The following is a 210,540-nucleotide window of genomic DNA, read 5'->3' on the forward strand; positions in this document are numbered from 1 at the left end:
CGTCCCTTTTCTTAGAGTGGGGGCAGGGGGCGGGGTCTTAGGTGTCCGGAGCGCTTGCTAAGACAACAGTTGCTAGTGTCTGATTGGCCGTGGAACTTGCGCTCCCTCACCCCCAACGCTCTGCGCCCCAGTTCGAAGTACGTCCGTACCTTTCTGCGAGCCCGCAACCCTCACTCCCCTCACCCCGTCTCCAGACACACCCACCGCTTTACAACCTTCGTCAGCTCAGGCGGCCGAAACCTCTGAGGTCAGACCCGAGTCCCCAGCGGCTCCAGGGACTACATCTCCCAGGAAGCCTCGCGCGGGCCGCACCCTCCAGCCAATAGGGCCGTGACTCTTTTCGCAGCCTCAGTCTTGCGGGCCTATCAGAATGCGGGAGAGCAGGGAGGCGTTTCCTCGGCGACCCCAGTGGAAGGCTGAGCGCGTCGGGAGAGAGTCCCCCCTCCGGGCTGGGGAGAGTAGGGGCTGGAGCTCTGCATCCTTGCAAGGTGAGAGGAGCCGTCTATTCAGGGCCTCTCTAGCCAAGGGGATCACATCCTTTTTTTTTTTTTTTAACGGCGACGTCTGTATTTATTGGGTAGAAGGGCCTGGTGCTGGGGTTTGAGGTTCATAGTAACTCCGAAGCCAACAGGTTGCAGCAAGAGGAGCCGCGAAGCACAGATTTTCACTAGAGATAAGCAACTTACCCTCTCGGGATCCCATCTTTAATAGTCTCGTTTTTGTATCCGTTTGCAAAGCTCTTCGACAGGCACAAGAGTCACTGTCTTACAAGTGATGAAGATGAATGAGGCTCACCGACTCCACTCTGAGTGGCATATATCCTTGGATACTCCAGGCGTTATTTTTTTAGCGTATGTTGTGAATTTTCACTCAAATCAGGGATGGAGTTTTGAGAATGCCTTGCTCGTGCCGTGGTCTACCTTATGGGAATGAAGAAATGCAGAAAATCCCCTACTATCTCCAGAGAGACCTGGAGACGCTTAAATTGACACTGCGGTATGTTTGGTGCAATGTAGTATCTGTATTTCCCTTTTTACATTTAGAATCGTCAAAAGTTCAGACAGAAAAAAAAAGTAAAACCAATGAATCACTGAAGTGGTAATTAGTAAAAGTTTATTGTGCACACACCAAAAAGACAGTTAGCAAACTGGGAGCATTCAAACCAAAACAAGGAATGAGGCTCAGAAGTATATTGTTTTAAAGTATCGTATATAGTGTGGAGGCAGTGACTGTTTATTCTTCACAGAGATTGGTTACAATATTAGAATTTTCTTAAATGAAAGGGAATTGGTTAGCGGTTACGTCTTATCAATTTGGGGTAACAATTTAAGTTTTGCTTATGATTTTCAGAGGCATAAGCAGAAAATACCCAGGTCACTGTAACCTGGCTTGTCTTGCAAATTAAGTATGCTAATAAGTTAAGCTTTGCTCTTATTTTTTTTTATTTTATTTATTTTTTATTTTGGCTGCGTTGGGTTTTCGTTGCTGTGTGCGCGCTTTCTCTAGCTGTGGCGAGCGGGGGCTGCTCTTTGTTGCGGTGCGCGGGCTTCTCATTGCGGTGGCTTCTCTTGTTGTGGAGAAAGGGCTCTAGAGTGCAGGCTCAGTAGTTGTGGCGCACAGGCTTAGTTGCTCCGTGGCATGTGGGATCTTCCGGGACCAGGGCTCAAACCTGTGTCCCCTTCATTGGCAGGCGAATTCTTAACCACTTCGCCACCAGGGAAGCCCAAGCTTTGCTCTTATGAGTATAAATTTCTCTTCCTTCTTGGTACCAAGAATAGGTGGATTTCTCCTAAGCCACTATAGTAGTTCGCTTTTACCCGAGATACACTGTAAATCACGTAACTGATCTTGTTTTCTTCTTGCTTTGGCTGCTGAGGTTTCTCAAAGCCAAACTGTGGGCTACCTTTTGCCAGTAAACAGCAGTTTACAGTGGCCAATTTCTAATCCCATCTTATCCCTGGCTCCATCTTATTTATTCCTGCCCTGTTTTCCTTTTCTCACTTTCTCCCCTCACTTAATTATTTTTAAAAGATGAGGCAGCTAGCATTCTTCAATTAACTTTTTTGAACAAAGCATCAGAAAAGGCATTGGGAACAGAGAAATATGTCATTCAATGATATCAGTGAGAGCAGATGAAAGCACTTGATATTCTGCAGATGAAGGCAAAAGTTACATTACAGGAGAAAGGGAGATAAGAGCTAAGCAAATCACTATATCATGATCAGGGTCCACAGTCACACAACCCAGAAGCAGGAACTAGTGGAGCCCGGACTGGTAATCAGCTAGTAAGGAGACCTACATCTCCTCTCACTGGGAGGAGATGAAAAATCCTTGAACTGCCTTCATAGAACGTGATATTCTCTTCTGTATTCCGTTACTAGTTATATAGGTGGATATTGTCTGGAGCTAGACTTGCCTATACTATAAAGGGTTCTCTTATTTGTGAATTTGCATTCTGTCCAATTCCCTTGCCATCCTTGGCCACCCAACCCTACTCAAAGCCTTGTCCTGCAATACTGGGAAAAGAGCTTTTGACTTCCTGCCAGACTGTGATAGCATTCCCACACAGATGAAAAAGTAGACTTGTGCAAAGTTTCTGCCCCCAGGGACTTTCAAACCGCCTGGAGAGATCAGATGCAAACATGTGACAAGTTATGTCATTAAATTATTACATGTTGGGACTTCCCTGCTGGTCCAGTGGTTAAGACTCTGCGCTCCCAATGCAGGGGGCCTGGGTTTGATGCCTGATCAGGGAACTAGATCCTGCATGCATGCTGCAACTAAGAGCCCACATGCCGCAACTAAAAGATCCTGCAGGCCACAGCTAAAGATCCCGCAGGCCACAAAGAAGATCCCGCACGTGGCAACGAAGACCCAGAGCAGCCAAGTAAATAAATATTTTAAAAGTATTACATGTTGCTCTAAATTTGTAAAATGATGAATATGAGCCTTGTGAGTAGTGAATTTTTTCTGTGTAAGTGGATGGGACATAAAAATTAATCCCCAAAAATCTGCCTTTTCCTGTTTTTTTGTCCTGTTAATGTCCAATCAAAACAGATCACAACAGACTAATACAGCCACTTACCTGCTAGAGCCTAAAGTAGGGGTTGACTGCCTGTGCTTTTGCACAAACTATGGTTAAATCATTAGTTTATAATTTAAACTTTAGTCCACAGATATGTCATATGGAATCCTGACCCTGCCTGGGACTTTGCATTCATAAATCAGGACATTAATTGTACAATACTTATTGAAATAAATGATATTTTAAATGCATTTACCATAACATAACTTAGATAATTCTTCACTTGTTAAATAATGCAGATGATTTAATGTAAATATTAAACTAATGTATAGTATCCTTCATTTCAGTTGCATGGTTTATTTTTCTGAACACTGGCACAGAAAAGAGGTGGGGTGGCAGTGTCCATGCAGATACTTAAAATGAAGTGAGGAAGAGGGAGTAAATGATAGAGCAGGGGAGTAGGACTTAGAATAGGACAAAATCCTTGGCAACCTGGATACTGTGAAGCATTGCAAGGAAGCTGGGCATAGGAAATCTAAAGTTGGAGGGGATGATACAATCTACTATGGATTTATTGCCTATAAATTTAACCCATTTTAAAATTAAAGGGACTTGCCTGGTGGCACAGTGGTTAAGAATCTGCCTGCCAATGCAGGGGACACGGGTTCGAGCCCAGGCCCAGAAAGATCCCACATGCCGCAGAGCAACTAAGCCCAGGTGCCACAACTACTGAGCCTGTGCTCTATAGCCTGCAAGCCACAACTCCTGAGCCCGTGCGCTGCAACTACCCCGTGCACCTAGAGCCCGTGTTCCGCAACAAGAGAAGCCGCTGCAACGAGAATCCCACGCACCACAACAAACAGCAGCCCCCGTGCAGCAACGAAGACCCAACGCAGCCAAAAATAAATAAATTTATTTTAAAATAATAATTTTAAAAATTAAATTAAATTAAAATATGTCCTCAGTCCACATGGACTCTTTAAGCATTATCTCTTCTGTGAAGCTTAATCTCTTCTGTGAAGTCTTTCACTGTACCCTCTCCATTAGGCATGGTTGATTATTTCCACCTCTGGTTATACAAATAGACACTGCATACACCTCAAAGTACTGCATTTACCACACTGTCCTGCAAGGATTTGTTTAAGTGTCTGTCTCCCTTAGGAGACTGAACAACGGAGGACGGGGACTATGTCTTCCCAGTTTTGTGTCTGTAGTGTCAAGCACGATGCCTGGCATGTAGAAGATACTCAACAAACCTTTCTTGCATTAAATGAATACCCAGTGGATGAATGACCACTTATTGTACAGTTGGAACTTTAACTTTCCCTAACACAAAATTTACAAAATTTTATTCACAGATAGTGTGTTAAAGAATGACATTCACTTTTAATTTTTGGCTGCGTTGGGTCCTCGTTGCTGCGCGTGGGCTTTCTTTTTAGTGGCGGTAAGTGAGGGCTACTTCTTCATTGCCGTGCACGAGCCTCTCATTGCGATGGCCTCTCGCTGCTCCGCATTCTCCCGAGGCCAGCCTCAAACTCGTGTCCCCTGCGTTGGCAAGCAGATTCCCAACGACTGCGCAACTAGGGAAGCCCGGGAAGCCCCTTCATTTTTAAAGGGAGAATATCCTTTAGTTCGGTAACCTTAAGGACTATAAACGCCACATTAAAATGTACTCGTGCAGAGTAACTCTGAGGGGTGAGGACAGCGAACCACCGAGATGCACCTCACTCCTCCGGGGAGCCTAGAGAGGCCCCGGAAATGCCCGGGAGGGGTGGACACAGCAGGGTGTCGGGACGCACTTCCTGCTGGGGCTATTCCTGCTGGGTTTTGTCACGGGACTTGTCAGCTTCTGGGAGGAGTAGCTGCGGGTAGGAGGGGGCTGGGCAAGGTGGGGGCTTGTTAGGGAGGGGACGGTGGGCAGCCGCTGCTTTGGGGAGATCCGATGAGCTCCGTGGCTTTTTGCTGGGTTTGCTGTCATTTCACCTGAAGGCAGAACTCCGGGAAAGTGCGCACTTGCAGGAGAAGGATGAGTTGGATCTGGACCGCAAGTCAAGGCAGGGTCGCTGCTCTGCCCCTGAGTGATGGACCTTGGATAGTGAAAGTGGAGGAAGATTCACCCGGAGGTGGGGAGTCCGACCCACCAGGGGACTGTCCGGATCCCGAAACTTCCCGACGGCATTTTAGGCGGTTCCGTTATCAAGAGGTGGCCGGACCCGAAGAGGCGCTGAGCCGACTCAGGGAACTTTGTCGTCGGTGGCTGAGGCCCGAGGTGCACTCGAAAGAGCAGATCCTGGAGCTGCTGGTGCTGGAGCAGTTCCTGACCATCCTGCCCCAGGAGCTCCAGGCCTGGGTGCGCAAGCACTGCCCGGAGAGCGGGGAGGAGGCTGCCGCCTTGGTTTGGGCTCTACAGAGAGAGCTTGATGAGACCTCACGCCAGGTGAGGAGTGAACGTGTTCTGGTGGTGGGAATGGAGGTGTGAGGGATGCTGTGGTCTTCATAAGTTCTTTCCTTATTACATTTTGCGTGAACTTTAGGATGTGTATGAAACATGAGCCCTTTAACCTAATGGGACGTCACACCATCTCCAGGTAGGTAAGGTCAGAGTTATTAAACCGTAGGACACCCAGCTGGTGCCACAGAATTGCCTGACCTGTGGAAATGCACACACCTGGTGTCAGAAGTGAAGGGGTGTTGTAGTGAATATTCAGAGTACTGAGAGCAGAGGAGACACACAGGAGTGTGGTTTTCCTTTACAAGGAAAGGAGAGGCTCAGGGGAAAACACATTACTGCTGTTGGTGAGGTACCTTCCTCTGAAGATAGATCTTTGTATCCATTTCACAGGTGAGGAAACAGCATCTGAAAGCCAGCACTGCAACTCGGGACTCTGGTTAACCTGTATATTTTCAATCCATATCAGGTTTCTGCTTTGATAAATCACAGCAGTGTAACCCAAATGAATATTTTGCTCTCCCCCCAAGTTAGTGTAGACAGTTCATAGAAAGGCTTTTCAGGATTGCAGGAGAATGCCAGCTTCTGTTTTTAGTCACTTTGCAACTCCCGCATCAGTACAAGGCTCACTGATAAAGACTCCGTTGGTCGTGACTCGGTTTCTCAGCGCTCGCAGACTCCTCTCTGGAGTCCGGCTTCATCCTGGCACTGTTGGTGACGCCATCCTGGGACGGCAGGTGCTGAGGGAGGTCTTGTGTTGTTTCAGGGGTTGGTGACAGTCCAGGATGTGGCTGTGTCTCTAACCTGGGAGGAGTGGGAGCGTCTGGGCCCAGCACAGAGGGACCTCTACAGGGAGAGTGCGCCAAAGGATTATGGGAATGCAGTCTCGCCAAGTAAGTGCCCTGCCTTTGCTTGTTTCCAGCTGTGTGATTCGTGGAGGGCTTGCTTCAGTAAATCCTCCAGCCAGCCTGCCATTCAGACACAGGTTGAGACCCTTCGAGTCCCTTTTGTGACCCAAGCAAGACGTCTCTCTTCTGTATTGTTAGGTGATAGAGTCAGCTTTTTATTTTCGTTCATTTTTTAATAAAAATACATAAGAAAGTATAAAAACATAGAATGAGCACCTGAGGATTAACCACCCAGGTTTATCGAATTTTAATATTGGCCATGGCTTCATTTTTTTTTTCTGAAGAGATAATATATTACAGCCATAGCTATAGGTGAAGCTCTGTGTACCCTCCCTGAAAGCTCTACCCTTGATCCTTCTCCAGCGGTAACCAATATCCTGACTTACCATTTCCATGCTTGTTTTATATTCTTTCTACTTATACATGTAGCCACATATACACACTCTCTCTATATAAATGTATGTAAACACGTAAATATGTAAACATGTAAACGTATATAGTATTTTTACATGTTTTTATAGTATATAAATTATATTACTGTATGGTTCTTTTGCACCTTGGCTTTTTTCTCAACATTGCATTTTTGGGATTTATCCATGTTGATACGTGTAGCTCTAGTTTATTCATTTTAACATCTATATATTTCATTGTATGACTATTCCAATATTTACTTATCCATTCTCCTGTCAACGGACGTTAAGGCTTCTAGTTTTTCACCATTACACACAGTATTATACCAAACGTTCCTGTCTCTTTCTCCCTGTGTTCATATGTAGGAGTCTCTGAAGAGAATATACTTAGGGATGTTTGCCCATCTTGCTGTCCAAAATGATGGGAGCCAATCTGTACTCCTACCAGCCGTATATGAGAATTCTTCTTTCTCCACACCCTTGGCAACATTTGGTGTTCAGCTGACAGCACGATGTCTTAACCCAGTAGCCCAAGTGTTCCTTTTAGAATGTTGGTTTGCATCACACCTCTGCTCATAACCTGAATACTCCTCATTTCACGCAGAGTAAAAGCCTGTGGTGCCTGATGGGACGTGGCCCTGTTCCCTTCTGCTCTCCCCTCACTTATGCCCCCAGCCTCACTGACCTTGCTGCTCCTTGAGCGTGGTGGGCATCCTGCCTCACGGTCTTTGCTCTGATTGCTCCCTCTGCCTGAAATATTATTCCTCCGGATCTCCACCAAACAGACTCCCTGGCTTGTTTCAAGCCTGTGCTCACATCTCACTTTTCGGCGAGGCCTGACCTGACCGTCATGTTAATACATGATTCCTGCCATCAGCCACCTCACAGATCCCTCGCCTTGCCTGACGTGGTCCATAGCATTTATTACCCTCTGACATCCTATATATTTGACTTTATGTTCATCTGTTGTCTGACCACCCCTTCTGGAATGTCAGCTCCACAGGGGGAAGGATTTTTGTCTGTTTTGTTCATTTATATCCCAAGTGCCAAGAATAGTGCCTGGCACAGAGTAGGTGCTCAGTAAGTAATACTGTTAGGATTAATGAATGGTGTATCCTTATCTCCTCTCCTTTCCTCCACTATCTTTTAAATTGTTTTGTGGCTGTTCTTTATGTTTTTGATCCTAATCCTTTGTTATTTTATTGGTTATAGAGGTGGCTTGTCTTTCTAACCATGGCGTTTTTGTTATATAAAATTTTGAAATTTTAATATAGTCAAATTTTTCAATCGTTTACTTTATGGTTTGTGTTTTTCGAATCTTCTTAGGAAAATAGGCCCTTCTCAATCCTGATTCCAACTTTGCAGAGACAGTAACTTTAAAATCTTTTCACCCCTTCCAGTGGTATTTATTTTCATATTTCTAAATAAGATGCTTATTCTGCTGGGTTTTTGTTTCTCAGTTTCAGTTATTATCTTTTGACTGCCTGCTAAGGACGACAGGGTCCTGTCTCCCCAGCATGCTCACATTTACAGTCCGTAATTCTCTCAGCATAGGTAAATCAGTCTGTTTTTGTTAAGGGAGTGTTTCAGTATTATGCCTATATAAATATTATCTATATTCACCCACCTAATATGTATGACTGTAAGTCTTTTCCTTTACAGCTTTTAGTTTTTCCCAGAATTAATAATGCCTCATTCTGCACGTGCCTCCTTTTCTAACTCCTGAGCACCAGTTCACCCACAAACTCTCTGTTAGAAATGTAAACCCCTCTCAGTAAGTTCAGATTCATCAGATGGGCCATCAGTTTCATTCTCCCCTTGGAGAGTTCCTCCTCAAGCTTCCTCTGCTCCAGGCTGGATGGGCTTCTCCAGGTCAGTTACACAGCTGTTGTCCTAGAACGTTCCTTCACTCTCACCTTTTTCTCTTTCCCGGATCCCATACGATTTTCTTCCTTGGTTTACCCCCTCCATTTGATATAGAACGACCTCCAGTATATTACAGAGAACATATACTTGGGAACTCAATGCATGTCTAAATGCCTTTATTCCTCTCTCACATCCAGATCCTGGTGTGGCTGGATGTAGCATTCTACTTTAGAAATTACTCTACCTTTGAATTTTGAAGACGGTGGATTTTGTAACTAACTTGCCATGTTGCAATTGAGAAATCTGACGCCACAGTGATATTTTATCCTTGGTGTGTCATCTGTTCTGTGCAGAAGCCTTTAGGAGCTTTTCTTTATTCCTGCTGGTATGAAATTTCACAATGGGTGTGGCTGGGTGTGAGGTTTCTTTTTTCATTCACTGTTCTGAGTAGTTGGTGGGCCCTGACAATATAGACGCTTGCGTCTTTGAGTTGTGAGATATTTTTTGTAGTATTCTTTTATTTTATCTATTTATTTTTATCTCATTTTTTCCTGTTTTCTTTCTGGGATTTCTTCCAGTTGGATGTTGGAACTCATGGGCTGATCCTGTAGGGTTCCCTACCTCCTTCCCATTTCCTTATCTTTTCTTTCCCTTTCTGGGAAATCTCCTTAGCTTTATTTCCCAACTCTTAGGTTGAAATATTTCTGCTCTCATTAATATTTTGAAGAGCTTTTTCTTTTTCTTTAAACATCCCTTTTCTTTTCTTTCTTTTTTTTTAAGATTTTTTTGATGTGGACCCCTTTTTTCAAAGTCTTTATTGAAATGGCCACAAGACCGCCCCTGTTCTATGTCTTGGCTCTTTGGCCGCGAGGCATGCGGGATCCCAGCTCCCTGACCAGGGATCGAACCTGCATCCTCCGCATTGGAAGGCAAAGTCCCAACCACTGGACCACCAGGGAAGTCCCGAAATATCCCTTTTCTTATTTTTTTAAATAGATTTATTTATTTATTTATTTTTGGCTGCATTGGGTCTTCGTTGCTGGGCGCGGACGTCCTATAGTTGCGGTGAGCGGGGGCTACTCTTCATTGCAGTGTGCTGGCTTCCCGCTGCGGAGCGCGGGCTCCAGGCATGCGGGCTTCAGTAGTTGTGGCACTCAGGCTCAGTAGTTGTGGCTTGGGGGCTCTAGAGCGCAAGCTTAGTAGTTGTGGCACATGGGCTTAGTTGCTCCGCGGCATGTGGGATCTTCCCGGACCAGGGCTCGAACCCATGTTCCCTGCATTGGCAGGCGGATTCTTAAGCACTGCACCACCAGGGAAGCCATATCCCTTTTCTTATAGCTTCCTTGTTTCCTGGGTGCAGTATTGTCTCTTATTTATCTGCGAATATTAATTATAGGTTATTCAGTTTTCTCTCATTTCATGGATTGCATGTTTCATTGGCATTTCTATCAGAGGTTTTCCTGAAATGCTGGTAACCTTTCACTTTCTGTTTGTGTTTAGCAGTTAAACCCAAGCATTCTGACTGGAAACTATTGGGAAGGACTTGTGAACTGTGATCTTCAGGACAGGGTCAGGCATCAGGCGCTGTTTTACCTGGAAATTCCCACATGTCAGTGTCTCTGGGTCTTTGGCCCAGGCTGCTAAGTTTTCCCATAGAGTGATTCAGTCAACAGATATTTCATTGCGTGCAGATAAGCCAGGTGCAGTTCTAGGTGGGAATCCAGTAGGGACTAAAGCCTATGAAATCCCTGCCCTTTCTGCCAGGAGGATGTCAGGCTCGGGGCTGACAGTTTGAGCCTGAACAGAGGACAGTGCATGGAGGTTCCACCAGTGTGTCCATTTTCACTTGGCTCTCCTCATGGGAAGGTGGTACCTGTCCCCTGTTCTCAGCTGTGCCTCATGTCCCCAGTCCTGAATTTATCTGGTTCAGCCTTCCTGGAGAATAAACTACAAGAATTCTGGACTGGGGGATGGAATCCTTCACAGACTTTCCATCAGTCCTAGATTTACTGCCTACCCAGAGCCTGCCTTCAGACTGGAGGCACCTGGTGTGTCTGTTACTGTAGCTCATCTCTCTTAGTAAAGCATCCTGCGTGCATGGGATAAAGGTTGTACCGTCTGTGTCAACACCTTCTCCAGTAGTGCCTCGTGTAATACAGTGATTCACACGACAGTGCAGTGGGGCTGGGGCAGGAGAGACGGGTTGGCCGGCGGAGGCACAAGTATAAAAGGAAAGAAACGGGGTTTGTACAGGTAAATGTGAGCACATCTGACAGGTTAGTTAAAATAATTTAACTTCAGGAGTGGTTTCATGGAGGACATTAAAAGGGCTTTGGCCTGGGGCGGGGGTTGTTCTTCTGCTAGCACTTTCTTATTCACTCTTGTGCAAGGATGAAATGTCAGCAATCTGTATCTTAATGTTTCAGGTTTGGAAACCAGAACTGAGAACAAAGAGTTGATTCTAAAGCAAGAAATTCTAGAAGAAGTGGAGCCACAAGGGCAGCTACAAGAGTCCCAGGAGAAGGGGCCCCTGTCTTCCGAGTGTGGGGTTGCCCATGAGGACAGGATAGAAAAGCCATCAGGCAACCCCTCACTGCTGAAACTTGAAAAGCCTCCTGAAGATCAGGGAGCCACCAGCATCTCAGATCTCAAGAGTGCTCCCAGAGAAGAGGGAGACTCCAAAAAGAATGAATTGGGGACTAGTGCCAGAAGTTCAAACTTCGTTCCTGCTCAGCACATCCAGACAGCAGAGAGACCCATTACCGGTGATGAACGTGGGAACTATTGCAAACACAGGTTAGATACCGTGAAACCTCATGAATCTCCTGACAGTGGGGGAAACTACCATCATTCAAGCCTACTTGAGGCGCAGAGGCGGTTCCATGAAGAAAGACCTTATACATGTGACACCTGTGAGAAGAGTTTCAAACAGCGTTCCGACCTCTTTAAACACCAGAGAACCCACACCGGAGAGAAGCCCTACGGGTGTTCTGTCTGTGGGAAAAGCTTCAGTCAGAGCGCTACCCTCGTTAAACACCAGAGGACTCACACTGGAGAGAAGCCTTACACCTGCCCCAAGTGTGGGGACAGCTTCAGACAGAGCTCAAATCTCAGTCGGCATCAGAGAGTCCACATGGGGGAGAAGCACTACACGTGTCACGAGTGCGGGGAAATCTGCCGTATCTCCAACCATTTTAGACATCAGAGGACACACCAGGGAGAGAGACCCTACACATGTGAAGAGTGTGCGAAGAGCTTTAAACGGTGTTCCGACCTCTCCAAACACCAGAGAATCCACACTGGGGAGAAGCCCTACGAATGCCAAGAATGTGGAAAAAGCTTCAGTCAGAGCGCAACCCTTGTTAAACACCAGAGGACACACACAGGTGAGAAGCCGTACACGTGCCCCAAATGTGGGGACAGCTTCAGACAGAGCTCACACCTCAACCGGCATCAGAGAGTCCACATGGGGCAGAAGCACTACACGTGTCACGAGTGCGGGGAAATCTGCCGTATCTCCAACCATTTTAGACATCAGAGGACACACCAGGGAGAGAGACCCTACACGTGTGAAGAGTGTGCGAAGAGCTTTAAACGGTGTTCCGACCTCTCCAAACACCAGAGAATCCACACCGGGGAGAAACCCTACGAATGCCAAGAATGTGGGAAAAGCTTCAGTCAGAGCGCAACCCTCGTTAAACACCAGAGAACTCACACTGGAGAGAAGCCTTACAGATGTCTTGAATGTGGGGACAGCTTTAGACAGAGTTCACACCTCATCCGACACCAAAGAATCCATAGAAATAAAGCCCCATCATTTTGACATGCTTCTGCATGAGCTGTTTTGTTTCTCTCTCTCTCTTTCTTTCCAGAAACTACATTCTTTGGCTTTTGGAGTATTTCAGTAATCATGGGTCATACTGCCCTGGGCATTACACCCAAGAAAGATTGAGTCCAGCTAGAGTCTAGGGACGCCCTTTGGTAGCGTATTGCCTTGAAGCAGGACTGCGTGAGTCAGGAGCCCCACCGGAACACACTTTCCAGCAGAGCGAGGGCGGAACCATGAGAGTTCTGTCCTTGTCACTCTTCTGGAACCTCTGCTTTTGGACCAAATCTTGTCCCCCTGTGTTACTTCCCTGAGAATGTATTGCAGTCACTTAGAATTGTCTTTCTACTTAGATGGTAGATATTTTATACTCCAGAACACCTTGTACAGTTCAGTGCCTACAAGAGGCACTCTATATATTTGACTTTTTTAAAAATTAATTTTGCAGAGTCCCTCTTTCTTTCCCATTCTTTCCTTGTTGCATTAAACACAGCTAAGAACTTGGATTAGAGCCTAAATCTATCTGATTATCTTTCTAGTGCTACCCACTGATAATATGCATTGCATCCAAATTTTTGGAATTTTTTTTTTTAATTAAGGAAATACAAGTACATTATTGGATATCTGGGAAAACAATAGGGGAAAAATTACCCAAAATCCCAACACCACAATCCATTTGATACCGGTATTTTGGTGTATTTCCTTCTGATTCTTTTTCTGTGCACATTTTTCTATATAACAAAAATCACAGTGTTTATATTTTATATCTTCTTTAGTATTATGTCCTAAGGATTTTACATGGTTTTCCTAAACGTTATGCTTAATAGCTGGTCATTTTCCATCAAGTGGATGTAACAATTCCTTTTGTTGGAAGTTTCAGGTCTGTCTCATTTTTCATTGTTGCAAAAAATGCTGTAGTGAATGTCAGTGTAATTTTAGGATTTGGATTGTTCTTTAGAATCTAACGCTACGTTCAGAGAAGTAGAATTCCTTGATCAGTGTTTTAGTTATTTTATGGCTTTCAATACACCTTTCCCCCAAAGCAAGTGCCAAGTTACATTCTATTATGAGTGTGCCCAGGAAGAAAAAAACATGTTGATAAACTGGTAGCAATCTTCAGCGAGACTCAAAAAGCACTATCTATAAAAGATTGGTAAATTTAACTACACTATATTAGGAAAAGACAAAATAGGAATTACAGCCCATGAAGATGAAAACATACTCAATTACATTAGTAATAAGAAAAATGCAAATTAAGCCACAATTAGATACTATTTCACACCTTACAGATGATCTAACCTTTCAAAATCTGTCAGTACCAAGTACTAACAGAGACGTAGAGTGGTGGGAACTCTCCTCAGCTATTGGTGTGTAAGTTGTTACATTTACTAGGGAAAACAATTTGGTGCTACTTCTTAAAGTTGAACATGTATATAACTTATTTCTAGGTCTTTTCACAGGGAACCAAGAGGCATTTGACATGCTTTTTTGTAAAAGCCCCAAACTGGAAACATCCTGAAAACTGATCAGCCAAAGAGTTTCATAAATTGTGCTATATTCCTGCAGTGGGATACTCAGTGTCAGTGAATATGACTGAACCACAGCTATACAGAGATGCATGATTCTCAACACACATGTAGTGAAAGAACAAGAGTATGATTCCATGTACACTAAGTTCCAGAAAAAGCAAAACTAGGTAATATATTGTCCAGACAGAGATAAGTGGTATATCTACATAACGCAAGAGAATGATTAACCTTTATTGAAGAGGAAGGGAGATGAGACTGGAGAGAATATAAGGGACTTTTGTGATTCTGAAGGTGATTTATTCCTTAACTAGGATGAGGAGGCATGGGTGTTACTGTTTACTGTCATATATATTCATATACTTTTGAACTGTGATATCTCACAAAAAACATGAAAAGTTTATTGTGAAGTATTGCTAACATACACATGAGTGTAGACTAGAGAGAACAATTTTAAAGAACATTCACATATGCACCACACCGATTAATCAATTCTTAATATGTCATATTTGTTTCATATCATTTTTTTTTTTGGCTGTGCCACACAGCTTGTGGGATCTTAGTTCCCTGACCAGAAATCAAACCTGGGCCCCCTGTAGTGAAAGCGTGGAGTCCTAACCACTGGACCACCAGGGAATTCCCTTCATATCATTTTTAAGGAAATAAAACAATATAGGACTTCCCTGGTGACGCAATGGTTAAGAATCCACCTGCCAATGCAGGGGACACAGGTTCGAGCCCTGGTCCGGGAAGATCCCAGAAGCCACAGAGCAACTAAGCCCGTGCAACACAACTACTGAGCCCGCGCTCTACAGCCCGTGAGCCACAACTACTGAGCCCACACACCACAACTACTGAAGCCTCCACACTTAGAGCCCGTGCTCCACAACAAGAGAAGCCACTGCAATGAGAAGCCCGCGGAGCGCAATGAAGAGTAGCCCCCGCTCGCCGCAACTCGAGAAAGCCCGCGCACAGCAACGAAGACCCAACGCAGCCAAAAATAAAATATAAATACATTAATTTAAAAAACAACAACAATGTATACTGTAAGGCAGTGGTGCCCAACCTTTCCAGCACCAGGGACCAGTTTCGTGGAAGACAATTTTTCCATGGATGGGGGTTGGTGGGGTGGGGAGATGGTTCAGGCAGTGAGGCACGCGACAGGGAGCAGCATATGAAGCTTCACTCGCTCGCCTGCCACTCACCTCCTGCTGTGTGGCCCAGTTCCGGTACTGGTCCTCAGCCCAGGGGTTGGGGACCCCACTGTAAGGGACACTCATGTGCCCTCCCTAATCCCATTCCCCTCACCTTCAAGCCAACTCATTACCCAAGGAGAGCACGCTTCTGTAGTTGTCCAGCATCATGTCTCTGTAGAGGTCCTTCTGAGCCCAGTCCAGTGTGTCCCACTCTTCCCTGGTGAAGTACAGAGCCACGTCCTCAAAGGACAGCAACCCCTGGAAACACAGCGACTAACTGCAGCTGCAATTCTTACACTAACTTTGTGAGCTACAGTTTTATTATTACAGATGGTCAATATTTAAGGATTCTCTGGCCGTTTGATCTCTGCTGCAGTCACTCATCTCTGCTCTGGTAGCACAGACACAGCACAGACAACAGGAGAGCAAACGGGTGTGACTGTGACCCAATAGAACTACTCCCGGCTCCAGGTGAGTTTGCCGACCCTGCTCTGTACAACCCTACCTTCCACATCCTGTATTTCTTCTGCCCGGATCTCTCAGGAAAGAGATGGCTCATTCCCATGAGGTCACAGAGGATGGGGCAGCGTGCGGGCCATTCACACAGGGATGGACAGGCTAATGGGACACAGGGACGGACAGACTAATGGGAAACAGGGACGGACAGGCTAATGGGACACAGGGATGGACAGGCTAATGGGACACAGGGGCGGACAGGCTAATGGGAACCACCCAGGCGGGCTGGAGCTCGTGGGGCTGGCTGTCGTGGGCACCGCTACCCACTAGGTGTGAAGGGGGAGGACGGGAGGGGACACTGGGATCCAGAAAGCTGCTGGAGAAGCAAGACCGGAGCGGGGGGCAGCCCAGCAGGGGGGGACTGAGGGATAAACCCCCAACAGCGATCCCCTGCAGGCGTCTGGTCCCCACCCCATCCCCCTGCCAGAAGCCAACCCGAAGCAAGAGCAAGGGAGCCCGTGGATGGAGAATATAAAGGCCAGCCTCCCAGGGCGCAGACAAAGTGGGGAACGGTGGAGAGTGTCTCCACGGGCCAAACACAGACCGCTGAGCACCGTGCCCACGGCAGAAGTTTCCATCTGCAACTGTGTATCCAGCTCCCGGGGGCCGAGAGGCCTGGTCTGCCCCCCACACTCGCCGTGGTTCAGGGGGTGTTCGTGCGGAAGGGCTTCAGCAATAGGAACACCAGCCCCACCCGAGATGCTTCACGCTGCTCCCCTCTGCAGACAGACCCTGAGTCTCGCAAACGACAGGCCTTTCTTTCCTCCTGCCCACACCTGGCCCAATGCTTCATCTTACTTGACTTAGCAGCAGCATTTAACACAGCTGATTACCCCCTGCTCCTTGAAACTCTTTCTTCAACTGGTTACCAGGATGCCAGACTTTTGGCTTCCCCTTGCCTCACTGGCCACATCATCTCAGTCTCCTTTGCTGGCTCCACTTCCCCTGACCTGGAAGTGTTGGAAGCTATAGGCCTCAGTAATAAGATCTCACCTCTTTTCCATCCATACTTATTCCCTTAGTGATCACAGTTTCATAGTTTAAAATACCATTCACACAGATTACTCCCAAATTTAAAGTTCCAACTGGAGTTCTTCCCAGAGCTTTGAGTTTCCAAGGAAAATTCACTTTCATTCAGTCCTCCAGATGGGATTTCCATGAACCTCTGAAGCAAGATGAAAGAAAGAAATGAGGACACACTATGAACACCAAGCTGAGATTTCACGGGAGGGAGATTAAACTCAAACTTGCCTGGAACTCAACAGGAAGGGGCTCTACGGTAGGCTCCACTTCTTCTGTGCTCTGTTTTTGGGGCAGAGAAGCATCCTCAGTAGTCATAGCTGGAAGGAGTAGCAAAAAAACCATGAAGGAGATAAACTATACCTTCCCACTTCCAAATTCACTAGGACAAAAGCTATCAGAAGACAGATGAATTATATACATAAGGCCTACTCCACTTAACTCAAAAAGCTCAGATAAAGACAATAACATGAAAGTGCTTTGACCAAAAAGTTAAACTCATGGACCCATAATATCTCAACCTTTTGGAATAATCTAACGGGGGTGGAAGAGTATGACCTGTTCTTTGTCACAAAAGCAAGCACTGTGGAATATTCTCCCTTCCACGGATTCAGAGGGAAGGGAATGTGGATGAGAACAGAAATGTGGAAAGAGGAAGATGAGACAGGGGGATGCTATACAAGGAGCCTACTTATGGATTTCCAAACATGGTACCTTACTGAGTTTCTCTACTTTGGGGCCTTCTCCTGACATGTGTCTGCTTCCCTTTTCTTTCATGCAGAGGCAACTAACCTTTTCATTCTCATCAAGGGTATTTCCTCCACTTGTCCCCACCTTCAACTCCACGTTTATTTCTGTAATTCTTAACTTTTTCTTCAACTCCAATGGTCAGATAATCCATGATCAACTTCTCTTTGTTGGCCTGTTATTGCTATGACTCCCTCCTTATTCACTGTTTTAGATGAGATAAACATAGACTTTCCAGCAATATATAGTCTGCTTCTTTGTATATCATTCAGCTCTACCCGAAAGCTCTGGAGAGAGACTTGGGGGTAGGCCTTCCCCTCTCTGGAATTGATTCCTACTCCCTGGGGCATCTCCCTCTACCTCTACTCCTAGGAGGCTTATTATTTTGCTTAGAACCCTTATAATTTAGCCTAAATCAACCTTCACAGCTGGAAGACCCTCCTCTGGAGTACTAAGGTCAGTCACTGGATTCCACACCGAAGCAAAAACAGGAGAGCACCGGGGCAGTGAACTGTGAGCTGCAGTCACACACCTGGTTCCGGACAGTGCACAAACTCTCATGAGACCCTCAAGCACAGAAGTGGCCATTAGCTGGCCTGTGAATAATGTAGCAGTAACTGCAAGCAGGGCTCCCACAGTTGCCTTATCTTTTCCTATTCATAAACACCAGGCAATTGATAGATGGGGCCCTTCCTTACGCATTAAGACCCTGAAAATATACAGGCCGGGATTCCCTTCCACGTTGAGTCGAACCTCAAATACAGGCAGGCCCCAAAACTCTGATAGAGCAAAGCACAGAAGGGGAATGAGTAAGACACGGACCCCATTCTTTTCTTTCTGTCCCCAAAGTTCAGAACCTTAAGAATCTAGGTGGAGCGACAAGATCTAAAGCTAATACCAACGAGAAGCACTCGCGCTCTCCACACCTCGGAAGCCGAGCCCTCGGTCCTCCGCACACCCCTTCCCAGAATCCCTCGGTGTGCCACGCCCCCTTCAGGCTCCCGGACTCCATTTCCCAGAGCGCTTAGCGGCAACCTCGCTTCCGGGACTCCCCTTCGCTCAGAACAAGGCTCCCGAAGCCGGCTAGCTACCCAGCCGGAAATACCCCAAAGGAGTTCGCGGAGCTCCCGCGGTTGGGACGGGGACGCGGGCAGGGACTAGCCCTGACCCTGCCGAGGCCTGGACCTGAGAGCCCGGCCCGCGCTGTGGTGGGAGGCATTAGAGCCGCGCGCCCAACGGGCGGGTCGCGGAGGTCCGCGCCTCTAACCCGGTTTTCTCTTACCCCCGGACGCGCTGCGGACCCGGCTCCCGCCCCAGGGCTAGACTCCCGGCCGGGCTGCGCTCTGGGAGGGGCGGGAGGGGCGGACGCAGTCGCCTTCCGGACCCACGGAGCTGCGGGGAGACAAAAGGCTCGAGCCCGAGGGTCCGTCTGGAGTCGCATCTGCGCACTTGGAGGCCACCGCGCCGGGTCGGGGGTCCCGGCGGAAGGACTCCACTTCCCAGAGGACTCGGGGACACCGGTGCCTGTCCTGAGAGCGCCTACAGAGCGAGGGGAGGGAACTGCGGGCCTTTCCTGTCGGCCTCGAAATGGAGATCATTCCCCACCTGATAGGTCTCTTTTCTGAATAAACTGAGAAGCTGTTGTTTAAAAGCTCAGAGTGATTTGAGTGTCTGATTATTCGTTGGGAGTGGGCGATGGGGACCTGTGACACATAGTCTTTTTCCTAGTATTTCTCATTCTTTCTTATAATAAAGCCTCAAATCTGGACACCGAGCGCTAGTGCTGATTTTGTTGAAAGCATTTTGGCTGATTTAGAAAGCATCGTCACGGGTGAGCAGCCGTTGTCCTAATAGGAGAGATATAAAAGAAGAAGCATGGTTAGGAATGAGTTCACAAGGAAAGTTAGATGTGAGAAAGAAGCAAGTAGGGAGGTTGGCTCTGAGGTGAAGGATTGTGCGGACCTAGGAACGTTAGTACTATACTGGGAGGGCCACTCCCTGGAGCCAAAGATCAACCAAGATAAAAGATACTTCTCCCCACAGTGTCAGAAACAGTCGGGACTTTAGCTTCTAGTTCTTCACAGAAATCCAGGGAAACCCGTCTCATTTCTTTCTTTTTTTAAAAAAAAAATTTATTTTTATTTTTGGCTGCGTTGGGTCTTTGTTGCTGCGCGCGGGCTAAGCAGCAAGCGGGAGCTACTCTTCCTTGCGGTGCCCGGGCTTCTCATCGGGTGGCTTCTCTTGTTGCAGAGCAGGGGCTCTAGGCGCGGGCTTCAGTAGTTGTGGCGCACGGGCTTAGTTGCCCTGTGGCATGTGGGATCTTACCGGACGAGGGCTGGAACCCGTGTTCCCTGCATTGGCAGGCGGATTCGTAACCACTGCACCACCAGGGGAGCCTAAACCCATTGTATTTCAATTGCCGTTCTAGTCCAAATTACCATAGTCACCTGAACAGTCTCCACATCTAATCTCCCTTTTCTTCAATCTTTGCTATTCAAAGCAGCCTAGATGAAGATTTAAAAATTAAATCTGTTTATGTCACTCTTCCTAGAACGCTTCACTGGCTCCCTCTGCCCTGGAGTAAGGTGTAAACCCCTTAACACAGTTTACAAAACCCTGCATAATCTGGCTCTGCCAATCCTGAATTATCTGTGGCTACTTTCCTACCTTTCTCTATACTCAGATCACGTGGGCTTTTTAGTATCTCACATCCCAAACTTTTGCTCTCCCTTAGTCTGCACATTCTGTTTAGAACATCTTCCTCTAGTTACCCTTCAGATTTCAGTTCAAATGTCACTTCTTCAGAGAAGCCTTCCCTTCCCCTTCCTTCCCTTTAATTCAAATTAATTCTCTTGCAGAACTCTGTTCTTTCTCTCCACAGAATTGCCACAATTTATAATCATACATTTTTCTTCTATTATTTAATGTACACAGACACACCAGAATGGGTGTCAACAGCTTGAAAGAAAATCCCAGAGACAATAGTGGAACATACTTAAGAATTGCTTTATTACAATATTCTTGGTGACAAGGAAAGTGATGCTGGGTGAAAAAAACATGGGCACAGACAACACTGAGCAGAAAAATGATTCAGAATAGGATTCAGAGTGTGAAGAGTTTAGCAAGGCCTTAACCATTTTATTTTCCTCTTTGTGTGAGTACAAGAGTCATATCATTTTAAATGTTTGATTAAAACTATGTCTAAAAAAAAAAAAAACTATGTCTAAGTAAGTCTAAAAGGGATCTATTAATAACATGAAATAAAAGGTCAGAGTGATAATAAAATATTATGTCATAATTTAGTTGGCAGTGTTTTTTCTTTATTGGTGGCACAAAAAATAATGGTGCATCTTATAATTCCACGGTGTCTTAGAATCCATGGAATACTCCAGGTTCTTTACTACTGACTTTGTGAACTGTAAAATGAAAAATTCTGAAATAAATCATCTCTAGGACCTCTTCTTGTTCTGTTGTTCGGTGCTTCTCTGTGTTAAGGCCTGGATCTCAATGCTGATGGTGGGCAGACTCAGGGGACTTGGCTCTGCTTGTTAAATGCCATTATTTCTTTTTTTTTTTAAATTGTGATCTTTTAAAAATTGAATTATAGTTAATTTACAATGTTGTCTTAGTTTCAGGTGTACAGCAAAGTGATTCAGTTGTATATATATATCTTTAATACTTAAGTAAATTTTAATGGCATGGTAAATTGGCAAAGATAATTTTTATACCAGTTGGATGAAATACAGTGTAACCATTAATAATATGCAGTATCTACTCCTAGGTATTTTTCCCAGAGAAATAAAAAATATGCCCACATAACATCTTATAGTATGTGAATGTCCATAGCAACATTATTCACAGTAGCCAAAAACTGGAAACAACCCAAATGTCCATCAACTGATGAATATATGTATATAAAATGAGGTCCAATAAATAAATAATAAAAAAATAAAATGAGGTCCATCCATACAATGGAATATTATTAAGCTATGAGAAGGAATGAAGTAGTGACACAGGCTACAACATGGGTGAACCTTGAAAACATTAAGTGAAAACATCTAAGTAAGAGAAACCAGACCCAGAAGGTCACATATTGTGTAACTTCATTTATAGAAACATCCAGAATAGGCATATCTATGGAGACAGAAAGTAGATACATGAATGATTGCATAGGGCTGGACGGGACAGTGGGTGTGAGGAAATGGGTGGTGACTGCTAATGGGTAAAGGGTTGCTCTTGGTGGTTATAAAAATGTTCTAAAATCGATTGTGGTGATGATCGTACAAGTCCGTGAATATACCCAAAGCTGTTAATTGTACACTTTAAAAAGGTGAATTATATTGTATGTGAATTAGATCTCAATAGAGATGTTTTAAAAGACACATTAAATTTATAGGTAATATCTGTTAGTGTAGTATCACAGGGGAAATTGTTTTACATGAAGATTTTTACAAGAGAATGATGTGTAAGGACATATAGACAGAAAAATCCCAGTGAAGTTATACATTATGGCAAGAGTCTTGGTTTTCTCTGAGATGTTTGAATTTGGGTCATTTTAAATTTTCTCATCACCATGTCCTGTATCGACAAACTTTCTATTGAAGAGCATATTTTACTGTTTAAAAGAAAAAAATAGTAATTGCCTTCTTTTCGAAATAGGGCAAAATAAAACACTCTTCCTCATAGGTGTGACTCAAGTACATTCTTGTGGGAAGGGCTGGAGGAAGAGGGTCCCCACATCGTCTCTTCAGTCTCTGCTTTGTGTTTTGCTGGTCACGTGTCAGAATCTCTTCAGATAAATTATGAGACTGGGGCCTCCCTGAGAACCTGATCTATTTTATCCTCTGACCCGTCCCCAGCTCCTAGAAGGGTGCTTGGACATCCTAGAACATCATGTGTGTGTTATCCTGTCATGATTATGCAAATGTTTGGGAAATAAATTATTATGACCGCTCTTAGGGTCACTCTACAGAGGAGAAAACCTTCAGAGGAGAAGCATCCCGCACAGACAGCGGATTCCCCAAGCAGCGCCCCTGTTTCTGTTTACAGAAGACCCGCACGGCCATTGCTGCAGGTCAGTAAGTTTCAGACATTTGGACGTACGGAAGGGAGGGAGGGAGGGTCAAGCACGACCGTCGCCAGGCAGGTGACATGGGGAGAGTCGGTCCTGCAGGTCACATCCAGGAATGTGAAGGAGGAGAGAGCACAGGTCTGGTCCCCAGGCCACTTTTGTGTCCTCGCAGTAGGACCGGCTCCAGCTATGGATCCAGGACGTTCCCAAAAGCGCACTCACCCCAAGTGAAGACGATTGACCTCAGCGTTGCCTTCCATGCGCTGCCCTCCCGCTTTCCCTGGGTAGGTAGAACTTCCCCCTGGCACCTACTGATCCTTAGGGAGCTCCTGTGACAAAGGGAACTCTCGCGGTCCCACCTCACGTTCCTCTGGCTTAGTGGCTGCAGGAACCTCGGTCTCGGAGAAGGCGCTGGACCACCAGCGCAGTTTGGAGGATGGCCAGAGCCTTAAAATCGCCAGGGATCGCGAGCTGCTTAAACAGGCGAAGGCAAGTGTTCTCCGAGCCCCTTCCCCTAACCCTGTCTACCTTTACTTTTTCCACCTTTCCACCTTGCTTTCTGCACGCCCATGATGTAAAGACAAGAAGTGCAGAGAGAACCCCAAACTCTCTGGACGCATGGAGAGCAAACATTGAATTCTGCAAGGGAGAAGTGAGGAAGTTAGCATGTGATAAATATCTGAAACAGACCAGCATTTGTGGCTTCGTGGCACAAAGGTAGTGCATGTGTCTCTAGATCAGAAGGTTGAGGGTTCAAATCACTTTGGTATCCAAGTAGATATTACCCCTCAATTCTGAGATTTCACCAATCATCAACCTTTTAAAAAGGAGGCTTTTTTTTTTTTTTTTTTGTCTCGCTTCTTGTGGGATTTTAGCTCCCCGACCAGGGATTGAACCCAGGCCCTCCGCAGTGAGAGCGCGGAGTCCTCACCACTGGACCTCCAGGGAACTCCCTAAAAGAGAATTATTTACCTATCTATTTATTTATTGAACTCGGCAAAGGACAGACTTTTAAATGGAAGGGGGTTGAGGCTGGCTTAATTAATTAAGTGAAAGCTTAATCCTGATAAGTCTGCAATCGTCCCCATTTCTGCCAGCCTGGGTTTTTCCTTTTTGAGGTCGTGACCACTGGTTTGTATGTGGAACTTGATTGTTTCGTATCCCTCTAGGAGAGATGCATTTAAATGAATCCTAAGTGACAACGTGGTAAATGCCAGGGTAGCTTTCCACTCCCATAGAATTCAGGAACTCGGTTATCAACATAATAAACTTAGAATCAACTTCTTTAACCACAAAGCTCAGGGGCTTTTAACAGAGGAAGCTCAAATCATGAAGTCTGTTTGGTGGTGGCAGTTGAGGTGGGGAGGGGGGACAGGGAAACTGACTTCATCTAGATGACTCAAATATCAACCCAGAGAGACTGTGCCATACCCTTCTGGGGACCCAGTAAAACTACGTCCACATCAGAGTGAATTCATTAACAAAGTCTCCTCATGCCGTTTTAATGTCCTATCTGAAGTCGTCTGATGTCCTACGTGAAGCTTAGTCCTGATAAGGAAAAGGATGGAACGACCTACATTTCGGCTCACCTGGGGTTTTCTTCCCTTTCAGATCATCCTTATCTTTCTGTTACGTGCCTGTCCATTGCTGAGTTGTTCACAAGAAGTTTCTCTGGACTAAAGAAAAGGAGAAAATCCACGCCTGGGAGCCCGCAGACAGACGCTTGTTTACTTTTGTTCACTACTGAATCTATCCCTTGGGGCAAGAGGAAAAGACACAACCTTGACCCCGACGTGATTTGAACACGCAACCTTCTGATCTGGAGTCAGACGCGCTACCGTTGCGCCACGAGGTCTTGGGAATGGCCCTATTTTTTATGCCTTAGAGGGACAATTTCTGTGGTTGTCAGGTGCAGCGTCCAGTATTTTTTTCTTTTACTGCTCTCACTACGGCTTGGGATTGACTGTGAGTTCTTTGTCCCTTTTATAACGAGGCTATTCAAAGCGAGACGTAAATGTAAATGAAGCAGGTGGGAAGCTGAGGGCTCAGGAGATACTCGCTCTGGTAATTCGGGAACCCCACTTCCCCTACGGAGGTTTAAAGGAACGATGTTTTAAAGGAACGATGCCGGGGAGGCAGGGTGAGGTGATCAGCTCTCCGGGTTCTCTTGTCCCAGGGCTTCTGCATGTGGAGCGCGGGGAGGATTTGCACGTGGATCACACCTGCGGAGGAACACTATTTCCCTTTACCAAAAGGGCGCTTAGGCGGTTTTTTTTTTTTTTTTTTTTTTTTTTTTTTTTTAAATAACATATTCAGGGGAGAGGGATAAATTAGGAGTTTGAGATTAACATATCCACACTACTATACATAAAATAAACAAGCACCTACTGTATAGCACAGGAAGCTATACTCAATATCTTGTCATAACCTATAATGGAAAAGAATCTAAAAAAGAATATATGTATTTATATATTTGTGTATATATATATATATTATATAACTGAATCACTTTGCTGTACACCTGAAACTAACACATTGTAAAACAACTGTATTTCCATAAAAATTTTAAAAAAACAAAAAAATTTTAAAGTAACATATTCATTGTAGAAATCTCATCAGACACAAAACAAAACAAAAACCACTACAATAAGGAGTGCTGAGCGCCTGCAGGCACCCGGCTCTGTACATCTTGCCGCCCCACGTGATCTTTCAGGTTAAAAAACAGAGGGGTGGGGGAGGGGAGATCAATGCTTTGTGGTTGCGCTGTTGAGGTGCCCAGGGATAACAGATTTCGCGCTTTGTTCGCTGGGCAGAGTAGAGTGGGGAGGAGCCGGCATCCGGGAGGTTCTGGACACAGGGAGTCGTGTGACAGCCAGAGTCCCCGACCTGGGCATCACAAAGGCCTCCTGGATGAAGTAGAAGGCTGATCTCTCCATTTCCTTGCTGGCGTAACCTGGAACCTTCCATTTCCGAGTTTTCAGAACAGAATGATGACTTTGAGTTGGGAACAAAGAATAGTTTAGCTATTCCCTCGTTTGTGTGTCACATCCTTAGGCAGTCAGACTAGCCTGGTTGAGGATGCTTTACACTGAAGACTCGAGGGCCTCTGGTTCTATACTGGGCTCCAGAAGGGCATCACTCTCCCCTCTCCCCCCCCCCATATCCAGGCCTCCTCGAAGACGTTTCGAAGGGCCCATGTCATTTATAAAAGAACACCCACGGCAAGGCTTGCACTGTACGCCCCGCAGTGAATTTGCTGCAGTGGCTGAAGAACAGGCCGTCAGACTCCTCGGTATTTCTCAGAGGTTGGACGGACCCAGTTAAAGTTGCAACACGAAGAAAAATACTTGTTGTTTCAAGAATGTATTTTTTTTCAAATTATAGCAAGTGGTACTGGTGTCCCCTTATATTAGAGATATAGAGTTACTGGTTGTAAAGGATCTCTAGATATATCTCCTACTAAGATATATAGAGAGGTAATATATATTATACATATATGTATTTTTTCTTTTTAATGAGGATCGATTTAAAGATAACAGAACAGGGAATTCCCTGGTGTTCAGTGGTTGAGACTCCGGGCTTCTACTGCAGGGGCGCCGGGTTCGATCCCTGGTCGGGGAACTAAGATCCCGTAAAGCCTCACGGCGCGGCCAGAAATAAAAATAAAATAAAACGTCCACCCTGCCCCCAAATTTCGCTGAAGCCGAAACTTCCAGATACATAGCCTAATCCTTGCCCACCCCAACTGGTTAATGGGATAGTCCAGGGGAGAAAGAAGGTTAAAGCTACTAGGGTAGCAGTAAAACTTAAAGAAATGCACTGTTTGGAGTTTTATTTTGGAGGAACAATGCACAAGACTTATATTGGATTGTTCACGATGCAAGGAGATGAATGGTGAGGAAATGCCTCTGGAGTTTGGAATAGAGTAACTAGGTGAACAGTGGTACAATTTATTTAAAATTATGGGAAATCTTAGAATAAAGATAGAATGAGAGGAAAGAACAAGATTTTAATGTTGGATTTTTTTTTTTTTTGCCGTACGCGGACCTCTCACTGCGGAGAGGTGGCTCCGGACGCACAGGCCCAGCGGCCATGGCTCACGGGCCCAGCCGCTCCGCGGCACGCGGGATCCTCCCGGACCGGGGCACGAACCCGCGTCCCCCGCATCGGCAGGCGGACTCTCAACCATTGCGCCACCAGGGAAGCCCTTGGATTATTTTTTAATATGCGATGTCTAGGAGGCATCCAAGTCAGAAAGTCAACTAGGCAGTTGTATACCTAATTCTGGCAGGAGGTAGAAATTTGAGGCTTATTACCAGAGTTGATATGCAAAGCCTTAGAAAAAGATGAGGTGACTCAATGTAAAGAAAAGACCCAGGATTGAACTATGACACACTTCAAACTTTAAAATTCAGGTAGGGGAATATTTGCTGGTGAAAATTTCTGCGAAGGAACATTAAGAGAGAGAGGAGGGACTTCCCTGGTGACGCAGTGGTTAAGAATCCACCTGCCAATGCAGGGGACACGGGCTCAAGCCCTGGTCCATGAAGATCCCATATGCTGTGGAGCAACTAAGCTCGTGTGCCACAACTACTGAGCCTGTTCTCTAGAGCCCGCGAGCCACAACTACTGAAGCCCACGCGCCTACAGCCCGTGCTCCGCAACAAGAGGTACCACCACAATGAGAAGCCCGCGCACCACAACAAAGAGTAGCCCCCGCCTGCCGCAACTAGAGACAGCCTGTGCACAGCAACAAAGACCCGATGCAGCCAAAATATATATATATATATGTTTTTAATAAAATTACTTAAAAAAAAAAGAGAGAAGTAGGAATAAAAGGAGCTCAGCCAGGCATATTCTAAGGAGCCAAGAGGAGCATTTACTTGGACAGCTGCTAGAACATCCAGTAAGATGGTAACTAGACTGTCCAGTGGATTTTCACTCTGGACGTCAATGGTGACCATGGCAAGACCAATGTTTTGGAGTGATTTCGTGGGAGAAGTAAAAGTGTAGTGGAATAAAAAGTGACTGTTAGGTGAGAATTCTGAGTGTATGTTGACTAGCACTTTTTGAAATTTAGTTCCATTTGGAGTTTGGGATTAACAGATACAGACTACTATACATAAAACAGATAAACAACAAGGAACTGCTGTATAGCACAGGGAACCATATTCAATATCTTGTAATACCCTATAATGGAAAAGAATCTGAAAACGAATAGATGTGTGTTTGTATAACTGAATCACTTGCTGCACACCTGAAACATTGTAAATCAACTATACTTCGATTTAAAACATTAGAAGTTTAACTCCAAAGTAACCCAGAGAAATAGGAGTCTTGAAGAGGGCAATGCGGCAAAATAGAACGTTTAAGATAGAAAAGCCTATGTTAGCATGCTGAAGAGAGGCTTAGTTGAAAAGGTAGAATTTGAAGAGGCCGGAAAGAAAGATGTAATTAACAGAGCAAATCCCTTTCACAGTGAGACTGGATGCAATCTAAATCTTTTATTTCGGGTTTGGCTTTTCTAGCAAGAGAGGGGGACAGATGTCCTTCTATAATGCAGCAAAGAAGGAAACCTATGCATATTATTTTATCGGGTGACGGGAGGACGATCCCTCTCTCGCCTAATGAGATCTATTTCTCAATGAATTATTAGGCAAGAGTATCAGGTGAAAGGAGGAATAGAAGCTAGAAGAACATAGAGGAGGTTGGTTATAGATGTCGGGGTTTTAGGGAAAATAAGTTTATTAGAGAAACATTCATTTATTGATTTTCAGTACCCAAGTATCCACTCCGGCTCTCATCCCAGCCGCCGGCGCCGGAAGTCGGGGGGGCGTGTCCCTCCCGCTGCCCTCTTTCCTATCCCCATCCCGGGGCGCCTGGTGGGGCGGGGAGGAGACTGTCCCCTGTGGGCCCGAGTGGCCGGTGTTGAGAGTAGGGAGTAGGTTTGGTGGCGATGTGTCCTCCGCACCTGGCTGGGCTTGAAACGTTGACAGGTGCACAAAAGCCGCGCAGGGGCCGCCAAGGTGAAGGGCAGAGCGCTGGCGGGCGGAGGTGGGATCCCGGCCTCCCCGCCCTAATCCAGGCTGTCCAGGGCGCGCCGCTGCAGCATCGCCCACCACGCCCTGGAGGTGGAGAAGCGCCTGGTGTTAGGACCAGAAAGGTGATCAATCAACTCCGTGGAGGTCACGAGCGCCCCTGAAGTGCAAATCGGCGGTCATGCCTTGATGCAGGGCCTAGGGAGTGATAGAACCGTCTAGCAACTGTCTCTCTAGCAGGAAATACGCGGGTGACTCCGATAAAGTGAATGATCAGAGGTCTCGGGGCCCAAAGGATCTCAACTAAGTCTCAGACTTCAAATGGGTAAAAAGCCCGGAGGATGCGAGTGAGGTGGGGGCCACTTTGACCAAGCCAGAACTGCGCTGGGGAGTGAACCCCAGGCAGGGTGAATGCACGAGATGCCGATGACTTCAGTCTCCAGAAACCGTGTTTGTGTACACCCATCACAGTGACCCTAGACGTCAAATCGCTAAGGGGGTGGGTGAGTAAGGAGTTCTGCAAATGGATGGTGCGAGACCCTCGGTCTAATATGCTGCCCGTGGTTGCCCGAGAGAGACCGGAGTGGGCGGGGGAGTCACCGGGCGGGGCCTCTAGACACCAGCGCCGCCCAGGTGGCTTCTCAGCTGCAGTGCAGGGGAAACCACGGTGTGCGGCCAAACCACAGCCAATGCATAGGGCAGAATCAGCGAGAAAGATGACCGAATTGAGCTTGACTCTGGCCTAGCCAGGTGAAGAGACGTGAGGTGTCCCCTATGGCTGTCCTTTGTTTACTGACTCAGTTAAGAGCAGGCGAGGCTGGAGGGACTTTCCCTTCTGCCCATCACCCTGGCTGCGGTGGTCCGGCTCCACCCGCTGGGGACAGAGTGCCAGGCGTGGAGTTCGGATGTGGAGGGACACCTGTCAAGGGGCACCGCAGGTTCCCAAGACCTCTCAGGGAGGATGGAAACTTCCCCTGAAGCAGAAAGGGACCAGCTTGCTTGACCTTGATTTTCAGACTGAATAACGATGGTGAACTCCCAGCCTCATGATCCTTCTGACTGTAGGGTTTTAAGCAGGGCTTGGAAAAGTTACCAGGGGGATGATTGGCTGGTCACCACTTTTGTGATCCTGGACCATAACTCGCCCTGTCATCATGAGGCACAATTCACCAACCCTTGCATCATTCACCCAGTAGGAATAGAAAACTTCAATCCAGAGACATAAAGTCCAAGTTCACGGGTGATGGCAGAATGGACAACTGGAGTCCAGCTCTCCTGGCCCGCAGTACAGCCCCATCTATCAATAATCCCAGGACAGCATTCCCAGTTTTTCAAAATGAAGTGAACTTTGCAGTCAGCAAACAACTGTGGAATCAAAGACTCCGCCTGGTGTTAGCAACTCCGAAAATTTAGGACTGTGGTTATCAGCTTCCAGTGAATCCTTGAACTTTCCTCAGAGACAATCAGCTCAAGTGCAAAGGCCTATTAGTAGCCGTGGATGGGAAGGCATAAATCTCATTCCCCAATAACCACTAGGACCAATGTGCCTGAAATGCCAACTGAATTTCAGTCCAGAAAAGTCTTCAGCTTTTGACAGGTCTTTTTTTAAAAAATGATTTTTAATGGGTCTTTATAAGCACATTCAGGGTGGAGGCCCCTGTGCTTTACCACTTAGTAGGAGTGAATGAGCCCCTCTCATCCCCCTCCCAGCGATGAGATGGAGCTGGAGGCTGGTGTCCACATCTACCCACGCCCACCCAGTAAAAGGAACCCACATGTGGAGGTAGGTGCAGCTGTAGCCATTCAATGGATGTCGTGGGATTAGCAAGTTGTATGTGATATCCTGTAGGAAGCTTTGAGCCAGGATGGAAGGTTGTCAAGGCGGTTTAGTGTGGGTTCCTAGAATATCCCTGTTCTGATAGTTTTCTGTGGATGTTTTATGGTGGCCTAGGGGCTGTCTCTGGCTTAGTGTCACTTGATCTCATTTAGCTTGTGTTCCCAAATCCACTAGTTGACTTTAATCACTTAATTCAAATGCAGAAATTCTGAAAGCTGGAAGCTCTGATATAACCTCAGGCTTCTCTCCATCAAAGGACTTTCTTCAACTACCCCACCCCTCAGCTGTAAGTTTAACAGGGCAGTTTCTGAGAAAAGTCTGCCAGTCTGGGGCCAATCCAGTCCCTGACTTTTCCTAACACAGAAAACATTTCTAAGTGGAAACAATTTGGGAATCATTGATGTGGAGGCAGACATTTTACTTGGGGGGGCAGTGTGTGCTAAACAGATTATTCTGGTATCTTAGAGTTCATAGTTCAAACACTGGGGTGGAAAGGTAAGGGCCAAGGCCTAGTAGGGAATGTTTTTGACCCCATCAAATTCTGAATTAAGGGCCCTGAAGACCACTAGTACACTGCTGTACCATACACGCAGATTTTTATAGTAAGTCTTCATGTTAAATGAGGCACTCACTCTCCCAGCTGTTTCCCATTGGGATGCTCAACATAAGATCACACACCTTATGACATCTTATGATCAAATGATTTCATCACCACTCATCACCACTAAGAAGGGAACAAACGTGAAGGAACACTGCAAGTGGCACCTCTGAATTAAGAAACGTGGCACTGCCTTTACATCTGGGAGGGGAAGAAGCTGGGTGTGTCTTAGATGGGTTGGCTTTGAGGAGGGGCTTGCAGAAATAAAAAGGTAAACATTTTTGTTAACACTTTTCAATTGACTCGACCTCTTGCCTACCCACGCAGATTTCTTGATGGAGAGCCCTTTGGGAACGAAGAGAGGGTTCAGAGGTCCAGGGTAAAACCTGGCTTTCAATTCTCATGAACTTATTAATCATTCACTCCACGGGGGCTGTATGATTGCAGTGGTCGCTAACGTTAGTCATTTTCAAGAGCAAACCCCACAACATTCCGTACTATCTCAGGGAGTAAGAGTCAATCCCTGAGTTTTCATGCTTCATTTCCTGCTGTCTTAGATCTCCTTCTTAGCAGTTATTCCTAAATCAGATCATCCCCAACATCATGGGCAATAAACATTCAAGGGCATTTTTCAAGGAAATGTTCTCCCCATCAATCTTTATTCTTGACACAGCACACCCAGCTGAAACTTCTGTCGCCTTCTATTTTTCGTTACCAAACACCACTCCAAGCTTAACTAAATAACTGTATTGCCTGTTGCCAAAATAGAAGTCAAATACAAAGTACAGAAACACCAACAAACCAGAAAAAAGAAAAAAGTTGTGTAATGAAGGCCGACGAATGGCAAACGGGGAAAAATATACACTTATGAAAACAAAGCCTAATGAACAAGTTAAGAAACTAAGAAGGGGCTTGTTGAGGCTTGTTTACCGTCACCTGAGATACCACGCGCGCGGGGCGGGGCTTTCCGGGGGCGGGGCGTCCGGGGGTCCCGCCCAACGACTACCAGAACCTAAGCAGCCTTCCTGCTGGGTTTGTACGACCCCTGCTGCCGCCTGCCCCCTGGTGCTGGGGGATCCTGGGTTCGATGCGCTGTCCGCTTCCAGCTAGGGGTGTGATCCCGGAAAAAGCCACCGTCTCTGAGCTCCAATAAATTCACCAATAAACTCTGGGATGTATCCTGACTCTCCTGGGCAGAGAATAGGTAGGATGAAGGAGGGGAAGGACCCTCCGCCGCAGGGGTCCTGGAGGCACTGCTCCGGGATGACTTCCCCAAGGGAGTCAGGTGGGAGTGGGGACACCAAGACCCATTGCGACGCGCCCCGAGCTTCAGTGGGGATTGGCCGGGCGGACGTGGGGTGGACATAAAAGCCTGGTTGCCAGGGCCACAGACAGAGTCTTGGAGCCCAGAGGAGGCTCCCTCGCTCCCACCGCTTCCTTACAGCAGCTCTTTAAAGATGACTCTACCGAGGTGACCACTCAGACCCGCAGCTCTTCTTCTGAGTCTCAGGCATAGACTCTGGTCTCCCATTTCTCACCCATGGCTACCTTCTCTCCCCTTGAGGAAACTGAAGAAAAAAGCAGAGAAACTCGGAGCTGAGCCCCGCTGGGTTCGGAAAGAAATACCCATATTTCAGTGCTTGTGGAGTTGTGGCAACAGTAAGCCACCACCAGAGTGAACACCGTGAGTTCAGTGATTCTCGCGTGACGGGAAATCTTCGAAAGCTTCAGCAACTCAGGCTGACAAGAGAAAGAGAAGTGAGTGTGGGAAGGTGCCGTGGGCAGTAAAATCTGTTTACAGAACACCAGAGGGCAAAAGAGAACCTCAGAAGGGAAGGATGCCAGGTATTTCTCAGAGCAGGTAGTTTTCAGTGTTGAAAAAGCTGCAGACCTCTTTCCAACCCAGAGGAGATGAGAGAGGTCAGGATGAACCTGGAGGAGGCTGAATCACGACAGATGCTCACTGAATGGGGCACCAGCCAGAGAGGAAGATGTAGGTAGAACCTTGCAACAAACCAGAGCCCGAGCGAGCACCGTCATCGGGTTCTGGGTCTGCAGGAGGAGAAAAAGAACAGCTGCTGAGCAGTTAGCCTTGTTTGGTGCTGTTTTCTTCTCCATCAGAGCAGACAAACGAACACGTGAGTCCCCTCTAATGACTTCACGGGGGAGTTGCCAGCACAAAGCTTGTCCCACCTGTGACATTAACACGTACCCCAGCCAGACGCTCAGGGAGCAGTGTGTCTTCCATGGGGTGAGATCCACACTGCTTGTGCTCCGTGGCTCCCCTCTGAGCTGTGGGAGGCATCCTTCCATCTGTCCAGGTCCTGAGGGTGACAGGTTTCTGGCAATCTCTCAAATAATCTGGGTAATGGTTCATTACAGTCTTCTTGCTTTGAATAGACGCCTCCCCCCATTGCCTTGGCATCCCACCAGATCCAGCTACCCTGAAACTTCACATCTCGTTGCATGGGGACCTCCACAAAACATGAAAGGAGGAAGGACCTCATAAAGTTTTCCCCAGTGTTTATTTATTTATTTTTAAAAATAAATTTATTTATTTATTTTTAGCTGCATTGGGTCTTTGCTGCGCGCGGGCTTTCTCTACTTGCGGTGAGCTGGGGCTACTCTTCGTTGCAGCAGGCAGGCTTTTCATTGCGGTGGCTTCTCTTGTTGCACAGCACGGGCTCTAGGAGCGCGGGCTTTGGTAGTTGTGGCACGTGGGCTCAGTAGTTGTGGCTCGCGGGCTCTAGACCGTAGGCTCAGTAGTTGTGGTGCATGGGCTTAGTTGCTCTGCGGCATGTGGGATCTTCCTGAACCAGGGCTCGAACCCATCTCCTCTGCATTGGCAGGCGGATTCTTAGCCACTGCGCCACCCGGGAAGTCCCTCCCCAGTGTTTAATAATGAAGATTTTGAAATCTAATGGATGGCTGAAAGAATTTTACAGTTGATACCTGTATCCCCCGAACATTCTATCATTAATATTTTAAGGTACTTTATCACATATCTATCTATCCATCCCCCATCCATCAACCCATCTTATTTTTATCGACTTCAAAGAAAATTGCAGACATCAGTAAACTGGTACATCAGTATGCCGGTACCTGTGTCTGCTTAGACCCAGGGAGTCCCTTCCGTCCTGGCTGCCTCCACCCTGTTCCTGACCTGCGTGGAGAAGCTGCAGGAAGCTCCCAGGTGAGGGAGACCCAGAGCAGCCAACGGCAGGCAGGTCGTGTTGCTGGACAGCAAGAAAAAAATTCTTTTAACTTTTTCCCACAGGAATGGGATCAGAGAGCTGGGGACAGATTGAGCTAACCAATTAGCCACTCGTCAGGGCTTGCTTTAGACCCTCATCTCTCCTATCCCCTCCCAGGACTTCACTTCCAATTACAAAACCCAATGAGTTTTTTCCCCCAATTTTTAAAATTGAAGTATAGTTGATTTCTAATATTGTGTTAGTTTCAGGTGTACTATATATATTCTTTTTCAGATTCTTTTCCATTATTGGTTATTACAACTATTGAATATAGTTCTCTGTGCTATACAGTAGGTCACTGTTGTTGATTTCATATATAGAGTGTGTATCTGTTAATCCCAAACTCCTAATTTATCCCTCTTCCCTGCTTTCTCCTTTGGTAACCATAAGATGATTTTCTATGTCTGTACAAAACTCAGTGGTTTTGGGAGAGGATCTACAGAGACCAGTGTGAACTGTTTGCAACTTTCTAGTAATCAATCACTTGATGAGACTGCTTTGGGGGGCGGGGATGGGGGTTAGAGTGGCTTGAGAACACGACGATGACATGTTTCTGCCCAGAGCCATTTCTCAGCGTCTCAGTCCTTAAAAACAAAAGCTGCCCTCCTGAGTGGATTAGTCTCTGAACTGCTCCTCTAAGGCTGAGATGCTTTGGCTGTGAATGATGCCCCTGGCACCTTCCTCAGCTCTGCCCTATGGGGCCACAGGTACATCTAGGCTCCGTCTGCACTTCTCCTTGGACACTGATTCCTGCTTCTCCCAGGAGCTGCTGCCCATTCCTGGTGTCTGCAGTCCCTCCCAGCAGAGCCTCAGGTCTCTGTGCCCACAACCCCAGGCCACCCATCCAAGGGCCTCGCCCCCACGTGGGCTTCCTTTCTTGAGGCTCCAGTGTCTCTGTCCATTTGAGCATCTACGTTGTCATTCTGGGTTACCTCATTTGCGCAGGTGAAGGTAGGGGGACAGGGCTGCGCTGAGGCTTGTTTACTGTCACCATGGAAACTGCCTGTGGAGTTGGGAAGGGGTGGGGTCAGGGTCCTAGGAAGAGGAGGTCTCCCAGACTCGAAGGGTAATGCCAGGTAGTGCTTCTGCTGGCTTCCCTACTCAGGCTCGACCATGCGCCCTGGCCTCTCTGGAAACCTTCCAGCCCCAGGAGGAAGCGTGGCCCCGGGGAACACCGGATCTTCTCCCTTCCTCCGGACATCGTGATCACTGCTAGTCGCTGTCACTGAGCTGCTGCAATTTCTCTGGGAAATGAGGGATATCTCCCAGTTCTGCACAGGGGAGAGAGCAGGCAGGACCAGGAGACTAAGGCAGAAGCTGCAAGGGGCAGGATGTGGCGGGATAGGGCGCTGAGGGGCAGGGACAAGGACGGGGCAGTTCTAGAGGGCTTTCAACCGATGGAGTCAAGATGGGAGGCGGGGAACAGAGGGTCCCATGGTGATATGGCGGAAGGCTTGACCTCCGATTGGTCAGGTTTGGGAAGGGCAACGATAAAAGCACAGGTGTAGGCCAGATGATACTGGACAGAGAGGGTCTGGGCGCAGAGAGACTGCTCTCTGGCTCTGGGCCTTCTGCTGATCCCTTCCTTCCAGAAGCTCTGTAAAGCTGACCCTGCTAAGGAATCTGTTCTTACCTCAATCCCATATCCCGTTTTACAGGCCCAGACTCAGCTCTTGGCTTTCCTGCGCCCACTGTCCCCTCCTTCGCCTTGTCCCCCATTTCTGTCCAGGGCTGGGGCTGCTGCATCCCGCACTCGCATCTCCAGGGTCCAGCCTGACTCAGAAACAGGCTTTCTGTCGGGGTAACACCTGCAGCTCCCGGCCTCCTGTGCATATCCGTCTGGGGCCACCAGGGGGAGCTGCTGCGTCCTGGAACCGGGGCTGGGAATGGGGCGTTCAGGGAGATGATCCATTGTAGGGTTGAGACACTGGGTGTGTCGGTGCCTTGATGTGAAGCCCCGCAAGTAAGGGACAATCCCCTCTTCAGGAGAGGAAGGTGTCCCAATGGTGACTTCTGAGTCGCTGGAGAATACTTAATGTTTGAGATTAAATGAACAAAAAACAGCTCAAAAGTCATCCAGTCTGTGACAGTCATTCTCTTTGCTTTTATAGAATTTGCAAATGTGTATTGTTTCATGCAATCATTTTATATTAAGTGATATTGTAACACGTTAAAAAAAATCCAGTATTGTAGATAACTGTAAGTGAAGGAAATGAGGGTCACAGAGAGAGAGTAGAATAGAGAATGAGAAACTAGGTCTTAGAATAGTTTTGACAGGTGCAGAGAGGAAGCCTCTTGGATCCAGTGTTGGCTAAGAATCATCAGAACGTCAGGGCATGGCTTAGAAGAGAGTCCCAGGCATCAGAGGTGTGGAAAGTGCAGACATTTCTGTTAAGGAAACCTGGTAAGATGGACTCAAGCTAATGGCTATGCTAGGGTGAGGGATGACTCCATCCTGTGCCAGAATTTCTTCAAGTTTTCCAGGAGTCTATTTTATTCTTAGGGACTTTACTCTCCTTAAAAAGAAGATATCAACTGGCTGAACGTTGGAACCGCAGTTTGTTCAAAATACCTCCATAAAGGTAAGAAGTTTTTACAACATTGTCAGAATATTAACGGAAGTCAAAGAAGAAAAAATCTTTTGGGGAAAAAAACATGCAAAAGGCTCTCCAAAGGAAGTCATTCCATATAATGAAGAATGGGACGAAAATGAGTAAAGACAAGGAGGTGAAGTTATATAAAGAAATAATTCAAGAACCAGGAAAAAATACAGAGAACAGAGCCTTCCTACAAAACCCAGGCAGGTAACTCAGTAAGAAAACCATGGCTTCTATGTTGCAGCTCAACTTCTAGAGAGATGATACTGGCTACAGCCTGTGGCTGGTACTTGATGCATCTTTTAAAAGCCATTTTTAGAGCAGTTTTAGGTTTACAACAAAATTGAGAGGGAAGTACAGAGATTTGCAGTATAACTCCTCCCTCCACACGCATAGCCTCCCCCGTTATCAACATCACTCACCAGAATGGTACAGTTTTTACGAAGAATGAAACTACACTGAAACATCATAAGCACCTAAAGTACATAGTTTATCTTCGAGTTCACTCGGTGTATATTCTATGGGTTGGGACAAATGTATAATGACATATATCCATCATTATAATATCATACAGAATACTTTCACTGCCCCTAAAATCCTCTGTGCTCTGCCTATTCATCTCTCCCCTCTCCCACCCATGGCAACCACTGATCTTTTTGTCTCCATAGTTTTGCCTTTTCCAGAATGCCATATGGTTGGAGTCACAGTATGTAGCCTTTTCAGATTGGCTTCTTTCCAATCTGCAAGAATATGCATTTAAGTTTCAGCCACGCACTTAAGTGTCTGCCATGTCTTTTCATAAGTCGTATACATTTAATATGCATTTAAGTTTCCTCCATGTCTCTTTTTTTTAACATCTTTATTAGAGTATAAGTCCTTCATGTCTCTTCATAGCTTGATAGGTCATTTCTTCTTTTTTTAAAGTTGAAGTATAGTTGATTTACAATGTTGTGTTAGTTTCTGGTATACAGCAAAATGATGCAGTTATACGTATATACACATATTCTTTTTCACATTCTTTTCCATTATGGTTAATTACAGGATATTGAATATAGCTCCCTGTGCTATACGTAGGACCTTGTTGTTTATCTATTTTATATATAGTCGTTTGTATCTACTAATCCAAAACTCCTAATTTATCCCTCCCCTACCCCTTTTGCCCTTTGGTAACCGTAAGTTTATTTTCTATGTCTGTGTGTCTGTTTCTGTTTTGTAAATAAGTTCACTTATGGGAATTCCGTGGTGGTCCAGTGGTTAGGACTCTGCGCTTTCACTGCCAAGGGCCTGGGTTCCATCCCTGGTCAGGGAACCAAGATTCCAGAAGCCCCTTGGCATGGCCAAAAAAAAAAAGTTCATTTGTGTCATATTTTAGATTCCACATATAAGTGATATCATATGGTATTTGTCTTTCTCTTTCTGACTTACTTCACTTAGTATGATAATCTCTAGGTCCATCCATGTTGCTGCAAAAGGCATTTCATTCTTTTTTATGCTTGAGTAGTATTGCATTGTGTATACATATACCACATCTTCTTTATCCATTCACCTGTCAGTGGACATTTACATTGCTTCTATGTCTTGGATATTGTAAATTGTGTTGCAGTGAACATTGGGGTGCATGTATCTTTTTCTTTTTTAAAAAATATTTATTTATTTGGCTTCGTCGGGTCTTAGCTGCGGCACACAGGATCCTCCTTGCGGCATGTGGGATCCTCTGTTGCGGCACACAGGCTTAGTTGCCCCGTTGCATGTGGGATCTTAGCTCCCCAACCAGGGATGGAACCTGTGTCCCCCACACTGGAAGGCAGATTCTCAACCACTGAACCACCAGGGAAGTCCCTGCATGTATCTTTTTCATGAGCTGTCTTTTCAATGGCAATCATCCCCTGATCATACCTGAATAATAATAAAACCTACATTTTAAAACATGGTCTAGCTTAATAGGTAGTCACTGGCCACATTAATAATTGAAATTAAATAACTTGGACTCAAAAGCCAGATGTTGCTGGTGGGTATTCAATTGTACACTGCAGACACAGACCATTTCCACCACCACAGAACGCTGTATGGACAACGCTGGTCTAGTTGCTCCCATCTCAGAGATGGTCCTACCCTACCCACCCATCTTCTCCCAGGCCAGAAAACTGAGTGTCCTTGACCCCTTCCCACGACCACCTATCAAAACCAGTCCGTGCCCAAGCCCCAAGGATCCGCCTCCTGAATGCGTTTGTCCACTGCTCTCCACCACTTCCCTTCTGTAAACAAGCCTATCTGCTCCCTCTGCCTGCCACCTCACCCACACCCACAGGGCTCACTCCACACCCCCACCAGCCTTTGCCACCCTATTTACAACCACTGCCTTTCTTCCGCTGGCTCTCCCTATCCTTCTCAGCTTTCTTTTTCTCCACTCATCACCATCAGACCTAACGGAGAGGTCACGGCCATTTCCCAAATAGCTCTCACTTTCTCTTCTTTGGAGCCCTAGGTGGATTTTTACTTCCGAGCTCCTTGGGCGGGTGAGCCACATGACAATTCCGGCCTATGAGTGTGCACGGAAGTACCGGTGAGCCCCCAGGCCTGGGTGTTGACAGGTCGGCTGAGTCTCTACCCTTGAGCCAGGTGATTGAGATGGGGGCTGCTCACCAGCCTGAATCCCTGAGTGAGTACAACGAATAGAGTCCCTTGACTACCTGTGATAGGCAGTTAGGGTAAAAAATAACCTGCAAAACAATTTTTTTTAAGTCCCTGGGATTTGGAGGGACTATTCTAAACCTGGCAGCCTGGTTATCATTCTAGTAAATGTAAATCTGATCATGCCACTGTCTTTCGTAAACCCTCACTGCCTCCTTGTTTCCCTCAGTAAAAACTCCACTCTTCACGTAGCATGCACAGCATTTTGTGTTCTGACCCTTGCTTGCCTCTCCATTTCTCATCTCAACCATCACTTTGTATTATTTTTATTTATTTTATTGTGATACAATATACCTACCCCTCATTAAGGAGTCCATGGCCCCCTGCTGTGCATACATAGATCTACTGCTGTGCTCTCACCTGTCTACACACCTGTCTCCTGCACAATACCAGGGATCCTAGAATGCAGAGACCATGTCTGATTGATTTCTGTGTCTCTAGTGCCCAGTACACAGCAATGTGTATTTAGTGAATAAGTAAGTGACTGATAAAAAGTGAGTTTGATAATTAACTCCCCACCAAGTCACTTTCCTGAGGAAGCCATCAGTTCACTGGTCCAATTCCTACTATCCACTCAGATCTTATTTATTTATTTATTTATTTATTTATCTTTGGCTACGTTGGGTCTTCGTTGCTGTGTGGGGGCTTTCTCTAGTTGCAGAGATCGGGGGCTACTCTTCGTTGTGGTGCCTGGGCTTCTCATCACGGTGGGTCGGAGCATGGGCTCTAGGCACATGGGCTTCATTAGTTGTGGCACACAGGCTCAGTAGTTGTGGCTCGCGGGCTTAGTTGCTCCATGGCATGTGGGATCTTCCCGAACCAGGGATTGAACCCGTGTCCCCTGCATCGGCAGGTGGACTCTCAACCACTGCGCAACCAGGGAAGTCCCCTCTCCTCAGTTCTTATTCCTTTATTTTGACATACATTGTTTCATTTAACTCCTACAGCAAGGTAAGCATTACATTCCTATTTTACAGAGGAGAAAACTGAGATTCAGGGTATCAAAGCATCTTGCCCAACTCAGAATTGCTTAACCAAGAATGTTTATTGTGGCCTTTCCAGAAAAAATACAAAATGGTGTTGAGGCATCATTGTGCCCGGAAAAGAAGTGGCAGAAAGAAGAGCTGGAGCTATGTACCCTAGGGTCTTGCTTATTTCTGTCCTTAAAGCGTAGCGCCAGAGCCTGGACACGTTAGATACTCCTGAATCAAACCTATTTGGAGCCTAAGCCTGGACACCGGCTTTTCCTGCTGATTGGGGATTCCTTTAATCTCCCATCAAGCACAGTTGGGAGGAAGGGTCTTAAGATGCTCCTGTCCTCTTTCACAACAAATTTAACACGACAAAATAAGAAAGCTAGGATGCTCTTTCCTCACCTCCCTTTTATTATTATTTTTTGGGGGGGGGGGGGTGTCCTTTCCAGTCTCTTTCCTCCCAGAACTGGGAGCCCAGGTTGAGTCCTACCACTTCCACTCCCACTCCTTCACCACCCCCAGGTTCCCAACTGCGGGGTCGCGGTGCTTTGCCCTCCAGTTTCTTCGCCCTTCACCCCACGGCGCACCTGAAGTCCCAGCCTCGTACCAGTCGCGACCTGCTTCCCATGAGCCTCTGCTCCCGGCCCCCAGGGCGCATGCTCCCTACCCAGCAGTCCTCGCGCGGCCCGGAGGACCGGACAGCCAGGACTTCAAGATGGCGTCAATCGGTAAGTTTCCGGATCGGTTTAGGGCTACCAGGTTAAAGGCAGGAGTCGGGGTTCGGGGTTCAGTGCTCAGAGCCGCACTTGGAGGGGAGGGACCGAGTGCCGGAGCCGCCTGCCCTTCGCTCAGGACCTTCGCCGCGCCGGGCCCTTTGCCCAGGGCCCCACGCCGTCCAACCCTTCTTAGCTCGCCCCGCCGCGCCTCCCGCCTGCCCAGGGTCCGCGCCACTCGGCTGTGGCGGGTAGAGCGACGGCAGCTCGGCGAGGCGCCTCGGGTCTTGAGAATGCGCTGTCTCGGGCCACCCCTCCTCTCCCCGCTGAGGAATAGCTGCTCAGCCCTGCCGCAACCCAGGCGCTTGTTTTGCACCTGAGCCCTCCGCTCAAATTCGAAGCTCAGATTAAGTTCCAAGAGGAGCTAATGCCTAGGATGGTGCCTGACACCACGTCGAGTTTGACGCATGTATATATATGTTGAATAGCGTTAGAGAGGTGAAGTGACCTATTCAAGGTCACTAGTAGTGAGTGGGCTGAGCTGGGATTCAAACCTAGGTTTCTGGGGCCTCGTGTAACCTGAGCTTTAATCACAAGGGTGACCTTATGACCAGCAGGCTTTACGATGACATGCATGTATAAATCGGACCGTCCACACTGGTTTTTTTTTTTTTTAAATACGGAAGCCACCATGTTTTAGCCCTGCATCCTCACCGTAGCCTTGTCAGGATCAGTGCTGGGAACGTTGATCCCATTTTAAAGATGAGGAAAATAACGGTTAGAGATGTGGTGTGGCTTGCCTGCTGTCACACAGCGTGACAGTGGCAGAATTTTGACTAATCTATGTGTGTCTTACCCCAGTTTCTATATTCTTATTTTCAGCCCGGAGAAATGAAAAGGGGATCAAAAAATATGAGAGTGATGCTTTTTTCCCATCTGTTAAAACGGGCATGAGAATATTTATCCAGGGTGGTTATGTTGTTTAAACAGACAACATGTGAAAAGGAAGCATTGAGACTTGGTATCTTATTTAAGCAGAGGGTTGTAGTGGAGATGGAGAGTGCTATGAACTAAGGGTTAAACAACTTAGTATATGTAAGGTGCTTGTAACACTGCCTGACCCACAGTTGAATGCTAGTCGTCCAGCTTTCCCTGCGTGACCTTTGGGTAAGGTCATGTCACACCTGGCCCATTCAGCATCACGCAGGTGAAGGAACTGGAGTCCAAGTACTGATGATCTTTCAGATGGTGTCTGTTGCCAGAGCATAACGCCACTAGTCCATTAGCAAATAAAGCGATGGAAATACCAATTAACAGTGATAGATGAGATCAGGGTTGACAAAGTATGGCCAATGGGCTGGATTTCATGTGGCCTGTTTTTGTATGCTGTGAGCTAAGAATAGTTTCTGTTTTTTAAAAAATTTGTTAAGGGACTTCCTTGGCGGTCCAGTGGTTAAGACTCCACCGCAGAGGGCACGGGTTCGATCCCTGGTCGGGGAACTAAGATCCCGTATGCTGCACGGCGCAGCCCAAAAACATAAAAATAAAAAAAATAAAAAATAAAAATTTGTTAAAAAAAGACTATGTTAGAGACCTTGTGTGGCCTGCAAAACCTAAAACTCTTTGCTCTGGCCAACCCCAGAGTTGGATTTAGCACCCAGAAGACACTTGGCATTTCCATGTCTCTCCATATAGGTGGACAGTATGCTTCTTGAAGTCATAAAATCAAGCCAAGTAGTCACTTGCCCTGCCAAGAACCTGTGGTCCTTTCTCAGCCTTCACTGAAAATCTGTCATAAACAGGAACTGTGTGTGGGGAACTCCCTCCCACCTTTAGATAGCTCATAAGCAGAAAGACAGATAATAATTCCTATTTACATAGTACCTAGAGCTAAGGTGGGTACTATTCTTACCCTTATTTTACAAAGGAGGAAACAGAGCAGTATCTTGCCCAAGGGCACACAGCTTCAAAGTGGCAGTAAATCCAGAATACTCCATGGTAGAGTCTGCTCTGTTCATCAGCATATGCTCTACTGGTGTGAACCAGCCGCTGCAGAGGAGTGTTGGGGGAGGGTTTCAGTATGGCTGCCAAGGACTAAGGCCTTTGCCTTCCACTAAAAGAGAAACTTCGGAATAAGTGTAGATGCATCTCTGATGAATCTGATGGTCTCTTGGAATTTTGTGATGGTGCTGTACTTGGCTCTCCTTAAGGCTAATGTGATTTTTTTTTCTGTGCTTATAAATTTCTTAGTTTTGGTTATGGAAATGCTGTTTTCTTCATAGTACAGAGATATAAATATGAAGAAAAATAAATTGTTGGCTTTTTTCTCCTGTGATGTGCCAAGGCACTGTGTCAGCCCCTGAATATGAGAATGAGAATATGTTTTCATAGTTTGTGTGAATGTGAAAAAATAGCTTCACTGGGCCTAGCAGTGACCTAAATACTTTTTTTTTTGAGTCACCAGCCTTATACCAGTTGAAAATATTTTTAAAATTCTATGTTTCTCTTGCACATTTCCCCAACATAGTTCTATTTTCAAAATTATTTATTTATTTTTGGCTGCATTGGGTCTTTGTTGCTGCTTGCGGGCTTTCTCTAGTTGTGGCGAGCGGGGGCTACTCTTCGTTGTGGTGCGCGGGCTTCTCATTACGGTGGCCTCTCCCATTGTGGAGCACGGGCTCTAGGCATGCGGGCTTCAGCGGTTGTGGCACGTGGGCTTCAGCAGTTGTGGCTCGTGGGTTCCAGCAGTTGTGGCACGCAGGCTCAGTAGTTGTGGCTCACAGACTTTGTTGCTGCACGGCATGTGGGATCTTCCCTGACCAGGGCTTGAACCCGTGTCCCCTGCATTGGCAGGCGGATTCTCAACCACTGGGCCACCAGGGAAGTCCCAACATAGTTCTATTTTTAAAAGCATTTTCAACCTTTTTATTATGGAAGACTTCAAATACAAAGAAAACAGAATAATGTAATGAATGCTTTGTATTCGTTACAGAGCATCAACAGTTAGCAGCATTCTGCCATTCTAGTTCCATCTGTCCCTTCATCGTCCCCTCCCTACCACATTGCCATATTTAAAGCCAGTTGGTATTAGAATGACATGTTTGTACTCCTCCCTGCATGCAAGAAGACTTTGAGAGTGTAGCAAAGGTAGCCACCATGTTCTTACTCAAGAGACGTGGTATAGTAATTCTTGGACTAAAAGCCTACTAATGCAAGTGATAACAAAACTGGGATGTAAGATGTGTACTTGTTAAACTTTTCTTGAAATAACACAGGCAAGGTGACAGAGTAGGGTATAGGTCATTCTCAGATGACATTATTGTTTGATGTTGAGCTCAATATCATTGACACTCAATATTCCTGATTTGGAACATTCCTGAAATTCATTTGAGACTATTTCACATTTCAAAAGTATTACCAAACTAATCACAGTTTCTGTTCATAAAAGAACTAAAGGGTGCAGTTAATCCCTGAAGCCCTATAAATGTCCTAAAGTTCAGTTATTTGCCATTTCTTTCTCTGCCACCTCCCTTTTTTTTTCTTGGATGTTTCACATGGACCTTAAAGAGATTTCAACAGTAATAATAATAGCTTACAGTTCTGAGCATGTTCCAAATGCTTTTACATAGATTCTCCTTCAAACCTTGGAATAAGCCATTTCACAGAGGAGGAAACTGGAGCTCAGAGGTTACATAGGAAGGAAGTGCTGGTGCTTGAGATAAGGCGGGCAAGGCAGGAGGCCTTCTAGGAGATGACGGTTAAGTTGAGATAGCCCTGTGATGATCCAGGGGCACTGCAGATACAAAGGCCCTCAGGTGAAAATACTCCTGTTGCATCTGAGAAACAGAAAAGGGTTTGGCTGAAGTGTGGTGAACCCAGGAGGATGAGTGGATTTGAGATGGCTGCCTTTCTCGATGGAATGCTGGCTTCTGAGCACAAGGCTGTCATCTGCAGTCAGTGCTGTACCCACAGTGCTTAGCAGGCTGCCTAGCACACAGTAGGTGCTCCATGTGTTTGGATAAGTCTAGATGGAAGGTTGGGACCAGTTTGTTGGGGACAGGCCACCTGAACCATGACCCTAAAACCAGGTGTGCCTCCACCTGTCACTTGTGACCTCTTGACAAGCAGTCATTCTGGTCCATTAAGGCCATGTGTCTCATTCTCCAGACAGCCTGTAGCAGAGTAGAAGCTGCCATTAAGCCTGAAGGCCCTTGTCCTTGATAAGAGTTGGGAGACGTCAAGAGACCTGTGGGATTCCCCTCAGTGGACTCTTGAGGATGGTCCTTAAGGAGCCTGAGTCCCAGCATGCGGGATCTTAGTTGCAGCATACGGGATCTAGTTGCCTGACCAGGGATTGAACCTGGGCCCCCTGCATTTGGAGCACAGAGTCTTAGCCACTGGACCACCAGGGAAGTCCCCAAACAGCTTTTTAAAGTTGATCTTTTGGAAGAGGACAGGGGAAGAAAGATTCTCTCCTTAAGAGCATCTGGATATTCACAGGGCCAACCCCTCCCTGGCCCCCTTCCTATGTTACTCTTAAGCCCAGAGATGAATACAGTATGGCCTCAACCAGGAGCCGTTCCTGTCCCAGATTCTCATTGGAAAATGATCTGGGGCCTGTTGGGTCTTTAGAGTGTTTTTTACTGTCATTTGACATCTGTGGTCTGAGGTAGGATGCTTGAGGTAGAAATCAGATTGGCTTCAGGAGCATGAGAGCCAGACCTAAGGTGGAACCCTGCCTCCATGGCCTGCATGCTGTGTGCCTTTGGCCAAGATGTGCCCAGCTTCTCTGTCTCCCCCACTCCTACTTATAAAGGCATCTGTCCTCTGCTTTACCTCTTCCTCATGGCCCTTAGTTCTCTTTTTACATAGTTATTCCCAGCAAGCTTTTATTCAAAAGCCTGTTCTGCCATTATATAGACTCTGGCTTAAAATAGTATATCTGGTGTGACACGTTTATTTATAATATTGCTCATATGCAGCCTCTATTTAGTAATGTTACTGAATGCACCTTTATTGAATGGTTGAAATAAGTGACACAGAAGGTTGCTGTTTGTGTTATTGGGAGACCTTCCAGTGTGTGTTTTTTTGCACTTCCTTTTCAGTACCGCTGAAGGACAAGAAGCTCCTGGAAGTCAAACTAGGGGAGCTGCCAAGCTGGATACTGATGCGGGATTTCACCCCTAAAGGCATTGCTGGAGCATTTCAAAGAGGTCAGAGCCTTAAGGGCATGTGTAAATAAAAGCACATCTCTGCGTCTTCAGGGCAAACAGGTCTTTCTTTGCCCTGAATTACTTTGGCCAGTACAAGCCTTGTCTCAGACCAGTAAGTTACGTAGAGAAGGACAGAGCGAGATTGTTAGCCCTCGAATTTCCATGTTTGATCGGTCCTATCAAAGGCTGGCTCTGAGATATTTCAGACAAGGAAATGTTTTCTATTGCTTGGAATCGGTACCAGTACCTCTGTCTTAAAGAAATGTCATAAGACTTAAGAGGAAAATGAGTTGGAAGCACAGGGGACATGAGTCTATAATGCTCATCTCCCTGCCAGGCAGAACTTTCAAGATGAGTATTTGAAATGGTCTATCCTTCAGGTCTGTGCATTTTAAAGTGCAGAGCAGTCCTGTGTCATCATGTCATCATCCTTTGGGAGCCTGTGTGGTTGCCAGCCTCCTCAGGGGCCCCCGTCTTGATGTTTTTCTCTATATAATTCTGGCTACCCTGTGGCTGTCTTTTGTGTACTGTTTCTTCCTGCCCCCAGGCCTTTCCTCAGCTTTGCCCTCTCCTATTAGAACGTGTAGAATGTGCCCTCAGAGGAGTGGCCTCCTCTCCGCTTTGCAGGTTACTACCGGTATTACAACAAGTACATCAACGTGAAGAAAGGGAGCATCGCTGGGCTTTCTATGGTGCTTGCAGCTTACGTGCTTTTCAACTACTGCCGTTCTTACAAGGAACTCAGTGAGTCTCTTCTGGGTTGGTTTGCCTTCAGTGGGGTTTCCCATGACAGGGTGGTATTGGTTCACTTTCAACCTTATTAAGTCCATCACCCTGCAGACAAGCTGATGACTTGGAGGGACTTTTCAGAATATAGCATATTTTAAATGCAAAAATTGTGGCAAAGAGAAAGACAGGAAAAATAAGATGAAGCTGGGGTAAAGGTAGTACTTAGGCAGCATTCTATCAGCCACTGCAGGCTCTGCCAAAGGTTGGTGGAAAACTTGGCTTTATCTTCCTAGCAGCCAGTGTGAAGAGGGAAATAGGTTGAGTGCTACAGTCCAGTGTCTGTGTGGTGCTCTGGAAAAGCGTGGCTGTTCCTGGTGCTGAGACATGAGAGGAGTTGGTCTGGTGGGAGATGTCTGGTGGCCGCTGAGTGGGCTTCATGGGCTGTTTCTGCCAGTGTCAAGCCATCTGCCACTCTGTGGCATCCAGAGCAGTGCTGGCCCTGAAGGGTGGGCGCTTGGGTGCTGTTTTTCTGAGTGGGTGTTCCCTCAGGGAAGGAAGAGGCTGGCCAGGTGGCAGATTAGCTGTAAATTCCACAAGTAGGTTCTGGGTCATCTCCTGAAAGGAATTCTCAGGATGGCTTCACCCCCACCTGTGAAGAAACTTACCATTTTGCCTTTCTAACTTCAGAACACGAGCGGCTACGCAAGTACCACTGAAGAGGGCGCACTCTGCATTCCTGACCATGACCTTTGCCTGGCACCCCTGAATCCTTTTATATCCTAGTGGAGAATTAACACCCAATAAAAGGTGACTGGTACGCGGACTGCCTCACTGGTTCAGCCATTTCCCTGCCCTATAGGAGCTCCTGTTGCACAAGGTGGGGTGGGGTCATTCTGCAGCTCCTAGACAGCCCAGGGCTTTGAACCGTGGAGCTTCAAGATCTCGTCCCAGTGTGCTGGGGGGTCACCTAGAGCCTCCGCCAACAGTGCCGAGGTGTTTTCCTGCTCTGTGCCTCATTTTTGGCCTTTTGTCAGCTGACACTTTCACAATATAAAGCAGAAACCCTCGTTTCTAAAAATGCCCTCCCCTTCCCCATCTTTCTGCACCATCCTGGGGTATTGGGGTATCAGGGAATTGGGATGTGTGGGACCCCCTGGTCCTAGTAAGTAAGCTTCACTTGCAGGAAGCTCAATGGGATGATGGAGGCGGGAAGGGAAAGCACAGGCCCTGATAGGAGCTCTCAACTGCTGTATCCAGCACCCTCTTTATCCTTCACGAAGGCCTTCAGTAATGTGATAATTAAGGTCAGAATCAGTTTCTTATTAGGGGGTGTGCGATAAGCATATATACTTCATGGAGTATAGGGTGAGATGCTGTGGCTAATTATCTCCTGCAAGATGTGAATTTGAAGGAACAAGTATTCAACATCAGAAATAAAGGACATCTGCCAGGTGGCTGGCCCAAAGGCCAGGCTTCCAGACTGTACAGGCTGCCAGTACAAAGGCCTTTTCTTCCTCTGACAGCATCACTTCCGGTCGTGAGACACATTCACCAAAAGCGGAAAAGCGAGCACCAATGTCAAAGCTTCATGCCAGGCAGCTAATGCAGCCAGTAGCAAGAATCCTCTCAGCATGGAGTCCCCGAAGTAATGAGACAGAGCTTAAAAAACAAGCTTTAATCAACTTCATAAAAATTGTTCTTGTAATTGAACTTGAATAGGCCCACTTGTCCAGCAGGTTGCAGGTGCCAGTTTCATATTTCCAGGCTCAGAGGCAGGGTCCTCTCCTCTAGGCCAAAGGTGTCTGACGGTGCAGATGCTTGATGGGGCAGGAGGTAGGTGCACAGATGGACTGCATCGTCTATTTCAAGGGTGTCTGCAGCCCCAGCTTAAGGTATACCTTAAACACTGTTGAGCAAGTGCCCCGAGAAAATAAACCCAGAGGAAAAAGGCCATCACACTCAAGAGCCCTACATGGTCCTCTCAACTGCTGCCACCCTGGAGCGGGACCGGCAGAGGCAACTCCACACTTGCTTGCTCTGAAGGGCTGTCTCGTTCAAATCACATGGATAGGCACGGCCTCTGATCAGCAGGACAGGGCGGAAGCAGGTGTGACTTGGCCACAGCTTTAAATGATCCAGCAGCCCCTGGTGTTTAAGGAGGCCCTGAGGGGAAGGGCCACCTTCCTCACAGAACTGCTGCGCACAAGCCCTTCCCCACAACGTCCTCCCTCCCCAGAGGGTGGTGTGCAGAGTCCCAGATGGGAGGCCTTGATGCCTAGACAAACATGATCCCAACTTGAGGGACCGAACTGGAGCACATGTCCCCCTTAAAAAAAAAAGATTACAGCAAAATGATAGGGAAACTGACAGATGTAGCCCCTCAGAATAAAACCCAGTATGCCTGCCTGCCAGCTCCAGCCAGAGTTGTACCAGCATCAAACAGTTGAATGCACACTCCCAAAGATGGCCCAGAGTGGTCCCCAATAACGGGGCCCCTCGGGCTGCTCTGAGCTGGCTCCAGCTGCTGTCACTGTCCACTGAGAAAGGCCAAGTGCCCTTTGGTGCATCTGTTGGCGTAGTGTCCTTTTTCACCACACTGCAAACAGCAGGAAGGGAAGGAGGAAACAAAAAAAACACATTGTTTCAAATGCAATTTTCAACTAAGGCAGCACCCGCTAAATTCCAGGTTGGGAGCAGGGAGCAGGGACTCTGAAATTCTCAGCGGCACAGATTTTCATTCAAACATGAGGGAAAGGGAGCTCCAGAGGTAGAGTGGCACAGAAACCGCAGCCAGCAGCTCAGCAGGTGGAAGGGAGCACGCAGGCCACGGCGGACTCTTGTGGTGGGGGGCGGGGTGAAGAGAAGCCCGTGGCACCACAGCTCTCCCGCCTCTCCAGGGACCAAGCCCCTCTGCATGGCTGGCCAGTCACTTACCTCTAAGGCACAGTTCTGGGACTCCCCTGAGACAGGGGAGGCGGCAACACAACAGAAGCCACCAGGCTCCTCCCCCAACTCAGGGATTCACTGCGTGGACAGAGGGTGGGCTGCACCCAAAGATCTTTCCCTCCTGGCTCGTGCATACTTTTGCCTACGCTACCCCTGGGCCAGGTTTGGGTCACAGGATCAGAGAGACGGGACAATGATTAGACTTGGGGGAAGAGACCCGGTAGAATCACTTCAAAAAATCTAGCAGGACCCTGACTTGTCCCGGCTGATTATCCATATCCTTCCTTAGCTTCTCCTCATTCGTTCTTGTTACTCCTCAGAAAGCAGAAGGGAATTATAAGGAAGTGGCAGCCTCGAGCACTGAACAAGGGGTCGGGAGACACGTCGGGGCACCCAACCCGCGCTAACCCACGCAGGGCCCTCCCAGTCCTTGCTTCCTTGGTCTGGAACTCGGGGCTTTGGCCTGTTCTATTCCCCCGACTGCACAGTCCCCATGTTTTCAAGTCTTTCTGATCTGTAGGTGTAACTCGTGTGGACAAGTGGCCTGTGTAGCTGCCAGCTGGACCTTTGGCAGGTGTGACAACCAGAGGGAGGGACTCCGCGGCCCCGCGTGCTGCCCTTGGCCTGTCCACTGGCCTCTGCGGCTGGTCCTGGGGAATCAGGGTTCCCCTGAGATGGCTTTAATATCAATTGTGCCCGTGGTAGGAAGAGGTGGTTAGGTTCGTCCCCTACCCCCAGCCCCATCTTTCTAAGGTTCCAGGACTCAGGAGAGCTTGCTTCAGAGGCCCTGCCGACAAGTCCTGGAGGAGGCAGGACAGCTCAGCTGACTCAGGACACCCAAGTCTCCTCACTGTACTTGAGAACTGTCTGGTCTCCCCTCACCTTCTTCCACAGCCCCCCCTTCCATACTCTCCTCACCTGTTAGGGCTCAGGCTCAGCCATCTCTGGGAGGCCTTCCCTACATGCGTGGGCACTTTTAACTTTGGTGTCTGGGCACCTGCCTTCCACTCCCTCAGAACACAGACCCCTCCCGGGAAGGAGTGACAGCAGTGGGTTTCTGCGCAGAGCCGACAGAGCAGGTGCTCAATGAGTGTCTGATGGCTGTGGGAAGTGACCAGTGGCTCAGCTCTTCCCAAAGGCAAGTTCTAGGAACAACACAGGCATATGCTTTTTGACTTTGCCCTTCTACTTGTAGGCACGGATGCTCCAGACACCAGACAAGAGCTCACAAATGTCTGTCAGATTCAGCACTATTTTTAGCAGCAAAAACTATAACTTAATAGTTTACCGGCGGAGAACTGTTTACCAACAGAGAACTGGTAAAATTATGTAGCCACTGAAATACATTAGAGTTACTTATACCAACACAGAGAGATCCAGAATATGTTATAAGGAAAAAGGAATTACAGAACACTGTACATACTAGGGCCCTATTTATATTAAAATATATGTTGTCCTTGTGCTTGTGTGAATAAAAGTTTAGAAGAGCACTCCTGAGTGGAGTCCCCTGTAGGAGTTGTGGAGTGCAAAGGGGTATTGAAAACAAAACATGAGAACAGAACAGCTGAGTAAAAGTGGCTCTTTTAGGAAAGTGGTGGGAATAAAGGGCAACACTCTGTACGCTAAACACTTCTGTATCATCTAAAAGTTTTTACAGAAAGCATGTACTGATTCTGTATTTCATCTAATAATCTCCACATCTGAAATCTTTGTGAGTCTAGTTCTGTTGGTGGTTTCTGCTGACGGTGGTGCTTGTTTCCTTCTACCATTTTTATTATGAGCTCATTCTGGGGAACCTTAGTTGTGGGAATTCTGTGTGGCCTGGGTTGAGAATAAATTTCTCAAAGTCGGGTGCCAGGGGCTCACCCATCCGGGGCTGTTTTAGATTAGAAAACTCAGTCTGTGGCTATTTGGCCCTCACCAAGGCTGTGAACACAGGCCCAGACTCAAGGAAGGGCCTGCCAGTGACGACAAACTCAGAAGGGCTTTTCTCCCCACCCCCCTTTGCATCCTGAGCCGAGCGTGAGATGGACAAGTTTTCCAGTAAGTTTTTAAAAAGTTTACCCTTTCCCTGAACGTCCCGTTTTGTGAGTGGGTGGGGGTGGAGGTTCTACTCCATTTCCTCCCCACACGGGCCTAAAGCTTCTGTCCCTTTCCTTTGGGTGTGCCCACCTGGGATATGAGGACACCCAGAGGCTTCAGGGCTCACTCTGTTCCTTGGATTCGTGCTCCCACTTCGTTCCCGGCCTCTGGAAGGTTCCCATCCCTTTCTTGCAAGCACAATCCTTTCATTCAACAGCGTGTGTTTAATTGTTCACCTGGCCTTAGTGTGTCGTGGATGGAAGTAGCATGGTCTCTAGCTCACTGGAGTGGCCCAGTTTTACTCTTTCAATCAGCAAAAACAAAGATGTCTTCATTTTTCAAAATCAGCTAACTCTCTGGGGAATGAGGGAATAGCCACTGACTGTGAAGACCCCCGGCCACACCCCCGGCCCCAGGACTCACCTTGTAACAGGTGACCTGCTCCAGCGGCCGGGGTCCCCGGTTGCCTGCGCTGCTGTTTTGACTCTGCATGACCCCGATGACCTGCGGGGCTCTCTGCTGGTTGGGAGAAGAGTTCTGACTCGTTAACTGGATCAAGGAGGACGACCTTTGTAATGGCGGATTGTTACTTTGCTGGAAAGAGTTATACAACACGGTTTTACTGCGGAAAACACGTGCACGCAGACTACCAATGGGGACAGGAAAAAAGAGGGCGGGACTTCTCCCGCATGACCGTGACCAGCAGGAAGAAGGGCTTCCACGGTGGCCCGGCTCAGGAGAGTAGGTGGAAAAGAAACGTCTGGTGACGGTGGCAGGAGCCGCTGCCCGAAAAACACCATGCAGACACACAAAAACGAAAAATAAAAGAAAACAAAACACCAAAGAGACGAGGCAGTCTCTGGGGCGGCAGGGCGAGGGCATGAGCAGGCCTTACTTTTGTTTGTGAGGTTCTAGCTTCAGGTCAGGATGAACGCTTGGTTCAGCCAGGTGTTTAGAGCCTACACGGCGGGCAACAGTCACAGAAAACAGTCGGCGGCTGACACGCTGACCTGCGGTCTAGGGGCTGAGAGGGCCCTCTGCTAGGGAGCCGCATGAGCAAGGCGGACGGGGGTGCCTGGGGTGGGGCCTGGACAGCAAGGCCACCGCCGACTGACTGAGTGGGTCCCTGGCTGTGGCCCCGTCATTGCAGGAGCCCTAAGCTGGAAACCCCAGGTTGTCATGGCCGTATCCACACGTGGGAATGCCCGGCTCTGACAGGAGTTCTCTTTGGTTCATCCCACATCCTCCTGAAGGTGGCAGGCAGTGCTGCGAGGGTGGCCACATCTCCTGGCTGCTCGGCCTCTGGCATGGAGGAGGGCCAGGCAGGCTCTGGCAAAGGGCTCAGAGTCCAACCAGGTAAGAGGTGAGGCTTCACGATTGCTGGGCAGTTTGCTCAGCCCGCTGAGACCCTGCCTAGGACACCTGGCCAGCCTGCCTCTGGGCCCCCGCCCGCATCTTGTGACCAAACCCAAGGCGCCTTTGGTTGGGGGTCACTGCTGCAGATTCCCATTCGTTTATGGCATTTCCCTCTCCTCATGCTGGAGGGGAGCAGCCCGCTGCTGGGGTGTGGGATCCCCTTGCTTAGGAGACCGGAGCCAGCTGATGCCTCGACCATCTGTTCCCAGCATCCCCCCTGCAGTTGGGCACCGGCCAGAGAACCAGTCAGCCACACTTCCTCTCCAGCCCCACTGGGAGTCCCGTTTGTAGAGAGAAGGGTCTGAACCGCAAGCAAGAATGGCAGACGTGTGGCGCCCACGCCGCCCTGCACTCGCCAGGCAAGAAGGGAAGAGAAGCCCGGTGGGCATCTGGCTCCAGCAGATAGCCCTCCAGCCCAGAGAAGGTGCAGACTGCTCCATTCCCTGAAGTTTCAGCAGGAACCAGGGTGACTCCCCTCCTCTCCCGCCTCCTCCCACAATCTCCAGCCGGGTCTCCGGCAGGCCCCACACTGAGGCGGGGGCACTGAGCGTTCTGCGGCCAGGGCGCGGCCAGGCCCGGCAGCACCGCGGGCCCGGGGCACGGTACCTTTGCGGGAGGCTGCGTCTGCTGCGGCAGTGGGGGCTGCTCAGTGGTTCCCATCGGCAGTTCAAATCTAGGGCTGGTCACCCAGCGGCAGAAGGGGACAGGAAAAAGGAGAAGAGGAGGTGAGAGAGGAGCTAGGCTGGTAGGGTTCTCGAGTTCTGGCCCCGGGAAAATCACAAGCAGCCTCTAGCTAAGCACAGAGCCGCACGAGCCACCTGGACGTAGGGCGGGTGCTGGTGCTCGGGATGGTGCGGAAGACAGGTCTGACGTGCCTGGACTCAGACCCACTTTGCCTACACCTAGCTGCGAGCCTGGGCAAGTGTGCTGCTCAGAGAAAGGAGGGAAACACAGCTGGTACTGTCAGAGCCTCTCCAGAGGCTCTTTGTACACAGAAGGCCTTCCCAACAAACACCCTTCCCTGCAGGGGCACCTCAAGTGTTAGACCTCTGACAGCAGAGGTCTGGGGGACACGCCCTCCACCACCCCCCCACACGGAGGAATCCTGGGCCACCTGTAGGCTCCTAGGCTCTCATCTAGGGAGTGGGACCAAGTCAGGAGCACCAGCCACCTGCCAACCACGTGGCAGCGACCAGGACACTCTGCTTCCATGCAAGTGTCAGCAGCATGGAGGCAGCACAGGGTGTCGGGGGGACACTACTCTACGGTCCCAGTGCCACCCCACAACCACCGAAAGTGACAGAGGTGCACCAAGACCCAGGAGAGGAGCGCTGAGCCCTCCCACGCAAGGACTGGGCTCCAGAGGTCACAGATCTGCCTTTGACCGGGAGCTACCACCTGCCCCCTGCCAGCGGCTGAGCTCCGAGCCCCAGTGTCCCCATGTGTGAAATGGGGACATCCTTTCACGTGTGAGGGTTCTATGAACCTCCATATAGGAGGCCCCGAAACTGAAGCTCCCTTCCTTCAGGGCACAGGCTCTTAATCTGAGGTCACATGTACATGAGCTTTTCTGGAGCACAGGGCCCAGAGCTTTCATCTGAGTCCTAGACGGTCTGGGACACAGTAAAGGTTACCCTGAGCTTCCCGCTCAGGAAGCAGTGGTGGTCCCTCCCCATCTCCCACCCCTGTCCCAGACCCTGTGCTGACACTACCCAGTGACCAAGGCCCCGATGGACTCAGGGGAGATACAGGGGGCAGCAGGGCCTGGGCAGGGGCTGGCTACTCACTGCATGAATTTACACGAGGGCCCCTCCGGGCAGAATCCCACGAGGTAATTCACACAGATGACTCTCCGCGTGTGCCGATGCCTGCACAGGGGGCCTGTGGAGCCAAGCACCAGGGTCACTCAGATTGTCCCCTCTTCAGGGGATACCCTCATGCCCTTCTGCCAGTCAGAGCTCTGCCCACACTGCTGCCTGGGGGCAGAAAGCAAGAACAGGGCTTCAAGTGCTGGCTCTGCCTCTTATTCAGTAGGCCAGCGGGCAGGGTACACACCCTCTCAAACACTAGTTTCCTCATCAGAAATACGGGTGAGAATGCGGTCCAGTGGGAACCTGGGGAGGCTCAAGTGACTTGGTGTGAAAAAGACTCACTGGCCCCCCCAATGCCTAACACCACGTTTTGCAGGAAGAGGCAGGACAAGCAGAGGGGCATGTGGGCAGGGGGAGGGAGGACTGGCTTCTGACCAGGCAGCCCAGCCACCCGGACACCTACCATGCTTGCAGAAGCCACGGTCGTACCAAGGACAGTCCTTGATCTTGGACTCGGGGTCGATGTGCAGGAAGGGGCACTCCTTGTTGCTGCACTCCCCTGCAGGGAAGACCAGACATGCGTCCACCTGGGAGAGCTGGACCCAGACCTACCCGTGCTTCTCCTGTGGCCGGGGCCACGGTACAGCAAAGAGGGCCAGGTGGGTCTGGTGTCCAGTCCTGGCCCGGCGAGCCCTGAGACCCAGGGCAGGGTGTCTCAGAGCCTCAGTAACCTGACTCATACGTGGGCTGTAACGGTCCTTCCCTCACAGATGTCCGTGCTGCCTTGAGGGTCAATGACACTGACAGAGGCAGGCACAGGGTACACACTCATCAAACAACTCACGGCTCCACCCCTCACCCAAAAGAGGTGTTGGCAATGTAGGTGGCCCAGATGTGAAAACGCATCAGTTGAGACCAGTAGCAAATTACCGTTCCACTCTGATGAGCTCTGATGGGACAGGGGAAAGGCCTGAGGACTCTACCTTTTACGATAAAAGTGGGGAAGATTTGGGAACTCACAGCTGGGTCCCTACGGTAGAATGTGATAAAGCCTTTATGACAGCTCCTCTCAGGAGCAACGGGCCCAGCTGGCCACCAGCATCTTTCAGCCAAGTACAGGCACTGCCGACCTGGGCAGCTGCACTGCCTTCAGTCCATTTACACACAAAAGGCCAGTCTGATCACTGCTGTTCAGAGCACACTCCTTTCCAGACCCACAAGCCCCTATGGGGTCTAGAGCAGTCCCTTCCCAGCCACACTGGCCTCCCAGGGGTTCTTCTTAGCCTTTGGCCCCCAGCCCAGGTCTCCCCTCCTCAGGGAGGCTGTCCCTGCCCACACTGCCTCAAGATCTCCTCAGGTGGCCCCATTACTGTTTGTCTCTTTTAGAGCACGTATGGTGAATTCTCCTCTTTGTCCTACTGGTGAATCAGCTGCTTCATCCCCTGGGCCACTGGAGTAAAAGCACCACAGGGCAAGGACGGCGTCTGTCCTCTTTACCACTGTCCCTCCGGTGCCTAGAAGGGGGACCCTCACCTGTGGAATAGTGCCAGGAGCTGCAGACAGTGAGTCTGCACCAGGACAGACTCTGCAGGGGAAGTGCAGGCAGCCGATTGTCACAGAGGCCTGGAGGGCAGCGGGGCCCAGGGCCATCAGCAGGGAAGGTGGTAACCCAAGCCAGCTTGCAGAGGCGCCCCCGGGAGTCCACTCAGGAGGGCTGGCTCCTGCCTTTGGGGCCAGATGGGAGATGGCTCCCATGGAGAAGCTGCTGCCCCTTCTGCTACTGGTTCCCATGCTGCTGTGGGCAGGACGGAGAGGGTGGGGAGCTGGGAAGCTGAGTCCTGTTTCCTATCTGTCTGTGCTTTGACTTCTCAGCTTATGTTGCCTCTACAAAAAAAGCCACAACTATCATTAATAAGCCAGCAGGCCAAGCCTGTTGGGCTGCTGAAATAATTAACGTCTCCTCTGACAACTGCTCTGAAAGCGTGCCGTACGCCCAGCGTTCCTTGGCCCGTCACAAAGAGTGCAGCAGGCTTCCAGCCTCCTGCTGGCTCCTGCCCGGGGCCTGAGGCCGGCAGTCCTGGGGCCAGCGCCCACCCTCATCCTGACCAACAGGGCTTCTTCCTGGGCAACCTCGCCCAGGGCACAGGCAGGGGAGTCTAGTTCCATCACGGAGCACATCAGCTCCACCGGGCCCTGTGCCAGCCCCACCACCCTGGCTTCTCCACACAGTTCACTCAGTTCAGCTAAGGCCACGTGTCCTCTAAGCAGAAACAAAGGCAATCTCACTTTCAAGGTTAAGAGGACGGTTCTTTGCCACCAGAAGACAGCCCCGGAGCAGCTATTCTTAAGGGGTATTTAGGAAAGACAAGCTACTACCCAGGATCACACTTCCAGAGAGAAGGAACTGACTCAAGCCTGGGGGGCAACCAGCTGCCACTCTGAAAGAAGCAGCTGATTTAAGGGAGAATGTCCACTGGAGCAGAAACAAGGCCTCCAGCCAGCTGCCCTGTTCCCGCACCCACCGTGAGACCCACCGTGAGACCTGTGAGACCGGGTTAGCCTCGACTTCCCAAAGTACCTGCCAGCACTCAAAACACAGAAGCACTAGGAAGACACAGGGGTTACGAGAGAATAACCCTAACTGCCCATAACTGAAGGGCCAGCTGAGGTCGGCAGGCATCACAGGCGCCTGAGTAGCTGCTTATCCCCCAGGTCTTGGTGCTCGGTGGAGCCTCCCGGGGCTCCCTACCCAGGGGGTCTGGGTGCTGGGAGCCTGCCACACGCCTCACCGAACTTCGAGTAGAAGTAGCACTCGGGCATCTTGGTCATGTCGTACTCGTGCAGGAACTCGCACTGGTCCCCCTTCTTGCACAGCCCCCGCAGCCAGTGTTTGCACACAACCGTCTTCTCGCCGCTGATGTGGCGGAACGGGCACATGCCCCCTGCCGAGGAAGATGGGTCAGGGTGGGTGGGTGTGGTGTGAGGACCCAGGCAGCCCCTGAAAGCAGCGTGTCCTGGAAGGTGGCCAACTGCCCTGGCAGAAGGCAGTGTGATTTTCGGCAGCATGTGAGCACACATTTTAAGTTTCAATAGTTATGGATTTATTTTAATGTGTCTTAGGAAAATCTAAAACATCAAATCATGATCCCACAGATATTCCATAAGATGGAAACTTAAGAAGCCTAAGGGAGGTGGGGGGGAAGGGAGGAGTGTTTTTCTTAATTCAGTTAAAGAAGAGTTCCGGTGATACACAGTCGTGGCAAAATTTGTAGGGGTCGTAAAAGACTGGGGTTTGAGAAACACTGCCCTAAAAGACAGAAGGCAAAGAGGACCACCAGCAGAAGCCTGGGCTCCGCGTGGGCTCTACCCCTAGTTAGAAGTGCCCACTCACTCAGCCCAAAAAGGACCGAAATTGGGTCACTTGTAGAGACGTGGATAGACCTACAGACTGTCATACAGAGTGAAGCAAGTCAGAAAGAGAAAAACAAACACTGTATATTAACGCATATATGGGGAATTTAGAAAAATGGTACAGATGAACCTGTTTGCAAGGCAGAAATAGAGACACAGACGTAGAGAATAAACTTACGGTCACCAAGGGGGGAAAGGGGATGTGGGATGAATTGGGAAATTGGGATTGACATATATATACTACTATGTATCAGACGGATAACTAATGAGAACCTACTGTATAGCACAGGGAACTCTACTCAGTGTTCTGTGGTGACCTAAGTGGGAAGAAAATCCAAAAAAGAGGGAATAAATATATACATATAGCTGATTCACTTCGCCATACAGCAGAAACTAACACAGCATTGTAGAGCAACTATACCCCCCCAAAAAACCCCCCAAACCCCAAAAAGTGCCCACTTAGCTTCCAACAAGTAAGAAAGAAATCAACTTCAAAACTGAAGAAATGCATCGTATACAAACTGGGGGAGGTCTGCCTTCTGTAGAACCTGAGCAATCAATCACCCAAATAGGACAGAGCCATACCCTGGGAAAGTCACATTTCTAACTGGTGACCTGGAGGGACTACTGGGAAGGCCTGACCAGAATGAGGTTGTGTCTGGGAAAGATCCAGACCAGCCCCACTGAACAGAACCTTCTGCAATGATAGGAATGTTCTCTATCTATGCCGTCCAACGTGTCGGCCACCAGCCACACATGGCTACTAAGTAACTGAAATACGACTAGTGTGATTGAGGAACTGCATTTTTTATTTAATTAAATTTGAACAGCCACACGGAGCTAGTGGCTACTGTATTAGTTAACACAGAAACAGTCGTAGTGCCCTGTGTTAAGGATGGCTGTACTAACAGAAGGTGGTGGGTCAGAAAGGCAGAAGACAAGGGAATGAGACCAGGAGCCCAGCAGAGGAATGATGTTCCGACCAGAGAGCCTGAGGTCAACCTGGCTGATCTACCTGGCAGAGTAAATGACTTGAGTTATAGAACCACAACTTGCCCAAATCATCCATTAAAACCATCCCCGTGCTGTAATTCTGTGCGCCCTATTCAAGCTTCTAATTAAAATTTAGTTTCCAAATAAATTTGGCTACAGGAAGAAAAATGCCCAGACCTGTACATGGCATGTAGGGTCCCACCCAGCAGTACGTCTTATGGATCAGCAGAGAGTCTGGCTCACGCTGCCTGTGTTGGGACCTGGTTAGTATGAACAAGAACCCCACGAGACACACTATCGTGGAGTTTTTTGGTGAGAGTACACAGAGGACGTGAGCTTGTGTACACTGTAGAATCAGAAAAGGCCTGGGCTCAGCCACTCACTGACTCTGTGACCTTGAGAAAGTTCCTGAACACCTCAGGGCTAGGGGCCTCTGTCCATGTCACAGGTCAGCTCGTGGCTGCAGAGAAAGTGAGGTGAGAAGGCAGACTCAGAGCCAGATTCAGGCCTGTGTTCCAGGTTTCAGGCAGAACACCCCACCACGTTCCTAGCTTATCTGGACCACAGTTGCATCTAGGGACACCGCGAGTCACAGAAAGCAGGGTGAGCCAGGGACCTGAGAGCCTGTGAGTCTGCCGGGGACAGGGCGGTGGAGGGCGCCTCAGGGGGAACGTCGGGAGCCAGGGGTCTCTTACCTTTGCCACAGGCAGCTTTCAAAAAGAATTCGCAGACAGCAGCCCCCGACTCTGCAGAGAGGAGAAGAGGTGTCAAACAAAGCGATGTGTAACTGCTATTGGTGACATGTGAAGATGGGGAGGGAACCCTTCTGGCCTTTAACCCACGGAGGGGTCAAGGCACAGGAAACAGAGTGGCAAAAAAATGCTAAGCCTGACCAAGCAAGGAAAAAGCTCAGTTCAGTCATTCCCTGCAAAATGAGACATCCACACTGAGACCAGTAATTATTCAGGGCTTTCTGAGAATCTCCTATAAGCAAGATGCTTTCAAGGAGTTCGGAGTGGATGGGGGAAGGAAGGATGGATTGCAAGATCACAGAAATTCATTACTCCCAACTCAGACGTCCCAGAGGGCTAATTCAGGGGCACTTTCACCTGAGGCAGAGGGAGGGAATGATCTCACAGGAAGCACAAAGAAGCGGATGGGGGCTCTGAGGAGGAACTGGCTCCAGAGTAGAGGCAGGTGCCTCAGAGAAGCTATTCCGGAGGGAAGAGCGTAACTGAAGACACAGGAGCAGGACTGCTCTTAACATGCAATACCAACACACAGTAACTAAAGGAGTACAGTCTTCTGCTTCCACAGATGGAGCTGGTCCTGGTGAGGGGAACAGGAGAATGAAAGCTGAGCGCAGTGGAAGTTAGTGGGGTCCAGGGCTGTCCCAAGGAGCCCAGGGACTCACCTGCCATGGCCACCAGAATAAATAGCCCGTGCCTTCCCACACAGTTTTCTCTATCAACAGGCATTTTAGCATCATGGGAAATCCACCGACACCATCTCTGAAGCCCACTTACGTGCCTCTCCTTGCTAACTTGCAAGAGATTCGTTGGCTTCTTGGAAGCAGGCAGCTTTTGCTAGGACAGATTTAAGGTTCCAGTGATGGGAGTCACAGGGGTGTCACTCGTTTGCATTTCAAAAAGTCCGAGAAGTCTTACATTAAAAAAAGTATCATTTAAGAGTATTTCTGGGCCTTCATTCTTTTCAGAGGTTAAGGTCGTTTCATTCCCTAAAGCCAGAAGTCCAGAGTCCTGGGGATCGGGTTTTAGGCAGACAGGATAAAGAAGTATGCCTTCAGGGCATAACTAAGATGGGACTTATTAAGATGGGACTGAAGTGCAGGGAAGGGGGAAGAAGAGCTGTGGCCTCCCTGGCCTCTAACACACTGACCGTGATCTCAGGCAGGCAGTGAATGTTGACGGCGCTTACCAAGTCTGAGGCAGTACCTGTGGCCAGGTATGTCCTGGACCCTCCCTAAGAACAGGTTTGTGGGCTCCCCACCTCTGTGCCTGCCCTCACAGGCTCAAGCATCTGTGCTTCCAGGCTGGAGCGGGGAGGGAGAGAAAGAGCCGCCCTGCGCGGGGGGTTCCATGCCATCAGGCTAGTGCCATCAACACAGGAAAAGCCCACGCGTGAGTGGACATACACGTAAAAGCACAAAGTGACCACGCATATCAACGAGTAGGTTTAAGAGTGCATATCTGAATGCGAGCAGTGGCTTATGAGCCGTGTACAGTGGAGACAGTGCTGAGTGTGTATAAAGTAAGGCTGTTTGAATTATATCTCTTGAGCATAAGCATTCTCACACAGAAGTGTCAGCGTGAGAGGGACACCTCAGAGGTCACATGTGCATCAGAAGTGTGGCCACTTGGGGGGAATGAGGCTGCAGGGAGACTTGACCAGCCCTGGGACACGTGGGAGAATGTGGGGCTATGGCCCATGTCCTCTGGCAGTTACAGGAGATGGCGTGGGGAACTGCAGGTGGAAGGGTCAAGAACCCTGGCGAGCTGAGCCACCAGGCGCTGAGCCATCTTTGGCAAGTCCCCTCCCCCACCCAGGCCTGAGCTGCCCCACCTGTGGCTTGAACCCAATGACCTCTAAGAGCCCTCTTGAGGTTTAATGCTATAGCGTTAGATTTCAAGTATGTCTGGAAAAGAGAGAAATTAAGGACACTGTTGGTTTCTTTTAAAGTGCTAGACGTTCCAAGTAACTCCCTGGCGGTCCAGTGATTAGGGCTCGGCGCTTTCACTGCCGTAGCCCGGGTTCAATCCCTGGTCGCGGTCAAAAGAAATAAAAATAAAGTGTTACCCGTCCCACCTGAGTTGGGGTGGGGGGGAAGCCAGGAGCCACCACGCGAAGCGGGACAGTGAAGGGAACTCATGCAGCTGCCTGAGTGTGATGAATGACCCAGAGGTGGGGTCCAGAGAAACAGTGAGGGATGGGCTCCCAGGAGTGCGAGTCCTAGGAAAACAATGGAGCTTGAGAGTCTCACTGGGGTGTTCTACAGAGAGGGGTAGATGGGTCCTTCCCTCAGCAAGACTCCTCCAACGGCCCAGTTTTGATGAAAGCAGGAAGAGGGCGCTCAAAGTGGGGGGCCTGGAGGTAGGGAAAGGGGATATCTTAGTACTTTCCTGTAGTTGGGGAGTGTGTGCGAGTGAGGGCAGGATTTCCAACCCAGGACACCTGCCTTCATTCAAGAGTTATTTGAACTGCCGGACGTGGTCCTGCCCTTCTGAAAACTGCCTTAAAATAGCCCCCGGGGCAGAGGGGAGCTCCCTAGTCCAAATGAGGGAAAAGGGGGGTTCCCTGGATTGGGGGAAAGGAGTCCCGGGACCGAGGGGGAGGAGCTCCCGAACTGAGGGGGAGGGCGTCCCGAAACCAGAGAATGGGGGTCCTGGGGCCGAGTCGGTCGCGCCCTTCGCCCGCCTGCCCCGACCCCGCGCTCACTGTCCATGCCGGGGAAGGGCAGCGGCTGCGCCCCAAGCTGCTGCTCCACCGCGATCTCCAAGTCGAACTTGATGTGGTCCACGCTGGCGATGATTTCCTGCATGGTGGCGGTGGCGGCGGCGGCCACACCGGCCCGGCTCCCGATCAGATCCCCTGCCGCCCTCACACCTCTAACCGCTGTCGGCCCCGCAGCACAAGGTCCTCCACCGCCCCGCCTCGCAGCCGCCGCCGCCACTGCCGCCCGAGGGATGCTGGGAGCTCCCGGAGCCCGCGCCGGCCCTTTCGCCTGCCCAGGCTCGGCCAATCAAGCGCAGAGGACGGGCCGCTCCGCTAGGCCCGGCTAGCAGCTCGCCGAACGCCCACCTGAAACCATGCGCGCCGGGAGTTAGCGACGCGGACTGCGCCTGCGCAAGGTCGTCCGGACCGCGGAGACCGGTTCGCGGCGCCGCGGCGACGAGACTAGGGGTGACGCGGGGTCGGGACTGGGGGTGACGCGAGGCGGGGCGGGGGTGTCGTGGGCTTGGCGGCCGAGGTGGGGCCCCGTTCACTGGGTCGGACCCTTGGAGTGAGTTCCTGTTTGACCCTCACAGGGGCCCGGGCTCCGGACGAAGACTGACCAGAGGGGCAGCGAGGGTGACAGCCAGAGTCGGAGCCGGGGGCGTCCGCTGAGGAGACCGAGGCTCTAAAGGGAGGTGTGGAGAGGGGGCGGGTCGGCCTGAGGGTCCCGGGGAGCGTCTGGGGAGAGTCTGGTCCCCCAAGGGAGGACGGCGGCCCCGTGTCTCTAATTCAGGGGTTAGTAACTCGGGCGGGTTGACGAACTTGAGGAGGAAGGAATTACTCCTTTATTGTCTCAGTGTAAAATTTAGCAAGTCCTTCGGTGACTGACCGAGTGGCGTTCGCTCTGTCCAAAACGAAGTCGCGATTGCAAATGGGGATGAGTGTAAATGATGGTTGGAGACAGAGTATCTGCAACAAACTCCTCTCCAGTTGTCGCTGCTTGGACATGACGATAGGACTTGTTATTTAATGCTGGAAAAAGAAGCATCTATACTAATAGAGCATAAGTTTGTTTTAAAGACATTTTGGTACCTATATCAATATCAGTAATTAAAGTTCTCTGTATTTTGATTAACATGTGTAACCCCTTTATTTAATGTGGTCACTTGAACATTTAAAATTACATACGGGCTCGCATTACGTTTCTCTTGGAGCTTCACCAGGTGCAGAATGGTAAAGGCCCTCTGCACTGGTGTCACTAGGGTGCTGGTCAAGAGAAGCTGTTTGATACTATTCATGGACTTGGGTTCAAAGCCAGCCAGTTCCAGAGCTAGTGGATCTCGCCCACCACACTGCTGCAGGGCCCCCAGCAAGTCAGTCCCCTCCCTGGGCCACAGATATTAATTTGTCCAACCTGCTGTCCCCTCTGAGGTCTTTCCACCTTCTAATATAACCAGACCTTAAAACGTGTTCATGCTCGTTATTCTGATCTTTTTTTTATTTGGGGAGCTTTCTTCTCCTTTGAATGAGTTTAAGTATTCATCTGTTTGGGGGGAAAACTTTTTGTCAACTGACAGAGTCCTTGAATTGGGCCGAAAGTTCTCAGAGTAGATAAAAACTTCCCCAAATTGTTTCTTAAGTAACTAAAACTATTCATATTCTCCCATCAAAATAAGTGCATGGCTCTGTTCATAGGGGGTATTCTGATATTTTTTTATTAAAGAGTTTCAAATATGTAGACCAGGATCTCTAGCCTAACTGTGCAATAGAAGTATAGTGTGAGCACGTACGTAATTTAAAATTTTTAAGTAGCCGCATTAAAGTTTAAAGATTGTGAAATCAGTCTCAAATTTTCTTTAGCCCAGTATATCGAAAATATTATCATTTCAACATGTAAAAAAATGTGTAGTTTACCTTCTTTTTTTGTACAAAGTCTTTGAAATCTGGTGTATAATTTACCTTTAAAGCATATCTGCATTTAGTCTAGCCACATTTCAAGTGTCAATAATCACATTGGACAGCACAGCTGAAGCCCATTTGCCCATGAATTTTGCAGAAGAGAAATGTTTAAGTTAACTTCCCTGTGCAGAGGCCCAGAAAACCAGTGTTTTTTCCTAATAAATGATAATGCTATAATTTTTTGAACACCTATTAAACCCCAGGCATTATGATAAAAACATCTCATTTAATCCTTATGGCCTTGTGGTAAGGTGAGTGTGTCTTGCAGCTGAAGGAATTGAGGTCCAAGAAGGTCAAGTAATGGGCCCAGTTACTCAGCTCTGGCCAGGGCTCAAAGTGAGCTCTGACTTGAGTGCCCAGTCACTTAGGTCGTGGCTCAGTGATACAGATCAATAGTTTAGGTGTATCGAGTGCTCACCATGCTGCACCTGAACGCTGGTATCTGAGATTGAATCATTGCTACGGTGCTGTGTGGGTGATGTTATAGTTAACCCCAGTTTATAGCCGAGGAGACAGGCCAGAGCAGTGAGTGCCCAGGGACTCAAGGATAGTTGTTTGGTGGAGCTGAAATCTGAACCTAACCCTAACGCTAGGCCTACTTTCTAACCTCAGGGCTTGTGCTTGTGCCCACCTTCTTGGTCTTCTTTCTGCCTTTTGTGACTATGAACTCGCGTTGACTTTCACTATTTTGCTGACCTATGCCAGGCCCTGGAGGGGAACACCAGAGATGGACCTCGTGAGACTCTCGCGGCTCTTCTACGGCCCCTGCCCCATGGGATTGGCCATCCTGCACCACCTTGACCCCCTGAGAGCCAGGTGGGCCGGAGGCAGGGAGGGGCCCATGTGGCCGAGGGCCGCAGGGCTGATTCGGCTAGCGCCAGCAGCCTTCAACAGCTCCCTCTCTCGGCTGTCCCTCGGCCCGCGGAGCCAGAAGAACACAGGCAGCCTGAGCTCTGACCCAGGCCAGCCCAGCCCCACGGCCACGCAGGAGGAAGGGGAGGAGGAGAGCTTTGGGACCCTTTCCGACAAATACTCCTCCCGGAGAATGTTCCACAAATCGACGGCCCAGTTGTATAACCTGCGGCTCAAGGAACAGAGTGGTGAAGAAGATGAGGAAGGGGGGCTGCAGCCAGAATCACGGCAGGGCCCAAGAAACACCCCTTGCTGGTACTTCTTTCAGTGCAAACGCCTGATCAAGGAAGGAAAGGTAGGGAACCTTTGGATTCTGCTGCTCCTGGCTCCTGCTTCCACTGTGCTGTGGTATTTTGTGATGGGCCGCCCAACCTTCCAGTCATCTCTAAAGGGTGGGATGCTGAGAGCTCCTCTCTCCTCTTTGTCTTCACTCCCCCCTCGGTGCTGCACCAGGCGACCCGCCAGCCTCCTGGCTTTCAGTGCCCCCTCCTTCATGCTGCTCCCATCTTCCTGTTACCAGCTCGGCCATCCCATGGACTCCCCATCTGTGTATTCAGCTGCCTCCTCACCATCTCCCTTATACTTACCCTCAGTGGCCTGCAATTTTTGTTCCCAACTTTGATTTCCCTACGCTTTCTTCATCTCACTCAATGGTAACCCCATTATTCCATCCGCCCAGGCCACATGCCTTCAGGTCATCTCTGAGTCTTCTCTTTCTCTCACCAGCTCTAGCTTCAAAATTTCTCCCGTCCTAACTTCTCACAAGCCTACCCCGGAATGCCCAGGCCAAGCCTTCTCCTTGCCCCCCTCAGCTATAACGACACTTGTCTCTGGGCTCCCCGAGGCTCTCTCCACCTCTTTCCAGGATGTGGGCTTGCAGCATGGAGCCATCCCGTTAAAGCAGAGAGCAGATGGCCTGACTTCTCTCTCCAGCTCTCCCAGTGTATTAAGTGACACTGGGGATGTTCATTTCCTTAGGTATTGATAACGACATTCCATTTATATTTAAAAATCTCTTGGAGGTATATGTCGAAGCTTTGGTGAATGAAGTGACAGGATGTCTGAAATTTGCTTTCAAAAATTCAGTTTGGGGGCTTCCCTGGTGGCGCGGTGGTTGGGAGTCCGCCTGCCGATGCAGGGGACACGGGTTCGCGCTCCCGTCTGGGAGGATCCCACATGCTGCGGAGCGGCTGGGCCCGTGAGCCATGGCCGCTGAGCCTGCGCGTCCGGCGCCTGTGCTCTGCAACGGGAGAAGCCACAACAGAGAGAGGCCCGCGTACCGCTAAAAAAAAAAAAAAAATTCAGTTTGCAGGAGAAGTGCAGGGTATAGATGAAACAAGATTGGCCAGACGTTAATAGGCATTGTAGTTACGCTATTCTCTTTACTTTTGTGTATATTTGAGATTTCCCATAATGAAAAGTTGAGAAATGAAGAGAAGCCGGAGTCCTCACAGTAGCTTATGAAGCCTGCAAGAATTGCCACCTGCCCTCCACCCCCCTTACCTCTCCGCCTGCATCTCCCCTCCTTCACTTACTCTGCTGCAGCCTCCTCTCTGCTCCCACAGCTCCCAAGCACACTCCGGCCTCAGGGCCTTTGCACTGGCTGTTCCCTCAGAGAGCCACATGGCTCCTTCCCTCACCATCCTCAGATCATTGTTCACCTGGGCATCTCCCCTGCCTCTCAGGGAGTTCCCCCATGGCAGTGGGGCCAGGAGCTCTCACAGGTGGTGGGAGACTGGTAGGCTTCCTTCTTGGCCACCGCGAAGGCCCGTGGCTGCAGACCATGGGCACCAAGAGGCTGGTGGCAGAGGCCCAGGGTGAGTGTTTGTCTCCTGGGCAGGCCTGAGCTTGGGCTCAGCTAGGGTCCCCCAGCCTCAGTCTCCCTCCCTCTGCTGAGGGTCTCTGAGGTCCCCCCCGTTGTGTCCTCCCCCCACCCCTCTTCCCCAGCTGGCCGAGGCCCTGGACCTGTTTGAGAGACAGATGCTGAAGGAGGAGCGACTCCAGCCCCTTGAGTGCAACTACACCGTGCTGATCGGGGGCTGCGGGCGGGCTGGCTACCTGAGGAAGGCCTTCCAGCTCTACAATGACGTGAGCATGAGCCTGGGGGCAGCAGGGGCCAGGCTCCATAGAACATGGGCTTTGGGCCCCAAAAGAGCTGGGTACAGACCCTGGATGTGTCACCTGCTAGTGCATTACCCCCTCCAGCCTCAGTTTCATCGTTCATAAAATGGAGGTGATCTCAGATAACTACGTGATGACATGGAAGGTCCTCCAGTGCCTGTCCGGGCCATGGCAGGGCCCACCGGTCCCCTTCCTTTTCCAGCTACTCCCAGTTAATTTAGTTTGTGTTCCTTTTGTCTCACTCCCATCCTCACGCTACACACAGGTGCACACATGCACCTTTTTTCCAAAGCTGATCCTTTGAAAAAGGGCTTTTATTTCTCTTGGAAGATGGTTTTACTTTATATTCGCCCACCTCTGGGGTGTGTTTGTCATTCTTAGAGCCAGGAAGCTGCTTCCCTCATGAGTCAGGAAAGAGCTGTGCCTGAGAGGACCATAGACTCTAGCAGAAGTATTCCCATCTTCTCCAGGAGCTGAGAACATCCTTTATTCCAGCAAGAATTCTTGGGAGCCCTAGTCTCGTCATTTGGGCCTGGCCCTTAGTAAGTCCTTAGGACACGCTGTGGAATATGTGAACACATACAGAGCATCTGCCCTTCCTTGAAGTTGGGATCACCGTCTTCCTTTTTCAGATGAGGAAACTGAGGCCTGGAGGGATGAAGTGCCATGTCTAAGGTTACCTCTCTCTCTCTCGAGTGCTGGATTTGGGAGTGGAGCCCAAAATGGCCTGAGAACAGGGTTCTGTACACTCTGCAAAAGCTGGTCACCTACCCTCGGTCAGGTTGCCCTTCTCTGGGAAATAACGAGTGCTTGGCTTTACCAGGAGTTTCTCAAACTCCGTCACCTGGAGGGCTTAATAAGCCCAGTGTCAGTCTGGGGTTTGTGACTCAGCGGGGGTGGGGTGGGGGACTATGACATGTGCTGCAGAGACGAGCTCCTGGCTGCTGCTGCTCCCAGGGCCTCTCTCCCATGATGCTCTCCCTCATAACAGCCTTTCGAGGTGACCGTATCACCCCCATTTTTCCAATGACGAGCTAACTTATGACCCCCTCAGGTAGTAAACGTTGGAGCTGGGGTTTGATTACCACCCTCCTCCACCCTTTCCCAGACCAGATCCACCCCATGGATCTTAACAGTCAGGGTGGCCTGGTCGGCCACAGAGCAGGAGCGTTGGGGAGACCCTGCTGCAAAAGCACCCCAGGCCCAGGGTGGACTGCTGAGCACCATGGGGAGGATGGTTTCTTGTTTGGAGCATCTGCGGTGCGGGGTCAGTTCCCAGAGCCCCTCGGGCTGAGTCGGGTTCAGAGAGCCCAGCTCTGCGTGTCACTTGGCTCTGCGTTGTCACAGGCCCGGCTCCAAGGCCTGTTCAGTGTGGTAGCACAGTCTTCTCTAGCTTCCTTTCAGGGTGGCCATCGTCTGTGCGTCGGGCTGATCCCAGAGCCACTTCCAAGTTTCTCCCTGTCTCCACAGATGAAGAAGCGAGACCTGGAGCCTTCAGATGCCACCTACACAGCCCTGTTCAACGTCTGCGCTGAGTCCCCCTGGAAGGACTCTGCTCTGCAGAGTGCCTTGAAGTTACGGCAGCAGCTTCAGGCCAGAAACTTCCAGCTCAACTTGAAAACGTACCACTCCCTGCTGAAGATGGCCGCCATGTGCGCAGACCTCAGGATGTGCCTCGATGTGTTTAAGGTGGGACATTCCTTCCTGCTCCCCATTCGGGGCCAGTCCCACATGGCAGGGTGTGAGGCTGTGTTGTCTGTGTTCCTCATGAAGGAAGGTTCAGGGGCCAATGAGACAAGCCCCGTACTGGGCTCTGGGGTTCACAGGTGAATCCCATGAGACCCTGTTATCAGAGGCCTGGGTCTGGCAGACAGAGGAGCCCCCAGCCCTGTGAAGGCGGTGGTTCGTGTGCTCTGCCGTGTGCAGTCCCGCTGGATGGGACTCCGTGGTGCCGTACCAGAGGGTGGGCTTCATGGTGCTGAAGATGAGCCAGTGCTCACTGAGGGGTCGTTCCAAAGGTCCTATAAGGCAAGTCCTGTGCCCTCACTTCATAGATGAGGAAACTGAGACCAGGGAGCATAATGCCTTGCCCACACTCCCACAGCGAGCCAGTGGTGAAGCTGGGATTTGAAACCAGCTCTGTGCAATGCCAAAGCCTCATGTACAGGGGTTAAAAGTGGCTGCTGGGGTGGCCTTTGCAGAGAGGCTGCAGAGAAGTGACCGGAGCAGAGCCAGGAAGAGAGGCCTGGGAAGGAGAGGAGGAGGGGGTGCAGGCAGCAGTTAGCTCTGCCCAGCAGCTGGTACTGAGCTGGCCCAGAGCCAGAGTCAGGCCCCACCTCTTCCGGAGGCACAGCCCTGAGCCTGACCTGGGGTGTCTGCCCTTAGCCAGCCCCATCGGGCCTGGGCCTTGGCCTTGGCTCTTCTGCAGATTCTCATCCGGCCCTCTTTGTTCCCTCCCCCAGGAAATCATCCAGAAAGGACATGCGGTCACAGAGGAGACCTTCAGTTACCTGCTCATGGGCTGCATCCAGGACAAGAAAACGGGTTTCCGATATGCCCTGCAGGTCTGTCCCGCCTGGCTCTGCGTCCTTTCTCTCCTGTTGCCCTGCTCACTCCCCCTCCGTGTGCCTGTGTTGGGTGCAAGTGATGATCCTGTGGGCGTTACTTGAGCACTTGCTCCTGCCCTGTGCTGGGTGTTTTTATATTTGTGATCTTTTGGCCTTCCCAGAGCACGCTGCTCCCTGCGTTTTACAGATGGCAGGGAGGGAGGGCACGCGGAGGAGGCGTGGCTGCTGCTCCAGTCGGGACACAGCCAGCCCACACTCTCCCACTCCGCTTGGTGGCTCTCTGTGCAGCCGGCCCAGACCCGCTGAGCTTACGGTCCCTGAAGGTTGTCCGACCCATCCCCAACGCAGCGTCTCTGCGTGTGGGACCCAGGAGTCAGCATTCAGTCCTGAGAGAGCCTCACGGACATTAAAGTTGAGACACGCTGCTCTAATCCCATCGCAGCGCCCCCCTTATCAAGTGCGGAGGCAGCATTAGCACTGGTACCACAGCTGCCTCCTCAGCTCCTCAGGGGTGGGAAGGACCTGGAGTTCACCAAAAGCTCTAACTTCAGGTGTGGCCCACAGACCAGCAGCCTCAGGCGCACCTGGGGCTTGTCAGAAATGCGGGGTCTCAGCCCCACACAGGCCTCATGCAGCCAGATCGGCATTTCAGCAAGATCCCCAGGGGGATGGTCTGCACAGAGTTTGAGCCCCAGTGATCTGGGGCAGCCCTGGACCACGTGCCTCCCCTCTGCAAACCCCCTGGAAACAGTGGCTGCCGGCCATCCCCTGGCTGCTTTATAGACAGGATCTGGTTCCTCCCTTTCTTTGGCCTCGATCTGTTCTAGTGAGAAATAGTCTATCACGCTAGCAGCTGGTTTGTGTCATGCACTTGTTAAACTGCTCAAGCTGGGTACCATAGCCCCGTTTTAGAGACGACGAGGCTGAGGCTCCCGGAGGTTGAGTAACTTGCCCAAGGTCTCACAGCCACTAAGAAGCAGAGCTGTGATTTGAATCAAGAATCCCTCCTGCCACGGGATAGCATCTGCGTCCCTGATAAACCTCAGTTCTGTCAGTGTTCCCCATGGAGGTGGCTTCCCAGACCCTTGCCCTCCTCAGGACCCTGTCTGGTGGGCAGTAGCCATTTTGCATGTGGCACCCACCTGGGCCTGGCCGGCCCTGACTCGTAGGCACACTTGATGTGAGCTCCTGGCCGCTGCACGTGGCCTCCCAGTGAGCCTGCGGACAGGAGCCAGCAAGACCATGAGCCTCGTGGGGCATCTCGTGGCATCTTGGTTGGTGTCAGAGTGACCGCACGTGGTCAGACTGCCCCCTTGAGAACTCACAAGTGTGCTAGACTCCTCGCTGAGGGGTGAAAATGACCTCAGCTTGAAGGGAGACAGGCCTGCCCGGGCCCACAGCTTGTGAGGTGCTCTTCCTGGCTGAGGCCCCCCTCCGCCCGCGCCCGCTCCGTGCTCTTGAGGCAGCTGAGGACGCCGCGTGGGGCAGGGCACACGGCAGGCGCTCAGGAAGGGCAGCTGCGTCCAGTCCTTCAGTCAGCCTGGACTCCTCCAGCACCGAGCCTCTCCGGCTGTCCCTCCCCAGGGGAGTGGGAGGAGGGCCTGGGAGAGCTGGAGAGATGGACGTGCGACACGGTTTTGGGGTGAGCCAGAGGAGAGGAGAAGCGGCGCCCTGTGGAAGCTCCCAGGCTCTGGGGTTCTCAGTGGCCCAGAGCCTGGCGTCTTTCCCGTGTCCCCCCTGCCCCCACGTTTGCAGACTGGTTGCTGCCTTGCGCTGCCTGCTCTGCTGGGGGCTCTTCGGAGCGGGAGCTGGGGGTGAGGCCTGTCTCTCCTTGGCAGGTGTGGAGGCAGATGCTGAGCCTGGGGCTCCAGCCGAGCCGGCACGGCTACAACCTGCTGTTGGGGGCAGCTCGGGACTGCGGCCTGGGGGACCCGGAGGTGGCCTCAGCGGTGCTCCTGAGGCCCAGGGAGGAGATGGTCCTGCTCCAGCCCCCGGCAGGTGGGCGGCAGGCAAGGAGGAGAGACGGGGTCGGGGCGGACGATAGCCTGTCAGCCAGGCTGCACGTGGAGGCCCTGGAGAGGCAGCTGTTTCTAGAACCTTCTCAGGCACTTGAGGGGCCTCTGGAGCCTCAGGAGGCCGGAGCCCGCGGCAAGGCCCAGCCTGGGGTGGAAACCAAGGTGGAGCCTGACCACGCTGTGGCCCCTGCGGCCCCGGTGCCGCCTCCCTGGGGGCTGGAGACCAACCTCCTGACCCCCGGGGCGGTCTCCTCGGCTGTGGTCTCCTTTGGGACCGTGACCACTCCAGCTGACAGGCTGGCCTTGATGGGGGGCCTTGAGGGCTTCCTGGGAAAGATGGCGGAGCATGGGCTTCGGCCCGACATCAAAACCCTCACGCTGTTGGCGGAGGTGGTGGAGCCCGGCACTTCCGCAGAGTCCTCGCTACTCACTATCTTGGACGCGCAGCAAGTGGAGGCCGACCTGACCTTCTTCAACACGCTGATGAGGAGGAAGAGCAAGCTGGGCGACCTGGAGGGGGCGAAGGTGAGGGGCACAGGGGAGGCACAGGGCTCCCGGCTGGGCCCCTCTCCTTCCCCCTCAGACCCTCCCCTGCCAGGTGTGTCAGCAGTTCCTGTGAGAGGGGCGCAGACTGTCCGGAGCTCCTCGGAATCAGGTGGTGAACCAGCCATACTCCCCGCCCTCCCAGAGGGGCCACCCTTCAGCCCCGCCCCAGCCTCATGGACTTTCTCACACTTAACTGTGCTTCATTCTGTTCTGAGAGCTTCACATCCACTCGTTTCTTTACTGACCACAGCAGGAGGCTCCACTGGCCTGTGGCTTTCCTCGTGTCACAGATGGCGACGTTGGGGCCCTCACGGGATTTTTGTCCATTCGTACAACGTATTTCTGTGTGATGCCCCTTTTGCCAGAAGCTCTGACCTGGGCTCTCCTGAGAGCTGACAGAGGCAGCCTCTGCCTTCAGGCCCTCAGAGCAGAGCACAGCTTTCTCTAGAGCCCCTCCCTGGGCCCCGCCCTGACCCAGCCATGTTGAGCGGGCACCCTCTTCCTCATCTCCTGCCCGGGGGCTCCCTCGGCCCTCACTTCCCATGCTGTTGTCGGCTTTGTCTCCTGCCCTGGACCACAGGACCGCCATCCCCTGAGGCCCCTGGTGCTCGATGGACGTCGAAGGCAGGGATGGATGGTGGCCGGGAGAGGAGCAGAGGGGGCAGGAACATGAAGGGCATTCGAAGAAGGGATGACCTGCTACAGACAGGCGGGCTGGAAGGCAGGGAGGACTCGCAGAGCAGCTGAATCCCGGGGAGCTGGGCCAAGGCCGGTGCCCAGTGTGGTCAGCAGAGGGAGCCACGAGGCCTCAGAGCAGAGCCGTGCCCTGGCGCCTCCAGCAGAGAAGGCTCTTGCCAGGGCTGCTGGGCTACAGCTTACGGTGATGCCACGTCTGTCCCCACAGGCACTGCTGCCAGTCCTGGCAAAGAGGGGAATCGTCCCTAACCTGCAGACATTCTGCAGCCTGGCCATCGGGTGCCACAGGCCAGGGGATGGCCTGCAGCTGCTTGCAGACATGAGGGTGAGCGGGCCCGGGCCCAGGCAGGCCCCGTGGTGCTGAAGAAGAAAGCTGGGGTGTGGGGGGGTGAGGGGGCCCTCCCGAACCGTCCAGGCCTCTGCCCTCAGGGTAAGCTGTTGGGGGCGGGGCAGGGAGAGTGGGGTCTCTCTAGCTGCAGTGTGGAACGGTCAGTGGCCCAATTTGGGAGACAGGAAACCCTGGTGAGGCGCTGCAGGAATGGGCGTTGAGGGCCAGGGGTGTTATGATTGCCAAGGTGGTGGCCGCGGGGTGAGATTGAGGGGTGGGGCAGGTCTTGGCCCCAACCCTCTAGAGGGATGGAGGCCATGATGGGAGCAGGGAGCGTACCAGAATTCTCAAGGGACAGGGGTGCAGTGAACCACGGGAGGTGGTCTCCTGCCCTGATGTGGTTTACTGCCTGAGCCTGTTGATCTCTGAGAACAACCCTCTACTTGTGTCTAGGTTCTTCAGGGCTGAGAGGGCGGGGTCCTGAGTCACCTGGGATGGACCCACAGAGCGGGGGACGTGGAGCGGGGCATACAGCCCGTTGTTGCCACGAGGTCCTGCCCTTCTCGTCCCTGGTGGCTGGTCTGCAGAGCAGGCCTGACTGGCAGGGTAGCTCCCCAAGCCCGACGTGCCACCAGTGGCCTCTCTGTCCCAGCCACCACCATCATCTTGCTGATGGTGTGTCTGTGATGTTCCAGAAATCCCAGATGACCCCCAGCGCCCACATCTACAGCACTCTCATCAACGCAGCCGTCAAGAAGCTGGACTACGCCTATCTCATCGACATCTTGAAGGACATGAGGCGGAACAGGGTCCCGGTGAATGAAGTGGTCATCCGCCAGCTGGAGTTCGCAGCCCAGTACCCACCCACCTTCGACCGGGTAAGTGCACCAAGCTCCAACATGCCCGTCGTCTCCCTAACCAGCGCCACCCACACCCCGCCTGGTTCTGACCTGCTGGGATTGGCATCCTTTTGCTTTAAACTGTCGGTGGCTTCCCTTGGGGAAAATGCCAAACTCCTCAGACTGCGGCCTGCGAGCCCCTGTTCACGTGGCTCATTTCATCTTAGGCCACTCCTCCCTCGGTTCACCGTCAGTCCCATGGCCTCTTCCCTGCCTCGGGGGTTTTTGTATTCCATCTTGAGTAGGCTGCCCTGCTTTTCACATGGCTGTGGTTCCTTCTCATCTGGTAGGTGTCGGCTCAGATGGCTGTTTCTCAGAGGTGCCCTGCTGGCGGCCCCCATACGAGCACTATTCCTTTTCACCATGTTTCACAGTTGGTAATTACATGCACACGTGTGTGACTCTTCCCTTGAAGAGATTGTAAAAGCCCCTAGAGGTGGAGACGGTCTGCTTTGCTCACCTGGGTCCCTGGTGCCTGCCTGTCATCTGGCGCCCAGCATAGATTGTTGTTTGTCGAGTGAATGGGGACGGCAGGAGGGCAGCGATAGAATCTGATTTGTAATGGCCACTTCTCTCCTTGCTGTTCTGAGGATATCAGGCTCCGGGGCTTTGGTTTTTAGGTCCGCTGAGTCAGACCCTATGCTGAGCACCTCCAGAGCAGCTGTGGCCTGACTGGGAGGGAGACAAGTCGGCCAGGACACACCAAGCCAGGGGACGTGGGGTCAGGGACGGCTGTGCAGGGGGGATGCTTGAAGGCTTAATAAGAGCTAGTGAGACAGCAGTGGAGAGTATGCTGGAGGGCATAGCTGGGCATCTTTGAACAGCTGATTGTTAGTCTTATCTTACGGATGCCTCAGAGTTCTTTAAATATTCTGGACACTAGTCTTTTGTTGGTTTCATGTTGCAAGAATCTTCCGGTTGGGGGGTTGTCTCTTCACTGTGTAGGGCCCACTAGGGGTCTTCTCAGGTTCAATCAACAGTCACCAAACTACCAGAAGCCTAAAGCTTATTGTATTCAGTCATACATTCATGCTCCCTTATGGTGGACTTATTTCTATTTGTGATCATCAGGTTTTTGCTTCACGTACTTTCAGGCTCTATTAGGTACAAGTTTAGAATTGTTAAACCTTTTGAATCAACCCTTTTATCATCATGTAGTAACGGTTTTTATCTCATACGTTTTGTCTGTTTTTCCTCTGGTCTCCTCTGTGTTCCTCTACCAGCTTTCTCTTGGTGTCTGCCTGGCATGTCTTGTTTCCTTTCCTTCTTCCCTCCTCTCCTGAGACCTCTGCAGCAGTGCTGAGATGACAGTCAGAGGGAGGCAATGCCTGTGCCGAGCGGGAGGCGCTCAGCAGGCTGTGGAGGCACAGCTGGTGGCGCCCAGCGGTTCTAGCTGTGCAGGGCTGGGGTGCCGTGCCTGGGTATATAGGAGCACAGCAGCAAAGACTCAGGAAGGATTGTTAGCAGATGAGAGAGAATCTGGGTCTGCCCCATGGTACAACTTTGTTTCTTTACTGTACACTACTCGGTGCTGAGCAGCTTTTCTGCCCTCTCCCTTTGACCAACTGGAAGCAAAAACAGCTTCCCTGAGCCCTGAGCCAGCTGCCATGGTTTGGGGTCAGCAGTAGGTAGTATGCAGTGAGTCTAATTGTGGCCCCTCTGAGCCTTGGAACCCCACGCTTTTCCAATTACAGTACAAAGGGAGAAACACCTACTTGGAGAAGATTGATGGTTTCCGAGCTTATTATAAGCAGTGGCTGAAAGTGATGCCAGCAGAGGAAACCCCCCACCCGTGGCAGAAGTTCCGGACCAAACCAAAGGGAGACCAGGACACCGTCACTGTGGCCGATGTGGACAGAGGCCCTGGGGGCAGGTGATGGGGAGACCCTGGGGGACCTCCAGCAGAGCTGGAACAAAGTGCATGGCCTTCACACGGCTCTGCGGGAGCCCCAAGAGTCCCTTTCATATTCAAGACACGTGAATGTGCCGTGTAGCTGCAAGCTTGAGGGAGAGGTCTGGGCCACAGTAAGAGCTGCAGCTTTTTGCAGGCATTGGTCTGAGGTGCCCAAGAAGTTCATGGCAAGTCCAAGAGCAGCTTGGGCCACCTTGGTATGTCATCTTAGGCCCTCCTCGTCTGAGAGGTTGCCACCCCCATCACTAATGAGGAAAGTAAGTGCTCAGGGTCACACAGCACCTGTGAGGTGGAGTTAGGATCACGCCTTAAGGGAGACTGGTCTCCAGGGCTTGGCGCTGTCCCACTGGGTTCCACAGACTGCTGGCTCTGAAAGAAGGCAGGCAGGACCCAAAAGGTTTACTAGTTTTATTTCTACAAATCACAGCTGATGAACACCAAAGCCTTCACATGTAGAGACCATGCTCCTACTCGGGCCTGGGGAACTGCTCTGAGGAAGAGCTGCTCCCAGGAAAGGGTGGCGTGACAGGCAGAAACCTGCGCAGTCCAGAGTCCAGGGCGGAGAGGGGTCGGGGCCGATGGCCTCAGCCAGAGCAGCCCCGGCAGCCGCAGTGCGTGCACTCGATGATCCGGCCCTGCAAACAGAAGACAGCTGAGACCCCATGCCCCTGCCACGGGCCACACGCCCACACGCAGGAATCCTCCTGTGGGAAGGGTGGCCACGGGACATCCACTCCCCATAGGACACTCCTCAGAAACCCTCTGCGACAGTGCTGGATGGGGAAAATTCGGTTCCCTCGTGAACATGGAAACAGCTGCTGTTGACACTGCAGTTACTTCTCTATGTGGATTTAATTTATGCAAATTCAGTGTACACACTTGCTCCCAAAAAAGGAAAAAAAAAAATCTGTGTAAATGATTCTTGTTATTATGCGAAGCACGCAGGACACACCCTACAGTGAGCTGGGGGTGGGTCTGCTACCGCTCAGGGGGCTCAGCGCCAGAGGCCTCAGGGCCGCCTCTGGGCTGGGGAACTTTCCACTGTGGGCTCGGGAAGAAGAAGAGTGTGTACTTGAATCTGTGTGGCAGCGGAACAGTCTTGTCCCCCAGGCCAGGTGTGGCCTAGTGTCTGGCCGGCAGGGGAGCCCGCCCAGCAGACAGAAGGCCCCAGGGCAATGGTGTTTATTTTCCTTTTTCTTCTTTTTTGGAGGAGCAAGACTCTGGTCTAAGGAAACAAGATCTGATGGTGAAACCCAACTAAATCTGAAGCAGGCTCTGTTCTGGCCTCAGGTCTGGGGCAGGAGCCCCAGCTAGACATCACCGTGGAACCCTGGGGCTCTTGGAGGAGCAGGGCTTCTGCTGCTCTGCCCCCCTTCCTGCCCCCGCCAGAGACCAGCAGCAGAGCTGCCCCTCAGGAGGCAGCCCGTGCTCGCTCTCCACTGCTCCACATGCCCGTCCTTGAGCTTCCAGATGGTTCAGGGGGACAGAGCTGCCTGCTGAGCCGAAGCCCTACAAGCTGTAACTAGTGCTGCAGTGTGAAGGGACCTTGTGACGAGGGACGGTGTGAAAGAAGACATCTGGCCTGACATCCCAGCGGGGCCCATGGCGGTCAGCCGAGGGGCCACGCTCAAAGGGCGCTAACGGCCAACAGCCCAGCAACCCTTCTCTGCTTCCTGCGGCTCCACTTCAGAGGCGTATGTGTGTGGAGCCGAGCTACTGCACACCCAGCCGTGTTCCCCAGCCGCCCAGGAAGTTCTGGCAGGAGACATGGTGATGCTAACATTGAAGTGTCCCTGGGAGGAAAAGGAGGCCTGGAAAAAAGGGCGGCTGAAGGGCAAGCACTGGAGGGAAAGGGACAAGCTCCTGCCGACTGGCCGGTGGGTATCATCACCCCCATTTGGTTAAGTGAGGAAAGGAACCCAATAACTTGCCCAAAGGAGGAGGTGAGACTGGCCCCCAGATGTAAGATAATTACTGCCAAACTCCCTGGCATGGATTCCTGACCAGAGGGTCTCACTGCTGGGGGGATGGCCAACCACAAAACAGAACAACATAAAACCCCTTGTGGTCAACTAGGGCAGAATCCTGACAGTAATATCCCACCCAGTCGTCAGACATGACAGGGGTGGAGACATTACCACTTCCAACTTGCTTTTGGGGACCCGGCAAATGCAGTTCGTCCCAAAATTGGTGTCCCGTGTCTGAATGCACCGCAGGCAGCATAGGTTCTCATATCCCTGCTTTTTCCATTTTGCGATTAGGTTTTTATCTGCATAGCCTTCTTTAATACAGTATTCATACAGTTCTGTCAAAAAGATGGGGAAAGGGCATCAGACCATAGTATAACAGAGCTCCCGGGCTTCCCTGGTAGCGCAGTGGTTGAGAATCTGCCTGCTAATGCGGGGGACATGGGTTTGAGCCCTGGTCTGGGAGGATCCCACATGCTGCGGAGCAACTAGGCCCGTGAGCCACAACTACTGAGCCTGCGCATCTGGAGCCTGTGCTCCGCAACAAGAGAGGCCGCGATAGTGAGAGGCCCACGCACCACGATGAGGAGTGGCCCCCGCTTGCCACAACTAGAGATAGCCCTCACACAGAAACTAAGATCCAACACAGCAAAAATAAATTAATTAATAAACTCCTACCCCCAACATCTTAAAAAAAAAAGCCTTCTCAGATTAAAAAAAAAAACAAAGTTCCCCCCACCCCTGGCCCATTACTACCCACCCTTAAAAAGAGTATTTAGCCAGGGGCTTCCCTGGTGGCACAGTAGTTAAGAATCTGCCTGCCAGTGCAGGGGACACAGGTTCGAGCCCTGGTCCGGGAAGATCCCACATGCCGCGGAACAACTAAGCCCATGTGCCAGAACTACTGAGTCTGTGCTCTAGAGCCTGCGAGCCACAACTGCTGAAGCCCGTGCACCTAGAGCCCATTCTCCGTAACAAGAGAAACCACTGCAATGAGAAGCCCACGCACAGCAACAAAGAGTAGCCCCCGCTCGCTACAACTAGAGAAGGCCCGCGCACAGCAACGAACACCAAACGCAGCCAAAAATTAAAAAAAAAAAGTATTTAACCAATATTGGCCTGGCCCCTCTCCTTTTTTTGGTGGTAAGAAACATCATGACACTTGCTGAGGTTTCAAGAATTAAATAAATCTGAAAGCTACTCAAGTTGGGAAGCGTCAAGAGAGAATTTGGCCAATTACCTCTGCTTATGGCTTTCCGCTTGTAGAAGAGGTCAAAAATATAGCGGGTTTTCTGGTGATGGATCCTAAAGATGGGCCACAGAGATTCCACTTTCCTCTTTCCCTCGTGAGGTTCTGTTTCAGCTGGAGAGAAAACACATGTGTTTGTTTTTTGGGGGATAGGGTAGTCTGCATAGGATATAGTGTTATTTTTTTAATAAGTAGGGATAAAGAATAAATCCTTTGTACCCACTAGGATGGCTATAATCAAAATGACAAGACAGTAATAAATATTGGTGAGGATGTGGAGAAATCAGAATCCTCACACACTGCTGGTGGGAATGTAACATGATGCAGCTGCTATGGAAAACAGTCTGGCAATTCCTCAGGAAGTTAAACAGAGTAACCACATGACCCAGCAATTCCACTCCTAGGTATATACCCAAGAGAACTGAAAATGCGCTTGCACACAAAAACCTGTACATGAATGTTTGTGGTAGCCAAAATGTAGAAATCACCCCAGTGTCCATCAACTGATGAATGGTTAAAATGTAATCTATCCACATGCTGGAATATTTTTCAGTTATAAAAAGTAAGGAGTACTCACACATGCCACAACATGGATGACTCTTGAACACATTATGCTCAGTGAAAGAAACCAGTCCTCACAGACCACCTATTGTATGACTTTGTCTATACAGACAGGAAGTAGATTAGTGGTTGCCTAGATCAGGGAGACACGGGGAAATGGAGAGGGAGACCCCCGCTAAAGGGGATGGGGTTTCTCTGCAGGGTGATAAATACTGTAAAACTGACTGTGGTGATGGTTGCCTAACTCTGTGAACACACTAAATGCTGCTTAACTGAATACTTTAAAAGGCTGAATTTTACAGCATATGATTTATGGCTCATTAGGGCTGTTTTTTTTTTTAAAGATGAAGCAAAAGGTAAGCCCCATGACTTAAACATTAATTGCTTTAAATTAAAAATGCCTTTTAAATTAGATAAATTAGAAAGCAAAGGTTTTAAAAAATCAAAGACAACCTCTGTTAATACCCGGGTCTCTATCCTTCCCGACCTATTTCTCCAGCATAATAATTTCTCAAGATAATTCCGGACCTTCAGATGGGCATTCTAATAATCTTTTAAGGCACCTCTAATTTCATTTCCCAACCAAAATCGTTTAGGGAAAAAAGAAAAAGACAAGCCTGAAAGTTCTTAGCATGGCGAGCCTGCAGGAAATAATGGCTCCATCAAGTCATGTAGGATCAGGTAGCAGCTTGCACCTGCCAAAAGGCAAGTCTTTCTCTTAGCGTTACAAGCTGATCTTTGTCACCTCTTCTTGGTTTTTAGGGCAGAGGAGAAAGGTGAGAAGGGTTAAGAAACCTATACCTCCATTTCTCCGACACCGAGGCTGTTCTATTACCTAGAATTTGTAATTCAGCTCAACAAACAGGATTCTGTGATCCAAGTCAAAGGCAGGTGTTGAGGACTCAGCAACACTGCGTGTCTGCTATGGGCGAGGCCATGCTCCAGGTGCCCAAGATATGGCAGTGGGCAAGACACAGAAACCACAAAGCCATGATCTGAGAGGGAAGCAGATCAGCCCCTGGTGGTTAAGTGGTAATGGCCACAGAAAAGAAGGGAACAAGGAAGGGGATGGCGAGCAGGGAAAGAGGGGGACTGCCACTTCATACTAGTCATCAAAGGAGACATCCGCTCAGAGACCTTAAGAAACAAGACGTGCAAGGTGGGCTGGGGGGGTGGGCAAAATGGGTGAAGGTGGTCAAAGGGTACAAACTTCCAGTTATAAATAAGTCCTGGGGAATCTATAGCATGGTGACTATAAAGTTAATGATACTGTATTGTATATTTGAAAGTTGCTATGAAAGTAGATCTTAAAAGTTCTTATAAGAAAACTATGTGAGGTGATGAGTGTTCACGAAACTTGTAATAATTTCACAATATAGTCATATATAAAATCATGTTGTACACCTAAAACAATACATTGTATGTCAATTATATCTCAATTTTAAAAAAAAGAGAAGAGGGGCAAACGTGTACAAGGCAGAGCCAACACCAATGTAAAGGCCCTGAGGTGGGACTGTAACTGGGAGTCAAGGGACAGCAGTGTGGCTGGGGGCTTGGTGGGCTGGGGGAGGTGGGGGGTGGGGGACGGAGTTCAAGGGGTGTGGAGAGAGTGTGCTTGACCTGGAAGGCCACAGAAGGACTTGATTTTGCTCTGGTGGGGGAATGAACCACCGCAGGGTCCTGAGCAGATGATGATGTGATCTGATGTACAACCTAAAGCCCTCACCCTGGCGGCCCCGTGGAGAAGACTGCAGGGCAAGCAGAAGCAGGAGGCTGCTGCAGGCACCCAGGTGACAGGTGAGGGTAGCCTGGACCAGGTGGTGGGGTGGAGGGGCTAAAAGGAGACAGATTTTAGATTCGTGAATTCTCTAAGGTTTCAATAAGGATAACTTCAAACATACACAAAAGAAAACAGTATACTGAACTCCCAAGTACCTTCCACCCAGCTTCAACAATTAACATTCAGCTATTTGTATTTTATCTGGTTCTCCCTACTTTTAGGAGTTGGGGGAACTGGAGTATTTTAAAATGAAACTTCTAGTGTTGAGTCAAGGCTGGAGAAGACATTTGTTCACCGGAGTCGAGAGTGTTTCGGAAAGCCACGTGACTAGATGGGATGACTGAGGGAAGGGGGGGTGGGGGCCATGGAGCTCCTCAGGCTGCCATCCTGGACGTGGAACCTTCCTGTGCTTTTGAGTCATCTCTCAACATTTTAATTGTAGCATCACCCACATTTTAAAAATTTCTTTTTGGACCCATTTTCACAAGCTCATGTGAACATTCTTGGATATCATTTTGTACAGGTTCGCACACACAGTAGAAGGCAGCTTTCGGTGGGCGATGTGGAGTCCTGCCACTAGGAGGGTATGAAAAGAGGCTAGAGGTAGGAGACACTGTGGCACAGACGAGACTTAGGTTTCTGCCTCTTTGCTAATGCCCCAAACTGTCTATTAACTTCAAATTTCAATTAGTTTAAAGTACTTGTAAAAGCAAAGTTATTTATAAGTCCTGGTTACAGTCCATGGAGATAGCGCCTTTATTTCTCAGTCACCCATAAAAACCCCTGCCACACATAACTTCCCCCATCTCTGCCCCATAGTCCCTATAATCAGGCTCTTTTTGTTTGGGGACTTACAGGGCAACAGTGGCTATACAAAAACTTGAGTAGCAAGCTAAGAAACATACAAAGAGCTGGGCAGTTGTGCTGGCTAGGAAATAACAGGGACAAACTAGGAGAAAACAGGAATTTTCCTTCCTAAGGTAAGAGGACCAACTGCTTCAATAAGTGTGAGCTGTCCTGTAAATGGCCCTCAGATCAGAAGGACAGGCCTGGCAATGCCACTGGCTTTGGGCCTTTGTGGGCCCAAGGCTCCTCCATGGCCTAGGAGTGCGGCCGCAGATCCCACAGGCAAAACTTGTGCGGAAGGCTACAAACTGGAGGCTGGCAGCCTCCACCAGCCTGAAGGCTGGCTTTGTTTGGCTCCTCCCACAGACACTTTTTTTTTTAAGTTTGAATTTTAAATTAGAAGACTTCACACAGAAAAGCTGAATTTCTGCTTATCTTGGAAAAAGAAAAACACTCAGCAAATCTGGCAAAGCTGAGGCTGCATCCCACATGGTAAATGGCCCTGGGTGAGTAGCAGCTTCTCCCCACCCCCAGAGCTCCCTATTGTTCCCAACACTAAAGCCAGCTCTGGTACCACCTGCCATCCACTCTGTTTTCTTTATAGTGGAAGCGAGAGCAACATGAAACTAGGTCTTAAAATCTGTGTATCAAAAATGGGAAAGCAGAGAATAACTATATGCTTAAATAAAAACAAGAGAAGGAATACTTCTTTTGACGGTAAAGAATATCACATACATCTAAATGCTCCAAAAAGTCACCCCTTAAAAAGAGGAAGTAGGTTTATTTGCAAGGACTCACAAAAATCTCTTCTATTACAGCAATCTCTAAGTTCCTTTATGTTGAATAAAGATCTGTTTGGGGAAGAAATCTCTCAGCCCAAAATGACCTGATTACTGCAAGTTCTGGGTATTTAATAGAAGTTACCTGATACAGTCAGCTTCGAAGGAAGCAAAGTAACTTAACACTCACTTACTACTTATTGCTAGAGGTATGGCTTCATAATAACAAAGGTTAGATTAATTAGCAAAAACCTTAAAAAAAAAAAAAAGATTGCTTTAAAAAGCAATTCAGGGACTTCCCTGGTGGCGCAGTGGTTGAGAGTCTGCCTGCCGATGCGGGGGACACGGGTTTGTGCCCTGGTCCGGGAGGATCCCACATGCCGCGGAGCGGCTGGGCCTGTGGGCCATGGCTGCTGAGCCTGCGCGTCCGGAAGCCTGTGTTCCGCAACGGGAGAGGCCACAGCAGTGAGAGACCCGCGTACCACCAAAAAAAAAAAAAAAGCAATTCAGTTAGTGGTTATACTGTGATAGGGCCAACAGATGCTTGTGGCTTCAGATAAAATTTCCCAAAACTGCACACTACACTGACTCACAAAGTGCAGGATCACACAACATTTAGAGGGAAGTGAAGATGGTGCATTCTGGAAAACTGGTAGATGATGCAAAAACAAAGTGATGATGAAAACAGAGACTCATAAGAAAAATCCAAATAAAAATGTTTCAGAAAATTTGGAAGTGAAAAAGAACAGGATTTCCCAAGTAAATATATTTTGTATGATTTTAAATATACCTCTAACCAACACAGCAAATAATTATAGGTAGACTACTTGATCTATACTCCCTAAAGCTCTTATATTCAAAAACATTTTTGAGGACCTTTTCATTTGTATCATCTTACTTTCTGGCATTTATAGTATTCCTATCAGTTAATAAGCAAACAAAACATGTCAGTGTCAGGAGGCCACAGTGGTACAGCCTGTCTCTTCTCATTTATCCTTGCATTTATGCCTGGCCCCTTGAAGCATGTAAGCCTGTGACCCTTGGACACAGCCCACTCAGACAGGAACTCCTAGACTCACCTTCTCTCATCTTTTGATCTAATTCATCCAATGTTGGCTCGATCAACTCCCAGCCATCTGGGGGAGCTTTCCGGCTTCTTTTGACTTTAGGCATTTTTTCCCCAGAAGATAATCTGCAAGGATCTGTGGGGAAAAAAATTAAAAGAATTGGTTGCTGAGCCTCAGATCCCCAAAAGACTTCACAAGCCACAACTCTGGTGCACACTCATGTCCCTAAATCTGTTTCCTCATCTGTAAAGGGGGGATAATAGAATCTACTTATGGGGCCATTGTGAAGATTAATTATAATTATATGTAACATGCCTGGCATTTAATGTGTGCTTACTAGATTTTTGCTGTTATCATTAACTGACATCAGCTATGAGCCTGTCCCTGTACTGAGAACATAGAACAAAGAATAGGACACACACTGTCCCTGAGAAGGTGATATTCTAGCAAGGAAATACAAAGTGAAAAGGGAATTACAACACAGTGTGAGGAAGACTATGGTTGGGAAAGCAAAGAAGATGAGTGTTTAAAAAGGATAAAGACAGTGTGAAACCAAAGTACCTTAGGGTCTGTTTCCCAAGAGTGTATGTAGCAGAAAGAAAGATCTCTGGTCTCTTCAGTTACAGGCTTAGGTTCTTGGCCAGCTGTGACTTTGGAGAGGTCACCTTCTCTCTCTGGTCCTCAATCTTGTCTATAAGACGAGGACAGTGTATTAGCCGGATGGCCAAAGTCTCTTAAACCCAACAAACATACTACATAAAGGAAAGTCATGTAAAGCCCAACGACAGACCAGTGCAAATCTACATTGCAAGTCATTTTTCAAACCGCAGAGCATTTCCTAGGTGGCAAACAGAACTCAGGTTAATGATCTCATCTTTAAGCATAGCAGACTCCTCTCTTCCAAGTTCATTGAGTTCCTCCCCGCTGTAGGGGGCCTGACAAGTTGATGAAGCCCCGCCCCTCCCTTTCATGAATTCTCCGTAACAACCTTACAGATGAAGATCAAACTACAGGAGGTAAACTCAGGGTCGCACACAGCTGGGAACTGGAAGAGTCCGACTCTAATCGGGGACTCCTGACTCCCAAATCAGCGGTCTTTGCACTTGTCTACCCTGCTATGAAGCTAGAGACGGATGGAATCTGGTCCCTGTCCCAACGCGCAAGGGCTGGGAGGACAAAGACACGGGAATGACCACTCTACTAAGACCCAGGGAGATTCGAGGGCCTGGCCCAGCCGGGGAGTCACAGGAGGCGTCCCAGGGGAGGTTAACAGCTAAGAAGTAACCAGATCAAGGAGAAGAGGTGCGGGGCCGTATAAGAGAGGTGGTAGCGCTCGGAAGAGGCGGCGAGCGGAAAGGCGTTCGGAGGGAGGGAAGACGTTACAGCCTGGGTTGTAGGAAAGGCTCAGAGAGACGGCTGCATCTGAACGGGGCTTACGAGAACACGCAATATTTAGACAAAAAAAGTTCCAGGCGGAGAAAAAAAAGCATGGAAAATAAAGGGGGAGAAAAGCCTAGAAGCAAGGGAACCCCCCAAATCTCTCATCCCTTCGGCCGAACGAGCAAAGCGCCGCCTCCTCTCTGGAACTCACTTCGACCTCCCGGTCCAGAGGCCCGAACCCGTCCCAGTTCAGCTGTTCAGATCGCCCTTCTGAGCCAATGCAGACCTCCGATCTCTGGCCCCAGCAGTCACCAAGTTACTCGAAAACAGACGAGAAACACTCACCACGTCCTCAGTAGCCGTCGGACGCCCCTTCTCTATCGCCTGCCTCCGCTTCCCAAGTTATCCCTTCAGCATGAGGTCCTCGCGGAGCCCCGCCCCACCTAGCGAAGAAATTGCGTTATCTTAGGTGTCCGCAGCTCTGCCTGTACAGAATTCCAGAGCCACTGTCGCCTTTTGCCCTCACTCCCCGGGGGGTGACTGGCAGGCTTACGCGCTTCCCCCGGAGCGGGGCTGGGGGCTCTGTTGCCCAGCAGCGCGCGTGCGAGCCTAGGCTCAGGCGGTGCGTGGGACAGTCCTGCCTCACTGAGGTACCCGGTCCTAGCGGCGCCGACGTCGGCGGCGTCGGCTGGCTGAGTGGGGACGGGGTCGAAGGGGAACTGGCCGGGCGGAAGAAGTCGAGCCCGAAGTATTTCCGGTTCCGGTGTCAGTTAGAGGCGCCGCCGCTGCAGCCGCCGGAGCCGCGATGCCTAAAGGAGGTGAGGGGCGGGCGCGTGTGGCCCGCGGGCCTCGAGGAGCAGCCCGAGTCCAGCTCCTGTTGTCCACTCAGCCCGCGGGCGCCTCGGAGGGCGGCACAGAGGGAGGACGTCTGCTCGGGCTGAGGGCCAGGCCTGGGCCTCGAAGCCCAATTGTCCCGCTGGGGAAACTGAAGAGCGTGGTGGCCTCGAGCCACTCCCTCGGGGGTCTGAGGAGACTCGGAGGCTCTGGGTCCTTGGCGATCCGGAAGGCCTATCTAGGGCGCCCTTCTCCCGGCCTGGGGGCTCTGAAGTTTCCTCCCACTTTCAGGCTCGCCGGGGACTGAGTCACCGCATTCGCGCGCCAGTGCCGGACCCGCCTGCCTCGCGCGTAAAACGTGCGTCCTCCTGGGTTCTGGGCGAGCCAGGCCTGCCTCTTGCGACCTAACTTGATGCTCTTCAGCCTGGCCGACCTAGTTTTGACTGCCCTATTCGAGCGGCTCGATGTGTGCCTTTCAGCCAGTCGCTTAACCTCCCCGAGTCTTAATTTTCTCACTTGCAGGTGGGGTTGTGATTGTACCTGCCTCACAGTACTGACGCGAGGTTTTAACTAGGTAACCCATGTGGAGAGTGCATCGCGGTGCTGGATAGTCGCTAAGTGCCCAGTAATAATTAATTACTGTTAGTCGTTAGACTTTGCCAGTTCCTTGGCCAGGAGCGTAAAGGATCCATGGCTTCCCAGTACGTTGTAGACCATTCTCTATCTGCTTCCCCCTTAAGGTCAATAGTGCTCGACCCGAAGCCCAGCTGTGTCACTGTCTAACCTTATGGCCTTGAACAAGTTCTTTAACTTCTTCCAGCCTGTTTTCCCCATCTGGAAATAACCCTTAGCTTGGAGAGTTCGGTCGGGATCGTAAAACTAGAGCACTCGCCGTGCCTGGCTGGCTCCTGGCGCAGAACAGATGTTCCGTTGATATTGGTTGCTCGTGTGTTACGTTGGTTAAGATGCGTCAGCCCACAGGGTTTACAGAGCTGAATCTCTTTAAACTTAGGTCTCTATTGGTTTATTCTGTGGTAGGAAAAGCTTTGTCTTCTCTGTGTTCCCCAGTCTCCTGTTCTGCAGAAGGAAGGATACTAAGGGTACCTTCTGGCTCCAGAATTCTGGTTCTAAGAGTCCTACTTAATAGATGCTTTGAGCCAAGGTTGGAGGTTACAATTAGAAAATCCTGAATATGGATTCTTGTTTAAACGACTTGGGTTTTTGGCTTGTGAAAGCTTTATGGGCAGATAAGGTTTACATTTCTTGCTTGTGTTAATTTGCTTGAAAAGTAAAAGAGAACATGAAGGGACTTCCCTGGGTCCAGTGGCTGAGACTCTGCGCTCCCAATGCAGGGGGTCGGTTCAATCCCTGGTCAGGGAACTAGATCCCACATGCTGAAACTAAAGGCCCAGCGCGGCCAAATAAATAAATATTTTAAAAAGGGAGAGAGAGAGAGAGAGAACATGAAGATGTAAGTAACAGTATAAAATTCTCCAAGAGCCAAGGACCAACTCTTGTTTCTTTTATGAAACCTGTGAAGCTTTTTTTAAAATTTATTTTTGGCTCTGTTGGGTCTTCGTTGCTGCGCGCGGGCTTTCTCTAGTCTCAGCGAGCGGGGGCTACTCTTCGTTGCGGTGCACGGGCTTCTCATTGCAGTGGCTTCTCTTGTTGCGGAGCACGGGCTCTAGGCACGCGGGCTTCAGTAGTTGTAGCACACAGGCTCAGTAATTGTGGTGCACGGGCTTAATTGCTCCGCAGAATGTGAGATCTTCCTGGACCAGGGCTCGAACCCGTGTGCCCTGCATTGGCAGGCGGATTCTTAACCACTGCACCACCAGGGAAGCCCCCTGTGAAGCATTTTTAAAGGCATGGAAAGCTTCTGATAAGAGTTACTGTAGACCAAGCTAAGATCATTATCGCATAGCCAAGCGTGGGGGATGAGAACCTATAGTAGTCAATTTTGAGTTGTTCCTGTTACTTAGAGTGTTAAGTGGGCAAGAAAAGATGTTGACTTTTTGGATGGCAAACTTGATCTCTCACAGTAGGACTTTGATGAACATAGACTGAGACACCCCTGGGAACCCTGGGTAGTCATTAAAAATGAGTGGTGTGGTCTGCAGCAGCACAGTTATGGCTCTGCAGCTGCTGTTTAGGAAATCATGGGACGCCAGTATCTCTGCTACTGGCTCTGGAGTCCAGAGCAGCTCTGGCTGCCTAATTACAGATTCTCTGCTCTCAGTGAGAGAGTCACGAGATACCTGGTGGGCTGCAGCTTCCAGGAGAGGTGGAAATGGATCCAGGCCACAGCCACCCCAGCGTTCTCCAGGACCAGCTTGAGGGGGTGCCACCCTTCTGTAAAACTGGCTGATGGCTTTAGCAGGGGTCAGTCTAGTGTCTTGGCTCAAGAGGGTCAGACTGTAAAACTGATTATCTGTGATGAACTTTAATTGCTAGTCACATTTTTTACTCTTAGAAGGTAGTCAGTTTTATTTTCAACTTTAGATAACTTTGTTTGCCAGTTGTGTTTCTTAGTCCAAGCATGAGAAATTTTTCCTTTCTAGGTTTTAAGTTTTCTCTTTCTACCATACATATGACTTAGGTGAACGTGAAGTATCTTATTATATTCCCTGACACCTGTAGTAAATCGCCGATGTGACCAGTGGCTTTGTTTTTTTTCCACACCAGGTGCTATATTAGAAGAGTACCAGTCATAGCAGACATTTTTGTGGTGCTTGTCCAGTGCCGGGCACTGTGCCAACATCTTTACATATGTTAACAAATCCATCTTCACAACAACCCTATGTGGTAGGGACACAGACGAAGAAGCTGAGACTCTGAGAGGTTAAGTACCTGCCTGAAGTCACAGAGCTATTAAGTGGTAGAGCTGAGATTTGAACTCAAGGATTGGACCCCAACATTTGTGCTCTTCCCCACTCTGCTTTACTCTCAAGTCTCCTTTGTCTATAAAGTGGGACCAGCCGTGATTGTGTGCCATAGGTTTAATCTGGGGATGAAATGAGCCCATAGCTATGATATAACATTGCAAGTAAAGAGCACTGTTGTGACAGCAGGGGCGAGTGTTACATGTTCTTCATGATTGCATCTGAGTCCACTGTGTTTGGATAAAGGGACCAGGGGATTTAGCCAGTCACTCCATGTGGTGCACCCTCCCCCAGATCCTCCCCTCAGGTCTTATTTGTGGGAGCCTACATCCAGTACATGGTTTGGTACTGCATCAGGTGATTGTGTGTTTCCTTTTTTGTCCCTTTGAACACATAAGGGTACAGGTTTGGGTGGTGCTTGGTGAGGGGTACCTGAGGTTTGCAGCCTCTGCTGAGAGCACCTCAAGCAGCACACAGCCTGGGGCCCAGGGCAATCAAGGAAGCTGCTTCCCTCCCACCTTCTTAAACTGCCAATCCTTGTGCAGGGAGAAAGGGAGGCCACAAAGGCCGGGCAAGGCAGTACACGAGCCCCGAGGAGATCGACGCACAGCTCCAGGCTGAAAAGCAGAAGGCCAGGGTGAGTACGTGCCTGTCCGGGCCACTCCAGTAGCCCAGGGCGGCACCCAGCGCTTTTGGCACCCGGAGAGGCCAGGCAAGGACCACCCATTCTCAAGAAGCAGCTAACACCTGAGGTTCGATTGGAGGGGACAGGCAGCAGGTAGCAGATGGGAGTCCCAGAGCAACCGCTGAGAGTCAGGAGGAGAGCCAGCCTCTGACTGGATCAGTTAGAACTTTGTCCACTCAGCAGCGAGTGCCTTGGTGGGTCTCTGTTTGTGGCCCTGTGTTCCTGCTCCTGTTCCTCTCTCCCTCGCCCAGCTCTGCCCGTCTGCAGCTCGGGCTCTCGGCACCCCTACTTGTGTGCTCCAGCCATGCAGGACTGCTGCCAGCCCTGCTGTGACATGATGCCCCTGCCTTCCCACACCCCCAGCAGGCAGAGTGCCATTCGTTCCTTCAGACCTTGCTCAGCATCCCCTCCTCCGTGACTCCCACCCTTCCCCCTCCGGTCGAAGCTTAGGCGGTCCCTCTATTCTGTTCCCCCAGTCCTTTTTCCAGCCCACTGTCAGGAAACAGAACGTGTTTCCATTGTTGGTGTCCATGTCCCTACCACACCATTAGATCCTCACCTGGCTAAGGGCCAAAGGGAGCACAGTCAGGCTGGATGAGGGGTACGGCTGTGAAGTGTCAGGGAGACTGACACTTCATGCCCATCAGAGGGGCGTGGGGTGGCGTGGGGTGGTGGGGAGGGCCTGGTGGAGGAACCAGAGGCTGACCAGGACCTTGGAGAGTGTGCGGGCAGGTGCTAAGGGGCAAAGGTCATATGGTTTTTGTAAGGGATGTTTTTGGCTGGGAGGCAAGAAAGGTAGAGGGAAGCGTCCTGTCGGCGTGTTGTCATGGGAAGCTGGCACAGCCGGGCCTCTGTGTGGGCAGGTTGGAGTGGCTGGCCCGCCACTGACGGAGAGTGGAAAGCAGGGGGCCTTGCCCAGGACAGCAAGGACAGTTTGGCAGCTCCACATGGCAGCAGGGAGAGTGGGAGGGAAGCTGAGCAGGCCTGTGCTTTCCAGCCCCACAGCCACGTCCTTTGGACCCTAGGAGACGAGCTGCTCACCCTGGTTGTCTGAGGTACCTGGGCTGAGAAGAGGAGCAGGGCCTTTTATGGCTGTACGAGGTGGTGGTTGGACTGGAATTGGCTTCCAGGCTGTGGAGCCTAGTGGAGAGGCTGCCTCCGACACAGGTCCCCCACTGGAGGCCAGCATGGCAGAGTGGGGCTCTAATCATACTTGGCCGCAGCCTTCTGGGGGCCTGATTTCTCAAGGTCCACAGTCTGGGGGTGGTGGCGGCTGGATCACAGTCTTGGGGGTTTGTTTTGCATTTTTGATACCTCACGTTGTCCATTTCTGAAACAGGAAGAAGAGGAACAAGGAGAAGAAGGTGGAGATGGGGCTGCAGGTGACCCCAAAAAGGAGAAAAAATCCCTAGACTCAGATGAGAGCGAGGATGAAGAAGATGATTACCAGGTACTGAGTCTGAGGGGGGCCTGGGACCTAGACTCATCCATTCAGCAAACATTACCCGTCCCAGTAGTACAGGCAGAGTCCTTGCTCTTAAGGGTTTACATTGTAATAGGGAGGTACAGACGATAAGGAATGAATGAACAGTATGATTTCAAGCAGCCAGAAGTATTATGAATAAGACAGACCGTGATCGAGGGTACTTGGAGTAGTGTGTGCTGAGGTGACTTTTAAACTGAGATCTGAAAAGCAAGGTGGAGCCAGCTGTGTGAAAACTGTTGTTCAGAGTAGTCGAGGCAGCCAGGTTAGCAAGGGCAAAGGCCCTGGGAACAACCTGGGCAAGTTCAAGGAACAGAGAGGCTAGCGGGGCTGTGACTTGGTTGGTACAAAGTGGAGTGGTGAGGAATGAAGGAGGAAAGGTTGGCAAGGGCAGCTCCTGTGCAGCTGTTGAAGGGTTTTGGTTTCATTGTGGTAGGTAGTGGGCAGCTGGCAGAGGCCTTGAAGTAGGAGACAGAGATGACCAGATTTGCTTTTTTTTTTTTTCCGGTACGCGGGCCTCTCACTGTTGTGGCATCTCCTGTTGCGGAGCACAGGCTCCGGATGCGCAGGCTCAGCGGCCATGGCTCACGGGCCCAGCCGCTCCGCAGCATGTGGGATCTTCCCGGACCGGGGCACGAGCCCGTGTCCCCTGCATCGGCAGGCGGACTCTCAACCACTGCGCCACCAGGGAAGCCCGCTTTTTTCTTTTTTTAATAGATTTTATTTATTTATTTATTTTTGGCCATGTTGGGTCTTCGTTGCTACATGTGGGCTTCTCTAGTTGCGGCGAGCGGGGGCTACTGTTCGTTGCGGTGTGCGGGCTTTTCATTGCGGTGGCTTCTCTTGTTGTGGAGCATGGGCTCTAGGTGCACGGGCTCCAGTAGTTGCAGCACGCAGGCTCAGTAGTTGTGGCTCACAGGCTCTAGAGCACAGGCTCAGTAGTTGTGGCGCATGGGCTTAGTTGCTCTGCGGCATGTGGGATCTTCCCAGACGAGGGCTCGAACCCCTGTCCCCTGCATTGGCAGGCGGATGCTTAACCACTGCGCCACCAGGGAAGCCCCCAGATTTGCTTTTAAAAGATTGTTTTGGCTCCTCTGCCGAGAGTGAGTTGTAAGGTGTTGAGGGTGGAAGCCGGGAGACGGCAGCAGGTATCCAGATGAGAAATTGTGGCTGCGTTAGGCTGGTGGCAATGGCAGTGGGGAGGAGTGGGCAGATTCAAGCCATGTCTTAGAGGTAGACTCATTGGGGTTTGCTGAGGGAAAGAAAAACGAGGTTGTCCTTAGGATTGGGAGGAACGGGGTGGGTGAGGGCTGAGTCTCCAGTTCTGTTTCAGACAAGTTAAATTTGTGATGTCAGGTATCTGGGTGGAGGTGTAAACGTGTAGCCGATTGGGTAGAGGTGCCTGGAGCCCCGTGCAGTGCTCAGATTAACTGGCGTTTGGAAGCTGTCTCCCTGGTCTTTTAAAGAGAAAAGCTGGGTTGACAGGGCCTGAAACTTTGATCGAACCTGTTACGCCTAGCACTTGTGCTCTCACTTCTTTCTGAACTTCCCCAGGGCAGGTGGGAGGTGCGAGCTCCAGGTTCTTGTGCCGCCTCCCCAAACCTGTAGACTGTGTGACTCGTTCCCAAGTCCCATTTCCCCGCCGTCACCCGGATGGCTAGGGATTGGCCCACCCTGCTGTGGGGATCCAGCATGGCTTGTTGCAGTCAGGCATGGCGTTCCATGGAAAACTGCTTTCAGAGGCTGAGCTCGAAGTGAGGGAGTAACTCTCTGTGCTGAGAGCTTGTGAGTTGGCCTCTGCCGCCTGTGAAACTAGGATAACGATCCCTGGTGGCTGGGACTAGGCACAGGATGGGCTCTGGTCACCCGTACTCGCTCTCCCTGCATCTCCCCAGGTGGTGAAGACACCCAAGCACTGTTCCCACCGTGAGGCTGGGCCAGGAGTCACATGGCCTGGGGGTGGAGCGGGAGTTTGTCCTAGTCCAGGAGGATGTGGAGATGGGGAGTGGCCTTCAGGGGCTCTGCAGGCCAAACTTCTCTGACAGCCGGCTTCTTGTCCTATCTTAGCAAAAGCGCAAAGGTGTAGAAGGGCTCATTGACATTGAGAACCCCAACCGGGTGGCACAGACAACCAAAAAGGTCACACAGCTGGACCTGGATGGGCCCAAGGAACTTTCAAGGAGAGAAAGGTAACCTCTGCTTCTGAGCCTTGTGACTTGGGCCCGGGGCTGAGGCCCCCAGCTCCTCTGCCCTTGCTTCCTGGGCTCTTGAGGTCCCCAGTGGCTGGTGGGCGCTCTGGCTCCGGTATTTATTTCTCTGTCATCTCATTCTCCCAAAGGCCCTATAGAAGCTTCTCCCCCACAAAACAAAGCAGAAAACAGAATTTTTTCCCCCAGTGGAAGCATAGCAGGAAAAACAGAAATTATGCTGTAGCCCCTTCCTCCAGGGCACCCCACTCCAGGGATACCTCCCTTATCCAGCCTGATCTGACCCTTCTTGGCCTGCATCCATCCCTGATGTTGTGGCCATAGGGATTGGGAGGGGACTGGGGACCCGTGCCGTCCAGCACTGTGCAGGGAGGTCCACCAGCTGCCCCAGTCCTCTCTGAGTCCCGGGTGAAAATGGAGCTGCAGAGAGCTCGCTCACAGGCTGTGCAAGGATCACACCAAGTGCTACAGTGCCCTGCACACAGCTGGTCTTTAACAAGTTGTTCCCTGACTTTTCACGGCCACCAGGTGACCAAGGGCCTTATAGGAGGTTGAAAGCTACTAGGAAAAGCCACCCTGATTTCTGTCCTGACTGGGTTGCTTGATTTAAATCCACCTTGCTGTGCTGACTCTGTGACAGCTGAGGGGGGTCTCTGAAAACCCCGTGGGGAAGGCCCACAAGCTTGGGGTGTGATTGGAGGCTGCTGAAGAGTCTCCCCTTCCAGCAGCTTCTTTCTCACCAGTGAAACCCCCTCTGAGGTTGCAGAGTGACAGCCACTGCTGGCTTGTTTGCTGAGTGTCATCAAGGAGGGGGCACATGGAGCTAGGGCCCAGGCCTGAGTGCTTGGGCTTTATTCTGGCTCCCGCATCCAGCTCAGCTGCTAATGGTGGGGAAGATGGCCCCTGTGACACCATTTTACCCAAACAGAGAAGAAATCGAGAAGCAGAAAGCAAAAGAGCGTTACATGAAAATGCATTTAGCGGGGAAGACGGAGCAAGCCAAGGCTGACCTTGCCCGGCTGGCGATCATCCGGAAACAGCGGGAGGAGGCTGCCAGGAAGAAAGAAGAAGAGAGGAAAGGTAAGTCTTGAGCTGCTGGTGTGGCAGCCTGACTGGTTCTGGACAGGCCACCAAGCCCTGCACTTCAGTGTCCTTGTCATGAAGTGGTATGAGGTCAGACTGTTCGGTAGAGGCCTACCGTGTGTGGGGGGAGGGCGGTGCGGGTGTATGTGCACGTGCGTGCCTGTCTGCCTGCCTTTCTCACTGTCAGATGGAGGTGGGTGTTCCTGCCCGCCACCTCCCAGGATGCTAGGAGAGTCCAGCAGCAGCGGAGTCAGATGTGAGTTTGAATCTCAGCAGAGCACTGTCCACAGCATCTGAGGGAGGCCTCAGGATGCACCTACCTTAGAGGCTAGAAGGTTCCCCTAAGGTCTCTGGTGTCTTGTGTAGCCTGGAGAGCTGCCTGGGGTAGCTCTTCATATGTCAGCATTTCATATTTCAGCTGGATGTCACAGATGATATCTGGCCCAGGTGTCCCTCTTCCCCCCTGCCTTCCTTCCAGTGGGGCCAAAGGTGGTAGGGATTCTTCCAGGCCAGGTTGGCTGTGGGGAACCGGTCTGCTTTAAAGGAGCATTTGACTCATGACCTTCTGGCCTCATGCACTCCTCTCTCCATCTGTGGGGGGCCATGAGTGTGTTGGGATCTTGCTGTCCTGCTTTCTAGGCCTAGAGATGGGAAATCAGTTGCCCTAGGGCATTGTCACCACGTTGGAGATACCCAGTAATCTCAACTTCCCACTAGTAGCTCCTTTCACAGACCTCAAGCAGCAAAGGACCTCATGTGTAACTATTTGAATGTTGCTGATTGCAGGCTTCAGAATCCACGGGGAGAGGTTGGAATTACAGGGCTCTGCCTGGGGGGTGGGCTAAGAAGAGTTTCCATTTGCTCAGTAGATTGTGTGTTGGTGGGCTTTTGTGGAGGGGGCAGCCACCCAGACTCCACGAGAATGTCTGGACACGTGGGTCCGGTGGCTTCCAGGGGAGGGTGTCAGTCCGGGCCCTTCTCTTTGGGTCGCTTCCTCATCTGCCAGCTGAACCAGTTGCACAAAATGTTGTCTGAGGCCTTTCAGACCTACAGTTGTATTATGGTTCGGGGGTGTGCGGGCTGTGTATGTGGAGGGGTGGTGTTGTCTTGTAACTCCTTCCCTTCCTGCTCCTCAGCAAAAGATGATGCAGCTTTGTCAGGAAAACGAATGCAGTCGCTCTCCCTGAATAAGTAGCACGGCCTGTGGGAGGAGATAGCAGGGAACTGGGCCGTGCTGCCAGGACCTCTGCCGTGTCTCACCCACCCTGTGCCCCGGCGCCACTGCAGCAGCCCCTCGCGGCGAGGAGCCCCCCACGGCTCCTCTTCATCTTGGCACAGAAATCGTTTGGGGGGATGGTGGGTGGGGGGAGGGGCAGCTGCTATCTTTGAGACAGAAAGATGCAGGACAGCATTTCATATGTAACCATTTGAATGTTTTGGCTGTTTTTAGAATTCAGAACCCTTGTGGGGGGGGTGCCTGGGAGGTGGGGTAAGAAGAGCTTCCGTTTGTCTGGTCGATTGCGGGTCAGGGGGCGGTTGAGCCGCAGTAGCTGCTGACAAGTTTGTGATGGACGACCCCTGTCTGTGTTGCCCCGGCGCCCAACTTGGGGGCTGTCGCCTGGGAGCCAGGGCCCTGGGTCTCTGAGGGTCATGGCTCATCCCCAGCCAGTCCCCTCTGACTGAGGCTTCACTCCTGACCTTCCCACCCTACTCCCTACCCCCGACTGACTCTGGCCAGGGCCCGGGCCCATTCTTAACCCTGCCCATGGATCATTTCAAGAAACCTGTTTACTGTGTAGCCCCCAGGCAAAACATGCTCCACAAGTCCAACTTGTATATTTGGCAAATTAAACTTGACATTATCGTAATTCTGGTTCTGTGATCTGTCTCTGGGCCCCCATGCCTGGGCTGTTTTCACCCAGCAGGACAAGGTGTCACTCTCAGGCAGGCCCACCCCAGGGTTCGGGTGGCACCAATCCGGGTACAGGGACTGGACCCCGGGCATCCGAGCTGGGAGAGACTTCAGGATACAGGAGCCAGCCCCCTCCCCTCCTTTAATCAAGCGGGGACCTTAGGCCGGAGGGGCCAGGGACCTGTGCACAGTACATAGCGTCCTGTCCTCCTGGTGCCCCCTGGTGGTGACAGCCTCAGGATTTCAGGGCTGGGAGTAAGGGACCCAACACCCAGCATGACTGCTAGGCATTACCTTGTTCGTGGTGGGATGGCAGTGGGGAAGCCGAGGCTTAGCACAGTCACGTGGGCGCCTGTTCTGCTTCTGCACCCCTCCAGGAGGGGCACCGCCTCCTAAACAGCAGTCCCCTCTGCGCGGTCCTGAGAGGCGAATGGGTGCCAGGCAGGGAGGGACTCGGTGAAGACTAAGGGGAGCTGTGTAGCCTGAGCTGTCTCTGGGGACTGAGAATTTTTATCTCCTGATTTAAAAAAGAATCAGTGGGTCTCCTCTCACCGAGGAGACTATCCTGAGGGACAGGCCCTAGAACAGTGGGGGGGGGGAGGCTTCCTTAAGTATCATTTGTCCTGAAGATGTGGACAGTTCACAATTAGATCTACTGATATAATTCATTACCTAGTTGGACTAAAAGAAAAACCATGGTTACATAAACAGGTAACTAAAAAGCATGTGAGGGCTTCCCTGGTGGCGCAGTGGTTGAAAGTCCGCCTGTCGATGCAGGGGACATGGGTTTGTGCCCTGGTCCAGGAAGATCCCACATGCCGCTGAGCGGCTGGGCCCGTGGGCCGTGGCTGCTGGGCCTGTGCGTCCGGAGCCTGTTGCTCCGCAATGGGAGAGGCCGTGGCGGTGAGAGGCTCACGTACCGCAAAAAAAAAAAAAAAAAAAAAAGCACGTGATTAAACAAAAACACCTGAGTAAAATAGGAATGGAAAAAAAAGTCCTAAAAAATGATGAGCAGTTAGTAGAAACCAACCGCAAACATCAAATAGAGAAATAATAAGTTTCCACTAAAGCCCAGAACCAGCCCACAATGTGCAACCACTTGTCTAGGAATCTGACTGCTGAATGAGTGACAGAAAAGACACCTGGTCCTGGCAGCTCCCAGGCTGGACTGCAGCAGGGAAGGAACCATTTGGGGGCAGCCTCTTGGGTTTAAGGATCAGCTGTGCTGGCAAACAAAAATAAGCTACCAGTGCTCTGCCCAAACTAACCTCTCCTTCTAGACACACAGGCCGGCGTGTCTACGGTTGCATTTTTATTACCTCCACATTTTGAAGCAGTTCATGACCAGCAGAGTGCTTTGGGGACATTTTTTACAATAAATGGAAGCATTTCTTTAAGAAAAAGGCAATTGTTCCTTCAGTAGGTAAGCCTCCCGCCCCTCCCCTCCCCTCCCCTCCCCACCTGAGGGAGCAGCCTGTGGGGACCCGAACTGGTACCCTAGAATCATTCAGCAAAGCGATCCTTCGCCTCCCTGACCCCCTTCCCTCAGCAGCTGGGATGAGGGCAACAGACTCCTCACAGGTCATTTGATCTTGAGATCCTTCAAGGCTGACTCCAAGCTCTGGAAGGAGACAAATAAGATGGGCTGGTTCTCAGCTGTCCTGCAGACACCCCACCCACAGGGACCTGGCCTGGGACAGAGAACCTGGTCTTTGGGGTCAGGCAGACCTGGTTTTCAATCCCAGCCCTAAAGGAAGGTGCTGCAGAGGGTGCCAAGGCCCAGATGCCAAGGAGCCCTCACCCCACTGAAGTGCCCTGCGGGAAAGAAGGAGGAGGACTGGGGCATCCAGGTGGCTGCCAGGGAGAAATGGGCGGCCTGCGGGGAAGCGAGGCGGTGGGGGGAGGGCAGGCCTCACCTTCACGTCCCAGATGCTCATGCCGCCGTCCATGCCTGTAGTGCAGAACTGCGAGCACTTGGCCTTCCCCCCACTGAGCACCGAGATTTGGCTGCAAAGAGGATGAGGGCTTTACAGATCCCAGCCTGTGCCTGGGCCGTGCTCCGGCCCACTCTGCCCTCCAGGAGCTCCCCAACTTTTGGGGGAGCCCACCCCAGTGAGTGTGAGTGTGTGTGCCCAGCAGGGACAGCCCAGGAGGCCGGGCTGTGAAGGATCACAGAGGACAACAGGACGGGGCTCCTGAGTCTGCTTTAGGGACGAGCAGTAGTCCCTGTGCAAGGAGCACAGGGCAGCCGGGCAGCTGGAACAGGACGCACAAAGGCCTGGGCAGGGGGTGAAGGCACACATGCTGGGGGAATCAGAGTGATGGAGCATAGTAGGGTGGGGAGAAGAAGCAGAAGATGGCACTGAGTGGATGCAGGGCTAGTTCTGAAGAGCCTTGAAGGCCGGGCAGAGGAGTTTAGTTTGAAGACGGACGTTGGGCCAGGCAGCCACAGGAGGGTTTAACTAGCCTAGGGGCAAGGTCAAAGTCTCCCCACGCTTCCTCTGATTTGTCCTGGGGTGGACGCCTGTGGCTGGCAGGATCCGGGAGTCTCTGGCTCTGGTTCCACTCTAGTTCCTCAGGGAGGCTGCTGCCAGACCCTTCATTCCGCCCCTCCCCCCCTCCAGTCACTGCCCGGCCACCCCCCAGAACGGTCCCACAGTGCGTCCTGAAAACTGAAAACGCAGAGCAAGGCTGACTGCTCTGCCCCACCTGATGCAAAATCTCAAGAGACTGACCAGCTTCCTAAGTGGGCCTGCACCTCGATGCTGCCTGGGTGGGTGTGGAGCTCGCCCTTCGGCCCCGCTCTCACCTGACACTGTTCTTGTGCAGTGAGTCCAGGCCCCCGCTTGCTGCCGTGCTGCCCTCCGAGCTCGCCTTCTTGTCGAGGTTCTGGAAGCGCTCGCGGGCCGTCAAGCCGCGCTGCGAGCTTTGCTTGGGCACATCCAGCCGCCCACCGAAGCTCAGTGTCCCCGCGGCGCCGTCGTAAGTGAACAGCACCGGGAAGCAGTCGTGGCCCTGCAGCGGGGAGGGGCGAGGTGACATTGGAGCGCCCCCACTTTCCTCCCGGGGAAACCCAGGCCGAAGGGCAGGTGCAACACCGAGGGGCGCCCGGCCACAAATCGGGGGGGTCCCAGAGGCTGGATGCAGGGCTTGGGTGTAGCACAGGGAAGCCGATGCCAGCTCGGGGACACAGTCGGCGACCCCAGGTGTAGTAACAGGGACTGGATGTCGGGGCTGAGCACCTAGGAGCAGCCCCCTCAGCCAGCAGGGCCAGTGTTCAGTTGAGAAAGCTGGTCTGGGACTTTCCTGGGAGCCCAGGGGGCCTTGTCCTGCCTAGACAGTTACACCTGCTCTGGGAGAGACCCCACAGCTGGACGTTTGTCTAGGCAGAGCAGGCCTGATCCCCCTCTGGGACCCCATTAGGTTTCCCGAGGCCTGAAAAGAGCCTTGACAGATAGGTGGGCAGGAGGAGGGAGGGAGAGTAGTGTCCTTCTGGACACACAGGACTGCACTCCCCCACAAGCACTCATTCTCTGAGTGAGGAGGTGTGGTCCTGTCATTTTCATTGGCCAATAAAATGTAAGCAGAAAGGTTAGGATCCAGGGCCCAGTTCTCCACTTCCCCTCCTCACTCCACGGGAGACAAAGCTCCCATCTGCACTGAGCAGAGCCCCCCTCACAGCGCCCACGCTGGACAGTCAAAGGGAGCAAGAAACAAACCTTTACTGTGTTAGGCCACTGCAGTTGGGGATTTTTTTGTTGTTGTTACCACAGCATAACCCAACCTATTTTGGCCAACAGAGATATGGATGGATGGGTGGGTGGATGGGAGGAAGGAAAGGAGGAAGGGGGGACAAGTAGAGGGCTGCCTGGGCATCTCGGGGCTCGCTGGGAGACCTGCTGTCACCGGCCCCTGCTCCCCCGCCCCCGCGCCCCCTTACCGCTGCCACCAGACTGTTTTCTGTGATGAAGGTCAGGGCCAGCAACGGCAGCGTTTCAGAGGCCAGAGTCGCGACGCTGAGTGAGAGAGAGACGTCAGCCACACCGGCCCCTCGTGCTCGGTGCCTGGGTTGCCCCCCATTCGGGTGACCTGTACTCACGCCATCTTCTTGTCGGCATCAGCCAGGCACACGGTGCTGTCATGGCTGACCCAGGCCACACGGCTGCCGCTGGCGGAAAAGCAGACCCCGTGCACCCAGCCGCAGCTGCTGCTGGACTCAAACATCAGCTCCCCGAAGGGCATCTTGGAGCCCCATGGGGTGGGTGCTGGCCGCTCCTCCACCTCCTTGATGTAGGCTGAGAAGATCCTGCCGGGAGAGGCAAAAGAGGGGATGACTGGGGGTCTGGGAGGGGCCTGACAAGGGACTCCCTCTCCCAAACTGGCCTGCTGAGGCCAGAGCACCCGGCTGAGTCCAAGGGTACTGTAGCCGGCTTTCCGTGACCTGCATCTTCACGCTCAGACAGGTCTGGGCCTTGGTGCCCACTTTGGGCAATGGTGTGGGGTCAGGAGGTCTCCCAGCTCAGGGTCCCGGGAGCTCCCAGGACCCTTGGGGCCCTCACCTGAGGACTGACCATCCACGGCCGACGTGGCTCCCAGGGCGTCTCCTGTCCCCCTCACGCTGACCACTACACTCCAGGGCTAGCCCCTAGGATGTGCCCCCCCTCCTGCTCTGCACCGTGAACCAATCCTGCCCCCCTTCCTGCCAGCTCCACCAGTTCCACTCGCCATCCCAGGGCCAGCCCGGAGTCATCTGACAGGTCAGGGTGCCAACAAGAGCCTCATCAGGACCTCCTCCTCTCTGTGCCTGGGGCCTCTGGTGCCTGCTGTAGCGTCATTTCCCAGGGCAGATGCAGAAACCCAGGCCATCTGCCTGGAGCTGGGAGCCGGAGGCCTTGGGAGACTCAGGGGGCGGGGGGGTAATGGGCCCAGAAGTGACAGCCAGCCAGTGGCAGGTGGAGACTCTTTGTTCCAGGCCTTAAGATAACGAGGCAGGGTTTGTTCCAGCCTATCAGTCATTATACCTTAATGTGAAAAAGTACACCCACTCATTTTCCCTCAGATAGAAGCCAAGAAGCTGAAGGAGTGGGAGGTTCTCATGAGTACAAGAGGGCCTAGAAAAGAAATCTTGCTGACATTAAGTGGTGGCAAGGGGCACATCCTTTTAAGACTCCACAGAGGCTGGAGAGAGGACCCAGGGATGACCCTTCAAAGAGCAAAACCTCACAGAAGCTCGACTGAGGCCCCCAGGTCACCTGCTGACAGCAGAGCTGGTCTGGAAGGTGGGTCGTGGGGCTCCCAGGACGGAGCTCCCCTCCACCCTCCGATCCCTGTCCCTGTGTCGATGGCAGGGCCCCCCTCACCGGCACTTGAAGTCGCAGGAGCCGGCGGCCAGGAGCACGTTGTTGGGATGCCAGTCCAGGCTGAGGATGGTGGAGCGAATGGGCTTCTTGATGTGCTTGCAAACCCACCTGGACACGGCAGGCAGACAGGTAGGGAGGAGACAGGGACACACAGGTGGGCACCCGCCAACCCGGAGGCTCCAGGCTCCCACTGGGCCCTGTAGACCACAGAGATCCCAGGAGGAAGGGGCCTGGGTCCAGGCTAGCAACGTGCCAGGTCCCATCCAGGGTGGGGACGCCATCCCTGGTCTTGCGACAAGCCTGGGGCAGCTCAGTGAGAAGTCACGAGGCCGCTAACTGGTCAGGGTTGGATTTGAACTCGACTCTTGGACTCCAGCCTGACCTCCCACCTGGCCTCTGCCCTCAGGGACCCCGGGGAGAAGATCATGACGTGCCTGGGAGCTTGTGAGTGGGCCCTGGAGTGTGATGGGCCGGGAGCCTTGGGCGAGTGATCTGCCTCAGGGCCTTTGCTCATCTGTAATGGGACTGCAGCAGACGCCCAGTCCAGGGGGCTGATGGGAGTGGGTGGGTCAGTGCCAATACGTGTGCAGGGCTTAGCGTGATGCCTGCAGAGGCGGCCCGGGTGCTGCCTGGGCCCTTATTACTGAGACAGAGCTGTGGGAGGGCAGGGGGCTGTGCAGAGAGCCTTTCGCCTCGCCTCCAAGGGCCAGAGAGGACACACTTCCCCAGGGTCATGTGAACAGGGGTCCTGACTCCCCGTCCCGTGCTTTCTGGGACCCTCTTGTCCCACCACCTGTTGGTCTGCAGCCCCAGGTCCCTCCCAGCCCACTCTGGCCCCACCCAGGCACCCACCAGTCGTTTTCCTGCTCAAAATAGCAGATGGAGATGACACGGGAGCCACTGCCCACAGCAAACTTGTTCTCCTGGGGAGCCCAGCGCACACAGCGAGCGGCGCGGTTGATGCGCAGGATGACGAGCGTGGGCTTCCATGTGCGGCCTTTCAGCGTCCACACGTAGGCATTGCGGTCTGTGCCGCAGGTCACGATGCGGTTACTCTCGGGGGCCCAGTCGATGCCTGTGGGGTGGGAGGAGGCACTAGGCTGAAGCCATCCAAGCAGAGGTGGCTCTACAGTGTACGCATGGGGGGCCTTAGAGGCCACAATCGGGATGAAAGCTGCTCCAGGGGGTACTACTGGAGTTCACTGGGGGTGTTACAGCTCCCCCAGCTATCAGCAAACATGCTGGAAGGCCAAGCCAAGAGACTGAAAAGAAACGGGTCCTTGGTAATGCTGAGCTGCTGGATCACACCTTTCCTGAAGCCCTTAAACTTCTGAGTTTTTCAGTAACATAAACCAATCAATGTAATCCCTTTATAACTTAAGCCACTTTGAATCAGCGTTCTGTTACTTGCAACCCAAACTATCCTACCTAACATAGTGAGTAGGTGGATGGCCCAGCCCTGCCCTGTCCCCTGCCTTCTTTCAGGAAGATGACCCCAGCCAGCCCAACCCACCTGTCACCTGCCCGTTGTGCTCCTTGAGCTCGTGCACCTGGACCCACTTGTTCCCACTCTTCTCATAGATGTGCACCTCGTGGTTGTTGGGGCAGATGGCGATCTCTGCAGGAGAGACGGGTGGGCGTGGGGAGGAGGCATGCGTGCCCAGGCTCCCCCATGACTCCCCACCTTCTCAGGCCACCTGAGCAACACTTTGTCCTCTGCTAATGCACTCTCCTCTGCCTCAGGTCCTGCTGGGCCCCCCTTGGGATTCCTCCCCAGGGGCTGGCCACCCCTCATCTGCATCCCCCAGCCCCAGTGTCCCCAAGGCAGTCTCGCAAACCTGCGGGAGCTCTCCCTGCCCCCTGCTCCGCCCCTGCTCCAGCCACGGTCTCCTTGCTGCTCCTGATGATACCAGGCTCTGCCACCGCGGGGCCGTTACACCCACCCTGGCCTTCGCACGCTGGCTCCGTCACCTCCTTTGGGTCTCCATGCAAACGTCACCCCCCTGAAAGCCCTTCCCTGGCCCCCTTTTCTAAACTAGTGCCTTGGCTCCATCGCTTTCCCCTCACCCTTCATGTTTCCTCAGAGCTCATTTCACTGCAGGTTACATTTCCCATCCCCAAACCCTCCCGTAGCCGTGAGCAGAGGGCAGACCCACTGTTGTGCCCACCCAGTCCTGGCACCCAGAGCAGTGCCTGGTGCAGGCAGGGCCGTGCTCTCGCCTCCAACCCTCGATGCCCGCTCGCCTGGCTGCCCTGCTTGGGTCCCTTCCCTCCTAACACTCAGGATCTCAGGATCGGGGGTCAAGCAGGGGGACAGCTTCCCACGGCATCCGATGGTGGGGGGGGTACTCACGGGTGCGGTCCTTGTTCCAGGCATGGCAGCTGATGGGCTCCACCAGGAAGCTGTGATAGGCCATGGCTGCTCGGCTCCTGTGCCCAAGACAGAGAGGGAAGCCAGGTCAGCCCCGCCCTGCCCAGCCAGCCTCGCGGGAGGGCAGCCAGGGGGCCACCCTGGCCTCCCGACTCTGGCCTAGCGCTTTGCTTCCCTCCTGGGGCCTCAGTTTCCCTCATGAAACAGCAGCTCTCATGGGATGTGTCCGAGGCTCCAGGGTACAAACACAAAGGATGGGGTGGGGAGTGGAGGCGGGGAATGGGGGTGTGCGCGAAGCCACTACCATGAGTGGGGTGTGCTGGGACCCTGCCCCAGACAGGCCATCACTCATCATCTGTGCCTCAGTTTCCCCAAAGGTGGAAACTCTCGCTCCCCAGGAGTGAACCAGGTCTCCTGGCCTTTGCACATGCTGTTCCTTCCCTCTGCAGGGAAGGCCAAGCCTGATGTGCCTTGGAGGCCAGTTCTGTCCACATTTCACACCAGCGTGCTAGTCTCTCTACACCACCAAATGTCCACCCCTGTTCTATGCGGCAAAGTCCTGCTCAACTGGAAAGACCCAAAGAGAGCATCACTTCCTCAAACCCATTCTCTCCCCACCTCAGCTTCCCACTCATGGGTAGAGCCCAGCAGCACTGCCTACCAGCTGTGTGACCCCAGCATATCACTCGCCCTCTCTGAACCTCAATTTCCACATCTGCCAAATGGGAACAGGAATCCGGTCCCCCGCCCGCCAAGGTGTTAAGAGGGTGAAATAAGACGACACACCACGCCTGGCACATAGTAGGTGATCATGAAATGGCAGAGCTTTGTCTAGAATGGATGTGCCGGCACCCGGCGTGCTTCACCTGTTAAGGGGTGGGCCTCCCGGCCGGACCAGGGGCCAATCCAGGGGCCCACGAGCCTCAGGTCTTCTCACTGGCTGTTCCCTCGGCCTTCGAAGCTTTTCCCCCAGATGCCTGCACAGCTCCCACCCTCGCTGCTGCCATTCAAGTCTGTGTCCAAGGCCACCTTCTGAGCAAGGCTGCCTCCCACACCACCTCCACACTCCCTAGGCCCTAGTTTTCTCCAGGGGATAATCTTACTGAACGCGAGTTACTTTGTGCTCATTCATCCTGCCCGTTTGTCTTTCTCCCCCTGCTGGAAAGTAACGAGCTTGATGGAGACACACATTTCTGACCATCTTGTTTACATTTCTATCCCCGGCGCCTAAATGCGTGGCACATAGTAAGCACTCGATAAATATTTGATGAACACAATTGTTTACTGCCATCAGTGTCCAGCAGAGTAAGTTATTTTTTTAAATGTAAAAAAAAAAAAAAAAAAGCCACACCGCATTCCCTGAATGCTGCACTCACCAGCTCTAAGCCCTCCTGTATTCTCGACTTGAGCCCCAGATGACGGATGTGAGGGCTACGGTTGGAGGGGAAGCCACCTGCTAGAGTCACGTGGCCCTGACGTGGGTGTTCCCAGGCCCTCGGTCACCTCCCCCACCTGACTGGCAGGTTTGTGGCCCGGAGCTGGGCCCCAGGAAGGCCGCTCCTCAGTCTGGATCTGAGCCCTGACCTCCCCGGAACCCTGGGGTCTCTCTCTGCCCCCAGCGGGGGTCTCGACCAACACTCCTCTGGGAGGAACAGCACTGAGTTGCGGCCCCGGCACGAGGGTCAGGCTGCAGTGCCGTCCATCATACTGCTGGGGACTCCGGGGCTCAGCGACCACAAATCCCGCTTTAATTTATAGCAGGAAGTCCTGGAAAGTTCCTAAAGCGGCACAGACCACCGCGCACACGTGCACAGAGAGGGCAGGGACCACCACGCCTGTTCCCGCAGGCCTAGAGCATGGCCCCGAGTGGGTCCCTGGGCAACATTTGCTGAGAAAGAAGGTGGACACACACAGCCAGGCTGAGGCCACACACACGCGCGATCAGCCTTGCACGTGCGCATGGGCGCACACGCACGCACACACCGCTCCCATACACACACGCATGTCAGCCTTGCATGCACACACGAGCACACCGCTCCCACAGTGGCCGCCTCCCCAGCCTCTGTCTCCTTATAAGGCCTCTTTGTGTAAAGCAAAGGCCCCGGAAGTGGCCTCGGAGCCCAGGTCAGCAGGCCTGACGGGGTTTCCCCAGGCACTTCCGCTGCATCCGGGCTGGGTGGGCGGGGGTCATCCACGTCTCCACCGCAGGGAGGGAGCACCTAGGCCTGTCCACTAAGCTGTGCTGCTCTGCCTGCCCCCATTCCCCAAGGTCACAAACGGGGCAGGGGGCGGGGCGGGGTGGTGGTGGTTAAAGTAAGAAACTCACTTCCAAACGCCAGCTAGGTTCTTCTTGGCCCCTGACTCCACAGGAGGCCAACCACCCCCTCCCCTTCACCCCAGGCGGCCCAGCAAAAGCCCAGGGGGTCCCTGGACCCTAGACTCAGACGGAGCAGAACCCAACTTCCCAGCTCCAACTGTCCCAGGCACACTGTCTGGCCGGGCATCTCTGCCCCTTGTCGGCTCTTGGTGAGTGTCCAGACGTATGGGCCGGGCTCTAACAGCCCGTCTAGGGACTTTTCAGAGTTCCAGGCTGTGAAGATGGAGACACTGGCAATACAGAGGACAGCGGCCCCCACACTTGCCAATATCGCAGCTGAGAGGGCTTGGGGACCCTGCCCATTGTTTCCTGGGACCCAAAGGTTCTCAAGGGGGAGAGGGAGGGGCTGATAAAGATGACCACAGCACAGTGGGACAGGCAGGTTCAGAGCACACCTATCAGCCGATCACACTTTAGCATAAATTCAGACAGAAATACTCCCTAGTCTACTGACCCACACTGTAAAGGGGGGAGGGGGTACGGGTGGAAGGGGTGGGAGAGAGGAAGACGTGTTTTCCCCTTTTCATAACTTTTTCATAACTTCTGCAAAGCGGTTGAAAGCAGCAGGGCCTCCCGAGGACTCCCTACCCCCACAGGTTACAAATGCGGAAGTGGCAGCCCAGGGAGGGGCGTGGCTTCTCCAGCCACTGCAGGCTTCAGGATCATGGGATCATTCCGTGTGGTCAGATCCAGGCAAACAGCCTTCACACCAGGCCACCCCGCCACGGGAACTATGTCTTAATCATTCCCAGGGAAACCTCTACCCTACCGAGGGGCGGGCACTGCCTGAGTGTGGACAACGCAACAGCTCAGCGGTGTCTCCTGGTGGAGACAAAGGCAGGCTGAGGCCATGGCCCCGGGAAACCCACCCACTCATCGCTGTGACCCTGTGAGTCAGCACTGTGTACCCATTTGATTGTCAAGGACAAAGAGAGAGGAAGGGGCCCTGAGGATGGCGTTGGGACTGGGAGTCCACGTCTAGTGCTCTGTGCCCCCATCACCCTGGAAAGAGAGTGAGGCTGGGGGAGCACGGGCCAAACCCTGACAAACTCCCCCAGCTGGCTCTAACTGTCCCCCACCAGCCTGGAGCCGGGATCTCTCTGTGCTCCAGGTAGCTCTTCCCCCGTGTCTGGCACACAGTAGGTGCTCAGGATGAATGGATGGGGGATCACGCAGGGCTGGGAGAGCAGCATGATGGCTGGGAAGAGCTTTGGGTCTCCAAGGTGGGGCGTGGGTCTCCAGGCAGGGGGTGCCAAGGACCATGTACCGGGGTGTGGACATAAGCTGCACGGGGACAGGTATATTTGTTTTGTTCACAGATGAATCCCCAGTACCAATTAGAGTGCCTGGCACATAGTAGGTGCTCAATAAATATTTCTTGAATGTGGTTGCATGAATGAATCACATCCGTCTTATGGTATACTTCTTATAGACCAGCCCTATTATTTCACTGGTACATGTATGCAATCTGTAAATATTTACTGGGGAGTATGCGCTCAAGATTTTTTCCTGATAGCGTCAATGATCCAAAAAACTTGGAAATCGTCAATCTAAAGGGTCCTCTGAGGATTCGGGGAGAAAACAGCTTCCTTCCAAAGCAAGGCAAGCCAGGCGAAGCCCCCAGCTGCCCAGCCAACGGTCTCAGGCCTCCCATCTCTTTCTTACATGCTGGGTGCAAATTCTGACTCTCTCCATACTGACTGGGTGCCCTCCGCCCATGTTTCCCCCACATCTCTATCCAGAAAAGTCTGGGGTTGGACGAGGCACCAGCTGTAGGTTCTTTCTTGCTTTCAGAGAAGCTTCGCCGGCCCAACCTTCTCTGAACCCAGAGGTTTGACTGCATTGGAGGCTAAACCAGGCAGGAGCTGCGTGGAGCAAGGATCTCTGCTCTGCAGGCACTCAGGGAAGTCCCCACCCAGCTCAGCCACTCCAGGGAGCTGCCAGCAAGCCATTTTGCACACGTGCTGAGCTGTTACTCAACTTCCTGTTGTATGTGGAACAGCCCTCCTCACCCCAACAGACCAGCCAATCCTGGACCAGCTCCACTCTTGAGGTCTTACAAACCAGGCAAAATCAAGTCAAGAAACACAAATGAAAATAATCATAAGGCACCATAAAGCATCAGCTAAAATAATCCAAACCAAACAAAACCTCAAACACATAAAACTCAATGCTGGCCAGACTGTGGAGAAATTCTCATTTGTTGCTAATTTGTTCAGCCTTCCTGAAGGGCGATGTGGTAACATTCAATCCAACCAACTGGGTGGGAACAAACAGAAGAGAACACAAACAGGAACTTAAAAATTGTTAACATTTTTGGTGGCATAAATTCATTTTGGTGCTAAAAAAATAGCCGACTTTTTTTTTAAAGCAAACATGTTCATAATAACCCTCTTTAAAATGGTGACAGGATAGAAAACTCCAGATGACTACAAATATGGAAAGAGAAATAGTGATATGAACATGTTGTTATAAGACCTATGTGGATAATATACAAACACTTATGTAATTAGCTATGTAATTAACTAACTTACTTGGCTTTTTTTTTTTTTTGCCACTTGGCTTGGGGGATCTTAGTTCCCCCACAGGGGATCCAACCAGTGACCCCTGTAGTGGAAGCACGGAGTCCTAACCACTGGACCAACTTGGCATCTTTAAATGCCCAGAATTTACCCAGGACTTTGACATACATTCTCTCTTTTACACCCTAAAACAAGCCCAAGAAGTTTTCCAGTGTTTGTTTTAACCTTCATCTCGTACAGGAGGAAACAGACTCAGACAAAAGCAAAACTTTGCTCAAAGTCACCCCACTCCTAAATGGCACAGTTTGGGATTCTGACCCCAATCTCAGAGTTTAGGTTCACCTGGACACTTTGATAAATGTAGGCAAGCCTTATAAATAACAGCAAGGACAGTAACAGGGCATGTTTAGTCCCTGTGTGTGCCTTACACTCATGATCGTATTTAAGCCTCACAACTTGAAAGTTCCCCATTTTCCAGATAAGCAAAGTTGAGGCCCAGGGAGGTTAGGTGGCTTGCAAGGTCGGTGGCCAGTGATGGAAGAAGCTGGCGCTCTTACCAGTTTCTGGTCCCGGAGACCTCGCTGGCGGGGGTGCTCTTAACCACCGGGCAACACTGCCCGCCAGGCGGGAGGGGCCGGGGGACAGCCCGGAATAACCTGAGAGCCTCGGTGTCCGCACCAGGCTAGCTCCTGCGGCTTCACGCCAGTCACTACTGTGTCACTGTCACCGCCCGAGGTCCCGGCCCTGGCCGCGGTCCCCACGCCGCCGGCAACGGGGGGCGCCGCTCAGAACGCTCCGGTCTAGCGCCCGGGAGCTCAGGAGGGAGCGTTCCAGACCCGGCCCGCCCCTCCCTGGACCGGACCCCTAGGACCTGGCCCAGCTGGCGGGAGGCGGGCTGAGGAAGGGGGCGGTGGCCGGCAGGGAGGGAGGGAGGGGAGGGGCGAGGCGAGGCGAGGCGAGGCGGGCGGGGGCGCCAGCTCATTTCCCAGCTGGAGCAACCCGGAAGGCTGGAGGACGGAGGGGAAGTGACTGGGCGTGGGGCCCTCGGGCCCGAAATAACGGGGCACACCGACGGCGGGGCAGAGTCTGGGGGGGAGGGGGAGGCTAGGGGGGGCGGGGAGGCGGACGCGCGGGCCGGGGCGCCCCGAGGGCGCAGACTACGGGGGGTGGGGTGGGGAGCGCTGCGGTTCCCTCGCCCGGAGGAGGCCGCCCGCCCGCAGCCCGTGCCCCGCGTGTCCCCTCACCTCCAGGCGGGCCCCGTGTGGCCCTTCTCATCCCCGATCTTCCGGCGGCCCCTCGTTGCGTCCTCCCCACCTGCATGAGGTCGCTACCCGCTCTCCCCACGCCCACCCCCCCCCCCCCCCCCCGCTCCGGGCCGCTCCCGCGCCCCCTCACCTCGGAGCGCCGCGGCCGCGGACTCTGGGCAGTCGACGCGCCGAACCGGCCCTGGGCCCCGCGCAGCTCTGCCACTTCCTCGTGGGCGGGGGGCGGGGCCTCCCGGCTCAGCCCCGCGGGGACCGGGCGGGACCCGGGCGGGCGGCTAGCGGTTGGAGAGCCCTGGTCCCGCCCACCCCCCGGGGCTGGGGCCGAGCTGACCCGGGGCGCCCTGAAGGCGTCCGCCCCTCGCCCCCTGGCGGGCGGGGAGACTGAGGCTCGGCAAGGGGGACACCGCCCGGGTGGGAACCCGAGCCCTGCAGGGCGCACAGCCCCCATCCCCGCGAGCGGCCGTGGGGAGCGCCGGTGACCGAGCAGCTTAGCTGCCTCTCCCGGCCTCGGGCCCTGGCCGCGCGGGGACTACCCCTCCATTCGCGATCGGATGCCCGCTGGGCGCCGAATGTGCGGGGTGTGGGCAGTCAGGGGAGCCGAGGCAGACCGCCCGCCGCCGGGGTCCTCGCTTCAAAACGGGGCCGCCAACCCCCGGCTGGTCCAGTTCCTTCTCAGTGCCGACTTCCTGCCCCTCTTTCCACCGCAGACCGCTTCCGACCCTTAAGTTACCCAGCGGCCTGGCAGCCGCCTGTATGTGGGTCTTGGGCCAGGTAGGCCCGTAGGTCTCTCCATCCCTGCCCTCTGCCTCATCAATGGAGATGTGGCCAGGTGGTCCCTCCCGCTACGATTCAGCTCAGCTGGTCAGCCAGGCACTAAGCAGCATCACGGATGGGCGTGGGGTCTTCGTGGGTCTCAGGAGGTCCGGGGCCAGGCACCCATCCTGTCAGGTCTCCCCGCTTTGAGCCATGCTGTTTTTCTGTCTGGAACACTTGTCCCACCCTGTCCCCACCTGGCCCACTTCCCTTTATCCTGCAGGACATGAGTGAGTGTCTCTGTCCCTGACCCCCTCCTCAACAGGATCCTGTGCTCACCAGTCATGGCTCCCATTACACAATTCCACACTTGCGGGCAGCCGGGAGAATGAAAGGTGTCCAAAGGTGAGGAGCACTTTGAGGTGAGCACACAGGGTGCTTGGGAAACTTCAGCTTCAATTAGTAGGACCCTGGCCTTCCTGGCTCTGAGGGGACACTGAGTGGCTGTCAGCAGGGCCCCCCATCCAGCCTTGGCAAATCCAAGTGATAGCTTTAATCAGAAGAAAGTTTCAGATGGTCTGTACTGGCCACCCCCATCCCGTAAGGACAAGTGCAGTTTAATGCTGAGGTGACATTTGTGTCCCTGCCTTCCATTTACCCCTCCGCAGCTTTGCAGATGCCCAGGGAACCATTCCAGGTGGGACTGAGCCCCATCTCTGATGGCGGCCCCTGAGTGCTGTCACCCAATCAGCGTGTGGTCTCCCCGCCCCACCTCCTGGACTTGTGACCTGAGACGGTGGGTCAAAGCAAAGCCCAGGATCTTGGATGAAGATAGAGGGGAAAGCAGCGCCTTCTGGAATTTGAACACGAAACTGGAAGAGCCACAGGGAAGCCCGACAACCCAGGGTGGGGGGGGAGCGTGATGGAGAGAATCCCAGGAAATGACGAGAGCCCTGGTCAACCTCTGACTGGCAGCCTGAGCCCAACCTGCCTCCAGGGGTTTCTTCAGGTACATGAGCCAAGGAATCTACTTTTTAAGTTGGTTTGAGTTGCTTTTCTGTTACTCATTCCTAAAAGCATCCTAACAAATATGCACACCTGAGGACTCCCTCTTCCTCACGAAACTGAGCTAATTTGGTAAGACTCAAGCTTAGTGTGAGCGGGAACCGTATTTGTATCATTCACTCTGCTCTTCCCGGCGCCGAGATCAGTGCCTGGCAGCCAGGAGCACTCAGTATGTATTTGCTGAATGAATCAATGAATGAACAAACCAGTGGGGTTAGAAACTTGAACCCACTTCCGGCTCTGCCACTTAACCTGTAGTGTAACTTGAATCTTCTTGCAGTGCCTGGGTTTCTGTATCTGTAAAGTGAGGCTAATTCCTAACAAGCACTGCCCGGCCACCTCACAGGCCTGCGGTCACTGTGGGAAGACCCAGTAGATGGGAAACACACCTCAAGCTGGGAAGCGACAGGGGTGTTATTTGAAATGGCTCCCTTGGGGAACAGTCTTCTAAGCCTTAAGTGGAGCAAGTCCTTGGGTGAGGAGAACCTGGTGGTGGAAGAATTTCATCTGGAGCTCAAAGAACAGCTCAGAGAGCTTTCTGTTTCTGCCCGGAATCTGCCTCCCCTGGTGCCCTGGGATGAAGGTCCTTCACTCTACCTTCTTCCCTGCCTTCCCAGGATTCCCAGGAGGCAGACACACACCCAGGCTGACTCCTCAGTGCTGGCTGACTTGAGCAGGGCCATCAGCTGGGGTCTGGGGCAGCGTTTCAGGGCCATCAAGGTCCTCCCTGGCTCTCTGCTCCTTCCTTCTTGCTGCACTGGCCTTACTGCCTCCTGGTCACAAGATGGCAGCCTAGCTTCAGGCTTCTGGACTCAGGAGGTGGTGGGCTGGCCAAGGCAGCGGGAAACCAGGGAGGAAAACCTTCCAGAAGCACGCAGCTCTATCTCCTTCTGTCTCAGCCCCTGCCCACCCCCGAATGGGGACCATAGGTCTCCCCCTGAGATCAAAGAATTGACACCCGGTACCAGGAGGGAAGAGGGGAGACCCTGGGCCTCCTTCCAAGGCCACGCACACATGGAGGTCTGGAGCACACACAGCACTCCTCAGCCGGGGCCTGCTCACACCCCTTCCAAGCCACAAGGCTCAACTGAGAAACCGAGGTCTACCAGGAGACCCCACAGGTATCGCCGGGGGTCCCCTCCTGGTTCCAATGACATCACCCTGCTTCTGAGTGTGGTGACAGAACTGGGCTGGGTCGCTAGGCATTTCCCCTGCCTGTCACCACCCAGCAGGGAGCGTGCTTGGCGGTTACCCCTGGGGCTCTGGAAAGGCTACCTTGATACAGGCTGCCCTCCCTCTCTGAACTTGAGTTTTATCATCTCTAAGACGTGGCAGTCACAGTTCTAACCCTGCAGGGCTGCTGTGAGGAGTTCCTGCATATCAGCTGCTTCCCTTGGTGCCCGGCACAGTGACCTTGTGTGCATGGCACACATTCTTGCTGTGTTGGATCCGCCCACCCTTCCTCATCAAGCCCCACTCATCAAGCTCCTCTACCTTAGCAGCTTTCAAACTTTTTTTGACCATGACCCCCACAGACATATGTTGCGGCCTAGTCCACAGCCCCCTGTGTATCTGAAACAGAAGTACCATGAAGCAGAACTTACTACACACAATGCAGAATGTTGTTTTCTCCTCTAAGTACCAGCCATGATTTTACAACCTACAAATGGGCTCTGACCCTCAGTTTGAAAAACTCAGCTCCAGACCATATTTCCTTTTTTTTTTTTCCTGCCGTGCCGAGTGGCTTGTGGGAGCCTAGTTCCCTGACCAGGGATCGAACCCGTGCCCCTGCAATGGAAGCACAGAGTCCTAACTGGACTGCCAGGGAAGTCCCTCCTCCCCTTTTCTGAATGGACCTAGTGGATTCATTTCCTGTTACTGCTGGAGCAACTCACCACAGAGTGGGTGGCTTGAGACAACGCAAGTGTCTTCTCTTACAGCGCTGGAGGTCAGATCTTCACAGCCCACATCAGTGGCTGGAGGGTGCTGGCGGGGTGCTGTTTCTTCTGGAGGCTCCAGGGGAGAACCAGGTTCCTTCCTGCAGCTTTTAGAGGCCTTGGCCTTCTCCCACCCCAATCTGTTCTTCTACCTTCTCATTTGCTCACTCTCCCCTGCCTGCCTCCCTCCTTTAAGGATTCTTGTGATTACACTGGGCTCACCTGATAATCTAGGCTCAGCTTCCCCAGCTCAAGATCTTTAACTTAATCCCATCTGCAAAGCTCACAGGTTCTGGGGATTAGGGCAGGGACATCTTTGGGGGGCCAGTAGTCTACCTACCACACCCAATATTTGAATTAGACACACACATAACTCACATAATTTTATAATGTATAGACCATCTGTACTATTCCACGTGGGGTAGCTTAATGGCCTCACCGACATCGCAGGCACCTGAGGGAACCCTAGGGCTTTGCATCATTGCCTCACTGGGCACACATGAGAACTAAACCACTTGCGTGATTGCTGGGTCAAACTGAAGGGGCCATGCCTAAGCAATTAATCTGGGTTCTGAGGCCAACCCCAGTTTTCTCAGCATATTCTAGAAAAAACTTTTTTTGGTTAGCAGAATCCTTCATACACCACTTCCCACCCTACCCCACTCTGCTATTAAGGGTCTCCGGGGCCTAGTATAGGGCCAATGCCAAGCCTGAAGGCAAACCTCGGCTTTACTGAATAACAGGAACTGCTAACCCTTTACTACTCCCATTTTACAGGTGAAGATAGTGAGGCTCAGAGATGTTAACTATGTTGCTCAAGGCTACGCAGCTTGGCAGAACTATGACCTGACACCAAAGCCTCCAAAGGGCTTTGGCCACTGTCCCTCCAAATCGGTAGCGATTGTGGACCGAGGACTGCTCGGAGTCTCACAAGCAGGGCGAGATGAGAAGGGACCTTCCACCATCTCAGACTCCAGCACTGCGGGTTTCTGGCTGCCACGACAGGGATGGGCCTTCTTCCATGGACGTGAGATGGCCCAAGTTAAAAAAAGAAAAAAGATGACTCTGGGCTTAAGTTCTTAGAGGCCAAGATAGTAAATTTGTTTCTTTCACAGAATACATCGTTTCTCTAAAAACCTCTGGAATTGCTCCCAAACCATGTGATTTAATGAAACTAAAAAGAAATTGGTAGCTAATTCCTGTTTCTTGGCCTGCTTTTGTCTATCCTTGTTCTGTCACGACAGCCTTGCCGATGTACTGGTACAAACACATGTACACAAAGGAGCTCCTGCCATCGGTGGGGGGTGGGCAGGGAGGATGCCACAGCAAACGGGAAGAGGCAGGTGCCCAGGTGCTGGGATTCTCTCCTGGAGGGAAGTAATGCTTCCCATGGGTTAGCAAAAGGGCAAATTTATTCTTTTAAGAATATCACGATGTCCTTTGAGAAGTGCTATTACCAGCGTTGTCCTAACTACTAGAGTTGTGTTGGAATCACTGCTCCGCTTCTGGGCACACAGCCATGCTCTAGGCTACGCTGTATTCATTTATTTGCGCCTCTCAAGAGTCTCAGCCTTGAAATGTCAAACTCTGTGTCTAATTATGATGAAGATGACTTAGTCTGGGCACAATAATCTCTAAACCAAAATGACAACTTGTGCTTTTTCTCTCCCACTGCACACTCCCCTGCACACGCCTGCCACGGGCACTGGGCAGGGGCTCCCTGGCTGCTCATTGGAGGCGGGTTTCTCTGCTGCCTGTATGCAAGCAGCCTCCTCTGCCGAAGTCCTGCACGGCTAAAACACGGCATTCGAGAACCGGTTCTTTTGGGTAAAGGTTGTACAAGATGGCTCAATATAAGAAACTAAGAATCTAAGGTTCTACCCTAAAAACTAACTAGTATAACAAAGAATTTACCCATCTTTTCCTACTAAAAATGCAAACGGTATAAGGAGACAAAACCAAGAACACATTCAGTATTTTTATTTAATTTTGTAGCGAACAATTTACATACCTCCCCCACCCCTTCCTTTAAGTTAGTGTGACAATTTTCCATAATAAACTACTTAAAGAGAAGCTTTGGTCAAGAATGGAATGAAATAGCAAAACAAAAAACCAAAAAACAAAACCCAAATCACTGCTGCTTTTAAAAAACCAACACTTTCACCAATTATCCTCAAACAAAACACACAACAAGGTTTGCGCCATATGTGTCTTCAGTGTTTCCTGGCGGCCGGCTCTCCTGCCCATCATGCGAATGGCGGAGCTGCCCGGCGCAGCCTGTCTGTCCTCATGCTGGATCTGGGCGGCTCACTCAGCTTCACATTATCCGAAGGCCCTGGATAGAAGACTCTAAGGTCTGGAGAGCGGCAGGAAGAACACTGATGGTCAGTGGGGACCGGCCATCCTGGCGTTTTCCCCAAGGCACTACCCCACACCCCCTCCTTCCTGGCTGTGACCCGCTCCCTCTGAGACGGGCTCCGGGACTATGGCCTGCAGAGAATCTCCCAGGCAGGACTCTCCCTGCTGGCCCTTCCTGGCCCTGCGCCGCCTTGTCCCCACGGCCCCAGCCCACAGGCTCTGGGCACACGCCTGCTCCCAGGGCACGTATGTGCTTATCATCTGTGTCACTGGCCCTCACTCCAGGTGCCCTGATGGCAGGCACTCCCGTGTTTCTGTGGCCCCCATGCAGTCAGCCTGGTGCACAACGCCTAGCGGTGCTCAAAGGCAGATGGACCATAGAGGAAAATGCGCTGGAACTTCCCAGCTCACTCGCACAGGAAAGGACTTGGCCGCAGGGATCAAAGGATGAAGGGCAGAGCTACCTGCCCAGGTGGAGCTAACTGCACAGGTGCACGATGCCCCAAAGCAGGTGAAGGTAACAAGGGTGAGGAGAGACTTGTAGAGGCAGCAACATCAATCATGGAACCGCACAGGCAGTGGCAGAATTCTGTAAACGTTTAACTTCTGGGGGTTAAGTCCGCAGAGTTGCACACCTGAGCTGCTCTCCTAGCCCCGCCCCTCCTCCCCACCTCCTTATCCCAACCCCGAAGCTGGAGGGTGCAGAGGCCTCCGGGGTTTGTCCCTCATGGTCACAATACCCCTCCACGCGGCCTCCTAAATCCCTCTAGCCCAGAACCTCCTGGCCACCCCCTGCCCCCCAGCACAGCTGGAGGCACATCCCTGCCACCCGTTCACTCCAGCAGCCTCTGTCCAGAGTCCAGGCCACCTGCATGTCACAGCAGGTGCCTTTCCACGTCGGTTCCAGAGCAGCCTCCAGCTGCCCACAGGCAGGGCCCGCTCTGCTCTGCTTCCGCAGGCCCCACAGCAGGGCCTGAGTGCAGCACACGCCCCCTGAGCTGCTCAGCTGCTCTGCACGTGCTGCCCCTGCAGCTCAGACCACTCGCCCGGACAGGCAACTCAGGCAGTTCGTACAGCCCCCCAATTCCTCAAAGTGTAAACATAGGCGCTGGCTCCTCTCCCGGTGCTCCACCCGACCCCCACCCTCCTCTCTCTCCCACGACGAGCTCCCCGAGGGCTCCTTCACGTCCACGTCCTCAATGCCAGCACCTGGCCCGGCACCCGGCAGGCAGGCAGTGAGTGCTGATCTGATTAGTTGGTGTCAACCATAAACACATGTCTACAGAGTTCAGCTAGTCCGGGCCCAACCTGGGGCCCGCCACAAAAGCAGCCCCCAGCCCCCCTCAGTGACTCCGAGGACATCCAGAAGTGTGGACTCCACCTCAGTGAGCAAGTGCGGCTCTCTCCTGCTAACAACTCCCAGGGTTTCAAGAGAACCACAGCCAGTGCACTGCACTCCTGACGTGCACTGCGCTCCTGACGTGCACTGCAGTTGACGGCTGGGTCCAAGAAATGAGGACCAGTCTTCTCATGGGAAGACTTTTAACACAAACGAGATCTGTTCTGAAAGATAGACGATACCTTGAAATCCCAAATGGTCATGGCTCCATCGATGCCAGTAGTGCAAAATTTGCGACAATCTTGCTTGTCCACCTCATAAATAGACACTTGACTGAAAAAAGGCAAAGACAAGAGAGAGACTGTAAGGCACATGGTGAAAGTGAGCTCCAACCTTCCTAGAAGGGTAACAGCGTCTTCAGGAAACGAATTGTCTACCAATTCCTTTAAAGCGTCCATAGGTATTAGTCTGTAGCCATCTGACTCAGAAAATATTAAAATGTATTTTATTACCAGATGTCCAGAAAAGAAAAAGACTGGAAAGAGAGAAAAGTTAAGAACGTGCATTAATTAGAGGGACATGGAGAAGCAGGACAATTCAGGCCACACAGCGTGTACCCTGCGGAGCCAGGAGAGGCCACGACCACAGCTGTGACTGAAATGGACACACTGCTTAAAAAAATACTAGAGGCATCGTGAAGCACGACTGAAATCCAACTGGCTCCAAACCAAAACTCCCAAACTACCCTCTAGGACAATGAGGGCATATGAGTCAAAAGCTCTCCTTACATTTGAAATTAATCATTATTAATATTAGCAACATTCAGACACACCACAAAATTCCAACCAAGCTCAGCCGAGGAGATTGATGAAACAACCTGGCTTAGCCCGATTATCTGAAAGACTTTCAAGAAAACCAATTCCACAGCTCAGACAATATTTGTCTTTCTCCCCGAAATGCCTAGAACATTCCCTCTGGGGAAGGGGATGGCACACACCACCTGTTTCTGCACAGCCTATGGGCTAGAGAATAGCCTTTACAATTTTAAGTGCTTACAAAAAAATTAAAAGGCTATTATTTCATGATATGAAAATTATGTGAAATTCACATTTCAGTGTCTATAAAGTTTTATTTTTAAATAAAATTTTAAATTAATTAATTTATTTTTGGCTGCGTTGGGTCTTTGTTGCTGCTCGCGTGGGCTTTCTCTAGTTCTGGCGAGCGGGGGCTACTCTTCGTTGCAGTGCGTGGGTTTCTCACTGCGGTGGCTTCTCTTGTTGCAGAGCACGGGCTCTAGGCACGCAGGCTTCAGTAGTTGTGGCTGGTGAGCTCTAGAGCGCAGGCTCAGTAGTTGTGGCGCACGGGCTTAACTGCACTGCAGTATGTGGGATCTTCCTGGATCAGGGCTTGAATCCGTGTCCCTTGCATTGATTGGCAGGCGGATTCTTAACCACTGTGGTACCAAGGAAGTCCCTATAAAGTTTTACTGAAATACATCCATGCATATTTATCTCTGTACTGTCCATGGCAGCCTGCAGGCCACATGGCAGGGCTGTAGTAGTTGTCATGGAGACCACGTAGTCCTCGGAGCCTAAAATTTACTCTCTGGTTCCTTATACAAAAAGTGTGCTGACCCTGCTCTAGGGTAAAGAGGACTTAATATCTGCAAATAAAAGCAGTCATGCCAATCTGCAAAGGTCTTTTTATTCCTAACCTCAAAGTCTCAAAAAGGTAATGAGAGCTGTCTCTTTACAGATACACAGTCTGCAAAGAAGCTTAAGAGAACCTCACAGAAAATAATTTTGAAAATCTTTCAAGACAGAGAAACTTGAAAAGTGTGGAGAAAAGTTCTGCTATGCCTTCAAATGACTACTTTTCAATAGAGCACAGATTATTTCCAGCCTATTTTAAGTCCAGTGGCCCTTTCCGCTGAACATAACAACCTGCAGTTAGAAATTCTCTTGAAGAGGGACTTCCCTGGTGGTCCAGGGGCTAAGACTGAGCTCCCAATGCAGGGGGCCCAGGTTTGACCCCTAGTCAGGGAACTAGATCCCACATACTGCAACTAAGAGTTCGCATGCCACAACTAAGACCCAGCGCAGCCAAGTAAACAATAAAAAAAAGTAATATGAATCTTATAAAAAAAAAAAAGAAGAAATTCTCTCGAAGAGAAAGTCTAGAGGTTTCCATTATTCTTCCCATGATCATCTCCCACATTAAAGTCTCTCAACACAAAAGGTCTAGTCAAAGAATACAGTGCAGGGCTTCCCTGGTGGTGCAGTGGTTAAGAATCTGCCTGCCAATGCAGGGGGCATGGGTTCGAGCCCTGGTCCGGGAAGATCCCACATGCCGCGGAGCAACTAAGCCTGTGTGCCACAACTACTGAGCCTGCGCTCTAGAGCCCGTGAGACACAATACTGAGCCTGTGCGCCTAGAGCCCGTGCTCCACAAGAGAAGCCACCGCAATGAGAAGCCAGCACACCCCGATGAAGAGTAGCCCCTGCCTACCACATCTAGAGAGTGCCTGCACACAGCAACGAAGACCCAACACAGTCAAAAATAAATTAAAAAAAAAAGAACACAGTGCATTTCTCCTCTAGATTAAAAAAAAAACCACCAAACTTTCTAGACACGACACAATTCTACTGTCTTATTTAATCACAGACGCCTGATGAAAAATAAGGAGTTTTTTGGCTTTGTCATAATGATGCTGAAAAATCTGTCTCTCTAGTTAAACTATCTTCTTACTTGTACACCTTACTTGAAACCCATGGCTGAAGTGACAGCTACCTTTCAAACAGGATATGACTGTCAGGTGCTCAGTATTAGAGGAACACGACATTCAGGAAGGTCTCCTTTTGTCCTCAGTCAAGTTTCTGAGAAAGCAAGACCCAGAAGAGGCTGCATGACAGGCCGCGCCAGCTCACGGGCCCGCAGCAGGGCCTGTGTTCCGCGCGCGGGACGCCCAGACCGTCTATGCCCTGAAGGACGTAATGACTACGTGGGGGCGGCTCGCTCTCTGTGACGAGTTGGAAGTAAGAGCCTGCAGCCGGGAAGTTATAGACCCCTCACTGCCCCCGTTCCTGAATGGATGTCTGGGCCTGCAGGACAGAGAACATCACAGGGACCCGTCAGGAAACGAAGAGGGGAGAAGGGCAGCCCGGTCACCTAACACTTCTGCACAGCCGTCGGGCCAGGGGCTGGGTGGCACCTACGTGATGCTGTTCTGGTGCAGCGTCTCCAGGGCCGTGTTGCGGTCCTCGGTCGTGGCCCGCTTGTCCATGTTGCGGAAGCGCTCCATGGCCGACATGTTGCGCTGGATGCTCTGTTTCGGGATGTCTAGCTTCGAGACGAAGGTCAAGCAGCCACGGTCGTCGCAGCTAAAGAGCATGGGGCAGCAGTCATGGCCCTGAAACGAGGGATCAGTCAGGCCCTGCGGGGTGTGCGCCCAGCGAGTGCCCTAGCAGAGCGGCCCCACCATGGGAGCCTCTGGAGCTGCTTCCCCTACAAGGCTGCTGCTCCGTGCTTGTGCGCACAGCCACAGGGCACGCCCTGCTCCCGTTCTGGAAAGTAAGCACAGGCTCCGGGGCAAGAGAGATGCTTACAGCGGCCACGACGCTGTTCTCCGAGACGAAGCGCACACTCAGGAGGGGCAGGAACTCTGTCTTCAGAGTTGAGACCCTGAACACAAGAACAGTGTTAACCCGAGATGGAGCGGACCACGCAGCCTCTTCAGACACAGACGACAAAGAACCCGTTCTCATGGGGGCTTGGCAGGATGAACGAACACTTACGTTAAGAGGAGTCCCATGACCCAAGCCTCCAGGAATCTCCAGCATGAGCCAGCCCTGAGGTGACCCGCAGACGCGCAGGCCTCTGCCCCCTTTGGCTGTGCCCACCCCTCCTGCACCCACCCCTCCTGCACCCCTGCTCACCACCAACTGCCCTACACTGCGGTCCCAGGAGCGCTGGTTCTCTGCCGCCTCAGCCTTGGCTCCCCCTGCCCCGTTACCCACACGCCCTTTCTGCTCCTTCTGCTTTTCCAAAGTCCACCCCAGTCTCTGAAACTCGGCTTGAGTTTCATCACCCCCACAAACAGCCTTCCTGGACCACTTCAGCCTGCAGTGGCTGCTCTTCTCTCTGGCCTCCTAGAGTTGACCATCACCGGCACGCAGGACTGAAGGCCTTTCTCTGCTCCCTTCTCCTCGCCTGTGCTCACATGGGCTCCTAGAGGGCTGGGACCACAGACATTTATGGGAGTCTATTCTGTGCCCTGCCAGGCACTGGGGCAGGAGCTACGGCCACCGATGAACATGACACAGTATTGGCCAGGCAGGAGCTCACATGCGAATGGGCCGTGTGTGTGTGTGTGTGTGTGTGTGTGTGTGTGTACACATGTATGCTTCATGATCATCTGGCCGAGAGATTACACAGATACGGCAGCAAACATGCTGGCTGATGAAGTAGGATCATATGGCTCCATGTAAAAGATGATGCGTTTTGAAACTGTGTCTCAGGAGACACCCCTGCCCTATCCCCTTCAGTACGAATGGTATTGGATTAAAGTACTAACACCTCATCTTAGGCTCTCCTGTGGCATACCTGGCTCTTACTACATGAAATACCCTGATATGGAGAAGGGTAGCGGATGTAATCTGACTTGCAGGACCGGAGAAGCCAAATAATAAATCAATATGAAGGTAGACAAGAGCTTCTAATATAAGCATGTGCTAAGAGCTTATTATGCATTACAATAAACTGTACAGAAATCAAACAGCCATGACAAAACATTACTGAATGACAAACAGCAAATTACTATACAAAATGTATACCATAATCCCAGTGGAGTTAAAAATGAAAAGATATATGTGTCTACATATGTAAAGAAATCTTCTGGAAGGCTTCATAATTTAGACTGGGGGTGTGTTTAAAAATTAAAAAGAAAAATTCACCCCAATCAGTAAAATATATATTCTTTCTGAAATGTCACTTTGTTGTCAGTGTGGGGCAGTGGGAGTCAGATGTGACTGGTTCCCTGCACAGGGGACAAGTCAGGAAACCCTTACAGGTGGGTTACCTTTTTTTTGTTTGTTTGCTTTTTTTGCGATACGTGGGCCTCTCACTGTTGTGGCCTCTCACGGTGCGGAACACAGGCTCCGGACACGCAGGCTCATTGGCCATGGCTCACAGGCCCAGCCGCTCCGCAGCATGTGGGATCTTCCCGGACTGGAGCACGAACCCGTGTCCCCTGCATCGGCAGGCGGACTCTCAACCACTGCGCCACCAGGGAAGCCCCAGGTGGGTTACCTTCAGCTGCCAACGGAAAGGATTCACCGGGACAGAACCAAGATTCACAAGCGGAAAGGACTGCGGTCACCCTCTCTCTCCCTCTAGACATGATAAGCAGACACAAACTGAAGTCTGATGAGACACACACTGCTCTCCTCAGGGCTGAGCAGGCACCTCTTCACAGCGAGTCTCTGCGATTTGGGCTCCCCCAGTGCACACACCAGGGGGACTGGCTCCCAGGGTGTCAAGTGTCACTGCATGAAGGCCCACATGAATGGAGCACTGGTCACTGACTACACAGAGTAAGAACACATCTCCCACTTCATCTAAGGCTGCTGGATGCCATTTACGTGTTGTGAGGAATTCACAGGAACAGACTAAACTGCCACCTGAAGGAACTCTTACCAGGAGCAAACCAGGAGACTCCTTTGGAGGAATCACAATCAGCACTTCCATTAAGAAGTGTTTCTGGAAGTGAGACCTAAGTCTTCAAAATTTCCCCAAATGGACAATCTAAACGTGTGAAGGTAACTTTAAAGGCTGCCTTGCAACCGGGTTCGGAATTTTATGCTGGTGCCCTGCACTTATACCCAGGGAAGGGCAGCCTCAGGCCAGCTGCTGAGATCCCACCCCACTCCTCTCTAAGTCCAGACGAAGGCAGATACTCACTGCACACTTTTTGAGGCATCGGCAACGGACACGGTGCTGTCGTGGCTGACCCAGGCCAGGCGGCTCCCGCTGGCAGAGAAGCTGACGCCGTGCACCCAGCCGCCAGTGCCACTGCCACCAAACTCTGACATCAGCTGACCAAAAGGCATCTTGCTGCCCCAGGGTGTACTGGCTGGCTTCTCATCCACTTCTTTAATGTAGGCAGAAAACACTCTGTGGTTTAAGGGCAGGAAGAGAAAGAAAGAGTAAATGAAAATATGCGTATATAGAAACAGGCCACAGGCAGCTGCTGTAAGGTGTCCCAAAATGAAAAGATACTGACTCATCAAAAGCAAAACCTGATGGGCTTCCCTGGTGGCGCAGTGGTTGAGAGTCCGCCTGCCGATGCAGGGGACACGGGTTCGTGCCCCGGTCCGGGAAGATCCCACATGCAGCAGAGCGGCTGGGCCCGTGAGCCATGGCCGCTGAGCCTGTGCGTCCGGAGCCTGTGCCCCGCAACGGGAGAGGCCACAGCAGTGAGAGGCCCGCGTACCGCAAAAAAAAAAAAAGCAAAACTTGATGACAGACAAGTTCAGATACATAAACCTCTTAAGACACAGAAGGGTTCTAAGGGCTGCCTACAGGTCAATTCAAGTTTGGCCTACGTCGTGTCAGGCACTACTCTCGGGGCATAGCTCTAGAAGTGATGGACACAAAAGCCCTTCCCTCCTGGAGTGCAGACTCTGCTAAATGAGCACAGCATACTTTCGTGTCTGCTTCACCACCATTCTTAACACAGCAGTCCAGAGCCCACACAGTCAAATGGTAGGAGAGAGGAAACTATTTGCTACTCTGCAATAAACCACTAGCATTAACTCATTTAAAGAAAGAAAGGGAGGGACTTCCCTGGTGTCTAGTGGTTAAGACTCCATGCTCCCAAAGCAGGGGGCCCGGGTTTGATCCCTGGTCAGGGAACTAGATCCCACATGCTGCAACTAAGGAGCCCGCCTGCTGCAACTAAGACTTGGCAAAACAAAAGAAAGAAAGAAGAAAAGAAGGAAAGAAAGAAGAAAAGAAGGAAAGAAAGATAGGAAAGAAGGAAGGGAGGAAGGAAAGGAATGAAAGGAAGGAAAGAAAGGAAGAAAGAGACATCCAAAGAGAAAGTCAAGGGAGGCCAGTGAGAGTGGGTAGGCTCTCCCTAGTGTCACCCTCAGGTCCACTGTCCAGCCTTTGTGGCAGGTCTAGTCTGGGATGACGGCGGGTCCATTACAGCCTGGGATCATCAGTCTCTTTCTCTAATTCCATGAAGCTGTGCGTAAGGATGTTTTGACCAGAGTTGGGAAGCAGAAGGGCTAGAGAACAGCTGGGGATCTGCCCTCCAATGCTATTTCTTTATACAGCTTCTCTTCAAAAACTTCTGAAACTTAAAGACTCCCGAAGCGATCTGGGATATTTTCCCCCTAAAACAATAATGATGGCAGCAGCTCTGGAAGAGGCAGGACAGTGGAGAGGCAAAGGAAGCCTCGAATTATCTGTAAGTTAGATGATGTGACCTCAGAATCTCTGTGCTTTAAATCTGCATCACGATGGCTACTGCTTTAGTCATCAGAAGCCAGGAAAGAACTGTGCTGCCAAATTGACAGTTCGAACAGAAAAGACCCTTACCCACAGGACCACAGGTCAAAGCCAAGTTTATTTCTGGAAATTAATATTAACAAAAGAATTGTAAGCTATTTGTACAAGGAGATTTTTAGACACAGCCTGACAACCCAGGTGGTATGGTTAAATTGCATCTTCTAAGGGAGCTGTAATGACTCTGCGTAACACATCACAAACAACAAAACTCCTGAATATGAAAAAATCTTTACTGTTAACACTGGTTCTCAAGCAGAAGAGCCAATATTTTTCCAAAAAGTACCTTGACGCTATTGTACTCCCATCCCACAGCCAAATTCCCATACAAGTCCTTTAAAAAAAAATCCCAAACCAAAAACCCCGTGAGGATTCTTGGATATAAATCACTGGCCAGGTTTTCTGGAATTTCTCCACATAGCTTACCAAAGAATGCTGCACCCCACCTCCCAACCCACCATAGAGTCAACATGAAGCAACATTTGCTTTTCTTCTGGCTAAGGCCGGGGTGGGGAGGGGGGAGACTTCTTGATAAAGAACAGCTTTAAAAAGCAATTACACTGTATGACCCTTAAAGCTCTCAGCAAAGTGGCTGTGTTTCTTCTAGTCTCATGCTAATGACAAATAAAGAGCTTTAACTGAAAAGGAACCGCACAATAACAGCTCAGCAGTGCTCTGTTCAGCTCTGTTTTGTTGATCTTAGTTTCACTCTGGAATTTGCCCAGTCTGCTGCCTGGGTTATGAAATGAGAAGTAACACCGTGAGAGCGGGGGACCCTGTACCTGGATGTTCTGCCTGAGGAAACTTCCTGGCTCTGCCCTTGCTTCCCTCCGCCTGCCCCTCCTGGTCCACTGCTTTCTATTGATACCTCCTGATTTCCGCACTTGCTGTAGCTCCTTTTCTAGATCACAAGTTCCTTTCATCTCTGGGACCCTCGTGGGGCCTAGCACAGTACCTTACAAAGAAAAGGAACCTCAAAAATACTTGCTGAAAGATGAAAAACGAAGAGCTCAAGGCCGTCTACCAATCCTCACTCGTTCCCACCTGCATTTGAAATCACAGGATCCTGCTGCCAGCAAGACGTTGTTGGGATGCCAATCCAAGCTGAGGACCGTGGAGCGAATGGGTTTTTTAATGTGCTTGCTTACCCACCTACAAAAGGAGAAAACCCATTTTAGTTTATCCACGCATCAAGCAACCGTCCCCAAATGACTTACAAATGTGTGTCAGGCAAAAACACCTACACGTGGTTCTCAAGTGGCCACCGAGTGTTCTACCAGAGAGAAGGTGCATTTCTAGAGGAAGAGAGGAAGGGGAACCGTATGTGGCCCCTTTGCTCTCCTGTCTTTCAGGCTTTGACATTTTCATCAGAGCAGCCAGTTCGGAACTTTCCCGGCTACCAGGGGATCCTCATCATTAAGTATATTTATGGATTAACTCTCATACCGTCCCCCATGGACTTTCACATTATGTGTAACTCTAACCTTTGAAATAAAAATTGAGGTTTGAAATCACTTGAATTTTTTTTAAAAATAAATTTATTTATTTTTGGCTGCATTGGGTCTTCGTTGCTGTGCGTGGGCTTTCTCTAGTTCTGGCGAGCGGGAGCTACTCTTTGTTGCGGTGCGCGGGCTTCTCATTGCGGTGGCTTCTCTTATTGCGGAGTACGGGCTCTAGATGCGCGGGCTTCAGTAGTTGCAGCATGTAGGCTCAGTAGTCATGGTGCACAGGTTTAGTTTCTCCGCAGCATGTGGGATCTTCCCGGACCAGGGCTCCAACCCGTGTCCCCTGCACTGGCAGGTGGATTCTTAACCACTGCGCCACCAGGGAAGTCTGCTGAATTTTTATTACAAATATTCAGTGATTTGTTCCTTTGTTTTGGGTTAAGTTTGGGTTGTAAAATAGTTTAATTTCCTTTCTAAGTCTCTGAGAAGCTGCAAATTCTTTATTTTTTCACAGAGAAATCAAGAAATTAGCAGAACCTCTTGCTGGTGATGGGCCTCTGACTAACTCTCTAGCTCCACTAAAATGTTTATTTATGTCTAAGTTCAGTCATTATTCTGGCCTGATTCAATTTCTGTCCCTAAACTGCTGCTTAAAGACCAATGCTGTTCTGCTGCTTAGAAGCTGAGAGACTTACTCTCGAGCAGAGCACCCTTCCTTGGATGTTAAATCACTTTTCTATAGAATCTTTTTCGTAGGGTCTTTTCTGAAAAGCAGACAACATTCTGACTTGTTTTATAACAGTTGTTTTACCTTAAAGGCGTTTAGAGGTTGTTTTAAAGTACTCGCATCCTACAAATGAATTATAGTGCCATAGCTGAGACACTCCCCTGAACATAATGGTTTGATCAAGGGACAATACCTCGTACTACAGTAAAGCCCAATTTGCCTGAATCTGAGACTATTTTTCAATGAATAAGAATGCAAAGTCACTGAGGTTGAAAGCTACCCAGGAAAAAAGCTGTTTCTAATCTATTTGTTACAGTGAGCCTTCTAAACAATTTCTTGCAGGCAACATTTTGTTAGCCTTATTTTTACACATGCTTGCAAGCTTGCAAGCAAGAAAAACCGCAGGTCTTCAACTCAAAATTCAAACTTGGTGCAAATTCACAGACTTGTTTCAAAGAATCAAAATTTCTGAGGTTTTACTAAATTACAAACTGTAATGTGATAATCCCTTCCTTTCCTTGTTTCAGACAGTGACACATGAAGAGTAATGTGTACCCGGCTATTTTTAGTACAAACACTGCCAGTTTCGCACTAAATGACAATTCCATGTTGAAGCATATCTACCACCCTTTCTGAACACATGCCAGGTAGAGCAGAGTGGTTTCCTTATCAAAGTAAGCAGGAAGGAGTAGTTAAAATAACTTACTTAGCTATTAAATAAATCCCCGTATTTTGACTGGCTCAGCTCCAAGTGGTTTACAGTATAAAGTAAGTACAACAGGCTGATTATATTTCTGAGATTCTGGTCAAATTTTAAAGTTTAACAGTTTAAACAAGTAAAATATTATGCCAGGACACAGATTTGGTATAAAACTTTAAAGAAAGGAGAATATTGTTATCTGTAAGACTCCTAGATATTTTAAGTCAATAGAGATGGGAAAAAAACTTCCTTAGGGCACTGAGCATCTTTCAAGTTTATAATTTATGTATCAGAGTAAGAAAACAGCAATTTAGACAGCACAGAGTGAGAAGAGTTGTAGCATCTTAAAGAACAAACAAGTCAGGAGATCAGAACATGGAAACCACAGTTCGATATTAATATGAGAAAGATGTGAGATTGGACTCACTGCACACAGAAGAAGGAAAAATGTTCAGAGAGAATGGAGAATTTCAAAGGAAAAAAAAAATATCCAGATGAGGAAAAGATGAAGTTACAGTTAAGCCTCCACCCAGTGCCTCAAGAAGTCACCGAGGACACAGCAGTCCAAATGTATGATTCTACAGAGAAATAAAAATACTCATGTTGCTCACCAGTCATTTTCGGACTCGAAGTAACAAACAGAAATGAGTCGTGCTCCGCTGCCCACAGCAAATTTGTTCTCTAGCGGGGACCACTTGACAAAAGTGGCTGCACGGTTAATTCTCAGGATCACCAGGGTCGGCTTCCAGACACCATCTTTCTGACTCCACACGTAGGCATTGCGGTCAGCCCCACAAGTGACGATGCGGTCACTCTTGGGAGCCCAGTCGATACCTGCAAGTTGAGATGTGGTGGCATCTGCTCTGCCTGGCCATTGACAACTGACACGGCACCAGCAGGAGGGCACCGGCGTAGCAGGGCTGGATGCGGGCTTGGGATCTTCCTCCCCAGCCCATCCTTCCCCACCTATGGTCCTGGTCACCACTTCACACACAAAGGCAAGGATGTTTCTCTGCAAAGTTCCGTAACTCAGGATCCTCTGGAGGCCAGGCAGAACAGAGCTGTTATAATTGCAGAGGTTACAAACCAAGCAGGGGCATTCTTAACACCCAGCCACATATCTTTAGAATATGTGATCTGAAGACCCTTTTCTTCCTTCTTTACTGGATTTTTTTTTTTCTCTGAAAGTACCTTTACTCATTCAGTAACAGACCTTGGTCCATGATATTAACTGAAAGACTGCTATATGACCTACAAATAAAACAACATATAGGGTAAACAATCATCAGTATAGAGGGGAAAATATAAATTGTGATTCTTCTGAAGCTCACTGTTTTTCAAACTAACCGAAATACCTTTTTTACATGATACAGGTTCTATGAAAGAGTCTTTGAGTATCTTTGCATCTAAACAAGGAAAAGACCTAAATATGTGTCTGAATGTAAGATTTATTTTTCTTATTTGATCAGACTTTTACTTACTTGGTGCCTCTATGAAGGATCCCAAAGTCAAGGTCAGTTTGTTATATACCAAGAGTAAAATCTGCTATGATTCAGTCATTTTATAGTTACTGATGAGGTATTTTCTATAAGTATAACTTAACACCGAAGGTATAGAAATAGTACAAATAATTTTTTATTATAGATATCTCTTTAAAAATAATTAACATTCTTAACATTTACATGAAAAAAGTAAGAATCAAAGTCTCCATTAGCCATAAATTACAGTGACTTTAGTAGTGTGAACAGTTTATGTTCATTCACCTACAGGAATAGTCAGCTCAATTATTCATACCAGTGAAGGGAAAAATATGGGGAAGTGTATTCTCGGTGATATGTATTTTTATTTTAAATTTATTCATTATAGGACAGCTTTGCAGTTCTCTTTATTACATTTTAAATTTTATTTTATTTTATTTATTTTTTGCGGTACGTGGGCCTCTCACTGTTGTGGCCTCTCCCGTTGCGGAGCACAGGCTCCAGACGCACAGGCTCAGCGGCCATGGATCACGGGCCCAGCCGCTCCACGGCACGCGGGATCTTCCCAGACCGGGGCACGAACCCGTGTCCCCTGCATCGGCAGGCGGACTCTCAACCACTGCGCCACCAGCGAAGCCCTAAATTTTATTTTTAACTACAAAAGCAAACCCACATATTATCATGAGACAAACATCACGATGGGACACATGCAAAGTCAAAAAAGCCCTGCTTCCATTCTTCACACACATTCTTCCCGCAAAGGATACTAATATGGCAAACATTTTCTCCTGTTTTTTATAAATCAGCAGTGGTTGTACATTATTTTAGAACACTGATCTTATCATAATAATTTCCCAAAACATCCCATTGTTGTACTTTTTATTCCCAGTCACTTATTAGAATAGATAAAACTGGAATAAACATTCAGACACACACCTTCTTGCTCTGGTTAAAATGATCTCTATGATAAATTCCCAGAAGTGTGATGCAAAATAGTTATTTTTATGACTGTCTTGTTCTCCTAACTTGATTACCAGCTTCCTGACAATATGAAGTGAGTCTCTGAAACTACTGTGGTGGGCAGACCCTGGAGTGGTCTCCGAGATTCCACCTCCTGTTGTTCACGACTCTGTGGGACCCCCCTCCCTGTGGGTGTGGGCAGGACCCCTGACTCACTTCTAACCAGTGGAATGCTGGGAAGGTGAGATGGATGTGACTAGTGCACAAGATTACCTAAGAGCACGGCACCCCTCTTGCTAGAGACTCTCAAGGTCTTTCTCTGTTACTCTCTGTTGAAGAAGCAAGCTGCCATGAATCTCTCAGCTGCATGGAAATGAATTCTACCACCATCAACCTGAAGGCGCTTGGAAGTAGATCCTTCCCTGGTGGAGCCTCTGATGAGAACAGCCCTTCCGTGGCTGACACCTTGATTACAGCTTATGTGAGACCCTGAGCAGAGGTCCCAGAGAAGCCAAGCCCAGACTCTTGACACACAAAAAACTGTGAGATAATAAGTGTGTTTTGGTTTAAGTGGCTAAGTGTGTAGTATTTGTGACATAGCGATAGAAGACGAATACATCCTTATCCAGAATATTGCCTTGTAATGAGAAAACTCAGTGATTCTGTAATGATTTTGACAATCTCAAATTTCACCCCATTCCAATATCACCACCACTTTAATTACACACGTATGTATTTTATAAGAATTCCTGAGGTGCTTTAAAAAAAATCAATAGATCCTTATTCTCTAAGAAAAATACAAGGAACTGCCTTCTGCTTCGTTTTATAGTTCTAAGTCTACTTCTGTGACTACATCTTTCATTTGAATATAGGAGTTGTAAAACCAGAGTCGTAGCCTCAACCTGTTTTTAGATAACATTAGCTTTTAACTCTTTTAAAACACACACTTGTTAAAAAGAGAGTGGGAAGGGCCAATATTCAGTAAAGGCAAGTTCTCATCTCTTGCTAATTTAGCGTTGCATCTTTTTTTGTTTTCCTGCCATTAGAAGACTTCGAAGGAAAAGAAAAGGAATCTAACATCTATCCTGTCTTTCCTATACTAACTATATTTCAGGATAACCAAATAGTAGATGAAGGTAAGCATCTCTTTTATGAATGTATTCCAGCTAACAGAGAAGAAATGATAGATTTAGAATATTATCATGTTGCAGCCACTATTAAATTAATGGCTATAGGCACTAATCATCAACAACTGCTAACATCACAGAAAGAAAGACAACCGGACATTATGTGCCTCCGTCATGAAAGAACCTGCTACCACCTAACTTCAACTAGCAATTCACAGGAAACACAGAGGACGGAGAAATATGTGAAACACCATGGGCTTGCAATCCATAAAACCCAGGCTCTGGAAAACAGTACAGGACAAACAACCTGATTTCTCAATTTTCTTAACAAATAATTTGCAAAGGAAAAGAAAGAAGGGAACCTATAAACTTAATAGATAGATCAACTGATCACAACCATGTGTGTACCTTATTAGGATGCCAATTAAAACAGACTATTGTATTGGTTATTGTTGAAGAGTCCTTACCTTTTAGAGACGCAAACTGAAATATGAAGTGATGCAATGTCTGGGATGTGCTTGAAAATAGTACAGGAAAAAGAATTGAGAGTGAGCTGAGAACAAGATTAGCTGTGAATTGATAATTGCTGAATCTGAGTCATGGGTATATAGGGGCTCATTACATTACTCTGCTTTTATATGCTTTCTATTTAAAAGTGTCCACAATAAAATGTTTTTTTTTTTTTTAAAGGAGATGGTGATCAAGCATTTAACACAAAAGAATAAAGTCAGAGAAAAACACCAGAACTCTGATATCCCTTTGATGCATGCCATACTCTTTTTCTCTGTAGTACTGAGCAGACTTTTCTTCTAAAAAGCTTCAGAGAGTAATTTTCTTTTTCCATAGTTACTATCTCTCTGAGAAATTATGTTTGATCCTTGGTCTCCTGCCAGAGTTATATTTAGACTTTTCCAACAACAGCTTTTTCAGATCTAAAAAAAAAATGTCATTTGAGCATTTGGACAGAAAACAGGCCCAAGTTCAAAGGATTCCAGAAGAGAAGCAGGGGGAGAAAAAGGACATAACTATTTCACTTTTTTGGCTATTTCTTTGGTCTTTCATCTTGGCCCTTTCTCATTTATAAGTATTTCCTAATGTTAAAATTCCAATTTAAAATATGAGTGTTCTTATCTTTAGGCTGTAAGGCCACTGGCAAAGGGACTTAAAGAAAATAGGCCAAACCTCATAAAAATAAGGTCATGGGAAAGCAACAGCAACAAAAATAGAAATTATGTCTTTGGTGCTGGTTTGGTAATATAGTTAGTCGGTTCCTGACTGATATCACATACAAAACAAAGCACTGGTAAAAACAAGAAGGGATGGTCATAAGTTTTTGCTGGGGATACAATGTAAGGGGTGCAGAGGGTCAAAACATGCTGTTTTTCTCTGATTGCGGGGAAGGATATATTTAAGCTAATCCGTATATTAGGGGATGAGAGGCAAAACTCAAGGGTCCCAATTAAAAAAAAAAGAAAATTATCATCAGTCCCTGTGCTGCCCACTTAAGTGCAAAAAATCATTGTGAGAAGGGAAACCCAAGACTGTGGTGAGAAATTTATAATTGAAAAGTTAAGGAGAATAAGTTTTGATGTGCTTGGCCAATTGTTTAAAGCAGTTGAATCACTTAGAAAATAGGATAAAAAAGAAACTATGGTAGTAAGGGTCAAAGACTAAGAGTTCTCCCTGAACGCAGCAGTAAGTTAGTATGTTTTTTTAAAAAGTAGCCAGACAGGGCTTCCCTGGCGGTGCAGTGGTTGAGACTCCGCCTGCGGATGAAGGGGACATGGGTTCGTGCCCCCGTCTAGGAGGATCCCACATGCCGCGGAGCAGCTAGGCCTGTGAGCCATGGCCGCTGAGCCTGCGCGTCTGGAGCCTGTGCTCCGCAACGGGAGAGGCCACAACAGGGAGAGGCCCACGTACCGCAAAAAAAAAAAAAAAGTAGCCAGACATGATTTAACAACAAAGCAATACACTCTCTTGAAATCTGGTATCAAGATATGGTTTACTAAATTCTGAAAACATTGTAAAAATTCTGCATTTTTTCTTCCTTCTCCTTTATTTCACACTTGCTTAATAAAACTCGACACTGCTCTGCTTGCTACCTTTACCCAACTATTCATTGATAGTTTTTGTCAAAGATGAAAGTTACTGTACACTCAGGAATCTGCCTCAGAGCTAATGCTTTAAGATCCAGTCTTCTACAAATTGACAAGAACAAGTTAAAAACTCAATGGAAAAATGGTTAGGAGTTATGAACAGTAAAGTCATGAAAATTAAAACCCAGGTGGCTAATAAACATCTGCTCAACCTTTCTATTAATCAGGGAAATGCAGCTTATAGAGTGACCAAAGATCACTCATCAGTCAGTCTGCTTCTATCAAGCATGTGTGGAGTGTGGGAAGAAAAGCACTCCTATCAGGGCTGCAGGAATGCAGGCGATCTGACAATGCCTGGCAAGGCTGAAGATGCTTGCACCCCTGTGGTACAGCAAGTCTCCCAGAGACATTCACACCTGAATGGAGATCTGCCCAGGGACGCTCAATTTAGCACTAAAATGTCACAGGGAAAAAGTGGAAGCAACTTAAATATCCTTCAATGGAGGAAAGAGTAAATAGATGAGGTATGAAATGCTACCCAGCGGGTAAAAGGAATCAATTTGATCTAGATACACCTACGTACACAGAACTCAGAAACAATGTGGAATGCAAAAGTAAGCCACAGGAGATGCATGCTATGATACCATTTATGCAGTATTTAAAAATTCTAGCCAATAGTACTAAAGACTGCTTACACACACTGACACACACACACACACACACACACACACACATGTATGTGAAAGTATAAAAAATGGACTGGGACAATGTCATACCAATTACAGTGTCTTCTGGGGGAGAGGAATAGGACTGGTGGTGACAGGAGACTTTACCATTATCTGGAATAATATTTCTTATAATAATATACTTCTTATAATCAAATCTTTGTGTCCCAAGTTTTCTGGCACAGGAAAAAAGATAAATAGCTGCTAATTCTGGGTGGCAGGAATATGGGTGTTTGTTATATTACTCTATGTCCTTTTCAATATTTTGGAATGTCTTCCTTGCCCTAAAAACAACATACAGGAAAATTTTGGAAGACACAGCGTTCCCTTAGGACTTGGGAACACAGCTTGGCTTGCGGTTGCACACAGCTGACGTGCTGTCTGGTTTTCGCTTTCATGTCTCATCTAATCTAAGCTCTCTAGTCCCCAGAGTAGGTTGTGTTTTCTGTAACATTAGCAGAACAATGCATACCAGCTGGGCTCAGAGACGCACTTAAAAATTGAGGTCACTATTATATATTTTCTCAAATTTTCTCAAGAAAAATCAGTAAATGCTGCACTAAGTACCATGGCAGACTTCCTTTACTAGGCTATCTGTTTACACAGAAGCGTGCTAGACTTGGAAATGCCGTACTAAGCTCATGTGATCTCCTTTTTTTACCTGTGATGTGTCCGTTGTGCTCTTTGAGTTCATGAGCTTTCACCCACTGGCTCCCGTTCTTCTTGTAGATGTGGACTTCATGGTTATTGGGGCTAAGGGCAATCTCTGGAGAAAAAAGTCAATAGTTAACACCTGAACTCGAAATTGTCACAAAAAAAGTGATGTTACAGTTGGCATTTTAAAAACAGACTGAAAAAAATAAAAAATAAAAAAAATAAAAACAGACTAAAGGAGGGAACAGGAAAGCGGTTTCAGAAAATGGTTCCCAATATTCGTCCTGAAGAATTCCTTTATTATTTTTACCTCTACTTGTACTCCATATTTTAAAATGTTTTCTAGAAAGACTGAATTATAAAATTCATTTTATTATAAACATATACAACTGTCAATTAAAGTTCTAACCAGTAACAAATAAACAATATTACTATACTTAACTGATATAATTTTATTTATTTTATTTTGTTTTGGCCCAGCCGCTAGGCTTGAGGGTGAAAAGTGCTGAGTCCTAATCACTGAACCGCCAGGGAATTCCCTTAACTGACATAATTTTAGTCCACAGTAAATATATTTGACATTTTAGTTTGCCTGTACAACACTATTAAGGACAAATATTTTATTTCTGTTAGACTTTCTGAAATACTAAAAATAGCTCATAGGCTTTCATTACTGCTATCATAGACCCAGGCTGGAACCACTAGTTTATAAAAACAAAGAAACAAACAAACAAAACCTCCAACAACCCTTGATACTACTGATAAAATATATTGAAGTTTTTCTTTACAATAAAGCCAATATAAATCACAAAATAGAATTCTCAAGAGAACTCTCTTAGACCAATCTAAAATGTTAAGAATATACATATATGATGGATTTTTTTGAACTTATACTGGTATTTTTTCCTTTCTAGTTCATCCATTTTTTAAAAATAAATATCTATTTCTTAAAATTAAAGTCTATGACCCAAACTTTAGGTCAATCATTTAATAGTTCCCCCATCTATACATAATATCCAGAACAGGCAAATCCATGGAGACAGAAAGCAGATTAGTAGTTGCCTAGGGCTGGAAGTTTTGAGGAAAATTGGAAGTGAATGCTAATGGGCATACAGTTTCTTTTTGGAGTGATGAAAATATTCTGAAACTAGACAGTGGTGACTGTTGCATAATTCTGTTTAATATACTAAACACCACTGAATTGTATACTTCAAAAGGGTAAATTTTATGACATGTGAATTATATTTCAATAAGGCTATTATTTTAGACAGTGAATAAATACCTAACTTTTAAAAATAACTCATGGGCATAATACTACACTTCTGTTTTTTTTTTTTGTTTTTTTTTTTTTGCGGTACGCGGGCCTCTCACTGTTGTGGCCTCTCCCATCGCGAAGCACAGGCTCCGGACGCACAGGCTCAGCGGCCATGGCTCACGGGCCCAGCCGCTCCGTTGCATGTGGGATCCTCCCGGACCGAGGCACGAACCCGTGTCCCCTGCATTGGCAGGTGGACTCTCAACCACTGCGCCACCAGGGAAGCCCCTGTCTGTTTTAAGATTTTTTTTTTGCCTTCTCCTTGTCATATTACCTGCACTTTGCTTGCTGTACTACACCTACTTCTAAAAGTCTTCTCCATCCCTTTCTAGTTTGCTAGAGCTATAAAACTGGAAACTCAAGCTTATTACGAATAGCATAGTAAACACTAGATTAAATACTGCTCTCAGTATGGTTTACTTTGTAAACCATATGTGTCTTATATCTAGGTCCTAGTATTCTGACTAAATGCTGGGTGGTCAGTGTTACTGTACAACCATCCCAGACATTGGGTTATTAGGGCAATGAAAGATGTCTCTGATATAAACTGTCCTCCAGGTGGTACTGTAGAAAAAGAAGTGGACAAGGAGCCAGAAGGCCTGAGTGCTAATTACGGCTCTGACATTAACTTGGGTGTAACCACTGGAAAGTCCTTCCAACCCTCTCAGCCTCGATTTCTCTACCTGTAAACCAAAGGACTGACCTAGTTCTCTCTGAAGCTATATCTATGTCCTGTTCACATGATATTGAAATATGTGATCCCTAAAAGTACCTACATCTAAAAGAATCAAAGGTACCAAAATAAAGGAGCAAAGTTAATAGCATACTTACGGGTACGATCCCTGTTCCAGGCATGACAGGTGATTGGCTCTAGTAAAAACTGATGCAGGGACATTATTCTTAGTGTGTTCAAAGGACAGAAAGCTGCAACAAGCAACAGAAAAAGCATTTAAAATGGCAGGCAACCCATATTTAAGTTGTCTGGGGATCCTGAAATGTTTGGGGAAAAATAAAACCATTCTCCCATTGAAAAAGACCAATCTCAATGTCAAAACTTAATCATTTAAATACAATTAGCACTGTAACCACATCAAGGGACTCTAAAACCATGAGTTAAGGACTGTTGGGGTACAAGACATTCACACAGTCTCAAATGATCATCCCATAGATTATTTATTAATTACAAACAGAAAAACATGCGTTTACAATAAAAAAATCTGGCAGTCACCACCTTAACCAAGCAATCAATCTTAGTATCATAAGTAGTGGAACAATATAATCTGATAGGCCTCCTGACAGGAGACAAACTGAAGGGCACACCATCACTTATAAATAGTGACCACTTAATTTATTATCCAGACCAGAATACATTCAAGAGAGCATAAAGGGGCACTATTAATAATTATGCTGCAAAAACAGGCCACAGGACTATGCTGGAGAAACCTGGTAATATGGCCAACCTACCTATGAAGTATTTATGCCAAACATATTGTATTTATGCTAAATCCAATCAACATCTAGACCTAATTTCCGGTTTACAGGAAATAAAGGGGAGTGGAATTAGTTAAGTAACACCAAGGGAAAACAAACAGTTAAAACCAGAATGTGTGCCATCCTATAAAACAATTGGCCTGGACAATTCAAAAGAGGTTGGGGTGGGGGAGGGTGGCTGTTCTAGATTAAAAGAGCTATGAAAACCAAATCTGATAAATGAAACTTGATTGTAAACCTACATTTTTAAAACAGCTGTAAAAGATGTATTTCGTAAAATAGGAAAAATTTGTATTTGAACTGCCTATCACACAACAATATGGAATTATTTTCAACTTCTTAACTATGATAATGGTTGGCTGTTAGGTAGGAGAATGTCCTAACTCTTAGGAGATAAAGATAATGAAGTATTTAGGGATGAAATGTCATGACATCTTCTGTAACTTATTTTCAATCATTCAGGACAACAAGTAGATGTATAAAGAGCAAATGTGGCAATACGTCAACAACTGGCGAATCAAGGCAAAGAGTAGGCAGGTATTTGTTATGTTAGTTACTGTTTAAACCTTTTATTGTAACTAAATGAAAAGCAGGAATCTGTGAAACATCATTAAATTAAAAATCAAATCACACTCTCCATTCTATAGGCACCCAAATCTAGATACACTGATGAAGCAACTTTTACCTGAAATAGGAGAAATTTTTTCAAAAAAGCAGTCAGCGGCCCCACCCCATCCCTTTTTTTATCATTTCTAAGAGGCACTCCCACAGCACTCAGACGTTTCAATACTTAAGTACAAGTCAACCTAGGGTGGAGACTGAAATGTGAGATAGGAATTCTGATGCAAGAAGGAAATGAGTGGAAAGGCCATTAGAAGGTTGTAAAGTGAACAATGAAAGTTCAGACAAAGCAGAAATCAATCTTAGTAGAAATCAAAGGAAATGTCTCTGCTAATTGTTGTAAGGGAACCTAAAGGTCAAAAAGAGATAAGTGTACCCTTAAATAAAACATCTGATATCTTGAACTGGCAGAGAAATATCAGTGTTTCACATTCTATTCTAAGAGTGAGGATATTTAAGTCATTAATTTTTTTTACGGGTACATGTTCTAGAAAGCAAATTGCAACTCACAAATAAAATCTCTGACTCGAAATAAAAAAAAAACTTTTAAATGAATTCAAATAACACTGCTTAATTTGTCTATTTTTTTTAAATAAACCTCCAGAAGCTCAGTGCATGATTCTTTTTCTGATACGATACGCTTACCCATTACAAAAGGTTTTACTCAGTTACTCAAAATAACATGTTGTGCCATAAACATCTGCTTAATTAAAAGCAATTTAGTTTATATGCCACATTTTAAAGGCTTACTTGTTAACTGAAACAAAATTGGTCTGCAAATTAATAATTTAATGTAAATATCTACATGCAATAAAAGCACACATTTCATATACAGTTAAAAAAGAAAAGGTGGACTATTCTGGTGGCGCAGTGGTTAAGAATCCGTCTGCCAATGCAGAGGACAAAGGTTCCAGCCCTGGTCCGGGAAGATCCCACATGCCTCGGAGCAACTAAGCCCGTGCGCCACAACTACTGAGCCTGTGCTCTAGAGCCCGTGAGCCACAACTACTGAGCCCGCACACCACAACTACTGAAGCCCGCATGCCTAGAGCCTGTGCTCCACAATAAAGAGAAGCCACGGCAATGAGAACCCCGCGCACCGTGACGAACAGTAGCCCCCGCTCACCGCAACTAGAGAAGCCCGCGCACAGCAACAAAGACCCAACGCAGCCAAAAATAAATAAATAAATAATTTTAAAAAAATGTTCTCGGGCTTCCCTGGTGGCGCAGTGGTTGAGAGTCCGCCTGCCGATGCAGGGGACACGGGTTCGTGCCCCGGTCCGGGAAGATCCCACATGCCACGGAGCGGCTGGGCCCGTGGGCCATGGCCGCTGAGCCTGCGCGTCCAGAAGCCTGTGCTCCGCAATGGGAAAGGCCACAACAGCGAGAGGACCGCGTATCACAAAAAAAAAGGAATGTTCTCAATTTATATTAAAAAAAAGGTGCAGACAAAGGCTTTCTCATTCTAAACCTCACGGTTATAAGCAATGCAGCAAAGCCTTCAAAAGAGGTAAACATTTACTCAATGGCATAATTATTTCTAAAATTGCATTTCTAATTTCGTTATAGCATTCAAGTTCCGTATTTGGACATACACTTAGACCTGTACTTCCTTCTATAATCATGTGGCTATTTTAAGTCTGTAGGCCAAGACAACACTCATGTTTGTCAGATTCATACGACACCAGTAAACACTGCCTGTGTTCATTAAACTCAGTGTGAAAGCAGAATAATGACAACTTGAATTTTGTACAAAGAAAAAGAAACCTCTGTCGTAGGGTGATAATTATAATTTCTAAACTGTGATTCATATTTAAGTGAAATCTGAAAAACTTTGTCTTAACGAGGGTAGAGAGAAGAAAAAGGGAGAGACAAAAACGTGCTGCATTAAATTTAACAAACTTCTACTGATGAACTTTTAATGTCCAGCACAGAGAGAGAGAACAATTTATAGGACATTATGATTCCAGGGACCCCCTCCACCCCCCAACTCCTTTCTTTATCTATCACTTGAGTCATCCTGGTATTTGGTTAGCCATGGGCTGTGGAGCCAAGAGGACCTGGGTTTGAATCCTGGCTTTGACACACAGTAGCTAGGAAACCCTGGGCAGGTCACTCAATATCTCTAAAACTCATTTTTCTTCATCTGTAAAATGGACACAGAACTGACATCCCAAGGCCAGTGGTAGCAGGATTAAATAATACGTGAAAGCATGTAGCTCAAAGCCTAGCCTAAAACAGATGCTCGGTAAGTTAAGTTAGTTAGTTCCCTTTCTTCCTCTGACCCAAGGCTTTTGAACCATTCCTAGAAATACACACCAGTAAGTACCCTCTGAACTTGGAAACAGCTACCTAGGCTTTAAATTCTCGGTCCTGGAGCTTTAAAGTATTTGTACAGTGGGGATTTCAGTTCCCTGCTTGGGGTCAGTTTTCGAGACTGTGATTCATCCAGTTTCTAATTGCTCTCAATACCCAACCCAGCAATAGCAGGTGCTCTGACAAGGTCACCACACCCTCCCCAGCGTTCAGAGACAGGTTCCAACTCCAGGCACCAGTCTCACCAGCAGACCAAACTTCCTTAGGCAGAACCTGTTTCAGCACAGGATTAGTTACCTAGATCTGATACTCTCCCCCAGCAGGAGATTTAATTTTCCAAGAATGATCGCCTCCTTTAACTGTGGTAAGTAGATAAATTAACCTCGGAAGGCCTCCGAATAGGTTGTGTAGGAAGCAGCCACTCACACCTACTCCCTCACAGGGCAAAAAATAGCCTCCTGAATGATACCTTCTCCTTTTCTTTCTTTTTTCTTTTTTTTTAAGATACCTGAAAAACCCAGGGCCTCCGGGAAACCAAAAGGTTAGATTTAAAAACTGATAAAAGAGGGCAGAACTAGGATAATTTAGGTAATTTCAGCAATGAGTTGAAATAGATAAAAATAGGTCAGCATTTCCTTCCGGTTCCAAAGCCCCAGTATGAGAACAGATGGCTTTATAATTAAAGATTCTAAACTACAATTTATTAAGTGCCTGCCATGTGCCCAGCAGTGTAGTAAGTACCAGGTTGGGGCCAGAAACATAAATAAATCTGACACTTTCCTGGTCCTCAAATCTGGGGGGAGAAGCGTAGAAGAGGAAGGGGAGATAGATACACAGACAGAGAATGCCGAGAAGCAGGGATAACTGCTAACATTTATTGAGCACCTACTCTGGGCCAGGAACTATCCTAAACAATTTATGCAAATAAACTCACTGGAGCCTCAGAAACCCCCTGAGGATCCTATTACTACAGATGAGAAAACGGGGACTCTGAGAAGCAATCTTCCCAGGGTCATCCAAGCAGTGGTGGCGCCGGGATGGCAATCTGGGCAGCCCAACCGAAGGGGTGTGGTGGGAAAGGCGCTACAAAAGGGTTCCACGGAGCGACCAGGAGCAAAGAGGTACAACTGTGACTTAGGGGAAGGCGGCACCCAAGCGGGGGGATTCTTAAAGAACTCGGGGGAAGGTTCTTCTCGAGCTCGGTAAGGTCCCCCAACATCTGAAGGATGGAAGGCGGCCCTAGACAGGAACCAAACATTCCAGGGGCGCCTATGGCGCGCAGGGACCCTATTCTAGACGCTGAAGAAAGGAATGAACGGTGCCTCGTGACGCTCGACTCGGGGGAGATGATTCCATTCACCACAATATTAGAGACTGGGATAAATGCCCACAATGGAAGCGCAGGAGAAGCAACCTTTAATTCTGGCATCGGAGAAGGCTTGGCGCTCGAAAATCGTGAAAATGGGATCTGGACGTGTGGGGACCCCAGGGCTCGGCAGGCCCCTCTGAGAACGCGGCTTCCCCGCCCCCTCCCCCCGGCCCGCCCCTCAGCCTCAGGGCCCCACGGCCTAAGCCCCCGCCTCGCCGCCCCCGCGGGTTCAGATCCGGGACGAGGCCGGCCCAGGGGAGGCCAGCAAGGCCAGAAACTCGCCCCTGCTGCTCCTTACCTGGGGGTCGGAGCCGTCCGAACGGGCTCGGAGCGTTGAATTCGCGGACTCTGGTCAGTCGACGCGAACAGGCTCCGGCGGGCGCGGGCGGACGACCGAGGCCCTGAGGGAGCGGCTGACAGATCCCGGAAGTGGCCACGGCGCCTGCGCAGCGCGGCTGGGGCGGTCGGCGCACGCGCACAGCCGGGCGCGCGGCCGGGGTCCCGAGCGCGGCCGGCGGGGGAGGGTCGGGCCTGAGGGGAAGCTGCTGCCTCTGCGAAGTCGGCTTCAGAAAACCGCTGGAAGGTGGTGGCGGGGCAGCGTGGACATCTTACTGATTCCCTCGAAAAATGTCCTCAGACTCACGGACCGAAGTGTGTGGAGCCTTGGCGCTTTCACAAGTGCATTGGTCACGAAATGAGGTACTGAGAATTGGGGCCTTTTGAGCCACACGGACCGACAAATCCCTATGTTTTTCTCCCTTCATAGAGGTCCCGTCAGAGCCCGTCTCCCTCTGTGGGAGTCTCTCCAAGGAACCTTCTCGACCCTTCCCCGGTCAGAATCGCTTGTTCCCTGTTCCCGAGATGGCGCCACAGCACCGGGGAGTTGGGAGAGTTCAACTGCCCCCCAAACACAGGAAGACAATGCCCTGAACCCCTCTTCCCGCTAGACTGGTTGCTCTTGAACCCACAGAAATTCTGAACCGGCTCTCCTGGCCCTGGGGTGGTTTACAAGTTTGACCCCCAATGCTTGGCTGTCAGGTGATGTTCACCAAAGTGAACTCGTCAAATTCCCTACTTCAGAGTCACACTGTGTTCTCTGGGGCTGTTCATGGAGCAGTAATGCCCTGGAAGTAATTGTTGTATTTGGTCCCATGGCTACAACGCCTTTGGTCTTAAGGGCGATCGAGGACAGATTGAGAGCTGAAAGATCATTTTCAGTTAATCACTCCCTCCTGAAGACAACATCCTGGTAAAAAAAGGACAGCACGCGTGGAAGCAAGGATTCCTCGTGTGTCTGCAAGTTAGGTGAACTAATCTAGAAGTACGTAGAGTTGGTACCCAGAGTCAAAATACCTACCGTGTTTTATAAAGATCGCACCTCTTTACAAAGGACAGTTCCTTCTTTGAAGGAGTTTATAATCCGGGCAGATGAGAGTGACACATGCAAATCACTAATACCAGGTTCTTTATGATAAATGACAAGGTAAGAAATAATTTAGCCTCAGAAAAGTAACAGTGAGACATTTAATGTTAGTCACTGGTTCTATCGTTTGAGTTAATATTTTGCTTTTCAGCCTAAGCAAAGCTTACTGTTTGATGCATTTCCTTTCATGTTTTATGAGCCATTCCAGATGATAGACTCTTAGTTCCACAGGGGCTCGAAGTGAAACCATCTTGTTCTGTACTGAAGAAACAGGACCAGAGGATTTTGAGAGTTGAGGAAGGTTTTGATGTAAGTCAGTGGCAGGGCTGACCTGATGCCTAGTCCAGAACATAGCTGCTAATCCCATCATGTTCTGGTGTAAGAGCCAGTTTGAGTTACAAGGAGGGCAAGTTATTTTTAGTGTTCGTTTTTTAGACTAGTGTAATGACCTTGATCTAGTATCCAATATGAGGACTCTGCCTTTTAAAAAATTAATTCCAGGGAAGGTGTACTTAGAAATGGGAAACAGGAGGAAGAGAGTGGTTGCACACTGCCATGGGATAATTTTATTTGCTTAATAGATTCACTTGGAATTGATGATATTGCAAGAGCGCGCCTCCTGCCATCTCGTTGTGGTTTCTTGTTTGTGTCTTTGGGTGTAGAAGATCTTTTTTGGTAGGTTCTGGTCTTTATTATGGATGGTTCTTCAGCAGTTGTGATTTTGGTGAGCTCGTGAGAGGAGGTGAGCTCAAGGTCCTTCTGCTCCGCCATCTTGTCCCAGCCCCTCTCAGTTGGAATTGGAATAGGATTGAATTGAAGCTTTGATCAAGCTTCAAGTCATCAAATAATGAGTATTCACGAAGTGCCAAGTATTGTGTCAAGCATTTTGTGCAGTGTACAGAAGAGTTGGGTAAAATTCCACTGTCCTCAAGGAACTTAGAGACTAGGATGAAACCAGTTCACACATATTTTAAATACAAGGAAATGCATGGTGCTTCGAACCTGGAAGTTCCTAGTTAATGTTTGTTGAATGAAACTATGAATAAATGAAACAGTCTGGGGTTTCGACTGGTTACCCCCAGTTGTGAATGGGAAGGGGGTTTGTATAGACACATCAGGAACATAACCAATCATAGGTTGGAAAGGTTATGTGTTTGCAAACATCTAAGGATTTCCTTCTGTTCAGGGGACCTTTGATTTAGTATCTGGAATGTTGATTTGGAGAGTAAGAAGATTGGTTCTTGCTTGTACCACCAGCTGAATGACAGTGAACACTTACTGCCAATTTGCCTCCATTTCCCTTACATGGGTTAAGGCCTGCCACCTATTCACCACAAGACTCTTGGAAATGTTACTGAATCAATGCGTATAAAAGCTATAAGTTAACAGAAGGACAAAAACCTAAATGCATACTCTGTGTTAATACTTAATAATCCTTATGATTTAGATATTGCCCCAATTGCTGGGTGTGGCCCCAAGGGGGGAAGGTTTCCTATAGAAAGGATTTTATACAATCAGTGCATAGGGATTGAAAAGTACATGCAGGTTTTTCCACTCTAGGCTGCTCACCCAGTTCATTTCCATAGTGCAGGGATGGGACCAGTTTATGGGATGTCTAGGGACGTAAGATAGTCTCAGGTGGTATATAAATAGCATACAATCACTAATAACCATACTTACAAGAACAAGCAGATAAGCATACTTATGAATACTAAGTATCGTTTTCCAAATTTGATAAGTGAAATCTGTAGTCTGCAAGCCTGTAAATCTCCTGGAGGCCAGGGCCACTTCTTACACATTTTGTTTCTAACACATTTTTTCATGTTTTTATGGAATCTTCTATTATTTTAATAAAAAGGTAGTATGATGGACAGCTTAAGAGAGTTCATTGACTGGAAATAAATTGAACTGGGTTCAAATTCTTACTCTGCAGCTTACCAGCTACAGTACATATATGACTTTGGGCAAGTCAATCAACTTCTATAAGTTTCTGTCAAATGAGGATAATAGTTCCCACCTCTTAGGGTGGTTCTAAGGGTTAAAATAGATGACATATATACAGTACTTGAGTGCGTGACACATTAAAAGCAGCCAATAAATTGTGGCAATTACTGTTTGAGAATACTGTACCAAATTGATTGTCATAATTTATTATTTCCCAATTGTTTTTTCCCCAGTCTGTGGCTTCTCTTGGTTCATTCTCTTAATGTCTTTCAAAGAGCAGAAGATCTTAATTTTGAGGAAGTCCATTTATCAAGTGTCCTGTTTAAGAAATTTTTGCTTAATTCAAGGTTATATAGATTTTTTTCCCTGTATTTTTCTATAAGTTTTATAGTTTTTACACTGATTGATTTCAGGGTGTTAAACTAAACTTGCATTGTTGGGAAAAGTCCTACTTGGTCTTGATGTATTATTCTTTTTATACAATATTCTATTCGGTTGTTAAAATTTTGTTAAGAATTTGACAATTTAAAATATAATTTAAAATCTTTGCTTATGGGGTATTGTTTTGTAATTTACTTTTCTTGTAATTTCTAGTTTTGGTATCCGAGTAATTCTGGCCTCGTAAAATGCGTTCAGAAGTATTCCTTTCTCTTCAGTTTTCTGGAGGCGTTTGTGTAGAATTAGCATTTTAAAATTTCTAAACATGGGAGTTTTTTTTTTTTAAATAAATTTATTTATTTATTTTTGGCTGCGCTGGGTCTTCGTTGTGGCACAGGGGCTTTCTCTAGTTGCGGCGAGCAGGGGCTACCCTTCGTTGCAGTGCGTGGGCTTCTCATTGTGATAGCTTCTCTTGTTGCGGAGCACAGCCTCTAGGCACGCGGGCTTCAGTAGTTGCAGCACACAGGCTCAGTAGTTGTGGCTCGCGGGCTCTATCATAAGGCTCTATCATTACCTCATTTGGCAGAAACTTATAGAAGTAGTTGTGGCACATGGGCTTAGTTGCTCCGCGGCATGTGGGATCTTCCAGGACCAGGGCTTGAACCTGTGTCCCCTGCATTGGCAGTTGGATTCTTAACCACTGCACCACCAGGGAAGCCCAACATGGAAGTTTTAAGTTATATTTTTGTTAAAGATTTCTGCCGTAACTGCATAATTTCTAGCTTAACTACTGATTTGGTTTTGCTTGTTTATTCTTTCAGTTGCTAAGAAAGGTGTGTTAATACATCCCAAATGATTGTAGATTTGTCTATCTATAATTCTGTCATTTTTTTCCTTTATGTATTTTGAGGCTATATTATAGGTGCCTCTATTTTATATAATACATTAGCTTTTTGATAAAGTGAATGTTTTACCATTATGAAATGTTCCTTTCTGATAGTGCTTTTTGTCTTAACGTTTGCTTCTCTCATATTAATATAGCAACCCCAGCTTTCTTTTGGTTAGTGTTTGCCCGGTATATCTTTTTCTCTCTTTTTACTTTAAACTTTTCTATTACCTTATGTTATTAGATGAGCTGCTCATAAACAACATGTAGTTGCATTTTATTTTTATAGCATGTTTATCTTTTAACTTGAAACATCCAGTCCATTTACATTTAAATTACTGATATATTGGAGTTGAACCCTACCATCTTATCATTTACTTTATTTTTGTCCTATTCTGTTTCTCTTCTTTCTTGCCTTCTTTTGGATTGATTTTTTATTTTTTAATTTTATTTTTTGGCCGCGCCGTGCATCATATGGGATCTTAGTTCCCTGACCAGGGATTGAACCTGCGTCCCCTGCATTAGAAGCTTGGAGTCTTTTTTTTTTTTTTTTTTTTTGCGATACGCGGGCCTCTCACTGTTGTGGCCTCTCCCGCTGCAGAGCACAGGCTCCGGACGCGCAGGCTCAGCGGCCATGGGTCACGGGCCCAGCTGCTCCGCGGCATGTGGGATCCTCCCGGACCGGGGCACAAACCCGTGTCCCCTGTATCGGCAGGTGGACTCTCAACCACTGCGCCACCAGGGAAGCCCAGAAGCTTGGAGTCTTAACCACTGGACTGCCAGGGAAGTCCCGCGAATTGATTTTTTTTTTTTTTTTTTTTGCGGTACGTGGGCCTCTCACTGTTGTGGCCTCTCCCGCTGCGGAGCACAGGCTCCGGACGCACAGGCTCAGCGGCCATGGCTCACGGGCCCAGCCGCTCCACAGCATGTGAGATCTTCCTGCACCGGGGCACAAACCCGTGTCCCCTGCATCGGCAGGCGGACTCTCAACCACTGCGCCACCAGGGAAGCCCGGACTGATTATTTTTTATATTCCATTTTCAAGGACTAATTCAGAGCTGTGCTGGAGCCAGCTCAGACTGGCTCAGGAGAGCCAAGAATGCCCATCTCCTCCCAACTCCATGTTCAGTAACCTCTTGGTGGCTTGACATCAGCTATGGTAGAGCATTTATACGATAGAAAGTAACAAAGGTTTCAGATCATGGCTTTTATCCTACAGAGAGCTGGTTGCTAAATGTTTACCAGCAACCAATGATTAGTACTTTCTCTTCCTGGATAATGCAAGGATCTTAGAATACCTTAGCTCCTTTGTTATCCTTCTCCATAGTTATATGCTATTCTTGTCATGCATTTTAATTCTGTAGTAAGTATCATGTGTTTGCCATTTTCTGAAGTTCCTGTGGGATTGTTGCTATTACTAACATGTTGTTTTGACTGGTTCTTGTCCTCTCATATGCTTGGTTACCAATGTTGTGTCTCACATTTTATTTTTAAAATTGTGTAGGAATAATTTGAGACCTAAAATGATTTTATCTTTGCCCAGATAAGGTTTTCATTTTCATCTTGCCATGTACCCAAAGATGTCAACAGTCTGGAATCACCTTTATCTAATTTTAGGATTTGAGATTTTCTGGACCACCCAGATGACTCAAAGCTGGGCTCCAGTCCTTGGGAAGAATGTTCATCTTCTAATTCACCCTTATTCCTCGAATCCCAACCCAAAACACAGGTGTGGTGGTTAATTTTATTTGTCAACTTGACTGAGCCCTAAGATGCCCAGATATTTGGTCAAACATTATTCTGGATGTTTCTGTGAGGGAGTTTTTTGGATGAGATTGACATTTAAATTGGTAGATTGAAAACAGATTGCCCTCCATAATGTGGATGTTGCTCACCCAATCAGTTGAAGACCTGAATAGAACAAAAGGCTGACCTCCCGCAAGTAAAAGATAATTCCTCCTGCGTGACAGGAGGAATTGAACTGGAACATTGGATCTTTCTGGTTCTACAGCAGCTTCTGGCCTTCCGCCTTGAACCAGGACATTGGCTCTGCAGATTTTTTACTTGCTGGCCTTCATAATCATGTGAGTCAGTTCCTTATGATAAATCTCTTTACATCTATCTACTTATATATCTTTCTGACTCTGTATCTATCTTTCTCTCTGTCTGTCTGTCTGTCTCTCTCTCTCTCTGTCTCACTCTCTCTCTCCTGTTGGTTCCATTTCTCTGGAGAACTCTAAGTAATACAACAGACATTTACCAGGACCCTCATCCTTGGAGGGCTCTGGACTCTGACTTTTGTCTTTGTGGTCATGATAGGCTGTCAAAAGTACTGCTCAGACTCTCAACCACTTGTACTGGAATTAGCAAACAGCCCTCTGTATTTTCATAATACAGGTTCCCCCTTGGTCAAAATATCTGGTTACTGTTTTGCTGTCTTTATTTAAAAGTTGGTTTTTTAAATGTCTGTAGAAAAAAGTGTTAACGGAATCACTGCTCCAAAGTCTCAGGATACACTTTTCATTAGCCTAAGCCAGGGTTCAGGGTTCAGAGGAGAGAACAGTCCCTTATAACAGTCCCTTATAGCCAGCAAGTTCCCTTCCAGTCTTGTGGTTTTACCATAACTCAGGGTTGGCCTTTTCACAACAGATCTCCAGCCTCAGTTCCTGGTAGCTTGTGGGTGGAAGGGCCCGGGGTCTTTGTGACTTCTGGAAACACCCAAAGTTGTGCTCCATGGGGATGACCCAGAACCTGCTGGGTTCCCTACAAGGACCCAGTAGTGGTTCACATGTGAAAGGAGGAGGAAGATAATTGGTGTATGTACCTTAAAATGTACCTGGGGTTTGCTTTAATCAGGTGTGGGAAGATACACAGACATAGAAATGATTGTCATGAAGGAAGAAGTTTATACACTCATAGACCTAGAAGTAGGAAGCATGGCATGACATGCCACTCAGGGCCATGTGGGGAAGCACCAGGGTTGGTCAGGAGTAGAAGGAGCAAGGGGGAAAGCATGGGCACGAGCTTTCATTGCGGTTTCCATGGGAAGGAATGGGCGATGCAGGGTGAGCAGGGTTAGGATTGGTTAATTTCAGCAGGCTGTGGGACAGAGGGGCAGTCCCTCGTCTGCTACCTGGTCCTGGGATAATTAGGGCAGGGGAATATTGCCTCGCAGAGTATAAGAACTGGATAGAGGAGGTGGTTCAGAGTTTGGGCTCCAGATTGGTTAGTCTGTGTATGAGAGCTGTTTGCTATCCCTAAGAATTGGCAGCCCTGGGAGAGGCAGTGTCTCCTCAGATGCCAGACCTTCAAGAATATAGAAAATAAGAAAATATACTTAATACAATCAGTGATACAAAATTTAGCAGCCTTGAAAGCTATCCCAAAACATTTAGCAAAACCATCTAAATAGTCTTTGCTCCATTTACTCTACAGAACATGGTGCCAGTGCCCTGATTTCAATCATCGTGGATGCCAATTATATATTAGTATTTTGTAAGGCCATATAGATTATACCCTTTTAGGCCTTTAAGCCATTCTGAAATTTCATGTCCTTAGGCAAAAAACAGCATATGTGGCGAGGTGAAGTCCGTTTTCTTATAAACACTGGGTCAGAAACCTCACCTCATCTCCTGCCACAAAGCATTATTTCTGTCTCTGCATTAACTGAATGGTCTTGGGCAAGTCACTGAGCCTGTCTACTTCTGGGCCCCCACCCTCCCTGGCAAAGTCAGGAGCTGCTCTGAAATTCTCTGAGTGTGGGGGGACCAAAAGCGGACTGTCCTCCAGGAAACAATGATGAGGTCTTTCAACCTCATGGAATGCTCCTGGCATCTCTCCAGGAAGAGGCTCGCTGCCATCAGCTACTAGACTGACAGCCCAGCAGAGCCTCCCCCAGGAGGTCAAGTGTCGGAGTCCTACGGAATGCTAGAAGAAACTTGGCGAGTGTCTCAGTGCCACGCATAATGGGCTCCGTGCCAAGTTATCTTGTTTAAACTTCACATTCCTACGAGGCAGATGCTCTTATTATTCCTCATTTAATAGTTGAGGAAACAGGAGATAAGATAGGTTAAGTTGCCCAAGGTCACACTGCTGGCAAAGTGGAACCCATATCTGACTTCAGAGCAAAAGAATTAGACTTATTTTATGTAATTACTGAGGTGAAGACTAGATTGAAGTAAGGGCAAAATAGAGGAGACATATTTCGACTCAATACTGGGTGGGACTTTTGAACCATGATTGTCAGCCAAAACTGCAATGAGCTGCCTTTTTTTCACTGGAAGAGTTCAAGTTGGATTACCAGTTTTTTCAGGGATGCTGTGGAAGGGAATCCCAAACTGGCTGAAAGTTGGACTAGACACTCTCCAGATGTCCTTTTGAGCCCTAAAATTCTAATATAATTCTAAGATTGCGTGATTTGGTGTCTCCCAGGAAATTCACATACAGCAGTTGGAGACCCCACCACCGGAGGGCAGCGTCTTCACATTTGGTGCATTTGCACAGAAGGACGCAAACCCCGTTCCCTCCGAGGTGCCTAGAGAGTGCGAAGATTAGAACCATCATGGGGGTGATGTGGGCCCGTGTGAAGACAGAGAGGGATCCACCACCAGCATATTAATAACCCTTCTTCTACCAGCCTGTACAATGATTTCTGTCTGCCAGTGCATTGGAGAGGTCAGGGTGCTGAAATTCAAAGGGAAGACCCCATTTCGATGAAGCTGGGGAGGAGGGGCGTTCTAAGGGCTGCTCCCTCTGCCCCTGCACCCCAAAGACTAGGACAGTGAGGAGAGAAACAGGGTCGAGGAGTGTCAGAAGGTGACAAAGAAATCCTGTCACACTTGGGAAGATGAAAGGACCCAGGAAGGGAAGAGCAACTTGGAGGGACCGTGAGACCTGCCTTCCATTCAGGTGGTTCTGTAGGGTCCTGGGTGTCAAAACCAGGGTTGACAAGTGGATTCCACCAGGGGGCAGGGCTCAGCCTGATGTAAGGAAGCTCTCTGTGCAATGTCAGGAAGCACTGCCTTGGGAGGCATTCACTCCAAAAGTATTTACCGTATTTACTGTGTTCTCCCTTCAGGCTGGGCGCTATCTTATTGCTGAGAAACAGCAGTGAATAAAACACACAAGATACACTTTGCCTGCCCTCACAGAGCTGGCCTACCTGTGTCTGAGCATCCAGGGAGATGCTGAGGCGTGGCGTGGGGGGCCTTTGGGTCGTTAGCCTGGATGGATCCTAACATCCTTTTAGGGGGTCCTGTAACTATCTCAGCTTTACGAAACCTAGTTTGTCTTCATATCTCTGATATGATATCTCTCTTCGTATCTCTGATATGATACACCCTTTCACAATTTGCAAAGAACCTCACCATGACTACATAGGTTTCATGGTTTCCAATAGACACAAGCCTGTGAATGAGGTCACGGACACAACAGAACTCTGATATACTATAAAAATTGCCTTTGGATTAGGAAGTCACAGAAAAAATTCTTCACTTAAAAACAATCTCGGTCTATTTTTCAAGTTTCTTTTATTTAAGATGCATGGGGACAAGGTATTAAAATTGTCCACACGAGGAATTACTTCTAGAGAACAGCCAAGTCCCACAGACATTACATATTCCGTCCTTGACATGAACATGTAGAATCTCAACTAAATCAGACCCACTCTTACTGTTATCCAAGTGCTTGACAGGTTGATGCCATCTCGGAGAAGCCACGCTAATTTAAATTCCTCTAATGGCTGGGTATTTACATCCCCAAGCCCATCTCCCCCACAGCTATCTTTATTCTTTTGCACCTATCTCTTTCTGGCTTGCACTTTCCTTTGCATAGTAAACATTCTCAGGATAGACCCAGTTTTCCATTTTCATATATTTTTCCTCTCAGTGGTCTGCTGTTGTGATCTGTGTCACCCTGGAAGAAAAAAGAGAGAGAGGGTGAGAAGACCCTTGTGGGCCAGAGCTGGGAATTCTGACATCTTTGACCCCTTCTTGCTAGAAAGACAGTGCCCTCAGGTTCCTGGGCTGCTTCTGCACAGGTTTCCTTCCTTGTAATGGACACCACTGGGTCATACCTGGCTCATGCTCTGCTAGGTTGTGAGGGTTTAGGGACACCTTCTTTGGGCCTGGCATGCCCAGGTAGGTCTGAACTCTAGTCGGGCCATTGAGAGGGCCAGAGTGCGATGCCCTGGGATGCAATGCTCACCATGCACTTGTCTGCAATGTCTCATGAGGGGCCAAGAGGCTTCTTTTGCCAACTTGATGTGTCTTCCCAAGAAAGAAAAGCTACTACTCCTCACATCCCACAAATGGATTTTAAAAATTAGCAAGATTTCCTTATGGAGATTATGGAACACTTGCTCCCAGCAGGGCCCTTCACACCCACCCCCCACACCTGTCCCACCAGCTTTGTCTCCCACCCTGTCCAGCACTCTGACCTCATCCTGAGCCCCTCTTCTCCAGTCATGCTGTACCCTTGTGCGCATCCCACCTCTGCACTTTTGCATGTGTTGGGCCTTCTATCTGGAATTCCCTTCTTTCCCTCTCTACCTGGTGAGGGATCCATTTTATTTATTCTTTTTAATTTCGATTCTGTTATTTTTACTTTTCATTTTTGTTTATTTTAATTACTATCTGAGATGAATACTTTTATGAAATACACTGACCATGCACTTGGATGTCATGGCAGCATCCAATTGCTCTCGAAATTTCTAAACGCTTCCTCTCAGTTTCTGCAGTGGGGACCACCCACTGAGTGGCGCTGCTCTAGACTCTCATACGGGTCATGTCCTCCATGGAGCTGTTCCCTAGCCACCTCAGGTCGAACCAGTCGTTCCTCCCCTGGAATCCCCTCCTGTGAGAAGCAAACACTGCAGAACAGTCGCTCACAGCCTTGTGGTGATTGCTGTGTGTGTCTGCCTCTCCACTGGATTCTGAGCTCCACGAGGCGGGATGTCGTTTCTTATTCATCTCTGTATCCCAGAGTACAGGCCTAGTCCATATTCAGAGCTTGGTCAGTATTTGTGATTGAAGATAATGCCACTTTGGAAAACTAAATTCCTGTGGGATTTTGGCTTAGTGCTAACCCATGTACTCGTTTGCTTGCAATATCTCATGGCCACAATGGCATATCTGTGACTGATAAGGGGAAAATGGGGTAAAAGAGTGAGGATGGACCAGGACACAGAGAGCAGACCCCAGGGGCTCTGCCTCTGGGCACTGTTGGCAGGACTGTAACCCAATGACACGAAGACAGAGCAGTTGGACCAGGGCCAGCAGACCCCAGGAATAAACAGTCACCAAGCTGGGGCAGGGGATCTGCTTTACAAGGTGCCTAATCCTGGAGGCTAAGACTTAGCAGGCAGAAGGAGCTGAAATGCCTCCTGAGTCTGGGTGGTACAGGAGGCCTCAGGAGTAACCCCCACCAAGGCGGGAGCTCAAAAGAAGGGACCCCTTTGAGGGTTTTGCCCTGAAGGGAGGGGGTTACATGTTAATTGTAGGACTCATCCAGAGGCAAGCCTCTGGTTTCCTTAACTTCCTGAGCTAACCATTATTTAAGAATTAGAGAATTAAAAAGAAGATTCTGTGTCCTATTTTTTGCTCCCTCCCTAAGCAAATGGTGAGAAAAGTCTCAGCTTGAATTCAAAGGTCAACGGGGTTATCACTTCTGGCTAAAACCCAAACTGACCCGGTCCTGAGAGATAGAGAGCTGTGAGTGGGGGACCTTACCCTCACCAAGGGCTGACTCAACCGGATGCTCGAACATGAGGCCAGAAAAAAATTCCCAGAATCCGTGGAGGTTGAACATCAGCATGTGGCACTGAGACTCCAAACTCCTGCCCCTCCCAACCTAAACCAAGTCCTTGATCATGAGTTGTCCCGGTTCATCCTAATCAGACGGTAACCTTATCAATCTCCACAGCAATTAAAATAAAGGACAGCCTGCCTTTCCATAACACAGGGCTTGCGTGACCATGGGCGTCACTGAACTTCCCTGAGCTCATTTTCCTCACCTGGCAAACGCAGATATTTATACCTACCTCAACGGTATAAATTAGAGTGAAAAACATTTACCACATGTCTGGCTCTTGTGAAAGTAGAAGAAACCTGCATTCCCTGGCTCCTGTTTCTGTCAGGGGAGATTTCTGCTACAGCACTGGTTCTCAAACTTGCCCATATGTCAGAATCACCTGGAGGGCTGGTTAAACCTCAAATGCAGGGCCCACCCCCAGAGCTTCTGCTTCAGTAGGTCTGGCGTGGAGCCCAAGAATTCGCATTTCTAACAACTTCCCAGGTGATGCTGAGGTGACTGCTGGTCCAAAGACCACATTTTGGGAACCACTGCTCTAGAATAATGTTCTTTGCTTCTCACCTTTCCCTTGCTCCTCTCATGGGAAGAGGAGTGGTTTATCCTATACTTGGAAGAAGGAACCAGGAAGGCGGGGATGAACCCCATCTGGTCCCCTTTTGGATCTACCTGCAGGGTCGATGAGCTCTGGTCATTCCTGCCCTTGGAGTAGGGGCTGCTCCCCAGGGAGCAGGGCTGTGGTTGTTCAGTTCTGCAGGTACTTTTAATTCTGGGGTGAAGTACAAGGATGCTCATGGTAGACACCCATGAATTCTCAATCTAGAATTGTATCATAATAAAACTAGCATTGTGACTTTTATGTATTTGTCTCCTGTATTTCTTCTCAATTGGTTCTGGGTTAAGGAAAATAATAAAAGACTATTAAAAAAATTGCCCCTAAAATCCCACTGGCACTCAGTGGTCAAGAAATGGTAGCTGTGATGATGATGATTTCCTTGATGTTAGAAACCTAAATTCAGCCAGCATTGATGAAATCCTCAGGGATGATACTGTGGGGGATATGAAAGATGAATGCACACCACCTATAAGCTTGCAGATGTCCCTAGAGTTCTCCAGTGAAAACAAGCATGTACTGAGCACCTATCTGCCAGGCCTAGTGTGAAGGGGCAGCAGACGCGGAACCTGCCTCCCAAGAGCTTCCACTCAGATGGGGGGAGCATCACGACCACCAGCACCTGTGACACAAGTGGACGGCATCACACCTGAGAGTGCTGAGGGAGTGTTGCGGCTGAAGGGACAGGGGAGGCTTTGGGATCCCCGTTGCATAATGTCGGGGCATGGCAGACAGGAAGCAGAGAAGTTGGAAAGAGCAAAGCAAGAGCAGGGGAGGTGAACTTGGAGCATAGAGTACACACCTACCGGCTGTGAGCTGGGACACGTGGCACCTCACTCCTCAGAAAGGGTTTTGGAGGTGCCTGTCTTGGACACCTGGATGATCTCCACAGAGGTGATGCCTTTGCCAGCCACGCGGTGTCTGGTGCGCAGCTTGTTCAGGGCGGTCTCCGCCATGCCGGCCCGCTCCTCGGCGTCATCCAGCTCATGTACCGTTTTCCTGTAGCGAGCCAAGGTCTGGTTGGCCTGCTCCTCCTGTGACAAAGGCACAGTGGAAAATGGGGCATAAACCTGGCTTGTTCTGGCTAAACGTGCATTGTTTTCAGTTCTACATGGACATCTTAAAGAGTCCAGTCTTTCTGTAAGGCTTATTAGGAAACACAGCAGTCCTGGGTCGGGGCATCCTCCAGGTCACCACGGACACCTACCTTCAACGCTTTTAGCTGATTGTTTTTGGCTTTGACGTCCATATTTCTAAATAAAATGTGCTCTGTTGCGGCTTCTGTAATGTGTGGTTTTAGGCATTAGCTATTGGTACCCCACCATGGAAGATGTGGATTTGGTGCTTTCTTGAGCCCCTGTCACACATTTCCCACCCCCTCATCTTCCCAAGAGAGTAATAGTGTCATTTTGGTTAGAACCGTATTTCCTGTAAACCTGGCCTTTATTGAGCCTTTTGGGAACAGTGTTAGGTGCGTGGGTGGATGATGGAGTCAACGTGGTGGTCCCAGAACTGGCAGCAAATGACAGCAGAGTCAAATATCTACATCCTGGGTGGGGGATGATGGTGGCGGCAGGTGGGCGTGCGGTCTAGGGTTGAGACTTGAAGCTGCCATTTGCTAACCATGTGAGTTTGACTGAAATAACATAAGTACCCTACTCTGGGCTGTTTCCTCACCTGTGAAATAGATTAAGAGTATCAGCCTTCCTGCCTTGTGTCAAGGGGATCAAAAAAGGGAAGGTCCTGGTGTTTAACCTTCTGACCAGGAGGGAGAGGCCACAAGGGGCAGTGGAAGCAGGACGGAGGCACCCGAGACCTTCCCTGGCTTTAGATCCCACCAAAGTAGGTGTTTTAGTTAGCATGGGTGTTCTCGGGATATTTTCATTTTTTACACGTTCTTATCTCCAGTGTGTCATGTCTAGTCCACTGCCCATGTGACAGCGAGGATGAAGTGCTGTGGACAGGAAGCCATCTTTTGGCCAAGACTTGAGTCCTCTCCTGTGGTTCATTCTAACCAAGGCTGGAAACCTGGGCTGGGAAGGGGGGAGAATTGGGACCACGTGGTGGGCACCCACCGCCTCCTCGATCTGCCGCTTGTAGACCTTCAGCTTGTTCTGCAGCTTCTCCACCAGCTCCTGCATGCGCTGGTTGGTCTTGTGGTCCTCCTCCGTCTGGAAGACCAGCTCTTTGAGGCGCCGCTCATTCTTCCGCAGCGTCTTGACCGTTTCCACGTGCTGTTTCTGCTCCCCGTCCAGCTCCGTCTCCAGTTCTTTGATCTGGGGGAGGAGGAGAGGAATGCGGCTGCGGGAACGCAGGTTTTTGAACTTCAGAGCTCAGTGGCCTTGGGCAGGGGTGTTGCGGTGTCCACTTCCTGCCCAGAAGTGAGCCCTGCCCAGGAGGGTTGGGTGGGCTCAGCCTTTCACCAGCAGGTGGTCAGATGCCTTGAGCCTCAAGTTTCCTCCTCTGGAAAATGGGGGAGGCAGGGGTGGGACAAGGTGACCGACCCCCTGGGCCCTTCCAGCTCTGACATTCCATGAGGTGAAGACGGAGGCTCGTTTTAAGTAAGTAAGAAGAGAGGAATAATGTTGGAAACAGAGACTGGGAACAGAGACAGAGGAAGAATGTGGGGAACCACTCTGCTTGGGGGCTAAGGACACTCTGTGGGGAAGGTGACAGGGAGAGGAGGAGGAGAGGAGACCGTTGTAGAAATAGATTAGAGGCCCAGCTCCTCATCAGATGCTTGGCACTTTTGGGCGGAAAAGACCCCCTTCCCATCTCCTTTTTCCCTCTGGTTCAGTGCCGCCCTCACCCTGGCTTCCAGCTTCATGATTGTGCGTTTCCCTCCCTTGAGAGCCAGCTGCTCAGCCTCCTCCATCTTGGCCTGCAAGTCCTTGATGGTGACCTCGTAGTTCTTCTTGATTTTCTCCAGGTGCATGCAGTGGTCCTGCTCTTGCCGGAGTTCCTCGGCCATGCGGGCAGCCTGGGGTGGGGGGGCGGGTGGAAGCACTGGAGCTGGAGCTGGGATCCCATCCAGGCTCCTAGTGCCTTTGAGAGACGAGGGACCTTGTCTCCCAGCCTCTGGGACACCAAGCGGTGGACAAGAGGACCCTGGCTGACATGCTGCTGGGGTGTGGTAGAGGGGGTGCCCCATGCTCCCACATCCCTCCGAGTGACGGGAGGAGGCAGGCGCCTGTGCTCAGACCCAGGCTGCCCAATCCCATGGACCTGCCAGCCGGCGCTCTCCAGCCAGACTCTGCTGTCTCCTCCATGAGGGGCACAGCACAGAGAGCGGGAAAAACACAGGCCTGAGTAGAAAGTCCAAGGTCTGCACCCAGCGCCAGTCATTTAACCCACTTGTTCTTGTGTAAAATATTCATGGAGGGCTTACAGCGTGCCGGGTACCAGTCTATGATCTCAGAACACAGCACCAAATAAGACCAACAATGTTCCTGAGCTCCTGGCATTTCAGTCAAGCCTAAGGAGCTTGACGATAAAATCTGTATTTCCTCATCTTTAAAGTGGGGCACGTAGCATCCACCACTGAGCACCCAAAGGGATACTAGGGTGAAAACACTTGAAGGCCTCACTTGCTGACCTCCAGCCCTGAACCCCTGGGCACGGCACCCATCTTCCTTTCACTAACCCTCCCCTTAAGGCTGGTTCAAGGCTCCTCTCCTTGCCAAAATACCTGCCCAGATGAGCCCACTTCAACGGCTCCTTTGGTCTGTGTCCCCAGGCCTCATGCTCTAATCTCTTGGCTTTTCAGAAACCAAAGGAGGCGGCCTTCCCTGCCTAGGGTGGCCTGGTCGCCGGCAGGGGGTCTGGCTGGGGTGGGGGTAGGGTGCCCAGGCCCCTCCCAGCTGCAGCAGGCCGTGCACGCACTTACGTCTGTCATGGCTTTCTTGGCCCTCTCATCGACCGAGCGGAACTCACTGATGAGCTCCTCATGCTCGTTGGAGATGCGCTGGACATCAGACTCCAGCTTACGCTTGACCACAAGGAGGCTTTGGTTCTGGAGGAGGAAACGAAGACATTGCCATGAGCCCAGAGTCTGCACAGCCCTTCCTGTGTCCAGGAAAAGCCACCCTCTCCCAGACCCCCAATCCTGGGCCCCCTGCTTGGGGTGAAGGTCTCTATCCTGCATTCTTCTCTGAGTTTTAGATTAGAATTTGCATCACACGGAGCCTGGGAAGAACATCATTTAGGCCTGGGGTGGGTGGTATCTCTAGTACAATCCTGAACTTGGAGCTGGGAAGACCAGGTTCAAGCCCTAGTGCTTCTGCCTGTGTGTCTCCTTTTTACCCCTGGGATTGGTCTTTTTATCTCTAAAGTGGGGTTGTAATCCCTATAGGTCCCATGTACATTTTTTTCTTTCGGTGAATTCGCATGAGATGGTGAGTAAGGATGAAGCCGTGCTGGTAAAGGACTGCATTGTGAGCGGCAGGAAGCACCTGCATCACCGCTGGGGTCCCTGGTGTTGACCATGGGTGAGCCACTCAACTCTCGGCCACAGTTTTTCATGTGTACCACGAATGTCGGACTTTGGAATATTCTAGATCCCTTCCAGTTCTGAAGTTCTATCTTCAGTACACTGGGCGGGGTGGGGGGATGGGGGGTGGTAACGGTTGTCCTTAAAATTGGCTAAATCATCAGAATTTCATGAGGAGTTTCTAAAAGTTAAATTCCCGTGGGTCCCACTACAGACTCACTGGATCAGAATCTCCAGGGGGGAGTCGTGGGAGTCTGTCTTGAAAAGCTCTGCACTGAAAAATGGTTAAGATGGTACGTTTTATGTTATGGGTTTTTTTGTTTGTTTTCTAACCACAACAGAAAGAAAGCTCTGCAGGTGCATTCTGAGGATCTGCCGAGTGGGCCTTTGAGGGGAGCCCATGAGGTTTGGGCGCCGCCCTGGCCTCACCCCAGCACCCCGAGTGGGAGTCCACATGGCCAGTAGCTGCCCCCACCTGGACGTTGAGCTCGTTGTGCCGCTCGGTGACCTCCACCACCTCCTGCTCCAGCAGCTTGCGGGAGCGCTCGCTGCCCTCCAGGGCCGAGCGCACCTCGTCCATCTCAGTCTGCAGCAGGCTCAGGCGCCGTTCCTGCAGGTTGTACTGTTCCCGCAGCTCCTCATGCTGCCGGGCGTCTTCGTCCATCTGTATCTGCAGGTCCTGGCGGATGAGAGACCCTGGCCTGAGCCCTTCTCCCACGGCCAGGGGTTGCCCAGGCCTGAGGGTGCTATGACCTTCCTGGACCAGGCTCAGCGGGGAGCTGGGGTGAAGGTGGGGAGGTGCAGGCCACAGGGGAAGAGAGTGCAAAGTGCAGCCCTGCCCTGGGGAGTTCAGGGTCTGGTTGATGCAGGGCCCAGGTGTCTGGAGGATCTGTCCAGCCTGGTCAGCATGAGGTCAAGGATTTCCTGATGACGAGGACCTGGTGTTTCCAGCAGGGTCTTCTCAAGGAGGCCTTCCTCAGTGACCTTTGACAATTACACCCTGCCCTGGCTAATTCCCGTCTCCCTTCTCCTGTCTTTCTTGTTCTTTCTCCATAGCACTTCTCACAATTTTTTTTTTTTTTTTTTTTTTTTTTTTTGCTGTACGCGGGCCTCTCACTGTTGTGGCCTCTCCCATTGCGGAGCACAGGCTCTGGACGCGCAGGCTTAGCGGCCATGGCTCATGGGCCTAGCTGCTCCGCGGCATGTGGGATCTTCCCGGACCGGGGCACGAACCCGTGTCCCCTGCATCGGCAGGCGGACTCTCAACCACTGTGCCACCAGGGAAGCCCTCTCACCATTTTTAATACTACAGTTTTATTTATTTGTTGCTTATTATTTGTCTGCAGGGAAGTTTGTTTGTTTTATCCATTCTTGTACCCCTAGCACCTAATACAGTGCCTGGCCAGGGCAGGGCTCCAGTAAACACATGTTGAATGCGTGGGTCCAGCTATGCATGTGCTACAGACCAGGCTGATGACAGCAAGTGATAAAGCAGGCCTTCAACTCTATTTAAGGTGAGTGGTCGGTATATGGGTGTTTGTTATGTTCTTTATTTTTCTGTGTCTGTAATCATTTCTAATAAGTCAAAAATGATTTTAAAAAGCAAGACAGGCCCAAATTCCTGATTCCCTCCTTCCCTCTTTCCAGTGGTCCAGGATACGGATCTTGGTAGTTGGGGTCTCTCATTTATACAGTCCCCAAGTCTCCTGCTCCCTAGACTGCCAGCCACCCCACGTTCTCGCTCTCGTGCCTTTATCCTGGCTGGACAGGCATGTCATTAGCTCCCAGTGAGCCTGCAGGCTCGGGGATGGCTGGCTTTGTGATTAGTTCTTCCTGCTTCCAGATTGCTACCTTGATTTGCTGTTGCAGCCTTTTCAACGTCTTCACAAGTTCGCTGTTGTTCTTGTTGGCGTGGTCCAGCTGGATTTCCATCTCATTCAGGTCTGTCTCCATCTTCTTCTTGAGCCGAAGTGCCTCTGCCCGGCCCTTGGCCTCCGCCTCCAGGCTGGCCTGCAAGGATTCGATGGCCCTCTGGTGGTTCTTCCTGCAAGTCCAAGCAGAGAAGGCCTTGGCGTACTGGGCCCACTGTTCAGGATGTGCTAAACCTCTCTAGATAAGAAATCTCAGCAATAATGTGGTTATGGCCAGCATGCTGTGAGATTAAACTGTATCTCCTCTTAAAGTCTTTAAGTGGGGGAGCATCATGCTTTGGGAAAAGGAATGGAAGGTCGATGTTAACCATGTGTCTTTGTGACCTCAATTCATTTAATATGCAAAACAGCCTGGCAAGGAAACTGAGGCTCCAACATGATGAAAAACACGCCAAAGATCACTCTTTAGTCCACAATGGAGTCAATTCAAGGCCAGATGCTAAGGTCTCCGCTGTTTGTTTTCATTATAAAATGTGAGCTTTGGCTATACAGGTCAGAATCTCTCTTTTCAAAGGAACAGTTAAGTGACCAAAGAAAAAATAGATAAATTGGACTTCATCAAAATTTAAGACTTTTGTGCTTCAAAGGATATTATCAATAAAGTGAAAAGACAACCCACAGAATGGGAGAAAATATTTGCAAATCATATATCTGATAAGAGTCTAGTGTCCAGAATAAATAAAGAACTCTTAAAATCAACAATAAAAAGATAAATAACCCAGTTTTTGGGAAAGAACTTGAATGGGCATTTCTCCAAATCAGACATATAGCTGGTCAATAAGCACATAAAAGATGCTCAGCATCATTAGCCATCGTGGAAATGCAATTCACATCCACCAGGATGGCTATAATCAAATGGCTACTCTAAGTACTTCATATAAATGGAATCATACAGAATTTGTCTTCTTGTGACTGGCTTATTTCACTTAGCATAATGTCCTCAAGTTTCATTCATGTTATAGCATGTGTCAGAATCTCCTTCCTTTTTAAGGCTGAATAATATTCCACTGTATGGATGGACCACATTTTCTGTATCCATTCATCACTGGGCATTTTGGTTGCTTCCCCATTTTTGCTATTATGAATAATGCTGCAATGAACTTGGGTTCACAGATATCTCTTTGAGACCCTGATTTTAATTCTTCTGGGTATATACTCAGAAGTGGAATTGCTGGATCATATGGTAATTCTATTTAAAAAAATTTGAGGAATCTCCATACTGTTTTCCACAGCAGCTGTATCATTATATTACATTCCCACCAACAGTGTACAAGGGTTCCAGTTTCTCCACATCCTTGCCAACACTTGTTATTTTCTGTGTTTTGGATAGTAGCTATCCTAATGGAAGAGAGGTGGTATCTTGTAGTTTTGATTTGTATTTCCCTAATGACTAACGATACTGAGCATCTTTCCATGTACTTGTTGGCCATTTGTATATCTTCTTTGGAGAAATGTCTATTTGAGTCCTTTACCCATTTTTTTAAAAAAAAATATTTTATTGAAGTACAGTTGATTTACAGTGTTGTGTTAATTCTGCTGTACAGCAAAGTGATTCAGTAATACATATATATACATTCTTTTTCATATTCTTTTCCATTATGGTTTATTACAGGATATTGACTATAGTTCCCTGTGCTATACAGTAGGACCTTGTTTATCCCTTCTATATGTTTGCATCTGCTAATATCAAACTCTCAATCCATCTCTCCCCCACCTCCCCTCCCCCTTGGCAACCACAAGTCTGTTATCTATGTCTCTGAGTCTATTTCTGTTTCGTAAATAAGTTCATTTGTATATTTCAGATTCCACATGTAAGTGATATCATGCGGTATTTGTCTTTCGCCTTCTGATTTACTTCACTACCCATTTTTGAATTGGGTTATTATCTCATGGGGTTTTGTGATGAATCACTAAAGTACTATATTTCTTTTTTTTTTGCGGTACACGGGGCTCTCACTGTTGTGGCCCCTCCTGTTGCGGACCACAGGCTCCGGACGCGCAGGCTCAGCGGCCATGGCTCACGGGCCCAGCCGCTCCGCGGCATGTGGGATCTTCCCGGACCGGGGCACGAACCCGCGTCCCCTGCATCGGCAGGCGGACTCTCAACCACTGCGCCACCAGGGAAGCCCCAAAGTACTATATTTCTAAGTGCACACCAGAGAGTGCCATATTAGTATGAGGTACCATCATTATTCCCATTTCAGAGATGAGGAAACAGGTTCAGAGAGGCTCACCTAAATTGCCCAAGCTCTCACATGACTGGTATGTGGCAGAGACCCAGGTTTCTGGACTCTGCTCCATCATGCTACCTAGACTCAGTCTCCTGTCCCATCAGCCTCATACCTCGTAGCTTCAAATTCCTCTTCTTTCTCGTGGATTCTCCGGTCAATATCGGCTTTCACCTGAGCCAGTTCCAGCTGAATTCGAATCACCTTGCTCTCTTCAACCTGCCAGAAATATAAACATCAGTCTTCCTGGCCCAGCAGGTGTGTGGTCCCTGGCCAAGGTCCAGCCCCCAGTGTGATGACCACATGGTTACCTCCAGGGAAGACTCAGCTTCCTCCAGGGCCACCTGGAGTTCTTCCTTCTCAATCTCCAATTTTTTCTTCATTTTCTGCAGCTCATGTATACTCCGTCCTCCCTCACCCAGCTGATCAATCAGTTCCTTTATCTCCTCTGAGAAAGGAATATTATTGTTAACAAGAAGAATATTTTGTTAACAAGAAGCATGAGGACTATCGGCTTCCCGGGGTAATGGCATGTGACACAATTATTCCTCTATCTTTTCTCACCTGCACCAGGAGCTGATAGGGGGTGGTAGGCAGGGACCCTCAGCAGCACCTGATCATAACCCCCCCTCCTCTTTTCCTTCCTCTCCTAGTCCAGTCAACCTATATCTGGTTCAGCTCTTCCTCCCCAATCTTTAACTTGTATTTACTTTATGCCCAAGTCCTTCAGTACTTACACCTCTGAAATTAAGAAAGCAGAGGCCTCAAACAGTTGACTCTCAAGATTATCTCCTGTAAGCAGAGAGCTCCTCTGGGAGTGACTCATAGGACCTTGGGCAGCTTTGGGGACAATCAAGGACCATCTTTTTCTACCCTCCATTGCAGTGATGCTACATCAACCCCCCCGCCCCCACCAGGACTCAAATACAACCCTGGGGAGGAAGCAGGGTGGGGCAGCCCAGATTGAAGAAACCCTGCATTGGCTGAGTTTTCATTTCTGCTGCTCAGCAGAACAGGGACCCCAAAAACAGTTCTTCAAAAATGGAAAAAAGTGACATCTCTTGAACACTGAGTTTGTGTTTAGGAAAACCACAAAAACAAACAATACAAATTTCATGTGGCAAGATTAGATAACCAACACTTTTCAAGCAATATCCAACAGAATGAAATTCCAGCCTGAGACTCCTATATGTAAGAAACACATATGCATACACATATTATTTACATATGGTAGATGGAAGGGCTCAATATCTAAAATCTCCTGAGCCCTTATTTGACTAGCTACTCTACCGAGCGAAGACTTAAAGACATTTTTATCTTATTTTATTATCGCAACAGCCTTACACGGAAGGCAATATTATTTCCCCATTTTACAGATGAGGCACAGAAGAACTAGGTAACTCACCTGCCTGAAGTTATACTGCTGAATGCCCACATGCTTTGACCAAGTGCTCGCCAGCCAGTCAGCAAACACTGATTGTGCACCTACTATGCGCTGGGTGCTCAGACCCATGACGGGGGGGGGGGGTCCGGCTGTGTCCTCGTCCCTGCAGGCCCGTCCACCTGCCCCCAGACTCACCCTGCAGGGTCTTGTTCTCCTTCTTCACCGACTCCAGGTGCTCCAGGCACTCCTCGTAGACGGTCTTGATCTTGAAGCTCTCGGTCATGTACATGCGGCACTCCTTCTGGGAGGTGTCCACCTCCACCTGCAGCTCCTCGCACTTCTGCTGCCACTCAGCCAGCATCTTGTCAAAGACCCGCTGCTTCTTGTCCAGGGCTGCGGCCGCGGCGTTGGCCTGGGGTGAGGAGGGGATGGTGTCAGGGGTCTGCCTTTCCTGTGCCTTTCCCCTCCTTCTGCCCCCTCCCTTCCTTCCCTCTACCTCTCCAGTAACTCTGGTGACCCCAGACTTCTTCGAATGGGGATAGAATTCAACATTTGTGGCACAAGCACAGAATAGGGAGTCCAGAAATAATTATGTTTCGGTTCCAAAACATCTACTACTAGACGTGTGATCTTGGGCCGCCCACCTTATCTTCCCAGGTGAGGGTTTTCTCAGGTGTAAAAGGAGGGATCTGGGCCACAACAGCCTTCCCAGATTTATGACGTTCATCTAACTCCCCATAACGTATTTCTCTATAACATACTAATATATATCATTGCCCAACTCAGAGATGGGTGGGTATTGTTTTTCTTGTGCATCAAAGCTCATTATTCTTAGATATTATTCTCACAGCCCTTCCATCTTTTTCATAACTCCCTGCAACTGTGTATTTGCTGCTGCACAATATTAGACGTTGTAAATTTCTGCTTAATTTCTTCTTCTTTTTTTTTTTTCTGCTGAACTTCTTAATTTGGAGGGAGCAAAAACCTTGGGGTTTTAGGACTTTTTCCCCCCAAAGCCTCTCACATGGCTATGACCTTATCTGGACCAAGACTGGGTTGGTGTGTGCCAGTGGAAATCTTATTTAATTTTGCTAAAGACTGGCGAATCAGTCTGAACTAGGGATGCAAACGGGAATATTTAGCCACACAAAGTGTGTGGAACATGGTTTGCAGAAGAGGAAGGGGAACAGGGGCAATAGGTTCCTGGACTTCCCGGGACTGAGTTTTATCCTTGTCACGGACCTATTTAAATAGTGGCTGGTTGAGTTAAGATCTCAGAATCATGAGCATGTTGACACATGTTCAAGCAGTGAACAGTGGGCCTGACTGCAAACCCTGTTCTCCACCCTCTTGGGCCACCTGTTCCTCCTTGCTAACCCAACATGTGACAGTCTCATCCAGCTTCCCGTGGGCTGTTGGACCCAGCAAATGGTCAGCCTTGGAGCATTTGGCCCTCTGACCTTCTCCAAGTCGATGGTGAGGTCCTCAACTTCTGCCTGGAGTCTCTGTTTGTTTTTCTCGAGGGAGGCAGCTCGGGCCTGGGCAGCTTCAGCCGTCTCTTCTGCCTCCTGGAGCCTGGCGGCCAGTTTTCTCCTGTGGATGAGAGCAAGAGAGGCCATCAAGGAAACATAGGCACCCACGGGCAGGGGAGCCCAGCATGGCGCTGAGCTCTGGTGTCACAATGGAAAAGATGCAGATAAAAACGGGGGTGTTTGGCACAGAGCAACCAGTGTCCAGTCATCCATTCCACAAATATTCATTGTTTCTACTCAGTGCCAAGTCCTATTCTAGGCATTAGGGAAACAGCAGTGAATAAAACAGACTAAGATCCCTGCCCTCAAAACTTCTGTTCTAGAGACGGGACAGAAAACACAACAAAGTGACATAAGCACTATGGGAAAATAAAGCAGGGAGGGGACACATGTGCAAAGGCCAGGACCCTGTGGGTGTCTGGGGAAGAGGTTCCAGGCAGAGAGAGGGGAGGGTTTGAAATTGAGGTTTAGCTCGGAGTGAGAGCCTGGGGTGGGACCAGGCAGCCTCCGTAGCTCTCAATAGAAAATATTAGAAAAGGGCTGGAGGGCAGGAGGTGGAGCTGCAGGAAGGCAGGTGTAGGCTCAGCGAATAAAGAGTGCCAGATAAAGATTGATGTCAGCTGGAAGGCACTGCGCTGATGCTGTCACCACAAATTCCAGTGGATGGAAGGCACCAGTGGCAGGCTGGGGTTCCCTCCCCGCCTGGCACCAGGGGCTCACACGCAGGCCTTCCCTGGGTGCCCTGGCCCACGGGCATCCACGCCAGCCTCTTGTGCAAGAGGGCAGCTCTGAGCCACGTTTATGTGTCCACTCTTGTTTCCTCAGGCCCGTCAAGCAGAGCGTTTGTGTCTCTAGTTTGTGAAGGAAGAAAGCTCAAAGGACTTGAGGGCATTCGCCACAGAGCTGGGGAACTGGCCGAGGGGATACCTCTGCCACGGAGCGTGGCCCGTGTCCTCTCAGCATCACTGAGGGGCCTCACCCCAGTCCCACCAGGCCCATGGAAGCTTCCTGAGCACTTCAGAGGCAGAGAAGCCCTGCCTGGAGGCAGATCCCGCCCCCCAACCATCCTGACTTCCCTGCAGGGAGCCTGAGCATTTCTGGGCAGAAGATGTAGGTAAGGAAGCCCTTGAAGAGGGAAGCTGAAAGCAGTGGGGCATGCAGTGCGTGACCTGGTGAGGGCACGAAGTGGGCTCCCTGTCCTGACACTCGTCCCCCCTTTAAGAGGGGCCCCTGAACTGCCCTCTCCTGGGTGTGGCCCTGGCGTCAGCTGTGGCTGTGGTGCTCAGGCCCCCACCTCGCACCCACCCGCCAACCCGCTGGCCTTCCCGGCCCTTCTGGCGCAGGGTGACGCTCACTTGGTCTCCTCCAGCTCCTCGGTCCTCTGGATGGCGTCCGTCTCATACTTGGTCCTCCAGGTGGTCACCTCGGTGTTGAGTTTGGACACAAGGCGCTGCAGCTCCGACTTGCCTCCCTGCTCCTCCTCCAGCTGCTCCTTCAGCAGGTCCAGGTCGTGCTTGGTGTTGGCAAGACTCACCACGGCCGTGCTGCGGGACTGCGGTGACCAGACCAGCCTGTCAGGGCCCCCCAGCTCTGTGGCACCCAGGGCCATCACTTAGAGATACACGACGTTGGATCAACAGTACAGCGGGGTAAAGGCAGGGCAGGGGGTGGTGGGGGGAGACACAGGAGTCTACAACCCAAACTACCAGGGTTTAACTTTCCTTGATTTCTTCCAATTACTATCCACAAGGATACGTAATTCCGTTAATTTCATTTAGTCGCACATATAGCGTACTCTGGTTTTGTTGTTAACTCTTTTACTTGCAGTGGAATCAAATATTTTTCATGTTCCTTCTACATCTTCATAACATATGACTTTCTTCAAGGAGGCAGCTCTGTCACCCCCTACCTCACCCCCAAACCAACCTTGGACTCTTCATCCAGCTGCCTCTTGTAATCGTCCACCTGTGATGTCAGGGACGTCTTTATCCTCAGGATCTGATTAAGCCGGCTCTGGGATTCTTCATATTCCCGGCTCAGTTCACTGTTTTCAGCTGGGCGAGAAGGGAACGGAAGAAGCGTTGGGTGGAGAACTAGCTCCCCCGCCAGATCCTAAGCCTTGCTCCCAAAGTGCCCATCAGTATAGTGGCTCGGCCAGCTGAGCTGGAATGGGGAGCAGGGCGACCACCGCATCAGCTGCCCAAATCTAGTGGGCCCAGGAGGGGAGCAAGTGCCCAAGGGTCGCCACCATCCAGGTGATTTGCATGGGATAAGCGGCTTCAGATAGCGAAGCCCCTGGCAGGAGATACAGCAAAGAAGTTTGGAGAAAACAGTCGTTTACTTTGAAAAAAAATGCATTTGTCACGGTCCCAGAACCTACACTCCTGTCATTTGTAGACTGCTCTCCGGAGCCAGAGGCCAGGAGAAGGTGCATGAGCCAGAGAACCAGCAAGGGTTCCCAGTTCTGCCCTGTATCTTCAGTTTTGTGACCATGGGCACGTCACTTCACCTCACTGAGTTTCACTCTTCTTATCCATCAAATGGGGATACTGATTTTAAAAAGTATTCAGAATGTGGAAAGTAAGTCCAAAGGAGGTTGTCTGGTGTCAAACGAGAGTGTTGTCTAACTGGTGCGCCTCAGGAGCGTTAACTTCTCGAAGGAAATGCACCTTTGCTTGACTTAACTGTTGACCCCTCTTTAGAGCCCAGACTCTGCAAAGTCAGACGTTAACTTGCATATTGATGAGTTGCAAATTAGTTTTGACCTAGAGATGCAGAGAATTTCTTCTGGTAGAAAAAACCCCAAATCAAACCTAGAGGTTGCAGTATTATTGCCGCATAGGACATGAACCAGTTTTGCATCTAACTCAGCAGAGTTACTGAAACATTCCTTTCCCGACTGGCTGTGTAAATCTCGGCCCCCTCAGGTGCTTTTCAAAGGCAGTTTTCCCATTTTTCTGGTTCCCTCATTAGTGACACGTGTTCGCTTTACGTTAGTAGGCAGGTCATGTTTGAAAATGTTTGAAAATTGTGTTTTGTCGGTATTACTGCTCCTCCTGCTGATCTCACGGGGTGGCTGAGAGAACTGATAGGAAAATGTTTTGGACAGTGTTCCCTGTTTTACACTGTAAAGACGTTACTTGGAGCACTCAGTGGGAGGAAGAAAATCTTCTCGTCTCGTCACAGGGGATGTGGATTTTCCAAGGTCAAGGAAGCTCTGGGAGGGCACCCAGGTACTCTTTCAGTTTCCTTGAGGATCCCCACTCCTTTCCATGCACTGTTCCTTAGGAAGCTGTGGGGAGGGGAGAGCTCACCTTGGAGGCGGGTCCTGATGGCGTTGATTTCCGCCTGGTTCCGCTCCAGCTCAGCCACCTTGGCATTGGCCTCTGATAAGTTATCTTCCAGCTTTCGAACGTGGGCCTCGGCATTCATCTGCTCAGGGAGAACGAACCCAGTGGGGAAATGGGGAGGGCCAGGCCAGGCCCTCCCTGCTTCCCAGCTGCGCTGCCCTAGTGCAGCCTCCCAGGCCACCTACCTCATCCTTCTAGAACATCCCTGTCTCAGAAACCTCCAGTGGCTCACCATTTTCTATCAACGTAAGCCCAGAGCCTTTGGGTTGGCACACAGCCCCTCACTCCCGGGCCCCTGCTGACCTCACTCGATAGGAAAATGCCGGGAGCCAGTTAATTTAAGGAAAAATACCAGCATTAGAGCAGGCGTCTGCAGATAAAACAGGAACTACGAAGATGCCTCGTGAGTGTCTGAAGTTTGGAGACACTAGTTGGCTGGGACCTGGACCCCCAAAGCATCATCCCTGCTCACCTTTGGAGCACCACCCGCCACTTCCCTTGTGTCACAAGAAGACTCTTCCTGTGGCAGGGGCTGGATAAATGCATGTTGAGTGGCTTAATTTTACTTTAATTGTACTTAATTTTCTTTCTTGCCACATATCACTTTTTCATTGCGGCGATGATTGTTTCTCCTACTAAGTCTCCAGCTCCTGGAGGATATAGTCATACTAATGTCATGATGATCCTAATAGCTCACATTTATTGAGCTTTTCTTACGTGCCAGGAACTGTCGTAGCCCTAACAACAGCACTATGAGGTGGGGATTATCATTATTCCCCATTTTACAGATGGGGAAACCGAGGCACGGTTAGGTTGTGCACCTTGGCCGAGGTTATACACACAGCCAGTGGGGTCTGTGACGGGTCCATCTTGGTTCCCTTCACAGCATCTAGAATGGACCTCGGGCCCGTCGGGGGACTCGGGGGATATTATTCGTGAAGGCTCTGCGGGGTGTCCCCCCTCACCTTGGACTTCTGTATGGTCTCCACGCTGGCGTTGAGGTCGTCGATCTCAGCCTTCATGACCTGCTTGTCCTTCTCCAGCTTGGACTTGACCCTCTGCAGGTTCTCCACGTGCTCGGTCAGCTCGGCCATGGAGTCCGTGTGCTTCTTGCGCAGTGTGGAGGCCGCTGCCTCGCTCTGCAGGGCCACCTCCTCCAGCTCCCGCCGCAGCTTCAGCAGCTCGGCCTCCCGCTTGCGGTTCTGCTCGATCTGGGGCGGAGCAGAAGAAGGGCTTGCGGGCTGGCCGGTGCTGGCCTCCCTGGGGCATTCAGTCCAAATCCCAGCTGCGTCCACTGAACCGAGGAGCCCCAGAAGAAAGTGGACTGAACCAGCCCCCTCTTGCCTATTCTTTATCATTGATTGGTTTCTCCTCAAGGGAGCCCCGGGAATTCAGCAGGAACTAACTGGTCCTTATCCCCCTGCTCATCGTCCAGCATTTGTTTCTCCACGCAGGCAGGCAGGCAGGAATCGGGGTTCCTGGACACCCCGAGGATGGTACCTGAGCAGATGTGGCTCCCCCAGCCTCTTCCAGCCTGTCACTGAGGTCTTCGAGGTCTCGGGACAGGTCACTGCGTTGTTTCTCCACCTGGGGGGAGATGGGATGACACTGACCTTGGCCGTCCAAGAACCCCTGTTTCTCTGGTAAGGATTGTGATCACCACGTGGCATCTGTGAGGCCAGGGGCCTGCGCTTGGGGAGCTCTGCACTCTGCCTGTCACCCCCCGCCCCCCCACTCAGCAGAGGATGCTGTCTGTCTTCTTCCCTGCACTGGGGGGGCCTTAGTGCCCATCCTGCCACCCAGCCCAGCTGGGCTGAAGCTGGAGTTAGGTGTGTTACGATCCATCTCCCTACAGGATCCCTGCCATCAAGCCTTCCTCCACTCCTGGCTCTTCCTTTCACACCTTCGTACCTGTGCACATAAGTGCTATTTGATTCCCTTTGCCTAGAAACTCCTCCCCACCTCAGCCTGTTGAATGCAGTCTTCCAGTCCCCAGGCTAACATTGCCCACTCTCCTTGGACCGCACAACAAAGAGCATCTGTGCCTCTTACGTCGTCATTAATGGGCACGTGTAGCACAGGGCCTGGCACACAGTAGGTGCTCAAGAAACAACAAGTCCTTTCCAACCGGAACCCCATCCTCCCCCCTACTGGTTTCTCAACAGGAGTTTCTGCTCGTTGTTGGATTGTGGCTTCACTGGGTCCTTTGCCTCAGGAAAGGAGGGAGGAAGCGTAGACGCATCTCACTTACCTTGGCTCTCATTGCCCTCTCAGCCTCCAGCTCTTCCTCCAGCTCCTCGATTCGGGCCTAGCAGGCAAAAAGGCAGACAGAGCGGGGCATTTATCTCTCCTGGGTGAAGTTAGAGACCCACCCACTGGCGTTTTAGAATGAAAATGATGGAAGGCAGCTAAGTGTATGTGGGACGCTGTCAAAAGCAGAGGGAAGCGGGCCACAGAGAGTGTGTGCAATGGTCCTGAGGCAGGAGGGAGGCTGGGGTGTGTGAGACCCCGCAAGGGGCCAGAGGGGCTGAACGGAATGGTGGGGGAACGGTGGGTGACAAGCCAGGGAGGGAGCAGGGGCTATTGTGGAGGGTCCTGTGGCCACTGTGGGGACTTGGAATTTATCCCAGCATGAGGTGGACATCAGTCAGTCTCTGAGGACTCTGTGGCAGCAGCAGATCCGCTGATGTGAGCAAAGGTGCAGGCCAGTGCCTTTCAAAAGAGGATCTGGGTCTCCTCCATCCCGCACAGACAGACCTGGTGTTCCTTTAGTTTCCGCTGCAGCGTGGAATTCAGAGACTGCTCATCCTCATATTTAGAGTTGACAGAATTGATTTCCATATCTCTCCTGCAAGAGAAGGTTTGACCTCCTGAGGAAAAGCTCTGAGGCTAGACCAGCAAGCTGGCACGGGAATGGAGCTGGGGCTGCTGGGGGAGACCCTGACCCTGCTGAGACCCACTCAGCCCTGACCCCTGGCCTTCTCACCCTACAGATGAGTCGCCCTACAGAGCCCCAGGATTTGCTCCACTGGTTTTTCACTCATTCATTCACTTGTGCATTTATTAATTTGCCTTCAATTTATTGAGTCCCTCCTGGTGCCAGACATTGTCTGGGGTTCCAGGGACACATCAGTGAACAAAACGGACAGAAGTCACTGCTCTGGTGCAGCTTACAGTCTAGGGGCTCCAGCATCACACAGATGCTTGGCCTTTTTAGGGAAAACGTTCCTCCAAAAAAAGGCTGTCTCCTGATGTGAGTTCCACGTGTCAAGAGCCACGTGTGAGAGGTAAGATGCCAGAGACCAAGCAGGTGGGGAGGATGGGCAGGGTCACCCGCACCTTCTGGGTGTGCCTCCCAAGAAATGTGCTGAGATGCAGATTTAGCTGCACACGCCCTCTTGGCAGCCTGTGGTGCTTTAGAATTGCCCTAGCAAAGTGTGCTTCAAAGATGCATTGTCCAGGGGACTTCCCTGGTGGCACAGTAGATGAGACTCCGTGCTTCTAATGCAGGCGGCCTGGGTTTGATCCCTGCTGGGGCAACTAGATCCCACATGCATGCTGCAACTAAGAGTTTGCATACCACAACTAAGGAGACCATGTGCCACAACTAAGGAGCCCGCCTGTCACAACTAAGACCTGGCGCAACCATATAATTAAATAAATAAATAAATTTTAAAAAGATGCATTGTCCAAATTCTGCCCCCTAAAAGCTTTCCTTACCTGCCTCCTTATCTCCATCCCTTCAGCCTCTTACTCAGTTCCGGTTTATGCTTGGACTATTGCAGTAGTTGTCTTCCTGCTTTCTCCACTCCACATGTGCTCCATGTTATTACCAGGGTGATATTGCTAACATATCCCCTCAACTCCTTGTGATCTTTGAGAGCCCAATTTTCAGGTTTCTGCAAAGACTCCCTGACCTCTGGGGTGGGTGCATTGCTTAGTACCTGTGTCCTTTCCAGCGCCCAGCAGGCCCTGTGTGAGGCTGGGAACTCCCTGAGAACAGGGAAGCACCTGCCCCTCCCTCCCTAATCCTCCGAGCTGAGCACAGTGCCTGGTACAGAGCAGGTTCAGGGGACATGCACTGATACACATGAAGCCCTCAGCAGAGTGCCTGGCGCCGGGTGCCATCCAGGAAGTGCTAGATATCGCTAACACTGCTACGGGCAAAATGAAAGACTGCGTACTTTTTCACCACCTCCTCGAGATCTAGCTTGGACCGCTCCATCTCATTGAGATTGTCAATGGTCATCTTCAAGTCACTCTCAGCTTTCCGGCGAGCTTTTTCCACTTCCGCCCGGATTTTCTTTTCCTGTTCCCAGTTATCCTCCAGCTGCGGAGACAAAAAATACAAAAGAAAGTAGGGTGTGTGTGTGGGGGGAGGGTTGTCTGAGGCCAGAATGCAACAAAGAACCAGACTGGGTCTGGTTCCTTAGCTGTGGCATCAGAAAGAGCCTCACTTCCCAGTTTCCCAAAATGTATCTGAGATCCCTGTGACCTGGGACAGACCTGACTGTCGAGCTATAGAATCAGACCCAACGACGGGGCATTACCTCATGGATCTGGGTGCTAAGCTTGCTGTTGTTCTTGGTCAGATGGTTCACCTTGTCCTCCTCGGCTTGCAGGTCATCAAGCGTTTTCTGGAAGGAAAGATACACGTGTGTGTCCTGTGAGGCAGGCGGGAGCAGCTGAACAGATCTGGTTCTCTGCCATCACTTCCGAGCTGAGTTGATGATGTCAGTGATCAGTTACAGAGCACCTGCTCCTGGGTGGTGGGTGAGGCCACGGCACACTGATCACCCGTCAGCCACAGGTGGGCCCCTAGGGGTCTGTTGGGGGCTCTGGTTCTCCACGGGGCATATAGGAAATTTGGGGGGTGTGGTGCTTTTGGTTGTCACAATGATTGGGGGCCTCACTGGTACTTTGTGGGTGCTTCCAGGGACACTGGACATCTGGCCTTGCTCTGGATAATGGGTGCCATGAAGAATAATTCTGCATTTCACACATTTGCTGTCGCATTCAGCCATTCACGTAAGTAAACAACTATTTATACTTTTCTGAACCTAGAACCTAGTACCTCTTCGCACATAACACAACATTTTTTTCATTTAGTATACACTACAATTTTAAAGAATGATCTACCATGGAAACTAAGAGAAGATTTACTTCTTGTTGTTAAAATCTCCCTGAGAATTATTGACTGTTTTGTAAAATTGCATCACTGGTAGCAACCGCACTTGGCTACCTGAGTCACCAACACACCCTCGGGTGCCCGTCTACAGCCTTCAAAGACGGGCTTGGGCAGGCAGCCCTCCTAGATCTGCCTGAGCTTTTACACTTTGACAGCCCCATTATTTATTATAAATTACGTTCATTCATTTCTCCTTTTATATGGAAGGGCACTCTATTGATTTTTCTGAAGTTATATATTAGTTACATTATTATAATTTTCAATTCAGGATAGTAAGAGGGCGTTCCAAAATACAGTTGATCCTCATTATCCGTGAATTATCTATTTGCCGGTTTACCTACTCGCTAAAATTTATTTGTAATCCCCAAATCAATACTCATGGTGCTTTCGTGGTCATTCGTGGACATGCAAAGCGGGGCATGTTCCCAGCTGAGGTCGGATAAATGATGCTCTGTCTCCTTGGTTCGTCTCAGACTGCAAACATGTGTGCTTTTCCCAGTCTATGTAGTGCCACGTTTTCTACATGTCAGTGCTCTTTGTTGGTGATTTCACTGCTTACAGTGGCGCGAAGCACGGTTCTGCAGTGCTGTCTGGCATTCCTGACGCAAGAAGGCTGTGATGTGCCTTGCAGAGAAAATCTATGTGTTGGATGAGCATCATTCAGGCCTGAGATACAGGGGCTGTTGACCATGAGTTCAATGTATCAACAATATGTACTGGGGCTTCCCTGGTGGTGCAGTGGTTGAGAGTCCGCCTGCCGATACAGGGGACACAGGTTCGTACCCCGGTCCGGGAAGATCCCACATGCCGCGGAGTGGCTGGGCCTGTGAGCCATGGCCGCTGAGCCTGCGCCTCCGAAGCTTGTGCTCCAGAACGGGAGAGGCCACAGCAGTGAGAGGCCCGCGTACCGCCAAAAAAAAAAACACAAAAAAACCCCAAAACCCAAAAAACAATATGTACTAAATAAGGTGTTTTTCAACAGAAATACACATAAAACAAGATAATGTATCGATCACCATCATATGTATGATGTATTGAGGGGTTGACAAAAACGCTGTGACTAGAGGCTTGCAGGAAGATAACCCTGTATTTCCCCGAGAGCAAAGGTTCAGTATTTGCTAATTCAATGACTCTATAGAACATCGCTACCCCGAATAATGAGAACTGAGCATATTTGCTATAACAGGGGGTTCTGGGTTTGATACGATGGAGAGTCACAGTCTAAGGGGAGGTGTTTCCAGAGGCGACAGAGAAATGTGCTCGGGGGACATATTGTAGATTCATGATGTCAGCAAACACAGGGATGAGGGTCCACTGTCTAGTTCTGGGCTTCAATTTGCTCCTGGCACCTGTGTCTAGGTTAGGAGGTGCTCCACGCCATGGTCAGCACTGGTGGGTGGTCAGAGTTGGCTCCACACTCAGGAGCAACTGAAACAGTCGGGTGGGCTCCCCATGACCTCAGGAACTCAGGCCTGTTGTTGCCGCAACGAATCAGGGTTCCCTGGTGCTTTAGAGCTCACGGCGCACTTCCATACGCCCACTTCATCCTTATGACTCTGGGAGCATCCCTCCCACTGTGCCTGGACCATTCTGACGCATGCCTGCTGACCCCTTTCACTCTGAAACCTGTCCTAGTTTGGGTGATAAATGATATGTTGACCCCACTTAACAACAGACCTGGAAGGAAGGTAGCAAGTGACTGTGTCCACTTCACTGATGAAGGCATTGTGTTGTAGGGAGACACTGTGACTTCCCCAAGGGCCCCAGCTGATGGGCGGCAAAGCCGGGATTCGAATGAGGGTCTCCCGTCTCCGAGCTCCATTTGCTCCGCCAAGAGGAGAAGTGGCCGGTGCCTACCTGCTGCAGCTCCTCCAGGGCCCTCTTCTCCTTCTGGAGCTTGGCGATAGAGTCTTCTCGAAGCGAGAGGTCCCCAGTCAGGGTGCGGACCTTATGATCCAGGGCCTGGAGATGGGGCGGCAGGGGAGAGCCTGGACTTTAAGGCTGGGAACACCCTCAGGGGGAGAAGGGGAGGAGAGTACTTGCCCCGAGAGAGGGTTCTCAGCTTGGCTGTTCCCCAGAGCCACCTGGGAGCCTAAGAGACACCAATGCCCAGGGCACAGCCCAGCCAACCAAGTCAGAATCTTGGGGGTGAGGGGACAGAGAGAACACCGTCAGGCCTTGGCTACTCAGAGCCTGGTCCTTGGACGGCAGCCGTGCCTTCGCCGGGGACTGTGTTGGAAATATAGCCCCTGGGCCCCGCAGGACCTGCTGGCCCAGAGCCTGCGTCTTATTGAGGTCCCTGTGGTTCGAGTGCACATCAAAGCTGCAGACGCCCCGGCTTAGGCAGCATCCACCTCCCCCTGCTCGGGGACCCCACCCACTGTGAGATAGGAAGGGGGCCTGGGACCAAGGTCTAGCCAGACGGTACCAGGAGTCAGGGAGCCACTTGGAAGGGCAGCAGCTGCTTGTTTGGGCAGAAATCCAGCAGCTAAAGGTGACCCCACCTTACAATATGGTTGCTTCCTCTGGGAAGGGGGAGGGGTGGACATGGTGCTGCAGAAGGATGTTCTGTGAGGGGCCCCAGGGATGCTGAGGCTGAGTGGGCAGAAGGCCAGGCAGACACCCAGGAATCCCAGGCACGAGGAGAACCAGCCAGGCCTGGGCGTCCCCACGAGGGGAACAGCTCTCAGCCCCCTGAGTAAGCTGCTCTGTCCAAACAATGGACGTGTGCTCTGTCTGCTCTATCCGACATCGTAGCACTTGCTGCGAGCGGCTACTGAGCCCTCCATACGCGGCCAGGTTGACCGAGGAACGACATTTGAAATTGTAATGAATTAAGTTAAAATAGCTGCATGTGGCTGGTGGCTCGGGTCCCGGGCAGCATTGCTATATGGGCTCTGGGTGTGGCCCCTGCAGGGCAGCGGGCTGGGGGTTCCCTGGCCCTGGGAGGAGCAGGGTCTGGCCCAGGGGCCTCCCCACCTGCTTCTCCTTCTCCGTCTTGGCCAGCGTGGTCTCCAGGCCCTCGAGGTCCCGCTTGAGGTCACTGAGCTCCCCCTCCAGCTTGCGCTTGGTGGCGCTCAGCGAGGCCGATGTCCCCTCCTCCTCCTCCAGCCTCTCCCGCATGTCAGAGATCTGGCTCTCCAGCTCCATCTTGGTCTTCATCATCTGGGTCAGGCGCTCCTCCGCATCTATCAGGTTCTCTTGCTCCTGGTGGAAGAAAGAGAGTATTGGTCAAGGGCAGGGGCCGGGCACCTGCAGGGGAACGTGCTGACGGATAGGCCTCGGGCTGATGGGCCCCCAACAAACGTGTCCTGGGGGCTGGACGGGGGCTGGCTATCTCTGAGCTTCTTGGTGACAAAGCCTCGTCCAGGAGTGTGGTCCCCAGACCAGCAGCAGCAGCATCACCTGTGAGCCGGTTAGAATGCAAAATCTCAGTCCCCACCTGTGACCTGTTCATCTGAATCTGCTTTTTAATGAGACCCCAGGTGATCAGATTCACCTTAAGGCATTAGCAGTGGCCTAGGAGAAGCCCGGGCCACTCAGGCAGGACGCCTCTGTCCATTCAGGCTCTGCTGTCTCATCCACTGATCCCATGTGGGCCTGTGCTTGCATCTGCCAACGTGGAGGGGCACGTCCACCCAAATAACTCCCAGCATTGATTTAGCACTTCCGTGTTAACAAACCATTTCCCGTCCCTGGTTTCTCCTTATAACAACACTGAGAAGCAAGCCAGACAGGTATCATCTATAAGCTAGGGTTCAGAGATGAGGGAACCGATATGCAGAGAGGATGGAGTTGTCAAAAGTCACACAGGCAGTAAATGTCAGAGGAGGGGCAAGCGGAGTGTCCACTGGGGTCTCCCTGAGATGGGGTCAGTGGTGTAAGACAACAACTGCCCATGGAGTCAGAAGACCAGACCAGCTAGATGACTTTTGGTTCGTGGCATAAATTTACTGAAATTCATTCTCTGCAAAATAAGGGAAATGATCATCGTGAGGCATAAAGGGATGGAGCACATTGTGGCGCTTCTGTAAACGTAAGATTCTTTGATCCTTGTATTCACGCTCGGCCTCAGCCTCCCCAAACATAAAATGAGGGTCCTAGCCTGAGCAACTTCTCAGGGGGGTGGAAAGGATGGGAGAAAAGATGTCAGAGACAGCTTGGGGAAAATGGATAGCTAATGCAAGTGCTGGCACGCTCTCAGCGAGGAGACGTGGCTGTGACAGAGCAGGAATGACCAAGATGGGGCTGGACCCCTCCCAGTTGTGGGTCTTCTACTGACCGGCTTGTGACCTTGATCAAATCTCTAAAGGTCGGTCAAGTGGAGTTTCCTACCCTGAAGATACACATGAAAATCGGGCGTCTTATGAGGTGGTTGTGAAGCTTGAATCAGAGAAGGAAGGACCCTTGTAAACCAGAAGGGTCACGGCAGTGAACCTGCTCATCGTATTGGGAGTCAGGCTCCCCACAGAAACTAGGTCATATGTTCTCCCCTCTGTGTTTGCACTTGATGGGCGAGGAAGAGGAAGCAGAGAAAAGAGGGCAAGTTCCCTAGGTCCCCAGGGAGCCAGGCTCACCCCAGAGGTGCTCCTCCCACCGTCTCGTGGCCCCCCTGTCTGGACGATGCCCCAGGCCCAGCATGTACTGTATGTGTGTGCGCTCAGCCTGCTGCTGTGGGCGAACAGGAATTTGATGGAGACTTTTTGGTAGTTGGGTCCAGGATGACATGGCAATGAGAGAAAGAGAAGGCTGGGAATTCCCCAGCGTCTGGAAGGACACAGCTTCTTAGAAGGCCACTCTCCCTCCTTCTGTGGGTCTGACTCTTGCCAAGGCCCCCAGCTCCTGCCGCTGCCCCCAGGGCCCCACATACTGCCTGCAGCTGGATGGTGAGGTCATTCTTCTCCTGGCTGAGCGTGGCCATCTTCTCCTCCAGATCCTTGATCTTGTCTAGCAGCTCCTGTGTCTTGGCCGCGGCATTCCTCAGCTCCTCCTCCTTGGCCTTCATCTCCTCCTCTTGCCGAGCCACATTCAGGAGTGGCTTGACCTGGGTGGCAAACAACACTGCAGAGTGTCAGGGAGATGGGCTTTGCCAGGGGACTAGGTGTGGGCTGCTTTGCCTTCAGCCAGGAATAGTCGCTCCTCTTCTGCACCCACAGCACCTGTCTGGACCTCTCTGTGCATTTGGCACTTCTCATCCTACAAGAGTGCCTGGGTCCATTGGGTCCTCTGCCCTGCTAGACCACGAGCCCTGCCCTCTGCCCCTCCCCATCTCCCTCCTGCCCTCAGTGTCTCTACAGCACCAAGCAGAGCAGGCAGGACAGGCCCTCGGGATATTTCCTGATCTATGGATACATTATTCGGGAGTGCAAACACCATGGATTTGGGAGAAGGAATGGCCTCTCTTTGAAGATGACAGATAAACCTGTCATTGCCAGCCTGGTCTATGGGGATCTGGGATATTGCAGTGCAAAATTTGCATAAAAAGGTGATAGTGGGCTTCCCTGGTGGCGCAGTGGTTGAGAGTCCGCCTGCCGATGCAGGGGACATGGGTTCGTGCCCCTGTCCGGGAGGATCCCGCATGCCGTGGAGTGGCTGGGCCCGTGAGCCATGGCCGCTGAGCCTGCGCGTCCGGAGCCTGTGCTCCGCAATGGGAGAGGCCACAACAGTGAGAGGCCCGCGAACCGCAAAAAAAAAAAAAAAAATGTGATAGTAAGTATCACTTGCAACTGTGTTACACTTTTTATCCAGTGAAAGCCTCCCCCAAGGTGTTGTTTTTTTCCATTGATTCAGCTTATCTGACTTAGTTAAATAAGGTTAGAGCTCACTTAACACGCTAAGAGTAAAGGATTTTAACTTAATTTTATGTTTTCACTTATTGGAACAGGATCTTGCTCCGCTACGTTTAATTGGTGAAGTTTTACTTTCTGGTAAAGAGCAGAGAAGTTTCTAGGCTCTGTCTCCTTGTCATCTGTGGTCACTTATATCTGGCTTGGAAGGAATCTTAAAGGCTGTTGGTCTGGGGCTTCCCAAAGGGTAATACATACACTGAGGGGGCAGGTGAGATGGATTCAACCTTTGCATGGAAACCTTTTGATTTTCATTGTTACATGGTTACTTTAAAAATAATTTTGAAAAGTAATAGTTTAATACATGATTTTGAAAAATAATAATTTTTAAAAATGAAAAGAACTCGTGAAATCCACAGTTTTATGCATAACGTTTGCTTAGGATGAGACAGGTAAGGATGTGAAGTTTCCTTTTAAAATAAAAATTTCGAAATAAAACAGTGAGTTGATGTAAAGAAAGAAGGTCAGTCATAGAACAGGTGGGGAAAATGTCATACTGACTAAATTTGAGAAATTTTTGTTTAGATCCCTCTGCCGCCTCAGGCCCTCCAGTGGGCCGGCCTGTGCATGGGCACCGCTGGGGATGCAGAACTTACTATCCCTCCCTTTCAATTTGTGGTCAGCATGGATTGTTAGAAAGTTCTTCCCTATGGGGAGGGGAGAGAAGCTTCTGCTTGAGTTGTCGGGGGCTCAGGGCCCCCTAAGATGACCTGGAGCCTGGGCCAACCCTCCACGTAGCTGCCCTGAACACCCCGCCCCTCAAGACAACACTGCCCTCCGGCCCCCTGAATGCGGCAGCCCTGCCCCCGGGTCCAGTGCCGTGCTTCCTTGTAACAGGGACCCCAGGTGGGACGCCATGCCCCAGCGCCACTGGAGCCTCATGCAGTAGGTTGGTTCGTGGCCTCCTGCATTTGCTGAGGGTGGACTGCTTACTTGGGCGCCTGCAGCCTCCCCTCCTGGCTGACTCACTCACCCCCACTGCTGCCTCAGAACAGCCTGGGAAAGGAGAGGTCGGATCCCATGATTTCCTAAAGTCCAGGACTTCACTGAAGGAGCTGAGATGCTTCGACATGCCCAAGGGTGAGGCACTGCGCACCAAGCCCACTTTTGTGGGGAGGGGGCTCTCTGCATCCTAAGTGGGTTTTATTTTGAGGGATGAGTTGAAAGGTGGGAAGACACACTATCGTTTTTCTCAGGGAGGATTCAGCCCCCTCCTGGAAGGAGGCTACACTCTTCCTCCAAGGTGCCCTCATTTTCAGACTGTCCCTGCAGCATCCCACAGCCTCCCATCCCCAGGAGGCCCCTCCGCCCAGGACTGCGGCCCCTCAGTCCTCACCTTGTTGTAGAGCTTCCACCAGCCCCAGAAACGCAGCTCCAGGAACTTGCGTGTGTTCCGCTGGATGACCTTCAGGCCAACTCTGCAAAAAAAAAAAAAAAAAGGGAAGAATCCAGCATTGCATGGGTTAAAATGAAGGCATGGGGGGCAGGGGAGGGGACGGGGGACTGGCCTCCCCGATGGAACCAGCTCCTCCCGGACAGCTCAGGGTTGAGCTCATTTCTTCCTGCATTTCCCTCCTTCTGCTCCCTCACCGGAAATCATCCGTTAGTCTCCAAATCCCATCAGTCTGCGGTCTCTGGAATCAGCCCTCCTTGTCCCTGACAGCTTCCTTCAACTGTCATTTACTGAGGATCTTCTGTGCACTGAGTCCCACCACTCAGCCCCTAACTGGTGTCCCTGCCTTTGGCCGGGGTCACAGGGGCCCTGCTGGTGGATATCAGGACTTCATTACTGTTATTATTTATTCATTACTGTTACTATTACTAATACTATGACCACAAGAGCCAGAGTCAACCACAGGGCAGCCAGGGTAGCCAGAGCTATTTTCTAATTACCATTTTAGGGAGATGGCTGAGAAACACAATTCTGAGGGCAGCGATTTGGGACAAGGATTTCTGGCTTCTAATCCTGACTCTTTCTGCATGGACCTGGCCCAGTACCTTAACCCCTCTGATCTCAGTTTCCAATCTGTAAAATGGGGGTGCTGATCCTACCACATCCCTCTCACAGCATCATCATATGGATCAAGTAAGGGGAAGGCTGTGAAAGTGACTGTAAAGAGAAGGGTTTATATTAGGTGGTCCCTGTTAGGAGTTGAATTGTGTCCCCTCCCAAAAGATACGCTGAAGTCCTAACCCCCAGAACCTGTGAATGTGATCTTATTTGGAAATAAGAGTCTTTGCAGATGGAATTAACTTAGTTTAAGATGAGGTCATATTGGAGTAGTGGGGGGCCCCTAACCCAAGATGACTGGTGTCCTTATAAAAAAAAGGAAGACCGTGTGAAGACAGACACAGAAGAACACCTTGTGAGGACAGAGGCAGAGATTGGAGAGATGCAGCCACAAGCCAAGGAGTGCCTGGGGCTACCAGGACTGGAAGAGGCAAGACAGGCTTCCCCTCTCGAGGCTTTGGAGGGAGCTTGCCTGCCAGCACCTTAATTTCAGACTCCTGGCCTCCAGAATCATGGGAAAATAAATTTCTATTGTTTTAAGGCACCTGGTTTGTGGTACTTTGCTAATGGCAGCCCCAGGAAACCAACACAGGCCCCAAAGAGGGTTCTTTGGGACAACAAAGACATTGGCACCCTCCCTATCTCACTGCCCAGTGTCACTGGTGGAGCTGAGCACTGTGTGTGTGGAGGGGTCCCTGGTCATTCCATGTGGATGGCGTGGCTTCAGTAGGCCTGCCCCACTGGCGTTACCTTCGTTCCAGCATCTTCTTGAACTCAACCCTCATGAGGAAACCCCGGAGCCGACACTGAAGCATCGTCAGAATCTTGGCCAGACGCTCGTCCCGCATGTCCTCGAGCTTGGCCAGGACGCCTGCTCGGAAGAACACCTGGGGGAAAGACACATGGATCTGAGAATAGCCCCTCTGTCACCAGAGCAGCTGCTTAGCGGGGAGTTCACAATGAAAGAACAAGAAGTTCCGACGGGTCCTTCAGAGTTCAGAGACCCTGGGAAACAGCTGGCCCTGGCCTGGACATCTGCACGGCAGGGCGTGCCAGCCTCAGCATCTATTTCCTCTCGCTCTTGGACACTCCCGTGGGCTCTAGTCCTGGCCTTGCAGTTACTAGCTGGGTCACCTTGGACATGCCTCCTCACATCTTAGGGCCTCAGTGCCTCATCTGTGAAATGGGGTTGTTGATCCCTCCCTTAGAGGGTTGCTATAAAAATTAAATGAGATAACAGGGAAAGTACTTCTGCAAACTGTGAAGCTCTGAGTAAAATGTGATAAATCGTTTGGATCTTCACTGTTACCTATGGTGACTGCCTGGCAGCAGGGTGCCAACGGGCCTTCCTTTTTACCACTATGCAAAGCAGCCTTGGGACAGTCATGGTCCCACGGGATATGGGAGTGGGAAGAGGGGATAGTGGTTCAGCAGGGGGAGTTGACTTTCTAGAAGGGGGACAGAGTTTTCCCAGTGGTGCACAATTTCAGGCATCTGGCTCTGTTCTGTGAGTGGGACTCGTCCCCAGGAAAAGAAGAACAGCTTTGCAATGCATGTTAGAAAGGGCCAGAAACACCCAACCTCAGGGCAATGCGAATTAAGGTCACAAGATACCACTCCCCCTCCCCCGCAATCTGCAACACTGAAGACTTCTGATAAAACAAGTGTTGGCAAGTATGTGAATCAACGAGGGGGTGGGTGGTGAGTAAGTACAGTTTTGGAAATTGGTTGTCACTCCCTCAGTGTGTATCTCAACCCTGGCTGCACATCGCCCCCACCTGGAGGGCTTTGGAAAGATGCCGTTGCCTGGACACAGGTGACTTCAAACAGTTTCTGGGGTGGGGAGCTCAGGCATCGGTGTTCCAACCTCTCTGCCCCCACCCTCAGTCTGGATGATTCTCATGTACAGCCAAAGTTGAAAACTTTGTTCTAGAGAAATTCTTGCATAGGGCCATGTGTGAGGATGTTGATAGCAGCATTGTTGGTAACTGAGAAAAGAAGGAGCAATCCAATTTCCAAGGACAGGAGACGGGACAGGTGTGGCATGGCCATCAGAAGTCCTATGATATGGCTGTGACCATGAACAAACGTCACATACCAGCCAACAAGGATGAATCTTAGAAACATGATTAAGTGACAAAAGCATGTCAGATAAGATACCAAGTATGATAACTTTCATGAAGCTCAAAACCAGGCAAACCTTGGGCCATGTGCATATGTGATAAAACTGTTTTTGAAAAGGCAAGGGTACCGTTAACATTCAGGACAAAGGTTACTCCTTGGGGTGGGGAGGAAGGAGAGGAAAGAGATGTAAAGATGAAGTTCTGGGTTTTTAAGTGGGCTTATGGGTGATCGCTTTATCAGTGTGTTTTATAATGCACCATATTTTTATAGGCTTCTAATAGGACATGATAGAAACTTCTGGAAGTATAGAAGGAACCAGGAGACCCACACCTGTCCTCAACCTGCTTTGGATGTGCTAGGGCACCTTGGTTAAGTCACTCTCCTTTGGGGGAACGTGGTCTCGTCTCCTGTCCAGTGGGAGTGCAGGACCCCAAGTCCTTTCAGCGCTGGGAATCTCTGATTCTACACGTGGGGGCAGGGATTAGAGCCCCCAGATGAATATAAAGATGTGGATGCTTGGATACTGACAGGGAAAGGATGGAAAGGGATGCTTCTTCCCTCTGCCCTCTCCCCACCAATCGTAGGGTAGAGACATTGGGCTTGATATTTCCAGATTAATTGTGGTTGAGGTTTGGTCTTTGAGGAGCAGTGAGGCAAGCATGTGGCTGGTGGGGAAGGCCCACGTGAGCCAAAGCCAGGGATGGGGACACAGTGTACAGGCGGAGTCATTCTGTTCTCTTTTCTGCCCCTGCCACCAGAGCCTGCCTGGCACCGGGGAGCAAAGCAATCCGCAGCAGCCCCAGGCCTTTACCTGGACCTGAGGTGCCCCATGCAACCCTTGAACAACAGCAAGATCAGTCTGTCTGCCCGGGGGTAGCTGTGTCAGATACAAGTCACGTGACTTCCCTGATCCCATGACGAGGGGCCTGAGGCCTGCCCTGTCCTGCCTAGTTCTGTGAAATTGGGCATGTCACCTCTATGTCTTCTCCAGGCTTTCTTAAGTTTCCCACCCATCAAAGGTGGGGTGGGGGAAGGAGCTGGTCTCCAAGGTTCTCTCCAGCTCAGGTATTCAGTGATTCTGTGACAAAGCCTGAGAGTTCCCATAAGTCAATTTATCTCCACACAGCACGCCTCAGTGGTGCAGGAGGCCAAAGCTAATGGTTCTGGCAGGTTTGAAGGCAGTATTACAATCCTGCTAACACCAATGGCTACAAAGCAAGCTGTAGGGAGCTAGGGACTCTTTCTGTTCTGTCCACCTGCGTATCCCTAAGCCTAGAACTGTGCCTGGCACGCAGGAGGCACTCCGTACGTGTTGGATGTACATGCAGCTGGGAGCTTCCCTGGGCATTGTGCCACACCAGGCCCACAGAGAAGCTGGGCCTGCCTGTGTCCCCCACGAGACCAGGACGGTCAAGTGACCCACTCCAGGCTGCACGGCAGCAGGCTCCGAGCCTGAGGCAAAGCCAGGGCCCCTCTTGCATCACCCTGACTGTCATGTTGGGGTGAGTCTGGTTGGGCAGGTGTCGATGGGCACCTCCCACCATCAGCCTGGCCCTTACAATCCTGACAGGACTCTGCAGGGCCAGGAAGTGGGACAGACATGGGCCCCATGAGTCAGGATCAGGCGACCGCTCTGTCTGAGTCAACCCTGACTCGCCTGCCAACTCAGGGCTGGGACTCGTGGTGTGGGTGGGCTGGGATTAGGGTGCTTCACCCCCGGACCTCGCCCACACACGTACCGTGGTGCCCCGGTCCAGTCCAGGACCTTGATTCCGATCGGCTGCTTTTATTCTGAGAAATCTGTGGCCCATGCAGTCCTAATATTCTCCTGTTTATTGAGTACCTCTCTGTCTGAGCTGGGTTCTCACGCACGCTACTCCCAATCCTGTGAGATTGGCTTTACCAGCCCTGATTTTTCAGAAGGGGGCACAGAGGCTCTCAGCAGCTGAGGGGCTTGACCACCTGGTCTACGGCTGAGCTGGAATTCACACCCTGACACCCACCTTCTTGGGACAAACCTGAGTGGGAAGACCCTACCTTGGTGTGTCCGATTTTGTATTCATTCACATCCAAGTCGATGCTCCCAAGCAGCAGCTCTGAGGCCTTCTTGTTGTCCACGAACCCCTGAGAAATCACGCTGGGGTTCAGCACTTGGTACCTGTCGGGAGAGGCGATGGCAGTCCCCATCATCCCCAAGTTGTCAGCCCAGGAAGTCTACCCTCACAGTTATCATCGACCTGTGAGATGGCCTTCAAATCAGGGATTAGACTTGTTTCGCAGAGGCCCATGGCAGGCAGAGGGAGGGGACTGACAGGAGACGCTGGGGAGTAGATGTCGGTGTGGGTTGGAAGTTCAGCGGGGAGATGGTCTTAGAAATGAAGGCACCAAAATCTTTCCTTCTTCATCTTTTCCTCCAGACATGAGAGAACTGCTTATTTTCCTGACCTGCCAGTAGCTCCCTTAGTCCTTCCCCAGCTAGGGACTTCAGAGGGCTTGGACAAGATGACATCTAGTGACCCTTCTTGCTCCATCAATCTGCGGTCCTATGTTCTAGCAATTAGGGAAGGGGTCGAAGTAAATTAACCTCTCAGGTGGAGGTCTCAGTTTGGGTTCCCCCAGAATCAGACCTTGAGACCAGGAATCGAGTGCAGGTAGTTTATCTGAGAGGTGGCAGAGTTGGGGAGTGGGTCAGGGAGGCCAGCAAAAGGCATGTTATCAAGCCAGTTATCAGAACAGGTAACTGGGGCTTCAGGCTGCTGGGGGACCCTTGTGTGCTGGGAACAGCTCCCCCTGGCTCACAAGCGCCTGTGTGCATCTCTCCCCAACCCTGCATTCAGTGATGTCATATTGGTAGCTTGAAGTCAGCCGTGGTGGGAGTATTTATACCATGGAAATCGGAAGATATTACAAATCAGGGCTTCTTTTTTTTAAAAAAAAATTTAACTTGGAGGACCCATTGTTAAGCATTTACCAACACACAGCTGTCTGAGAGCCAGTATAGAACATGCCTCAGAGTTAGCCCATCATCAGGGTGAGGGAGCTGAAGCATTTATATGCCAAGTGTCCTTAGTCATTGGTCGAGGGCTGCTCCTGGGGAGGCATTAATTCCTGATACTTTCAGCCTGCCAAGTAGCAAAGCAGGCTCTAGCAGCCAGAGAGAGCCCTCGGGCAAAGAAATGCAGGTGCTGGCTATTCAAAGTTGGGCCATTGTGTACTGAAGTAGACAGTGAGATAGTGTCCATCACTGTACCCATAGTGTCTGCTCCAATGGGACTACATTTATCAAGAGTCAACCCCTGGAGACCGAGAACTGTACTCAAGGTATCGGGAAGACACCACTCACCTCTGTTTGAACTCTGGATACTGCAGCCTGTTTGGGAAGCCCTTCCTGCAAATACGGATGCCTTCCAGGACTCCATTGCAAGCCAGCTGGTGCATGATCAGGTGGGCGTCCACCACACCTGCCAAGAGGGAGGGCACAGGGTGGGGAGTCACTGCCCTAGGGTACCCTAGGCCACTCCTTGCCACTCAAGGAGGCTGAACTCAATATCCAGGTCTTCAACCCTAATCTCCTCCAGTCACTGCCCAGGGTGTCCCAGGTCCCCCACAATTCAGCCAAGGCCCAAAGGCTCTCCTGAGTGTGACTTCTGCCTAGGTGGGCACCACTCTGCTTTACAAAGTAGCTAGAACGTGCTGTTTAGATGATCCACTGTTGGAGGTTCTTTCAATGCCCCGTTTTACCCCAGTCATTCCTGGTGATTAAAAAGTGGACTTAATTTGGAGTGACCCCCAACTTCACACATCCCGAGGACTTCCAGCTGGGAGACGTGTCCCCATGATGTACCTGATTGCTTGAACTCATTGGGGACAATACAGCGGACAAAATGGGGGGAGGTGCTGTGGAGGGTGGCCATCAGCTTGTTCAACTGCTCCTGGGGGTAGAGGGAAAGAAAGAGCGAAGCTCGGCATTGGTGTTGCAGGACACCCGTGCTCAGGAGAGGTATTTGTTTAGAGTTTAATTAATTTAATTACAATTACAATTCAGTGCTTTGGTCACACCAGCCACTTTTCAGGTACTTGCTAACCACGTGTGGCTAGTGGCTATCGTACTGGACAGCATATTGGACGGTGGCTGCCATATTGAACAGAAGAGAACATTTCCATCATCGCAGAAAGTTCTGTCAGATAGTGATGCTCTCAAAGGTCCAGTAACTTGCCCAAAGTGACATGTTTTACAGAAAGAGGGACCCTCTGAGTTCAGTGCTGGCTCATCGTAGAATCTCGCTACTAGAAGGAACCGTAGTACCTGTGTGGACAAATCCCTCACCATTTTTAACTTCCCTACTAGAGGATCCCTCCTCTTACACTTGGATACGTCCAATGAGGTGGCTCACTCTGCCTCAGGACAGCCAGATCCTTGGGAAACATTGAAATCGTTCTTTGTGCAACATCTCACCATTGGCTACATTTCTGCCTTTGGAATATGTTTCCAGTAGTGCCCAAACTTTGTGGAAGTTGTGCCCAGCCCAGAAGACCTGCCAGCACAAGATCTTAGGCACTATATTTCCACTTGTTATGTTGGGCACGTCCCATCATCCTCTGGGTTTCAATCTGAAAAAACGCAGTTAGACTGGACCATCTTTAAGGGTTTTTTCTGCCCTATGGTCCTGTGATTCTGCGCCCTCTTCAGAAGGAAACGGACCCCTGAAATGAAAGAGGCAACCATAGGCATAGAAATGAAATCATCTTGTCCTGGGCCATGAGGTGGCAGCCAGACCACTACACCATTGGAAGGGATGGTTGGGGGCAGTGGTCACAAGGTGGCCTCTGGAGCAGCCCCTACTTACCCTGTAGAAGTTGGAGACGGTCATGAAGGAGGACCCTCGTTTCTGCTTCTTGCTTCCAGCTGAGGAAGAGAGACAAGCATGTTTCACATCAGTACCCAGCACAGGGGCAGGCAGCCCCATTCAGTGCTCTGTGTCAAGGACGTGCGTTCTCTGGTTTTGAAAAGACTTGTCTGGGGACTAGATGAGGTGGGACCCCCACGCCAGGAAAACGAGATCTACCAGGGAGAGGGTGAACGGGCTGACTGTGGCATAACAGTCGCAAGGCGTGCTGTGCTTCCTGGAGGGTCTGTAGGCCTTTGTGATTTAGGGCTGGCCCAAGGCAACACACTGCTGCCATTGCCTGGGGAGGAGGAAGAACCCACACGATCTGGAGGAATTGCATGCTGGTGGTGCACACATCTCTGAGCCCAAGGAGATTTGCAGTTCTTGTCCCTCTAAGTGGCGCCCCTGTTGGGTGTTCCCCTATGGGTCACATGACCTCTACTGGGTAGGAGGCACAACTGAGCTTGACATTTAAATCAGACAGGAGAGCAGGGAGCAGAAAATAAGCACAGAGCTTTTGGGCATCAACTTTTCCAAAGCAATATCACTCCACCTAGACGTGATATGGGCCCAGTGATCAATTCGGTTGATGGAGGAAGCTCCCAGGATGCATCTGTACCTCTTTATTGCAGTAGCATCCATAGCCGATCTCATGCAACTTGTCATTCATTCATTCATTCGTTCGTTCATTCATTCATTCATTCAACAAGAGTCAAATATGAGAGTTTTTGTTTTCTTTTTTTTCTACTTCTGGCCGCTAAAGGGTATTGGCACAGAGAGACTGGACACACGAAGGGTCAGCCATACTTGGAGCCTCCTCTTCTTTGAAGAGAAGGGCTAGGAGCCCCAGGTTTGATTTCTGGAACAAGCCCACCACTGTTTCATTCAGGGGGTCTTTGTTCTTCTCCAGCCAGCCCGTGATGTTGTAACCCACCTGGAAGGGGGCAAATGCCAGTGGTTACATTTCAGGCCCAGGTTCCACCTTTCAGGTCCCACAGCCAGAACCTCAACCTACATCTTTGTCTACTCTGGATTCCCAGGACCAACCTTCAGCCCCATCTCCTGGGACTTCAGTTCCTGTCCTGATGACTTGCCTGGAGTCCCGGGATGTCCATGAACCCCCATCTCTTGGGCATTTGCAGTTTGCCTGTCTAGGGCACCCTGTCTCTGAGCTTACCCACACACCAGGACTCCCCAGCTACTCTTTGCCAGGTGTGACCTTCTTTTATATGTCTTGCTTTGCTGACCACACTGAGCCTCCCTGACCCCTGGGTCTTCTTCTACCCAGGTTGGCTGACCTTATTCCTAGCTCAGTGATTGACCTTGACCAGTGGCATCCCAAACAACATGAAGAACTCCCTACAAGGGCATCTGTTCTCTCCTTGCTGAGAAGCACACATCCCCCCGCCATTGCTTGGTGGGAGTTGGGCTCCATCCATCCAAACTAGGGGCTTCCTGTGTCCAAGTAATTGGACATCCACTAATTTCTGGTTCCCATTTTGCCATGTAGCCCCAGCTGGAGAGGCAAAGAGGAAGGTGCCTTTCAGATCCTTCCGTTGAGCACGGAGAGCCTAGGGACGCAGATGAGAAGACAAAACCTTTGGGCTTTCCTTCTCCTGCGTGGTGTATGACATTCATAACCTCTGGGCCTCATCTTAGAGCCTTCTTGGAAGTGCATAGGCCCCATTTGACTTTGGATGTCCCGTTGCTACAAACACCAAGCCCTTCTCATTTCATCGTGGAGGGTGGGGTGGAACACTGCAATTCGGCCCCAAGCCCGTTTGCTCTGGGTAGCGGCACAGTCCATTTGGCCAGTAGTTGGCATTATCATGGTTGTTGAGATCATAAAAGCCCCGATGCCCAGTCCAACAGCAGCTTTCCTGACAGCTCTGTCCTAAGCCTGCCATTTCCCCGCAGCAAAACCCAGAGAGGCTCAACAAACTCCTTGGTAACAGGAGGCGTTGGCATTGATGGCAACACTGATTGTTTCCCCCATCAATTATTCAAATAAACCTGAGTCCTAGCTGCACTTAATTTCCCTCTTCCCCAAGGACTAGGTTTGTCATGAGTGAAAAAGCCACTCCGTAAATGTCACCTTGTTAGTTTGGTGGCCGCATGCTGTCAGAGGGATGAATGAGTCAACTGGGGAATAATTGATGGACTCATGGACTTTTTTTCCTTCTTTTTGCAAGTTTTGTCTGGTTTTTTTTTTTTGGCCTTGCTGCGTGGCATGTGGGATCTTAGGTCCCCCAACCAGGGATTGAACCCGTGCACCCTGCAGTAGAAGCACGGAGTCCTAACCACTGGACCGCCAGGGAATTCCCTGCAAACATCACCATTTCTGACCAAGATCGAAGTTCAGCCGTCAAACGAAGGGCCATAGACAATGGCATGGCCCTGGCGGGTCTGAGGGCATGAACTGCTGGGCATCCTTGGCTAGATTGCTTTGGAACTCCCAGAGGGAGAAGTGAGGAGGAAGTACAAGCCAGAGGTCTTTTCAATCAACTGATCACCCTGTTCGATGGTGGCTGCGTTAGGGGGAGGGAGGAGGCCTCAGCGAGGGTGTGGCAGGACAGACCTACATTTGTGGGAGATGGAGGCAACAGGCAGGTGGACACAGAGGGTGCCGAGGAGGTACTCACGGTGCCTGCATAGTGGACAAGCTCGAAGTGGGCCTCGGGCCCCTTGCCCTTGCTCCCCTTGGGCTTGAGGAAGTTGCTGGACTTGCCCAGGTGATTGTCGTACAGGGCTGCCTTGAATGTGGCGTCGGTGGCCTTGGGGAAGACACACTGTTCCTCCAAGATGGAGAAGATGCCCATGGGCTAGAAGGGAAGAGGAGTGGATGGCATTGGAGGGGGCCAATGGGGTGACTCTGGTGCTGGCCTGGGGCTGGTGGGAGGGGTGCCCCAGACCCCACGTGGCCGGCCAGTATGCAGAACTCTGGGCAGTGACCTCTGGGAATGGTCTAGTCTTCCATGGCCTTCGAATGCCATGACCTTTTAGACTTGAAAGAGGCTAGAATTCATCAGGTCCAAGAGAAGGGAAGACTGACGTCTCTGAGGGGGCTACATAGCTCCCCAAATGCCAATCCCACCCAAATAGTGGTGCCAGGCAGGCTTGGCTCTCAGAAAAATGGTGACATCATCAATGACACCCGTCTTCTCTTCTAAAGCAGACTCCTGGAAGAAAGCAACGCTTGATCCCAAAGCTCCAGCATGAGGGCGTTTCAGGCTCTGTGACAGCTGGACGGGCAGGTATTTGTAGGTATTGCGGGACAGGCAGTCCACTGCCTGTTTTGGAGACTTTTCCAGGGAGGTAAGGCTGGCCCCTATTGAAGACCCCTGGCTGCCTGGATGATAGCTTCTCTATGACGGGCCTGAGGGTGAACCTCGGAGACAAGGTATGTTCTTTCTTTATTTTTTAACTTTTTACTTGGAAATAATTTCAGGCTTGCAAAAATGGTGCAAAGCATTCCTGTATATCCTTCATCCAACTTCTCCAAATGTTACCATAACCTCTGTACATAATGATGAAAACTACGAAATCAAACTAAGAAATCAAAGTCTGTTCGGACTTTGTTCAAATTTTGTCATCTGTCTTGTTAATGTCCTTTTTCTATCCCTTTTCTGCATTTAATCAAACAGTATATATTATTTTTTCTTTTCTTTTAAATTTTTTTAAAAGATTTATTTCATTGAAGTGTAGTTGATTTACAATTTTGTGTTGATTTCTGCTGTACAGCAAAGTGATTCAGTTATACATATATATATATATATATATATATATACATTCTTTTTCATATTCTTTTCCATTATGGTTTATCACAAGATATTGAAGATAGTTCTCTGTGTTATACAGTAGGACCTTGTTGTTTATCCATTATATATATAATAATTTGCATTTGCTAATCCTATATATTCCTGAATGAGGCCATTTGTTAAAACATTCCCTATGGTGTGATTACAGGGGAGGCTATTAGATGGCCTTGGTTAAAACCCAACTCTGCCACTCATAGGATGGATGACCTTGGATAGGTGACTTCCTTTTTCTGTGCCTCAATGTGAAATGTTTATAATAAATTCTGTGAAATGGTTATAATAAATTCCTCCCCACCATTGGTAGCTTGTGATGATCCAATGAGTGAAGGCATAAAACAGCCGAACCAACAGTGGCCATTGCAGTGACTGTTGTACCCATTTTGCAGAGAGGAAGCTTGAGGTCAGATAAACTGAGGTCATCTGCCATGTTGCTGACTCCCCCGAAACCACAGGCCCCAGTGAAATCCCTTCCTGAGATGTGCCCCAGGGTCCTGACCTCTCTCCAAGCCCCTCCTTTGAGAAGTGTGGTACCTTTTCCAGGAGGTCGATGCAGGCCTGCAGGTCAAGGCCAAAGTCAATGAAGACCCAGTCGATGCCCTCCTTCTTATACTCCTCCTGCTCCAGCACGAACATGTGGTGGTTGAAGAACTGCTGCAACTTCTCGTTGGTGAAATTAATGCACAGCTGTTCGAAGCTGTTGAACTGTGGCAGGAAGACAGACAGAGGCGCATTAGCCCAGACGCAGACACAGCCTCTCCCCGGATTGAGAGCTGGTCCACAAGCAGAGCTAAAGCTTGCTGAGGGCCGACCAGTGTCTGGCATTTCCCCGGATGCACCCATCACCCGGTCAGTGCTCCCATCGGCCCTGCAAGAAGCCCTTCTCAGCTACCCTCCCCTGCAAAGGCACAGAGCCTGGGCCACCCAATGCTGCTGCCAGCACCCAAAACTCAGACTCTGGCCCCGTGTGGTTAATGAACATCATTTTATTTCTAGAGATGGATCATTTGAGATGCTTTAAGGGTTTGACCTCCTGTGTGCCTTTAGACAGTTCTCTCTCTCTCTGGTTTTTCTCATCCTCATCTGGAGGATGAAGCTGTTTGAGGGGTTTATAAGCCTTTTTATTTTTTTTAAACCAGAGACTGCTTTCTCTGAATGAAACCCCCTGCTGAAACCTCATATGAAAAACAGGTCAAAGGAGAGGTGCCATTGTCATCACAGAGCAACCTGCATGGAGCAAGTACGTGTGTCAGACCCTGGCTAAGCTGCATCTGCTCAAAACCCTTACAAGGCAAGAATGATGAGTGTCCTCATCAAAGATGGGGACACAGAGGCACACAGCTTGGAAGTGGAGGAGCTGGGATTCCAGCCCCATTTGTCTATTGCACCTGCCCTGCTGTTGACACAGGTGTCATCCTCACTCCCTGGCCTCACCCTGCTGGCCATCAGCGGCTGCCCAGAAGTCCAGGCGGCGTGGTTTGGAAACTCTCTCTAAGGTTCTTTCCACCTATGGAATTAAATGATTCTACTATAGACAGCAGCCACATTAGCCTTTTAGAGCCTGAGAGAAATTGGGCTAAACTATTTTTTTTTAACCCATCTGTGGCTAGTAGAAATCTTAGAATAATAGGACAGTGGAGCTGAAATGGACCTTAGAGGTCATCTCTTCCAGACTGCTCATTTTAGAGTTGAGACAACTGAGGCTCAGAGAGGGCCACTGTCCGAAGGCCACACAGCTAGTTGGTGGCCAACCCGAGTCCAGAACTAGGTCTCCCGACTCCTAATCATGCTGCCTCCAATTACAAAGGTAAAATCTTCCTGACCCATGGCACTCATCTTATGATGAGACCTGAGCCTCATTTTTGTGGGCAAGAGGTGGGAGCCACCAGTAGTGTGCTGATCAGCTCTCTCTCTCTCAAAAAAAAAGCCTGATTTGTAGTGTGGGCTGATCTCCATGGTGTAAATACACCTCGGACATGTGTCAACAGGATGGCAACTGGTCACAGAGTTCTTGAAAATTCACCAGTCAGTTCTGGTGAGCCAGTACAGGCTGGATCCAGCCAGCACGGCGCTCATTCTATCTGTTATGTTCTCCCTGTTCTTTGTGACTTGGCACCGTACAAATGAAGATGGAACTTTCCGAAAGCCAGAAGCCAGAGAGCCAGGAGCAGACTGAGATCGGCAGGCCCCAGGTCCGAGGAAACAAGAGAACCTTGGTGAAAAGTCACTTATCAAAGGAGGGTGGCCACCCCAAAGCAGAGACAGAATGCGAGGCCAGACACACCTCAAAGATCTCGAAGCCGGCAATGTCCAGCACCCCGATGAAGAACTGCCTTTGCATCTTGGTGTCCAAGGTCTTGTTGATCCTGACCACCAGCCACTTGAACATCTTGTCATAGATGGCCTTGCCCAGGGCCCCGATGGAGTTCTGGCACTGTTCCATGTTCTGGCCCTTCTGCACAAACTCGTTGCCTACTTTGACCCGGGGCCTGGTGATGCCCTTCTGGAGCTCCCCAGAATTGAGACCCATGAGATGGGCGACTTTGTCGGCCACTGAGTAGGGATGGAAGAAGCAGTTGAGTGAAACAAAGATGGTGCCCTGCCCCAGAGAACTCCAGCACTGTCTATCGTGTTTAGAGAAGGGGTTGGAGGGAGGGGGAGGAGACCCCCATGTTGCCAACAAGAAAACAGAGGTCTGAAGCTGTGCCGTAGATATACCGTGGAATACTCTGCAGCCATAAAAAGAACAAAATTTTGGCATCTGCAGCAACATGGCTGGACTTGGTGATCATTATGGTAGGTACAATAAGTCAGACAGATAAGGACACGTACTGTATGATATCACTTATATGTGGAATCTAAAAAATACAACAAACTAGTGAATATCACCAAAAAGAAGCAGACTCACAGATATAGAGAACAAACTGGTGGCTACCAGTGGAGAGAGGGAAGCGGGGGAGGGGAAAGATGGGCTAGGGGAGTAAGAGGTACAAACTATTAGGTATAAAATAAGCTACAAGGGTATATTGTACAACACAGGGAGTATAGCCAATATCTTATAATAACTATAAATGGAGTATAACCTGTAAAAATTGTGAAGCACTATATTGTACACCTGTCACTTACATAATATTATACATCAACTATACTTCAATTAAAACAATTTAAGAATGAGGGAAAAAAAAAAGAAAACAGAGGTCTGATACGGTTTCCACGCTTGCTCAAGGTGAAGGGGCAAAGCAATATAGAAGCCAAAATTATGTCTCCGACTCTGTCATGCCTTCCCAAGGATCTTGATGTCTGGATATCAAAGGAACATTCTCGGTTTACAGCGTGTCTCTGAAATGTGCAGGAAGCCCTAGAGAGCCCCGAGCCCCTACCCCTGCCGGCTGCTTCCTCCCTGCATGGCCCCCGCCCCACACCTACCCTCCGTGGTGTCCACTTCAGCCTGCTCCTCTCTGGGCTTCTGCTTGAACTTCATGTTGCCAAAGTGCATGATGCCCCCAGTCAGCTTATACACGCCGATCTTCTCCTCGGAGCTGAAGCCCAGCACGCCAAAGGCTACCTGCAAGGCCACAGGGAGAAGAAAGCCAAGAGACTCCTGGCTCCCTGTTCCACAGAGTGGAGGCCACCATGGGGTGGCACCTATGGGCTGCTGCGGCACGCTGTGGACTCTGGAGGTCAGACACACCCTGACCAGAGAGAGAGAGGACTGTTTTCCTCCAAGGAGTCCAGACCAGATGCTCCATGAGATAGTCGTTGTATTTATTTAACCTCTCTGGACTCAGTTTAGTCTTCTGCAAAATGGGTGGTGGTAGGTGATCATTAGGATATACCAAAGTGATGTGTAAATGTTTAGTCCTGTGCTTGACACATAATAATAACCAGGAAGTAGTGTTATTCTTCCCATCATTATTACTGTTTAGGCTCCTAGCTAGGTACCAGGAGAAGGGGAAGGCAAAGGTGCATCAGGAATCAATTCGGCTGTCAGGGAGGAGAGAGTACACAATATCCCTAACAGAATTCTCAGGTGCTCCATGTCACAAAGAAGGAGAGAGAAGGTGCCGTGGGAACTGGTGGGACTAGAGGGTCACATCTAGCTGGGCTGGGGAGGAGGAAAAGTCACTTGGAGTAGTTGGCCCCCTTAAGTCCCTATCACATTCCAGTTCAACTCTGCAAAGAGAAACTGCTTGCTACGACAGCCTTGGGAAAAATGCCAGCTGCAAACCCCAGAAATCTCCATGGGAGAATCCAGGCTGCTGCCTGGTGGCTCTGAGTGTCCCCCCCCCGATCCCCGACCCACCCAGTACTGGTGGCAGTGCCTGCAGGGCCCCAAAGTTTCCCTGTCTTTCCCCAGCCATGCTGAGTACTCACGTCTGTGACCTGCAGCTCCTCCCCGTCGTCCATGTTATCCACGGTGGTGACACCCTGGCTCACCCAGAAGTACTCCTTAGGGTTGGGGACCAGCAGAAGACTCTCTGCCAAGAGCAGGAAAGCAGGTTAGCAGCTTGGTGACACGTGGTTTTCTTCTTCTTCATTTTTAACCCATATCTCTACATGCCTCCCACGTGCGAGGCATGGTGGTGTCATCATGGGGGTTACAGGGCTGAATACAACGTGGTCCCTGCCCTCTGGGATCACCCAGAGTCATGGAGGGACTTGAACAGGGCATATGAAGAACTTTAGAGTGGCAAGAGGGTCTCTGGAACTTGGTTGTGCCCTTTGTCACTTGGCCCAGTACCTGGCACCTAGTAGGCAACCAGTAGATATTTTTGGAATAAACGAGTGCATATCTTTCTCCTTTCTCGGTCCTGTAAAGAGCAGGTCGCACTCAAAGGCAGAAGGTAACAGGACAATTGCAGCAGGCAATAATAATCACTTGCATATAATATGCATGGGATGTTGTCACTTTTACAAAGAAATATGCTCACTTCTATTTTTCTTCAAATACGTGCCCCTCTTGGTCTATGTTTGTTTTTTCACTCTTGGAAGAGACATGGATGCAAGAAATGGGTGGGGGATGATACTCAATGCCTTAGTCTCTGGCTAGGTTAGGAGGTGTATATGTGGAAGATTGAGTCTTCATCCCTCTCTGGGCCTTAGATCCTGAGTAGGTCTGCCATGGACAGTTGAACAGGTTGTTGCTTGCACAAGCTGAGGGGGTGAGTGCAGTGTGCTTTCCAAGCTGTGTACTCAGTGGGCTACGTCCACTCAGAGGGGAGCCTGTTACATGCAGTCGTCCTGGGCTGACATCTCTGCTGCTGTCCGAGCAAGACGTGGGGGGTCTAAAGCCCTATATCCCAGGTCCATGTCTCAGCCATGAGTTGCAGGCATCTCAAGGCCCCATCTGTGAAATGGGCCAACAATAGTGTGAAGCCTCATAGTCTGTTGTGAAGATGGATGTGAGTAGAACTTTGAGAAACTTCCCTATAACCTCTTCACATAACTCTAAACTAAAGGGATTCATGTAGAACTGCAGGTATGACACCAAACCCTCCATACATGGGAATTCTTTCGTTATTGAAAATAGAGGAAAAGCGAGTTAAGGGACAGTCAGACAGACATAAAGATCTTTACCGACAAGCTCAGGCTTCTTGTTAGAGAGAATCTGGTAGAAAATGTGGTAGCCCCTCTCAGCTGCTTGCTGTGAGATGACACGAGATTTCTCTAAGAGATCTGGAAAAGAATAAGACATGCCCATGAGTTCAGCCCATTCTCCTGGAGTTCAGGGCTCCATGAAAAGCAGGGCTCCCCTCCCCATAAAGCCCAGTGCCATGGCCAGTCATGGGTCCACTCTTCTTCTGCCCCAGACCCACGGCCTGGGCGGGGGGGCTGGCTCCTGATGGGGGGGAACCCGGGGGGCAGGGCCGGCCTCCTGGGTGTGGCAGGCTGTGTTCAGAAGGACCCCACACTGAGTCCCTCTGCTGCTGTTTTGAAATTCTTAACACTTTTTGAACAAGGAGCCCCGCGCTTTCATTGTGTGCTGTACCCCACGCATTGTGTAGCTGGTCCCAGCCCCAAGAACCCTCCAAAAGCAGCCTGACTCACAGCTCTCGATGTCAGCTCCGGCCAGCTTGCCTGTAGTTCCGAAGTGGATCCGGATGAACTTTCCCTGAGCAAGGAGGAGAGGGGAGGGTCGTGAGGGAGCTCTAGACCAACCTGCGACCCGGGTTTGGCCGCCCCGCCCCCCGAATTCTAAGGGCACTGCAGGAAGGTAACTGGGCCAGAGGCGGCTGTATGTGGAGTTGTGGGTTTCGCACTCGGATGGGCAGAGAAGGAGGGTGTTGGAGCTAAATCTAGGGTCTGGGGGTAGCCTGCGGCTTTGGGACCTTGTGGGGCAGACGAGTGCCCCACAGGAGGGGCTGGAGCCCTTTGGAATTCGGCTTTGAGGCAGGAGTGGTGGGAATTTGACCAGCCACATATAGGGGGCGCTGTACCACGTCTCCTTATGGAGAGACACCACATCCCTCTCCCTGACCTTTGGCAGAACCAAGGACAAACTCTCCTGGAAATAGGACTCTCTGTATCTCCATCACCTTTTGCCCTCACCTCTACTCACCTGCCCCCACCTCCTCCCTGCCCAGCCCTGTTTCCCCAGGCAGTGAGAGGCCCCAGCTGGAGATGGGAGTTCAGCAGGGAAAGGCAGGGCACTACAGAGCTCCTTCTATGACCCCAGCTCCCACCAGACCATCTTCAGAATCCACCAGGGCCCCGGGGACAGCGCCTCTCCTACATCCTGCCAGCCATGGTCCCCCTGGTCGGGAGCGGGACGTTGTCAGCTTCCAGCCACTGCAAATCTCTGGCTCTCCTGTTTTAATTTCTCAGCCCCTCCATCACTGTGTACCCACATCTCTGCATTCAAGCACCTGGATTTCAATACTGAACTGGACTCTGGTTGATATAGACCCGGACGGATAAAAATCTCTGGGAAGGAGATGCCATGACTTGACTCATCCCATTGGTGAGTTTCAATCAGCCCTGATTTCCTTCCTTGGAATGGGGTGATAATGCCTGTCCTGCCACCCCCAGGGCCACCACTGCCGCTGTCACACTTACGAAACGGGAGGAGTTGTTGTTTCTGGTGGTCTTGGCGTTCCCAAATGCCTCCAGAACAGGGTTTGCCTGGATGATTTGATCCTCCAGGGACCCCTGAGCCAGAGAGAAACACAAGGTGGGGTGGCCTGTCGGCTGCTGCCTGGGGACCCAGGGCTTTCACATGACAGTGGTATATGTGCCAGGAACCCAGGAGGGGCACAGCCTTGGGGAGGCAGGGAGAGCGGGACTAGAGGAGACCTGGGAGGAGGGCCACCGCCTAAGTAAGGACTGTCTCCCTGCAGACCCTGACATTGGAGGGCCCCTGCCAGATGAGAGGCTTTGACTCTTAGCTGCTATTTCTTCCTTTTGCTCTTGGTGGAGAGATTCCTATGTGAACCTGAAAACCCTTCCTTGGGCATCCCTGGTCTTCCACCGAAGTCTTCCTTTCCTCTTTGTCAGCTTTTTTTTTTTTTTTTTTTTTTGCGGTACGAGGGCCTCTCCCGTTGTGGATCACAGGCTCTGGACGCGCAGGCTCAGCGGCCGTGGCTCATGGGCCCAGCTGCTCCGCGGCATGTGGGATCCTCCCGGACCGGGGCACGAACCCGTGTCCCCTGCATTGGCAGGCGAACTCGCAACCACTGCGCCACCAGGGAAACCCCTTTTGTCAGCTTTTTACAGCTGCTGCTGTCCCAGCTAGTGCTCCCTGTGCTCTGGGGCTGCCAGGGCCTGCAGAAGCAGCTTAACCAGGAGCTGGCATTCCCCTTTCTACCCCGCTAAGCACAAGGAGCTCTAGCATTGACACTTCTGGGGGCAGATGTGGCCTGGGGTATCAGAGTCCATCCAGTGGGTCAAATCTGGGACTGCAGCCATCTTCTCCCTATGGGTCCCCACCCAAGTTGCTTCCCTCTAAGCCTTCGTCTCCTCATCTGTAAAGCGGCCCTAACCCAGAGAGCAGCTGTGCCCAGTCGGCCCTACCTTCCCATCCGAGGACTGTTTGCCAGTTCCTCCGATGTTGGCAAAGTACTGGATGACCTTCTTCGTGTTCTCAGTCTTGCCTGCACCAGATTCTCCACTGCAGGTGGAAAACGAGAGCAGATGAGTGAAGGACAAAGAGGAGATTGCCCGCAGGGAAGCAACACGATGAAAGGTATGGGCTGGGCATCATCACATCTTACCCATCAGGGACAGACAGGGTAGGGCAGAAGGGGACTTGGGGACATGGAGGCCCCCACCCCCGCCACACTCGCTTTAGCAGATGCAGCCTTAGTCGTCCCCGCTAAGCCCACTCGCTCTCTGCCTGCAGATTTCCATACAGAGTCCCGCCAATTAATTCTAAGAAGGCTTAATGACATGTGTAAGACACAAACCTAATTATTTGTCTATAGACTGAGAGGCAGGAGGGACACTTACGTGATTAGCATAGACTGATTTTCACGCTCTGTAGGGAGGGAACCGTCAACAGGACGATGTCATTAGAAAACACTTAGAAACTCGACATTTGGCATCACCCTAACCACACCGTCTGCATCTCCCTGCATCCCACCCGGCTTGGAGAATGGCTGCAGTGGCCCACAGACACCGAAGACCTAGGATCCCATGGGTCTGAGGCTACACGCCTGCCTCTGCAGCCCACATCCTTGCAGAAGGGGCCAAAAATTTACCAGCCACTCTGTTTCTATAAGCACCGTCCCATGAAGCTGCCTAGTCGTAAGCAACGTAAAGAGAAATAGTAATAAAAATCACGTTGTACTGTATGGTGAAGATTGCACAGGGAATGGTTAAGGGTTGACTTGAGTTCTGGACGTTATTTAGCTTGGCATCCCATGTTTTTGTGATGCTTAAATGAGATGGGGTGTGAGGTAGGGCAGGTACTTAGCAAGCGCATTCACCGAGCAATATTTAAAAAAATCTTCAACGGGTGATGAGGGGTCAGGGTTGGGATGGGGTAGCACATGGGTCTAATACACCTGGAGCCCCAATGGCAAAGGGACTTTTCTTGCCCTGCCATGACAGCCCCAGCGGACCCCATTGCACGCACCCATGAGCATGTCGTGGTAGGCGACGTCTGAAATGGAGAAGAGGTGGGGCGGCATCTCCGTACGCTTCTTGCCTCTGTACATGTTGGCCACGCGGGCCCCGTAGATGGGCAGCCACCGGTAGGGGTTGACTGTCACGCAGAACAAGCCTGAGTAGGTCTGGCGGGAGAGAGGGAAGATGGTTAGCTGGCCCTCCCTCCTGATGCCCTCTTCCCTCCGTATCCTGGCCCATCACAGAGCATCCTGGCTGGATCATCCTGTCAACCTAGAGAAGTACAGTGATGTTCTCTCTGGGGGCAAAATCTATGTCTGAGTCTTTATTCAGTAAACAAAACCAGCCTTCTCTTTAATATATACCTCTTTCATTTTCTTTTGGCTTAATTAACTGAGTCCATAATATAGTCATTTGTATGGATAAATACGCAGCAAAAAGTCCCCCAGCTGCTCAGTAACCGCCCCCTCCTGCCACAGGGAAGCTCTGTGTTGGTTTCTAATACCCCTTTCCACGGTTTTTGATGCACATATACAAACAAATCCAGAGACACGTTCGTATCCCCTCACCTTGTTTTTAAAACAAGCAATAGTATTCTATGATGCTGATTTATTTTTTTAATTAAAAAGTTTTTTGAAGTATAGTTAATTTACAATGTTGTGTTAATTTATGCTGTACAGCAAAGTGATTCAGTTATACATACATATATATATATATATATTCTTTTCTATATTCTTTTCCATTATGGTTTACCACAGGATATTGAATATAGTTCCCTGTGCTATACAGTAGGACCTTGTTGTTTATCCATCCTATGTATATTAATTTGCATCTGCTCATCCCAAACTCCCAATCCTTCCCTCCCCTCCCCCTCTCCCCCTTGGCAACCACAAGTCTGTTCTGTTTGTGAATCTGTTTCTGTTCCATAGGTATGTTCATTTGTGTCGTATTTTAGGTTCCACATATAAGTGATATATGATACTGTTTTATATCTTGCTTTTTCCACTTACTATATGGGGGAGATTCTCCATGAGAGTTCATGGAGTCCTTACTATGTGGACACAATCCAACTGGTGGACAACTGGGTTTGATCTACTCTTAAGAAGAGACACCACCTTCTCTTTTCACCCCATGGCAATTTTTAAAGGAAATCATCCCAGTTTTTAAAAATCAGAGAAACCAATGAGGTAGTGAAAGAAATTATTTGAGGGCAGGAAATGGCCAAATCCATGGGTCCCAAACTTCTCCTGCTGGACACTCACATTGACCTCTGGTGCCCCCTCTTTTCACGTAAACTTTAAAACTTTCCATTTTGGTCCAAGTGGGGATACCCGCCCCCAGTTTCTCCTTAGCAGAGCTGCAATATATTGCGTTTTTAAAAGGAACCTTATTAAATAGAAAGTGAGCCAAAGAAAGGGGAGCAAAGAGAAGAAGAAGAGAACCCACATAAAGACTTGAGAGGATGATGCACTGTGTCTCATCCTGGGACTGAGTCACTCTTTCCCTCCAGCCCTGTCTGCAGGGTGGGGTGGGGCAGATAGTGGACCAGAAGCTAGTTCTGTCCCTGTTTGGGTCAGAATGTAAAAGAGAGGTCCCCCGCCACCCTTGCAGGAAGGACACGAGAGAGCAGCAGTCGGGACCTTGGAGCTGTCCTGCCTGCCCCAGTTTTTCAATCAGTGGTTCCACTGAGGTGTTTGGATTTAAGAGGAGACTCCTGCCCTGGTCCCTCAGGCCACACTCCACAGAGCCTGCAGCCCCTTAGCCCAAAGACATGATGTGGCCACCCACAGGAGCAAGGGCTCAGCTGCACGGGGGCCCTGAGTAAGCACCAGCCCTGAGCTTGGCCATTGAGCCCACACGGACATTCTCAGCCAAAGCTCCAGGCTCAGCCAGGGGCAGATGTGGCTCTTCCCAGGCTGAGGTTCAGTGACGCCCCACTAGCCTCCAGGCCTCCAGTGCAGTCCTTCAGCACTGCATGGGGCTATGGTGCTGCTGAGGGTCTGAATCTGGAACTAAAGTAGTATTGAGGAGGACAAGGGGGGGAAGCATGTGGCAGTCCTCTTGGCTGTCACCAAAACCCAGAAGAGGAAATCCGCAGCGGCCTCTAACCTTGAAGTCAGACCCCAGCTCACCTAGTCCTACCGGATAGCCTCTTTCCTTTTTAGTAAAGACATCTAGAGAGGCAAACACCAAAACTTCCTTATATCCCATTTTGAGTTTAGCCACCAGCACCTTCGGGAAGTCTTAGGATTTCCAAGATGGTCAGGGAGACTGATGGTAACCCGCTTTGCTTATCCTAGCCCAGGGCTCAGTGTTCGTTGAATGAATGAATGGTTGGATGGAATTGGCTAGAAGGAAAGGAGAAAGGAGGGATGGAGGAAGGAAGGAAAGGAGAGATGAGTGGATGGACGGAGGGTGGATGGACAGACAGGGAAGGACCTCTACTGAGGCCACATGAAGTCACTAGGGGGAAAATGATGTTTTGATTGGAGAGTTTGCAGGGGTGGGGTCAGGAGGAAGACTTCTGGATGACAGCCTCAGCAAAGGGTGTGTCAGCTGCCCATGGGGATCGTACCATCACTGAGATGCCAAAGCCTTGGGGGTGGAAATTCTAACACGTCAAAAGCGTGGTCACTCTGCCCTTGTCCCAGACATAATGTGTATGGGTTGCTGGGAAGGGTAGAGTAGCTGCCCCCTCCCCATCAGGAGAGGGGCAGGAGATCTGCAGCCTCCCCTTCCTCCCCACGCCCAGCCCTGGCACTCACATAGATCCTCATGCTGACGTAGCGTTGACGTAGGTTGTCCAGGACGCTGGCCTCGTTCAGGAAGGTCATGTTGGCCATGTCGCTGGCTTGGTAGAATTTGGGTGGGTTCATCTGCTGGATATCATCCTTCTTCATGGTGAGCGTCTGGGGGGTCAAGACACAGCAGCACATGCATTAAGACATAGTACTGTCACAGCCACAGTGGCATCGGGCACAGGGTACTACCCACTCTCTGGTGTCCTGCAAAAAGCTGGAATCAGTGAGTCCACCTCCTGGTCCAGCTATGTCTCATTGACTTGGGATGGGGAAGAACTTCCAAGGCCATATGAGCCCTAACTGCCTCCCCTCTGAAGTAGGGATGACAGTGGCTTCCTTGGCTGGTTGCTGGGAGGACTATATGAAATTAAGTGGCATCAAGTAAAAAGACCTTGAAGTTCCTCCCCTACATTCAGAGCACCTCCAACCTGTGTTTCTCTTCCAGCCAAGTCCATTCTGGTAGCTGATCAGAACTTGCTCACTGATCCCAGGGACCCTTTGCAGAGATGTGACTCTTGGCTCTCTGCCTTGAGAATTAGTAGTGGTTTCTAAATAGCAATGAACTTTCCCATTAAAAATAAAAAGACACTCCCCTGCTCCCCCCAAACCACCTTGAAGTATAAAATTGAAAGCAAGCAAGCAAGCAAACAAGACCAAAAAAAAAAGACAACAATAATGAGCAGTAGATGTTTTAAGGTGAAAATAATATAGCATTAAGAGTCTGGAGCTCCTGTGCACAAGCAGGCAAATCCCATCCCCTCTCTGCACCCCAATTTTTCCTCTGTAAATGAAAACTCATGCCAGCTCTTAAATGGCAGTGTCTGGGTCCGAAGCTCAAGACATGTGTTCCAGAAAACAAATATCTTTCAGCTGCCTGAAGCCTGAGGTGTGAGGCTTAAACACCTACTGGGATTTCTGGGACTTTTAATAATTTATGAGTCCAACAGGCAGATAATTTGAAATCTTGACAGTTCTGGAAAATCCACCCAGTAATGGTCACCACACCCCTAGTAAGTCAGGCTAGGTTTCATTCAGAGTCCATTTCTGGTAGTTGCTGATCTCTGGTCCTCGCCACAGGCAAACTCTTCTCTTACAGCCCCAGCAGAGAAATGGAAGCCTGTGCCTTTATTGCAGGAGCCAGACGAGCTGGTCTTTTCTGTCCCAAACCCGGCTGGATGGCCTGTCTACCGCAGATGCTCACAAAAGTTGTGTTGTCCTTAAATTGCACCCAAACTGGGGCCTCTGGGGCTTCACTCTCATCATGCATCATTCCTGGCAACACTGCAGTGCCCTGCCTTTCTGAAAAGGATGTTTCTCCTGAGAGTTAAGCTTCACTTTCATGTTCAAACCCACTTTACCACAGCTATAGCCTCATCTTTCTGTGGCCACTCCCCTCAAAGGGAGGGGAGGCACGCAGTAAAGCTTAGACAGTTGCAAGTTCTGATCATGGAATGTCTCTGTTCTCTTATTTGTGAAATTAACCAAGGATTGACTTCACACTCCCCGGATGCAGCCCAACCATGGAAGATGAGGTGGTGCAGTAGAGGGGTCATGGGCATTGGAGCCAGGTACAGCAAGCTTTGAATCTGAGTTCATCACTTCCTGTCTTTGTGACTGTAGGCAAATTACCTAAAATCTCTTTGATCCTCTGCAAAATAGGGTCCATACATCCTACTATATCAAGTTATTGAAAGGGTTAAGCAAAAGGTCTAGCGCCTCCCCAGGAGTCTGCCCCAGGGGAGGGGTTTCATGAACCAAAATTTCTATCCACTCTCTCAAGTCACGCCTTGTAGCTGAACACTGTGGACCAGCAGAGAGTGGTGTGCTAGTAAACCAGCTGCATGGGGAAAAAAAAAAAAAATCCCTGATTTGTACCATTTGTCAATTCCACCACGGCTGACATCAGGCCGCCAAAGGTTTAACAACCAGTTGCAAAGCCCCCGAATGTTTAGCGTTAGATCCTTACAAGCCAGGGCAAGCCAGCCCCAGCACACCACCTCCATGCAGCAAAGGGCTTGGTGCCACCACCTGTAGCTCATGACGCTGGAGAGCTCACTCAGGTTGGCCAGGGTGTCCCGGGGCCCTGTCTCGCATTCCTCATGCCATCACGGGCACATAGCGCCACTCCTGATGGGTGGGATGTTCCTTCTCATTCTTAGAAGACAGATTCCCCATGAAAGGGGAATTAAAGATAAGATAATTTGGGGCTTTAAAGATAAGTAACTCTCCTGATAATCTGTCTCACACATGCACTGTTTTAGAGCATACAAAGTACTTTCATGTCCTATCATGTTGGACTCTCTGTTGTAAGAGAGCCAAAGCTCAGAGAGGGAAAGTGTCCTGCTTAGGGCCCCACAGCTTGAGTGTCATTGAGTCTGAACTTGAACCCAGCACAGGGGACTCGGAGGCAGCTGCTCTTTTTGCCACCTTGCCTCTTGAGCCCGGGTGTCCACCGCTCCTAAAGCTCAATTTCATCCTGGGGATGATTCCCCTCCCACCTGGTTGGTGATCGTCTTCACGGTGACCTGGTCGCCCTGTTCGGACTGGATCTCCCCAGAAATGAAGCCCTCCTTCTCATCCTTGACCCAGCAAGACCTCTTGATGTCATAGGGCTTGCTCATGGCTTCCATTCTCTCCTTTTCGGAAGGTGTCAGGAAGGGCATTGGGTCCACATCATCCCCGCATTCGCCTCTGGATGCACTGGGCATTGTGGCTGGGCTGAGGGAGGAGCAAGAAGGAACCACGGGCGGGAACCAGGACTTCCCTGGGTGCTGGAGGGGAAAGAGAGGATAGTTTGCCAAGACTGTTGTATGGCCTGGGGCAAATGCCTGGGAGAGACATGGGGCTGCTTCTCTCATGTCACTTTGAATGTCTTGCTGCTATTAGATCTTAGTAACCAAGAATAAGAAAGAA

The 210,540-nt window shown here is 50.0% G+C and overlaps 9 protein-coding genes, 1 long non-coding RNA gene and 1 other non-coding gene across 20 annotated transcripts; 5 read left to right on the forward strand and 6 right to left on the reverse strand.

The window, feature by feature from the left end:
- Positions 1 to 4,951: 4,951 nt before the first annotated feature.
- On the forward strand, positions 4,952 to 12,716 carry ZNF394 (zinc finger protein 394). The gene is made up of 3 exons (XM_060032371.1): positions 4,952 to 5,462; positions 6,241 to 6,367; positions 11,085 to 12,716. The coding sequence occupies exons 1-3, from the start codon at positions 5,052 to 5,054 to the stop codon at positions 12,479 to 12,481; spliced, it is 1,935 nt and encodes a 644-aa protein (XP_059888354.1). The 5' UTR covers positions 4,952 to 5,051; the 3' UTR covers positions 12,482 to 12,716.
- Positions 12,717 to 24,343: 11,627 nt separating this feature from the next.
- On the reverse strand, positions 24,344 to 24,415 carry TRNAW-CCA (transfer RNA tryptophan (anticodon CCA)). Its single transcript has one exon. It is a non-coding gene; the product is annotated as a tRNA-Trp (tRNA).
- Positions 24,416 to 41,204: 16,789 nt separating this feature from the next.
- On the forward strand, positions 41,205 to 48,021 carry ATP5MF (ATP synthase membrane subunit f). Its single transcript, XM_060032415.1, has 4 exons — positions 41,205 to 41,277; positions 46,368 to 46,475; positions 47,103 to 47,219; positions 47,892 to 48,021. Exons 1-4 carry the CDS (start codon positions 41,265 to 41,267, stop codon positions 47,918 to 47,920), a joined length of 267 nt encoding a protein of 88 aa, XP_059888398.1. The 5' UTR covers positions 41,205 to 41,264; the 3' UTR covers positions 47,921 to 48,021.
- A 137-nt stretch (positions 48,022 to 48,158) lies between these two features.
- Positions 48,159 to 63,545, reverse strand: CPSF4 (cleavage and polyadenylation specific factor 4). Of its 5 annotated transcripts, none has more exons than XM_060032411.1 (8): positions 63,320 to 63,545; positions 60,559 to 60,609; positions 58,249 to 58,401; positions 55,923 to 56,018; positions 55,436 to 55,529; positions 54,255 to 54,327; positions 52,656 to 52,748; positions 49,583 to 49,800 (listed from the first exon to the last, which is right to left on the reverse strand). In XM_060032411.1, the coding sequence occupies exons 1-8, from the start codon at positions 63,420 to 63,422 to the stop codon at positions 49,732 to 49,734; spliced, it is 732 nt and encodes a 243-aa protein (XP_059888394.1). In that variant the 5' UTR covers positions 63,423 to 63,545; the 3' UTR covers positions 49,583 to 49,731. The 5 variants fall into 5 exon arrangements, with proteins under 5 accessions (XP_059888395.1, XP_059888394.1, XP_059888393.1 ...); XM_060032410.1 differs by having other exon boundaries at positions 52,656 to 52,751; XM_060032409.1 differs by having other exon boundaries at positions 52,656 to 52,826.
- A 199-nt stretch (positions 63,546 to 63,744) lies between these two features.
- PTCD1 (pentatricopeptide repeat domain 1) lies at positions 63,745 to 79,344 on the forward strand. 3 transcript variants are annotated; one of them, XM_060032404.2, is made up of 11 exons: positions 63,745 to 63,784; positions 63,910 to 64,011; positions 65,981 to 66,482; positions 68,135 to 68,275; positions 69,779 to 69,997; positions 70,771 to 70,872; positions 72,714 to 73,415; positions 74,341 to 74,457; positions 75,156 to 75,338; positions 77,054 to 77,232; positions 78,482 to 78,594. In XM_060032404.2, the coding sequence occupies exons 3-11, from the start codon at positions 66,003 to 66,005 to the stop codon at positions 78,498 to 78,500; spliced, it is 2,142 nt and encodes a 713-aa protein (XP_059888387.1). In that variant the 5' UTR covers positions 63,745 to 63,784; positions 63,910 to 64,011; positions 65,981 to 66,002; the 3' UTR covers positions 78,501 to 78,594. The 3 variants fall into 3 exon arrangements, with proteins under 3 accessions (XP_059888387.1, XP_069397529.1, XP_059888386.1); XM_069541428.1 differs by lacking the exon at positions 77,054 to 77,232 and having other exon boundaries at positions 78,482 to 79,344; XM_060032403.2 differs by lacking the exons at positions 63,745 to 63,784; positions 63,910 to 64,011 and having other exon boundaries at positions 64,209 to 66,482.
- On the reverse strand, positions 77,662 to 87,332 carry BUD31 (BUD31 homolog). Its single transcript, XM_060032414.1, has 6 exons — positions 87,246 to 87,332; positions 86,082 to 86,211; positions 85,533 to 85,655; positions 80,479 to 80,601; positions 79,410 to 79,576; positions 77,662 to 77,906 (listed from the first exon to the last, which is right to left on the reverse strand). Exons 3-6 carry the CDS (start codon positions 85,624 to 85,626, stop codon positions 77,856 to 77,858), a joined length of 435 nt encoding a protein of 144 aa, XP_059888397.1. The 5' UTR covers positions 85,627 to 85,655; positions 86,082 to 86,211; positions 87,246 to 87,332; the 3' UTR covers positions 77,662 to 77,855.
- Positions 87,333 to 87,637: 305 nt separating this feature from the next.
- PDAP1 (PDGFA associated protein 1) lies at positions 87,638 to 97,942 on the forward strand. Of its 2 annotated transcripts, XM_060032421.1 has the most exons (7): positions 87,638 to 87,718; positions 91,162 to 91,253; positions 92,641 to 92,751; positions 94,852 to 94,973; positions 95,920 to 96,071; positions 96,262 to 96,330; positions 97,211 to 97,942. In XM_060032421.1, exons 1-7 carry the CDS (start codon positions 87,706 to 87,708, stop codon positions 97,267 to 97,269), a joined length of 618 nt encoding a protein of 205 aa, XP_059888404.1. In that variant the 5' UTR covers positions 87,638 to 87,705; the 3' UTR covers positions 97,270 to 97,942. The 2 variants fall into 2 exon arrangements, with proteins under 2 accessions (XP_059888404.1, XP_059888405.1); XM_060032422.1 differs by lacking the exon at positions 96,262 to 96,330 and having other exon boundaries at positions 87,649 to 87,718.
- Positions 97,943 to 99,285: 1,343 nt separating this feature from the next.
- Positions 99,286 to 112,095, reverse strand: ARPC1B (actin related protein 2/3 complex subunit 1B). 3 transcript variants are annotated; one of them, XM_060032418.1, is made up of 10 exons: positions 111,861 to 111,933; positions 105,700 to 105,776; positions 104,860 to 104,964; positions 104,199 to 104,421; positions 103,347 to 103,454; positions 102,086 to 102,292; positions 101,927 to 102,002; positions 100,796 to 101,001; positions 99,903 to 99,993; positions 99,286 to 99,607 (listed from the first exon to the last, which is right to left on the reverse strand). In XM_060032418.1, the coding sequence occupies exons 2-10, from the start codon at positions 105,761 to 105,763 to the stop codon at positions 99,569 to 99,571; spliced, it is 1,119 nt and encodes a 372-aa protein (XP_059888401.1). In that variant the 5' UTR covers positions 105,764 to 105,776; positions 111,861 to 111,933; the 3' UTR covers positions 99,286 to 99,568. The 3 variants fall into 3 exon arrangements, with proteins under 3 accessions (XP_059888401.1, XP_059888400.1, XP_059888399.1); XM_060032417.1 differs by lacking the exon at positions 111,861 to 111,933 and adding an exon at positions 111,174 to 111,360; XM_060032416.1 differs by lacking the exon at positions 111,861 to 111,933 and adding an exon at positions 112,012 to 112,095 and having other exon boundaries at positions 99,287 to 99,607.
- Positions 112,096 to 117,595: 5,500 nt separating this feature from the next.
- Positions 117,596 to 144,355, reverse strand: ARPC1A (actin related protein 2/3 complex subunit 1A). The gene is made up of 10 exons (XM_060032420.1): positions 144,225 to 144,355; positions 138,961 to 139,053; positions 136,822 to 136,926; positions 130,386 to 130,608; positions 127,947 to 128,054; positions 125,292 to 125,504; positions 122,939 to 123,014; positions 122,549 to 122,742; positions 119,576 to 119,666; positions 117,596 to 117,992 (listed from the first exon to the last, which is right to left on the reverse strand). The coding sequence occupies exons 2-10, from the start codon at positions 139,022 to 139,024 to the stop codon at positions 117,954 to 117,956; spliced, it is 1,113 nt and encodes a 370-aa protein (XP_059888403.1). The 5' UTR covers positions 139,025 to 139,053; positions 144,225 to 144,355; the 3' UTR covers positions 117,596 to 117,953.
- A 13,369-nt stretch (positions 144,356 to 157,724) lies between these two features.
- Positions 157,725 to 210,335, reverse strand: MYH16 (myosin heavy chain 16). Its single transcript, XM_069541429.1, has 42 exons — positions 210,126 to 210,335; positions 207,592 to 207,735; positions 204,837 to 204,993; positions 204,209 to 204,236; positions 203,774 to 203,870; positions 202,820 to 202,912; positions 201,812 to 201,875; positions 201,341 to 201,439; positions 200,138 to 200,241; positions 199,190 to 199,328; positions 198,048 to 198,316; positions 196,298 to 196,468; positions 194,591 to 194,770; positions 192,756 to 192,882; positions 191,907 to 191,965; positions 190,904 to 190,991; positions 190,403 to 190,520; positions 189,097 to 189,217; positions 185,686 to 185,822; positions 184,261 to 184,342; positions 181,949 to 182,122; positions 180,058 to 180,285; positions 178,936 to 179,040; positions 176,441 to 176,527; positions 176,075 to 176,220; positions 174,648 to 174,738; positions 174,142 to 174,198; positions 173,391 to 173,477; positions 172,856 to 173,101; positions 171,855 to 171,972; positions 170,467 to 170,594; positions 169,896 to 170,092; positions 168,469 to 168,601; positions 167,204 to 167,420; positions 165,936 to 166,072; positions 165,740 to 165,843; positions 163,317 to 163,509; positions 161,941 to 162,144; positions 160,863 to 160,988; positions 159,786 to 159,956; positions 159,052 to 159,252; positions 157,725 to 158,010 (listed from the first exon to the last, which is right to left on the reverse strand). Exons 1-42 carry the CDS (start codon positions 210,333 to 210,335, stop codon positions 157,810 to 157,812), a joined length of 5,838 nt encoding a protein of 1,945 aa, XP_069397530.1. The 3' UTR covers positions 157,725 to 157,809.
- On the forward strand, positions 176,510 to 190,497 carry LOC132438330 (uncharacterized). Its single transcript, XR_009522168.1, has 3 exons — positions 176,510 to 176,700; positions 176,827 to 176,918; positions 190,316 to 190,497. It is a non-coding gene; the product is annotated as an uncharacterized lncRNA (long non-coding RNA).
- Positions 210,336 to 210,540: the final 205 nt, after the last annotated feature.

This window comes from Delphinus delphis, chromosome 15 (genome assembly GCF_949987515.2).
Source record: "Delphinus delphis chromosome 15, mDelDel1.2, whole genome shotgun sequence".
In the NCBI taxonomy this organism is placed as follows: domain Eukaryota; kingdom Metazoa; phylum Chordata; class Mammalia; order Artiodactyla; family Delphinidae; genus Delphinus; species Delphinus delphis.

What these genes read in the sequence shown, in the direction of transcription:
- ATP5MF (XM_060032415.1), top strand. An exon ending in TGCTGGAGCATTTCAAAGAG is followed by an intron (nt 46,476 to 47,102) that starts GTCAGAGCCTTA and finishes TCCGCTTTGCAG; the next exon opens with GTTACTACCGGTATTACAAC. An exon ending in CCGTTCTTACAAGGAACTCA is followed by an intron (nt 47,220 to 47,891) that starts GTGAGTCTCTTC and finishes TTCTAACTTCAG; the next exon opens with AACACGAGCGGCTACGCAAG.
- PTCD1 (XM_060032404.2), top strand. Translation starts at nt 66,003, where the DNA reads ATGGACCTCGTGAGACTCTCGCGGCTCTTCTACGGCCCCTGCCCCATG. An exon ending in CCTTCCAGCTCTACAATGAC is followed by an intron (nt 68,276 to 69,778) that starts GTGAGCATGAGC and finishes CTGTCTCCACAG; the next exon opens with ATGAAGAAGCGAGACCTGGA. An exon ending in GTTTCCGATATGCCCTGCAG is followed by an intron (nt 70,873 to 72,713) that starts GTCTGTCCCGCC and finishes TCTCCTTGGCAG; the next exon opens with GTGTGGAGGCAGATGCTGAG.
- BUD31 (XM_060032414.1), bottom strand. Translation starts at nt 85,626, where the DNA reads ATGCCTAAAGTCAAAAGAAGCCGGAAAGCTCCCCCAGATGGCTGGGAG. An exon ending in AGATCAAAAGATGAGAGAAG is followed by an intron (nt 80,602 to 85,532) that starts GTGAGTCTAGGA and finishes TTTTCTCTCCAG; the next exon opens with CTGAAACAGAACCTCACGAG. An exon ending in CCAAAAGCAAGTTGGAAGTG is followed by an intron (nt 77,907 to 79,409) that starts GTAATGTCTCCA and finishes TTCTGTTTGCAG; the next exon opens with GGCCGGATCATCGAGTGCAC.
- PDAP1 (XM_060032421.1), top strand. An exon ending in CTGAAAAGCAGAAGGCCAGG is followed by an intron (nt 91,254 to 92,640) that starts GTGAGTACGTGC and finishes TTTCTGAAACAG; the next exon opens with GAAGAAGAGGAACAAGGAGA. An exon ending in GAAAGAAGAAGAGAGGAAAG is followed by an intron (nt 96,072 to 96,261) that starts GTAAGTCTTGAG and finishes TCTCACTGTCAG; the next exon opens with ATGGAGGTGGGTGTTCCTGC.
- ZNF394 (XM_060032371.1), top strand. Translation starts at nt 5,052, where the DNA reads ATGAGTTGGATCTGGACCGCAAGTCAAGGCAGGGTCGCTGCTCTGCCC. An exon ending in TTGATGAGACCTCACGCCAG is followed by an intron (nt 5,463 to 6,240) that starts GTGAGGAGTGAA and finishes GTGTTGTTTCAG; the next exon opens with GGGTTGGTGACAGTCCAGGA. An exon ending in TGGGAATGCAGTCTCGCCAA is followed by an intron (nt 6,368 to 11,084) that starts GTAAGTGCCCTG and finishes TTAATGTTTCAG; the next exon opens with GTTTGGAAACCAGAACTGAG.
- ARPC1B (XM_060032418.1), bottom strand. Translation starts at nt 105,763, where the DNA reads ATGGCCTATCACAGCTTCCTGGTGGAGCCCATCAGCTGCCATGCCTGG. An exon ending in TTTGAGCAGGAAAACGACTG is followed by an intron (nt 103,455 to 104,198) that starts GTGGGTGCCTGG and finishes TGCCGTGTCCAG; the next exon opens with GTGGGTTTGCAAGCACATCA. An exon ending in TCCTGCGACTTCAAGTGCCG is followed by an intron (nt 102,293 to 103,346) that starts GTGAGGGGGGCC and finishes CTCTCCCGGCAG; the next exon opens with GATCTTCTCAGCCTACATCA.
- ARPC1A (XM_060032420.1), bottom strand. Translation starts at nt 139,024, where the DNA reads ATGTCCCTGCATCAGTTTTTACTAGAGCCAATCACCTGTCATGCCTGG. An exon ending in GCACAACGGACACATCACAG is followed by an intron (nt 130,609 to 136,821) that starts GTAAAAAAAGGA and finishes CTCAACTTGCAG; the next exon opens with GTATCGACTGGGCTCCCAAG. An exon ending in TTCGAGTCCGAAAATGACTG is followed by an intron (nt 128,055 to 130,385) that starts GTGAGCAACATG and finishes CTCCTTTTGTAG; the next exon opens with GTGGGTAAGCAAGCACATTA.
- CPSF4 (XM_060032412.1), bottom strand. Translation starts at nt 63,422, where the DNA reads ATGCAGGAAATCATCGCCAGCGTGGACCACATCAAGTTCGACTTGGAG. An exon ending in CCGTGGCTTCTGCAAGCATG is followed by an intron (nt 54,328 to 55,922) that starts GTAGGTGTCCGG and finishes CTGGGTGACCAG; the next exon opens with CCCTAGATTTGAACTGCCGA. An exon ending in AGCAGGTCACCTGTTACAAG is followed by an intron (nt 49,801 to 52,655) that starts GTGAGTCCTGGG and finishes TGCTGTTTGCAG; the next exon opens with TGTGGTGAAAAAGGACACTA.
- MYH16 (XM_069541429.1), bottom strand. Translation starts at nt 210,335, where the DNA reads ATGCCCAGTGCATCCAGAGGCGAATGCGGGGATGATGTGGACCCAATG. An exon ending in TGAAGACGATCACCAACCAG is followed by an intron (nt 207,736 to 210,125) that starts GTGGGAGGGGAA and finishes TTGACCCCCCAG; the next exon opens with ACGCTCACCATGAAGAAGGA. An exon ending in AGCGGCAGATCGAGGAGGCG is followed by an intron (nt 158,011 to 159,051) that starts GTGGGTGCCCAC and finishes CCTTTGTCACAG; the next exon opens with GAGGAGCAGGCCAACCAGAC.